General features: G+C 43.6%; 1 protein-coding gene across 3 annotated transcripts; it reads left to right on the top strand.

Moving 5' to 3' along the window:
* The first annotated feature begins 56,815 nt into the window (after nt 1-56,815).
* LOC138246477 (uncharacterized) lies at nt 56,816-251,385 on the top strand. 3 transcript variants are annotated; one of them, XM_069201115.1, is made up of 31 exons: nt 56,816-56,871; nt 57,175-57,210; nt 67,269-68,495; nt 69,743-69,781; nt 70,074-71,300; nt 78,793-78,843; nt 85,489-86,712; nt 90,823-92,049; nt 94,791-94,829; nt 98,632-99,846; nt 109,686-110,885; nt 123,716-124,915; nt 160,890-162,110; nt 168,737-169,960; nt 176,576-177,799; nt 183,773-184,993; nt 190,970-192,190; nt 198,300-198,359; nt 202,042-203,280; nt 205,290-206,507; nt 208,524-209,741; nt 211,726-212,946; nt 214,971-216,191; nt 218,211-219,431; nt 221,451-222,671; nt 224,691-225,911; nt 227,931-229,151; nt 231,171-232,391; nt 234,412-235,629; nt 237,646-238,866; nt 249,874-251,385. In XM_069201115.1, the coding sequence occupies exons 1-31, from the start codon at nt 56,817-56,819 to the stop codon at nt 251,073-251,075; spliced, it is 30,774 nt and encodes a 10,257-aa protein (XP_069057216.1). In that variant the 5' UTR covers nt 56,816; the 3' UTR covers nt 251,076-251,385. The 3 variants fall into 3 exon arrangements, with proteins under 3 accessions (XP_069057216.1, XP_069057217.1, XP_069057215.1); XM_069201116.1 differs by having other exon boundaries at nt 160,890-162,113; nt 168,737-169,957; XM_069201114.1 differs by having other exon boundaries at nt 160,890-162,113.
* The last annotated feature ends 36,973 nt before the right edge of the window (nt 251,386-288,358 follow it).

Raw genomic sequence — 288,358 nt, 5'->3', positions numbered from 1 at the left:
TGATCACAACGAGGAACACAGTCCTTAAATCAGAAGACACACTGGGCAGCTGTGCAGTAACTTAAAGGCTGTACACAAGAGAAATGTTAAGGTCACGCTAAAGTCCCACTGTAGCATTCTAAACAGCCTAGAAGGGAATATGTATGTCAAAACATTTAGAAATCTCCTCAGGACCGGTGATTCGAAAAAAAATGGTCTGGCAAACACAGAGAGGCAGAAAGGGCTGACGAGTATCCTTCAATAGTGCCCACTGGAAGGCTTAGCTTGGCCAAACACAAAATGAATGGGAGAGCATCTAACAATTGCAAACCTCATTAGGTGCAATTTCCGTCTCTCTATTCTGACAGCAGGCGTCCTATTCACTTTTCTTGTGCATACTTTGTGCTGCTTCATGGAGGTGCCTGGCTTCATACCACTTTGGGCGCTATAGACAGAGGGTCATCCCTCTATTTAATTTGAGGTTACATTTTAACTTTTTACACTTTTATTTTAATTACTCATTATTTCCATTATATTTACTTTGACGGGAAGCCTTCCAGGATACATGGGAGTAGGTGGACACCCATTTGTGTTTCTTTTATCCTTGTCTGTGGAACGGCCCTTAAGGCACGTCTCGACACAGCCTTAGCCATGCCCCCTTATTCAGAGTGCTTTTTAAACATGACTGCAGGACATCAGAGTAGCTACAAACCTCATAAGAGGAGCTATTGACTGAGACACCATTAATCTATTTATTCTGGCTGCAGGCAGCACATATATTCTCCTTGTGCAGCACTGCTGGAGGTGCCTGGCACCATACCAATTTGGTCACCATTTTTGAAGGGTCCTTCTCTTATTTATTTTGAGTTCATGTTTAACATTTTCACACTTTTATGTTAATTACTATTTTATTTCCAGTCTACTTACCTCATAGGGAAGACTTTGAGGAAAAATGGAAGTAGCTGGACTCCCAGACATATTTCTTTTATCTCCAGTTGTGTCGCATCTCGGCCTTAACCAACCGTCCTATGCATGACTGTAGTGTATCTGCATAGCTGGCACACCAAAGGCAAGCCTGTCTGCACCAGTTGGCACCAGGCCAGCACCCAGCACCAGAAACACTAGATCTTTCACTTTAGAAATTCCTAGCTGACGTGTCTACTATAAGGAGGCGCTACATGCACTTAATGATCCAGGTAAATTAGCTAGTTGTGATCCCCTAATTTTTGAGACTCTGGGCTCTCATCAGGGGCTTTTCTGTTTGCAGTGTAATTTTTCTCCTACTAATTCCACTAAGGTGGGTACTGAAACCTGGCTGTGTGAGTTCTCCAGACCTAACCATTGCTATTCCTATTGCTACATGATTTTAGGACAGGAATGATCTAACAAGTTAGTGGGAGAGTTAGTGTCATCTTATTCTAATATTCTTAGGATTCTTAGGAAAATACTACCTTTTGTTCCCTTGGCCTCACATAAACCTGTTGTGATGGAACTGATCTCATTCTGCCTGGACTATTACAAAGCACTCTATCCGTGCATCAATCAGTTTCCCCTGATAGAATCCAGAATGTAGCTGTTTGTTTCCTGTTATACATATCAAAACATCAGTCAATCTTGGAGGAATTATTTAAGCTGCATTGCGTATTAAAAAGGAAATATCCCTATGTTTAGCTCACAAAGCCCTACATAAGAAGGGGTCTGAACTCCTTAGGGCCACATTTCAGTAGTACACCCTGAATGCATTCTAAGATCAGCATCCAGTAAGAATGTAATTGTACACAGAATAAAAAGTAACCGATGGGATGGGAAATCCTTTTCCCATCTGACTAATAATCTCTGGAATTCTCTGCCGTGTGATATGTAATCTCTTGAACACCACGTTCCCTTCAGGAAGAGATTGAAAAGGGTGGCTTTTCAATCTTTTGTATTTTTATTGCTTTAGTTGGTTCTCCTACTGGTTTACTGGAAGCACCAAGACGCCTCTGGGTATTTGAGTGCTTTATAAATTGTATTTCATTTCTTTTGACTTGTAAAGGGTTGCTCTTGTCAAAAGGGAACAAAATTGTCCCAGCACTAGGTGCAATTGGATTTCGCAGAAGGTTGCATGGTGGCGAGGATGACATCAGAGTAGCTACAAACCTCATAAGAGGAGCTACAGGAGACAGATCAATTACAATAAACTACTGTCCCTCAATCTCCATGCATAGAAATGCCCTTATGTCCATCCTCTACAAAGGTGAAAAGCCTCTTGTCATTGGACCCAGGACCCCACTCTACCCAGATTGTTGCAGTACCACATGGTGGGGGGGTTCTCTGTGACAGTGTGCACAAGTCGCCCCTTAATGGACGGCGTGAAATCCATCAATGCTAGATGAATGACTCACAACTCCAACAGACTGATTTTAAGCAAGCTTTCCAAGAGGGACCTCTGATCTCCACCTCTCCCAGGTGTCCTCCCCATGCAGCAGTGATGCATCTTTCCCCACCTTCAGCTCTGGGTGGGAATGGGAAATTGGCCTGCTGCTGAACCGGCTGACTTTGAGCACCCACCAATGTAGATCGTTAACTTTTTCTTCCGAAATGTGGTTGGCATCCACCAGTTTTCCTTGGTGCTAGGACTACTGGATCTTGAAATTCCACTGTACAGCCTTCATCTACCACTTGGCATTGTCGACCAGGAAGACACAGGAAGTGATGAGGCCACGAAGTCAGAGCTGCTCTCACCAAAATCCAGAACAGAGGATGAATCACAGGGATCATAGCCCAAACGCCCCGGTCTCACTGAGGTGGGGAAAGGTTTTGAATTGCACTGCGTCCAGGCTAGCCCCAGTGGATGCAACCTCTGAGAAGCAGTCGAATGCAACTTTAACTCAGTGTTCGTAAACCCTAATGATTTTAAAAAGTTTACCTTCATCTGGAGGTGGTCTTCAACTGACTGTGAAAGTCATCCAGGTAGGGGAACACTGTTGTCTCCAACCTCTGAATGTGTGCAGCAACCACTGCTATCACTTTTGTGAACACTTGATGGGCACTGGTGTGTCAAAAAGGGAGCATTGCAAACTAGAAATGCTCCTGGGCAACTCTGAACTGTAGGTAAGGCCTTCTGGGCTGCAAAATTAAAATATGCGTCCTACAGGCCCAAGAACACCATCCAGTCTCTTAGCTCCAGAGAGTCCAAGCTCTGAACCACCAAGCGCATTTTGGATTTATCTTTTAGCAGGGAGACATTCAGAGGTGAAAGGTCCATATTAGCCTCTATCCTTTTTTGGCACAAGGAAATAATGAGTGTAACAACCCTCTCCTCTTTCCACATCCGGAACCCTCTCAGTAGCGCCTTTGGAAAGCAACACTCGCAACTCCTACAGCACAGTGCAAAGGTGTGCCAAAGGTGTGCCTCTGAGATGTTCAAATTTCGAATGTATGTATTTTGTTTGTACGATGAGTTAAAATCATTGCAAAACTTTAGTTAAACGAAGAAAAATGCAATACAATAGGAAATTTAGAAGCCTTCATAAACATGATAAAAATACCCAGAAGACAAAAGGATTCACAGCCAGAAGATAAGAAATACACAGCCAACTCAGGTCGACAATAATGTGATATAGTGCAATTATAACTACGGCAGCAACCGGCTAGCTAGCATCAAAATGCCTTCAATAGCCAACAGTAGCAAAAACAGTTTAAATAGTAAGTTCAAGGAAATCAGCGGCTAGTATTTGTTCAAACATCACAATTCAATAATGAAAAAATAACAATCAGAAAATTGTGCCGGTATGGTCATAGCTGAAGTAAATCTGCTGCCAGAGCAAAGTGCAAGAGCTATTGGCATCATATATCTTCTAATATGCAATTAATGCACAAGCTAGAGAGAAGCTGACATCTTGACATCAATTATTCTATTGTTCTACTGCTAAAATAATGTTTTAAAAGTAAAAGTACAAAAAACCGAATCAGTAACTATCTAAACACATCTTGGTTGCAAGCTTCATAAGTCTTAAAAATCTAGCTGATAATTGGCACAATTCCCCCTACAGACATTCATCAACAGCAGCTTTGCAAGGTCTAATTTTCAGTTGTCTAAAAATAGGTGGGAACCAAGAACGCATAGACAAGATAAATAAGGGCACAGGCAAATAATGTGACAAACTCCTTCAGGATTTGGCAGCCCCTGCTAAACTCATTTTGTTTGCCGGTCAAACGTCCATGCTTGTATACTTTTAGCAGAATAGGGCCAGGCCGGAGACAGGCGTTTTGACAGTGAGTTTAAATGGACATAAGAGATAAACGGTAATATTAATATTTGATAAAAATCCATGATTAAGTGTGCGTGAGTTTTTGTGCAAATAACTTGCAAGTCATCCTGAGTTAACAGAAACCTGGTGTGTTTAAAGTGTATCTTGGCCAGGTTTTTCTGTGGTAAAGAAACATGAATTAGCTTACTGGCTGCGAGCCAGTCAACAGCAGTCTGGTGAAAGTTGTACAGTTCACACTCCTTGTCTTGGATAATACCCCACAAAAACTGCTTCACTGATGCAGCTCAGCTAATGCTAGCTTGGTGCCAAAGGATAGGAAGCAAGCACAAAACACATAGGGCCTCATTACGACTTTGGCAGTCATTTTATGTCCAGATTAGGAGCCACAAATCAGCACAGCAGTTCTTTCATGGCGGAAAACCATTTGCAGTGAGAACTGTGACGGCCACAACCCACTACTGTCAGAACACAACACCACATTGGACAGTTTTAATAATCCACACCTGACACACATACACATCAGGCACACCTACACACACCTCTATTTAACACAACCCCACACAACCCACAATTCTTTGCAACTAAAACGCCATTCACAGACACCGAGAGCAGGCTAATACACAAATATAGCACCTTTACACCATAGGCACATATACACATCTCACTCAGCACACACCACACAACTGCACGACCAACACAAAACACACATAATGAGCACACACAAACACCACAAGTGGCACCACCCACACCTCATCAATCACCCTACACTGCACTCTTACATACACAACACCCTCTCCCTCAACACAACCACTACCATGTCCCCACAAAAGCACCCGCGGTTCACAGACGATGAGTTGAGGGTAATAGTGGATGAAATCGTCAGGATAGAGCCACAACTTTTTGGAGCACAGGTCCAGCAAACATAGATAGCCAGAAAAATAGTTGTGGCAGAGAATAGTCACAGGATCAACTCAGTGGGCACCCATCCACGCACAAGGGAGAACATCAGGAAGAGGTGGAACGACCTACAGGGGAAGGTGTGTTCCATGGCATCACAACACCAAATCACCATGCACAGGACTGGCGGTGGGTCCCCACTTCCTCCCTCACAGTTCACATCTTGGGAGGAGAAGGTCTTCGACAGTCTGCACCCCAAAGGCCTGACTGGAACACCTGCCGGACTAGACTCTGGTAAATACCTACAACTACCATGGCACACTATTGCCTTGTCCTGCATGCTTCCTCACCACCCAAATACTCCCCAATTCACTGTATGTCTCACTACAACTCCCACCTATTCACCCAATGCCCTCCTTCTGCATGCCACACCTCCTGCATGCCACACCTCCACCCAGCCCAACTGCCGACAGAGCCAGTCCCAAAGGCACAGATAGCATTGGATAATACTATCACTATGACTCCCACAATGTACTAGCCCATCTACGTTAACACCTGTAATATGCACATCACATCTCTTGCATATATGACTATTGTAGTAGGTAAGCTAACTAGATAGTGCGACTGAGGACCACGACATGGCAATGACAACAATGCAACGGCACAACACAACGACAAACAAGGCTAATCACAGCTACAACTCTGTGACTAATCCAAATGGCCACTAATCCGGATCCACAACCCAGAAATGGACTCGCCGTGGTATGGAATGTAAGCTGGCAGATGCCATGCACATGCACCACATGCACGGACAGGGCAACTAACCTTGCTCACTCACATACCCTCCTCCCACTGGGATACCATGCTGTAATGTCTAGCCATTTCTTGTAACATCCAGCAAGCTTCAATAGTCACTAGTTAATAGTGCAGAGCAGTCATGTGAACTAACAGCGGATACCAGAAATCATCCACAGAGCAAAAATAAGCAACCCTGAATGACACCAACCAAAATGGAGTATGGTACACATGTCAACACTAACTACCACCAACGGTATGCTGTGCAGCTTCTGTCATTGTCATTGCTGGGAAACATGTCAAGCCACTTGATGCATCTGATGAAGAAATACCCAAACACATGTTCAATATTTAACTTCGTGTCTCACTCCACCCACAGGTACTCCTGCCCCTGCCACCATGGATAGAATACATGAGACTGAACGTCCTCCACAGGATGAAGACCCCAGTGAAGACAACACGCCTCGATGTCTGGACACTGACGACCTTCCTGGCCCATCTGGGACACCAGGTCAGTCGACAACTCCCTGCCTCACCTTGCCTACATCAATCCCCCCATTCCTGTGGCATCAACATCACAGTCAACCGTTCATCCCCAAACCTATGTCCCAAGGACTGTTCAAACTATAGTGTGCCCCACAGTACAGGGACCTGAGTCTTCCCCTCACACCACAGACGATTAAGGTCCTGCAGACACTGGGAGTGGGCAACATTGCCAGGTGCACATGCACTTGGGGGCGGTGGGGTGGGAGGGAAGCTGTGGGCCAACAGAGGGGCCCCCAGGGGACTTCACTGACCAGGAAGCCCTCTTCCAAGTCCTGGGAGCATACCAAAGTTACCAGGACAGGATGGGCCAGATCATCACCATGTTGGGGGAAAACCAAAGGCTGCAGAAGGAATACCACCAGGAGGTCATGCAGCAGTGGCAGGCACACAATGCCACCATGGCCTCCATTGCAGGGGTGCTGAGGGACATCAACACCACCCTGCGTGCTTCTCCCACCCGCCAACAGGCCCCTTCTGCTAGCAATCTAACATCTGTGCCATCTACATCAGCAGCAGCTAGTGGAATGGAGGCACTACCAAGAGAACCACAGTCCTCAGACACCCCTCCTTCTGTAGCTGAAGAAGCCCCCCGCAAATGTGGACGTCTACCCAGACATCTGGCTGGAGCAGATGCCAAGACCAAACCCATTTCCAGGAAGTGAACTTCTCCTGATTTGTTCCCCCTCTGTGTGCCACTGAGACACCCTGTTGACTGTTCAGTGTCAATACTCCATTTTCCAAAGGCACATGGGCACTGGACCTGTGCAACCAACTTGTACCACCTACTCTGATGATTCCATCTCCCATGACCCCACTCATCATCTGCTGGACAATGTATGTACCTTTGTTTTGCCTCACATGATATGCACAAGAAATACAATGGAACACAGTTACTGGATATGTGTCTTTATTAAAACATCAACAAGTGTCATGATTGCTATTTGTGGTCTGGTAATAATCCCCTAAATCCAACGGGCAGTGTAATGGATAGCAGAGGGAGATATCCTTAGCAGGAAACACAGTACAACAGATATGTCCCAGGACAGATGTCAGATAGAAATCCAGGGCCATACATGGGTGTAGTCAGTATTCCAACCTGCAAAAATACCATGACAGAGAGTACCATCAGGATGGACGGCATGATGCAGGCAAACAACATATGCAGGTCATATCTGTCATCCCCACCCCAGGATACCTCCATTGCAAGGGCCACCAGATATTATCACCAGTCACAGATGCAGCAAACACAGCTCAATACTGGTCTGCCCATTTGAGATGTGAATGTAGAGAACTGCAGTGAGAAAACTTGTTAGAGCTGATACACTTTGACTGTGCACCTTACATCCTATCAGTCAGCTCCCACAACTGACACATTAGGACAAGACCACATTAAATCCCCTTTGAGTATTCAAGTCAGGAGGACTACTGTCACCAAGGATTGTGGACATACAAGACTTGCTAACCACACTCAGCATGTCAGTATGTCACTGGAAGTACTGATTGATGAGCTCAGTCCTACAGTCAGCTACACCTTCCTCCTCTGCCTCCTCATCACTTGCCATTTCAGCATTGCCAGCCATTGGTCCAGCTGCCTCACCCTCATCAGCTAGCAATGGTATCTGACATCTCAGTCCTAGATTGTGGATCATGCAGCAGGCAACTATTATCTGGCATACCTTTTGGGGCGAGTAGAGGAGGGCATCTCCAGATAGGTCCAGGTACCTGAATCTGACCTTCAGGAGACCAAATGTTCTTTTTATTACTTGCTCCACCCTCCCCTGGGCCTCATTGAAATGGAGTTCACCTTTTGTGGCAGGGTACCTAACTGGTGTCAACAGTCAAGGAAGGTTAGGATAGCCAGAGTCACCTGTGTGCACAGATGTAAGAGCAGTGAAATAACAGGTGCAGCAACACGGAAGATTGTGATGACAGGTGCCATAACAGTCAAACACCATCATTTGCATACATATCAAGGTTAAACACCATCATTTGCATACATATCAAGGAGCCAGGCCCTCTCTGTGTGTAGTTGCGCCACCATGTGTGGGACATTGCTGTTCCTCAAAATGAAAGAGTTATGCACCGATCCAGGAAACGTGGCAGTGACTTGTGAGATGTACTGGTCTGCCAGACACACCACCTGAATATTTATGGAGTGGTAGTTTCTTCCTGTTCCTATACACATGTTCAGTGGCACTTGGAGAGCCCAGGGCTATGTGGGGGCCATCAATGGAGCATACCACATGAGGAATGTGTCCCATATCATAAAAGCCTGCCTTCACATAGGCCAAGTCCGCACGTTAAGGAGAGCCAGATGTAGCTGTCCAGGTGCTTTAACAAAGCACACACTACATCCTTCAACACCAGACTGAACATGGGCTGAGACATCCCTGCTGTCAAGGCCACTGTATTCTGAAAGGATCCTGTGGCAAGAAAGTGTAGCACTGACAGGACTTGTACTGTGGGAGGGATGCAATAGGGATTTCGTATGGTTGGGAACAGATCTGGCTCCAACTATGTATGCAGACCCCATGATTGTCTGTCGATTCAGAAGATAGAACATGACATGCCTGTCCTCCATGGTTGCAAGGTCAACTAGTGGACGGTACACAGGTGGCTGTCTCATTCTCCTCACAGCAGAATATCTTGGTTAAGAGGAGAGAATGTACATTCATTAAAGCATTTGACACATGTAAGCAGAATATGTTAAAATAGCACAAACCTAACACTGTAGGACATGCGTAGCACTGCCAACATATACAATATATACGGCCATGCTGAAGCGCTTTGGACACCATCTATGCAGCACATTGCCGTACATATAAGTTGTATAGGAAAAATTTCACATATGTAATGTACCATATGTGGCTGACTGAGCTGTCCTGCACTGATCAAAGGAAACGGAATTGAATATACCAATATAGTGTCATTGCCTATGTGCCTCCTAGTATGTGTACATTTTGTACATGGCCATCATCAGATATCCAGCCACATCATGTCACTGTGTCATGCCTGTCACTATATTTTGCACTACCATGATGGCACAACATAGGCTTACTCAGCCATTTGGGCGAATATGTGTATGGGACACTTATTTAGGCACACCAATGTTTAATATGTGCACAAAAAGGCAGTCACCTGTCCTGCTGGAGTGGACAGTTGGAAGTGACCTAAGTTCGCCAGCGGATGCCGTCACGGTGATAGGCAGTCGCAACTGCTGTGCTACTTGTTATTGGTTAACATAGCTGCCTGTGGCAGACTGGGGCAAATGGTGATGACCGCCAGCGATGGCGGTCCAGTATGTGGTGGCCTTGACCCCCATTTTCTACAGACTTGCGAACTTGACTCCTGACACTGTTGCTAGCAAGGCCTCCTTGACCTGAGCTACTGTGTACTGTCTCTGGGAGCCATCATGCCTCGTCCTGCAGGTGATAGGACCCCAGCCTTCACCCCAGAAGAGCTGGAGAAGCGTGTGGCGGAGGTCCTAACCCTGTATAGACAGCTATATGGGGCACCAGAGGAGCAGGTGAGTCCAATTCCATTGTCAAGTGTGATAGGTGTTGCGTGTGACAGTCACTCGGGCAAATGTACAGGTGAGGGAGTAAATGCATGCAGAGGGCAGAAAGTGAAGGTGTGTGAGCAGAGAGGATGGGTATGTGTGGGCACTTGGTAAGTCAGATGTGTATTCACCACTGCTGTTGGTATGGTGCCAGTGTACATGACTTTCTCCTTCTGTCTGTGTCATCCATGCAGGTGAACACCCATCAGAAGAAAGGGATCTGGTGTGCCATTGCCAAGCAAATGCAGACCCTAGGGGTCCGTAGCCTGTGGAGCAACCATTGTCACAAGCGGTGGGAGGACCTGAGATGCTGGGCCCGGAAGACTGCAGAGGCCCAGCTGGGGATGTCCTCCCAATGAGGGAGGGGTAACCGTCGGACCTGACCCCCGCCCCCTAATGGCCCCCATTTTGGCAGTGGCCTACTCTGAGGTGGATGGGTGTTTGAGGGCAGCACAGCAGCCACAAGGGGGTGAGTACTGACTGTATCCTGGGACTTGGCTCTGGTTGTATGGTCTTAGCTGCCTCACTGTAGCTTATGTGATAATGTAGTCAGTGCAACTCTATCCACCCGGCCTGAGTATTAGTTGTTGATGTGTTTTCATGTTTTTATGTCACTGAATGTACACCTCCTATATCAAGACATCTCCATGTCTGCATGTGAAGATGGTCAAATGACAATGCCACATGTGTAGCTCCATCCTGATTTTTACATGGATGTGAACATGTATTTTACCCTACCCATTGCACATGACATGGTCCATCCATCAGAACTGGAGCATTAGTGGCTCTTAGGTGTCAGTCCACTCCCATCTGTATTGCACACCTGTATTAGCAACTGGGTGACTCTAGTTTTTCCACAGGGACTATATACATCACATACTGGTACTGGTATTTATTCCATGTGTGGCAGCCATGACATTTCCACCTCTGATATGGGCTGCAGGGGACTGGACCTATGGCTCGGTTGTTGTAGCCCCATATGATCTTCATCTTCTATCTATGGGGTATGTGAAGGTTGCAACAGTGTGATACATTGAATTGGTTGTTTGATTTGGTATGATTGCAGTCATCATGCATTTCAATGTACTAGACTTGTGGGGATGTGACCTTGAACCCAATGGGATAGTACTAGAGTTGGCAAGTACCTAAGCAGACCTCACCATTGACAATATGTCATGTAAATGGAATGTATGCCAATGCCCTATGAATTACAGTGCAACATAGCTTAGTAGCAGCCTACAGCATGTCTCAATGGTTACTTGGGGGCACATCTGATGGAGTGGCACAATGACTGATACCCTTGGCCTAGCTGCAGTGGGTGCATTGGCCAGGATTTGGTATTGTATGACTTTTGAGATGTAGATGTGAAATGTGCTGTTTCTGTCATGAAGCAGTCTTATGTAGTTGTGGGATCTGTTGTCAGTGCTATGGCAGTCATCCAACTAGTGATACTGCATGTCTGGTGGAATTGTATGTGGACCATGATGTCATATGTGTGTTCCTGAGGTTCATCAGTTGTGACACTGCACTCGATGATAAAGTATGGATGTGTTATGTGTGCGGCATGGGCCAATGTAGATGCACTTAGGTGCATGAATAGTGGTGGTATAAATGGGTTTGGTGTCTGCAGATCTTCATCTGTGATTGGGTCTGACCCATCACCTGCATGTGTCCCAGACTTGTATTCTGCACATCAGATATCACCAGTATGGGCATCCAACTTGTATTGGCTAAACCAGTTATCATTTCACCCTTGGAATCTCTGTGCAGACTGTCATTTCAGCCATGTTATGTGACTGGCATGTGCTGTGTGGTGTGTGAGTAGAGTAGTCTTCACTATCATGGAACTTGACAAAGATAATGGACTGATTAGCTGTTGTAACTGTACAGGCCTGATATGTTTTGTTTAGTCACCTGCCCTTTAAATAGGTGACAGGAGTATGGAGAGGTGTGATGATGATTCAGGTAGTCATTTGTATTTCAGCCAGGGCATGATGACATGCAAACATGGCTTTGATGGTGATGATGTGGATGACTCCAGTCGTGCTGACTTACTTGGATTTAGATGTGGGTGTCAGGGTTGGCATACAGGGGTGAATAGAGGTGCCTGCCTGCCCCCTTGATGCCCCTGCCTTGTGGAGGTCATACAGCAGTCAGGGGTCGTGTAGGGGCACATAGAAGTGCCATCTGTGCATTTTGCACTTGCCAAATTGGACTGGCCTATGGCCTTTTATCCTGTATATAGTTGTTTTTATTTGGACATATTTATATATTTAATTTATCTGGGCCAACCAGTTGTTGGTCTGATGGTAACATATTTGTCCTGCCTTTCTCTCTGCATGGCTGTTTTGGTCTTGCCTGCTTTGGTTTGTGTGTGTGTGATGTATGTGCGTGTTGGTTGTGCTAGTTGTTGTGTCTGGGCAGCATGTGTGGTTGTGGAACTGGCATATGTACTGTTGTGATGGCTGTGTATTGTGCATTGGACTTGTTTGTTTCTGGTACATGCATGTATATTGATGTTTTGTGTATTTTTTGTGTCAATATGTGTAATTGTGGTGTTGTGTGCCCTTGTGTGGTTGTTGTGAGTGGTGATGGGTATGTCTGACCCGTTGTATAGTGTGTTTGCGTGATATGAAGTGTGCTTTGTTATATGGCTGTGTAATTGTGTGTATTGGTTGTCAAGTGTTGTAATGTGTTGTTGTATGTATGTAGTGTCAGGTGGAGGTGTGTACTGTCTTTGTTTGTGGCGACCTTAATGTAGTTGCGATTGTAGTATTGTTGTGTAATTCGGTGTTGTTGGTGTTGTGTTCGACTGTGACGGTGCTGTGTGTCTGCGGGTTGGTGTGTGTACTGTGTAGGAAAGTACCCTCTTTCTGGCATGGTTACCCCCACTTTTTGCCTGTTGTCAGTGTGTTTGACTGTGTTCACTGGGATCCTGCTAACCAGGACCCCAGTGACTGGGTTCTCTCCCTTTAAATTTGGTTTCTTGGACCACACACACCCCACATTTGGCATACTGTTGCCCCCTTGTAAGTCCCTAGTATATGGGACACAGGTACCCAGGGCATTGGGGCACCAAGGTTTCCCCATGGGCTGAAGCAAGTAGTTTTCCACTCATCAGGAGCCCATGCAAAGCGTATCTGCAGGCCTGCCATTGCAGCCTGCGTGAAAGGGTGCTTGCACCCTTTTTCGCTACAGGTCACTACACCAGGCACTGTAAGTGAATCCTGTGGTAGGCCCTGCTAGCGCAGAGGGCAGGGTGCAAGTGTCTGTGTATGTGGGCACCCCTGCATGAGAAGAGGTGCCCCCACAAACTCCAGCTGCATTTTCATGGACTTCGTGAGTGCGGGACCCCATTTTACGTGAGTACTGGACATAGGTCACTACCTCTGTCCAGCCACATAATGGTAACTCTGAACCTAGGCATGTTTGGTATCAAACATGTTGGAATCATACCCCAATACTGTTGCCAGTATTGGAAGTATGATTCCATGCATAGTGGGGGCTCCTTAGTGGAGCCCCAGCATTACTCCTACCAGCTTTCTGGGGTTTTCCAAGCAGACCAAGCTGCTGCTAAGCCTCAGACAGGTTTCTTCCCTCCTGCTGCTTGATCAACTCAAACCCAGGAAGGCAGAACAAAGGATTTCCTTTGGGAGATGGTGGTAACACCCTATCCCTTTGGAAATAGGTGTTGCTTGGCTTGGGAGGCGTAGCCTCCCCAAACCACTGGTATGCTTTGAAGGACACTTTTGGTGCCCTCCTTGCATTAACCAGTATGCACCGGTTCAGGGACCTTCAGTCTCTGCTCTGGCATGAAACTGGACAATGGAAAGGGGAGTGACTACTCCCCTGTCCATCACCACCCCAGGGGTGGTACCCAGAGCTCCTCCAGAGGGTCCCTTCATTCTGCCATCTTAAATACAAGATGGGCAGAGGTCTCTTGGAGCATCTGAGTGGCCAGGTCAGGCAGGTGACGTCAGAGCCCCTTCCTGCTAGGTGGTCACCTGGCAAGGTGGCCAATCCCCCTTTCAGGGCTATTTACGGTCTCCCTCTTGGGTGGGTCGTCAGATTCGTCTTGCAAGATTCCAGCAGGACTCCTCTACAACCTCTACTTCGGCTAGCCGCTGGAGATGTGGCTGGACCCCCTGGAAACCAACAATCTGCATCCATGATGAGGACTCTGCTTGCAACATTGTTTCCACAGCTCCTTTTAGCTTCTGCAACATTTACCCGGCTGTGCATCCTCTGAGGGCAGCAAGTCTTCAGCCTGCACACGAAGGAAGAAGGAATCTCCCTTGGAGTGAAGGAATCACTCCCCTTTATTTGCAGGCACCAACTGCAATGAAGACTGGCTGCATGGATCTCCTCTCATCCTGAGCTGCATGGATCCTGCATCATGGGTCGTGGTCTGGAGTGGTCCCCTTGGTCCTCTCTGCCAGCAGTCCAACTTTGGTGGAGGTAAGCCTTTGCATTCCCACGCAGGACAATTACCCCTGTACACCGCGTCTCTTGCAGCTACCAAGGCTTTTTGGCATCTCCTCCAAGCGCTCTTCAGGCTCCATATAGCCCCGGCCCCAAGCACTCTTCCCTGCAACGCACAGCCCTCTGCATGATTCTCCTGCGGCGTGGGACCCTTCTTCAGTTGTGCTGCATGGGCTCCTCTGTGACTCGTGGTTCCTTGTCTAGTGGGTCTCCCTTGGGGGCTGCCTTTTCTTCTGTGAACTCTCTGCCATGCTGAGGGTTCGCCCCACGACTCCCCCTGTGGGTTGAGTCCTTGTGGACCTTGATGGCCCCCGGCAGCTCCACTTTTGCTTCATCACGACATCTGCATTTGCCAAGGCTAAGTTGGTGGCATTTCCATGCCACAGGCAGACTGCAATCCTCCATCCGGCATTGGATGTCCACTGCATCTTCCAGGAACTCTTCACTGGCTCCAAAGCTGCATTGCTGACCATCTTCGTCCTACCATCAACCAACTCCTGCAACCACAGACGGGTGGGTAGTGGCTCTGCCATCACTGGACTCTCCTGCGACTTCTGGACTTGGTCCCCTTCTTAAACAGGTCTTCCTCTTCAGGAATTCACTGCTAGTTTCTTCCAGTCTTTTCTGGGTGTTGCATTATATTCTTTTTAGTCCTTTTGGGTAGTTTGGGAAAAATCCGGTAACTTACTCCTTTCTTCCTGGTCGCTGGTGGGCACTGTGGTACTTTCCTTTGAGGTTTCCTAGTTCCCCCTGCTTCCCTCTACACATTCCACTTACCTAGGTGGGAGTCCTGCATTTGCATTCCATTTTTTTAGTATATGGTTAGGGTCACTATTGTCTATTTGCTATTGCACTGTTTTCTATCACTTCTTATACCTATTACTAATTATTAGTGTACATATTCGGTGTGTTTACTGACCTCTTATTGGAGTATTGCCTATCTGCTGTTTTGGTACTGTGTTACTTTAATAAAGAGCCTTAACACTGAGGGGGTCATTCCTACTCTGGCGGGCGGGGCAGACAGTGAAAAGCTGGCCGGGGCCCTGTTAGTGGGCCCCTGCACTGCCCATGCCAGCGGCATGGGCAGTGCAGGGGCCCCCAGGGGCCCCTAGACACCCGTTACTGCCAGCCTCTTCCTGGCTGTGACAAGCACCAGAAACAGGCTGGCGGTAAGGGGGTCAGAATCCCCATGGCAGCGCTGCTTGCAGCGCTGCCCTGCCGGATTCGCCCAGCCGGGGCAAAAACGGCGGGAAACCGCCGGCCCCGGTTTTCTGACCGCGGCGTCAGAATGGGCTTTGAAGCACCGCCAGCCTGTTGGCGGTGCTTCCGTCATTTGCGACCCTGGCGGTCCAAGACCGCCAGGGTCAGAATGACCCCCTCAGTGTTTTCTTTCATGTGTGTAAGTGCTGTGTGACTACAGTGGTATTGCATGAGCTTTGCATGTCTCTTAAATAAGCCTTGGCTGCTCATCCACAGCTACCTCTAGGGAACCTGGCTTCTAGACACTGCCTACACCTACACTAATAGGGGATACGTGGACCTGATATAAGGTGTAAGCACCTTAGGTACCCACCACACACCAGGCCAGCTTCCTACATATTCTACATGTGGGTTGGCAGTGGTGTGTGTAGTATGTGTGTGTGTATGTGGGTGGGTGTGATTGTGTGTATGGGTGTGAGCTTACATGTGTGTGTCACCATCGCCACCTGTCCTGGATGTGTATGTTGTGTATGCATGGGTACTTTGGGTTTAACCTACAGTATGAGGTAGGTGTATGTACTCATGGTTGTTGTCGTCGTTGTCGCTGGTTCTGGAGTCGTTGTGCGAGCAGGAGCAGTGGGAGGATGTGCAGTTCAGGTACCATGGCAGCTCCAGTCAGGTACGTGATCCAGAAGGTGAGTGTTTTCTTTTATAGAGTTGGTTTCTGCCACAGTTTCAGTGGTGGTGCGACCATGGCGGATATCTTCGCGTGTGCAGACTCGTAATCTGTCTAGTGGGAACATGGTGTCTGCCGACCTGAAGGTGCCTACTGCTGCCATGGTGGCATGGTTTGGCTGCATTCTGTTTGGAAGACCGCCATAGTCATGATTTAGTAGTCTTCTCCACTGGCCTGTTGGCGGTACGACCACCACCGCCAACATGGCGGTCCTGGGACCCCCAAAGTCGTAATGACCCCCATAGTCTTGGCAAGCCAAACTGAATTGTAGCGTAATTTTCGCCTGCACCGTGCTAGATGATAACTGGAATAGATGCCTAATAGCATTAGCACTGTACAAGATCCAGTCAAGATAAATTATTTTTGTCAAAGGCTGCACATGTAAGGATGGGCATCAGTTTATTATCAATGAGTTTACAGATTGCAGAAAGATCGGATCCCAGGTTGTTTTTAAGGATGCACCGTAAAGCAAAAACTAGAGCATTTTCCTTGATAGTTAGTGTCTTCTTTTGTGCAGACAGTTGACCGTGAGCGTTTAGCCATACACACAGGTATTTCATTTTAGAGATCTTTCCAGGTGGCTGTTGATAAACCAACCCCGTACTTTATTCACCTTTTACCAAAGACTTTAATCTTGGTTGTAGATGTATTAATGCCAAGTTTGTTAGCTATGCAATGGTCTGATAGATTAATCAAAGATCTTTGTAACCCTATTGCAGTTTGGACCATTAGGATCGTGTCATAAGCATACTGTAGTAGTCACAGATTTCTACCTAATATTTTGGGAGGGAAGGCTTTAACAGTGCTTACATGGTCGTTTAAGTCTGCTAAGTACAGGCTGAAATGTAGAGGGGCCAAGATGCAGCCCTGTTTCAGCAACCTGTTAGTATAAATCGTCGGTCAGGTAGACTATTTGCTTGATACTTTCACTTTCACCCATGTTTTAGAGTGGAGACTTCTGATGGCCATCAGCAGGCACAAAGTAATGTCCCAGGCTGATAGTCTGGCCCACAGGAGGCCCCTATCTACCTTAATGAATGTTGTGCAAAGTCAATGAACACTCTGTCCAGTGAACTTGCATGCTTTTTCGTGGAGCGATCAATCAGTGCTGCTATGCATAACAAATGTATCTCCATCCCAGTGTCCTTTTGAAAGCCTGTTTGCGTTATGGGGATCATTTTCCTATTGCTTGTCCATTTCTGCAGGTCTTTGTTCAGAATTTTTGCAAAGCACTTCCTCTCCACATCAAGTAGGGCAATGAGACGGACATTTTAAGGCCTACCATAAGAGCCCTTTTTATAGATGGGCACTAACGGCCATATGTACGAACACATTTTCCCATAGACATAGAATGGGTAAAACCCTTTGATACATCTGGCCCTAAAAGAGAGCCTCTCCAACTCTCTGGGACCTGATTCCTGAACAGTCATTGAAAAGAGGGGTCAGCCTATTAAACCCCTTCCCTTTTAGGTGCCTTAAAGATGCTAGCTAGAAATCCGTTAGAGCCCGGGGTGCCTGCTAGGCACATGCGCTCCATAATTAAATACAAAATTGGGCTAGAAGCACAGGTAATTGTGTCTTGTACAATTGATGGCTCATGCAGTGGGATAATAGGTTCTACGTACAGTAAGGAAGTGTGTGCAGACCATCCAGGCGCTGAGATGTTAATTAATTCCCTTATCTATTGGTCTTCTGGGAAGTTGTGGACCATAAGCCAAACATCTGGAGTCCTTGGATTATACTGCATTAAAAGTGGCATTCCATTCGTTATCTCAGAGCTGCTGTTTCTCTTCATAAAGGTGGCTCTGATGGCGTTTGGGTATAATTTTGAGATTCTCCTTCAAAATCAAGTGTGCATATCCTTTTTCACTGCCCTTTTACTTCTATTAAGCAATCGTTGTAATGATAGTAATTCTTGATTTGTTTTGATGATCCCAAAATACAGGGTGTTAAACCTAAATGCCTTGGAGCGGGGGGGATGAAGCCCTTAAGTAAACTGCTAGCAAATTCAGACCAGACTTTAAATGAGCATAATGAGTCCAATATCCATGCTACCAGCTATTCAGTCTTGCTTTGCACTTCTCCACTATCCCACAGGAGACTTCTAACTGATTCCAGCTCAGATTGTTTTCCCATCATAATTTATTTCTTTGAAAGTTCATCGATGTGGGTGGGAAGATGCAGTGGAGCAACAGAAAGGGAGGGGAATAACCAAGCTGCAGGAACTGTCTGACCCATTTGTTGGATGTGATAGACCACCATCCTGGGAGGAAATACTGGATCCTGTCCCTATAGGAAGGGTGTGGGCTGCAAAGGGCAAACTAAAGCAACTTGGACGCCCTCGCTGCAGGGAGTGGGGCAGGGAGCACTGGTGCCACTGCTTGCCTGTGGAATGGCTGCCAGATCCAGGCTCCAGCCTCAAAAGGACTTTGACTGCTGCAATGGCTGGGGCCATCGATGCTGTCTGTATGCCAGCCCTTTGGAGTAGCCTCTTGAATTTCCTAAACTTATGCAGAAAATACCTGACAAGAGTCAACAGTACCATGGAGTGTAAAGTGGCTCTAAAAGTCCCCAGGGCAGAAACAGAATTTTTGCCAAACAGGCGTGTCCTATCAAGGTGCCTATCCAGCAACAAGGATTTCACATCGCCATAAAAACCAAAGGGACACATCCACATGTAGTAGTGAAGCACAACACTTGTGCCAACAATCTCCCCGCCAACCACCCCCACCAACCAGGCAGCACGAATCACGCACTGCCACAGCTGCCTCCTGGTTCTCTACCAAACTTGAATCTCATTCACAGGGCCATACTGTGGTCAGTTTGAGGGGGGTTGAGATAGGGTGACCACCTTGCATGGAGGAAAATTCAATACAGGACAGTAATAGTTTAGGACAAAGGGTCAACATTCAGGACAAAAGGTACATTTTACAGACACATTCGAGGAGCAGACATATCTCACTACTTTATTAATGCATGTATTTACTATTTCTTTTATGTCACTATTTATTCACTGTGCATGCTCTGCAGTGGTCTAAATGCATTTAAAAAAGTATGGGAACTGTGATGCTGCATGCAGTGGGGGTGGGGTAGGTGAGCATATGGATGGGGTCAAAGGAAAATATCTGGGAAGTGGCTGGTACTAAAACAGCAACAAAATCACCTCAGAATAAACCTATAAGTATTTAGGACTGCAGATTGACACCAGGGGCTGTTGAGCCCAATGCAAAAGCCCTGGCCTTGGAGGTGATCCCTAGGAAATTATCTAGATCCCTTCAGGTGCTAAGCCTTTCTCCTCTGTTGGAAGTCATGAGAGCTGAGATCTCTCACTCCCTGACCTGTGGTCAGGACATTCAGATGGGCAGGGATAGCTGCATGTTGAACAATTTGGTCACTGAGATATACAAAAGGGTTTTTCATCTCCCGCGCAGATTAGACTGGAATTTGGTCTTTCAGATCAGCTGGCGGCCAGTGCTGATGCATATCTCAAGCTGTGCCATAAGCTAGAGAGGGGGAGAAAACAGGCAGCTTGGTGTCACTACCGTAGAACAAAATTAGCTCCATCAGGACGAGGCCATCACAATACCGGTTCCTTGAAGACTGCCAGCAGTTATTGTATGTCAAAGATCTTTGGACCAGCAATTCGAGCCACTTAGTATTCAAAGCAGGCATTAAAAAAGGGTTCAGTTATGTTCATTTCATTCAGATAGAGCCCCTTTCAAAAAGTGTAAGCACGCCTGGGCATTCCTTAATATTTATCAGCAAGCCTCTCCAGCCAGTCATCTCGCTTACACTTACAATATTCATCTGAAGGAAAAATTAATGGCCGTCAGGCTAGGCGATTGGTCCTTTTTGAAACATCAACCTAGCCGGCAACAGCCCATGCCTGGATCTACTTGCAGGGGCTGTGGTTGTTGGGAAGAATCCCTTGAACATGTGGTATGTCTCTGCCCAGCATTACTGAAGGAACGCAGATTCAGGCTGCGGGAAGAGCGGCCCAAGCTGTGTATTCTTACATGTTGACAAGCTATAATTGCGTCCTTATGTCCCGATAACATGATGCTGAATGTCCTGTTGACAACATGTATCACCACTGCCTTAAACAGGTTTGACTGCATGGTGGCCTCATAGGAGGCCTTGTTTTTGATTCCTGGGGCCTAAAAGGTTGATTTACTGTATAAGCCATGAAACATAACTGAGTCTTTTTTTAACTTTGCTTCACCCGATCGCATGCTTAGGAGCACTGTGAGCACTGACTGACTGTTAGACCTGGCATCCTTGGCATGGCTTCCCCTGACTTTTTGCCTCTGCTTCCTGTATTTTTGACTGTGTGCTGGGCTTTATTTTTGCTGATTTCTGGTACTCTGGGCAGTTTATCACTGCTGACCAGTGCTAAAGTGCAAGTGCTCCCTGTATAAATTGTGATTATGATTGGTTATCCCTGATTGGCATATTTGATTTACTAGTAACTCCCTAGTAATGTGCACTAGAGGTGCAGAGGGCCTGTAAATGAAATGCTACTAGTGGGCCTCAGCACTGACTGTGCCACTCACATGAGTAGCCCTGTAAACATGACTCAGACCTGCCACTGCAGTGCCTGTGTGTGCAGCCAGGCCCAAACCTTCCCTTTTGCTACATGTACGTCACCCCTAAGGTAGGCCCTAGGTTGCCCCATGGGCAGGGTGCAGTGTATTTAAGAGGTAGGACATGTATTACATGTCCTGATAGTGAAACACTGCCAATTTTGTTTTTCACTATTGCAAGGACTATCTCTCCCATAGGTTAACATGGGACTGCCTTTTAATATCTTTTAAGTGCAGTTTCCCATGGGAGAAGATGGAGATCTGGAGTTTGGGGTCTCTGAACTCAGAATTTAAAAATACATTGTTTGTTAAAGTGGTTTTTGAGTTTGTCTGTTTGAAAATGCTACTTTTAGAAAGTGGGCATTTTCTTGCTTAACCATGTTGCTCCTCTGTCTGTCTGAGGAATCCACGTCTGGGTCAGATTGACAGTTGGGCTGTTTGTGAATTCCCTCTAGACAATGACACAAAGGGATCTGGGGTGTGTCCTGCATATCATGATGAGTCTTCCTAGGCTAGAGTGGGGAGGAAGGAGCTGACACCTGCACCTGAAAGGGTAGTGCCGGTCTTCACACAATACAGTCTCCTTCCCCCTAGAGCGTGTCTGGGCCAAGGTCTGGGCAAGGCATTATCTTGTGAACAACAGAAACTTTCCATTGAAGCTTTCCTACTTCAAAGGCAGAAATGAATATAAGTAGTGGACCCAACCCCCCAGATTTTTAGAACGCTTCTTGATCAAGAAGAACTTCTGCCAAGGAGAAGAGCTAGAGGAGGAGTACTGCTCCTTTGCTGTGTGTGCTTTTCTGGGTTGGCCTGAAGTTGCTGCTTCTGCCTTAAATAGGACATAGACTGGACTTTGCTGTGTATCCTGCAGTTTCTCCAAAGGACTGGACTGAGCTTGTCCCCTGTTCTGAAGTCTCAAGGACATCAAAGACTTCATCTACCAGTGCCTGGGCTCTTTTGCTGGGAGTTCTGACTTGCTAAGCGGTGCCATATCCAGTTCCTGGGCCCTTAGAAGTGGAAGCTAGTAACCTGGAGGAGAAAACCCAATCACCACTGAGTGCGTGTCAGAAAAACTGACGCATCACCTGTCCCGTGGCTGAAAATTTCATGCAGCACCTGCCTCGTGGCTGAAGAATCGGCGCAGTGCATGTTCTAGATGAAGGCCCTTTGCACAGAGCGTCAGAATTTTCCATGCTTCGACCCTGGGCGTCATAATCTTCAACATCACCGCACGAACCTGAGGCTGCTTTTCCAGAGATCGATGAATCCCTTCCCTGCGAGGGAAGACGACGCATCGCTTACCCGGCGGAGAATGGATCGACACATGGCCTCACTTGCGATAAAGGAATCGACGCATTGCTTGCTTTTCCGATGCACGCTCGCCCATGGTGCTTTATTTTTTACACATACCAGGTACTTTGTGCTAAAACAATGCATCCATTGATTTTCATGGATTAAGACTCTTCTTACTTTAAAAATGTGTATCTTTGCTTGTGTGTGTTGGATTTGTGTTGTCTGGATCTTGTTTGATTTAGATAAATATTGGCTATTTTTCTAAACTGGTGTGGAATCCTTTGTTTTCTCTGTGTTACTGTGTGTGTAGGTACAAATACTTTACACATTCCCTCTCAGATAAGCCTGAATGCTTGTGCCGAGCTACCAAGGGGGGTGATCAGGGTTTATCTGAGCTGCGTATCTCCCTTCCCTCAATCAGAGTGAGGGTCCCTAATTGGATAGGGTGTAAACTGACTGCCAACTACAGACTCCATTTCCAAAACTGTTTGCGTAGGCTTATTTTGCTCTTGCTCCACTGCTGTTTTATGACAATGCAATAACAACTCACCTTTGTGCGATACACTTTGTAAAGTAAACAATTGTAATGAAAGCTGGGTGGCAACTTTGCGGTTTAGATTCAACTTATATTGCTAATGTTTTGCTTTTTTTACCGTTGCTGTTGCTGCATTAAGCACTCCAGCACTTCAGGGTATAACGCCACTGCTCCTACTATTTTGTGCAGCATCTTCCCTATCTATGCACTAAAAGTGTGGTTGTAATACTTAGGATTTAGGTTTAGGCACACTCTACACTGTTAATGACGTGTAGTTTTCACCGCTGCTATTATTGCACTGCATGTCAGCACTCTTGGTAACATTGCTGCTGTTACTAGCAAGTAACCCTTGTAGTTATTTGTACATGTTGTTTTACAGCTGATTACACCGCCTGCCATGTGTGATTAGTTTTTAGCTGTAATAATGGTCTTAACGTCTTGTATATGATCATGGACTGAGTATTTTGGATGTTATTTTAAAAGTCAGATCTTTGGATTGTTAAGTGTAATGGCTTTTAATATTTGTACAGTACAAATCTATAATAGCATGAAAAAAATACTGTTCTGTGATCTACATAGTACATGTTCTTTGCAGCAGGCATATTAACACTCTGCACTACCTTAGATAAGTCAAAATTGATTAATGTACCTGCTGAAGAGAGATCTGAGTTTTGTCTAATGTCCTCTAGGGGCAGTTCTAAGCATTACAGTCATAGGAACATATTAAAATATTTGTGGCACGGAAACATGCCCCATAATGCTAACAGGGCATTCCTTTTACAAAACATTTTTGCTCATATCTCAGCATGTAGTGGCCCCAGGACAATAGGAGCACCTTCAAAACATCAACCACAATGTGCTCTTTCTGTCCATATCATCTCTGGATCCCCACACTATGTTAGTAGGGACTCCAAAAAAATTACCCCTACCATCATTCATTATCTTTTTAAGCGCTCTTGTGGGTGAAATTTTACAGCATTTTTTAATGGCCCTTGTTTCTAATATTACTGCAATAGTCCTGCTAACCCTGAAAATATGTAATATACTATGCTGTCTGGGGTTCAATATATGGTTACACACTTCATTATTTTATCACATTCTTTTTTCATGCAGACTGTTTGAACACTCTTGTTATGTTTGTATGACCATTCTAGTTTATTTCTCCTCTGTGTCAGCCTTGTGTCTTTCTTTGGGGAATTGTGTTAACCAGCCAGCAACTCTGACGGTGGGGTGGTGAAAGTGGTATTCTATTGGAATTAGCATGGCAAATTTATATTTGGATGCTAAATGGCAACATTTTCATTTTTGTTGCTGCAGATAGAGGAAGAAGGTAAATAGAAGTGCTTTAGTTATATGCAGACTCACTGGAATTATATGGCAGGAAAAAAGGAAATTATGAGGCAGGGTTAACTAATTTATGTGGCAAGAAAAGTCCAGTTATGAATTTACAATGCCAATAGCTCTAACTCAAGCTAATGCGAGACCTATTGCATTGCAAATGCTTGTTAATATTTGCAAACGTTAAAGAGGCGCTTTTTCTTATAATGGTGCCTTTCTTGTCCCTCATTGTTTCATCCCTCTAGGAACCAATCACACAAAGTTGTTAGCAAATGCCAACTCTTTAAAGCCACAAAATGTAAACATAGGTATATATGACAAGCAAATGTGCAGTGGTTTGTAAAACAAATAGCTAATGTAGCATGAAAAGAAAATGGATTACTTTTTTTCCCATTATTTTTCTGAACTGCATCAAACTCTGGGAAAGCTACACCACCTGCTGCACCCCTAGTTCCAGCACCACTGCATATAGCGGAATCTATTCCAAAGCATCTCTTAGGGAGGATATTGAACAGGAACCATCGCTCTATAATAAGGAACAGATCTTGTCCTTCCTTAGTATATGTGAATACTATGCAAAGTGTATTTGAGTTTTGCAAGTAAGCACTTGAAACAGTTGACTTAAAAATGCAACCTTCCTATTGGGTGATATTATTACAGGTGATATAGCAAACCCCAGGAAGCTCCAATGTTGCAGTCCAATTTGAGATATTGTGTTGGTGGTTAAGGGGGTGTGAGCCCTTCTCAAACAAAAACCACAGTTGCAGGCAGGGTGAACCACAAAACGTCACTAAATTACCCTGTGCTTAACCCTCTGGTAGCTTTGCACGAAAGCAGCCAAATCTAACTTAGAGGCACTTAAACAGTAATAAACTGTACAAAAAAAATCCCACATCAATTTAGAAAAATAGTCTCAATTTTAATAAATTATTTGATGCCAAAATGACAAAAATATCCAGTCAGTAGAACCGGAGTTATGAATTTTAAAAAGTTTTAATAAAATGTAGCACCTAAAAGATCAAAGCAGGGCAAAGTTGAAAGTTATGGTCGACTTTGATGGAGCGTGGTTTGAATACAAGAAATGGAGTGCGCCCGGTCTCCTTTTACCTTCGAGCTTTAAAATTTAAAGAAATTTCAAGGAAAAATGTGTGAAGGTAAAGTTCAGCGGGGCAAGGCATTTGACAGTGTCCTAGGAGGAGGCATTGTCATCAGGGAGCTGCCTGTGGCAAAGATTCCTTCATTCAGACTTTTGTCAGTTTTTTAGAAGTCAAAATCCTCCATTGGGATGAAGCTGCAGGCTGTAGCCAACAAACGTGCCAGGAGACCTGATGCCCTTCCAGAGAACAGCCGATGAACAGGACTTGCTGCCGCAGAGTACATAGTGGGAGCTACCGCGGCCAGTCCAACCAACGATGCATGTTGGTCCAGTCTCCTCTCGGTTCTCACAACACTTTCTGGCAGAAAAAATTCTAAGTCCCAAGTTTTAAATTTGGGTTATTTAGGCACCTTTAGCGAACACTTCCAAGAGTCCAGGACTGGAGGAGCATCATATGATGCATGAAGACTGAATTAGGCTGGGTCCAGGTGCAGGTTTGAAATGGTTGGAGCCTTTTCAGTCTCTGAGGCTCTGATCAGGCTAGTTAACTACCCCTTCATGTCAATCTGAAAGTCCTGAGTTCAGGCAGAAGTGCAGGTCACAAGCAACATGGTAGTCCTCTGAGGGCACAGGAGGCTTCAGGTGGCAAAGCAGTCCTCTTAGAGCAGGAGAGTAGTCCTCAGAAGTGCACAGAACGCCATAGGAAGCAGGGCAATCCTCTGAGACTCCTTTGTCAGGTCAGATACTGAAGAGTAGATCTAGGGGTTTATTTTCATATGTGGTGCTATATTTGACGTAGATTAAACTTCTGGAAATTCCCCCACCCCAAAGAAGTGTTTTGAATCTCCTACCTCCTTGCCCTGGTCTCAGGATTTCTTGAGTCACAATGTGAAGGTCTCTGTGTGAGTTGAGTGCTGAGGTAGTCTCTTTGAAGCATAGGTGGGCTGCTCACAGCTCACCTCCCGATCCGATCCAGAATGGTCCTGCCACCACCCAGTTCCTCTATTGTGTGGCTGCTTGGAAGGAGTACACAAAGGCCAACTGCCAGTCACACCTTGTCACGTAACTCAGGAATATTCTGCAGGCATCAAATGGTTAGGACAAGAAAATGCCAACTTTCTAAAGGTAACAGAAAAGGATGATGGACAGAGTGTTGAAACTTTTCAAACACTTACCCCCAGTCACAGATCTGGATTTAATCCTGTTAAACTTTTCATCCTTGGCGTGGTCTCCCTTAACTTTTTGCCTCTGTTCCCCAGGTTGTTGATGTGTGCTGGACTCTGATTTTGCTGGTTTTGTTACTCTGGGCACATTACCACTGCTAACCAGTGCTAAAGTGCAAATGCTCCTTTACAAAATGTGTATGTAATTGGCATATCCATGATTGGCATATTTGATTTACTAGTAAGTCCCTAGTATAGTGCACTAGAGGTGCCAGGGCCTGTAAATCAAATGCTACTTGTGGGCCTGCAGCACTGGTTGTGTCACCCACATAAGTAGCTCTGTAATCATGTCTCAGACCTGCCACTGCAGTGTATGTGTGCAGTTTTAACTGTAAATTCGACTTGGCAAGTGTACCCACTTGCCAGGCCTAAACCTTCCCTTTTCATACATGTAAGGCACCCCTAAGGTAGGCCCTAGGGCAGCCCTAAGGGCAGGGTGCAGTGTATGGTTAAGGTAGGACATATAGTAATGTGTTTTATATGTCCTGACAGTGAAATATTGCTACATTTGTTTTTCACTGTTGCAAGGCCTGTCCCTCTCATAGGTTAACATGGGGGCTACCTTTAAATCTGATTAAAGTGTAGATTCCCTTTGGGACCGGATGGACATGTGGAGTTTGGGGTCTCTGAGCTCACAATTTAAAAATACATCTTTTAGTAAAGTTGATTTTAAGATTGTGTGTTTGAAAATGCCACTTTTATAAAGTGAGCATTTTCTTGCTTATACTATTTTTGTGACTCTGCCTGATTGTGGATTCCCTGTCTGGGTCAGTTTGACAGTTGAGCTGGTTGCACCTCACACTAGACAGTGACACAAAGGGAGCTGGGGTGTAGCCTGCATATCCTGATGAGCCATCTGTGCTAGGAGGGAGGGTGAGTGGTCACTAACATCTGAAAGGGATGTGCCTGCCCTCACACAATGCAGTCTCCAACTCCCTGGTGAGTGTCTGGGGCCTGGCCTGGGCAAGGCAGGATTTCACATTCAAAAGAGACTTTACTTTGAGGTAAGCCTACTTCAAAGGATAAATTGGGTGTAAGAAGGGCACCCAAACCACAGACTTTAGAAACCCTTCTGGAAACAAGAGGAACCTCTGCCTGGAGAAGAGCTGAAGAGCTGAGAAAGAAGAGCTGCCCTGCCTGTGACTGTGCTTTGTGGAGCTCTCCTACAGTTGCTGCTTCTGCCAGAGTAAGAGGGCAAAGACTGGACTTTGTGTGCCTTCCATCTTGAGAAGAAATCTCCAAGGGCTTGATTTAGATCTTGCCTCCTGTTGTTTGAAGTCTCAGGGACAGCAAAGACTTCTCTGTGCCAGCACCTGGAGTCTCTGGAGAGACTCGTACTCTGCCCTGTGGTGCCCATCCAGTTCCTGGAACCCTGAAAGGAGAAGCTGGCAGCCTAAAGACAAGGAAATCCACGCACAGAGCGCTGTGCGGGGAAAAGATCGACACAACTCCGATCTGCGGCTGAAGAAACGACACGCCCCCGGCTCTGCAGCTGAGAATCGATGCTCGCAGGAAACACGACCAAAGAATCAACGCACAGAGCAGGAGAAACGACGTGCAGCATTGCGGACGGAGGCTGGGAGACCCAACTCACGATGCAGGGTTTTCAGATCATCCTGCGGCTGGATTTCCGACTCGAGTACCGCTGGGCGTGGAAAATAACGCAAGGCCTGCCCGGACCAGAGAGTGCTGACCGGATCGACGCATCGATCTCCTGCAGAGAGAAAAAAACAACAAGCTCCGACCCGCCGAAAGGAGAAATGACGCAAGGTCCCACTCGTGAGTGGAATCAACGCATCTCAAGCCCCTTTTTGATGCGCACTCACCCTTGCGGTTACTTTCTCACGCTGACAGCATTAGTGTGTGTTTGAAACTACTTAAAGACTCTTTTTTGATTTTTAATTGATAACTTGACTTGTGTATTGGGGATATTTGTCGTTTTGGTCTTGTTTTGTTTAGATAAATATTTCCTATTATTCTAAACCTGTGTTACGTCATTTTGTAGTGTTTTCATTAAGTTACTGTGTGTGTTGGTACAAATACTTTATACCTAGCACTCTGAAGTTAAGCCTACTGCTCTGCCAAGCTACCAAGAGGGTAAGCAGGGGTTAGCTGAGGGTGATTCTCTTTTACCCTGACTAGAGTGAGGGTCCTTGCTTGAACAGAGGGTAACCTGACTCTCAACCAAAGTCCCCATATCTAACAAATCCATTGTTCTTTTGGTCACCATGCCAGCCCACTTTGGATCCAACCATATGCAGTGGTCATCACTGTAGCTTGAAGAGCAGGCTGAATGGTGCAGACTGCCATTGCTGTAGCTAGAAGTGCCGGCCGGGCATCGTATTGCTTTATGTTGGCGGTCAGCGTGGGCCATCGTTGCTGCAGCATGAATTGTGGATGTTGCATTGCTCGTTGCTACTGGTGCTCGCAAGCAACAAACAAAGTGGAATGGGGCAAGCCACAAACAATGAGGGATAGGGGCAAGGTGCAAACAATGTCGGATAGAAGGAGGTGGGCAAGCAACAAAACAACACAGGACATTCCTAGAGGGATATAAAGTTCAATTGTTCTGTAGGTTGATTTAAGTTGATAACCTGACTGTTAAAGAATAAAGAGATTTTAGCACATCCTGTAACTCAAACAGCGTTGATTTCTAAGAGCACTGTCAATGTGTTGTACCTGGCTGTCAGTGTTTTCTGCAATAAGGATAGATGTGCACTGAAAGAGCTCCATGGTGTGGGTGTACAGAGGTGCATCATAAGAGAACTGTGAATGATTCTTGACCTGAATCAGTGAATGATGCAAATCAGAGTAGGACATTGTTAGAGCTCTGTGGATATCCTAGCATGGGTACCCCTATGCATGTAGCAGGTTAGTATAGGTATGGATTATGAAAGTTCTACTGATGTCAACAGAGGGATACCAGTGTGTGGTGCAAGACACAACAGATGGGCATTGTTAACCTACTCCGTGACTTGAAGTTTGAGAATGAGAGCAACGGATGTATTGTAAGTGGTAAATGCCATTATTGTTTCATTTTGAAACACTTAAACCAACATTACAGCAGCACTAATTGTGATGCAGTAACTCCGCACCCAGAATTACAGAGTGCTAAGTGGATGATGCAGAATTACCTCATGATTACAAGGAATGTCAGATGGCGCTCTCATGCAGTGTGGAATAACACAGGATATCTTTGTTAATTTGCCAATGTCTGGGCCTTTTCTTGGGGACAAGTTAAATAATAATGTTTATTTTCAGAATAACGTCTGCCCTTCCCTTGGCACCCCAAAACCCTCTACCTTCTGGCTTCACCATCCCCTCACCCCTGGTCATTACATCATATTTTTCAATTGGCTACCGCTAGCCTGCAGAATTTTGGAATCGTACACCCTACATCCCACTAAGACAAGACCCTGGCCATTCACACCTTGAGTGTTCCTAAGAGATGAAATAAGGTCAGAGCAGGAAGTGGAAGCTCCTTTAAGCACCAGAGGGCGTAAGTGAGACAGAGAGGCTGGAAGGAAGCCAAGAACTGAGCTTTGTGAAGGGAAAAAATCGGATGGGGGGGTGTTGCAGGACGACGTGTAAAAACAAAGACAGGTTAAAAACTGCTGAGCTCAAAGGAGGTTCCACCCATTTTCTCTACCATTGCTACCATTTCCACTTCTGAACGCTTTGGAAACTCTAAGGGCCAGATTTACAAGGCCCTGCACCTCCTTCCCCCACACTAGTGTAATTTTATTTTTTACACTAATGTGGAGTTAAGGAGGCCATTTACATGGCGCCACTTGTAACACCTTGTGCTACATTATGCCTGTGCATATACGCAGGGAGGCTGCAAAAAGTGGCGCATTGAAATCTACAAGATTTCATAGCAACATTTTTTGCGTCATTTTGAACGCCTGCTCAGGGCACGCGTTAAAGTGACGGGCCCATGGTAACTTTGCTGCACTAGTGCCATAATTTATAGTGCTAATCGACCAAAGCACCACAATAGCGCCATGAATTATGACTATTGTGGAAACAACTACCATGGTGCTCTGTATTGTAAATACGGCGTAGCCATGGTGTCATTAGGTGGGGTAGAGGCGACGCAAGAAAAGTGGCACAGGGGGACAGATGCACCAATTTCTTGTAAATCTGGCCCTAAGTCTCTTTTAATATCATGTAGTCTCATTGACAGCCTAAACCCTATGGAAATTTCGTTCACTTTGACATTCATTTGCATGATGGTTGTGACATTCTTCTTTATCTTCAATTTTATTTGATGGCTTATAAGGTGCTCCACGTGACTTCAGGATGCAGCTACTGACAGATGGAAAGCAATACCGTTAATGCTTTATAGCATAGATGGGTTTACAAGTATTACTGATTCATAGGTATCTATAGTTTCACAGCTGGCATAGGTAATTATTTACAGCATAGGCTGAGGCTCCAGGTGTTTTTAGTGCATCAGTGGGCCATAAATGGTAAATATCACAGCCATCTAAGAGGCACTAAAACAACGTCCCTGCTTCATAGCCCCTGATCTCTATATGATGTGCCTGGCAAAGGCCAATATAATATCAATTTATGAAACTTTAAATGCATGTATTAAATCCAGCAGATTGCAGAGAAACCTACATTTAAAAGCTCTCAGAGACATAATGCCAAAGCCTTAAAAATGAATTTTAATCATCGTAATCCACCTCCATGTGATGCCACTAAGACCAAATTGTACTCAGCTTTGTAGTTGCAATTATCACATATGAGGGTGACTGCTGGTCACGTTTGAGGTGCTGCCTGAACACACATTGTTGCTAAGGGGTGTTGGAGTGTGTCTTTTAAAACAATATTAACATGAAAAGCTTGCAATATATTGTGTGATGAAGCTGCATAGAAAATGTGTTAACATAGAAAATAATGCCCACGTTTGCAATGTGCCCACGGGGAGTGGCTACCAATGTATACAAAGACTAATGAAAGCTTGTTAATTCTGAATTATTATGCAATAATGTTTTGAAATTTGTATTAGTATATCATAATTAGAGTTATGTGTTAAGAGTTTGCTTTATTAAATTAGAGGGCCTTAGCTTAGCGAGGGTCCGGGCCTAGCTGCCTGGCCTCTTATTAAACTGCATTTTCTAACGTGTAATGTGCTGTTTTTTCTGAAGGACACGAAGCTGTACTTTTCCAGAAGTTATGTTAGTGTGTAGCCGTAGTAAATTCTTTCTCATGAGAACCGACTTGCTCAAGGCGACGTTCTTGCTAAATGCAACAGTGTAATTCGTAACAGGTGCAAGGTTAACTGTAGTAGGAGAAAACAATGGAGACACTGACTGGAGCGTAAAGTGTAACTTTTCCCACCTGACTTCCAACCAATGAAGACGTCAATAACATGGACCAATCAGCGACATGTGAACTGTGGTTTGTGGAAAATTCTAACAAGATGTTTGAAAAATTATTGGACAGAGATAACGATGCACCAATTATTCTCCAATGAGGAGTTAAGGGCTAATTAGATAGTTTTGATTTAACGGCGTGACCCAAGAAGAAACCAGCTCACTTCACTCCAAATTCACTTTATTTTGCCATCTCCATTTGTCATTCCTATTGCTCTAGCGTTTCCCTGAGTTTATTCTGAGTACTTTAAAACCATCCTCTACCCCATTTTTTGCTTGATGCTAACTTCCCCTCTATCTGAGGGAAGTAATCTGTTCTGTAGCTATGCTATATTGAGGCTTTGCCCCGTCTTACTTTTGCTGATGGTGAATCGACTGATGTCCTGAGGACGAAGACTGACGCTGTTTGCGGATCCGTTGGATTGGTAACTATCTGATGCAAGATTGAAATTGTCTGTTTGCCTTTTCTTTCTAGGTACCAACTGCTATTTTGATAGAGGCCTTAGTTAGATGTTTTCCAAATTCGTGTTTTCTAAATGTTTTGCATGAGGCCCAAGATGCAGTTAGTTAAGGCATTCACTAATATTTTGTGCAAATAGACAAATGACTGAGTTCTTGCTTTGTAGAATCATGCATTACTGAGACTTTGCTAAGTTGCTTTATATTAATAATGTGCCTCAATACTGAATGAATATTCTCTATGCATTGATTAATTGCGTTCTAATAGCTAATTAGAAGAGTTTCTAATGAGATGTATTGCTAATGAGATTAACAGAGATGACATTAGATTGTAACCAATAGCGAAATAAATATCCTAACACTTAACGAATTGGTGTGGTTATTCATGACTGAAAGGTCATGGTGTGTCCAACTTATTGATTCTTATTAAATATTATTGATTAGTTGTTTATTAGCTATTGTAATTATTGATTGGTTTATTGATCTGTTGGTTGGTGATGCCAAGAAGACATCTTGTACTGCGAAGTTCCCGAACACGGTCCAAAGGTTTGTCGACCTAAACGTGTCTCCTTGTAAGTTTACTTATTAAGGCTCTGACGCACTAACAGGGGCCACATGTAATTTTCAACACTTTCAGCCATTTCTAGCATTTTTGCCAAAATCACTGCATTCTAGGGTTTCTGGTTTTGTTTATACAGGGGAAGGCTGAAAGTGACACAAATTATACAGTGCCACTTGGTTACTGTTCAACTGAAAAACATTCCATAAGCCACTCAATGAATAAAATGAGGGACATGAAGGGCAGATTCCAGACTCCGGGACTTTACAACTGCAGTGAGAGGCTTCAAGAACAAGCGGATGACATGGCGGACCGCTCACATCGAAATAACCTTCGGATAATGGAGCTCCCCAAGGAAATTGAGGGCCAATCAGTGGAGCTCTTCTTTGAACAGTGGCTCATCAATAATATCTATGATGGCACTCCCTCTGCCCTGTTCTCCCTGTAGAGGGTACTCTAGGTGCCCCAGACACCCCCTGGCTCCAAGGGCCCATCCGAGACAGATGGTCACCCAGCTGTTGAATTTCAGGGAACGAGAGAGATGGCCAGGACTATCCTGATATATTCCCAGAGGGAGTAGTGCCCATGGATCAGTCTCAAGATTGGACCACTTATTTACTCGTGTTGGGGCAGGATTGTCGATAGATGGGGCACAGTACCTGGCAAAAGGGATCTTTGACTATTCCCTGTTACCTTGTGAGGGAATAGGTGACAAAACATTCCCCAGTGGTGCCTCAATCCATGGGAACTACAAGATTCTAACACAGTGACTCAGGTGCTTGATGTCTCAGTGGCAACTTTTCAGTAAATATGGATTCAATTGACTCTCCCGGGGTGGTATGGGAAGCCTATAAGGTGGTCTTGCAGGATAGGCTACAACCCTTATTAGCTCACAAGACAAAGGCCCTGAAGGCACAAATACCAACCTGAGAATGCTGTGTGTCGCTTCTGGAGCAAGAGATGTCACTACAACTGATGGGCGAGACTGCTCGCATCCTAGAACCAGCTAGAAGTGAATATCAAGATGCTGCAGAGGGTAATGCCTGCCAGCATTACCTTTTGATACAGAGGAAGCCGTGACATGTTGGGGACAAAGCCTGATGCCTGTTGGTGTGGCTGAGCCGCAGAAAGGAGGAAACGAGATGGGTAGGTGAGATCACCGAAGTTACTGAGGAGCAGATCACCCAGGCATTAACATTGCTAGGGCGGTTGCCCAGTATTACAGTGATTTCTATGCCCCCAGTATGCAGCGAGATAAGGTGGGCATAAAAAGGTTTCTAGACATCTTGAGCCTCCTGTGTCTTGAGGCAGAGGCAGTTGAAAGATTGTAGGGCGAACTTACCCAGGTGTACTGCTTCAGAAAAATGCCAACCTGGGTCAAGCCTGGTTACAAGTGCGCAGTACAGGGCGAGAGGGCAAGTGACACACACACACACAGTGTATGCAGTATGGGACTAACCCTGAGCGGTTAGCTCCCCATATATCACCTTGGCCACTCCTGCCAAGCTGTTGAATGGTGACGTCGCCCACGTACCCTTGGAGCCGGGTGGCTCACTACATCCCATCCAACCTCAAATGCTTGCTGGAACCTGAAGCTGTGCACACAGTCTCTGTAGGAAAGTACCATCTTCCTTGGCATGCTACCCCCATTTTTACCTGTATGTCAGTATGTTTTTGCCTGTCTCACAGGGTCCTGCTGGTCAGGACCCCAGTGCTCATCATTTATGGCCTAATGTTTGTGTCTGTATAGTGCCTGACTGTGTCACTGAGGCACTGCTAATCAGAACCTCAGTGCTTATGCTCTTTCTGCTTTTAAATTTGTCACTTTAGGCTAGTGACTTCATTTACCAATTTCAGTTGGCACACTGGACCCCCCTTATAAGTCGCTAGTATATGGTACCTAGTTACGCAGGGCATTGGAGTTCCAGGAGATCCATATGGGCTGCAGCATTTTTTTGCCACCCATAAGGAGCTCAGACAAACCCTTACACAGGACTGCCATTGCAGCCTGTGTGAAATAGTGCACACACTATTTCACAGCCATTTTCACTGCACTTAAGTTACCCTATAAGTCACCTATATGTCTAACCTTCACTTGCTGAAGGCTAGGTGCAAAGTTACTAAGTGTGAGGGCACCCTTGCACTAGAAAAGGTGACCACCACATAGTCCAGGGCCATTTCCCGGGACTTTGTGAATGCGGGAGGCCATTACATGCTTGCACTACATAAAGGCCAATACCTATATGTAGCTTCACAATGGTAACTCCGAATATGGGCATGTAACATGTCTAAGATCATGGAATTGCCCCCCATTCCAAATCTGGTATTGGGGAGCCAGTTCCATGCATCCTGGGGTCTCGACCATGGACCCACAGCACTGCCAAACAAGCTCTCTGAGGCTTGCACTGCAGCTACAGCTGCTGCCACCTCACAGACAGGGTTCTGCCCTCCTGGGGGATGGGCAGCCCAGACCCAGGAAGGCAGAACAAAGCATTTCCTCTGAGAGCAGGGTGTCACACCCTCTCCCTTTGGAAATAGGTGTTACAGGCTGGGGAGTGTAGCCTCCCCAGCCTATGGAAATGCTTTGAAGGGCACAGATAGTGCCCTCCTTGCATTAGCCAGTCTACACCGGTTCAGGGACCCCTTGTCCCCTGCTCTGGCGCGAAACTGGACAAAGGAAAGGGGAGTGACCACTCCCCTGTCCATCACCACCCTAGGGGCGATGCCCAGAGCTCCTCCAGTGTGTCCCAGACTTCAGCCATCTTGCTTTGCAAGGTGTGGGGGCACTATGGAGGGCTCTGAGTGGGCAGTGCCAGCAGGTGACGTCAGAGACCTCTCCTGATAGGTCCATACCTGATAAGGTAGCCAATCCCCCTCTCAGGGCTATTTAGGGTCTCTCCTGTGGGTTCTCTTGAGATTCTGTTTCCTTCAGGAATCCTCTGCAACTATTTCATCATCCTCTGACCTCAGATCAACTGCAGCCTTCTCCGGGAACCGCTGTAACAGCAACAAAGTATCCGCAAGGGATACTTTTTTCTGCAACCTCAGCTCCAAGTCAGCAACTGCAACAGCTTCCATGGTGTGCACACTCTGGGGACACCCTGTCTTCATCCTGCACCAGAAGGACTGAAGAAATCTCCTGTGGGGTGACGGAGTCACTCCCCTACTCACACAGGCACCTTCCAAGACGACAACCAGTACCCTTTGACTCCTCTCACAGTGACAAGCGTGCTCCTGAGGACATAGAGGGTGGACATCATCAACATAGACTGTCCTGAGGTCCTGCTGATGCAATTTGGGGGAGGAAAGACCTTGCCTTCCCTGAGAGCGATGGTACCCCTGTGTACTGTGTCTTCTTCACCTCCTGAGGCCTCTGTGCACGATTTGCAAAATTCCTTCATGCACAGCCTGGCCCAGGTCCCCAGCACTCCATCCTGCGAAGCTCAACTTGCTGAGTTGTTCTCCGGTGGCGTGAGACCTTCCTTTGTTGTGCTACATGAACTGCGTTTTGCACCTCCTTTGTCCCCATGTCCTGGGGCTCCCAGGGGTGCTGGCTGGCATCCTGATGGCTCTCTAAAGTGCTGAGAGCCCCCTCTTCCGCCTCACACAGAGTTGAGGCCCCCAGGTCTCTCCCGGGTCGATCCATTGCCATTTCGACTCAAAACACACTTTTGTGGTAACCAAGGCTTGTTAGGGACTTCCAACACGAAATCACATCTGCAACGATCTTCACGTCGTGGGACATCCTTTGTATCACACAGGAACCCGCTGGCATCTTCCTAGGGTGCATTCCTGCAGTCTTTGACTAACCAGGGACTCTTCTTTTGTACCCTCTTCTGGGTGGGCAGGGGCTCCTGTCCTTCCTGGAACTTCTTTCGACTTCTGGACTTGGTCCTTTTCCTTTGCAGGTCTTCAGGTCCAGGAAGCCAGCAGTTGTTGTTTGCAGACTTGGTTGGTTGCTGCAAAATCCCACTCAAGAGGTGTATAGTGTGTCCCAGGGAAACTTGGAGTACTTTACTCCTGCTTTTCTGGGCTCTGGAGTGGGGTAATTTACTTACCTTTACTGTATTCTTACTCTCCCAGCGATTCTGCACACACTACACTTGATTCCCATTCCACTTTCTTAGTCTATGGTTTGTGTTGCCACTAGACCTATTTTCTCCCATTGCATTCTATAGCATTTCCTATTGTTTGCATTGTTCTATGACTATTTACTTGTCTAATTTTGGTGTCTGGTGTATATATTGTGTATAATACTTACCTCCAGAAGGAGTATTGTCTCTAAGATATTTTTGATAGTGTGTCACCCAAATAAATACCTTTATTTTTGGTAACACTGAGTATTGTCTTTACTTGTGTAAAAGTACTGGGTAACTATAAGTGCTATTGCATGAGCTTTGCTTGTCTCCTAGGTCAGCCTAATCTGCTCTGCTATAGCTACCTCTATCAGCCTAAGCTGCTAGAACACTACTACTTCACTAATAAGGGATAACTGGACATGGTGTAAGGTGTAAGTACCCAAGGTACCCACTACAAACCAGGGTGGCGGTTGCACAGGAGGACCAAGTCACTAACCCTCAGTTGGCGGTTAATGGCACACGGGCCCGATTGGCCATGTTGTTGGTCCATTCCCGCTGATTCTGCACTCCCTCTTCATTGAGGGTTGGAGGTTGCCACCCTTGTCCTGTGGGGACGCTGTTCCAGGCAGGTTGCTGGAACATCAGGTCCACTCGGGTGCACTTGTTTGTGGAATGCGGCGTGTTGCTGTAAGCTTGTAGAAACCACTGTAGATCCCTTTCGCAATTCTGGCCTCTACCAACAGATGCTCGAAGAGCCTTGTCCAGCATTCTCGATCCTCTCCACAGTGCCATTGGCCTGGGACCATTGTGGTGTCATCTTCTGGTGTCTGATGCCCAGCATAGTGAGGCACTGGCCAAACTCAGTGTCCTGGAACGAGGTCCATTGTCCATCTTGATGACAGACAGCAGTCCATAGGCCAGGAATGTCTTTTACAGTTGCGGTTTGACATATGAATACTCCGTGGTGGCCACTAACTCCACAATGGGGTATTTGAGTTGGTTGTCAATGATAACTAGGGTCAGCCTCCCACCTGAGAAGCTGCCAAATTTCATACTCACCCGCTCTCAGGTGGTTTTTGGTGCAGCTTCTGCCACTATTGGAGCCGGGGCCTCCCAGTAGTTGGCAGGTGGAGCAGGTGCGCACTACCTCCTCTATCTTGCTGTCCATTAGGGGAAACCAGACTTTACTACAGATCCTGGCTTCGGTTTTCTCCACCCCTTGGTGCCCTTCATAGGCTAGGGCAACCCTGCGGTTCTCCAGCTCTCTGGGGATGACAATGCACTGGCCTCTCATGGCTTTCCCTTCCACCACTCGACTGAGCTCACCCCTCACCTTTCAGACTTCCGAAAGTCTAGCCTCTTTACCCAGGTCCCACTGATTCACATCCTTCAGGAACAGTTGCAGGCATTGCTCAGGATTGCTTCTTCAATGTGCTTCAGTACCTCGTCCATAGTCCCAGCTAGCCTAATTTCCTCAATTGTTAGTGCCTTCCGGGATGCTGCCAAGGCCATCATGTTCACAAACTCTTCCGCTCCTGCGTCCTCAGCATCTGCCCACTTTTGGGCCACTGCCAGGTGTCGTGACAAAAAATCTGTGGGGCTCCTGTGCAAATAGTAAAAACCAATAGTGACCCTGGGGGAGCCCAAACCATATACTAAAAAAATGGAATGCGAACACAGGACCCCCACCTAGGTAAGTGGAATGTGTAGAGGGAGGTGGGAGTACTGGAAAACCACAGAGCTAAGTAACACACTACTCCCCAGTGACCAGGAAAGCAGGAGTAAGGCACTGGAATTTCCCCAAACCACCCAAAAGGAAGGAAAATAAGGAAAGAAGACACCCAGACCAGACTTCAAGAAACCTGTGGTGGAGTCCTGGAGAAGAAGACCTGTGGAGAGAGAAGACCAAGTCCAAATGTCACAGTGGAATCCAGGGAGAGTAGGAACTTCTACCCATCCAGCTGTACTTGCAGGAGTTGGTGGTCCACAGTGAGGAAGAACAGGTCAGCACTGTAGCCCTGGAGCCAGAGAAGAGTTCCTGATGGATGCCGGCGATGTCCCATGCAGGAGTGAAGATTATAAACAGGTGTTGGTGCAGGAATTCCACCAACAAGCCTTGGCAAAGGCAAACTTGCGTTTGGTGGAAAAGTGGTGCTGCTGGGGACTAGCAAGGCACAGGGGGACTCAACCCAGGAAGGGGAGTCACAGGGCATCCTCAGTGACACAGAAAACCCACAGGAGGGAAGGCAGCACCCACAGGAGTCCCACAGGACAGGGACACAGAAGTTGCAGAAGAAGCCCATGCAGCACTGCAGAAAGGGATCCCACGTTGCGGAAGAACCAAGCATTGTCCAGTTTCACGCCAGAGCTGGGACTGGGATCCCTGAAACTGTGTGGACCGGTTTATGTACGGACGGCACCAACTGTACCCTTCAAAGCATATCAGTGGCTTGGCGAGGCTGCCCCTTAAAATCCATGTAACACCTATTTCCAAAGGAAATCCTTTGTTCTGCCTTCCTGGGCTTGAGCTGTTCAAGCCGCAGGAGGGCACAAACCTATCGGAGGGGTAGCAGCAGCTTAGGCTGCCCAGAAAACTCTATCAGACTGGTGGTAGTAATGCTGGGGGTCCTCTAAGGAGCCCCCAGAGTGCACTGATTCCTACTTCCAATACTTGCAACAGTATTGGGGTATGAGTCTAACATGTTTGATATCAAACATGCCCAGGTTCGGAGTTACCATTATGTAGATGGACATAGGTAGTGACCTATGTCCAGTACATGGGTAAAATGCCATCCCGCACTCACAAAGTCCAGGAAAATGGGTCTGGAGTTTGTTGTGGCACCTCTGCTAGTGCAGGGGTGCCCTCACACACAGGTACCTGCACCCTGCCCTCTAGGCTGAGAGGGCGTGCCATAGGGGTGACTTACAGTGACCTAGTGCAGTGACTTGTAGTGAAAACGGGTGCATACACCCGTTTCACGCAGACTGCAATGGCAGGCCTGCAGAACCCTTTGCATGGGCTCCCTATGGGTGGCAGAATAACTGCTGCAGCCCATAGGGATCACCTGGTACCCAATGCCCTGGGTACCTAGGTTCCATATACTAAGGACTTACATGGGGGGACTAGTATACCAATTGTGGGAAGAAAAATGTATAGTTACCAAGTTAGAAGGGAGACAGCAGAACCAGTGGGGTTCTGGTTAGCAGGATCCCAGTAAACACAGACATGACAACAGGCAGAAAATAGAGGTAAGCATGGCAAGAAAGAGGGCACTTTCCTACACAATGTTGTTTTCTTTTTTGAGTTTTTGTTTGATGCCAGAGCATAGCCAATGTTTTCCCTCTCCCTGCCTGGATTCACTGCTGCCTGCTGTTGCACGTGTCAGGCCCCTTAATTAGCCACTGTCCAGGCATGCAATCTCTGTGAGCGGACTTCCCACCACCTCCATGCAATGTACAGTCACTGTGTTGTTGCTGGCCTGCTGCCCGGCTGCCCGGGAAGAAGCTTCACTGAGGCACAGTGGCGTCCATGGCCCGCTGGGTTGCGCAGTGATCAACTCTGTTGAGCGCCATACAGTCAGTGTTGAGCGAGTAACCAATCTGCAGTCTTTCTTCTGTTGCGACAGCCTTGGGAGGTGCACTATTCCTGTAAAGACAGTGCAGCCGGGCTGCATAGGGGCTCGGCCATCGGCCGTCTTCCCGTGCTGGACTCCTCCACTGTCGTCACAAGTGTGCTGCTTGAGGAAAATGCTGGCCGGGACCAGGCCTGGTTACAAGTGCTCAATACAGGGCAACAGCTCCAAGAAACACACACACAGTGTATTCAGTGTGGGACTACCCCCGAGCGGTTAGCTCCCCATTTATTTATCAGCTGGGCCGCGCCCGGCCAAGCTGTTGCGTGCTGACGTCACCCAGGGCCCCTTGAGGCCGGGTGGCTCACTAAACCAGGGAGAGCTCTCGGAGGTAATGTCCATGCTAAGCGGGAAAACACCAGGCACCAACAGATTCCTGGCAGAACTCTTTAAGAGGTATCACAGGAAGGTGGTGGGTCCACACCTGCTGGAAATGTTTGAGTATTCTAGCAAATGATGACTGCTCCCCCCAGATCTAAGGCATGATCTGAGCACCGTCATATTTAAGAAGGGCAAACCCCAAAAAATGTGCATCCTATTGACCTATGTTCCTGGTAAATGTGAAGAACAAACTGTTAACCACTATCCTAGCTTGCAGGCTTAATGCTCGGATTACTACCACTAATCTTCATTACTCTGATTCTTCCTTTCTTGTCCCATTCTGAACAAATGGAGTGCAGTGCCCTAATCACTCCTCACATCATGTCTAGAAAGCTATTTCTTCCCTTTCCATGAAAGGGAAGAAGGACAATGAGCATATAGCCCCTCCTCTACCCCAGAACTATCTGTGTAGCACCAAGCACCACAACACCGGCTGATGAAAGAACAGGGAGGAAAGGACGAACGGAATGGGATGCAAAAGGAAGAATTGGAGTAATGAAGATTACTGGTAATTAATCTGAGCATTACTCCTTATCGTCCTTCCTCGTCCCATTCTGAACGAATGGAGGAATGCCCAAACAAGACCACTTTCAGCAGCCACATGAAAGAACCAGGAGCAACCCAATAAATGAAGTGCAAAGTTTAATGAGGCACAAAAAACAGAGACCCTGGAACACAGCAGACCACAAGCAGTCCATACCCTTGGAGCCGTCTCAGGAGGAGGAAGGAGCGGCGACCAGTAGCTCAGAGCCAAAGGACAATTCGGAACCCTCAGCTATGTGCAACCTGTAATGGGTAATGAAAGTGGAAGGAGAGGACCAGGTGGCAGCCTTACAAATATCCTGGTATCCTGGAGGAGAACCCCAGACCATTCAGCCCAGTAAGCAGCCATACCTCTTGTAGATTGGACCTTAACCCCACTGAGAACCTCCCGGCCCAGGGCCTGGTAAGCTGAAAAGATAACCAATGAGACAAGGTGGAAGAAGAAGGCCGTCCGCCCTTCCGCACAGGTCCAAGGCTGACAAAATGGTTGTCAGAGAGACAAAACTCGGAAGACATAGCCAAGTAGATCTTCAACGCACGGACATCGTCCAAAAGAGACAAGGAAGGGTCAGAGACCAAGTCCTCCGGAGGCAGGACAGAGAGAACAATTTCTTGCTTCAAAAGGAAGAATTCACCGTAGGGAGGAACTTAGGATCCAAGGAAAGGGCGACCTGGGCCCCAAAAAATGCACAGATAAGGAGGGCGACAAACCAGGTTATTAAGTTCACCCAAACACCTGGCAGTGGTAATGACAACTTCAAAGTCAGGAACTTAAGGGACACCGACTCCAGGGACTCATACAATGGGGACTTTAAATTGGAAAGCACCACAGGAAGGTCCCAGGGGGGAAAGGGTTCCGAAGGGGAAGACGAAGAATGAGGAAACCCCGGAACAACTTAGAGGCCATGCCTGAAAAATAAGTCAAATCATCTCCAGGAGCCTGAAAAGTTTTAACAGCGAGCCACTGGAGTTTCAGAGTAGCCAAAGATAGACCCTTATCAAAACCTTCCTGAACAAACTGAAAAACTGCAGAGGAAGGGGCAGAGACAGGAGACAAAGACTGGGCCCTGCACCAAGCATCAAAGGAACCCCAATGATGCCCATAAGCCTTGTTAGTGGATCCCCGTAGAGAAGATTGGAGGGATTGGGAAACCTGCAAAGAAAGACCCTGTTTCATGAGGCCCTCCCTCTCACCCTCCAGACCGTGAATTGCAAATGTGCCAGAGTCCACAGAGGAAGAAGAGAAGAAGAGGGGCGGACAGAGGAGATGGCATCAGAGGAAAGCACCACTCTGGATCCATCACAGGGAGACAGAGAAGAGGGAACTGAAGTCTCCGACGCCAAAAAGGAAGGACCACAACCACCTCCACCACCTCCCGAAGCAGGCGAGCTAGGAACTGCTGGATCAGGGAAATCCGGAGAAAGGGATAAAGAAGACCCTGAGGCCAAGGACTGGTCAGGGCATCGGTCCCCAGCGAACTACTAGTGAGGAATCGGGTGAAGAAGAGGGGAAGAATGGCATTCAAGGGGATAGCAACGAGATCCACTGTTGGAACACCCCACTGACTGCAAATCTGGGAAAACACCAAAGGAGCCAGAACGAACTCCAGGGAGGACGGGAACACTCGACTCAGGAGATCCGGCTGACGATTCAGCACCCCCTCAATCTGAATGGCCTGCAACCTGAGGAGATGGAACTTTGCCCAGAACACGATGCAGCAGACAAGGAGATTGAGGGAGGAGGACCTGGTGCCAAACTGGAGATTGATGTATGACATCGACACTCAGTTGTCCACTCTGACCACCACGAAGTGATTCCGAAGAGGGGAAGCAAAGACCTGGAGGACATTCCAGACTCCTCAAAGCTTCCTCCAGTTTGAAGACACTAAAGCCTCCTCCACGGACCAGAGGCCCTGAGCAGAGAGGTCCCCCAAGACCATCCACCAACCCAGGCTGCTGGTATCAGTAGTGAGGACCAAAGGAGTCAGAGACTGAAGAGGAAAACCACGGTACGGAAGGAGGATGCAACCACCAGAAGAGATCCTGGCGAATTGGAGTGGAAACAGGAATAAGAGCCTCGTAGTTGCTCCTGGCTGGAGTTCAGCGAAGCAGGATATGGTGTACCACTGGGCCCATGTGGAGACACGCCCATGGCACTACATCCAAAGTTGCCGCATGAAAGAAAGAAGAAAACAAAGTAGCACCATAGAGTCCAACAACAGGGACAAGCAAGACAGTGGCAAGGAAGGGGAGGAAACACTGGATAACATGCCCAATCTTACTATCAGACCCTAAAGATGTAGCCAGTCCCTCACAGAAGTGTTCCGAACCTGCAGGAGGTGTCGAAGAGACTGATGGAGCCGAGCACACCGGGAGGCAGGAAGTGACACCATTCCCTGCTCCGTATCTAAAAAGGCACCAATATACTCCAGTTGCAGAGAAGGAGTCGGTGGGACTTGGAGTGATTGATCAGGAATCTGAAACTCTCCAAAAGGGACACCTGGAGGCCGTGTCCGCAAGAGATCTGTCCACAGAGGGTGCATGCATCAGAAGGTCGTCAAGATACAGGTGGACCAAGACATCCCTGGAATGAAGGAGATCCACCACCGGGGGCAGAACCTTGGTGAAAATCCTGGGGGAGGGCTTGAGCTCAAAGGGAAGCACCCTAAACTGCCAATGTAGGAAGCCCACTGCAAACCTCAGGAACTTCTGAGAGGCAGAAGCCACCGGAACATGGGGACAGGCATACTGAAGATTAATCTTTGTCAGGAAATCCCCTGGTGAGACCAATGGAATCACCTGAAACAAAGTGGACATCCGAAAATGCAGGGACAAAGCGGTTCAGAAACTGCAGGTCAATGATCAGACGAAAATCCCCTGTGACCTTCCTGACCATGAAGACACGGGAATAGCAACCGCACCCCCTCTCCCGAGGAGGAACCGCAAGAAGGGCACCTTTCAGGACCAGGGAGGCAGCACTATCGGCTAGGGCCGCTCTTTACACCGGATCCCAAGGACATGCCGTCTGCAGGAAGTGAGGATCCGCAAACTCAGGATAAATCTTCAGACAAACACCCTGGGAAACCACTTGAAGAACACAGGCATCCATGATGGAAGCAGCCCAAACAGGAAAAAACTGAGCCAGGCACCCCCTGATGGGGGAAACGGAGGGGGCGACCCAGTGAGGAAGGATTTTTTGGACCCCCCTTCTTACCACCAGACTGATGAGATGCACCCCCTGAAAGAGGACCCCTTCGAAGGAACCGGGAGCGGATAGGCTGGGAATCGGGTTGGCGTTTCTGAAACTGATCCCCCCGTCTCCTACCACCATCCCAGACTTTAGGCTTCTGTCAGAAATGTTGAAAAATTTTCTGACTTTTGAAGGACTTCCTGAGAACCTCCTCCTGTTCATCCCCAAAGAATTTAGAACCCCCAAAGGGCATGAACAACAAACAATTCTTCTGGGATAAATCAACCCTCCAGCCCCTGAGATGAAGATGACGCTGAGCAGAAACAGAACCAGCAGTGACCATTGCAAAAGCCCAAAGAGAGTCAAATGCAATGTTGGGAAGAAACATTGCTTGAATCTCCATACTGGACAGAAAATCAGAGAAGTCCTCACCATCCTGAACAGCAGAGGAGAGCAACTGAAAATCCTTGACCAGGGACTGGGAAGTAAAGACTCCATAAATATCAGAACATAAGGAGAGACTGAGTCCAGCTGGGAGATCTCTTGAGAGCAGCCTCAACCTTCTTATCAAAGGGATCAGTCAAATTAACCTCTTCTAAAAGTAAGGAGGTTTACTCGTAAAGTTGGAAATCAAAGGATCCAAAGTGAGAACTTGAGGAACGGAAGTCTCCCCTTTGGACAAAGGATAAAGGTAGCCCATAAAGCGAGGAACAGAGACTCTATTAGGATCCCTCCAGTCAGCTGAAGCAAGAATTGAACAGCAGGTATAACAAGAAGCTTGGTAAAGGAAGGATGCTGAAACTGTCAGAACCATTCCCCACTAGTACAAGGCTGGTCCAAATCCACAGGGAGCTGGAGATTGGATGGCAAATAAAAGACCATGGTTCTAAATCCTCCTTCAGAATATACTTCCCCTTAGCAGAGGCACCAGCCAGGAACCCCAGATAATCTTCATCATAATCAGGAGACAACCAAGAATACACTGAAGAAGGGGAAAAAGCAGACCAGGCAGAACTAGAAGAAGTTGCAGGATGCAAGATGCAGGAGAAGGAGATGCAGGAGATGCAGGAGAAATAGGGGAAGACTTCTAATGCTGCAAATTATAAGCGTCTGATAGCTGACAAACCATGTCCTGGAGTTGAGCGTCAGGAAACAGGGGCCAGTGACGGTGAATCCCACCATCACGCACCCCTTTAGGTGGCAAGTCAGAAGAAGGATGCCGACTCTTCCGAGCATGATTCCCGATGCCGGCAGTGTGAGTAACAGAAAAAAACATAAATAACGACCAGGAATAAAAAGCAATGAGGACCCCAGAGGACAACAAAGAAAGCCTGGGAAAAAAGAAGGACCCCTGGGTGGCCAAAAAAGACACCCGGGGGCAGAGAAAAAGGGCAAGAGGCTGTGAAGGCTGTAACCAGCCCCCACCCCATGAGCCCAGCCACCAGGGAAGGCAGGCCAAGAGCCAGACCACAGGGCCAAATCACAAAGGAAGGCACCCAGCCATACCAAGCAGTGTCGGCTGCCCCAAGCAGGCAAGCACCAACAGTACCCAGGCAAAGGGGGCCCCACCACCAAACCCAGGGGCCCAACCAATGAAAAAGTCCCATGTGCAGCAGGTAAGTCACAGAGAAAATGGAACTAGATGGGGAGCTGGACCCTCAATGCACGACCAATGCAGGGCAGGAGCCCTATGACAGCACGGCCCGATTGGTGCAGCGATGCCGCCCTGGGAGAAGCTCCACTTCTCACACCCCAGAGGACAGAACAGAGGCTCCGGCCATGGCACCCGAGGGGATGCTGTGCAAACGCACAGGACGCCCCTCAGGGAAACAAGGCGCCTCCGCGGCCTTGGATGCGCCTACGCAGCCAACAAGAAGGTGCCCGGGCCAATGCATCTGGAGTGCCGAAACACAACTGAAGCCGGACGGAAACAATCAGCAACTCGCAGCGCCAAAGCAGCTGTGAGAAAAACACGCAAAGCAGAACCTGCGCAGCCGCCATTACCCTGAATGTTAAGAAGAAACTCCAAAGGGCGCCCAGATAGCCCTTCACAGCACCAGACGGAAGATGTTGAGGACACAAAAAAGAACAGATTGTTCTGGGGCAGAGAAGGGGCTATATGCTCCTTGTCCTTCTTCCCCTTCATGGAAAGGGAAGAAGTAGCTTTCTAGATGTGGCGTGAGGAGCGAATAGGGCACTTCACTCCATTCATTCGGAATGGGACGAGGAAGGACGATGAGGAGGTCATGAGGAGTTAACCTCATTGATACATAGGGAGCTGACCAGGTTCATGCCTGGATGTTCGACGTGGCGGATTCTCCGGCACCTACAGCTGCCGGTTTTAAGAGTGCTTTTACAGGTAGCACATGGTTATTACCACCTACTCCCACATGAGAATGCCATTGGCAAAAACTGCATTTTGCAAGTTCTTTGCTGAATTGCAATAGATTTGCTCCTCATGGTTATATACCCTTTTTCTTCTGTTTCTGCCTTTTGTACATGGCACTACAACGGTTCTCAATCTTTCCACATCCCACTGGGATTTTCTTCCTGTGTCAAAAGCCTCATAATTTTTTGTCATGAGCCACGTAATCTATCAGTGTATTCAGTCTTCTAACTGCCCTCGAGAAAGCCTCTTGAGTCCTTGCCGCGAGGCATTTCACTCACATTAAAATTGTGCATGGTAACATATTTACCTATTGAAATCTTCCTGCGTGCTGGGAGTCATGCTATCACCCACCTGACCCAGCTGAGTTCTGTGACACCAACAGGATTTCTAGCAGGTAAAGTCCGGCTGTGGGTGGGGTACGCCCCCACCGTGCGCCCCTTCCATTGGTGGCAGTGCAGGACGCACAGCATAAATGCAGGAAGGCTGCAGGAGGAAGAGTGCAGGCGCAGGGGACCAGGTAAGACACCTTTCTTGCTTCTTTGTGGAGAAAATGTGTGTTCGAGGCAGCATCAGCGCCATATAGAGGAGCCTGTACACGTACAAGGATGAAGAGAGCACCATAGACGTATAGGGGGGCTTTAGGCAGATGGATTGCGTCATGTTTCATTGGCCACAGCTCATTGGCCAATAGGCGTTAGGTTGGCCAGAGCGCTACAATCTAATCAGATAGGTCTCACTTTGTCCCTGATTCGAAATTAAATTCAATGCAAGTTCCAAATAACAAAATGAAACAAAAAAGTAAGAAAAACTAGCGTGTACCCTATTTTAGGGTTGTTGAAAACTAATGGTTTATATGTGGGCTTTGTATTTTCCAAGACTATATTAATTCATCTGAGTGGAATCGGGGAAGAATAGCATAGAGCCTCAATGCTTATGCAGGAGTAAGACCTCGTATATAATGTTCATGCAGCATAGAGCTTCTGCAGACACAGAATATAAATCCACGAGGGCAGAAATCTAAGAGAGGTAAATATTCCTATATTTCCACATAAAAACTAAACTCCATTATTTTTTTAATGCCTAAGGTAGAATTCGTTTCGATGCTTCTCTCTATTAATGTCATTTCAGCGCAAACTGAGCCTCAGGAAATGAAACTGTAGCACTTAATGGCATTTTATAGGGAAGCGAATAACTTGTCTCCTTCTACTTGAATTATTTGGAAGGATGAAAGACTGAGCCGGACCTGGCCAGGATTCGAATTATGGCCAACAAGAAACACTTACACTGAGATGTATATTCCAGCTTTTGTCAGGTTTTCACTACACACAAGCTCTTCAGGTTCGAAAGATTTTTACTTGTCAAAGATAAAGGTATATAACATAGGTTTTGAAGTGGGGAGTCCGGTTTACTTAAAATCAAATCCCAGATCAATAATGGCGAAACGATGCGGCCCCGCTTAAAACCAAGACATGCAAAGAAGAAACGAAGAATAATGAATTCTTGATCTAAATCTGGAACAGTATGCTATAGACATTAAAGCATGTTGGATTATAGCATCGACTGTCTTCCTTATCAGGTCGTACATGCATGAGGGTTTCAGTAAAAAGGGTAAAAGGGGTGGATGGATGAAAGGGTGGATGGATGGATTAGTGAAAGGGTGGATGGATATTGGCAGATGGATGCAAGGATAAAAGAATGAATGGAGAGAAGTTTGGGTGGATGAAACAAAAGAGCTCCACTGGGAAGGGCTGTGATGACCTTTTTCGTACCATAAGAGCTTTGGTTTGAAGGTGGGGTATTTCAATTTTCTGGCTACTCCTTGCCAGTGGCCCATGCACAAAGACTTGTTGTTGACCGAAATTAGGTAGCTCGCGTTTAGCCGGCTGGCCTCTGTTAACAGATTCGTGTCTGGACGGGGAGGCTGCTATTGCAAGATCTGTTCTGTCATAGACGTCGTGCACCATGCTACAGAAAAGCATCTGTGACTCGAGTTTCATGTAGGGCTACCTCCGGCTTTCATCATGAAGGGCATCGATACAATGCCAACTCAGATGACGTTTTATGGAGGATAACTGGAGGGTCAAATGCCACCAGCACAAGTCAGAGCTGTATCCAGTAAACTGTACACTGCTCAAATACCACCATCTTATATAACCCACATATATTGCTAATATGTGCACCACTCGAATACCAACCACCTCACATTAACAGTAATTATTAGTATGTTGTGCACCACTCGAATACCAACCACCTCACATTAACAGTAATTATTAGTAATATGTGCACCACTCGAATACCAACCACCTCACATTAACAATAATTATTAGTATTTTGTGCACCACTCGAATACCAACCACCTCTCACGGACCGTAATTATTAGTATTATGTGCACCACTCGAATACCAACCACCTCGTGATCCGTAATTATTAGTATTATGTGCACCACTCGGATACCACCCACCTCATATAACCAATACATATCAACTATCAATAAACTCATGCATCTTTTGTTTGACTATGAGTTCCTCAGAAACCAAGTCAGGATGACTCAGGCCTCATTCAGAGAGGGCTGTTGACAAGGAATAGACTTCGAGAGCTGCGTTGCTCAGTTTCACGGCCTATTTCCCACAGATAAAAAAGAAATAAAAGCGCTTTTCACAGTTAGGCACTGGGTAAACTAGCAATGACTAAAAAGTCCGAAGGGCTCATCTGTAACTAGAGCAGACCGAGTGCTCTTCGAAGGAAAAGACACAGCCTTGAAGCTGTCATAATTGTAACCCGGAAGCTGTTTCGCCAAAGGGAAACAGTTGAGATGCTGCAGACTTCTGCTTCATTTAGGGCCACCTATGGCAATTCAAGCAGGGTCAGACTGGGACGACGCAGGTTTTAACCTGGAAAAACATGTTGTATAGGTGTTTTTTAAGTAATGGGGGACTGCATGCATTTGTGTTGACTACAAGCAGTGTTTGTGGAAATATGAGAGAAATCAACAGTAACAAGCATTTGTAATGCAATAGGTCTCGCCTATGCGAGAGTTAGAGCTATAGGCATTGTAAATGCCAATGTCTTTTACCTATGCCTTTTGTTTTGGAGTGTAGAGGATGTAAATGGTGTGGAGTGGAAATGTGTGGCTTGTATTTCAATTGTTACCTGTGGAATAGTGCAGTGTGGAATTGTGTGGTACAGAGTGTATTTGTGTAGTGGAATTATGTGGCATGGTGAATATATACGGGTGCGTTGTGGTGCCCTCTATGGGCTGTTTTGAGCATTACAGTCTAATGCCAAAAATGTATTCCTGATAAATGTTTTTTGGGGTTTACATGATGATCCTATATGTTTTACTAATCTCTCCTTATTGCAGTTATGACCATGCTTTAGGCCGGCGTAACATCCTTATTACACTATGACTGTTTGAACACTCTTGATATGTTTGGGTGACACTTCTAGTTTATTTCGCTCGTTGCTCTTCTGTAGCTGTCTTGTGTATTGTTTTGGGGGAATTGTGTTAGCCAGCCTGCAACTCTGATGGTGGGGTGGTGAAAGTGGTATTCTATTAGCATTACCATGGCAGATTTAAATTAGAATGCTAAATGGCAACCTTTTACATTTTTGCTACAGATAGAGGAAGAAGGTAAATGGAAGTGCTTTAGTTATATGCAGGGCCACTGGAATTATGTTGCAGGAAAGGACCAAATTATGAGACAGGTTTGACCAATTTATGTGGCAAGAAAAGGTCCATTTATACATTTACAGTGCCAATAGCTCTAACTCTCGTAAATGTGAGACCTATTCCATTGCAAATGCTTGTTTTATGTTTCTTTCTAGAGAGTGCATTTGCACGTTTCCAGTTGTGGTTAGTGTACGTTGTATTTGCACTTTCACGGACCTCTGCCAGGGCATCTTCATTTTGACCTTGGGTACCACCACCCATGTAGAGGCCCCTAAAATAGCTACCTCTGTGCACATTAATCCTGACCTGCAGCAACCAGGCTCTTAAACTGCCCTGTCTTAACATGCTCTACCTGCAACTGAATACAGAGCAACAGCATTTTAGACACTTTCTAAACCCTCCAAAGTTGCTCCAAAATTACCGTAAAATACATTTTGAAAGGTGGAAAGCCTAGCACATAGAGACCATTTAGTTTTTAATTGCGCTTAACACAGGGATCAAGGTAATGCAGTCTTTGTAGTTTTGGGAACTGTGGCACTGCATTTGTCTCGACCCAGTTAGCCTACAAGGGGGGCAGTTCACGCTGCTAAGGAAGGTAGTTCACCCTGCTCAGCTGAGGGGGGTGGACATTTCCTGTCGGAAGACGCTGTGCTGGGGCTGTGGTTCGAATCAATATTAGCTTATCAGGCAGATGCTACTTTTCAGGTGAGTACGCCAAGCTCACAAGAGTTATGAAGAGAATATCTTAAACGTCAATGTTGCATTTCAAATTGTTATTTTATCAAGTTGTTCTGCTGATGCTGAGTACTAATGTAATTTGGTGAGTTAAAACAATTTTATGCGTTGTTAATACATTTTATACATTTCTTGGTTGCATTAACGTGCATTTTTCATTTTGCAATTTGAAGCTGGATTTCTGGCACATATGCGCTTAAAAAATAAATTACATTAAAATTATCAAGCCTAAACGGTACATATAAATATTTTATATGATTGTTGATGTACAGTAAGTACTTTGTGAATGTGACGGGGTTTTAAAGCATTTTTACTACTGGAGAAGAGACAAAGAGTGGGCCGGGGAGTGGGGAGAGACCACGCAAGAGAGTGGGCAAGAAAGAGATGGGAAAGGAGGATAGAGATTCAAGGAGAGAAAGAGCTGCAGAAAGAGAAATCTAAGAGGAAGGGAGAGACGGTGATAAGCGTGAAAAAGTAATCGAAGAAGGAGAAAATAATGGAGAGAAAAGCAAGGAAAGAAAACAGCTAGAGGGGATGAGAAGAGAGTGCGACGGAAGAGAGACTCGGCTTGAAACATAATTTGTTGCAGTTTTCCAGCAATTTTAGCTTTTTTTGCCCAACTGCTTTAAATGCAAAGTCCTTTCCAATGCAAGTATAGTAATTTACAGTATTTTGTCTGCTCACTTGTGGTACTAATGCCTGGCAAAGGTTTACACATGTATACAATCTCGTCAAAACACTGTACCTTGGCCACAATCGACACACTTTATGGCTCTTGTCTTACTGCCTGCCTGGTTGTTGAGCCACAGCCGGGTTGATGTCATTGTCTCCCTGCAGATGTGTACACAGGGTGAAGAAATGGCCCCCTTTCTTCTGAAACCAGCAAATCTCAGAAACTAAAGAGAGGTGCTGCCTTTGCACAAAAGAACCAATAAATGTTAACATTTAAATAAACAATTAGATACTTTCACGGAAAGCAGGGAGCTGCAGTGCAGGCCTGTTTACAAAGACAGAAAGGATCTCTGAGCAAGAATGCTCTGCAAAAAATAGCGCAGCGTGGAGAAAAAGACAGACAGGCAGATAGAGTACAAAATAAAGGAGCAAAACCTGAAACACAAGCAGGAAACTAATAAAACAAAAAACAACACCAGTAAGGAAAGAAAACAGAGCCAATAAAAAATTTGTACCTTTGTTTGTCCTGCTGAGAACATTTCCAGCTCTCTTTAAGAAGAGAGCAGCTCTGATCAGAGTACAACAGCTGGTCTTTTCCATCTTGGGAGGAGGAGGTGGGAGGAATGAATGCTGCAATAAAATTTAAGCAGCTCACAATGCACAAGGGAGAGTAAGGAATGGAATAAACAAAGTCACACATGACTGCAGATGAAAATAAGTAATAGACTAAAGTCCTATTAACACAGACTGGAGCCACTGAAACATCCAGCGCTCTGGTCAAATGCTATTAGCCTAAGAAAAAAGTAATTCCTAAGCACATGCTACATCGGCACACGTGGAAGAGTACACATTCTGGGGCCGTGCCACAGGAGAGTGTACGACTGTGGAAAAGAGCAAAGATTGACCACTAGTAAGCAAGGATTTTTTAAGGACACTGAAACAAACCAGTGAAGAAGCAGAGCCCCCACAAAGAAGTATAGAGGATATACTATAGTATATACAAGAGGTTTCGAATGCTCGACCTAAAAAGTGCCCAAGCAGGCCATAAAACAGGCTCCCAAACCTTCAAAAACCGGCCTATACTGACCTATCAGACCAGCCACTTGGGCACAGCCTGACCCTTAACTCAAGGGTACTTGAAGTGGTAAAAGGCTCCAACACAAAGAGGGGCTAACGAGAGCGATCCAATATCAGTTAACCCGTATGATAATGTGTTTTTTATTTGGATCTAATGGTTCTAACCTGGGTACCAAAAGCTGTAGCAGCTTCTTTCTTTATAGTCGTGCCCTGACGTTCTTTCCATTTGCAGCCTGATCTCTGATTCCCATACTTAAGTAATGAAATAAAATGAAGGCGATCTCCTGCTAAAATGTATATAAAGTGTCCAGATATAAGCATTTCAGGCACATCTGGGATCACCAGCTTTATCTCCAGCTGCAGCAGGAAACATGTCTATACAGTGAAACTTGGAGTCTGGGTTGGTGTCCTGAGGCAGGAACAGTGAAGTCTCTGTCGCAGTATATGGCAAATGAAAATCTGTGGGACAAATACAGATTGGTACACCGATTTACGGACTCCAACTGCTGCCCCAGCATTAATTCAGGAACCTCAGAACTTCATCACACCACTCCTCAGGGAGCTGCACTGGCTCCCGATAGACAAACTTTCTCATTTTAAACTCCTCACACACATATTCAAGGCGCTACACAACTTAGGCCCTTCCTATCTTAACAGTCACATCCCTTTCTATCAACCAACCAGACACCTCCACTCAGCAGGACTCCTACTCTTATACATTCACGCATTTACAGAACAAGATCAGGAGGACAGGGGTTCTGTTACATCGTTCCTAAAGCGTGGAACAACTTCCCACTCCACATTAGAGCCTCCTCCTCTGTTTTTGAATTCCGCAAGAAGCTGAAGACCTGGCTTTTCAATTAACCACGCTACCCTATGCAGGGATGTGCACACTCACCAGTACATTGTCAGGAGACTCTGTGCTTTACAAATACCCATAGCAAGGGCTATTGGAATTATGCAATGGTGAGGCTGCAATGATTTTGGCATAATTAGAGTTTTGCCGCGTTTGCCAAATAATCCGTCATCTGCCACATAATCTGCTGATTTTGTTTCTAGCTCAGTTACTAAAAATGCAGTGACAAATGTTGCGTGGTGGAAGGCCCTTTGCAAAGCTGGACTGGCCACCTTTCTGTTACTTATTGTTCTACTTGGGCATTAATTTCTTACTAATGAGGTGCAACCAAGGCCCTGACAGTGTTACCAGGTTTTAAATTGACTAAATGTAGTAATACTATACCAAAATGTTCTGTATTATGCCCCATAATTTGTCCTCTCTTGCCGCATAATTTACTCAACTCTGCACATATTTTGACTCCTCTTCTGCCGCATAATTCCAGTGGCCCTGCCCATAGCAAACCAAGATCGACTACTAACAAAACAACAGTAAATAGCAACATTCAAACATGCATTGATGCTGTCATACCAGCGAACTTTGTCTCCTTTTCATTCCCCACCACATTATGAATAGCTGAGGAACAAAGTAAGCAAACTCAAATCAGATACTGAATCACTGATTACCAGAGCCTTGGAGGGTTGCAGTATCTCTCACACCCCAATAGAACCCAATGCCTCGAGGTTTGGAGGTTGGGTGCAATAAATGTCACCATTTGGAGTGTTGTCATAAAGATTTACTTCAACATGCAGAGTTTGATGCTTTTTTACACCAAAAGTAGCATGTCCCGGTATTTTAACCTTGTTAAATGTAGGGGTTACGCCCTGCCGAGATTTATCGGGGGATGCAGACTTTATCACACAGACTACTTAATGGGTGGGGTAAAGCCATCACCACTTGTAACTGAGACAGGTGATAAAACACCAGGGCATTTTTAATCAAGGCCTAAAGATTGTTAACAAGCCATTCCTGGATTCTTGGTCGGAAATGACCTCCTACATCTTCTTTGCAGAAGTTGTGTTCATTAATGGTTAGGAAATTCTACTGCATGGTTCGAAGTCCATGTAGCTTTGAGCAGTTCTGTGAATTTGAAAGCCCAGTACCCGGATCCACAAGCAGTTCGTCCTCTACCTACTGGCCTAGCAAGGGTGCCATGCAAACGTGAACACGCCCCACCATTAAGTGTGTATTCAAATCAGTCTTGAGTGGCGTAGAAAATGCCCCTGACATCCACATATTGCAGTGTTTCTGCACTATTGATTGCTACACCCCTACATCTGCTGTCAGGTTTTCACATATTGGCTCAAATTTCTAAATACCTTGCACTGCACTAAAGTGATGCACACTAGAACAATGTGAATACATTTCCAGCTGCAGAGTAGCCCTAAAGTAACACAATCTCCCAGTGCTTAATTTGTAAAAGAAGGAGTGCCGGTGCCCAAAGCTCAGCTCAGAAGCCCGCAGCTGGTGCTGTTAAACGTCCCGCCTCTTTAATCCACTCCCAGACCGTCCCTGTAGCTCACTCTCGCCGGTCTCTGCTTTCTTTGCAGCAGTTTTTCAGTCTAATCACTTCCTCCTCCTTTCCTGTTTGTGTGTTTTCTTTCTCTTGCACTCAGTCAATATCTTATGAGGGTGAGTAAGTGCTGGCCTCTAAAAATGAGTGCCGTTGGGCTCAAATTAACTATGTGTTATTTCGCATGATATAGGATTATCATGGGTGGTGGAAATGTGTTCCTATGGAACCACCTTGGTTATTTTTGAAAAAAAGGTATTCAGGACAAATGTATGCCTCCCCAAGGCAGGTACACTGTTAAGAAGGTATTTTCTTCAGAATCCATGTGTGCTATACTCTAGAGCACAGATTCAAACTTGCAAAAGTTTAAACTGTGTCTAAGCATATATTTTGTACTGGAAGGAGAGCCTCACACAGACACCTTAGCACTTTGGTGCAAGGATGTGTGGGTGGCACCTTAGGAGCACCAGCGGGGGGAAGGAAGGTGTTCAGAGGGGTGGTTAGAGATAAAGTATGTAGATATGGTGGTGTCCTGCTTTTTCCCTTGCACTCAATACAGTACAGCAGTGGTGTTTGATGTGCTGCGTTGCATGAACAATTAGTACATTTGGCCTACAAATTTAGGTGCTGCTTAGAAAAATGTGCATGTCCTATGGTGGTTCAGGTTTTGGTGAAGGTGGACATAGCCACAGTGGCGAAGTAGGGCGATCAACCATACGGTAAGATAGTTTGATGGACTCCTGTCCCCCCCTCATCCACAGAGCATTGACAGCAGCACAAAGTACTTATCGAAGTTACTGCACAGCAAATTGTGGATATAATACCAGTTCCACGGTTTAGGCCCGGCTCATCCTCTGTGTACTGTACCACATCTGCCTCCAGGGTCTACACACCTGCACAGGAAGGACACACGGGTGGGTTTAGTGGAACACTGTGCTTCTACTCTATTGACATCATCACATGACAAAAACAATACCTCTGGGCTCTGTGTATGTGTGATTATTTGTGTTAGTGTAGAGAGATGGGGTACGTGTATGTGTAGGTTTGTGTCTAACCATAGAGCTACATCAAAGGCATAACTCATGTGATGGCTTGACCAATGTCTTTTCTCATCCACAGTGTCATGATGGGGACGCCGGCACGCGCCCCGCTGTTGGCAGTGGCGGCCCTGTTTTTTGGTAAGTTTTAAATTGATCCGGTAGTATCCTAAGACAGAGGTTGTGCTAGAGAAAAAAAAAAAAACTAACATGAAATTGAAATTGAAATCAATGCACCTTGGACCCACTAACAGTAAAACAGAACTTAGTTCAACAGGATGAGAGATGTGAATCTAATTGCTAGCATGTGGATTCCAAATGTTTAGTCAGACATCCAACCACACAAAAGTGATATTTAAAACAAACAGAACAAAATATTGCTAGTGTTTACAGCAAAAAACCCGAAACACTAATGTTTCACTGCTTGTTTTTTTTTCCCACCAGCACTGCTGACTCTACAGACAGATGCAGGAGTAGTTGGTAAGTGCCTGCGTATCTAAGCAGCCATACTTGTGTGTTCCTGTTGCAGGTGGATGTGTCTGAGTTACCATCATCAAGACTTCAGAACTCTCCCATGTAGTACACACCATCACCAGTGAATTGACGAACGTAAAACACAACACAAACAAGAATAGAACTCCATCTTTTCCTAGTACCCCACTATTCTGGTGTTGATGTGGGCAATGGTAAAGCCCATTGCCCAAACATTGGTAAAGCCAATAGGTCTTGCCTTTGGGACCTATTAGCTTTGCCTACTTCTTTTGCAGTGCTTGATTTGTAAACAACTAAGTGCCAGAGCCCTCGTCAGGAGGACATTGCAGCTTTAATGCACCCCTTCTTGCCCCTGCCAGCTGCCAATGACAGCACCAAAGCAACTAAGCATGACAATTCAGACTTTTCCAGGCCCCCAAAGCTGTATAATTGGTTTGGGCATCAGGTATTCTTTTTTTTTAATATACATTGAATAAATAAACTGATGCTGTTTCTGATGATCTCTAAATCAGACGAACAGTGCCACCATGTGACAGTCTGTCATATGCGCCAATGTTGATAATTAGATGCCTGTGCCAAGCACTAGAATCCACCAGCTCAAATTAAGCACTGGCATTTTGGCGATGCTGTGAAGCAAAAAAAAATGTGCATGCTTTCATGACGTGCATATATATGTGCAATTATGCTGGTGCAAATACAAGATGATGCAGTGCCATTTTTATATTTGTCAGTCAAGGTGGCTTAGTACACTTAAAAACAAAAACAAAAGATAAGTAGCACGAAAGTACTTTTTTAAGGCAGAGGAGCCGGCAGCATTTTAAAATCTGGTCCACCCCAAAAAGAACAAACAAGAAATACGAAAGAACAAAGACAGTGGGTGTTGGGGCAATGCGGGAGGGACTGGCAGGAGCAACAAAGAGAAAGTTGGGGAAGGGGGGTAAAAGCAGTAGAGAAGAAAGAAAACACATGGAGCGGGACAAAAGCACACAAGGGCCAGAGCAGCACACAGCATGGATATTTGATGGGGGAGAAGCACTAGGGCGAAAGCTAGAATACATATGTACTTTCATGAAGTGCCTTTGCAACAAACAATCACAAAATATGAGTAGTGGAAGGATAGAAGCAACCCAATATCAATATGGGGATATTGTGCTGCACTGCAAGCAGCCCTTCACATGACTGGACGCAGGTGCATGGTGAATGGTTGTCATCCTTCTATTGGATCTCCACCACCGATGGTGCCATGTGCAGACATCTTTCAGTAAGCAAAGTCTTACACTTCAGTACTACATGCTCGACAGCCTCACAGTGACTTGCACAAAGCCAACACCAGCATTCTTCCACAGGTATGCCCCGCCATTTGCTAACCCTCACTAAAATGGGAGTTGATCCATACGAATCAGCATTTGCAATCTTCAGAGTTTAGGCTCCTTCGCCTATAAGCAATATATGGAAGACCATTCCTTAGACGTTAAGAGTGTGATGTCTTGTGGCTCAGATAGGTCAAATATTCATCCTGAGACCGCTGATATGCAGCAATTTTAAGGCTTGTGTGAGTTGTCCTCTAGGGACCAAGGGATTATTCAGAATCTTGAAGATAATGTCTCTGCCATCTCAGTGGTCGTGGTCTGGGCATTCAAGTCCTTGCTAAAGATGTAAAGGAGAGAACTCACACCAGTGGTTTCAGGTTTAAATTTCATAGATTTATCAGATTATTACTTGGAGAGTTCTTGCCTTTCAGGACACCCGTGCAGGGTTTTATCATCCAGTCTGTATCACAGTGGAGTTTTTAATACAAAATGTTTCCTTCAATTTATGGCCTTCCCATGCATCCAGCCAACCAACTTACCATCCTAAACCTGCATTGCATGATGTGTGCTTGCCACCCCGTGCGTTCTATGTTAGACCTAAGTAATGTAGTGTGTGTGTCCTTTCTAGAGGAGCCCCTGCTAGTATGAGATTTGCCCTAGTTGTTTGCCCTGGTTTCAGAACCATATATTCAGTTTTGCTTACACTGAACTCCAGACCCATAAACTTACAAAAACGTTCAAACCTATTCAACAACCTTTGGAGACCCATTGGAGACTTGGAAAGGAGCAGGGTATTGTCAGCAAAAATGAGGGCCGGAACCTGCATGTTGGCCAATCTGGGTGCATCACTATCACACTCATCCAAATACCCCACTAGGCCATTGATATAGAATGTGAACAGTGTGGGGGCAAGTACACCCCTGCCTCACTCCTCTAGCCACGCGGAAGGGGTTGGTCATTTCGCCTATACTGCCACACCTGACCTGGGCATTGTTTTTAGAATGCAGCCACACTATGATGTCAAGGAGGTGGGTGGGTAATCCCAGTTCACCCTAAGGTTGATCTGGGGACTAAGTTGAAGGCAGTATGCAGATCGATAAATACAACATAGAGACGTCCCCACCCAGAGTAACAGTCTTCCAGTACAACAACTGTAAACAAAAACTTTGTCCGTGGTGCAAATGGACTCTCTAAAACCTGCCTGTAGGGGTGACAGAATGTAATTAGCTGACAACCAATCCTGAAGTCTACTCAGAATAACCTTGCTAAACAATTTGTGTGCTGTCAATGAGACTGATTGGTCTATAATTCGAGGGCTGGTCATGATTACCCTTTTTGAAAACGGTAATAATTTCAGCTTCAACCCACACAGGTGGTAAAGTGGCACTTTTCATAATTGCAGTGAACATTACTGAGAAGTAGATGCTCCTGGTGCCCACGTCGCTAAAAAACAGATCCCCAGGAATTTTATCTGGTCCAGGGGGCCTTATTAGAAACAGTACTCCTTATGGCAAAGATAATTTCCTTTGCGGATACTTCCCCTCCCTGAGATGAAGGGATTGAGCATCAACCCCTTTAAAGACATCCCCTTTGGAGGCAGCCAGTCTTCCTCCCATTCCAGAGGACAAGATGATATTTCCAGGAGCCATATGTTTGCAGGTGTGCCACTGCAAATCTCCTTGATCAGTGTAAAGGCTAGAAAAGTGTGTTACCCAGTCAGATGTTGCTATGTTATAGTGCCATGCCCATCATTACAGCCTGAGGACACTACAGGCCATATTTACAAGGCCAGTGGCACAGATCGGCCCAGCAAGTGCCTTGCTTCACCGCCCTGCACCACTGGGAAAGGGCAGAAATGTGCCATATCTTCAAGGTATGACGCATTTCTGTCTTCATCCTCTGCACTGGCGCAGAAATTGCTGCCATGTGCCAGTGCAGACACCCTGCACCATGGTTCTAGGGTGCTTGCATTGGGGGGAGTATTGTTTTTGTGTAGGAAGGGACACGTTCTGGCAGAAAAACAATCAATGAAGGTAGTTTCCTCCTTCTATGTGTGAGGCAGAATGCAGCACACATAGAAGGGACACGTTCTGGCAGAAAAACAATCAATGAAGGTAGGTTCCTCCTTCTATGTGTGAGGCAGAATGCAGCACACATAGAAAGAGGAAAAAGCAGGGAGAAATAAAGGTATTTCTCCCTGTTTCATTATCTTCCGCAATCCCTGGGGTGGTGTAGGCTTTTGACGCATTCCCAGGTTTACAGAACCTTGTAAATCTCAGAATGCGTCAAAATCCGTGGATATTGCTTGAGAAGACCCATGCAACATCCATGGAAATGCCTCCCTAATGCAAAGTAAGGCAACGGAATGACTAGCGCTGCGTTGCCTTACTCCTTATATACAAGGCAATGAATAGCCAAGCAGAGTGGCTTTGCGTGCCCTTGTGGATATGTGTCAGCAGCCTGCACTGCCAGTGCATTACTAAAGGGGAAGCCTGGGTGGCATAGGCTGCTTGTAAATATGGGCCTAAGTTCCAGAATGAGCACTGATCATTTGTTCTGGTGGCCTGTAGGAGATCATTCCAGGCCCCCCTCTCATAGTCTTTTTGGCAGTGGCTAGCACTTATTTGTAGGACCTTCTGGTGGCTTGGATTAAGGACCTGTCTTGATTTTTAATTGTGAGAACCAAATTGGTCTTGGCAACTCGCCAAATAGCACCCTTTGCGTCAGAATAAGGGTTCTAAAGTTAGAAGTTACACATTCATAGTTACTTTTCCTTTTTGGGCTTTGTCCAAAGATCATCACTGCTTAGTTTCGACCCAAATACTTTTAGATAGCACCTCAAACACTACCAAGATTCCCTCTGTGGACTTTTCTAGTCTTATTATTGCATCTTTTTATTATTTCTATATATTAGAATATAGCTAGATGGAGCACAAATTTATCTGGTCAATGGACCAGATCCTCACAGTCACAGGTTGTACCTTCTATCTCGGAGGGTGGTTCCTATTTGGGCACTGGACATTGTATTACTTTGTAGCTTATAATCATCTGCGGATTCGAACCTATATCAAAATACATTTTCAGGAGGAAGACTTTGGCATTTTTAAAAGTGTAATCTAATACCATTGAAGACATCTGGTCTGCCCTGCATGTCACCTACCGCAGACCCATTTCCCATCCTCAGGTTCCTACATAACTATATAACGACATATTTCTTCATATATCCTTTAGCAGAAGGATACATTGTGGGCTACGAGTGTTAAAGGTATAGCATAGAAAGCCTGATTTACACTGTTATTATCCTGGTGTTAAAAACCTTCACTTAAAATGATAACCCCTTTTTAAGAGGTAAATTCCCAATGTATTTATTATTATTATTTATTTATGTTTCATTCAGCACACTGGCCCCTACACAAGGGAGAGTCAGGCTCAGCTGTTACCAAGCCCCATTTGGGCTCTGTCTTGATCAAACAATAAATGTGACGTCATCATCAGACTCTTAAGAGTCAGTCAACCAAGTTTCTTGAAGCATATGGATGTATGCTATTACAGGAAGCCATCAGTATCACAGGACTTCCAATAACGTTTTATACCAGCAACATTCCAGGACAACAGAGTGATGGCTTCAGACTTTACCAAGGAGGACGATGCAGCGTGACTCCCAGCCAAGAAAGACTGGCACGCGCATCAGTGCTGCTGGTACAGTTCAATGTTATGTTTCCACCGTCAGCTTCACTTACAATAGACATATCATCACCAAAATGTTCAACCACTATTTCTGTGCCAGTCCCTTTAGCATAAAGAGAAAAGGTATTTGAGCTCTGTAGAGGCGGTTGTGGATGCATCCACCACTGTGTTCCTGACCTTGTTCTACAGCCAGTCAATCCTGAGTGACCCTTCAGCCACTAACGCCCTGGGAAAGCTCCCTTTGAAGGAGGAGGGGAGGCTTGTCGTCGCCTCTAACTCATAATTGGTCCACGTGCAGGGTCAATTTACAAAAAAGACAGCTGAGTGCAGTTTTATTGAACATTGTGTGTGAGGGAAACTTTACTAAAGTTACCAATTCAGTACCAAGGGATTTAATCATATGCAGTTCTGGGATACACCCTAACCATGCAGGCATATGCAGTATTTCCAGTTTTAAGGAGCCTGTCATAGGCGAATAGATGACATTTATAATGGCTTCCCTGTTTCTGGAGTAAATATTCACAGGGCGTTGAAGCATCAAAGCCCTATTCCTTGGCTGCAATATTTACTTCAATTATTTTGTTTTGGAGTGTTAAACTCCCACTATGGCCCACACAACTTGCTCAGGACAATTCTATAAATGTCTTTCATCTCCGTGGTGCCTCTGCTGCCTCTTTATACCAGAGCCTGACTTATCAAGGCTTTGCACCAGCGAAGTGTCACAAAAAGTGAACCACATCACTTTAAAGTCATGAATTGGTATTTACTTTCCAGTACAAAAATCTAAAGTAGTTCAAAATAGCTTTTTGTGCTACTATGCATCAAGGGGGTTTCTCCCCTTAGGTGTTACATGGGTGTTCCTATGCAACTACCCAGGATTTTGCTGCAAAGTCCTATCTACTAAAACTGTACAGGGCTTTGCACCAACAACGAATGCTTCCACATACCAGATGTCAAATTTGAGAAATGTTTTCTTTTCTCACATTTCTAACTTTGAATGTGAACTGTCATGTGCTGCACTCATGCAAAGTTAGAAAGATTCTAAGGTATGTCTAAGCATATTATTTTGTACTAGAAGACTTCCATCAAGTACAAAACATATGCTAAACATCACGCACACTCTCCTGCAGTATGGTGTGAGGGTATGTGCATGGCACAAAGCAGCCAAAATGTGCCAGTGCATTGAAAGAGAGTAAAAACAAACAGCAAAAAACAAAGAAAAGCGATGGATAGAATGCTTGAATTAATTTCAGCCACTGGCTATCGCTCGAGTCACATCCCAATCCATCATTTTACACCCACCATACAAATTCATTTTGGAATCAGCCACATGCTAATTAGTTCTGACCCTGCTCCAGTGGTAAAAGTCCAGCCTAAACTGCCAGGCCAGTTCCTCCCTGAACCGGAAAGATGCAACCCAACACTGGTTTTGCCCTTAGTAGGGTTCATCAGTCAGGGGTAGCTTGGTTCCAGTGGCACCTTGAGCATGGGACCCACATCTGTGCATCGAGAAACAAAGTGATGGATGAAATGCTTGAATTAATCTCAGCAATGGGCGATTGCTTGGGCAGCACCCAACTCACCATTTCTGGGTTGCTTGTGTTCCAGATCAGGGAGGACCTGGATTTGCAGTTCAAGCTGGACTGTTCTCATTGTAGCAGAATCAAGACTGATTTGCATATGGCTCAGTCCAAACTGAGGTGGCATGGTTTTCATTATAACGACAGACTGTGATTCAGCCCCGTGTGACTACCAGTGGCTGAGATTAATTCAAGCATTTCATCCATTATTTGTTTCTGTACTTTAGTGGAAAGATAACCGCATCACCATAATGCATTAGATATGGTGCTGTTCTGCTGTCTCCCTTTCACACAACACAATGAAGCAACTTTGGTACATGTACTGCATCGGTTCATTTGTTTGTAAAAGGGCCTTTGGTTGCTTTTTCCCATGGGCCTTCTTGATATGTGTGATTTCAAAATAATAGTGTAACCCTTCCCCGATTTGTTTCCCTCCTTTTTAGGTCTAGCCTACCAGACAGCACCAACTAAATGGTTGCAAAAGACCTTTTGTTAGCTAACCAAGAACTTACAGTTGGCTTAAAGCCTGCCTATTGCTTACAATTGGTTGACTTTACCATCACTCTTGTTTGCTTTCTTCTTATTGGACATCTCGCCTTGTCTATCTTGTGTCTGTATCTTCCCTATACAACAGCCTTTTTACATGTTTCTTCCACTGCTCACTTTTAGGGAGCAGCTTTTTTCTTTTTGCTTAAGCACTCCATGTGTGTTTTCCAGCTGTTTTCCACATGTGCGTCTCTTCCCCACCCGTGCTCTGTGTTGCTCTCTGTCATTCATCTGCTTCGCTCCCCGATGCTCAGTGTTGCTCTATTGCCTGAGTGTTTCTCTCCCCCTGGATTCTATGCTGTGTTTACCTTGTGTGTCTTTCTCCCAGCACTCCCTTTGTTACTGTCTCTCTTGTGTGTTTCTCTACCTTCCCCTTTTTTGCTCTCTCTTTTGTGACCGCACCAACTCCATTGATTTTCACCACCTCCTTCCCCAACCATGCTTCCATTATCCCTCACCTTTGCTGTTCTTTTCTAAAATATTTTTTTTACATTTTTTGGAAGGCCAAGCAGGAAATTGCTGCCAGCCCTTCGCATAAGTGTTGTATGTGCATTTACAGTTTGCTTTGCTTACCAATTGAAGTGGTCTCTGACTTCTTTCATTGGTTAATAAAAGAATAAAAGGACATGGTACCCTTGCGATACTGTAGATACACACGGTGACGTATGTGTGCGCCTACAGAATGATGCGACTCCCAACAACAGCTGTGTCAGTGCACCTTTTTTGTCTATCTACCTCTGTACTATGTGGCTTGGTTCTTCCACCAACTGTTCTCAGGATGTCACTAGTGTTATTTGAAGCAGTGTGTGCTGCTGAAGACCACTTACAAGTTAAACTATTATTTTTGATATTGCAGTTGTTGCTTCTGTACCCCTGCCTTTCCTGATTATTGAGGTCTGGATCAGGACTTTCCAATGTTTTTGTGATGTTGGAGCTTTAGTAAGAAACATCTATAAAAAATGGGGATCTCCCTAATGGCATTGATTTGGGCCACCAGATACTACTGCACTGTTGTGAGAGGGATCCAACATGGCCAGTGTTGGTCTCCTGTAAACTAGCAAATTTCTTCTTAGCTTCACTTAAGGTGGGATTGCTCTTTGCCCCAGAGTGTTCAGAAGTTGGCACACAAGTTCTTTAGTTCTGTTCTAGACTGCCCTATCCCTACCCATGTCACCTCAACCAACTCTCCTTCCAGTGTGTCCTATGTGTAGGAAACGTTGTGATGTGTGTTTTTTCCTTGTATCTGAGTCAGATGAATAAATTTAAAAAACAAAGTGAAAAAGAGGGTAGGGGAGAAGCAAAAGGTGTTGGTGGTGGAGTGAGCCACAGAGGGTAGGAGGCTGAAGTAACATAGGTGGCGTGGGAAACAACATTGAGGGTGGAAGCAGTACAGATGGCGGAAGAAGTATACCACGCGGATGAGAGAGCACCCTTTAGAATAGAGGCAGAAGGGGTAGAAGTACACGCATAAGGAAGCAATGGTGAAGAAGCACATGAAAGCAAGCACAAAACAGAGAGGGCACACATGGGCAAGAGAGCAGCATGGATCAACCAGAGGGAGGAAGAAATGAACACAAGGGAGACAGATGGAAAACTCATGCACTCTCATGAAGTACTTAACAAAAAAGACAAAGTAGTGTCTGAAAAGTAAGCAGTGGAAGTACACAAACAATAATGCAAATCTCCCAGGAACGGACAAACACAAGAATAGAAAGGACAGTCCAGACAAGCTAATAAATAAAAAGCAAGCAAATGAGAGTGACAATAAAGTCAACCAATGGTAAGCAATGGGCGGGCTGCAAGTTCAGACTAAAGAGGCAATTATTTATAGCTTGGTTGTATAGGTACTCCAGGGCGAAGCAAATTTATCTGCGGATAGAGCCCCACACCAGCACTTATTATTTATTTATTTACTCTATGAAGTAAGCACTGCAAAAGAATAAAGTGAAATAGTTCCGAGGGCCAATGAGTGATGGTCGGCGACTGCCACAATTCAATCAATTATTCAATCAGAGTATTTGTAAAGCACACTACTCACCTGTGAGGGTCTCAAGGCACTGAGGGGAGGGGTGGCTGCTACTGCTCGAACAGCCATGTCTTGAGATGTCACCTGAAGGTAAGTTGGTCCTGTGTCTGATGCAGGTGGGTGGGAAGAGTGTTCCACGTCTTTGCGGCGAGGTGGGAGAATGACCTACCCCCGCCGGTCGTTCTGTGGATGCGTGGGACGGTGGCAAAGGCAAAGGTCGGCGGTGCGAAGCTGTCAGTTTAAATAAGAGACATCAAGAAATTGCGTAATTGATGAGATAGACACCAATTCACAAAATTCCAGGAGTAGTGGAAATGAAACCAGTCATTCCTTGACTTGACCCTGATATTATAGAGTTTCCCCACACTCCCACCGTTTGCCCATCCTGGTGCTTTTATTCATTACTGAGAGAAAGACAAGGAGAGATCACTATAGAACTTAAATGGGAACTTTATAGCCATTTGTACATTCTCTTCCTTCTTCCTAAGAGCTAGGGTAACCCAGGTAGTGCCAGGAGCATCAAGGGGCAAGCTCAGGATAACAAAGGCTACACCTGGCTACCACTAATTGACGTCCTTGACTAAGGAGATAATGCTGACCATCCATCTAGGAATATTACCGACATTTTTTCTCTGTGGTGAAATATCGGCAGTAGATGAGGTCAATGGTGGGTAGTCTTCAGCTCAAACATTATCAGTGTGTACATGCAATTGAAAGATTCCAGCATTCATGCAAGTAAAACATGCACTTTCCTTACATGGAACAATATGTATGGAGGTTTTGATAGATATTCTTAAGAATAAATAATGTCATGGAAATGTAAGAGGTGGTTACATCAATAACATATATTTGTCCATGAATACCCATTAACTCCTGCATTGCTTCTGATTCTTTTAGGTACCAAACCCTTCGGCCCCCTGGGCAAAGAATTTATCACTGCCTATCTGAAAAATCACAACAAACCAGGGCCAGCACATTTCGAGGTCTTTGTTACTGCTTACCATGATTCCACCACTGTTTCCATCACCGTCAACAAGTCCAACTTCCAGAAAGAATTCAATGTGAGAAAGGGTGAGACGCTGATAATTCCCCTTTCTAATCATCTGGAGATGTTAAATGTGGACATCTATGACTCCACCATCATCATCAGATCAAATAAAGTCATATCAGTGTTGGCGCTCAACTCTCGAGATGAGAGCAGTGACACCATTTTGGTGCTTCCTGTGAACGAGGTGGGGAAGGAGTATTACGTAGTCACTCCATCCTCCGGACCACAGGGGCAAAGCAAGGAACTCTTTGTGGCAAATTATGACTATCCCAACACAGTAGATATCAACCTCAATGGAGCTGTAACATTTAAGGGACAGAATTTCAAAGCAGGAAGCAATCTTAAGGTCAGCCTGCAGCCCTACGAGGTCATTCAGGTTTTAAGCAACGATGATTTGTCTGGCACCAGAATATTATCTACCAGACCCACTGCCGTAGCCAGTGGCCACACCTGTGCTGGGAAAGAACCTTTATGCAGCCATGTCTCAGAGCAGCTTTTACCTGTTCCTCGCTGGGGGACAACCTTTGTAGTCCCACCGATGAATGCGCATGGCCAAGCTGACATTATATATGTGACTGCATCCCAAAACACAAATGTGGAGTATCAGTTGGGGGAAAGCAAGAAAACACAGAAGATGGGGGCTGGAGAGGTTTTGCGCATTGAATTGTCAGGTGATAACACTCTCTTCATATCTGCTAGCACTGGCATCCAAGTCTACTACTACAGCTCAGGCGGCAAAGTTGGAGAAAAGTCATTCAGTCCCTACCTTGTTGGCGTCCCCAGTGTTAAGAGTTATGGTACATCCTACAAAGTTCTTGGGCTACCCCACTTCGAAAATAACATTGCAGTCCTCATTACAAAAACCTCTTCTGTCTCTGGAATCACCTTTGATCAAAAAGGACTTTCTAATCTCGAATGGAAACCTGTGCGGGGATGCGACTACTCTTGGGCAAAATATGACTTCGGCGCTGGGTTCAGCTGCCACACACTGGACCTTGCCAATATTCCGTTCGGACTCCTGAGCATTGGATACAGCAATGGCAACGCTTATGGATTTCCTGGAATCCGCATTAGTGGTGAGTTTTCTCTTGGAAAGGTTTGCAATACCCACTAGTATAAACAGTTTACAATGTGTTGTAACATTAATTAGAACATTAGAATGTTGGGAGGTCCATTGAAGGCAATGAAGTGGCTGAGGGCCATTCACTGGTATAGCCTTATGCTCCAACATTCCGTGATTGCTACAACCCAGGTTGAGGGACTTTAGCAACTGGCATAGCCTTCTTCAGCAGGTTATAAAACTATATAGTAGTAGTTAATTGAATTGCGGGAAATGGCTACATCTCAGTTTTCAACTTCAAGAAAGTTTAATAGTTAATATGTAAACCAACCTAGTTGGGGCAAGTGTGATTGTGCAATGGAAACCCGTTGGTTTACCTGGCTTCATGCATGGGATCCTGAAGCTATGGGTTTCATGTAAATAAGGATTGTGCGCTAATGCACAACATTCCATATTCTAAAACATCTGACCACTCGCATATTTTCCATATCGTCAGGTAACTGATGAATCTATGAAAAATACCGAAATCAAGAAAATATGTCTTTCTCTAGTCAATCCGATGCATTTGAGGAGGCTTGCTGGCTTCTACAGTCCCATCTGTTTCACTTGGTGTGCCTGGCTGCTATAACAATTTTGTTAGCCTTGCTCCTTCACAGCAATCTACTCTGAGCTTCATGGCTCTAGTGGGACTGTTATTGTCCTGGTGACTTATGTATCTAATGACGAAATGACACATGTTGCCAAGAGAACAGCCATGTCCTGTTGCCATACTGCGGTGTAATCTTAAGTATTTGGTGGGCCTTGAGCTAGCAGTAGTTTTTGGGGGGGGCTGTTGGGAATAACATGGAATTTAATAATGTCTTTGCTGGCAGTTCAAGCCCCATTATTCCAAATAATACTGATTTATATGCTAAAGATTGAGATTGAGCAATAGACTGAAGTAAAAAAATGATAAAAGTTTTCTTTCCCAGGGGGCCTCTTGAAAGATGGTGGCCCAGGACAATTGCCCACTTTGGCCTAGCCTTAAAAATCTCTGCTATGCTGTCCACTGTTGAACTGCTATGTAAGCGGCCACTGCTTATCTCTGGTTCAGATGCTAAAGTCACACGTAAGCACACTCCATGCTAGGAACCCACAAGATCAGCATCGCCACCTTGGGTATTAGAGTTACAGAACAAATGGGCTGCAGGAGGGAAGAGCTGGAAGGAGACTCTTGCCATTTTGAGCCTTTTAATCATTTTCTTTTCCAATCTGTTCTTTCAGCTCCCGCAGTGGAAGTACCCCAGCTCCCACCTTCAAGAAGTGAGTAGTGCATTGTGTTTTCTTGTATCAGAGGCATGGGGAATCTTTCTGGGATTGGGAGGTTAAAGAACTGCAAAACACATGTTCAAGTTGTGTTTGCACATGCAGGAAGATTGATATATTTAGTGAGGTTAAATCACGGGTACCTCAAAACAAGTGCAAGTGTCATCGTTGAAATCTATTCAGTCTCATTACATGGCCTTTACACTATTGCTTAGAACAGAAAAGGGTTTGAAGGATCACACCACCAAATCTTGGTTCACAGATGACTTTCTGTCTTCCTTTTGTTTAGGTACCCAACCATCAGGAGTACTAGGTCTGGAATTTGTCACTTCTTTTCTACAAAATCAGAACAAAGCTGATGCTATGATGCTTGAAATCCTCATCACAGCCTACTTTCCATCAACCACTGTATCCTTGGTCATCAACAAGTCCAATTTCAGGAAGCAATTTATTGTGGAGCAAGGACAGACAATTTCCGTGCCTCTCCCCAAAGCTGTTGAGTTGCATGGAAGCAACACCTTTGATTCATCAGTTATTATAAAAGCTGACAAAGTTATATCCGTCATGTCAAAGAACTATAAAGGGACTAGCGGAGCCATCACAGTCATCCTCCCATTGAATAAGTTAGGAAAGGAATATTATGTAGTAACTCCACCATGGGGACCAGAAGGCGAATATAAGGAGTTCTCCATCACAAACCACAAAGACACTAATAAAGTGGACATCTACCTGACCGGAGCTGTGCAATTAAAAGGCCAGACCCACGGGGCGGGCAGCATATTGACTGTTACTCTTCAACCCTACCAAGTGCTGCAGATTCAAAGCAGTGATGACCTGTCTGGAACCAGGATAGTATCTACGAGCCCCCTGGCGGCAGTCAGCGGGCACAGCTGTTCTGGACAAGACAACATATGCAGCCATGTCTCTCAACAGCTTTCACCTGTCTCTCAATGGGACACAAAGTTCCTTGTTCCAGTCTTGTGCTCAGAAGGCCAAACTGGTGTTGTTTTTGTGGCAGCGTCAAAAAATACTCGCCTGGAGTATGAGAAGGAGGGGAAAAAGTATACATATAACTTGAAAGGTGGGCAGGTGTTACAGATTGAAATCACTAGCACCAACATGCTGGACCTCACAAGCAGTGATGGAGTCCTTGTCTTCTCCTTCATGAAAGGGGGGAAAACAGGACAACAGATATTCTACCCAGTCTTTATGTACATTCCTGGCATTTCAAGCTACGGCACAACCTATAAAATCCTGGGCCATGATAAATTTGATACAAACATTGCTGTTTTCGTAGTAAAGACTTCATCAACTTCTGAGATCACATTTGATGGAGAACCACTTTCTAATGTTGTATGGAGAGCTATTCCTGGAAGTGACTATTCTTTGGCACAGCTTGACTATGGCAGTGGGTTCAGCTGTCACACCGTGGACACCCCACACAGTCCCTTCTATCTCCACACCATTGGATATGGGAACAACAGAGCCTATGGAACACCTGCCATCCGCATCAGCGGTAAGTTCCCTTTGTTAATGTACTGTCTTGTGCAGTGTTACATGTGCCAGTGGAGAGTATTGGATTGTCCCTAAACAAGAGCATGTTTGCAGACAAATTGGAGACAAACCTTCACATCAGTCAGACTGTGACTCGGCTTAAGCAGTTCTGGTCAGTCCTCCACTAAACAAGGGATATAACGACATGTTTGTTTTTACACATATTCTAACTTTGTTACCCCTTGTTACCACTTTACAGAAAAGTGAGGTTTTGTAAAAGGTAGCTCATGATTCATATTGGACTAATGTATACAGCTGAGTAAACCCTTCTAAAACACCAGTCTATTCTTATATATGATGATTTGAAATAGCCATTGAAAGTTTGCCTATTGTAAAAGGATGATCTGACGCTTCTCTTTGTTGAAAGGTTCATCAAGTGTACTTATTGACTGTTGACGTCTATAAAATGCTGAAATGAGATAGTCTTCGACTGTTGCCATAGGTACTGATATATTTGAGATAACATCAGTGATGTCATCAGTGATGTCACTGAACATATGAGAAGTAATGTAATATGTGAGGGCATAAGCACTGTGTGGCGGGGGCAAGTTATAGTTATCTCAGTAAACTATAACTGATGAATTTCAGTGTTTCTAGTTAAGAATATGCTTTGTATGATGACATTTTGACTTAGGTATAACCTCACTTGAACATTTAGTTTTTCAGGTAATTTCTAAGGTTTTTGTAAACATAAGATCTTAGGGCCAGATTTAGCAAAGGTTTTTACCTATTCTGTGTCTATGGGAAGAAGTGTTCGTACATATGGCCTTAACACACCTAACTATAAAATCACTTTAATCTTTGTTTTTTCAGTGAATATATTTTTATTTGTGGCTACAAAACCAAACCTAAGAAACACTGACATTCGCCAGTTATGGTTCAGTAAACGAATCATAACTTGTGTCTTTGCACCATTGCTCATGACTTTCAAAGGAAATAATTGACGACAGCATTTATGACATCATCCAGTGATACCAATACTCTGCTCCGTTTGCCTTAACATAACAACACAGATCACTATTTACTAAATATCTCATCTGAACTAACTAATGATGCATTCATTACATAACTATTAATCTATGTTGTTTGGCTATGAATACACCATACTATAATACTACATTCACTCCTATAAAAACATAACTCTTCTTTACACATTATCCCAATACGTCCTCACAAAACTTACATTTGTTTTAAAACACATTCAGTTTTGCGATAGTTGAAAAGCTTTGTAAACTACTGTCAAATAAACAACAGAGGCACCCCTTTCTGAGTAGCACATAAGCACTATCACAACATAAAGCAAAAACCCCACTAAACTTCACAACTGATGTACAAAACGATCAATAGCACAGTACTGCACACACACCTTAATGAAGAAACAACACCCATGTAATATAAACATTCTACTAGTACCACATGACCCCCACATCAACTTATGAATGTAATGAAAAATATTGAGCTAGTCAAAAGCGGGAACATACCTTCAGTCTTATGCATTTTATATAATGTACCTAAACATCTGTATAAGCAAACAAAGATTTTGTCTCAGGACCCTATACCCTATCTTAGTATATAATCACAGAGTGAAAGTGTAATATTCCCCTATTTAACCGCTATGCAAACATACAACTATTACTGCAGTAGAAGAAGACATCCACAATTTTGTTGCAAAATAAGAAACTTACCCAATAAAAATTGTTGGACTTGGCTCTTTCTGCAGGGTCATCCCCAAACGTTTTGCATTCACCCTCTTGTTTTCTCATCCCCTTTTTGTTGTACTATAGGACTTTGTGCACTTTATCACTGCTAATTGATGCAAAAGTGCCTTTACTCTCATTTAAACATTGTGAACTTGAGTTACACCCAATGGGAACATTTAAATTACTTTGGCACATTTAATTTACTTATAAGTCCACAGTAAAGTGATGCTACCCTGGGTCTGTAAGTTAAATGCTACTAGTGGGCACTCATTGTGGCAGCTACTTAAGTAACCCTTTAAACATGTCTCAGACCTGCCATTGAGGCCTATGCATGCAGATGTAACTGCCATTTCGACCTGGCAAGTAAAATACACTTTTTGCCAGGCCTAAACCTTTATTTTATTACCTATAAATCACCCATTGGGGAGTGCCTATACTGCCCATAGGGCAGGGTGCACTGTATTTAAAACGTTGGACATGTACTTTTAAGGTTTAAATGCCATTAGTAGTGAAACCTCTTAAATTTGTTTTTCACTACTGTAAGGCCTACCTTCCCTATAAGATACCATTGTGTTAACTTATTTCATTCAATAAATGATAACCTTTAAATGGGGGCAGGTTGCAATTTCGAGTTTGGTGTCCAAAGAATTGAAATGTAAACTCCACTTTAATGGTAAAGTTGGACTTCAATCCGTTGGGTGCCCGAATGTAACGGTTACGTCCTGGGCAGCACCGCTCGGGGGAAGTGCTAGCGATTCCCCAGGGGGCCTCACACTCCCCTCCCCTGAGCAGGGACGGAAGGGGAATCAGTTCCCCTTCCACCTCCCCCTCCAGGCCACCCGTGGCGTCTGATGACGTCAGCGCACGATCACACGCTGACCTCATCAGAGGCCTGACCCTCCATGCTGGAAGCTGAGCTTCCAGTGCGGATCGGAGGAGAAATGCAAAAGCACTTTTCCTCCGATCACATGGAAGGGCCGAGAAAGGCATCAAAGGAAAGGAAAGGCTTTTCCTTTCCTTTTATGTCTTTTTCAGCAATTCTGCTGCCTGATCGAGATGCGATCGGGCAGCAGAAATGCCTACTAGATACCAGGGAGTTTTTTTTTAATATGTATGCATAAGGGGAGCGGCCCCTTGGGCAAAGGCCTTTCCCCAGGGGGGGGCAAATTATTTTTAGGCCATTTCTTGCCCCCCCTTGGGGGCAGATTGGCCTAATAAAAATAGGCCGATCTGCCCCCCCAGGGGGACAGAAACCACTAGACATCAGGTTTTTTTTTTTTTATATTATTGAATGAGGGGAGCGGCCCCTTGGGCAAGGGCTGCTCCCCAGGGGGGGAAAATATTTTCAGGCCTTTTCTGCCCTCCCAGGGGCAGATCAGCCTATTATAATTTGGCCAATCTGCCCCCAGGGGGGCAGAAACCCCTAGTCACCAGGGATATTTATTTTTCTGTTTACTTTATTTTTTTGTATATATGGGGAACGACCCCTTAGGCAAGGGTCGCGCCCCTGGGGGACAAATTGTATTTAGGCCATTTCTGCCCCCCTTGGGGGAAGATCAACCTATTTTTATTAGGCCAAACTGCCCCCAAGGGGGCCAGAAACCATTAGTTACCAGGGCTTTTTTTTTGCGCCAATTTCACGCAAGGGGAACAACCCCTTAGGCAAGGGTCGCTCCCCTAGGGGCTGGGGGGTGGATTTATTTTAGGCTATCTCTGCTCCCCTTGGGGGCAGAATGGCCTATTTCTATTAGGCCGATCTGCCCCGGGGGTGGGCAGAAACCACTTAGGCACCAGGGATTGGTGTGTGTGTATTTTGTTTGGGGGGCAGCCCCTTGGGCAAGGGTTGCTCCCCATGGGGACACATTACTGTTGGCCATATCGGCCTATTTTTGTAAAGCCCATCTGCCCCCAAGGGGCGCAGTATGCCCACCAGAGACAAGGGAAGGTTTTTTTTTTCAAAATAAGAGGGTCAATGGGGCCAAAGTTGTTCTGCCCACCAGTGGGCAATGGGTCAATTACCCCCATCCACACCCCAGGGGGCAGAAAGTCAACTAGATGCCGGGGAATAAAAATGGTCCTGGACCCTTGGTGTGGCGTTAGCTCAACTCTCTCCCTTTGGAGAGAGCTCTGAACCATCCATGCAGGCCTACAGAAGGTAACTATTTCAGTGCCCTGTATCCAGCCTGCTCTCAATCACTGTCAGCCTAAACTTGTGAATTTCTACGAGTCTTGAACAAGCAGACAGCTGCGAGTGGCACTTTATGCACTTAGGTGCTTTACTTAACTGCAGTCTTTAAAATGACATATCTCTGGTTCTGCTGATTGGATTTTTGCCATTTCTATTTCAAATACATTAAATGTTACTCTATTTTTCTAAATTCATGTGAGATTTTTTTATGTGTTGGGTTTTCACTTCATTACTTTTTGAAGTGCTGCATAAATATTTTACACATTGCCTCTAAGTTAAGTCTGGCTGCTATGTGTCAAACATCCACAAAACTAGTCAGGGTAAGTAACAAGCACACCTTAAAATTAACCTGTTGTTAGACTTGGCTTCCTTGACATGGTTTCCCCTGTCTTTTTGCCTCGTCTTCCTGTATTTTTGACTGTGCTCTGGACTTCATTTGTGCTGGTTTTGGTACTCTGGGTACTTTACCACTGCTGATCAGTGCTAAAGTGCAATTGCTCTCTGTGTAAACTGTATGTGTAATTGGCTGTTCCATGATGGGCATATTTGATTTACTAGTAAGCCCCCAGTGAAGTTTACTAGAGGTGCCCAGGGCCTTTAAATCAAATGCTACTAGTGGGCCTGCAGCACTGATTGTGCCACCCACATGACTAGCCCTGTAAACATGGCTCAGACCTGCCACTGCAGTGTCAGTGTGCTAAGTTTTGAACTGCCAATTCGACCTTGCCAGCGTACCCACTTGCCAGGCCCAAACCTTCCCTTTTGGTACATGTAAGGCACCCCTAAATTGGGCCCTAGGTAGCCCCCTGGGCAGGGTGCAGTGTATTTAAAAGATAGGACTTGTACTGGTGTGTTTTACATGTCCTGATAGTGAAACACTGTGAAATTTGGCTTTCACTGGTGTAAGGTCTGTCTCTCTCATAGGTTAACATGGGGCCTGCCTTTAAATATCTGTTAAGTGCAGTTCCCATTGGGAGCAGATAGAGATTTGGAGTTTGGGGTCTCTGAACTTACAAGTTAAAAATACATCTTCCGGTAGAGTCGGTTTTCAGATTGTCTGTTTGAAAATGGCACTTTTAGAAACTGGGCATTTTCTTGCTTAACCATTCTATGCCTCTGCCTGCCTGTGGAATCCACGTCTGGGTCAGACTGACAGTTGGGCTGTTTGTGAATTCTCTCTAGACAGTGACACAAAGGGAGCTGGGGTGTAGCCTGCATATCCCAATGAGTCTCATGGGCTAGAGTGGGGAGGGAGGAGCTTACACTTACGCCTGAATGGACTGTGCCTGTCCTGACACAATGCAATCTCCAACCCCCTGGTGTGTGTCTGGGGCCAGGCCTGGGCAATGTAGGATCTTGCGAACAACAAAGACTTTCCTTTAAAGTTTACCTACTTCCAAAGCAGAAATTGGTATGAGTAGTGGACCCAAAACTCCAAATTCTAGATTACTTCTGGATTGAGAGGAACCTCTGGCAAAGATAAGAGCTGAATAGCTGGAGGAGGAGTACTGCCCTTTTGCCTGTGAGTGGGCTTTTCTGTGTTGGCCTGCAGTTACTGCTTCTGCCTGAAAGAGGACAAAGACAGGACTTTGTGGTATATTCCTGCTTGTGAAGAGTGTGCAAGGGCTTGGATTGAACTTGCTTCCTGTTTTAAAGTCTCAGGGCCATCAAAGACTTCCTTTGCCAGCACTTGGACTCTCTGCTGAGACTCCTGCCAAGTGGTGCCCTAGCCAGTCCCTGGGCCCTTGCAAGTTGAAGCTGGTAGAACCAGGGTGGAAATCCATGCACAGGAGAAGTGTGGGGAAAAGTTTGACGCACCACCTGCATTGTGGCTGGGAAATCAACACATCTCCTGCATTGTGGCTGGAAAAACAACGCAACACCTGCTTGTAGCTGCTAAATTCAACGCAAACCCAACACAGCACGGTTTTCCATCACAGTGTGGCCAGATTTCGCACTCATCATTGCTTGGCATCAAAATCAACTTGAACCTGTCCAGATTCAAGGTGCCTCATCCAGAATTTGATGCATTGCTGTCTTGCGGGAGAGAACAATTACGCATTGCCTACCCGACCAGAGAAGAAATGACGCACGGCCTCACTTGCGGGTAAAGAATTGACGCATCGCTGATGTGAGGCTTTATTTTTTACGCAAACTAGGTACTTTGTGTAACAACAACATTTCCATTGTTTACTATGGAGTAAGATTCTATTATTTAAAAAATTCAGAACTTCACTTGTGTATGTTGGATTTTTGTTGATTTGGTCTTGTTTGATTTAGATACATATTAGCTATTTTTCTAAACTGGTGTGGTGTCCATTTTGTAGTGTTTTCACTGTATTACTGTGTGTGTTGATACAAATATTTTACACATAGCCTTTGGAATAAGCCTGATTGCTTGTGCCAATCTACCAAGGAGGTGAGCAGGAGTTATCCAAGGGTGTATCTCCATTGCCATGACTAGACTGAGGGTCCCTGCTTGGACAGAGTGAAAACTGACTGCCAAACAGAGGCCCCATTTCTAACAGGATGACATTGGCTTGTCATCAACATATACTTCGGATCCTATTCAATGCTTAACAGTGGCTTGCATTGGCATGTCATCAACATGCACCTCGAATCTTATTCTACGCATGAAATGGCTTTCTTTGGCATGGCACTGACATTTGCCTGGTATCCTATTCTATGCATGCCAATGGCTTGCATTGGCACGTCATCAACATGTACCTCGGATCCTATTCTATGCATGCCAATGGCATACATTGGTGCATCATCTACATGTACCTCAGATCCTACTCTACAAAGGACGATGGCTTGTACTGGCACGTCATCAACATGTACCTTGGATCCTATTCCACACAAGACAATGGCTTGCACTGGCACGCCATCAACATGTACCCCTAATCTTATTCTAAGCATGACAATGGCTTGCATTGGCATGTCATTGACAAACATCATAAATACTAGTCTACGCATGACAATGGCTTGAATTAGCCTGTTATGGACATGTACCTCAAATCTTATTCCACACATGCCAATGGCTTGCATTGGCATGTTGTCAACATTTACCTAGAATACTATTATACTTGTGCCAGTGGCTTGCATTAGCATGTCATCGACATGTACCCCAAATCCTATTCTACGTATGACAGTGGCTTGCATTGGCATGTCAGCAACATGTACCTCGAATACAATTCTATGTGTGACAATATCTTGCTTTAGCATGTCAGAGACATGTACCTTGAATACTATTCTACACCCAACAATGGCTTGCACTGGCATGCCCTTGGCAGTTGTGATGTCCCAAATATTACTTTAAGCATACAAATGTGTTGCACTGCTTGTTCCTCACACTTCTGCTACCTCAGGTATTATTTCAAGTGCACAGTATTCCTATAAGCATATCCTTGACAGCTCTGAGTCTACGTTAACAAATAGTTGGTGTTGGCAAGTGAAATTCTGCTAGTTCAGATATTAATGGAAGTGTAGGACGGTTTCAGTTGACATGTTTTCACAGCTCTGCTACCCCGAAGACTTTCCTAAGTGTACTTCCACTGTTGTTTCAGGACCATCGGCCATCGAGACCCCAGAGGACAGGCTCTTCATAGACCTCAGTGGTGAGTACAAATCTTAAACTGTAATACTGTTGGAATCAGAGAGGCCATCATAGCCAGTTAATAAATAGGAAATGGTGTAAGAATCAAAGGTACTTTGGGCTACAGCATTGCCATATGTTCAAATGCAAACTATTTACCTACCTATGTCTGAGCTAAAACTCATTCTCTAGTCAGAGAGTAATAGTAGGCAAACAGTTATAGACGTGGCCGCAGGCCCACGTCACAGATCAGGGGGGTCTCTGGTTGTACTTTTATCATTGATGTTAGAATGGAGCAACAGAACCCTTTGGGGAATGTGAGACGTAACATATCATTGAAGATGAGGGGAGGTGCTGAACTAACTCTGATTGAGGAAGGGGCAGAATGGCAAAGAGATTAGGGGCATTAGAGGAGCTACAAGGAGGGGGCAGAATGGAGCTAGGGCAGAGCTGGCAGGAACGAGGCAGGAGGTGTAAGGAAAGGGGTTAAATGGAGTTGGCGACAGCTTGCAGGAAAAAGGCAAGTGGGGAAGAGTAGGCGCCGGATGCAGCTGGTAAAGAGTTGGAAGTGAAGAGGCAGGAGGTTTAAAGAGGTGGCAGACTGGAGCTGGTGAAAAGCTGGCAGGGAAGATGTGGGAGGGGTAAGCAGGATGCAGGGAAGAGTGGGGCTTTTAAAGGATGGACAGAATAGAGCTGGCAGGGAACAGGTAGTAGGGTTAAGGAGGGTACAGAATGGAGCCGGGGCAGAGCTGGCAGGGAAGAGGTAGTAGTTTTAAGGATGTTGCAGAATGAAGCGGGGGCAGAGCTGGCAGGGAAGAGGCAGTAGGTTTAAGAATGGTTCAGAATGAAGCGGGCAGAGCTGGCAGGGAACAGGCAGTAGATTTAATGAGGGTCCAGAATGCAGCAGGGGTAGAGCTGGCAGGGAAGAGGTAGTAGGTTTAAGGAGGGTACAGAATAAAGCAGGGGCAGAGATGGAAGGGAAGAGGCTGTAGGTTTAAGGGTGATGCAGAATGGAGCGGGGCAGAGCTGGCAGGGAAGAAGAAGTAGGTTTAAGTATGGTGCATAATAAAAGGGGGCAGAGCTGGCAGGGAAAAGGCAGTAGGTTTAAGGAGGGTTCAGAATGAATGCGGGCAGAGCTGGCAGGGAACAGGCAATAGTTTTAAAGAGGGTCCAGAATGCAGCAGGGGCAGAGCTGGCATGGAAAAGGAAGTAAGTTTAAGGAGGGTGCAGAATAAAGGGCGGCATAGCTGCAAGGGAAGAGACAATAGGTTTAAGGATGGTGCAGAATAAAGAGGGGGCAGAGTTGGCAGGGAAAAGGCAGTAAGTTTAAGGAGGGTCCACAATGAAGGAGGGCAGAGCTGGCAGGGAAGAGGTACTAGGTATAAAGATGGTGCAGAATAAAGGAGGGCAGAACTAGCAGGGACAGAGATGGGAGCTCTAATAGAACAGACTGAATAGATCTTTGTCTTGAGAAGCTGGTGCATGGAGTTGAGCAAAGGCTGACAAGGAAGAGGCAGGTGGTTTAGGGAGGGTGCAGCAGGAGCTCATGAAGAGGTGGCAGGGAAGAGGCAGGATCTTTAAGGAGTGGCCAGCTTAGTGCTGGAGTAGACCTGGCAGGAGAGAAGTGGGAAGATAAACAAGCATTTGGAATGCAATAGGTGTCGCATTAGCGAGAGTTAGAGCTGTTGGCATTGTAAATGATAATGACAACCTCGCAGTTGATACCTTATAAATATTTAGGCTTGCAGCACATTAAACCTTTATCAGAAATAAACTGTGGTTGTGCATTCTTCATACACTTTGCATTAGACTGTAAAGGTCTGAACAGCCCCCATGGAGCACCACAATAAAAATAACATTTGGAAGAAACATGGTCATGTAGCCATATACTCAGCCTCTATAGGACATAGGGCCAGATGTAGCAAGGCATTAGCGCCTCGCAAACGACGAAAAACGCCGTTTGCGAGGTGCTAATGCCCGCACGCGATGCAGAAACACATTTTGAGAGTCGGAACCAACTCGCAAAATGTGTTTCCGACTCGCAAATAGGATGGGGTGGTCCCTTTCTATTTGCGACTCGCACCACGATGTAAGTTGAATCCCGGTCGCAAATCAACTCGCAGTTACCATCCACTTGAAGTGGATGGTAACTCATTCACAAACGAGAAGGGGTCCCCATGGCACCCCTTCCTGTTTGTGAATTATCACAAAATTATTTTTTCAGAGCAGGCAGTGGTCCTTTGGACCACTGCCTACTCTGAAAAAAAACGAAAATTATTTTTTCAGAGCAGGCAGTGGTCCTGCCTGCCTGCTCTGAAAAAAACCGAAACAAAAGGTTTTGGTAATTTTTTCTGTTTGCAGTTCGTTTTCCTTTAAGGAAAACGGGCTGCAGATGGAAAAAAGAAACTGCTTTATTGAAAAGCAGTCACGGACATGGTGGTCTGCTGTCTCCAGCAGGCCACCATCCCCATGAGTGCCTAGACTCGCTATGGGATCGGAAACTGCGACCCACCTCATGAATATTAATGAGGTGGGTCTTTGCGACCCCATAGCGAGTCGCAGAAGGTGTCTGAGACACCTTTCTGCATAGCAAATTGAGAGTTGCAAATTGCGAGTCGGAAGGACTCCCAATTTGCAACTCACAATTTGATTTCTACCTACATCTGGCCCATAGTCACATAAAAAAGAAGGATATAGAACATTGCATTGTTATTATATAATCAGCCCCTTGAGGGCATAGTGTGTTACACATTTTCATGCCAAGCAGGCCTTTTAAATATCATTTAACTGTGGAGTTAGTGGCCCAAGGATTCAGTGCTGCAAGTTGTTACTAAATGTCCCTATAGAGTCAACAGCAGAAGGTGCAGTACCACTGGTCGTGGCTAGATGCCCCTGTAGAGTTAATAGCAGAAGCTGCAGTACCACTGGTTGTGGATAGAAGTCCCTGTAGAGTCAACAGCAGGAGGTGTAGGATTACTGACTGAGGCTAGATGTGCCTGTGGAGCCAAAAGTACTTAGAGTACAGTGCCACAGAACTTCTTTTGATGCTGGAGAATTACCAGGTCCTCAGTGAAATGGCTGAAATAGTTAGCCATGCTGCACATTAAACCTTTATCAGAAATAAACTGCGTTTGTGCATTCCATCATTCTCTTGGCATTAGACTGTAAAGGTCCGAACAGCCCCTACAGAGCACCACATTAAAAATAGCATTCAGAGGAAACATGGTCATATAATATATAGTCAGCTCCTAGAGGGCATAACCACATGAAAAAAGAATGACAAAGAACATTGAGATGTAACCGTGTAATCAGCCCCTTGAGGGCATAACGTATTACACATTTTCAGGCCTAGCAGGCCTTTTAAATATTTAACTGTGAAGTCAGCAGCACAAGGGTGCAGTGCCACAGGTCGTTACTGGATATCCCTGCAGAGTCAATAGCAGAAGGTGCAGTACCACTGGTTGTTGCTAGATGCCCCTGTAAAGTCAACAGCAGAAGGTGCAGTACCACTCGTGGTAGCTAGCTGTCCCTGTAGAATCAACAGCAGAAGGTGCAGTACCACTGTTTGTGGCTAGATGTCTCTGTGAAGCCAAAAGCAATCAGAGTACAGTGTCACAGAACACTGCCAGAACTTCTTCTGACATCAGAAGTTCAGAATGTCCCCCAAATCTGGAAACGGCTGGAGAAGTACCAGGTCCATAGTGAAATGGCTGAAATATTTAGCCATGTTGTACATCAAGCCTTTATCAGAAATAAACTGTGTTTGTGCATACATGAAACCATTATCGGAAATAAACTGTGTTTGTGCATTAGCAGAAGGTGCCATACCACTGGTCATGGCTAGATGTCCCTGTGGAACCAACTGAGTCAGTAGTGCCTTGGAGCAATTATCATCCTTCAGTCCTTGGAGAACATAGGGGCTGAATTAAGAAAATTGGTGCTGCACCCAGTGCAGTAGCGCTTTCCTTGCGCCCCCCCCTCACTGCCACCATGTGTGCGCCATATTTAAAATATGGTGCACTATGGTGCAGGGTAGAGGGCAATAGCGTCATGAGCTCTGCTAGGCTCGACCTAAAAAGGGGGTAGAATTGACCTGCTGAAGAGTTTGGGAGGTTTAAAGAGGGTACATAATTGAGCTGGGGAGGAGCTGGTAGGGAAGAGGCAGTAGGCTGAAGGAGGGAACAGACTTTAGCTGGGGAAGAGTTCGTAGGACTGAGGCAGATTGCGGAAGGAGGAGGGAAATAGAGCTACGGAACAGTTGGCATGGAAGAGGATGTGGGTTTAAAGAGGGGGCAGAATGGAGATGGTGACTTTCTTTCAGCACGGAGCAAACCGATGGTAGTCTTGTGCAGTTCGTGAAGAGCTTGCAAAGATGGGAGAAGAGCTGTATTGAAGGGGGTAGAATGTATCAGTGCTGTGCCACTGCAGAAGAGCTGGGAAACAGGTTAGAAGCTTTAAGGAAGGGAGAAGAATGGATCAGTGCTGTTCCGCTGCAAAAGGCAAGGAGGGTAGAAGCTTTAAGAAAGTGGGTAGAATGGATCAGTGCTGTGCTGCTGCAGAAGAGCTGGGAAGCGAGTAGAAGATTTAAGGAAGGGGGTAGAATAGATTATAGTGCTGTTATGCTGCAGAAGAGCTGGGAAGGGGGGAAGAAGCCTTTAGGAAGGGGGTAGAATGGATCATAGTACTGTGCTGCTGCAAAAGAACTGGGAAAGAGGTGGTAGAAGCTTTAAGGAAGTTACAGAATGGATCATAGTGCTGTGAGGCTCCAGCAGAACCGGGGAAAAGGGGGTAGAAGCACTAGGGAGAGGGGTAGAATGATCATAGAGCTCTGAGGCTGCAAAAGGCTGGGAAAGGGGTTAGAAGCTTTAAGGAAGGGGGGAAGCAGTGGAGAAGAGCCCTAAGGAAGGAGGTGGAATTGATCTTAGTGCTGTAAGGCTGCAGAACAGCTGGGAAGGGGAGGTAGAATATGTAAGGAAGGGGTTCGAATGGATCAGAGTGCTGTGAGGCTGCAGAAGAGCTGGCAAGGGGTGGCAGAAGCTATAAGGAAGGGGTGGAATGGGTCATAGTGTTGGGAGGCTACAGAAGAGCTGAGAAGGGGTGGTAAAATCTTTAAGGAAGGGGGTAGAATGGATCATAGTGCTGTGAGGCTGCAGAAGAGCTGGGAAGGTGGGTAGAATGTGTAAGGAAGGGGTTAGAATGGACCAGAGTGCAGTGAGACAGCAGAAGGGCTGGGAAGGGGTGGTAGAATCTGTAAGGAAGGGGTAGAATTTATCATAGTGCTGTGAGGCTTCAGAAGAGCTGGGAATGGGTGGTAGAAGCTTTAATGAAGGAGGTAAAATGGATCATAGTGCTACGAGACTGCAGAAGAGCTGGGAAAAGGTGGTAGAAGATTTAAGGAAGGGAGAAGAATGAATCATAGTGCAGTGAGACTGCAGAAGAGCTGGGAAGGGTGTAGAAGCTTTAAGGGAAGAAGGAAAATGGATTATAGCGCTGTGGGGCTGCAGGAGAGCTGGGAAGGGGGTAGAAGCTTTAAGGAAGGGAGTAGAATGGATCATAGTGCTGTGAGTCTGCAGAAGGGCTGGGAAGGGGTGGTAGAATCTGTAAGGAAGGGGTAGAATTTATCATAGTGCTGTGAGGCTTCAGAAGAGCTGGGAATGGGTGGTAGAAGCTTTAATGAATGAGGTAAAATGGATCATAGTGCTACGAGACTGCAGAAGAGCTGGGAAGGGGTGGTAGAAGCTTTAAGAAAGGAGGAAGAATGGATCATAGTGCTGTGAGGCTGCAGAAGAGCTGGGAAGGGCATAGAAGCTTTAAGGGAAGAAGAACAATGGATCATAGTGCTATGGGGCTGCAGAACAGCTGGGAAGGGGGATAGAAATGTTAACAAAGGGGGTAGAATGGATCATAATGCTGTGAGGCTGCCAAGCAGCTGTAAGGAAGGAGGGTAAAAGCTTTAAGGAAGGGGGTAGAATGGAGCTGAGGCCCCGGGGTTGCAGCTCCAAGGAATCAATCAGAATGTACCATAGTCTTATGCAGCTGGTGAAGAGTTGGTAAGGAGGGGGTAGAATATTTAATGAAGTTTTTTACTGTGTGAGGAGGCAGTGGGGTCTTGAAGGGGCATGGGCTTAGGGCTGAGCCCTGCCTGAGCACACGCTCCGTCTATTCCCCTTCTCCACCCTCACACACAATAAAGAAACACAAAATCTTCTGAGGCCAGCGCTGATGTACTGGGGTGATGGAAATACCCATAGCGCATATTGCTATGCAGGGCCTCAAATGAACAGCTGGAAACCCCTGGAAACCAACTCTGGTACTCACAGCTTTCACTGTATGATATCTCCTCTTGTCTGAGTGACGGGGGCAATACTGTGTGACACATGGTGGCACTATGTGAACTGGCAGACCTGACAATGGACCACAGTGCTGTTCAAATGGTAAAGAGCTGGCATGGAGTAGGTAGAAGCTAAAACACTGAGTTGACCTTTAGATGCTGATGAAAAGTAAGGGGAAGCCTTATATTGAAAATAGATGAACAGTGTCATTTTTACTTCCGAACCCGAGCCTGCTGTGTATGTTGCAGTGAAACTTTGCTAGGGACTGGAGGACAAAATGTGGTGAAGAAAGTCCCAGTGCACTACATCTGACCCTTTGTTTCTCATTGCATTAGGAACCGATTCTGTACATTACCTGGGGAAAGACTTCATCATTCCAAGCCCCAAGAGCACGGGCGAAGAGCAAACAAGCCTATATCTTCACTTTACGGTTTACTTTGACAGAACAACCGTCATCATCACTTTTGCTAAGATGAACTACAGGAAAGAACTCCACCTCAGAAAGGGGCAGACGGTCGCCATCACATTGCTCATCCCTTCGGAACTTCTGTCATATCAAACTCCTGGATATTCCATTCTTGTTACTTCAAATAATGTCATCTCACTTGCAAGTTCAACCAAACAAGGCGAGCGTATAACAGTCATCAATGTTCTCCCCATGAGGGTACTGGGGATCGAGTACTATGTTGTGACCCCGCCTGCGGAACTTGGAACCGCCAAAGAGTTTTCAATTTCCAATCATCAGAGTCCTAATAAGGTAGACATTTACCCAACTGCAACTGTGAATTTACAAGGGAAGACATACCCAGTGGGAAGTAAGTTTACCCTTGATCTTGAACCTTTCCAAGCAGTTTACTTACAAAGTAGCGATGACCTCTCCGGCACTAAGATCACAGCTACAAGACCAGTGCTTGTAGTGAGCCAGTCCAGCTATCCTGGACCAGATCCCAAGTCCATCCGTTTGTCCACTCCACTCTTGCCGGTTATCTTTTGGGGGAAAGCATTCCTGGTTCCTGCCCTGTCGTCTCCTGACAGTCCAGGCATAATCACTATTGTCGCCTCTAAAAGCAACACTCGCCTGCATTATGAAGGGGGGCCCCACAGGAAAACAAGAACCTTGGATGCAGGTCAGGTGGTCAGGATAGACGTGGAAGACCAGTATCCTGTGTACATCACATCAAATCATGCAATCCAGGTGACATATTTTAGCAAAGGGGGCAAAATTGAAGGTAAACCTGTGAAACCCTACGTAGTCAATATCTACGATGTCTCAAAATATGACACTGCTTACAAAATTACCGGGATCACCACATATGACAACAACTTTGCAGTCATTACACTATGGACCTCTGCTGTGCCTTTAATCACTTTGGATGGACAGCCGCTTACAGGCATTCAGTGGAAACCTATCCTTGGCACGAAGTACTCCTGGGCAATATATGACCTTGGCAAGAATACTGCCACCCGCACTATGCGAGTTCCCAACATCCCCTTTGGATTGCTGCTTGTCCGATTCAGCGACAATAATGTATGTGTATCTCCTGCTACAACCATCGGTGGTAAGTCATTTTGTTTAAATGTAGGTGTCTTTCTATTTGAGTAATGGTTGGTGTCCTTTTTGCATAGTGCCACTTTTGGTGACCATTGTGTAGACATTTATTCGCAAAAATGCCCTCAATGTGGACAAAACTGCTAAAGCAAACAAACTACACAACGCATGGGCATGCTGAAAAAAGATAATATACAAAAATGGTGCAGGCACAACAGAATAACACACTCATAATCAATTGCCATGCATGGTGATGATAAATGTATTATCTGCGCTGCACCAACAAATAATAGATAATGCAAAGGCAACTTCAGGTATCTAATACAACAAGTTTTGATTGAAATTTGCACCTGAGCAAACTATTAATAACACAGCAATCTAACCGAAATGCATTGAGACCAGTGCATCTCACACAATGTTGAGAGCCAACGGCAAAAGTGGAACTCACACAAGCGATTCATTGTGATATGATGAAAATACAAAATAATTACAGCGCAGCGCATCTCACACAATGTTAAAAGTCAACAACATACAAGTGATCCATTGTGATGTGATGAAAATACAAAATGCTTAGAGCGCAGTGCATCTTACACCATGGTTTGTTAATGGCACAAATGGAGCTCACACAAGTTATCCATTATGATATGCTGAATATACAAACCACGCTAAACATATCTACTATGCAAAACCCAGTCCACTATTTAACAAAAACAGGATCAACAGCATATAAAAAATGAAGCAGTACTGGAGCAACATTCAGTATCCATTTTCAACAGGCAAATACATGTAAAGACATTTCAAGCAAAGCTTTTGCTTTTATTAAAGAAAAAGCAGCTTCAACAAGAGATCACTGAAAATGTAAAAACTGTTAAAGTGTATTTAATAGGATGCACCCTAAGTATTAGAAGGCACAGACAGAAGTTACAATGTGTATGTTTTTAGATTCATGACACTTCAAATCCATGCAGCTCACAGAGTATCAATGGTGAGATGAAATCTGACCCAAAGGATAGACAAACTATCTACAAATCTAGCTCTTCACTATGGAAATATGCATCATATTAACAAACAATGGCATATTCCCGCCTAAATTCAAGATCCTGGACATGTCATAATCACACACTTATTTAAATGCTGTTCTACACCAGCATTTTGGTATTGTCTTTTATGTCACCAAAGTCAGTTAGGTGGCAGCCTCATAGAGAGAGATTTACTAAGACATGCTTTTGTAGCATTTCTGGCTTATTTCTGAATTCAAGGCCAGGAAGAAGCCAGGAGTACACCTGGTTTACTTGTGAAACTTACAAATACGCTAGAATTACTACAAGTGTCGGTCACACCTTCTGACCCACACACCAATCCTTACGACTCAGGCCCTGTCAAGTTAAGGCTGACTGGCTGTCACAGAGGCAAACGTTCCCGTGCAGCCACAGTCACATATCTAGCAAATTATTCAGTTAGCACCTTCCCATTGAAAAATCCTAGTTTAAACATATTAGAAGTAAAAGAGAATTACCCCAATGTACACAGCCATGCGCGCACACACACGCACACGTAGCACGGGCACACGTATAGGCATACACCAATTTCTCACCTGCCAATCACTGTCAGTCTAAAGAAAATCAGTCATTAACTGCTCCAAGCCTACCCGATAAAATATAAATCCAGTTAAAGTAATTCTCTCAGGGAACTAAGGGGCATATTTACAATAAAGTGGCGCATCAAGTGTGATACGCCACTTTTCTTGAGTCGCCCTGCACCTCCTAACATCACCATGGTAGTGCTGTATTTACTATACAGCGCACCATGGCGTACGATAGCACAACAGTGTCATAATTTGTGATGCTATTGTGGCGCTTCGCAGTATTAGCGCCATAAATTATGGCAGCAGTCCAGCAAAGCACAGGGAGGCCCATAGGTTATTATATTATGGAAACAGCACTTTAATGACTTCCCCGAGCAGGCGTGAAAAATGACAGAAAAAATGTTGCAGTGAAATCTTGTAAATTTCACTGCGTCATTTTTTGGGCCTCCCTGTGGGGTAACGCCCCCCATGCATACATTATACCTGGCGCAGGTATAATGTGGCACAAAGGGTTGCAAAGTTGTAAATATGGCGCATGGTGTGTGGTCTCCTTAGCATAAAAAAATGATGGTAGGGCGGGGCAAGGAGGCGCAAGGGGCTTGTAAATGTGTGCCTAAGTTCGCAACATTCTGTGTATAGCTCAGTGTCTTGCCGATTTATGTTGCTAGCTTTGTCTACGTCACTTGGGACTCTACCTTTAATCATTAGCCACAAGACAATCTGCAAGTGCAGGCAGGTCAAAAATAATATTATGATGGTTAGAAAGCTCTAAAATGATCAATTTCTCTAGCCTGAAGACAACCACATCTAGCAAAAATAGTTATACATTTGCGCCACATATTTATGTCTCAAGTCTTTCCTGAGGCAAAATAGTACAACACAGAAAGATTTCGGCTCTGTGGCCGAAAATCCTTGTTCATTTTTAAATCAGTTGAAAAGTCCGAAAATACCACATACATTTTCCCTGCTTTCCAGTCCCACTTGGACCATGTCTTTGATGTCCTAATTTCAGGACCCGCAGAAGACTCTTTAAAAAATGTTATGTTCTGCATCCTGTTGATCTGTATCCCCATTGAAATGTCTTTTGGCAATGAAGAGTGAAAGAAGCGACTGCATTCTCAGTGCTGAGCTTCCCATGACCCACATGTAAACAAATAAATATTGATACAGGGTTACAATGATGTTTAGAAAACACAAATGCAAAATTCAAAAATCCAAACTCAAAAACTACGTGTACTTTTTTAGTGCTGCATTTGCACTGCTTTTTGATGCAAAAACAGCGCAAACTTACAAAATACAATTGTATTTTGCAAGTTTGCGCCACTTTTGCGTCAAAAAATGACGTAAATGCGTTGCTAAAAAAGTATAGATATGGGCCTAAATGTCAATAGGCTGATACCTCCTGTTACTCCCACACATATCTCCTGGCCTCTGACCGCTATGCCCTGGCTCTCAGAAATCTCATCATCTGGTCCGCAGTAAGCAAGCCGACCGATACCACTGCCTTTCAACCTGGACAAATCCCCCTTATGTCATGGCAACTCCCAACCTCTGACCTCTAAACCCTGATTATTTACTTCCTATCCCTCAAGTGTTAAAGGCAGCCCCAGCAGAAACCCAGAGACCTTAACCCCTCCACCAGACGCTGTTACATCCTTACTCAACCCATGGCGTCTGACCCCTGATTGCGCTGAACACAAGCTCCGCCTCCTAATCAGCATACACTTAAATGTTTTATGAGTTACCACTGTCACCTTTTCACTCTGCAAAATAAAGAGTTCCATAGGATTGTCTGACCTATAGGCGTTTTTGCTGATTCAGAACATAGCATGGTGGTAGACCAAGGGATAGTTTGTCCCCCAGCATGACACATCAGAATGCGCAAATAAAAACACATCATCAATAAAGGCCTCTATGCCTAGGACAATAAAGACCTGCGGTATCAGGATCATTGTGTTTCAATATTCACATACCCATCCACAGTGTCACACATACATTTACCACTTTTGACACAACCATTCCCACCACAGAGTTTGTCTTTCAAAAAGGCATCCTCACTAATAATATTAAAGATTTGTATAATATCTCAAAACAAACAAACCTTCCTACTTACTGCCTGACAAACTGTTATTTACTGCTTGTTAGCAAAGCAGACAAGCGTGTTTGCAATGCATTATTTAAATGTGATATGTGTGCTTGGTCCTTCTCTAAAATGTCCCACCCAACACGGAGCTTCATTCGAAAGGGAGTTAGAGATATTCATTATGTGGGCATCAGGCCCAAAATTTGCGAATTTCACGTTACAAGAAATTTTGCATTAGACAAATTTGTGTAATTTCACCCAATTTTCACAAGTCATTGATTGGTATTTTGTGATGCAGTGCACGCCTGCCTGACAAAGAAAGCAGAACCAAAGAAACCCGCGGAACAGTAAAGTGAAGCACTGATTATGTGTGCAAATGTGAAATATTCATGGCTAAGGCAAGGTCTTTAATAAATCTGGGGTTATTTTGTGCTTCCTTCTTCTCCTTTTAGAGCTACACCCGAAAGGACCTTTCGGAAACGAATTTGTCATCCCAACCCCAAGAAACGTAAACTCAAATGAGCCAACAAGCATTGAGTTGTGGATCAGTGGTTACTTCGAGTTTACTTCAGTTACCATCTTCCTGGAACGGGCTAACTTCAAGAAAGAAGTCACCATTGAGAAGGGGCAGACCATCAGAGTAGAAATACCCATCCCAAAGGAGATGCTTGGGGAGACCACCTTCTCCTACTCGGTCATCGTTCAGTCTGACAAGCCAGTAACAGTTACATCTCTGACCCACAAAGGCAAGCAAGTGAAGGTCAATGAGGTTCTCCCGCTGCAGGACTTGGGAGTCGAATACTATGTGGTGACCCCATCTGGAGTACCGAGTGGTGGCTACCCAGGCTTTTCCATCGCAAATTACAAAGGTTTCAACCCGGTAGATATCTACCTGACTGCAGCAGTGAAGTTCGAAGGGAAAGATTACCAAAAAGGAAGCAAAATCTCCCTCACTCTCAAACCCTTCCAGCAGGTTTATATACAGAGCAGGGACTACTTATCTGGCACCAAAATTGTCTCATCTAAGCCAGTTGCTGTAATGAATGTCTACAGCTGCTCTCGGACCGACACTGAATGTCATGATGTCGCCACACAGTACCTTCCCGTGCCTCGTTGGGGAACAACGTTTTTAGTCCCAGCCAGTGGTCTACCAGACCAGAAGGTCCATGTGTATGTTGTTGCTTCCCAAGAAACAGAGGTGAAATACCAGCTGGGAGAAATCAAGGAAGAAAAGACCCTTGCTGCAAATGACTTGCTCAATATTAAAATGAGAGGCTCAGATACGCTTGTCCTCACTGCCAACAGGGCTATTGAGGTTCTGTATCACATCTTCGATGGTAAAATAGGTGACCGATCACTTGCGCCCTACATGGTCAGAGTTCCCAATGTCAGGGATTATGCCACCATGTATAAAATCACTGCCCAACCCAACTTTGACAAAAACTTTGCTGTTTTCATTGCAAAGGCAGCGTCACTGCCACAAATCACCTTTGATGGGAAACCACTGCCTGACATAAAGTGGAAACCAATATTAGGAACAGAGTACTCCTGGGGGATGTATGATTATGGTACCAAGCCTGGCAGTCATGTCGTGGAGCATCCCCAGATTCCATTTGGACTCTTTAATTTAGGTTACAATGACGTCAGCTCCTCAGCCAATCCAGCGACACCCACCAGTGGTAAGTTTCCAGTTTACATCTTCTCTTGTTCATCATTTTTGCTCTTGTGCCATGTTGCCTCTTTTTCATTTCCAATTATACAAGAAGCTCTGGATCAGTCATGGAATAGAAGCATGCTGATTAATCAGAGAATTTAAATGCATATGGATCGAGAGAGTGAACATATGTAAGGGTTTAACTCCTACTGGGAATATAGAGATCTACTGATACCCAAGACACTGCACGCCGTATTAACACTCTCCTCAAAACTCTTGTTTTCTCTTCCTTGAATTTCTAACCCTACTTCCAAACATCCAGCAGTTAAAATGTTGGATTTGGCTACCACTGGTACTCAATAGAAGGATGTGCTTTGCTTGTATGTGATGTGTAAGTATATGTTGATACATAGAGGACATTATTCACAGCAAATTAGGTCAAAAGAAGTCAGATTTTCCATTGAGGGGTTGATGAAAAACATAGAGAAAGTAATTTCAAAAGGCCATCCCCTAATTGTATAATTGCGAGCTCCCTAGGCAGTCCTGGAGGTGTAATATTTCAGAAAAAAAACAAGAAATGAACAACGCTAAATTGTAAACGTAAACATGCATCAACTAGTCACAAGCAAGTAATTTATCTTTTCTAAAGTAGTTGACGTTATTAAAAGGAAAGCAGGGGTTTAAGATGATAAACTAGCATTGGAGACTGTAATATTGCTGGAAGGTTGGGTGAAAGAGGTTGCAAATCACACACCCACTTTTACTACCGAGATATTGCGAAATCACCATTCATTGGGGGTTGCAATCCAACCTACCTCATTACTATGCATGAGGTAGGCCACAACTAGCAATCCACTACAACTAGCAAAAATCACAGGGATGGTGGCTTGCTGAAATCAGTGGATCACCATGTATGTCACTGCTTTTTAACAAAACAATCTTTTTGTAATGCAACCGGTTTTCCTAAAAGGAAAACAGGCTGTGTTTAAACAAATGAAACATTTTACAAACTTTTTTTTATTTGTAAGCAGTGGTTACACACACCACTGCTTACTCCTAAAAAATGTTTTTTTTAACATTCACAAAGAAATGCAAATGAGCTGGCACCTACATAAGGTTTTCAGTAAAATATTACTGTTTTAAGAAAAGATTTTGGTTGCAAATTGCAAAATCTTAATGCATACCGTAAGGATTCAGTACTTGTAAGGGATCCCTTTATCATGCCCCTTCCAAATGCTGTTTGTAGTAGTTCCCTAAATTCATTTAACAATTCGGAAAATCTTTTCTGAATTGTCAAATGAGGAATTCTGCGCAGAGGTATAACTCAGACGGTTCCTGAAGTGCATCAGGAAGTGGTCATGCCCCACATCTCCAGCAAGGTGACAAGGCATCCACCCTGGCCACTCACAACCCTTCAAACCGGGGAAAGTTCCTCGGAGCGGATTGTTCCGCAGGCCAACTGTTCCTTCTAGTTCAAAAACCATCCTGGATATTCAACAAGAACAAGATGCAAGGGAAGATTCTCCTGGAGGGCTCTAGCAAGGATGACTTAGAAGGACAATTCAGTTGTAATGTAAAGAATAAGGAGGGGCCTCCCCCAACAGAATTCAGACTTGAGTGGGGGTAAATCATAGGGCTTTGGAAGTACCTAGGGGAAACTGACAGGGAGCAAATCTGTTACCACGCCTTGTGTTTTTTACCTTGTGACTGCTTTGACTCTCCATTTTGAGATCGCATTGATAGAACTGCGGGATCACATGCTGCTCGCTTTTACCGCAAAAGGAAAGGGTGCATGTTACCTCCCTATTCCACCTGCCAAACTCGAAATGGGCCACTCACTTCACAGCACAAAATTCCTCTAAGGCACACCTGGAGAAATTTTTGTGGTGAAAAAAACAATGGATCAGAGCAAAATTACTGCCCAACATGGAATGTTAAATTGGGTTGAAAGTAAACATACTCCCACAGTGTCACATAACTTAAAGCACAGAATCTGGGATACAAATCTTGAACAAGAGGGTGAGAGGTGGATGCAGCCTGAGTGATGCTGCACAAACTAGGCTTCTGATATAGAGTCTGACGAACATGGTACTCCACCACAAGTGATGTACATAATGTACTTGTACCAAGGCGGACGGGATATCGGCCACATTTGTGACGGGGTAACCCACTTGACAAATTCTAAATCAGTCCCCAAGTATCTCTGAGCTTGGGGTTCCTGTAAAGCCCTTGGTCACAAAAACAACAGTGGCAGAAGAGTTCACAATTGTAGGGCCAAGCCCTGGCCTGCAGCTCAATTCATTACACCTTCCATACTGGCACTGACACTGAGGAGGGATTCAGGGTATCATTCAGAGTTTGGGATGGGAACTCCATTACAAACATGACAAATATCCCATCCCATCCACCTTATTCACATGTGCCATAGGATATAATGCACTTGTGATGGGGCTGACAGGATAGCCATAACATCTGTGCCATAATTACCTATATGCTAAACTCTAACTCGGCCCTAATCTAAATTTACAGCAATAGACACCTGTAACAAATATATAATTGGACCTTCTGCTACAGGGCTGGTGCTGATGGAGATTAAAATGCTTTCAGGAGAAAATAAAACATTCAGAAGGCAGCTCAGTGGAAGTTTGAAACACTAACAAAAGAAAATAATACGTTTTTAACACACTACTGCCAAAAAGGCCAATGAGTCGATGTTGCTAACATTACTACCACAAAATCAATCTAATAGCCCTTCTGTTCTTTCAGCCCTACAGGTTATACAGACTCCAGAGGAGATGCCCATCAGTGAGTATTTCGTAATAACTATTACTTTAAAATAATGTGCAAATAAATAATAATGAATTTATCCTGTGCCATAATGTGATTGGACAAACGGCCACTATAGCGTGTGTTGCCCCTTACAAGACAATGGTGTTTCCTCCGCTTCTTTTCAAGGAGTGGCCCTGCTCTTATGGCCGGCTTTAGGGCAGTGTGACCGGTGCAGCTGCACCTGCCGCTGACTTTGCTGGGGGCGCTGTGTTTAATAATAACTTATGAGTTTAAAAACACGTGAACTTCCTTGTGCGTTCAGCAGTTTTCAGGCAACAATAAAAATGTCATGAAAACTCTGGTGGTTAACGTTCCTGCTGTTGAGATTGTACTTTTGCCTGGTGGCATTTTTGACTCATCATAATAGTGCAGAGGGTTAATGTGCCTGCTGCAACGAGCGTGGACCATGCAGATCACACAGCCGACTGTGAGTGACCTGGGAGTTGCCCTATAAAAATGAGCTGTATAACACAGTGGCTATGGAGAGGTGAGAGGGACTGCTGTAGGGTGGTAGTGGGGGAATTCCTGGAGTCACCAAAAAAGACTGTCGCACTGGGCGCCACCTGAAACAAAGCCATCTCTGCCTGCTCTCTTGTGTTGTTTTACTTGTAAAATGCACTGATGAGGATCTCCCTCAAGAAAAATGGTTTGCCTGGGTTTGCCTCAACCACACAACTAGAGGCACTGATGATGCTTGACACAAACAGAGGCATTACACTCACATTACACTTTGCACAGTCTTCCGATAGAAACCACCAGTCACCCTGTTATGGCTTTTCAAAATAACACTTGATGTTCTTCATCCTTTAGCAATAAAAGTTGCCAATACATCTACATTTCTACGGGCTTTCGATAGAGTAATTGGTAACCTCCTATTATGCAGCCCTTTCTCTGCTGTTGGTGCCACTGGAAAGTGTTGGTGCTGCGACAATCCCATTAATAGAAACCCTGAAAGCATTCCGGGAATAAACATACATTGAGTTCACTGGAGCACACATTTTTTTCTCTAAGTTTTTTATTCTACAGAAAACATTTGCAAATCACTCACTCCCCATGCTCATGTTGCCTCTTCTCTAAAGAGCAATTTTTCAAGAGAGATAATGTAACTCACAATTCTCAATTGCCTTCTAGCTTCTACTCCAGAGCTGAACGTCTAACTTAGGAAAATTCATGAGAAGGTCTTTTACAAGATCTTCTGTTGTCTCCTTAGTGAAAGATAGTTCTTCCCGGATATATTCTGTACTTAAGTGTTACTGCTAAGCACACACTTAATGATGGATGTTGCAGACCCTCTTTCCACACAGCAAGCAACTACAGTACTAGTATCTGAGAAGGAAGACTCTCAACTAGGCACAGGCCACAGAGGTGGGTGCTCCGCGATGCCATTTCGTGGCATACACGCCTCAATTAGTTAGTGCCCTAGATTGGTAGAGCATGTCCTTGCCGCTGGCATAGTTAGCTCCTGTGATGCACATTGAATGAATTACATTGATTTAAAGAAGCATATCTTAGGGGTGTTTGAAAAAAAGCTAAAGAATGCCTTAGCGGGGGTTCAGAGTTCTTACCAAACATATTTGTGGTCTTGCCAACCTAGGCCCCACATTGGATTGTCACAGATTTCACTGGCAAACTCCTGCCAGGGTTCTCCTCTCCTCTTAGTTTGCACCTTTGAAAAGAGTTTAGGCTATCCTTAATAGAAGGTAAATCCTATAGTCTCTGTTATTTAATACTCGTCTAGTTCGCATTATGATGCCCACAGATCATCTTTCTTTCAGGACCCAATGGGAAACATGGTTATTTGAAAGATGACTTTATTTACTGGCTTCTCTTTTAGAAGCAGGACACCCCTCAGGGCATCAGAGTGTTTAATAAAGCTAACACCTATTAAGTCGTATCAGAAATAGTGCATGTTAAATCACTGTCATCCAGTAATATGGAGCAGAATATGGTATAATTAGAAACAACATAATATAATGAATGAGGTACTCCAAAGGCTGTTTTTCAAAGTGGACCATTAACAATGTTCAAAAGTACTAATCTTTAAAACTAAGCGTACATGGGTTGGTAGGGAGTTATCACATTTTCCAGGTAAGGGCATAGTGCCCAGAAATTGATAATGATACTTTCAAGTGCCTAGTAACATGTAACTGCAGCCTTTTAACATCCAGTACCTGCTATGGCCATCTTCAATACGCTCACAAACAGGTAGGTCCAGCCAACACATATCCAGTAACACCATGTCTACCTACCAGCGTGTACCACACATTAATGTTGACTGCAATCTCTGTTTCCACCTAAGATCTATGATGCTCTGGTGCCCTTTAAATCTTGTTAAACTCTAGATACAAATCGAGGCAATGTAAAATATTCTTTATTAAACAGTCTATTTTTAACTTAATATACAATACTCAGCTACCCCGTTTTCACTTGCTTAGCTCTCTATTAAATTTCAATATATAGAGGTAAATTTGCCAGATCAGACCAGAAGCACCAAATGTTTGGTTACTGCCCAGCTCTGAAACAGGACCACAGTTTTTAGATTTACATGTAAATCAGGAGCACATTTAGCAGGTATATCAATTCGCCTCCTAAGGAGTGCTTACATTTTTTAAGTTTTCATCAGGACTCAAAATCCCTGCCAGATCTAATGGGATTGCCAATTTTTGTTTTCTGTCTGAGCAAGTATGATTATCCTTGACCTCCCTTTTCACAAGTGTCAACTTCTTGCAGGCCAGAAGCTGATCATGTGGATCAGTCCAGTGAGGTATATACAAACATCTTCTCTCTGCTTCATTTTAATGGTCTCAGATGCTACCCAGAAAGAACAATCTGAGATGCAGTGGCCTGAATGGGGGAAGGAGAGAAGTTATGCTGCTGTAATATGCAGAGGAACGGAGAGAAGACAGTTACCAGAAAGACTGGATTTTCTTGTATGGCAACAGACATTCTTGCACCATTTGGGCAAGGAATCGGGGGTATCTCATTCCCTCACATACTTCTAAACATTTTACCTGAGTGTATCATGTGCTCGCCGGGAGACATTAGGTGCAGAACAACACAGGGTCAGTGCATTAGAAATGTGTGGGTCCACACCTTGGCTTTGTACTAGGTCTTAAGTAGGCATAGCTGAAGAAAGTCCAATGACTCACAAAAGTTGCAGGGTCCCAAAAGGTCGATGTGTCACACCAAGCAAAGCTTGGGATGACTGAAACCAACTAGGGATGTCCACTGCCACAGTGATCCATGCCATGGGCAGTAACAAAGACAATGGGTTGCTGCAAAGTGTTCTCACCAGACCAGTTTGTGCCTTGCAAAGTCATATCGACAGCTTCTTACTCTGCTTGTTCAGCTGGAATATAATTTTGTGACTTTAGTAAAAGTGTCACCTAGAAGGATTGGAGTGATAGGGTATTATAGATAAGGCTGCTTTCATACTCTGTCATTAAATGGCAGGCATCTGATAGTCCCAACAAATAACCTATTAACACCAGAGAAGACATCTGAACTTTATTCCACTGACACCTGGTTTGAAATCTGTTAATATAAAGTACAGTTGTGTACATTTCTTGGGGTGCCAAACCGTCATTCACTACCAGATGTAACTCGGGTTGGTTGCCAAATGTTAAACAATTACTTTTAAAAGGAAACTATCATGTATAAAAGTGGAGGAACTGCTTAAGTCTGCCATCACAGAGCGACCTTCAAGGTTTGTTAGAACTAGTTAAATTGTAACTGAATAGAAGGCTAGACGATGATATTTTGTTCTGTTGCATTCTAGGAGTACACCCCCATAATCCTGTTGGACAAGACTTCATCATCATCCCTCCAAAGAATGTTGAACACAATAAACTAATAAAGTTTCTGTTCACCATTAAGGCTTACTTCGATGCAACCACTGTGACCATCACGTTTGTTGTCGGCAACATCAAGAAAGAAATCACATTGGTGAAGGGTCAGATAGAGACCATTACAATTCCGATTACTGCAGAGATGCTAAAGTCGGGCACGCCTGGTGCTCCTGTCACAATTACATCAGATAAACCAATATCAGTTACATCAATCATCTATATAGACATCCAAGTACAGACCGCTGAAGTTGTTCCTTTGCAACAACTGGGAGTTGAGTACTATGTGCTGACACCTCCTGGGAAATCAGACGATGATAACAAAGAATTTACAATTGCCAATTTCCGAGAACCAAACGAAGTTACGATCTACCCAACTGAAACTGTGAATTTCCAAGGACAAATTTACAAACCAGGAAGCAAAATTACTACCACACTTAAACCTTTTGAGGTGATCCATTTAACGAGCAAAGGCAACCCATCTGGCACCAGGGTATTAGCCACTCATCCCGTTGTTGTTACCTGCGGATATAGCAGTGCTGAGACTGTCATCCCATCATACCAGGTCTCAACTCAGCTTCATCCAGTCTCGCAATGGGGAACAAAATATCTCTTCCCATCCTTGGCACGCCCAGGAAGTACTGACCTGGTCTTTGTTGTTGCTTCCCAACCCTCCCAAGTAGAATACAGGGTGAATGACCACAAGCAAAGTCAAAAGGTGAAGGCTGGGGAGGTAATCCAGATTGTAATCCCAGAATCCTCTACTGTCTCCATCACAGCCGATGTCCCAGTCCAGCTGATATATTACAGGAAAGGGGATAAAACATATGAATCCTCCTTTATCAATATTCCAGACAAAAGACAATACAGCTCTATTTATGAAATTATTGTTAATCCCAATTTTGAGAAGACTGTTGCAATCATCACAATGAAGACCTCAGCGGTGTCTGAAATTTCAATTGATGGAAAACCTTTTCCAGAAATTAAGTGGGAACCAATACATGGAACGGAATACTCCACAGCAATATATGATTTAAGCATTAAGCCTGGCACCCACATTGTGGAAACACCCGACTCGCCATTTGGAATCATCATTCTTGGATACCCAAAGCAGCCGACTATTGAGGGACCAGAAACAACCACCGGTGGTAAGTTTACACTCTTTATGGAGAGTCTTTTATCTCATAATTGTGTTGTGGGGGATCCAGTTCATGATATCTGGAAAGAGGTATTCGGAACTGTGAAACAGCACTTCAAGAAGTGTCTTAGCCCTGACGTTCAAGTTGTTTTTATAAGTGAATTTGATTTGAGGAAATAATGTGTTATTCTGAGTTAACAATTTAAAAAGGATGCTGGTCTTCCATTCAGATGGATGATCACTGTATATGCTAAATCAGATGCCACGGATAGCCCACATTTAGCATCCTCTGGTACAATCCAACTTTCTGCATGGCTTATCTGGCACAGGCAGCGGTGAATTAGGATTGACAGTAGTTCTGTAAGCCACAAGGAACAGATGCCATACTTTGTTATTCAGATATATTAAATCCAAAGATGAATAATTACAAGTAGTTCTGTTGTGATATAAATGTTCAATAGCAATGACAACATTTTACCTTATTCTTTTTCACTATGTTTATACCAGTCAAAATAACCTTCTCACCTGTATCTGTTGCGACATCAGCAGCTGGGGTCTATTGTGCATTCAACAAAGCATTCACTGCACTGCCTAATGTGTTTCTATTTATGTGTTACTAACATTTCAAGAATCACAACTTCTACACATAGTGACCAAGGCCATATGTGGCAAGGTAAAAAGAAAATAAGTTATAGGGCATCCGCAGTCCTTCCAAGCCATAGTCACATTTGCTGTGCTAGCAAGGTGCTGAATATCCCAGTTTGATTTTTATGCCACCAAAGTTCTGCCTGTAGCAGCTGCAAATACTTTCAAAGAAAAGGATAATAAACTATGTATCCTTTTCTTTGAAAGGGGAGGGGCCACAGGGGTGCAGTGCTCTGAAGGGGAGTGCTTGGGGAGTGCTCCGCACCCCCCCAGCACTCCCCCTCACTGCAAATGTATGTTTGGCCGGCCAAACACACATGCGCACAGGGCTCTCTCCAGCCCAGCAACAAAGTTGCTGGGCTGGAGAGAGCCTGACCAGGCTCCCAGTCTGCTTGGGAGGGCCCAGCCAGGGTGCTCCAGCCGATCCTGATGCTGCTTTGAGCAGTTTCAGGATTGGCCGCAGGGCAGGCTGGGAGCCTCTGCCTGCCTCCAGCATTCGGACAAAGGAGAGGAGCGGTCGGGAGCAGAGGTACGTTTTTTATTTATTTTATTTTGTAATAAATTCTCTAGTGCTCTCCCCTGCTGCTCCACCCCCAGGAATCCCTGTGAGCCGAGACTGCAATAAACTAGTGGTTGCTAGCTATTAGGTGGGTGACTGACAAAAAACAGGTAAGGCTGCCTTAAATTGAGGATTCATCCTGCCTCAAGTTGCAAAGGTCACAGTGACAGTGGTGACTATCTCCTCAAAAACCTTGAAGATTAATATCTTCACAGTACGGGCCTACACATGTTCAGCAATCGCCATCAGATGCCAAGGCATTGCTATACAGAAATATAGAAGCACATAAATAATTTGACAGAGTCACACAGACAAACAAGCACAGGCACCTACCAAAACTCACACACAAACAATTCCGCACATGCACGTTCAAACAGATACAAACTGTTAGACTTTGTATCATTAACGTGGTCTCCCCTAACCTTTTGCCTCTGTTTCTCAGGTTGTTGATGTGTGGTGGACTCTGTTTGTGCTATTTTTGTTACTCTGGGCACTTTACCACTGCTATCCAGTGCTGAAGTGCAAGTAATCCTATATAAAATGTATGTGTAATTGGCTTTCCATGTTTGGCATATTTGATTTACTAGCAAGACCCTAGTACAGTGAACTAGAGGTGCCCAGAGCATGTAAATCAAATTCTAATTGTGGGTCTGCAGCACTGGTTGTGCCACCCACATTAAAAGCCCTAAAAACATGGCTCAGACCTGCCACTGCAGTGTCTGTGAGTGCAGTTTTAAACTGCCAATTCGACTTGGCAAGCATACCCACTTGCCTGGCCTAAACCTTCCCTTTTTATACATGTAAGGCACCCCTAAGGTAAGCACTAGGTAGCCCCTTAGGCCGGGTGCAGTCTATGTTAAAGGTGGTACATGTACGTATGTGTTTTACATGTCCTGAGAGTGAAATACTGCCTAATTTGGTTTTCACTGTTTGCCTTTAAAAATGATTAAAGCAAAGATTCCCATTGGGAGCAGATAGACATGTGGAGTTTGGGGTCTCTGAACTCACAATTTAAAAATACATCTTTTAGTGATGTTGGTTTTTAGATTGTGTGTTTGAAAATGCCATGTTTAGAAAGTGAGAGCTTTCTTGCTTAAACCATTCTGTGACTGCTTGTTTGTGGATTCCCTGTCTGGGTCAGTTTGACAGTTGGGCTGTTTGCACCTCTAGTGACACAAAGGAAGCTGGGGTGTAGTCTGCATATCCTGATGAGCCATCTGTGCTAGGAGGGAGGGGAGGAGTGGTCACTTACACCTGAAAGGGCTGTCCCTGCCCTCACACAATGCAGTCTCCAACCCTCTGGTGTGTGTCTGGGGTGTGGTCTGGGCAGGGCAGGATCTTGAAGTCAACAGAGACTTCTCTTTGAAGTAGGCCTACTTTAAAGGCAGAAAGGAGTATAAGAAGAGGACCCACAACCCTTGAAAATTAGATCACCTCTGGATTCAAGAGGAGCCTCTGCCAAGGAGAAGAGCTGAAGAGCTGAGGAGAAGTGCTGCCCCTGCCTGTGACTGTGCTTTGTTGGGATATCCTATAGTTGCTGCTTCGGCCTGTAAAAGAGGTCAAAGACTGGACTTTGCTGTGCATTTGTGCTTGAAGAAGAATCTCCAAAGGCTTCGAGTTGAGCTTGACTCCTGTTTTGAAGCATCAGGGAGAGCAAAGGCTTCACCAACCAGACCTGAGTCTACTTACTGGGGACTCCAGCTTCTCAGAGGGTGCCATTCCAGTTCCTGGACCACTGAAAGTGAATTCCTGGAGTAAAACCAGTCTACCAACACCAGACAACACTGTGCGACTTCGCAAAGGACGCCACTACCAGAATCAAGTTGTCGCTTGCCCTGAGGCCGTGGACCTTGCTGAGTGTGGATCGATGTCCCTATAAGATGGCACCTGTACCCCGGAACTGTGACGCCACCTGCCATGAGGCCGTGGACCTCGTAGAAGTCCGACGACCCTGTAGGCCCTGCGTCGCTGCAACTGCTGATCCCGTCTGACTTTTCTGACACCAGGGTGTCGTAAGTCCAATGTCTGTGACAACCCAATGCTATAGCAGCACCTGCGGCCTGTGATGTCATTGCAACCTTATCATTGTAAACTCCAATTCTTCTTTCGTAATTTATATTTGAGAGCAGTGTCCACAAACATCTTAATTCTGCATACTCCACTGCTGGTTATAGCTTAGGATAGCATGCTCAGAGGTGTAACCAGGTCTCTGAAGCCCCTGCAGTGCAGGAGGGCCCCCACAATCCTTAAGAAGGCCCCATTCATCCCAAAGTCAATAAATATCTCTTAGATACGGGAGCTGCAGGAGCCCCTCATCACATTCTGCAAGGGAGCGCAATCATTTTATGTCATGCCACTGGGAATGATCTGGCTTTATCAGGGTCTGGATAATACCACCACACAAGTCTGCCAACCCCACTGCAGTCCTGAGAAGGGTGCACTGAGTTCTCATGACAAAAGACCTCCAATAGTTGAGGAAGAACTTAGGCCCAGATTCAAGAGGGCCTAGCGCCATCTAGATGGGCAAAAAGCTGCGCCATATTTACAAAGTGGCACAATGCATGCATTTGCACCACTTTGTAATCCCTTGCGCCACATTATACCTGCACCAGGTATAATGTATACAAGGGGGGGGGGGGAGGGGGCTAAAAAATGGCACAAAAAAATCAAAGAGATTTCTTTGCTTCCTTTGTCCTGCCATTTTCAATGCATGTTCAGACCAGGCGTTAAAAGGGGGCACACCATTGGTTATAATGGGCCCCTATGTACTGTTTAGGGTTAGAGCCAAGATGTTGGCGCTAACCCTGAACAGTGCATCAATAGCGTCGAAAATTCTCATGCTGTTGCCCCCTACCCTGCGCCAAGGTGCACCCTATTTTAAATACGGTGCACATGTGGTGCCGTTAGGGGGGGCGCACTGGGTACAGCAACACTTTTCTTATATCTGCCCCTTAATGTTTGGCTATTAAATTGGGAAAAAAAGTAAAAGGCCTCACTTTCAAGAGTGTTCATTACCTTTTTAAAATACCGCAATAATCAGGGCTCCTCTTGCTTCAGGGCTCTGGTGTGACTGCACCTGCTGCACCCTGGTATCTCTTATCTTTTGCTTACAAGGGTACTTGTCTTATCCTCAACCAAACATCCCCAGCCCCCACCCTGTATCCAGTCTCTCTAAAATAGATTACTGCCTGCATCTCAATGTTCAAACATTTGGGGGGTGTTACATTCCACAAATGGGGTTGCCGCATAGCTGTTTTTTATACAGGCCTTACTGGAATTTTAAAGTACAGAAATTAGTAAAATAACATAAGGCCAGTATTGTTTCCTGTTTTATACTTAAAACAATAAATGTCAGAAGAATACAATCTAAAATGTGTTCATAGTTGCACATATGACCCAATTGACAATTAAAGTAAGCAAAATCAGAAAGAGAATGTTTAAAATGAAAATTAAAACAAACAATTTTACATTAAGCTCTATTTATGGATCATGTCCAAACGTTTGCAGAATTTAAAAACCGTGAAAAAATGTAGGACAGGTGTCAGCCCGACCTACACACCCCATGAAGCTAGCCCCCCCCACAACTTGTTCTTACCTGCTTTGAACTTTAGAATCAACATTTGGCTTACAGCATGGGCCGATAAAAAGGTAGCTGCAGAGCTCAGGAAAGGTGCGAGGCTGTAGCAGGCTTAGGCCCATATTTATACTTTTTGATGCAAATCTGCACTAGTGCAGATTTGCGTCAAAAAGTATAACACCGGCTACCACCATTCCAACGCGCCAGCCGGGCGTCATATTTATGGAATGACGATAGCCGGCGATGTGACCTGGCTAGCGTCAAAATAAATTACTCTAACCGGACAGCGTAGAGAAGACTGGGGGTTGTGCGTCAAAGAATGGTGCAAGTCAGGGTAGAGTCCAAAATATTGACTCTAACCTGACTAGCGTCATTTTTGATGCACAACCCCCATTGGAAATTACTCCTGTCTTGGCAAAGACAGGAGTCATGCCGCCTGCCCAATGGCCATGCCCAGGGGACTTCTGTGCCCCGGGCATTGCCATTGGGCACAGTGGCATGTAGGGCGGCCCAAGTTAGGCCCCCCTATGCCACTTCTACGTTAACAAAAATACTTACCTCTATTTACCGTAGATGGGTCCCCCCCATCCATGGGTGTCCTCCAGGGGTGGGCGAGGGTGGCAGGGGGTGTCCCTGGGGGCAGGCAAGGGCACCTGTGGCCTGTTTCCATGGTCAGAGACAATGGAAATGGGCCCACAGGTCCCTAAACGCCTGCCCTGACCCAGGCGTTAAAGAATGACTCTAAACCGGTTTAGAGTCATTTTTTAAAGCCCTCCCCATCCCGTGCATAATTTTTGCACGGGACTATAAATAAGGCACAAATGCCTTTGAGTCATTTTTTGCCCAGGAACGCCTACCTTGCATGTCATTAACGAAAGGTAGGTTTCCACTGTAAAAAAATGACTCTCACTCCATAAGATTGGCGCTAGACAAGTCTAGTGCCAAAGTATAAATATGGAGTTAGGTTTGCGCCAAATTTGCGTAAAAGAAATGACTTAAATCTGGTACAAACAGAGTATTAATATGCCCTTTAATGTCTGTCCCCGGGGCTGGAGATCAAATGTGAGGCCCACAGAGTAGAAGGCACAGCAAAAGCTATAAAAGGAACTTGTGAGCCGAAAGAAATCAGAGCAGCTGAAATCCATATGACCAGTGTGAAGATCGAAAGTATTTATTCCCCACTCTACGCCTCTACTGTACCTGCTTTAATGGGTGAAGATAAAGCCCACCTCTTTAAAAGGAGACGCTTGATTCGGTCTCCTTTGTGACTAAGACCCTGGCTCGATCACGCATGTCTAGTACTAGCAAACAGGAACTGGGAAAACACCTCCACTTTGGGCAGACGACACAGAAAGATTCAACGTAATTGAACAGGTGCATCTTGCATTGCCAATTGTGCCTGGCCCACCCCCTATAACCAGGCCTACTGCCAAGCATAGCCAATGAAGGGTGCAAATAATTATTCTTCCACTTCCGCCTGAACCACCAAGCCAATGCTTAATTTGAGCTGGTGGCTCCCAGTGGCAATGGACGCTTGCTTTTGGGGACCAGCACTTATTTTTCTTCATCTAACATTTCCCAAGAGCAAGAGAGGGAAAACCCTCAAACAGGAAGGAAGGAGGAAGAGAAACATGAAACAACCTGTCCCCAGGGGAGTAAGCAGGAACCTGCATGAGTGAGATGAAGGGGCAGAGAGTGTCTGGCAGTGGAGAAAGATGCCTGGCGTGATTTAAGGTGACACAGCCTTGGTGTTTGGCGTGCTGACATTTAATAGCACCAGCCAGGTTTCTGAGCTGCACTTTGGGCACCGGCAGGCATTATTTTACAGATTAGGCACTACCAGAATCAGAGAAAGAATTTAAGTAGGTAGGACAACCTTTCTAATGTATGGATATGGGCTGGCAATACTGTATAAGGGTGTATCCTGCACCGGTTCGACATATGATCCGTTGTCCTCCCAGCACCCGCAGCTTGTGCCCTGTAATTGTGCTGCATCCTACATGGCAACTCTGTGCTTACCTCGATGTCTGGTGCTCCTCCAGACATCTGTTTTTTACCGTTTAAAACCAAGTCTGACTCCTTTACTGAGCTTGTAACTGTAAAACATACCTAAGTCATATCATAAGCACATAAAACGGGAAGAGTGAGTCGTAGATCACATGCTGAACAGTGCTGGTGTTTCTGGGATCCCTTTATCCACAACTTGACCCCCAACCAATATCATTGACTCCAGACCCTCCCATTCACGGGCTCCATCCTATTCTGCCTTACAGGCAGAGGGGACTATTTATGAGAGGCTTGTGCCGCTGGAGCGTCACTTTTTTTGACACTCTATCTGTGAGGCTACGCAACGTCACTTTGCGTAGCTTTGAATAGACTCATAGATGTGGTGTAAGACAAAGCAGCGCAAGTCGATGTGTTGCCTTACTCTGCACCAAGGAGGAATTATATGCACGGTGTTGTGGGCTTTCTTATGCAACACCCATAACATTTTGACCCTATCCCAGAGTTAATTAATCACGTAAACCTGAGGCAGCGCTGAAACCTTACGCCTCGCCAGAGCAGGTGTAACGAGGAGAAATATTTTCACTTCTCCACTTTTTTTTCTCTTTCTATGTGTGCTGCATGCACATTCTGCAGCACTCATGGAAAGAGGCTAACAGATCTGGGGATTGTTTGTATGCAGTAAGGTACCCCTTCCTCAACAGAAACAATCCTGCATGCAACGCAGATACCCTTGCACCATTGTGCAAGACTACCTGCTTTGGCGCTAGGCAGCCAACTGTGCACCAGCGCAGGGGGAAAGGACAGGAATGTACCATATCTCATAGATAGAGGGCATTCCTGCCCTTTCATATTGGCGTAAGGCAGCGCCCCAAGACGACTTCCCCAGAAATAAGCCCCTATGTGGAAGAAACCTACCATTGTGGACATGAAACCACAAGCATCATCCTTTTTAGGATGACACTTAACCACTACGACCTGTGTTTTGGCCTAAGCCCCTCTTCTGAGCTGCAGTTCACAGATAGCAGAACATCCTCCTAGTTCAATCAGTGGCTAACACGGGCATCCTAGCACTTCCACTGCACCTACTTATGCATTATTTTGCATTTGATGTATGTGAGGATGGACACAGATAGCAGAGTTACTCCTATTGAGTGGAAATTGAAATTAGTTTTTGAATATTGACTAACTCATTCTTTCCAGATATGGTGAAATCACATTCTTAAAAATTCCACATTAGAGGGGTAGTTTTATCTGTATCCCTGAACCAATAAGGATGAAGCATCCCTCTAAAAGTTCTGAGGCAAGAGGTGAAATCATGCCTCCAAAGATTACGGAAAGAGAAGTTTTCCTTGGGTCCCAAGGCCCTGCTGGGTTCAATTGTATAGCAAAACTGTGGACGTGAGGGACAGTGAGCCCTCGGCCTGGTGTTGGCTTTCTGCTGGACTACCTCTGGCGCCCCAGTTACCTCAGGAGTAGAAGCTATGGATTCCAGATATTAGCAGAAAACCCCTGGTGATGATGGTTATTATTACATCCTCATAAACATGAAAAAAGCAACAGTTCCTCTGGCGTCATTTGGTCAAATGAGTAGTTCCAGACAGCTAGGTTTGAAGATACACACACGTGCATTAGCAGAAATGTGCTTCTTGTAGACAAACAGAGCTCTGGGATGCAAGTGGCTTCCTCCCTAGTTGCCTTCAATCATGACCAGCAGCAGAGAAGGGAACCTGAGGATGGAGGTGATTTCAGAGGGGAACTGACACTTTGCAAACAAGTAATTCAAGTTCCAGCAGTAATGCAATAATAGCACACATCTCAAGCTCAATAAGCTGCCCATTCGACCAGCAGTTACAAGCAGTTAAGGGGTGAACTGATGCAGTGAAGGGGGTAACATTTCAGGGCGTGCAGCCACCCTATCACAAGTGGTCATATATTCAATGTGGATTAGAGGTGTGTAGTTCCAGGCATTGTCTGAGACATCATATTGGCCAAATGTGCCACGAGGTAGCCTCCCACTGCTTTGTGGTCTCAGATGCTAGCCAGAAAGAACAATCTGAAATGCACTGACCTGAATGGGGGAAGGAGAGAAATTATGCTGTGGTGATATGCAGAGGAACGGAGAGAAGACAGTTGCCAGAAGGATTGGATTTTCTTCTATGGCAACCCACCATCTTGCACCATTTGGACAAGGAATCGGGGGTATCTCATTCCCTCACATACTTCTAAACATTTTACCTAAGTGTATTCTGTGCTCGCCGGGAGACATTAGGTGCAGAACAACACAGGGTCCGTGCATTAGAAATGTGTGGGTCCACACCTTGGCTTTGTACTAAGTCTTAAGTAGGCATAGCTGAAGAAAATCCAATGGCACACAAAAGTAGCAGGCTCCCAAAAGGTCGATGGTCACACCAAGTGAAGCTTGGGATGACTGAAAACAACTAGGGATGTCCACTGCTACAGTGGTCCATGCCATGGGCAGTAACAAAGACGATGGGTTGCTGCAAAGTGTTCTTACCAGACCAATTTGCGCCTTGCAAAGTCATATCGACAGCATGTTACTCTGCTTATTCAGCTGGAATACAATTTTGTGACTTTGTAAATACTAGTAAAAGTGTCACCTAGAAGGATTGGAGTGATAGGGTATTATTATAGATAAGGCTGCTTTGATACTCTGTCATTAAATGCCAGGCATCTGATAGTCCCAACAAATAAGATATTAACACCAGAAAAGACATCTGAACTTTATTCCACTGACACCTGGTTTGAGATCTGTTAATATAAAGTACATTTGTTGACATTTTTTTGGGGTGCCAAACCGTTATTCCTTAAGGGATATAATCCCTAACACAATATAAACAAATAGATATCATTCACTACTTGATGAAACTCAGGTTGGTTGCCAAATGTTAAACAATTACTTTTAAAAAATAAACTATCATGTTAAAGTGGAGGAACTCCTTAAGTCTGCCATCATAGAGCGACCTTCAAGGTCTGTTAGAACTAGTTAAATTGTAACTGAATAGAATGCTAGACGATGACATTTTGTTCTTTTGCTTTCTAGGAGTACACCCCTATAATCCTTTTGGAAAAGACTTCATCATCATCCCCCCAAAGAACGTTGAACACAATAAACTAATAAAGTTTGTGATTACCATTAAGGCTTACTTCGATGCAACCACTGTGACCATCACGTTTGTTGTTGGCAACATCAAGAAAGAAATCACATTGGTGAAGGGTCAGATAGAGACCATTACAATTCCGATTACTGCAGAGATGCTAAAGTCGGGCACACCTGGTGCTCCAGTCACAATTACATCAGATAAACCAATATCAGTTACATCAATCATCTATATAGACATCCAAGTACAGACCGCTGAAGTTGTTCCTTTGCAACAACTGGGAGTTGAGTACTATGTGCTGACACCTCCTGGGAAATCAGACGATGATAACAAAGAATTTACAATTGCCAATTTCCGAGAACCAAACGAAGTTACGATCTACCCAACTGAAACTGTGAATTTCCAAGGACAAATTTACAAACCAGGAAGCAAAATTACTACCACACTTAAACCTTTTGAGGTGATCCATTTAACGAGCAAAGGCAACCCGTCTGGCACCAGGGTATTAGCCACTCATCCCGTTGTTGTTACCTGCGGATATAGCAGTGCTGAGACTGTCATCCCATCGTACCAGGTCTCAACTCAGCTTCATCCAGTCTCTCAATGGGGAACAAAATATCTCTTCCCATCCTTGGCACGCCCAGGAAGTACTGACCTGGTCTTTGTTGTTGCTTCCCAACCCTCCCAAGTAGAATACAGGGTGAATGACCACAAGCAAAGTCAAAGGGTGAAGGCTGGGGAGGTAATCCAGATTGTAATCCCAGAATCCTCTACTGTCTCCATCACAGCCGATGTCCCAGTCCAGGTGATATATTACAGGAAAGGGGATAAAACATATGAATCCTCCTTTATCAATATTCCAGACAAAAGACAATACAGCTCTACTTATGAAATTATTGTTAATCCCAACTTTGAGAAGACTGTTGCAATCATCACAATGAAGACTTCAGCAGTGTCTGAAATTACAATTGATGGAAAACCTTTTCCAAATATTAAGTGGGAACCAATCCATGGAACGGAATACTCCACAGCAATATATGATTTAAGCATTAAGCCTGGCACCCACATTGTGGAAACACCCGACTCGCCATTTGGAATCATCATTCTTGGATACCCAAAGAGACCAGAAATACCCACTGGTGGTAAGTTTACACTCTTTATGGAGATTCTTTTATCTCATAATTGTGTTGTGGGGGATCCAGTTCATGATATCTGGGAAGAGGTATTTGGAACTGTGAAACAGCACTTCAAAAAGTGTCTTAGCCCTGACGTTCAAGTTGTTTTTATAAGTGAATTTGATTTGAGGAAATAATGTGTTATTCTGAGTTAACAATTTAAAAAGGATGCTGGTCTTCCATTCAGATGGATGATCACTGTATATGCTAAATCAGATGCCACGGATAGCCCACATCTAGCAACCTCTGGTACAATCCATCTTTCTGCATGGCTTATCTGGCACAGGCAGCGGTGAATTAGGATTGACAGTAGTTTTATAAGCCACAAGGAACAGATGCCATACTTTGTTATTCAGATATATTAAATCCAAAGATGAATAACTACAAGTAATTCTGTTGTGATATAAATGTTCAATAGCAATGACAACATTTTACCTTATTCTTTTTCACTATGTTTATACCAGTCAAAACATCCTTCTCACCTGTATCTGTTGCGACATCAGCAGCTGGGGTCTATTGTGCATTCAACAAAGCATTCACTGCACTACCTAATGTGTTTCTACTTATGTGTTACTAACATTTCAAGAATCACAACTTCTACACATAGTGACCAAGGCCATATGTGGCAAGGTAAAAAGAAAATAAGTTATAGGGCATCCGCAGTCCTTCCAAGCCATAGTCACATTTGCAGTGCTAGCAAGGTGCTGAATATCCCAGTTTGCTTTTTATGCCACCAAAGTTCTGCCTGTAGCAGAAACAAAATATATATCTATTCACCCCAGAGCCAATGCGGCCTGCAGTTCATTTTGTTCATGTTTTAATTAAGCTGCTCCCTGGCTTTGAAGCTATTCTGTCTTTAAACCACACCACTTACCATGATTTTCCTCACTAAATGCCCAAACTTTCCATGTCCTAATGCCAACAAAAATGAGTTCATCAAAAAAAGTCAAAAAGTTTGGTGGAATACCACGCTAAAAATGTCAGGTGGAAAAAACAGCTCATGTTTGGTATGGCAATCTTATACCCCGCTGTGATAGGAGTCTCACTATATACCTAGAATGCCACCAGATGCTAAGGGTTGCACAGTACACCAGGGGTGGCTCCTCTGTAAAGGCGGAGGAACATCTCCACCCCGCCACCAGCGGCAGCTGCAAATACTTTCAAAGAAAAGGATAATAAACTATGTATCCTTTTTTTTTAAAGGGGAGGGGCCACGGGGGTGCCGTGCTCTGAGGGGGAGTGCTTGGGGAGTGCTGAGCACCCCACCCAGCACTCCCCCTCACTGCAAATGTATGTTTTGCCGGCCAAACACACATGCGCACAGGGCTCACTCTGTTTGTGCTATTTTTGTTACTCTGGGCACTTTACCGCTGCTCTCCAGTGCTGAAGTGCAAGTAATCCTATATAAAATGTATGTGTAATTGGCTTTCCATGATTGGCATATTTGATTTACTAGCAAAACCCTAGTACAGTGAACTAGAGGTGTCCAGAGCATGTAAATCAAATACTAATAGTGGGTCGGCAGCACTAGTTGTGCCACCCACATTAGAAGCCCTGTAAACATGGCTCAGACCTGCCACTGCAGTGTCTGTGAGTGCAGTTTTAAACTGCCAATTCGACTTGGCAAGCATACCCACTTGCCTGGCTTAAACCTTCCCTTTTTACACATGTAAGGCACCCCTAAGGTAGGCCCTAGGTAGCCCTTTAGGCAGGGTGCAGTCTATGTTAAAGCTGGGACATGTACGTATGTGTTTTACATGTCCTGAGAGTGAAATACTGCCTAATTCAGTTTTCACAGTTGCAAGGCCTATCCCTCTCATAGGTTGACATGAGGGCTGCCTTTAAAAATGACTAAAGCAAAGATCCCCATTGGGAGCAGATAGACTTGTGGAGTTTGGAGTCTCTGAACTCACAATTTAAAAATACATCTTTTCGTGATGTTGGTTTTTAGATTGTGTGTTTTAAAATGCCACGTTTAGAAAGTGGGAGTTTTCTTGCTTAAACCATTCTGTGACTGCTTGTTTGTGGATTCCCTGTGTGGGTCAGTTTGACAGTTGGGCTGTTTGCACCTCTTTCTAGACAGTGACACAAAGGAAGCTGGGGTGTAGTCTGCATATCCTGATGAGCCATCTATGCTAGGAGGGAGGGGAGGAGTGGTCACTTACACCTGAAAGGGCTGTCCCTGCCCTCACACAATGCAGTCTCCAACCCCCTGGTGTGTGTCTGGGGTGTGGTCTGGGCAGGGCAGGATCTTGAAGTCAACAGAGACTTCTCTTTGAAGTAGGCCTACTTCAAAGGCAGAAAGGAGTATAAGAAGAGGACCCACAGCCCTTGAAAATTAGATCACCTCTGGATTCAAGAGGAGCCTCTGCCAAGGAGAAGAGCTGAAGAGCTGAGGAGAAGTGCTGCCCCTGCCTGTGACTGTGCTTTGTTGGGATATCCTATAGTTGCTGCTTCTGCCTGTAAAAGAGGTCAAAGACTGGACTTTGCTGTGCATTCGTGCTTGAAGAAGAATCTCCAAAGGCTTCGAGTTGAGCTTGACTCCTGTTTTGAAGCATCAGGGAGAGCAAAGGCTTCACCAACCAGACCTGAGTCTACTTACTGTGGACTCCAGCTTCTCAGAGGGTGCCATTCCAGTTCCTGGACCACTGAAAGTGAATTCCTGGAGTAAAACCAGTCTACCGACACCAGACAACACTGCGACTTCGCAAAGGACGCCACTACCAGAATCAAGTTGTCGCTTGCCCTGAGACCATGGACCTCGCTGAGTGTGGATCGATGTCCCTGTAAGATGGCGCCTGTACCCCAGAACTGCGAAGCCACCTGCCACGAGGCCGTGGACCTCGTAGAAGTCCGACGACCCTGTAGGCCCTGCGTCGCTGCAACTGCTGATCCCGTCTGACTTTGCTGACACCAGGGTGTCGTAAGTCCAACGTCTGTGACAACCCAATGCTATAGCAGCACCTGCGGCCCCGTGACGTCATTGCAACCCAGTGAGGTCGCCCCACAGCATCGTGACTCCGCCGGACTTCGCATCTGCCGGAACGAAGGGACCGGCTTTGCATCCCACGCTGCTTCACCTCCACCGCCAGTTAGTGAGGACCCGACGCCTCTGTGCGACGCCGCTGTCCTTCTGCCCTGTGGCACCGGAACCGACGTCACAGCGGACCTAGCGATGCCGCTCTCCCCGACTCCGTGCACCGGCCTGTTTTCTACTTGTTCTCAAGGTACTGTACCTGGGGGTTGAACTACTCCTTAAACGCTGCCATTGGGGTCGCATTGTAGGAAACTACTCTGTTACGACGCTGTGTTTTACCAACTTGCAGTGTTTTCACCTCAGATCACTATTGTCTGGCTTTTAAGTGCTAAAATCATATTTTCAACTGTATATTGTGGATTTTTCATATATTTGGTCTTGTTTTGTTTAGATAAATATTATCTATTTTCCCATACCTGTGTTGTGTCATTTTGTAGTGTTTTCCCTGTATTACTTTGTGTGTTGGGACAAATACCTTACACCTAGTCTTCTGAAACTACGCCTGCCTGCTCATGCCAAGCTACCATGGGGGTGAGTGCGGATTAACTGAGGGTGATTCTCCTTTACTCTGACCTCTGACTAGAGTGAGGGTCCTTGCTTGGACAGGGGGTATCCTGACTGCAACCAAAGACCCTATTTCTAACACAGACCATAGTCATTCCTCTCTAAAACACTTATTGTTTCCAATTGATGCTACTGTCACCCTGCGATGTCACTTTGCTCCTGCTTCGTAGATATCAATGACTGGGTGGGCACTGGGAGAATCCTACAACTACGCAGGAGCCAACTCTCTCCAGCCTCACACTGATCCCAAGCAGAGGTCATAGGGTTGCAGCACCAGTGTAAGAGTCAGAGGAAGGCAGCACTTACCTGTGCAGTTGCGGTAAAAGATAAGGTTGGCAATAGTGATCGTGGGAAAGTCTAGGGACGGGCGCTGATTCTGTTGACTATTAGTGCTTTCTCGCAGCGTCATGTCTCCTCCGAGTCTCTGACTGGGAGACCACTGCCAAGCAGGCCCGGCTCCAGTAATGTTTGTCTGGTACCATGGTACAAACAATAGATTCTGTGTGTATACAAATCTTATGGCGGGTAGAGTGGTAGTAAATTGAGCTAAGGTTAATTTTAGGGTTTAGGGGTGGGTATTGGTAAATTTAACTAAGGGTAATTTTAGGGTTTAGGGATGGACAGCAGTAAAGTCGAATTGGCAGTTTAAAACTGCCCACACAGACACTGCAGTGGCAGGTCTGAGCCATGTTTACAGGGCTACTCATGTGGGTGGCACAATCACTGCTGCAGGCCCACTAGTAGCACTTTATTTACAGGCCCTGGGCACTGCTAGTGCACTTTTACTAGGGACTTATTAGTCAATCAAAAATGCCAATCATGGAGAAACCAATCACCAATCTAATTTAGACAGAGAGCACTTGCACGTTAGCCCTGGTCAACAGTGGTAAAGTCCCCAGAGTCATAAAGTCAACAAAAACAGGGTAGAAAAAATAGGAGGAAGAAGGAAAAAAGTTTGTGGGGTTACCCTGCAAAAAGGGCCATTTCAAACAGTTGCCACATACCAGAAGAGATTAAACCCTATGCCCATAAGCAGGAGCTACACTCCTTTTTCTAGTCCGAGTGACCACTCCAACATACAACTGGTGACCACTGATTCTGCTTTAAATTAGCTGTGCATTTTCATTAATTAGAAATCCAGAAAACCTGATTAAAACATGTATGTTCTACTTACAACAGTATGCCAAACTTATCATTGCTAAATTCCAATTCTCCTTTTGTAATTTATATTTGAGAGCAGTGTCCACGAACATCTCAATTCTGCATACTCCTCTGCTTGTTATAGCTTAGGATAGCATGCTCAGAGGTGTAACCAGGTCTCTGACGCCCCTGGTTTACTCAGATCCAAACCAACTCTCTTATTTCCAATATGATCTCATATACAAATGACAAAGACAGTATAAGTTTTATATAATGTTTTTAATAAAACGACTGTATTTTAGATATTAAGGCGTGAGCCTCAATAACCAGAACGATACAACACAGTAGGATTGAAATAGTCACCAGGAGAGTAAAACATAAGAACAAAGCTATCATATTGTCTAACAGTTTCTACTCTCCCTCTGCTTGTTCTATTTAGAGCACAGCATGTTAAGCTTCTAGCCTGCCTATTAGAATCACTGTGGAGACATCAGCCCTCATACCTGAGCAAGACCTGTGACCTTTGTTCAGCATCTGCAATGAGGCAGTCAGCGTCTAGTTGTTGTTCCCTGGTTGGAATCTCCCTCTCATTAAAGGTGACATAAGTAAACCCAACAGCCCCAGGTATCACCCTGATGACTAAATGTGTCTTATTGTCCCGTGTGTGTAAGTGTTTAACTGCTAAGAGATCACTTTGTAATTCTCGTAGTATGTGTGTATGTTCAACCGTCCAAAATCTACTCGAAAAATTCGGGCGAATCAACTCGTATAAGGGTTTTATACGCGTCGCATAATCAGGAATGTAAGTTCTGCCAAAATTCAGAAACCCCAACAATGACTGGAGCTTCCGAACCGTATTAGGAGGCTGCAATAAAGCACATTTCTCCAAAAAATGTGGCGCTAAGCTCTTGCCCTCACTCGACAACTCATATCCCAGGAAAATGACACTGAGGAAGGCAATCTTTGATTTCTTAAAATGAAACTTATAGCCAATATCAGCAAACCCCACAACAATGCGCGATACACGCCTTAGATGTTGCAGAATCTCATCGTCTGTCAGATATATGTCATCAACATATGATAACGCTTCAGGGTCGAACTCATGCAGCATTTCAGTTACACGAGCTGAAAACAGTCCTGGGCTATTCTTATACCCCTGAGGCAAACGACAAAAAAAATTCTGAGAGGCAAACGCACTGAAACAGGTATAGTCCCGACTCTCGGGCGCTATATTCTGGCAGAAAAATCAGTTCGAGATATCTAATGTTGTCTTGTATTTTTTACGCACTATATTATTCATAAGCGCTGCGCTGTGTGAATTCTGTATTGCATATGTGCGTGTATGACTATTCAAATGTTTATAATCCACCACTATCCTATATGAATGGTCCGGTTTAGCAACCGGAAATAAGGGATTATTCATCGGCGAGACACAGGGCTTAATTACACCCTGATATTCCAATTGTGTAAGAATTTTTCTAACCGATGCCCTTGCTTCAAATTTGATAGGATACTGCTGTTGTGGCTGAGGTTCGCCCTTTATCGGAATTACATGATAAGGTGATTGTCTGTCCCACCCCATGTTATTTCTATACAAGGCGGGAGCCTGTGCTAGAGCCCATGATTTACTATAGGACTCCGCTAGTTCTCTCGGAACAAGTGGTGAGAAGGAAGGAGCAATAACCTCCTCCCCAACCGGACAGTCGCGAACAAAGTCAGGTGGCCAATCTTGTTCGGCCAGCAGAACATCATATGATTTTACCACATGGTCCCAAAAAATGGCGTTTATAATACAGTCAATGTCCCCTTCCAATCGCAGAGTCACTTCATATACTCTATCAGGATCAGAGACTCGCATATCCGCCGTCTCGACTTGTATGAAGTCATCAGTTGCTTTCACCTCCAGATGCTCTAGAAGACTCCGGCGAACTATTGGGACCTCTGCCGCGCTGTCTAACAGTGCTAACGCCCATGTCTTGTTCGTCAAGAGAACTCTCTTCTTGAGCGGCATGTCTGACTGAGACAGCTGCCACTTTCTTCTTTTTAAATTGCTGTTTTTGTTGCAGCGGTTTCTCTTCTTGTTTAATAGAAACCTCTGCTGAGCGTTGTGAATCCTGTCTCGGTTTCACGTACTCCGTCCTCCGCTCTGACCGCCCACCTCTCTCACTTCTCTTTTCCGAGGAGTCCTGAAAGGAACGAGATTGGCGTGTATCAGTATATTGATATCTATCAGGCGTCTTCAAAGTATCCCTATTCCTGAGATTATACTTATTCTGTGGGGTCTCCGGTTGCGGAGACTGCCCACCATCTTTCTTAGGTGTTTGCTGTTTCTTTTCCCAGCGCTTTTTCGAACCCTCAGGTTGTTGCTGTTTAGCATTGTCTTTATTATTTTTACCCTGTAACTGGGGTTTTTGCGGTCTAGCCCCCAGGCTATCACGACCAGTACGAGAATATGTTTCCGCTATTATTCTCGGAAGCTCCCGCTCCTGATTAAGCAGCGGAACATCCCGAAGACGCATTCGCACTGCCAGTGCTACTGCCTCTCCTTTGAGATTACTCAAAATAATAGAAAATTGCCCAGCAACTGCATGCCCAAATCTAAGGCAGGGGCAGCCCCATATTCATCCTGAATCTGTTTAAGTACGTCCGGTAAATTAGCTAATGTCGGTGTACCGTGTGCCGTAGTGTAGAGCGCGGAAAACACCGTGCCCCAGGTATTACAAAGGTCCACCGGAGGAACCATCCCATACGGCAAACACATCGTCAAAATTCTATGTTTATCCTGAGGTCCCGTATGGGGAAATACTGCTTCCAGCGTATTAATTTTTTGCGCCAGCCAAAATGGAGTCTCCTCTCGTTTAGCCGGTACCTTACCCATAACTGAGTGTACAGTGGCCGGATTAATACCCGGAACCACTGCCTGCGGGTGCGCTGGAGCAGCACGCGCTGCATTCGTATTTAGTGTCTGCATTACAAACTTAACTAATCGTCTATATGTAGCCGTTAATTCTGTATATAAACGACGAACTTCAACCACTGCCAATTGAGCAACCGCAGGATGAGGTGTATATGTAGCCAATAAAGGCCAGGTAGGACCATCATTACTCAGCGGACCTAACCTAACTTGTGCTACTGTGTGTGGGAGGGTGCCATCAAGCCAATTATGGTGTTCTTGATAAGATAGAGGTATTTCTAAATAAGCGTAAGCCCTGTATTGTCCAGGGACATTCGCAACAGTGTATTCGTCAAAAGTATTTGTTCCCCCATCCACTGCTGGAAATCCGACCCAAGAATAGAAAAGTTCCGTTCTATAGGCTGCATGGGCGTCCACCACAAAAGTGACTGGACCCCCCTGGACTGTCATTCCATGTGTCAATAGATGTCCCGTGAGCGGGTGACACATATTAATTGCTATATTCACTACATTAGGATTCGCCATTTTTATAAAAAATAGCTTCAGGTCAGAGAAGGCACACCAATATCGGGGTTTTTCCTTTCAAAGTTCAAGCTTGAACAACCAACCACTAAGCAATAGGAAGCACCTATCCCGTGGCGGTGGAAACCCTCAGCCCCACGGACGTCTCCGTATACGGAACCGAGGAGTCAAAATATATATGAGACCAAGAGAGTCAGTCGGACCTAAACATTAGAGCCAGACCAAACGTTGGGCGCCATGTCGCGTGGGCTCTCATTATTCTAAATGAGACTACTGGATTTCTATGTAGCAGGATCTATAACGGTGTGGGGGACTGAGTCTGACCCACGTGTAAAGAACTCTGTCACCCTAAATCGGTTTTTGCTCCGGCTAACTAGCAGTGCCTCATTTCTCCCATGTGGAAGAAATGATTTGGCAGCCGAGCGCATGACATCTTTGGAACTTGTCAGGGAAGTCGTGGTTACTCAGATCCAAACCAACTCTCTTATTTCCAATATGATCTCATATACAAATGACAAAGACAGTATAAGTTTTATATAATGTTTTTAATAAAATGACTGTATTTTAGATATTAAGGCGTGAGCCGCAATAACCAGAACGATACAACACAGTAGGATTGAAATAGTCGCCAGGAGAGTAAAACATAAGAACAAAGCTATCATATTGTCTAACAGTTTCTACTCTCCCTCTGCTTGTTCTATTTAGGGCCCCCACAATCCTTAAGAAGGCCCCATTCATTCCAAAGTCAATGAATATCTCTGAGATATGGGAGGTGCAGGAGCCCCTCATCACATTCTGCAAGGGAGCGCAATCATTTTATGTTATACTACTGGGAATGATCTGGCTTTATCAGGGTCTGGATAATACCACCACACAAGTCTGCCAACCCCACTGCAGTCCTGAGAAGGGTGCACTGAGTTCTCATGACAAAAGACCTCCAATAGTTGAGGAAGAACTTAGGCCCAGATTCAAGAGGACCAAGGGGCATATTTATACTCCGTTTGTGCCGAATTTGCGTCGTTTTTTTCGACGCAAATTCGACGCAAAACTAACTCCATATTTATACTTTGGCGTTAGACGCGTCTAGCGCCAAAGTTCATGGAGTCAGCGTCATTTTTTGGCGTGAACACCTTCCTTGCGTTAATGAGATGCAAGGTAGGCGTTTCCGTCTTAAAAAATGACTCCCAGGCATGTGCGTGGTATTTATACTCCCGGGCAACTCCACGGGAGTGGGCGGGGCAAAAAACCCCGCATTTGCGCCTCTTTTTAACGCCTGGGTCAGGGCAGGCGTTAAGGGACCTGTGGGCTCAGAATGAGCCCAGAGGTGCCCTCCCCTGCCCCCAGGGACACCCCCTGCCACCCTTGCCCACCCCAGGAGGACACCCAAGGATGGAGGGACCCATCCCAGGAAAGAAAAGGTAAGTTGTGGTGAGTATTTTTTTTAATTTTTTTTGTGGCATAGGGGGGCCTGATTTGTGCCCCCCTACATGCCACTATGCCCAATGACCATGCCCAGCACCCGCAGCTTATGCCCTGTAATTGTGCTGCATCCTACATGGCAACTCTGTGCTTACCTCGATGTCTGGTGCTCCTCCAGACATCTGTTTTTTACCGTTTAAAACCAAGTCTGACTCCTTTACTGAGCTTGTAAAGGTAAAACATACCTAAGTCATATCATAAGCACATAAAACGGGAAGAGGAAGTCGTAGATCACATGCTGAACAGTGCTGGTGTTTCTGGGATCCCTTCATCCACAACTTGACCCCACAACCAATATCATTGACTCCAAACCCTCTCATTCACGGGCTCCATCCTATTCTGCCTTACAGGCAGAGGGGACTATTTATGAGAGGCTTGTGCCGCTGGAGCGTCACTTTTTTTGACACTATCTGTGAGGATACACAACGTCACTTTGCATAGCTTTGAATAGACTCATAGATGTGGTGTAAGACAAAGCAACGCAAGTCGATGTGTTGCCTTACTCTGCACCAGGGAGGAATTATATGCACGGTGTTGTGGGCTTTCTTATGCAACACTCATAACATTTTGACCCTATCCCAGAGTTAATTAATCACGTAAACCTGAGGCAGCGCTGAAACCTTACGCCTCGCCAGAGCAGGTGTAACGAGGAGAAATATTTTCACTTCTCCCTGTTTTTTCCTCTTTCCATGTGTGCTGCATGCACATTCTGCAGCACACATAGAAAGAGAAAAACAGATCTGGGGATTGTTTGTTTGCAGTAAGGTACCCCTTTCTTAACAGAAACAATCCTGCATGCAACGCAGATACCCTTGCACCATTGTGCAAGACTACCTGCTTTGGCGCTAGGCAGCCAACTGTGCACCAGTGCAGGGGGAAAGGACAGGAATGCACCATATCTCCTACATAGAGAGCATTCCTGCCCTTTCGTATTGGCGTAAGGCAGTGCCGCAAGACGACTTCCCCAGAAATAAACCCCTATGTGGAAGAAACCTACCATTGTGGACATGAAACCACAAGCATCATCCTTTTTAGGATGACACGTAACCACTACGACCTGTGTTTTGGCCTCAGCCCCTCTTCTGAGCTGCAGTTCACAGGTATCAGAACATCCTACTAGTTCAATCAGTGGCTAACACGGACATCCTAACACTTCCACTGCACCTACTTATGCATTATTTTGCATTTGATGTACGTGAGGATGGACACAGATAGCAGAGTTACTCCTATTGAGTGGAAATTAAAATTTGTTTTTGAATATTGACTAACTCATTCTTTCCAGATATGGTGAAATCACATTCTTAAAAATTCCACATTAGAGGAGTAGTTGTATCTGTATCCCTGAACCAATGAGGATAAAGCATCCCTCTAAAAGTTCTGAGGCAAGAGGTGAACTCATGACTCTAAAGATTACGAAAAGAGAAGTTTTCCTTGGGTCCCAAGGCCCTGCTGGGTTCAATTGTATAGCAGAACTGTGGACGTGAGGGACAGTGAGCCCTCGGCCTGGTGTTGGCTTTCTGCTGGACTACCTCTGGAGCCCCAGTGACCTCAGGAGTAGAAGCTATGGATTCTAGATATTAGCAGAAAACCCCTGGTGATGATGGTTATTATTACATCCTCATAAACATGACAAAAACAACAGTTCCTCTGGCGTCATTTGGTCAAATGAGTAGTTCCAGACAGCTAGGTTTGAAGATGCACACACGTGCATTAGCAGAAATGTGCTTCTTGTAGACAAACAGAGCTCTGGGATGCAAGTGGCTTCCTCCCTAGTTGCCTTCAATCATGACCAGCAGCAGAGAAGGGAACCTGAGGATGGAGGTGATTTCAGAGGGGAACTGACACTTTCCAAACAAGTGATTCAGGTTCCAGCAGTAATGCAATAATAGCACGCATCTCAAGCTCGATAAGCTGCCCATTCGACCAGCAGTTACAAGCAGTTAACGGGTGAACTGATGCAGTGAAGGGGGTAACATTTCAGGGCGTGCAGCCACCCTATCACAAGAGGTCATATATTAAATGTGGATTAGAGGTGTGTAGTTCCAGGCATTGTCTGAGACATCATATTGGCCAAATGTGCCACGAGGTAGCCTCCCACTGCTTTGTGGTCTTAGATGCTAGTCAGAAAGAACAATCTGAGATGCACTGACCTTTATGGGGGAAGGAGAGAAATTATGCTGTGGTGATATGCAGAGGAATGGAGAGAAGACAGTTACCAGAAGGATTGGATTTTCTTCTATGGCAACCCACCATCTTGCACCATTTGGACAAGGAATCGGGGGTATCTCATTCCCTCACATACTTCTAAACATTTTACCTAAGTGTATTCTGTGCTCGCCGGGAGACATTAGGTGCAGAACAACACAGGGTCAGTGCATTAGAAATGTGTGGGTCCACACCTTGGCTTTGTACTAAGTCTTAAGTAGGCATAGCTGAAGAAAGTCCAATGGCACGCAAAAGTAGCAGGCTCCCAAAAGGTCGATGGTCACACCAAGTGAAGCTTGGGATGACTGAAAACAACTAGGGATGTCCACTGCTACAGCGGTCCATTCCATGGGCAGTAACAAAGATGATGGGTTGCTGAAAAGTGTTCTTACCAGACCAGTTTGCACCTTGCAAAGTCATACCAACAGCATGTTACTCTGCTTATTCAGCCGGAATATAATTTTGTGACTTTGTAAATACTAGTAAAAGTGTCACCTAGAAGGATTGGAGTGATAGGGTATTATAGATAAGGCTGCTTTCATACTCTGTCATTAAATGCCAGGCATCTGATAGTCCCAACCAATAACCTATTAACACCAGAGAAGACATCTGAACTTTATTCCACTGACACCTGGTTTGAGATCTGTTAATATAAAGTACATTCGTGGACATTTTTTTGGGGTGCCAAACCGTTATTCCTTAAGGGATATATATCCCTAACACAATATAAACAAATAGATATAATTCACTACCTGATGAAACTCAGGTTGGTTGCCAAATGTTAAACAATTACTTTTAAAAAGGAAACTATCATGTTAAAGTGGAGGAACTGCTTAAGTCTGCCATCATAGAGCGACCTTCAAGGGCTGTTAGAACTAGTTAAATTGCAACTGAATAGAAGGCTAGACGATGACATTTTGTTCTTTTGCTTTCTAGGAGGACACTCCAATAATCCTGTTGGACAAGACTTCATCATCATCCCCCCAAAGAACGTTGAACACAATAAACTAATAAAGTTTGTGTTCACCATTAAGGCTTACTACGATGCAACCACTGTGACCATCACGTTTGTTGTCGGCAACATCAAGAAAGAAATCACATTGGTGAAGGGTCAGATAGAGACCATTACAATTCCGATTACTGCAGAGATGCTAAAGTCGGGCACTCCTGGTGCTCCAGTCACAATTACATCAGATAAACCAATATCAGTTACATCAATCATCTATATAGACTTCCAAGTACAGACCGCTGAAGTTGTTCCTTTGCAACAACTGGGAGTTGAGTACTATGTGCTGACACCTCCTGGGAAATCAGACGATGATAACAAAGAATTTACAATTGCCAATTTCCGAGAACCAAACGAGGTTACGATCTACCCAACTGAAACTGTGAATTTCAAAGGACAAATTTACAAACCAGGAAGCAAAATTACTACCACACTTAAACCTTTTGAGGTGATCCATTTAACGAGCAAAGGCAACCTGTCTGGCACCAGGGTATTAGCCACTCATCCCGTTGTTGTTACCTGCGGATATAGCAGTGCTGAGACTGTCATCCCATCGTACCAGGTCTCAACTCAGCTTCATCCGGTCTCGCAATGGGGAACAAAATATCTCTTCCCATCCTTGGCACGCCCAGGAAGTACTGACCTGGTCTTTGTTGTTGCTTCCCAACCCTCCCAAGTAGAATACAGGGTGAATGACCACAAGCAAAGTCAAAAGGTGAAGGCTGGGGAGGTAATCCAGATTGTAATCCCAGAATCCTCTACTGTCTCCATCACAGCCGATGTCCCAGTCCAGCTGATATATTACAGGAAAGGGGATAAAACATATGAATCCTCCTTTATCAATATTCCAGACAAAAGACAATACAGCTCTATTTATGAAATTATTGTTAATCCCAACTTTGAGAAGACTGTTGCAATCATCACAATAAAGACCTCAGCGGTGCCTGAAATTACAATTGATGGAAAACCTTTTCCAAATATTGAGTGGGAACCAATCCATGGAACGGAATACTCCACAGCAATATATGATTTAAGCAATAAGCCTGGCACCCACATTGTGGAAACACCCGACTCGCCATTTGGAATCATCATTCTTGGATACCCAAAGCAGGAGACTATTGAGAGACCAGGTAAATTTTACACTCTTTATGGAGAGTCTTTTATCTCATAATTGTGTTGTGGGGGATCCAGTTCATGATATCTGGGGAGAGGTATTCGGAACTGTGAAACAGCACTTAAAGAAGTGTCTTAGCCCTGACGTTCAAGTTGTTTTTATAAGTGAATTTGATTTGAGGAAATAATGTGTTATTCTGAGTTAACAATTTAAAAAGGATGCTGGTCTTCCATTCAGATGGATGATCAATGTATATGCTAAATCAGATGCCACGGATAGCCCACATCTAACAACCTCTGGTACAATCCATCTTTCTGCATGGCTTATCTGGCACAGGCAGCGGTGAATTAGGATTGACAGTAGTTTTGTAAGCCACAAGGAACAGATGCTATACTTTGTTATTCAGATATCTTAAATTTAAAGATGAATAATTACAAGTAGTTCTGTTGTGATATAAATGTTCAGTAGTAATGACAACATTTTACCTTATTCTTTTTCACTATGTTTATACCAGTCAAAATATCCTTCTCACCTTTATCTCTTGCAACATCAGCAGCTGGGGTCTATTGTGCATTCAACAAAGCATTCACTGCACTACCTAATGTGTTTCTATTTATGTGTTACTAACATTTCAAGAATCACAACTTCTACACATAGTGACCAAGGCCATATGTGGCAAGGTAAAAAGAAAATAAGTTATAGGGCATCCGCAGTCCTTCCAAGCCATAGTCACATTTGCCGTGCTAGCAAGGTGCTGAATATCCCAGTTTGTTTTTTATGCCACCAAAGTTCTGCCTGTAGCAGAAACAAAATATATATCTATTCACCCCAGAGCCAATGCGGCCTGCAGTTCATTTTTTTCATGTTTTAATTAAGCTGCTCCCTGGCTTTGAAGCTATTCTGAATTTAAACCGCACCAAACCTTACTATGATTTTCCTCAGTAAATGCCCAAACTTTCCATGTCCTAATGCCAACAAAAATGAGTTCAGCAAAAAAAGACAAAATGTTTGGGGGAATACCACGCTAAACATTTCAGGTATAAAAAACAGCTCATGTTTGGTATGGCAATCTTATACCTCACTATGATAGGAGTCTCACTATATACCTAGAATACCACCAGATGCTAAGGGTTGCCACAGTACACCAGGGGTGGCTCTGCCGTAAAGGCGGAGCAACATCGCCACCCCGCCGCCAGCGGCAGCTACAAATACTTTCAAAGAAAAGGATAATAAACTATGTATCCTTTTCTTTGAAAGGGGAGGGGCCACGGGGGTGCCGTGCTCTGAGGGGGAGTGCTTGGGGAGTGCTCAGAACCCTCCCCAGCACTCCCCCTCACTGCACATGTATGTTTGGCCGGCCGTCTTGGGCCGGACAAACACACATGCGCACAGGGCTCTCTCCAGCCCAGCAACACATTTGCACAGGAGTCATTTCAATGGGTGTTGTGCATCAAAAAATGGCGCAAGTCCGGTTTGAGCCATGATTTTTACTCAAACCTGACTTGCACCATTTTTTGTTGCACAACCCCCCTTTTCACCTATGCCAGCTCTGCCTGGTTTGAGTCCTTTTTTTTACTCAGACCATCCCGCAGCGCCGGCTAACGTCAATCCTTAAATAAGGCACCCGCGTGGTGTGTAGGAATGGCGTTAGCTGGCGGTAAATTTTTTGACGCAAGCCAGCGCTGGCGCTGGTTTGCATCAAAAAGTAAAAATTTGGGCCCAAATGTGAGTCCCACAGAGTAGAAGGCACAGCAATAGCTTTAAAAGGTGTTCGGGAGCCAAAAGAATTCAGAGCAGCTGAAATCCATATCGACCAGTGTGATGATTGAAAGTATTTATTCCCCTCTCCATTCCTCTAATGTACCTGCTCTATTGGGTGAAGATAAAGCCCACCTCTTTAAAAGGAGATGCTTGATTCGGTCTCCTTTGTGACTAAGACCCTGGCTCGATCACGCGTGTCTAGTACTAGCAAACAGGAACTGGGAAAACACCACAACTTTGGGTAGATGACACAGAAAAATTCAAGTAATTGAACAGGTGCATCTTGCATTGGCAATTGTGCCTGGCCCACCCCCTATAACCGGGCCTGCTGCCAAGCATAGCCAATGAGGGGGGCAAATAATTATTCTTCCACTTCTGCCTGAACCACCCAGCCAGTGCTTAATTTGAGCTAGTGGCTCCCATTGGCAATGGACGCTTATTTTTGGGGACCAGCACTTATTTTTCCTCATCTCACACTTCCCAAGAGCAAGAGAGGGAAAACCCTCAAACAGGAAAGAAGGAGGAAGAGAAACACGAAACAACCTGTCCCCAGGGGAGTAAGCAGGAACCTGCATGAGTGAGATAAAGGGGCAGAGAGTGTCTGGCAGTGCAGAAAGAGGCCTGGCGTGATTTCAGGTGACACAGCCTTGGTATTTGGTGTGCGGATATTTAATAGCACCAGCCAGGCTTCTGAGCTGCACTTTGGGCATCAGCGGTCATTATTTTACAAATTAGGCACTGCCAGAATCAGAGAAAGAACTTAAGTAGGTAGGACAACCTTTCTACTGTATGGATATATGCTGGCAATACTGTATAAGGGTGTATCCTGCACCGGTTCGACATATGATCCGTTGTCCTCCCAGCGCCCGCAGCCTGTGCCCTGTAATTGGATTGCATCCTACATGACAACTCTGTGCTTACCTCGATGTCTGGTGCTCTTCCAGACATCTGTTTTTTACCGTTTAAAACCAAAGTTTGACTCTTTTACTGAGCTTGTAACTGTAAAACATACCTAAGTCATATCATAAGCACATAAAACGGGAAGATAGTGGTAGATCACATGCTGCACAGTGCTGGTGTTTCTGGGATCCCTTCATCCACAAATTGACCCCACAACCAATTACATTGACTCCAGACCCTCCCATTCACGAGCTCTATCCTACTCTGCCTTCCAGGCAGAGGGGGCTATTTATGAGAGGCTTGCGCCGCTGGAGCGTCACTTTTTTTGACACTCTACTATATCTGTGAGGCTACCAACGTCACTTTGCGTACCTTTAAATAGACTCATAGATGTGGTGTAAGACAAAGCAGCGCAAGTCGATGTGTTGCCTTACTCTGCACGAGGGAGGAATTATATGGACGCTGTTGTGGGCTTTCTTATGCAACACTCATAAAATGTTGACGCTACCCCAGAGTTAATTAATCACGTAAACCTGAGGCAGCGCTGAAACCTTACGCCTCACCAGAGCAGGCGTAACAAGGAGAAATATTTTCACTTCTCCCCGTTTTTTCCTCTTTCCATGTGTGCCGCATGCACGTTCTGCTGCACACATGGAAGGAGGAAAACAGATCTGGGGATTGTTTGTATGCAGTAAGGTACCCCTTCCTCAACAGAAACAATCCTGCATGCAACGCAGATACCCTTGCACCATTGTGCAAGACTACCTGCTTTGGCGCTAGGCAGCCAACTGTGCACCAGCGCAGTGGGAAAGGACAGGAATGCACCATATCTCATACATAGAGAGCATTCCTGCCCTTTCGTATTGGCATAAGGCAGTGCCGCAAGACGACTTCCCCAGAAATAAACCCCTATGTGGAAGAAACCTAACATTGTGGACATGAAACCACAAGCATCATCCTTTTTAGGATGCCACTTAACCACTACGACCTGTGTTTTGGCCTCAGCCCCTCTTCTGAGCTGCAGTTCACAGATAGCAGAACATCCTACTAGTTCAATCAGTGGCTAACACGGACATCCTAACACTTCCACTGCACCTACTTATGCATTATTTTGCATTTGATGTACGTGAGGATGGACACAGATAGCAGAGTTACTCCTATTGAGTGGAAATTGAAATTTGTTTTTGAATATTGACTAACTCATTCTTTCCAGATATGGTGAAATCACATTCTTAAAAATTCCACATTAGACGGGTAGTTGTATCTGTATCCCTGAACCAATGAGGATGAAGCATCCCTCTAAAGGTTTTGAGGCAAGAGCTGAACTCAAGCCTCCGAAGATTACGAAAAGAGAAGTTTTCCTTGGGGCCCAAGGCCCTGCTGGGTTCAATTGTATAACAGAACTGTGGACGTGAGGGACAGTGAGCCCTCGGCCTGGTGTTGGCTTTCTGCTGGGCTATCTCTGGAGCCCCAGTGACCTCAGGAGTAGAAGCTATGGATTCCAGATATTAGCAGAAAACCCCTGGTGATGATGGTTATTACTACATCCTCATAAACATGAAAAAAGCAACAGTTCCTCTGGCGTCATTTGGTCAAATGAGTAGTTCCAGACAGCTAGGTTTGAAGATGCACACACGTGCATTAGCAGAAATGTGCTTCTTGTAGACAAACAGAGCTCTGGGATGCAAGTGGCTTCCTCCCTAGTTGCCTTCAATCATGACCAGCAGCAGAGAAGGGAACCTGAGGATGAGGTGATTTCAGAGGGGAACTGACACTTTCCAAACAAGTAATTTAAGTTCCAGCAGTAATGGAATCGCAAGCATCTCAAGCTCGATAAGCTGCCCATTCGACCAGCAGTTACAAGCAGTTAACGGGTGAACTGATGCAGTGAAGGGGGAAACATTGCAGGGCGTGCAGCCACCACGTCACATGAGGTCTTACATTCAATGTGGATTAGAGGTGTGTAATTCCAGGCATTGTCTGAGACATCATATTGGCCAAATGTGCCAAGAGGTAGCCTCCCACTGCTTTGGGCCCACGCGTACCGGGCACTTCCTGCACAGGCACCTGCTTGGGTGCTTTAATGAGCCAGTGTCATTGCGCGTGGCTGTCACTAAGATGTGACAGCCGCTATCCCATATATTTAAGCCGCCTCACAGCTCGCATGTACGTCATGATCTGTGCGTTCTGCAGCGTTGGTCTCAAGATATGGCTCGCGTGCCCCTGTCCTAATTTTCTGCAGTGACGCAATTCTAGTGTCCAGAAATAGAGTTCAGAAACATAGGCCCATATTTATACTTTTTGACGCTAAACTGCGCTAACGCAGTTTAGCGTCAAAAAATGTAGCGCCGTCTAAGCCATTCTGAAGCACCATGCGGGCGCCGTATTTATGGAATGGCGTTAGCCGGCGCAAGCAGACCGGCGCTGCCTGGTGTGCGTGGAAAAAAACCACGTAGACCAGGCAGCGCCGGCGTTGGGAAAAAATGACGTTAGGGCGTCTTAAAATGGGGCAAGTCAGGTTGAGGCAAAAAAATCGCCTCAACCCGATTTGTGCCATTTTTTTACGACGCCCAGACGCCATTTCATGACTCCTGTCTTAGTAAAGACAGGAGTCATGCCCCCTTGCCCAATGGCCATGCCCAGGGGACTTGTGTCCCCTGGGCATGGTCATTGGGCATAGTGGCATGTAGGGGGGCACAAATAAGGCCCCCCTATGCCACCCAAAAAAAATAAAAAAATATAAAAAATTATACTTACCTGAACTTACCTGAATGTCCCTGGGGTGGGTCCCTCCATCCTTGGGTGTCCTCCTGGGGTGGGCAGGGGTGGCAGGGGGGGTCCCTGGGGGCAGGGGAGGGCACCTGTGGGCTCATTTTGAGCCCACAGGCCCCTTAACGCCTACCCTGACCCAGGCGTTAAATAGTGGCGCAAATGCGGGTTTTTTTGACCCGCCACCTCCCGGGCGTGATTTTTGCCCGGGAGTATAAATACGACGCATTTGCGTCGCCGTCATTTTTTTAGACGGGAACGCCTTCCTTGCATCTCATTAACGCAAGGAAGGCGTTCACGCCAAAAAATGACGCTATTTGCCCATACTTTGGCGCTAGACGCGTCTAACGCCAAAGTATAAATATGGCGTTAGTTTTGCGCCGAATTTGCGTCGAAAAAAACGACGCAAATTCGGCGCAAACGGAGTATAAATACGGGCCATTGTTCTTATACGTTTTGAAGGAATAAGCTATGAGTTGAACATTTTATTATGTTTCTTTATGTTTCTCACATATACATTTCTGGCCTATATCAGTGCAAAGAGCTATTCATTTTCTCTGCTCTGAATTACTCGCCAGCCCTGTCTCCCCGTTCATCTGATGTGGCCTATTGCAAGAAATTTTAATTTTTGGAACAACAGTATCCAGGTTCCAAACCGAACTTCAGTTCAGCATGCTCTGATTCCAGGCAAATTACAGAATCACCCTTGCGTCATAACAAAAACTGGTTCAGTTTTAAAGATGTCATCCCCATGCTTAATCTGCGCCAACGCAGATGTTTGGGATTGGCACTTAGGCCCGTATTTATACTCCGTTTGCGCTGAATTTGCGTCGTTTTTTTCGACGCAAATTCGACGCAAAACTAACGCCAACTAACGCCATATTTATACTATGGCGTTAGACGCTTCGGGCGCCAAAGTGCCCGGAGTGTGCGTCATTTTTTAGCGTGAACACCTTCCTTGCGTTAATGAGATGCAAGGGAGGCGTTCCCGTCTAAAAAATGACTCCCAGGCCTTTACGTGGTATTTATACTCCCGGGCAAAAATGACGCCCGGGAGTGGGCGTGGCCAAAAACGGCGCATTTGCGCCGCTTTTTAACGCCTGGGTCAGGGATGGCGTTAAGGGACAAGTGGGCTCAAAATGAGCTCACAGTGCCCTCCCCTGCCCCCAGGGACCCCCCCTGCCACCCCTGCCCACCCCAGGAGGACACCCAAGGATGGAGGGACCCATCCCAGTGAAGTACAGGTAAGTTCAGGTAAGTATATTTTTTGTTATTTTTCAAAAAATTTTTGTGGCATAGGGGGGCCTGATTTGTGCCCCCCTACATGCCACTATGCCCAATGACCATGCCCAGGGGACAGAAGTCCCCTGGGCATGGCCATTGGGCAAGGGGGCATGACTCCTATCTTTACAATGATAGGAGTCATGTTGATGGGGGATGGGCGTCGAAAAAAAATGGCGCAAGTCGGGTTACGACGATTTTTTCGACGTAACCTGACTTGCCCCATTTTAAGACGCCCATACGCCATTTTCCCCCTACGCCGGCGCTGTCTGGTCTACGTGGTTTTTTCCCACGCAAACCAGGCAGCGCCGGTCTGATTGCGCCGTCTAACGCCATTCCATAAATACGGCGCCCGCATGGCGCTTCAGAATGGCGTTAGACGGCGCAAAATTTTTTGACGCTAAACTGCGTTAGCGCAGTTTAGCGTCAAAAAGTATAAATATGGGCCTTAATTGTTAATACTGGTACAGTATTTATGACAATCTACCACATGGTGGCAGTGTCTATCCACTTTTGTACAGAGTGTATCAGTTTTACAATGAAATACGAAAAGAAAAACAGTCCTGAAACGTCCAGGCCATCCTTACTGCTTTGGGTTGCCTGGAATTGTCCATGCTGACAGATTCCTAGGAGCATGATAATTAGTAGGGAGCGTTTATACTGGCAGTAGGGCAACCTACAACGGCCTCCTGAGCAACACCTGAGGCCACGTGTTTATTTACAAACTAAGCAATGGTTGCGCAATCAAAAAAAGCAATGTGTTAATTTAAAACCGAGATATTTTAATTGAGTGACTCTATCTAGAAGATGTGAGACCTTCACTTAACTTAATGAACAACTTGAAAGGTGTCCATTTTCTTGTTCTCATTTATTTGGAGGCTGCTCTGGTGTCATTTGAATGTGGCTGAGCCTTTATGCTTCCTTCTGTCCTCTTCTTTTACTTCACAGGGAGCATGTTTCCCATCCTCCAGTTATTCCTGAAAAGTCTTGGCCATAGTTTATGCGAGTGATGACAAACACATCCCGGCTACAGAGAGCGACGGGTTGCCACATCACTCCCATATAGATAATGAAGCTCACTAGCCTCCGAAAGACAAACTATGGCCCATATTTATACTTTTTTAGCGCCACATTTGCTTCATTTTTTGAGCCAACCACTGTCACCATCTGTCACCATCATCTATGAGCCAGTGAAGTTTAAGAAAGAAGTGACCCTAGAAAAGGGGCAGACGTGATAATCATGATTCCATCTGAGAAGCTGCCGAAAGACACAGGAGCTGCTCCATTCATCATTACATCACAGAGTCCAATATCACTCACAGTTATCATCCACATAGGCTCCCGTGTTGAGACCATTGAACCTGTTCCTTTGCAACAACATGGAGTTGAGTATTATGTGCTGACACCTCCTGGGAAATCAGACGATGATGATAAAGAATTCTCAGTTGGCAACTTCCAAAAACCAAACAATGTTGTCATTTACCCGACTGCAACTGTGGTTTTCCAAGGACAAACGTACAAACCAGGAAACAAAATCACTATCTCACTCAAACCTTTTGAGATGATCCGCGTGAAAAGCAAAGACAATTTGTCAGGAACCAGAATCCTAGCCACAAATCCCATTACAGTATTCAGTGGCTATAGCAGTCCTGAGACAGTCACCCCATCCTACCAAATCTCTACTGCGCTGTATCCAGTCACCCAGTGGGGGAAAGAATTCTTCTTCCGTTCATTGGCAGTTCCCGGAAATACTGACATGGTGTTTGTTGTTGCCTCCCGACCTACTAATATACAGTTTCAAGTAGGCGACCACAAGCAAAGCCAAACTCTGAAGGCTGGGGAGGTAACCCAGATTGGAATACCGGAATTCATCACTATGTCCATCACAGCTGATCAACCAATCCAGGTCACATATTATGGCAGGGAAAATTGGGGACATGTTATATGAAAACTACTTGCTCAACATTCCACACACTTCGGGATATGCCCCCAAGTATAAAGTTACAAGTAACCCCATTTCTGAAAGGAATCGGGCAGTCCTCATAGTCAAAACATCAGCAGTGCTTCTAATCACATTTGATGGAAAATCACTTTCTAATATTGAGTGGAAACCAACCCCTGGAACTGAGTACTCAATAGCCATATATGATTTTGGCAACAAGCCTACCACCCACCTGGTGGAAGCACCTGCTATGCCCTTTGGACTCGTGATTATCAGATATCCACAGCAGCCTGCCATTGAAAAGCCAGGAAGACCCACTGGTGGTAAATTCATTTTTTTGTATAATGATTTATTCTGTGTTTATATGTCTGCTTTACCAAGTAGTATTCTACCCACTTAGCCTGGAATGTAATTACAGAAAAGCAATAGTGCTAATGATTTGTGTATATCATTTAAGTGTTTCTAAGGTAATGTCCATCAGAACACTGAATAGTGACCTTTCAGCTGAAAACCTAATGCCAATGTGTAAATACCAGTGTGGCACTGATTTGATCAGACAGAAAGGCTTTCACTAACACGCTAAGACACTCTTTTTTGGGTATGATGGAATTAAACCAGTGCTGATAAAATACCTAATTCGTTTATGGATGCACAGGTTCAAACCTATGATGTACACAGCAAAAAGTATTCGAGGCTTCTACGGCATTTAGACTTCAGAACTATAGTTATATCTGTTTGTTATATAACACTTTCTAAGCACTGCACTCGTATTTATTGGATAACTCTGGTAGCCCTTCAGTGGCATGCTTCACCATCAGGTTCCTGCTCACCGCTACTGTACTTCTGGTGCATGGGTGGCTCCTGTGGTAATTAGAGGATCCCTAAAGGAATCATGCAAAACTGTAAACTGAGCTTGGATAGTAACATAGTAGACGCATGTTACATTTCTCAGTTTCCTCTATGTAGGGCCTAAATGTGTAGGATCTATAGTTAAAATGTGTAGGGGGGATGTAGATTATTTTCCTTTATTCTTGCCTCTCAACCACATGCTTTAAAACACAAAGCCACTTTAGACTAAATTACGAGTTCATCTGATGTCATCACGCCTGTGCTTCAGCCCTGACTAGTGACAGCCTGCCTAATCAGCATTTATCATGAAAGATCTAATGTTTGTTGGCTTCCTAACTTTAGCCTAATTTACCCTAACCTTGGTGTTGATTGAAAGAAAAGAGAAAAATTGTGGATTCACTTTATTCCTAGTGGTGTATGTTTATTGAATATTATATCCTACCTGTATTAGCCTGAAACATATTATTGTGGCACTGGTCAACATAGTTGAGCTAGGACCTTTCGGATTAATGATATTGCCATTAATCGTGCCTAATGTTCAATGATATTCCACCATTCCCAGTAATCGTTCAAGTCTTTTTTTTAAACTTTTTTTCTGGTTGAGCAAGAAAGAGCAGCAATAACATATTCATAAATATCAGCATCATATATAAATAACAATCAACTGCATCATTTATATAGCATAATTAATGGACAGTTGTTAGACCTGGCATCCTTGGTGTAGTCTCCCCTGTCTTTTTGCCTTTGCTTCCTGTGTTTTTGACTGTGTGATGGACTCTGTTTTTTCTGAGTTTAGTACCTTGGGCACTTTAACACTGCTGACCAGTGCTAAGGTGCAAGTGTTCCCTGTGTCAATTGCATGTGTAATTGGCTTTTCCAAGATTGACATGTTTGATTTACCAGCAAGTCCCTAGTAAGGTGCACTAGAGGTGCCCAGGGACTGTAAATCAAATGCTACTAGTGGGCCTGCAGCACTGATAGAGTAGCCATGTAAACATGGCTCAGACCTGTCAATGCAGTGTCTGTGTGTGCAGTTTTAAATTGACAATTCGACCTGGCACGTTTATACACTTGCCATGCCCAAACCTTCCCTTTTTGTACATGTAAGGCATCCCTAAGGTAGGCCCTAGGTAGCCCCATGGGCAGGGTGCAGCGTATGTTAGTAGTAGGACATGTACCGGTGTGTTTGTCCTGACATTGAAATACTGCTAAATTCGGTTTACACAGTTGCAAGGCCTATCTCTCTCATAGGTCAACATAGGGACTGTCTTTAAATATATGTTTAAGTGCAGTTTCCCATTGGGAGCAGATAGAGATTAGGAATTTGGGGTCTCTGAACTCACAATTTAAAAATAATTTTTTTGTTAACATTGGTTTTTAGATTGTCAGTTTGAAAATGGGCATTTTCTTGCTTAAACTATTATGTGCCTCTGCCTGCTTGTGTATTCCACCTCTGGGTCGAACTGACAGTTGGGCTGGTGTGAATACCCTTATAGACAGTGACACAAAGGGAGATGGGGTGTAGCCTGCACATCCTGATGAGTCTTTAGGGCTAGAGTGTGGAGGGAGGATCTGACACTTACACCTGAATGAGCCTTGCCTGTCCTCACACAATGCAGTCTCCAACCCCCTAGTGTGTGTCTGGGCCAGGCCTGGACAAAGCAGGATCTTGTCAACAACAGAGACTTTCTTTTGATGTTTGTCTACTTCAAGGGCACAAAGGGGTTTAAGTAGTCGACCCAAAACCCCAGACTTTTAGAACACTTCTGGATCTAGAGGAACCTCTGCCAAGGAGATGAGCTGAAGAGCTGGAGGAGGAGTACTGCCCCTTTGCTGTTTGTGCTTTGCTGGGTTGGCCCCCAGTTCCTGCTACTGCCTTAGAGAGGACACAGATTTGACTTTACTGTGCATGCTGCTTCTGAAATGTCTCCAAGGGCTTAGACTGAGCTTGCCCCCTTTTCTGAAGTCTCAGGACCATCAAAGACTTCCTCTTCCAGCACCTAGACTCTCTGCTGGGACTACTACCCTGCCAAGTGGTGCCTAATCCAGTCCCTGTGCCCTTGAAAGGAGAAGCTGGTGAACAACAAAGAAGAACCAAGTGCACCGACTTCAGACGACACCCGGACTGATGCCGCTGTGTGATCCTGCAACGCCACCTGGAACTGAAGCCGTGGTCCCCGCTGGAGTGTGACGACCGACGCTGCCACAGCCTCGCCAAAGTCCACGACCCCATGAGCTCCTGTTGGAAAATGGGTTATTGGTAAGGGGAGGTAAGTATCTACACTAAGCAATAGGCCACCAACCTCCACTTAGGTCCAGTTAGGTCTCAGTAAATTAAACCCAGCTCAACCCTTGGTAGCTTGGCAATGAGCGACAAGGCTTAACGTAGGAGACAGAGTGTAAAGCATTCAAATATAACAAAACAGTAATTAAATAAAACACAGGAAACAGTTTAAGAATCCAAAACCAATTTATAAAAATAGATTATCTTTTTATCTTTAAAATGTCACAAAAATGAATAAAATCGGATAAGGAGAACCGGAGATATGAATTTTTAAAGAATTATTATTTTCTAGCACCTAGAAACAAAAAGCACCAATCGGGTCATCTGGTCACACCTCGACCGAGACAAAGTCAAAGTTTAAGGCCGACCGCGATGGAGCTTCCTGGGAAGTGTGGCAAAAATCAATCCCAGAGAGCAACATTCCTCAAAAATCTTGGAGGTTACATCTGGCTGAGCCCAATCACTGGTGTGGCTAAAAATCTTAAACACACCCCTCTCCTAATCTAATCAAGGGGGCACCTAACTGTCTGGGTTTGCAGGATGTGAGGGTGTTGCTGGGTTGCTCCAAATGTCCTTCTCTGCCTTTGAAGACCAGTTTGGCAGCCCTCCCCTTCCTTCCTCACTATCTGCTGAGGGGAGATCTTCTCCCACAGGCACATCTCTTTGTGTGAAGCCAGGCCACTTCACACCTCATCAAGGCAGCCTGGCCAGGCTGCCAGAGGCTGGGCAATCAGAGCACAGCAGCAAAAACACTGCAGGGGTGAAGTTGGCAACTTTTTAGGTAAAGTTTAAAACTCTTTACCTGAACAAGTTATATTAAATCCCACAACTTGAAGTTGTGGGATTTATTATAACAATTAATCTGATACCAAACTTGGTATCTGTTACTTAAGGGGACTTTAAAAATTAAAATAAAGTCTCCCCATTCTAGCCTGTAGAGGCCATTCACAACAATGATGGAAAAACGAATTTGGCTGTTTTACCTCACCAGGGCTTATAAAAATAGTTTTATAAGGTCCCTGCTTGTAGTTACATGGCACCCAGCCCTAGGGGCACATAGGGCACACCTTAGGGGTGACTTATATGTAAAAATAAGGTCGTTTAAGACCTTGGAACTACCTTTAATTCCAAAGTCGAATTTGCATGTAACTTTTAATTTAAAAGCAGCCAGCAATGCAGGCCTGCCTTTAAAATGACACTGGGCACCTCAGCAGTGCACCTACTGGGGCTCTACCTATGCTGGGGTCCCTAAACCTCCATGCCCTACCATATACTAGGGTTTTATAGGTAGGTTAACTTTGCCAATTATAATTAGCATAATTTGCATATCCACTTTACACAGAGCACTGGCCCTGGGACTGGTAAGCAGTACCCAGGGCACAGCCAAGAGTCAGTAACCACCAGTACCTGTCCAAAAAGTGTGGGGGTGACCAGGGCAAAATTGAGGCCTTTCCTACACTGCCCCCCCCCCCCCCACATGAAAGGTGATGGGTTCTAACCTACACCCTGGTAGTCCTCATCAGCTAAGTGGAAAAACCTGGAAAGGCCATCTGCATTGGCATGGGCAGTCACAGGTCTGTGTTCCCTGTAGGGAAATGGACAACCTTAACAGTTTTGGGTTCCCCCCCCCCCCCTCATTTGCATCAACCATCTGAGAGGTCTATGGGCAGTTTGTACACAGAAGTGAGTGCCAACCAAGTATGGCCCCAACTTCTTCAGGGACCAGACCACAGCAAAGGCCTCCCTCTCAATGGCACTCCATCTTTTTTCTCTGGGGAGTAGTCACCTGCTGATGAAAGCAACTGGTTAATCTGGGCCCTCTTTATTAACTTGTGCTAACACTGCCCCAATCCCTTCCTCTGAAGCATCTGTTTGCACTATAAACTCCTTGCTATAGTCAGGGGCCAGTAACACTGGTGCTGAACACATAGCCTATTTTAGGGTGTCAAAAGCTTTCTGGCACTCTGGGGTCCAAATGACCTTCTTGGGCTGTTTCTTGGAGGTAAGCTCAGCCAGAGGGGCCACTATAGTCCCATAATTCTGAACAAACCTCCTGTAGTACCCAGTCAGGCCAAGAAAGGCCCTGACCTGAGTCTGGGTTTTAGGAGCCTCCCAATCCAGGATAGTCTGGATCTTGGGCTGGAGAGGTTGTACATGGCCTGTACCAACAAGGTTATCCAACTGAGCTTTGCCCTATCTGGCACTTGCTTGCCTTGGTAGTAAGGCCTGCTTGAAGCAGGGCCTGAAGCACTTCCTTCAGGTGGCCCAGGAGGTCCTCCCAGGTGGAACTGAATACAGCTATATCACCCAGATAAGGTGCACTGAAAGATTCCAACCCAGACAGGACTCTATTCACCAACCGTTGGAAGGCGGCAGGAGCATTTTTCAGCCCAAAGGGTATCACCTTGAACTGAAAGTGGCCCTCTGGTGTGGAAAATGCTGACCTCTCCTTAGCTCCTGGACGTAAGGCAATCTGTCAGTGTCCTGAGGTCAGATCAAATGTGCTCAGGAATTTGGCAGCCCCCAACCTATCAATGAGCTCATCAGCTCTAGGTATGGGGTGAGCATCAGTCCTAGTGACTGCATTTAGACCTCTGTAGTCCACACAGAATCTCATTTCCTTCTTCCCACCTTGGGGATTAGATTTGGGCACCAGTACCACTGGACTGGACCAAGGACTGTCAGAGTGCTCAATTACCTTGAGCTCCAACATCTTAGCCACTTCAGCTTTGATGTTGGCCTTGACCTGGTCAGACAGCCGGTACAGCTTGTTTTTGACAGGTAAGCTGTCACCAGTGTCAATGTCATGGACGCACCAATCAGTGAGTCCAGGGTTCAAGGAGGACAGACTAGCAAACTTCTCCAAAACTTGTCTGCAGTCTTTTTGTTGCTGGTCTGTCAACTTGGGAGAGAGCACCACTCCCTCCACTGACCCATCTTGTTAATTTGAGGACAGGAGGTCTGGCAGAGGTTCACTCTCCTCCTCCTTCTCTTCATCAGTGACTATCAGCATGGTCATGTTTGCCCTGTCCTGGTGGGGTTTCAACCTGTTGACATGCAGGATCCTATGAGGATTCCTGGGGGTGCCAAGTTCCACCAAGTAGGTGACCTCACCCTTTTTCTCCACAATTGGCTAAGGCCCAGTCAATTTGGCCTGAAGTGCCCTAGGAGCCATGGGCTCCAAAACCCACATTAGCTGTCTTGGGTGATACTCAGGCATGGGAGCCTTCTGGTCATGCCAGAGCTTCATGAGCTCTTGCCTGGCCTCCAGGTTTCTGCTTGCCTTCTTCATGTACTCAGCCATGCGTGACTGCAGGCCCAGCACATAATCCATCACATTCTCCTTGGACTCTTTGAGCGGCTTCTCCTAAGACTCTCTCACCAAGCACAGTGGGCCTCTTACAGAGTGCCCAAACTGTAACTCAAAGGGGCTGAGTCCAACCCCCTTCTGTGACACCTCTCTGTATGCAAACAGCAGGCATGGGAGGAGAACATCCCATCTCCTCCTGAGTTTGTCAGACAAACCCATGATCATGCAGTTCAGGGTCTTATTGAATCTTTCTACCAGACCATTGGTTTGTGGATGATGGGGGTGGTGAACTTATAAGTAACACCACTCTCATCCCACATGGCTTTCAGCTAGGCAGACATAAAATGTGTGCCCCTATCTGAGACCACCTCCTTGGGGAATCCCACTCTGGTGAACACACCAAGTAGGGCCCTAGCCAATGTGGTAGCAGTGACTGTCCGGAGGGATATTGCCTCAGGGTACCTGGTGGCATGGTCCTCAACCACCAAAATGTACCTGTTGCCCGAGGCAGTTGGTGGGTCTAGGGGACCAACAATGTCAATCAGCACCCACTCAAAGGGAGTCCCAACCACTGGCAGTGATATCAAAGGAGCCTTTGGCTTGTCCCCTGCCTTGCCACTGGCGTGGAAGGTAACACAGGAGCTGCAAAACACCTTGACTTTTTCTGACATTTGGGGCCAATAAAAATGGTTGACCAGCCTGTTCCAGGTCTTGGTCTGTCCCAAATGTCAAGCTAAGGGAATATCATGGCTTAAATTGAGGGGGAATTATCTATACTTCTGGGGGGCCACTACTCTCCTGGTTGCCCCTGGTTTGGGGTCCCTTGCCTCGGTGTAGAGAACCCCATCCTCCCAGTAAACATTGTGGGTCCCACTGGTATCCCCTTGTCCTTGCCTGGCAGCAGTCTGCCTTAGGCACTCAAGAGTGGGACACACTCTTTGTCCCTGGCACAACTTTTCTCTGGTGGGCCCACCTGCCCCTTGCAGTTCTGCCAAGTCAGGCAGAGCTTGCAGGGGAAGTGGGCCTCCCTCAGAGGTCAGATCCTCCCCCTCAGGTTTGGATTCCTCCTGATCCTCTGTAATTGTGGGGGCTGGCAAGCCAGACCCAGTGCCCTTTCTCTTCTTGGAGGCTTGGCCAATCGTTCCAGGGTCCAAGTGTCCAGCACTTCCCTGTTGTGCTGCCTGTGACCTAGTCACAGCACACACCCATTCAGGGATGTCCAGCATATGTGCATGGACCCTTCGCTCCACCTCTGACCATTCAGATGCTTCAAGATCATTTCCCAGCAGACACTCTACTGGGAGGGCAGGAGCTACAGCTACCTTCTTAGGGCCAGTCACACCTCCCCATTCCAGGCTCACCATGGCCATTTGGTGGAGTTGGGTTCTCCTATCTGCATAAGTCACTTGGTGGAAGACACCAGGTAAGACCTGTTCTGGAGAAACCAGCTTCTCTGTGACCATTGCCACACTAGCTCCTGTATCTTTCAGAGCTTCCACCTTGGTCCCATTGACTTTAGGCCTCTGCCTAGACCTCTCCATGCTGGCAGGTAAGGTGGCCACAGTTGCAATGTAAACTCCACCCACGGATACTAAGGTGACCTCTGTGCTCCCTGATCCCAGCCCTGGGCCAACTTCCACCCCCATCCCTACACTAGCAATCCCCTGGGATTGCCCACCAGTGGGGGCTTCATGGAACAGATAGCATCTCCTCTTTTGTGTCCAGGTTGATGACACTCAAAGCACTTGCCGGCCTTAGCAAGCTCCTGAAACTTTCCTTCTTTAACAGGACCATAATGCTTCCCCTGATACCCTTTCCTGTTAGAAGTGGAATAGCTCGGGGCTCCCCCACCCTGAGAAGTTTTTGGGGACTCTTGTGAGGACTCCTTGGGCTTTTTATCATCTTTCCCTTGGTTCTTCCCCTGAGAAGAACCATGTCCTCCCTTTTTCCGATCACCCCCTGGGGGTTTCTGGTTAACCCTAGTTCTTAACCAGTCATCTGCTGCCTCCCCTAGCTCTCTGGGGTTCGTCAACTTAGAATCAACTAGATACTGGCGGAGCTTCTCTTGGACACAATTGGTTAGAAGGAGCTCCCTCCTAATCAAATTGTACAGCCCCTCAAAGGTATGTACCTTGTTGCCCTGTATCCAGCCCTCTAGTGCTTTAACTGAGATGTCCACAAAGTCCACCCAGGACTGGGTGCTTGTCTTTTGGGTGTCCCTAAACTTGAGCCTCTACTGCTCCGGGGTCAGACCAAACTTTTTAATCAAGCATCTCTTCATACTGGGGCTTGAATCTGCCTCCTCCCCCTCAAGGTTAGGAGCCTATCCCTCCCAGAGTTGGGGACCAACTCCAAAGAAGTGAACCCCAGTACTGAGGCTTGACTCTCTTCATCTGGAGGGCCCTCTCAAAGGCCCCCAGCCACTTATCTATGTCATCCCCCTCTACATAGGCAGGAACTACCCCCTTGGGTAATCTGGGGCAAAACCCCCCACCCATGGACACCTCAGCTTCTCTGTCGCTGCCACCGTCTCTTTTCTCTTCCCTTGCCCACTGTTTCTTTTCTAGGGCCAGCTTCTCTGCCTTCAAAGCTATGAATGCTAGCTGGGCCTCCAGCTCTCTTTCCCTGAGGGACAGGTTTTCTCCTCCTGAAGGGACCCCTTCCCCCACCTAGCTTTGGGTATGACCCTACTGACTGTGTGCAGTGAGGACCTGTCTTCCTCCTCCTCCTCACTTAGGCTCAGATGCCCTCCCTCCCCTCAGTGGTTGGAGCTAACATCCTCCCCTGCTTCTTCCTCCTCTGGAGCTTCCTCTGAGTCTACCTCTTGGGCCTCAGCCTATGCTGTCAGGCATTTAATCAGGACATGCTTCCTGAGGTCAGTGGTTGCAGGCAACCCTCTTTCAGTACACACCCCCCTAAGCTGGACTACTGTCAGTGTGGGTAGGCTAGCCAGATCAAGTTTCATGGTTCCCTAGTTTTGTGTCAACAAAAACATTTTGCAAAAATTGGAAACAAGAATTTAGAAAAATCACAAAAATTCAATAATTGAAATTTATCCACATTAAAAATTGTAAAAATATTTTGCACTAGGACAGTTTAAAGGATTTTTAATTTGTTTTACTTAAAACTGTAATGTAATACTGAACACAAGTACAGGATCCCACTACTGTGCACCAAAAATAATGGAAAATGGATTATTGATAAGGGCAGGTAAGTACCTACACTTAGCAATAGGCCACCAACCCCCACTTAGGTCCAGTTAGGTCTCAGTAAATTAAACCCAGCTCAACCCTTGGTAGCTTGGCAACAAGCGACAAGGCTTAACTTAGGAGACAGAGTGTAAATCATTCAAATATCACAAAACAGTAATTAAATAAAACACAGGAAACAGTTTAAAAATCCATCACCAATTTATAAAAATATATTATCTTTTTATCTTTAAAATGACACAAAAACGAATAAAATCGGGTAAGGGGAATTCTTTGCATAGGGGGAAGGCTCGAATCATGTCAGATCTGCAACCAGACCAACTCAAGTGACTTAATTAAGAAAAAACACTGATAAAGTGCCCAAGATCAAAATCTATAAAACCAATGCTTAATAAAGGTAAATAAATCTAAAAAATCCAGGGAAAGCACCATTAGTGTCCAACAAAATACTAGATAAAGTGCAGAAATATAATCACCTATAGCATAAAAGTGTTGGATAACCACCGAGAGAAACTAGTCAAGAATAGTAAAAGACTAGTTTGTTTATATTAACATAAGATAAAATACCTTAGATATGAAAGAACTCAGATATCCCTTACAGGCTGGATTAAACACTCTCCAACTTCAAATTTGTAGTCCAAAATGAGGGACTAACACATGGATATAGCTAAATGAAGCTATGCTTTCTCACTCTAAAAGCAAACATAATGAAATCATTAGCTTGCGCAGGGCAGGAAAGTCTACAGGATAGAAAAGAAGAAATCTGCTCATATGTACAATCGCTAACTACAGACTTACCTACAAGTTCACATGGTTTAAAAAACGTAATCCACAGGGGAAACCCACAAGGATACCAAACTTGTAGAAAACAGCTTGCTAACTGCAAGGGAACAGGGGGGAGTCATGAGCCAGATAGAAATAACACAATCCAGACGGTATAAAATAATTAAATCCACAAAGGTTCAGCAAAGCTAGCCTACCAGTATCAGCAGGATCCAGGACCTATGACCAGCACGATGATCTCTCGAGGAGCAATAACCCGTACTTCCCCAGCTGCCTCCTATTTAAACCAAATCACCACAGGTGATGTGATGAACATAGAAACAGGCCCGTAGGTGCCATCTAAAGAAATGGTCAAACATGCGCCATCTTAGAACCGTCAAAACAGCATGAAATATGCCCAAATCTACAGAGAATGAGAGGTACAACCAAACTGTAGAGTCATAGCCATATAGTAGTGGCAAAAGGAAATAACCAAAAATAAAAAATAAAAAATAAAAAATAATGGCCAGTTCTAAATCAAGCCAAAGAGTAGATATCACTTACCAGCACGCCCATTGGCATCAGATTGTTGGGAACGACTCTGCCATGATGCCGTGATATCACCAAATTGAAGCATTTGTGTTTCTAAGTGTTATATTAAAGTTTAATCTTTAAAAATTCTTAACTTTGTTTGCATATTTTGGATTTTTGTTGTTTTGGTATTGTATTACTCAGATAAATATTGGCTATTTGTCTAACCTGTTGTTGAGTCCTTTTGTGGTGTTTTCACTTTGTTAATGTGTGTGATTGTACAAATACTTTACACATTGTCCCTGCGACAAGCCTCACTGCTTGGACCAAACTACCAAATGGGTGAACAGGGGTTATACTAGGTGTGCATCTCCATTACCCTGACTAGAGTGATGGTTTCGGCTTGGACAGAGTGCATACTGGCTGCCAACCAGAGACCCTATTTCTAGCAACCATCACAAGTCATACATAATCACAAATTCGGGCTGACAGCTAATCTCACCCCGGACCCAGAGATTAAACAAAAATGAATACTGATAATGTGCAAACAGTATCAATGATAAAGTGCAAACAGTTCCCAAAGAAACAAGAAAATATCTGCCAGATCATCTGTATCCCCAAATGAAGAGGCCATATTGCTAGCTATTTAATTGTGAAAGTGTCAATATTAAAGTGCAAACAGTGCACATGATGGAAATTATCTCCAACAGCGGCTTGCCCATATAGCTTCTCCTAGGCTGCAGGAACTAAAAAGCAAGAAAAATGCCCAAATCACCTCATATTTTCTTACAACCCCAACCCTTTTGGCAAAGGCCCCTTCTAAAGTTTAGGTCCTTTTCATTTTGGTGAAGCATTGCTGAAATGACGGGGCTGCTGATGTTTTCCAGCCCTGCAAAATCAGGGAGCGGGCTACTGCACCAGCAATTGACATAAAAAACTGTTAATATTTTCGCAAACTACACTGCTCATTTTAAATCCAAAAAGTACCAACATCAGGGTCAAGAAAATCTCAGTCTGGGCACTGTACCTAATTGCATTAAAGACTTCATACCAGAATTGCTGAAGGCTACGGCAATCAAAGAAAACATTGATCCATCCACCACATCCGTGAAGCACAGACCGGGCCCCAAAGAATACATCTTATGAAGCCTACGGGGTGTATAATATGCCAGCCATCTTGATAGAAAAGCCATACGCTTGAAATTGACAGTTCTTAGGGATCTCTATCCAACCTTGCTAAGAAATTCCCATTCCTGACTATTAAATGTACACTTTCCTTCATGGAAGATTTTCGGCAGTAGGTCAGGAAGTAATTTCTGATTTGCAGGGTGGTGTTACAAATGGTACCAATTTCCCATGCCTCTCAATTTGGCTGCATTCATACAATATGCTATCAGCCTTGCAGCTTCGTTCATTACTATATCATTTTTTTTTAGGATGCTGCTAATTTGATTGAAATTAAAACAAATTAAAGTGATTATTAATCGCTGTGCCACAGCATCTCATGTTATCAAATTTGTCTGGTTATAGAGGTTAGCAAATGTCTTAAATGGGAAACACCCCGAATAACGAGTCCGGAACCACAAGGTTGTGAAAAACAAAACCGAAACAACGCTTTCGTTTTCCACGACTTCCTGGTTTTGGTACCTTAACCACGCATGTCTAAACAACGTACATGCGTGTTTAAGGTACAGGAGGGAGTCGGAGTGGATGCGGTAATGGAGGAGGTAAGTTGGGCTGGGAATGGGGCTGTTTTGGGGGGGAGGGACTGGGGGTGATTAGGGTTTAGGGGGGCAGGGTTTAGGTTTTAGGGGCGGGGCGGGGACTCAGGGTATTTTTAGTTTTTGGGGTTGGGTGGGGGGCTGGGGGTGATTAGGGTTTAGGGGGAGGAGGAGGGTCAGGGTTTAGGTTTAAGGGGTGGGGGGCTGGGAGGGCTGGGGTGGAAGAATGCTGGGTATTGCATGCTAATTGGTGTTGCCTTTACCAGGAATGCGTTTACAATGGTAAAATCGTTGTAAACGCATTCGAGGTAAAGGCATTAGTGTTTAGAACGAGGTCGTTGTTCCAACCTCGTTGTTGAGGCACGTGTGGTTTAGGCACCCGTGGTTCCGACATATAACCGTCTTAAACATGCTTAGATAGTGTCAGGCCCCAAACCATGCAGTCTTGTAATGGGATAAAAGCATGACAAAACAGAATACACCATGTCCTAAAAAAGGCTGATATCCAGTACTGTAGAACTGATACTGCTTATATCTGGTCTTCTTTGGGAGTTTGGCAGCACGTATAAAGATTGGTAGCCTAATTTGGCTTTCATTGATCATTAAATTCAGCAGAAAGTTGTCATAAACTAGGGAGTCTGATGCCAATTGGACCATGTAATCAACTAACGTCGCCTGATAATATGTCTGAAGATGCAATAAGGCCATACCTTCCTGGGCTACATCTAATTTCAGTACAGGGAGTTCAACTCTAGGCTGCTTGCTTGCCCATATAAAAAATGAACTCAAAATTCTAAGGGGGACGTTGAGGAATAATAACAAGAATAAAGGGATGGAGGATAGACATCTTTATTAATGCAATCCTGCCAACCCATGACAGAGGTAGAAGAGTCCATCTCTGCAACAGATTTTTGACTTTCAACAGCATAACCCCATAGTTTAGCTGGAGTAATTGAGAATAATTATTCAACACATATATTCCCAGGTACCTAATTGGATGATTTGGAAATTACTGCAGGCTAAGGGGAAGTATGGAACGAGCTACATTAAATAGAAGGAGGTCTGTTTTTGCTTGGTTAACTTTATACCCGCTTATCTGCATAAAGCATAACATTTTGTTGATGGCATTCTGAACATTTTGCAGCTCAAACTTTAAATGTAGAATTGCATCATCAGCAAACAGCTTAATCTTTGCCATCCCAGCTTTAGGAGGCATATTTAGAAGATTGGCATGAATCCCGACTGTTAGGCGTTCAATAAAAAGAACAAAAAGCAATGTAGACAATGGACACTCCTGCCTCATGCCACGTTTAATCCTTTGCAATCCACTTCTTTGGTATTAATAATAATCTTGGCCTCTATGCCATTATAAAATTCTTTAAAAATAGTGATCAATGAGGGCAGGAACCCAAATGTTCCCAAAATTTAAAAAACGCCTGCCAATTTACAAGATCAACCGCTTTTTCAGGATCCATGATTAGGATTGCCGCCTTTTCCTGAGTAAATGTAAAATAATTGTTTACTTGAATCATAAAATGAGTATTGGCAGCCATCATCCTATTGGGCAGAAAACCATTTTAGTCCCAATGGATTACCTGCGGAGCACAAGACCCTCTGAGTACAAGGGTGCAAGACGTTCAGCAAATAGTTTCATAAATAATTTATAGACGATGTTCAGCAGGCTTATGAGACTATATGAATTAGAGTCCAAGGGATTTTTAACCTTTTTCCTTAAGCTTACTACTACAGTCGCTTTAAAAGTCTTCAGAATAGATTAAGGGGGTTATTACAACTTTGGAGGAGGTGTTAATCCGTCCCAAAAGTGACGGTAAAGTGACGGATATACCACCAGCCGTATTACGAGTCCATTATATCCTATGGAACTCGTAATACAGCTGGTGGTATATCCGTCACTTTTGGGACGGATTAACACCTCCTCCAAAGTTGTAATAACCCCCTAAGAGTCCTTTATCATCAAAAAGTATTATTAGAAATGGAAGAAGTTCTGCCGCAAAGGTCTTATATGCTTCAGTGGGTATACCATACTCCCACTGGCTTTAGCGTTTGCCTTATCTTTTCAGAGCAGAAGTTATCTCCTCACCTAGTATTTGCTTTGACATAACATCCTTTTGGTTACTAGAGACTTGAGGTAAGCATACTGAGGAAAAATAGTCAGACAATTGTTCTTGCAATACTGCCTTATCTTCTTTATAAATCTGCCTATAATGATTGAAGAATATCTCCATTATTCGTAGGGCACTGTCCTCAGTCACCCCTGCGGCTTGCTCCTGTATTTTGTCAATTAACTGCCTACTTTGTTGACTTTTTGTAGACCATGCCAAATACTTTCTCACATTCTTGCTCTCATCATAGAGCTTCTGTTGAAAATCTTTGTTCCCGGCAATTACCTCTAAAATAAAGAAAAATGCTGCCTTAGATGCCTCCCAGACTATGAAGATGGGGAGGGTGTTAGGATTTATCTAAAAAAATCCGGAATAAACGGACACATTTCATTTAGCCGATTCTCATTAGAAAGTAGGGACTTATTAAATTGCCATTGTGGCCTCTTTACCTCCACAACTTCCCAAAATATCTCCAGCTGCACCATTGAATGGTCTGAAAAGGACTTTGCTTAAGCCTCACCTTTTCCATTTTCAACCACCTTGATAGTAAGAAAAAGTCTATGGGGGAGGCAGACTATAACCTGGCAGAGTATTATGTATATTGGATGAAATCAGGATTTTTAAGATGCCACAGGATGCCAGTGCCATGTCCTGCTTGGGTTTAGTCAAAATTCGAGAAGTCTTCGGTTTAAGTTGTCACTTATGTTTATTGCAGGTGGCTAGGGACAGGTCTCTTATAAAGTTAAAGTCAACACCAAGAACTAATAATCCCTCTGCCTGAAGTGCGAGATTATATATGTGCTCCAAGGCTTCAGCCTCATCCATAATTGGGCCATAATAATTGCAGAAATTCAGAACCCTTCCAGATAGTGTGGCCTCTATACATATTCACCTCCCTTCATTGTGCCTCTGGAACTATTTTATATCCCAATCCAATGTGTTTGAGAACAGTAACGCCACTCTCGCATTGCCATCTCAGTGAGTCTCCTGTAAAAAAATAACTTCAAGCTTAAACAAAGCAATCCATTTTAAGAAAGTGGCACATTTTTATTTGTTCAGGAGACCATTCCCGTTACAGGTAATCATTTTTACCTGCAGCATTTTAGCCCAAAATAATCAGGCTTCACCAATCCAAGTTTTCATAAATCCTCCTTGGACCAGCTAAAATCCCCCTCTAATGTCATCCAACATCCACAATGGATCAATGTAGATGCCCAAGACTGCAGAACCTTACACAAAACCTTCCTTGAACCATATTTGCCACTCTGCCCTTGCTCATTTTTGATTAACAAACTACCCTTGCACCCCCTTCCAACCCAAATCCCCCCTCCTGAAAGCCACCACCCCACTCACCCAGCACAAAACCCATCCCCACCCTGAGTGCCCTACCCAAACTGGAGGGAGAATTGCCCACACTACCCCCTATCCCTTACTACTTGGGTGTGCTGGAAAAGCACTATGGCACGCTTGTGAGGTAAACACTCCCAAACTCACTTTAGATCTAAATCATAGCCATGCTCGGACATGCTTGTCCCCTTGTACTCCTTATGCCACTTTACTTATTAGCACAAGTCAATAGTTTGACCCTCTTCCCACAGCATAAGATACATAAAATACATCCTTCTTAAACAATCATGATGCTGTAGAATATAAAATTAACCGGTCTGTGCTTCCTCCAAAAGGTTTTGGGCATCATCCAAGGTTGTACACAAATAAAATTGATCTTTAAGTAATACTTTTCATTTTGATTGCTGAGTTATGGAAGATAGAGCCCATGCTGTTTTTAATTGGCCAGTCAAGCCAATCAGTTCTCTTCTTCAATGCGCTGAGGTCACAGAGAACACATGTGCTTGTTCTTTCTCTGCGAGGAAGAATTATTTAAAAAAATTGTTTTTGTGAGGATCTGATCTCTAATTCTTTAATCTGCTAAATTGACAATAATGGTACGAGTATACTTAGAATTTGGCTGCCTCTAGAAGGGAACACTGTGTGCCCACATAATTGTCAAATCCTCTGGTGGATTTTGCAAAATATGAGGTTTTATCATGGCTTCCATGAATTGCAGCATATCCTGATGATTGCCCTGCTTTTCTGCACCCTCAGTTACCCCCACAAAGTGGAGGTTTGACTTCCTAGCGTAGTTTTCCATGTCCTCTATTTTACTCTGTGACTCTCACAGCTTTTTCTGATACCTGTCTAGCTCTTTAGCCCAGCTCGAGGAGCAACCTTTCAGATTAAATATTCTCTGCTCCACTTACAGTAAACGTGCTGGGACCTGCCCCATTACTTCCTCTATTTTATCCAGCCATGATGCCGTGATATCACCAAATTGAAGCATTTGTGTTTCTAAGTGTTATATTAAAGTTTAATCTTTAAAAATTCTTAACTTTGTTTGCATATTTTGGATTTTTGTTGTTTTGGTATTGTATTACTCAGATAAATATTGGCTATTTGTCTAACCTGTTGTTGAGTCCTTTTGTGGTGTTTTCACTTTGTTAATGTGTGTGATTGTACAAATACTTTACACATTGTCCCTGCGACAAGCCTCACTGCTTGGACCAAACTACCAAATGGGTGAACAGGGGTTATACTAGGTGTGCATCTCCATTACCCTGACTAGAGTGATGGTTTCGGCTTGGACAGAGTGCATACTGGCTGCCAACCAGAGACCCTATTTCTAGCAACCATCACAAGTCATACATAATCACAAATTCGGGCTGACAGCTAATCTCACCCCGGACCCAGAGATTAAACAAAAATGAATACTGATAATGTGCAAACAGTATCAATGATAAAGTGCAAACAGTTCCCAAAGAAACAAGAAAATATCTGCCAGATCATCTGTATCCCCAAATGAAGAGGCCATATTGCTAGCTATTTAATTGTGAAAGTGTCAATATTAAAGTGCAAACAGTGCACATGATGGAAATTATCTCCAACAGCGGCTTGCCCATATAGCTTCTCCTAGGCTGCAGGAACTAAAAAGCAAGAAAAATGCCCAAATCACCTCATATTTTCTTACAACCCCAACCCTTTTGGCAAAGGCCCCTTCTAAAGTTTAGGTCCTTTTCATTTTGGTGAAGCATTGCTGAAATGACGGGGCTGCTGATGTTTTCCAGCCCTGCAAAATCAGGGAGCGGGCTACTGCACCAGCAATTGACATAAAAAACTGTTAATATTTTCGCAAACTACACTGCTCATTTTAAATCCAAAAAGTACCAACATCAGGGTCAAGAAAATCTCAGTCTGGGCACTGTACCTAATTGCATTAAAGACTTCATACCAGAATTGCTGAAGGCTACGGCAATCAAAGAAAACATTGATCCATCCACCACATCCGTGAAGCACAGACCGGGCCCCAAAGAATACATCTTATGAAGCCTACGGGGTGTATAATATGCCAGCCATCTTGATAGAAAAGCCATACGCTTGAAATTGACAGTTCTTAGGGATCTCTATCCAACCTTGCTAAGAAATTCCCATTCCTGACTATTAAATGTACACTTTCCTTCATGGAAGATTTTCGGCAGTAGGTCAGGAAGTAATTTCTGATTTGCAGGGTGGTGTTACAAATGGTACCAATTTCCCATGCCTCTCAATTTGGCTGCATTCATACAATATGCTATCAGCCTTGCAGCTTCGTTCATTACTATATCATTTTTTTTTAGGATGCTGCTAATTTGATTGAAATTAAAACAAATTAAAGTGATTATTAATCGCTGTGCCACAGCATCTCATGTTATCAAATTTGTCTGGTTATAGAGGTTAGCAAATGTCTTAAATGGGAAACACCCCGAATAACGAGTCCGGAACCACAAGGTTGTGAAAAACAAAACCGAAACAACGCTTTCGTTTTCCACGACTTCCTGGTTTTGGTACCTTAACCACGCATGTCTAAACAACGTACATGCGTGTTTAAGGTACAGGAGGGAGTCGGAGTGGATGCGGTAATGGAGGAGGTAAGTTGGGCTGGGAATGGGGCTGTTTTGGGGGGGAGGGACTGGGGGTGATTAGGGTTTAGGGGGGCAGGGTTTAGGTTTTAGGGGCGGGGCGGGGACTCAGGGTATTTTTAGTTTTTGGGGTTGGGTGGGGGGCTGGGGGTGATTAGGGTTTAGGGGGAGGAGGAGGGTCAGGGTTTAGGTTTAAGGGGTGGGGGGCTGGGAGGGCTGGGGTGGAAGAATGCTGGGTATTGCATGCTAATTGGTGTTGCCTTTACCAGGAATGCGTTTACAATGGTAAAATCGTTGTAAACGCATTCGAGGTAAAGGCATTAGTGTTTAGAACGAGGTCGTTGTTCCAACCTCGTTGTTGAGGCACGTGTGGTTTAGGCACCCGTGGTTCCGACATATAACCGTCTTAAACATGCTTAGATAGTGTCAGGCCCCAAACCATGCAGTCTTGTAATGGGATAAAAGCATGACAAAACAGAATACACCATGTCCTAAAAAAGGCTGATATCCAGTACTGTAGAACTGATACTGCTTATATCTGGTCTTCTTTGGGAGTTTGGCAGCACGTATAAAGATTGGTAGCCTAATTTGGCTTTCATTGATCATTAAATTCAGCAGAAAGTTGTCATAAACTAGGGAGTCTGATGCCAATTGGACCATGTAATCAACTAACGTCGCCTGATAATATGTCTGAAGATGCAATAAGGCCATACCTTCCTGGGCTACATCTAATTTCAGTACAGGGAGTTCAACTCTAGGCTGCTTGCTTGCCCATATAAAAAATGAACTCAAAATTCTAAGGGGGACGTTGAGGAATAATAACAAGAATAAAGGGATGGAGGATAGACATCTTTATTAATGCAATCCTGCCAACCCATGACAGAGGTAGAAGAGTCCATCTCTGCAACAGATTTTTGACTTTCAACAGCATAACCCCATAGTTTAGCTGGAGTAATTGAGAATAATTATTCAACACATATATTCCCAGGTACCTAATTGGATGATTTGGAAATTACTGCAGGCTAAGGGGAAGTATGGAACGAGCTACATTAAATAGAAGGAGGTCTGTTTTTGCTTGGTTAACTTTATACCCGCTTATCTGCATAAAGCATAACATTTTGTTGATGGCATTCTGAACATTTTGCAGCTCAAACTTTAAATGTAGAATTGCATCATCAGCAAACAGCTTAATCTTTGCCATCCCAGCTTTAGGAGGCATATTTAGAAGATTGGCATGAATCCCGACTGTTAGGCGTTCAATAAAAAGAACAAAAAGCAATGTAGACAATGGACACTCCTGCCTCATGCCACGTTTAATCCTTTGCAATCCACTTCTTTGGTATTAATAATAATCTTGGCCTCTATGCCATTATAAAATTCTTTAAAAATAGTGATCAATGAGGGCAGGAACCCAAATGTTCCCAAAATTTAAAAAACGCCTGCCAATTTACAAGATCAACCGCTTTTTCAGGATCCATGATTAGGATTGCCGCCTTTTCCTGAGTAAATGTAAAATAATTGTTTACTTGAATCATAAAATGAGTATTGGCAGCCATCATCCTATTGGGCAGAAAACCATTTTAGTCCCAATGGATTACCTGCGGAGCACAAGACCCTCTGAGTACAAGGGTGCAAGACGTTCAGCAAATAGTTTCATAAATAATTTATAGACGATGTTCAGCAGGCTTATGAGACTATATGAATTAGAGTCCAAGGGATTTTTAACCTTTTTCCTTAAGCTTACTACTACAGTCGCTTTAAAAGTCTTCAGAATAGATTAAGGGGGTTATTACAACTTTGGAGGAGGTGTTAATCCGTCCCAAAAGTGACGGTAAAGTGACGGATATACCACCAGCCGTATTACGAGTCCATTATATCCTATGGAACTCGTAATACAGCTGGTGGTATATCCGTCACTTTTGGGACGGATTAACACCTCCTCCAAAGTTGTAATAACCCCCTAAGAGTCCTTTATCATCAAAAAGTATTATTAGAAATGGAAGAAGTTCTGCCGCAAAGGTCTTATATGCTTCAGTGGGTATACCATACTCCCACTGGCTTTAGCGTTTGCCTTATCTTTTCAGAGCAGAAGTTATCTCCTCACCTAGTATTTGCTTTGACATAACATCCTTTTGGTTACTAGAGACTTGAGGTAAGCATACTGAGGAAAAATAGTCAGACAATTGTTCTTGCAATACTGCCTTATCTTCTTTATAAATCTGCCTATAATGATTGAAGAATATCTCCATTATTCGTAGGGCACTGTCCTCAGTCACCCCTGCGGCTTGCTCCTGTATTTTGTCAATTAACTGCCTACTTTGTTGACTTTTTGTAGACCATGCCAAATACTTTCTCACATTCTTGCTCTCATCATAGAGCTTCTGTTGAAAATCTTTGTTCCCGGCAATTACCTCTAAAATAAAGAAAAATGCTGCCTTAGATGCCTCCCAGACTATGAAGATGGGGAGGGTGTTAGGATTTATCTAAAAAAATCCGGAATAAACGGACACATTTCATTTAGCCGATTCTCATTAGAAAGTAGGGACTTATTAAATTGCCATTGTGGCCTCTTTACCTCCACAACTTCCCAAAATATCTCCAGCTGCACCATTGAATGGTCTGAAAAGGACTTTGCTTAAGCCTCACCTTTTCCATTTTCAACCACCTTGATAGTAAGAAAAAGTCTATGGGGGAGGCAGACTATAACCTGGCAGAGTATTATGTATATTGGATGAAATCAGGATTTTTAAGATGCCACAGGATGCCAGTGCCATGTCCTGCTTGGGTTTAGTCAAAATTCGAGAAGTCTTCGGTTTAAGTTGTCACTTATGTTTATTGCAGGTGGCTAGGGACAGGTCTCTTATAAAGTTAAAGTCAACACCAAGAACTAATAATCCCTCTGCCTGAAGTGCGAGATTATATATGTGCTCCAAGGCTTCAGCCTCATCCATAATTGGGCCATAATAATTGCAGAAATTCAGAACCCTTCCAGATAGTGTGGCCTCTATACATATTCACCTCCCTTCATTGTGCCTCTGGAACTATTTTATATCCCAATCCAATGTGTTTGAGAACAGTAACGCCACTCTCGCATTGCCATCTCAGTGAGTCTCCTGTAAAAAAATAACTTCAAGCTTAAACAAAGCAATCCATTTTAAGAAAGTGGCACATTTTTATTTGTTCAGGAGACCATTCCCGTTACAGGTAATCATTTTTACCTGCAGCATTTTAGCCCAAAATAATCAGGCTTCACCAATCCAAGTTTTCATAAATCCTCCTTGGACCAGCTAAAATCCCCCTCTAATGTCATCCAACATCCACAATGGATCAATGTAGATGCCCAAGACTGCAGAACCTTACACAAAACCTTCCTTGAACCATATTTGCCACTCTGCCCTTGCTCATTTTTGATTAACAAACTACCCTTGCACCCCCTTCCAACCCAAATCCCCCCTCCTGAAAGCCACCACCCCACTCACCCAGCACAAAACCCATCCCCACCCTGAGTGCCCTACCCAAACTGGAGGGAGAATTGCCCACACTACCCCCTATCCCTTACTACTTGGGTGTGCTGGAAAAGCACTATGGCACGCTTGTGAGGTAAACACTCCCAAACTCACTTTAGATCTAAATCATAGCCATGCTCGGACATGCTTGTCCCCTTGTACTCCTTATGCCACTTTACTTATTAGCACAAGTCAATAGTTTGACCCTCTTCCCACAGCATAAGATACATAAAATACATCCTTCTTAAACAATCATGATGCTGTAGAATATAAAATTAACCGGTCTGTGCTTCCTCCAAAAGGTTTTGGGCATCATCCAAGGTTGTACACAAATAAAATTGATCTTTAAGTAATACTTTTCATTTTGATTGCTGAGTTATGGAAGATAGAGCCCATGCTGTTTTTAATTGGCCAGTCAAGCCAATCAGTTCTCTTCTTCAATGCGCTGAGGTCACAGAGAACACATGTGCTTGTTCTTTCTCTGCGAGGAAGAATTATTTAAAAAAATTGTTTTTGTGAGGATCTGATCTCTAATTCTTTAATCTGCTAAATTGACAATAATGGTACGAGTATACTTAGAATTTGGCTGCCTCTAGAAGGGAACACTGTGTGCCCACATAATTGTCAAATCCTCTGGTGGATTTTGCAAAATATGAGGTTTTATCATGGCTTCCATGAATTGCAGCATATCCTGATGATTGCCCTGCTTTTCTGCACCCTCAGTTACCCCCACAAAGTGGAGGTTTGACTTCCTAGCGTAGTTTTCCATGTCCTCTATTTTACTCTGTGACTCTCACAGCTTTTTCTGATACCTGTCTAGCTCTTTAGCCCAGCTCGAGGAGCAACCTTTCAGATTAAATATTCTCTGCTCCACTTACAGTAAACGTGCTGGGACCTGCCCCATTACTTCCTCTATTTTATCCAGCCTCTGGTTTCCTGCAGCCATCTCCTTGCTTGTGTAGTCTATAATTCTCATAGTTCCTGCAAAATGGTCTTGAACAGTGTCCGCAATTGCATCTGGTCTGGATTGCCAGCTGTCAGATTTCACAGTTAGGCTGCTGCCGGGCCCTGGTCCAGTCCGTGAAGAAGACTGATTACCTTCCTTCTTGCTTGGTTGCTGGCTTAACTTAAGCTGCACCTTCAAATGTTGATCCCTTAGCAGTTGCTTCTGACTCCCTGGCTCGCCAGGCTTGTTTTCAGATTTCTCAATTGAATTCTCAGATGCAAAATTTAATGTGGATTCTAATATGAGCATGTGATCCTTACTATGGCCCCATTCCTGAATTCCTGCACGTATTGCTGCAGACGGTGCTGAGCCAGTCACCGGGTTCCTGATGTTGGCGTTTTTAAAGAACATTGGATAATCTTTCTTATCGCCACCGCCACATGAGCCACCCCCCACAGACGGAATATCCATTGATACCTGCATCTGAGGATGAGCAGACCATTCTGCCTGTTCCCTACCTCCTGCCCCTACCTCAGCAGCTGGCAGTATTATACAAAGAGAATTAGTGGAGTTAGGGGGACTAGGTGAACTAGGGAGATTGGAGAAAGGGGTCACTGACTGCCTGCAGTCCTGCTTCTCCCCAGTTGATTTTCCTGGTTGATATTGCATTTCTTTTTGCTTCAAGCACGTCATTTGGGCCACTATAACCAGCAGAAATGCAAATCTAGCCATCAGTGTTGCTCCCTGGAGGTTGCCAGATGATTTCCCTTTACGTGCTGCAGGAACATGTGTAACTCGTCTTTTTCTCTTTTGAATATGTGGAGAAGAGTCAACTATCCCGGAGCAGGAATTGAGGCCTCTGTTATAGGGCTGCTGCATTTCCAACATCAAGACCAGCTCTATAGACTATGAAGGCAACCCTCAACCCCTAACATGATCACGCTATAGACAGACAATATGCGCTTACCGACTGCGGTGAGAAACCTGGCAGCTCCCCAGAGAAAGGAAAAGCCATGTGCATTGCAGATTTCCTCCTTAAATCACAGCCGAAACAAGTAACATCTTCGGTTATACATCAATGGTGGTGCCACAGCTGTGGTCCCAGAAAAGCGCCATTCTCCTTGTGTCTTCCATCAGCAATGCAACTCGCGGCTCAATCCGGCAATGTCTGTACGGAGCGTGCGGAAGGTCCCAAGCATGCCTACAGTGAGATGTATCCGCCCCGTAATTGAGATCTTTTAAGTCATTATAAATGGGATGCCACAATTAGGAACTATGTGGACACTAATGCGAAGTCAAAAATACAATATAAAATTAGCACCAATACATAAGCCATATCTGAGTGACCAGAAACCATGCAGAGAAAACCTTTGAGTGTATGTATATATGTTAATGCTATTTTAATAGTAATAATAGAGGATCAAAGAAAATCTCTGAGTCATTGTGATAGTAGATGCAGCTGGCTTGTGGACTGTTAAACCATTCCGGCAGTACTTTTCAAAGAGCAGCACTGTGGTGGTCCTGATGGGTACAAGGATATTAGTACGCATTCCAGGTGCATAGATGGAAAAGGCCTGCCGCTGTTCTTTTTTACACCTCTTGGTGTACTGTCTGATACTGTCCTTGCTAAGGGTATACCAAGAACAATCAGAGACGGTGTGCATGTCTGCGAGATAAGTTGGGGATTGTTTCATGATAGCTTTGTAAATTATGCAGCCGGTTTTGAAGATGGTGCAGGCCAGCAAGGGGAGTCTACCATTCCATCAAGATCGGTGGTGATATGATCACATTTCTTCGGGCCCTGAATGAGACATGCAGGGGCATTAAGGATATCATTAAGGGGTACTAGGGTGGAGTCTGGAAAGCCATGAAGCAGGGCTTTATTACTATCCAGAGACAAATGAGGGCTTGAACTGCACTTGTTTTCTTTAGAATGAGGAGCTGGTACCCGGCTGTTTTTCTTTTTTTTGCAATTTGTTTCTTGAGGGTGAGGTTGGTGTCCAGGGTTACAGTGTTGTTTAGCAGTTCTGAGGTCCAAAGTGTACCAGCTAGCCTGCTTTATGGACCTTATGTGTTGTTGTCGATAGAAGCGACTCTGGTGGTGCAGCTCATGATCCAATTGTTGAAGTTTCTGATGGTGTAGTCTACATTGTTAAAGGAGATAGAGTGGGGGGGTATTGAGGACATTGGTTCATGTGTCATTTGAGACTTTTCTCAGCTGCAGTGGAGAGCGTTGGGCAGAGTGGAGCAGAGGTCAGTGAGCTTGTGATGTTGAAGTGGACAATGGAGTGGTCAGTCCAGGTATTTTCCATGGTGTGCTGTACCTGAAGTGGTTGCTGGAGGTGAAGGTGGAGTCTAGCGTGTGGCCTGCGGTGTGTTTGGTGTCGTGGACGAGTTGGGTGAGTTTGATGTTGTACTTGCTGTTGAAGAGTTTGATTTTGTTGATGTCATTGTGGTTGTCAAGGTGGAAGTTGAGGTCCTTGAGGAAAATGAAGTTGTTGGACTTTATGTCGAGCGAGGTGATGAGGTCAGCAATGTAGTTGCAGAAGGCTGACTTAGGGCGTAAAAGCAGTTCTTTGCCATATTATTTTCTTTGTTAATAAATTGCACAGCTCTATTGGGCTGACTAAGCCTCAACTCAAAATTGCTTCACTTAGAGTAACCGTTCCACAAGTGCAAGGTGTACAATGCAATCTGGTTTAGAAATATTGTGATCGGCTATTATGGAGATCTCATTATGTGATCATTGCTGAGATTTCACTTTAATATCCTAGTAACCCTGTGACAAAAAGAACCTGGTAGCTAATGGTCCTTACATTCATTGGTTCCATTCTACCAGTAAAGAAGACAGACTAGAAAAATTCAGTATTTATTTTAACTCATCTCAGCAGAAGTTAATTGCCCAACTCAAATATAGATAATACAGTGGGATCTGAGTAATGCTTTCACAATTCCCCAAATATAACTCTAGAACTCCCATTGTCAATTAATAAATTTAAGCACACATTTGAAACTTATTTCCATACACTTAACAGAGACTGCTAGATCATGATGAGATGATTAATTAAAAAAGCTTGTCCAAAGAAGCCAAAAGCTACACATTCAACTGTTCAGTTTTGAATATTTCCTGGATGCATGATTAATTTTGAAAAAAAGCTCTAATGCTGTCTCTCAGTGGCATACACTCCGCTGTACATAAAAAACATAGAAATTGGCAAAAAAGTAAATAAAAATATGCAAGGTGTTTACAGAAAACAACAAATATATGTCAATATACATAGCAGGTATCACTTCTTATTCATTGCCGAATCACCCTTTGTTGCCAAGTGCTAGAAATTAACAAATCCAGTACTAAGAAAACTGAAAGGAATTGAAAAGAGTTGGCATGTACTAGAATGTTTGAAAGAGTTAAGCTTATTGTCTAATATGACCTTGATGTAAACAACATTTCTGCCATTTTACAGTGTAATAGCTTGGAGAATTATTTTGCTTATTAATACAGTTCTAAAGGAAAGTTACTGCAGTTTAAATACAAACTAAATCTAAGCAGCAACTAATAAAATACATGATGGAAAATAAAACAAATTAAATATAGCAGCGAATGGCCATCTTGGAAAGGTATTGTTCAAATTGTGTTCTTGTTTTATAGCTTCAAAATAGTAACTAAATTTACAAATAACGTGCCTGCCATCTTGGAATGGTAAAAAAGCTTTATGTATAACTGTACTACTGAACAACAGGGTGTATTACAGCCTTGACTTAAACAGAAATTCACTTCTATATTGCAGACTAATGTCTTGCTGTACTATTACTTTTTCATGCCCACTGGTCATATGAAAAGGTCCCGCAATAAAATGCTAAATCATTCAGAGTTAAACATAAAAACATGAGATGGAAAAAAAACATAGGGGCTGGAAAACCCCTATTGGCAAAGGCCAAGACATATTTGCTTTAGTTGAAAAAAATAAATATGGACCTGATTGCTGCCCAGTGTAATTAGAGATGGCTATGATTTAATCAAGCATTATGTCTATCATGTATTTGTTTTTCTGAGTGATTTGCCAAGTGAATGATACATACATCTAGTTTACAATATTTACAATAGAGAGTGATAGGCCAGTGATGATGTGATCTTTTTTGTTCTAGGTGGTGAAAATCCGTCATTGCCTGTGGGGAAGGAATTTGTTATTCCCATCCCAACATTCCATACTGAGAAACCTGTGAAGTTTGAGTTCCAAGTCACTGCCCAGGAGCCAACCACTGTCACCATCATCTATGAACCAGCCAAGTTTAGGAAAGAAGTGACGCTAGAAAAGGGACAGACGACCACCATCACAATCATTATTCCTCCTGGGATGCTGCAGAAAGATTCAGGAGCTGCTCCATTTATTATTACATCAGCAAACTCAATATCACTGACCGTTATCTTCCACATAGACTCCCGTGTTGAGACCATTGAACCTGTTCCTTTACAACAACATGGAGTTGAGTATTATGTGTTGACACCTCCTGGTAAATCGGAAAATGATAATAAAGAGTTTTCAATTGCCAATTTTCAAGAACCAAACAATGTTGACATCTACCCGACTGAAACTGTGGTTTTCCAAGGACAAACGTACAAACCAGGAACTAAAATCACTGCCTCCCTCAAACCTTTTGAGGTGATCCGCATGAAAAGCAAAGGCAATTTGTCTGGCACTAGAATCATTGCCAGAAAACCCATTGCAGTATTCAGTGGCTATAGCAGTCCTGAGACAGTCACCCCATCCTATCAAGTAACTATTTCTCTTCACCCAGTCAGCCAATGGGGAAAAGAATTCCTCTTCCCTTCATTGGCAAGTCCAGGAAATACTGACCTGGTGTTTGTTGTTGCGTCCCGGCCTACTAATATACAGTTTCAAGTAGGAGACCACAAGCATAGCCAAACCTTGAAAGCTGGAGAGGTAACCCAGATTGGAATACCGGAATTGACCACTTTCTCCATCACAGCTGATCAGCTGGTCCAGGTGACATATTTCGGCACAGCAGGGAAAATTGGGGACAAGTTATATGAACCCTACTTGCTCAACATCCCACACGCTATGGGATATGCCCCCAAGTATAAAGTTACAAGTAACCCCAAAGTTGAAAAAAATCGGGCAATCCTCATAGTGAAAATATCAGCAGTGCCTCTAGTTACCTTTGATGGAAAATCACTTTCTAATATTGAGTGGAAACCAATTCCTGGAACTGACTACGCCACAGCAATATATGAGTTTGGCAACAAGCCTACCACCCACATAGTGGAAACACCCGGTTCACCATTTGGACTCGTGATTATCGGTTATCCAGAGCAGCCTTCCATTGAAAAGCCAGGAAATCCCATTGGTGGTAAATACTTTTTTTCAATGTACTGCCTTTTTTCTGTGTTTCATGCGATGCATGGTTCTCTATATTTTATAAAGTAGTACTATAATAACGTGCAATGGAATACAGTTGTAAAAATGCAATGATGCGAATATTGTATGTTTATCATTTAGGTTTTTCAAAGGAAATGTCCATCAGAGCACTGACCTTCGAGCAATGAAACAAATATCAATGTGAAAATACCAGAGTTCCACTGCTAAGAAAAGACATTTAGGTTTTAACTAACATACTAGCACATTCTTTTTGGGTAGATGAAATTAAATCAGTGCTGATAAAATACCTAATTATTTTTGGATGCAAACATCCGGTCCTCTGATGTACACAGCAAAAAGTACTATGTGCTTCTACGAGAAACATGGGATGTGCCGGACTCATTTAGACTTCAGATCTAAAGTTATACCTGTTCGTTATATAACACTTTCCAAGTACTGCCCTGCTATTTATTAAATGATGGTGGTAACCCTCCCTCTCACTCAGTGGACATGCTTCATTATCAGATTTTCTGAGCCAGCACTGTACTCCTGTTGCACGGGTGGCTCCAGGGGTAATTGACGGGTCCCTAAATGAAACATGCAACAGTGTAAACTGAGGTTAAATGGTAACTCAGCAAACGTGTGTTGCAGATGGCTATTTCCTCCATGTACCTGGTAAATGCGTTGGATGTATAGTTAAAAATGTGTACGAGATGGATATATATTATATTCCTTTAGTCTTTCCTCTCTTTCACATGCTTTAAAACTCAAATACACTACAAGCTAGATTACCACTCCCTCTGATGTCATTGCCATTGTGCTTCACCCCCTATCTAGTGCCCACCCTGCCTCATCAACATTTATCAGGAGAGGTCAATTGTTTGCTGACTTCCTAACCTGAGCCTAATTGATCCTTAACTTTGTGATCATAAATTGATCATAAACTGGTCTATGTGTATTAGATAGTATATCCCTCCTGTAATAGCCTGCAACAGGTTATTGTGGAACTGGTCAATACAGTTGAGCTAGGACTTTTTGGATTAATGATATTGCCATTAGTCGTGCCTATTATTCTGTGCTATTCTACCATTCCCAGTCATCTTTCAAGTCATTACAAATGGGATGCCACAATTTGGAACTGTCTGGTCACTCATGTGAAGTAAGAAAAAACAAAATTAAAATAGTAAAAAAAACACATACCACATGCCAGTGCCACCGGACAGCATGCGGAAAATACCTATGGATGCAAATATGAAGTTGTATTCCAATAGTGAGAACCTAGCCAAAGGCAGCAGAGACCTATACATGGTCAAAGAAAAACACTGAGGGGGTCATTCCGACCCTGGCGGTCAAAGACAGCCAGGGCCGCGAATGACGGAAGCACCGCCAACAGGCTGGCGGTGCTTCCTTGCCCATTCTGACCGCGGCTGTAAAGCCGATGTCAGAAAACCGGGGCCGGCGGTTTCCCGCCGGTTTTCCCCCGGCTGGGCGAATCCGCCATGGCGGCGCTGTTAGCAGCGCCGCCATGGGGATTCTGACCCCCTTACCGCCAGCCTGTTTCTGGCGGTTGTCACCGCCAGGAAGAGGCTGGCGGTGACGGGTGTCTAGGGGCCCCAGGGAGCCCCTGGCACTGGCACGGGCAGTGCAGGGGTCCCCTAACAGGGCCCCAGCCTGCTTTTCACTGTCTGCCTAGCAGACAGTGAAAAGCGCGACGGGTGCAACTGCACCCGTCGCACACCTGCAACACCGCCGGCTCCATTTGGAGCCGGCTTCAGTGTTGCAGGCCACCTTCCCGCTGGGCCGGCGGGCACTAACAATGTTAGCGCTCGCCGGCCCAGCAGGAAGGTCGGAATGGCTGCAGCGGTCTTTTGACCGCGGAGCGTCCAAATGGCGGTTCCTGCCAGGCGGGCGGCGACTGCCCCCCGCCGGGGTCAGAATGACCCCCTGAGTCATTGTGTGATAGGAGACACATCTGGTTTGTTGACTGTTAAAGCATTGTGACTTGGGACTCTTCAAAGAGCAACATTGAGGTTGTCACGATGGACACAAGGATACTGGTCCACATCCGTGGTGCATAGACAGAAAATGCCTGCTGCTGATTTTTTATTTTATTTTTTTTACACATTTTAGCCTAGTGTCTGATACTGTCTGGGCTGTGGGTATACCGAAACCATCAGAAAAGGTGAGCATGTCCTCAACAAAAGCGGGGTGTGTGTCATGATGGCTTTGTAAGTCATTAAACTGGTTTTCAATATAGTGCAGGCCGGCAAAATGAGTTTAATGTATTCCATCAAGATGGGGCTCACATGATCATATTTCTTCAGGCCCTGGATGAGAAATGCATTACATTATGGAGTGCTAGGATGAAGTCTGGAAAGCCATTATTTAGTTCATTACCACCATTCGGAGACAAGAGTATGAGCGATTGAACTGCAGTTGTTTTGTGGAAGAAACAATTTCACCTTCTTTAGACAAGAGTGCTGGTAACAAGCTGTTTTTATTTATTTTGGCAATGTGGTCCTTGAGGGTGAGATTGGTGTCCAGGGTGAACCCAAGTGAATCATGTCATGGAGCCTGCCTTTTAATATTTCCTGTTTTTTGTTCTTATGTGCATTTGTATGAATATGGTTCTGCCGTAGCATGAAACTAGCAAAAGGGTAATAGAACACTGTACATGGTTAAAGACAAGCATGAAGTCCACAAGTAATAGGCGTGAAAGCTGGGTTGTAAATGGATCATTCATTGTACTGGAGTGTTGTTTTAAGAGGCGGTCTTCAACACTTTCCTAAACAGGATCAAGGCTTGGTCGGTCCTGATACATATAGGGATGTTGTTTACGATCCTGCGTGCATAGATGGAAAAGTTCTTGGCAAATAACGGGGACTCTGTCTTGGTTGTGTTGAGCTTAAGGTAGATGCTGGACATAAAGGACAGGGTGATGTGCAGACAGTGTGCAAGGAATTATTCCTTAAACAGAGAAGACTTTCAACTTGAGTTGTGTATCATTGGCATATTGGTGAATCCTGTGGCTGTTATCTGCAAGTAGAGCGCCAAGCGACTCAATATAGAGGTTGATGATGACACAATATAGTAAACAGAAATGTGATCACCAGTTAAACATTTGCAACATTGTCTACACCTTTACCAATACACTATACACTGGGGAAATCATTATGTATTTGCTGATGTCTTTTGCCCTTTTGAATATGCCGAGGTGAGTCAACCATCCCAGAGCTGGAATTGAGGCCTCTATTATAGGGCTGCTGCATTTCCAATATCAAGACCAGCTCTATAGACTATGAAGGCGCCTGCTTAATCTGCTATTGGCAGATATTCCTACAGTTTGCACCTAAAGAGCTAGCACTCACTGGGAGCCTGCCCCAGCGACCCTCGACCCCTTACATGATCACGCTTTAGACAGACAATATGCGCCTACAGACTGCAGTGAGAAACCTGGCAGCTCCCCGGAGAATGGAAAAGACATGTGCATTGCAGATTTCTTCCTTAAATTACAGCGGAAACAAGTAAAATCTTCGGTTATACATCAATGGTGGTGCAACAGCTGTGGTCCCAGAAAAGCGCCATTCTCCTTGTGTCTTCCATCTGCATCGCAACTCGCGGCTCAATCCGGCAATGTCTGTACGGAGCGAGCGGAAGGTCTTAAGCATGCCTACAGTGAGATGTATCCGCCCCGTAATTGAGATCTTTTAAGTCATTATAAATGGGATGCCACAATTAGGAACTATGTGGACACTAATGCAAAGTCAAAAATACAATATAAAATTAGCACCAATACATAAGCCATATCTGAGTGACCAGAAACCATGCAGAGAAAACCTTTGAGTGTATGTATATATGTTAATGCTATTTTAATAGTAATAATAGAGGATCAAAGAAAATCTCTGAGTCATTGTGATAGTAGATGCAGCTGGCTTGTGGACTGTTAAACCATTCCGGCAGTACTTTTCAAAGAGCAGCACTGTGGTGGTCCTGATGGGTACAAGGATATTAGTACGCATTCCAGGTGCATAGATGGAAAAGGCCTGCCGCTGTTCTTTTTTACACCTCTTGGTGTACTGTCTGATACTGTACTTGCTAAGGGTATACCAAGAACCATCAGAGACGGTGTGCATGTCTGCGAGATAAGTTGGGGATTGTTTCATGATAGCTTTGTAAATTATGCAGCCGGTTTTGAAGATGGTGCAGGCCAGCAAGGGGAGTCTACCATTCCATCAAGATCGGTGGTGATATGATCACATTTCTTCGGGCCCTGAATGAGACATGCAGGGGCATTAAGGATATCATTAAGGGGTACTAGGGTGGAGTCTGGAAAGCCATGAAGCAGGGCTTTATTACTATCCAGAGACAAATGAGGGCTTGAACTGCACTTGTTTTCTTTAGAATGAGGAGCTGGTACCCGGCTGTTTTTATTTTTTTTGCAATTTGTTTCTTGAGGGTGAGGTTGGTGTCCAGGGTTACAGTGTTGTTTAGCAGTTCTGAGGTCCAAAGTGTACCAGCTAGCCTGCTTTATGGACCTTCTGTGTTGTTGTCGATAGAAGCGACTCTGGTGGTGCAGCTCATGATCCAATTGTTGAAGTTTCTGATGGTGTAGTCTACATTGTTAAAGGAGATAGGGTGGGGTGGTATTGAGGACATTGGTTCATGTGTCATTTGAGACTTTTCTCAGCTGCAGTGGAGAGCGTTGGGCAGAGTGGGGCAGAGGTCAGTGAGCTTGTGATGTTGAAGTGGACAATGGAGTGGTCAGTCCAGGTATTTTCCATGGTGTGCTGTACCTGAAGTGGTTGCTGGAGGTGAAGATGGAGTCTAGCGTGTGGCCTGCGGTGTGTTTGGGGTCGTGGACGAGTTGGGTGAGTTTGATGTTGTACTTGCTATTGAAGAGTTTGATTTTGTTGATGTCATTGTGGTTGTCAAGGTGGAAGTTGAGGTCCTTGAGGAAAATGAAGTTGTTGGACTTTATGTCGAGCGAGGTGATGAGGTCAGCAATGTAGTTGCAGAAGGCTGACTTAGGGCGTAAAAGCAGTTCATTGCCATATTATTTTCTTTGTTAATAAATTGCACAGCTCTATTGGGCTGACTAAGCCTCAACTCAAAATTGCTTCACTTAGAGTAACCGTTCCACAAGTGCAAGGTGTACAATGCAATCTGGTTTAGAAATATTGTGATCGGCTATTATGGAGATCTCATTATGTGATAATTGCTGAGATTTCACTTTAATATCCTAGTAATACTGTGACAAAAAGAACCTGGTAGCTAATGGTCCTTACATTCATTGGTTCCATTCTAACAGTAAAGAAGACAGACTAGAAAAATTCAGTATTTATTTTAACTCATCTCAGCAGAAGTTAATTGCCCAACTCAAATATAGATAATACAGTGGGATCTGAGTAATGCTTTCACAATTCCCCAAATATAACTCTAGAACTCCCATTGTCAATTAATAAATTTAAGCACACATTTGAAACTTATTTCCATACACTTAACAGAGACTGCTAGATCATGATGAGATGATTAATTTAAAAAGCTTGTCCAAAGAAGCCAAAAACTACACATTCAACTGTTCAGTTTTGAATATTTCCTGGAGGCATGATTAATTTTGAAAAAAAGCTCTAATGCTGTCTCTCAGTGGCATACACTCCGCTGTACATAAAAAACATAGAAATTGGCAAAAAAGTAAATAAAAATATGTAAGGTGTTTACAGAAAACAACAAATATATGTCAACATACATAGCAGGTATCACTTCTTATTCATTGCCGAATCACCCTTTTTTGCCAAGTGCTAGAAATTAACAAATCCAGTACTAAGAAAACTGAAAGGAATTGAAAAGAGTTGGCATGTACTAGAATGTTTGAAAGAGTTAAGCTTATTGTCTAATATGACCTTGATGTAAACAACATTTCTGCCATTTTACAGTGTAATAGCTTGGAGAATTATTTTGCTTATTAATACAGTTCTAAAGGAAAGTTACTGCAGTTTAAATACAAACTAAATCTAAGCAGCAACTAACAAAATACATGATGGAAAATAAAACAAATTAAATATAGCAGCGAATGGCCATCTTGGAAAGGTATTGTTCAAATTGTGTTCTTGTTTTATAGCTTCAAAATAGTAACTAAATTTACAAATAACGTGCCTGCCATCTTGGAATGGTAAAAAAGCTTTATGTATAACTGTACTACTGAACAACAGGGTGTATTACAGCCTTGACTTGAACAGAAATTAACTTCTATATTGCAGACTAATGTCTTGCTGTACTATTACTTTTTCATGCCCACTGGTCATATGAAAAGGCCCCGCAATAAAATGCTAAATCATTCAGAGTGTAACATAAAAACATGAGATGGAAAAAAAACATAGGGGCTGGAAAGCCCCTATTGGCAAAGGCCAAGACATATTTGCTTTAGTTGAAAAAAATAAATATGGACCTGATTGCTGCCCAGTGTAATGAGAGATGGCTAAGATTTAATCAAGCATTATGCCTATCATGTATTTGTTTTTCTGAGTGATTTGCCAAGTGAATGATACATACATCTAGTTTACAATATTTACAATAGAGAGTGATAGGCCAGTGATGATGTGATCTTTTTTGTTCTAGGTGGTGAAAATCCGTCAGTGCCTGTGGGGAAGGAATTTGTTATTCCCATCCCAACATTCCATACTGAGAAACCTGTGAAGTTTGAGTTCCAAGTCACTGCCCAGGAGCCAACCACTGTCACCATCATCTATGAACCAGCCAAGTTTAGGAAAGAAGTGACGCTAGAAAAGGGACAGACGACCACCATCACAATCATTATTCCTCCTGGGATGCTGCAGAAAGATTCAGGAGGTGCTCCATTTATTATTACATCAGCAAACCCAATATCACTGAACGTTATCTTCCACATAGACTCCCGTGTTGAGACCATTGAACCTGTTCCTTTACAACAACATGGAGTTGAGTATTATGTGTTGACACCTCCTGGGAAATCGGAAAATGATAATAAAGAGTTTTCAATTGCCAATTTTCAAGAACCAAACAATGTTGACATCTACCCGACTGAAACTGTGGTTTTCCAAGGACAAACGTACAAACCAGGAACTAAAATCACTGCCTCCCTCAAACCTTTTGAGGTGATCCGCATGAAAAGCAAAGGCAATTTGTCTGGCACTAGAATCATTGCCAGAAAACCCATTGCAGTATTCAGTGGCTATAGCAGTCCTGAGACAGTCACCCCATCCTATCAAGTAACTATTTCTCTTCATCCAGTCAGCCAATGGGGAAAAGAATTCCTCTTCCCTTCATTGGCAAGTCCAGGAAATACTGACCTGGTGTTTGTTGTTGCGTCCCGGCCTACTAATATACAGTTTCAAGTAGGAGACCACAAGCAAAGCCAAACCTTGAAAGCTGGAGAGGTAACCCAGATTGGAATACCGGAATTGACCACTTTCTCCATCACAGCTGATCAGCTGGTCCAGGTGACATATTTCGGCACAGCAGGGAAAATTGGGGACAAGTTATATGAACCCTACTTGCTCAACATCCCACACACTATGGGATATGCCCCCAAGTATAAAGTTACAAGTAACCCCAAAGTTGAAAAAAATCGGGCAATCCTCATAGTGAAAATATCAGCAGTGCCTCTAATTACCTTTGATGGAAAATCACTTTCTAATATTGAGTGGAAACCAATTCCTGGAACTGACTACGCCACAGCAATATATGAGTTTGGCAACAAGCCTACCACCCACATAGTGGAAACACCCGGTTCACCATTTGGACTCATGATTATCGGTTATCCAGAGAAGCCTTCCATTGAAAAGCCAGGAAATCCCATTGGTGGTAAATACTTTTTTTCAATGTACTGCCTTTTTTCTGTGTTTCATGCGATGCATGGTTCTCTATATTTTATAAAGTAGTACTATAATAACGTGCCATGGAATACAGTTGTAAAAATGCAATGATGCGAATATTGTATGTTTATCATTTAGGTTTTTCAAAGGAAATGTCCATCAGAGCACTGACCTTCGAGCAATGAAACAAATATCAATGTGAAAATACCAGAGTTCCACTGCTAAGAAAAGACATTTAGGTTTTAACTAACATACTAGCACATTCTTTTTGGGTAGATGAAATTAAATCAGTGCTGATAAAATACCTAATTCTTTCTGGATGCAAACATCCGGTCCTCTGATGTACACAGCAAAAAGTACTATGTGCTTCTACGAGAAACATGGGATGTGCCGGACTCATTTAGACTTCAGAACTAAAGTTATACCTGTTCGTTGTATAACACTTTCCAAGTACTGCCCTGCTATTTATTAAATGATGGTGGTAACCCTCCCTCTCACTCAGTGGACATGCTTCATTATCAGATTTTCTGAGCCAGCACTGTACTCCTGTTTTACGGGTGGCTCCAGGGGTAATTGACGGGTCCCTAAATGAAACATGCAACAGTGTAAACTGAGGTTAAATGGTAACTCAGCAAACGTGTGTTGCAGATGGCTATTTCCTCCATGTACCTGGTAAATGCGTCGGATGTATAGTTAAAAATGTGTACGAGATGGATATATATTATATTCCTTTAGTCTTTCCTCTCTTTCACATGCTTTAAAACCCAAATACACTACAAGCTAGATTACCACTCCCTCTGATGTCATTGCCATTGTGCTTCACCCCCTATCTAATGCCCACCCTGCCTCATCAACATTTATCAGGAGAGGTCAATTGTTTGCTGACTTCCTAACCTGAGCCTAATTGATCCTTAACTTTGTGATCATAAATTGATCATAAACTGGTCTATGTGTATTAGATAGTATATCCCTCCTGTAATAGCCTGCAACAGGTTATTGTGGAACTGGTCAATACAGTTGAGCTAGGACTTTTTGGATTAATGATATTGCCATTAGTCGTGCCTATTATTCTGTGCTATTCTACCATTCCCAGTCATCTTTCAAGTCATTACAAATGGGATGCCACAATTTGGAACTGTCTGGTCACTCATGTGAAGTAAGAAAAAACAAAATTAAAATAGTAAAAAAAACACATACCACATGCCAGTGCCACCGGACAGCATGCGGAAAATACCTATGGATGCAAATATGAAGTTGTATTCCAATAGTGAGGACCTAGCCAAAGGCAGCAGAGACCTATACATGGTCAAAGAAAAACACTGAGGGGGTCATTCCGACCCTGGCGGTCAAAGACAGCCAAGGCCGCGAATGACGGAAGCACCGCCAACAGGCTGGCGGTGCTTCCTTGCCCATTCTGACCGCGGCTGTAAAGCCGCTGTCAGAAAACCGGGGCCGGCGGTTTCCCGCCGGTTTTCCCCCGGCTGGGCGAATCCGCCATGGCGCCGCTGTTAGCAGCGCCGCCATGGGGATTCTGACCCCCTTACCGCCAGCCTGTTTCTGGCGGTTGTCACCGCCAGGAAGAGGCTGGCGGTGACGGGTGTCTAGGGGCCCCTGGGGGCCCCTGCACTGCCCATGCCACTGGCCCTAACAGGGCCCCAGCCTGGTTTTCACTGTCTGCCTAGCAGACAGTGAAAAGCGCGACGGGTGCAACTGCACCCGTCGCACACCTGCAACACCGCCGGCTCCATTCGGAGCCGGCTTCAGTGTTGCAGGCCGCCTTCCCGCTGGGCCGGCGGGCACTAACAATGTTAGCGCCCGCCGGCCCTTCGGGAAGGTCGGAATGGCTGCAGCGGTCTTTTGACCGCGGAGCGTCCAAATGGCGGTTCCCGCCAGGCGGGCGGCGACTGCCCCCCGCCGGGGTCAGAATGACCCCCTGAGTCATTGTGTGATAGGAGACACATCTGGTTTGTTGACTGTTAAAGCATTGTGACTTGCGACTCTTCAAAGAGCAACATTGAGGTTGTCACGATGGACACAAGGATACTGGTCCACATCCGTGGTGCATAGACAGAAAATGCCTGCTGCTGATTTTTTTTAGATTTTTTTTTTACACATTTTAGCCTAGTGTCTGATACTGTCTGGGCTGTGAGTATACCGGGACCATCAGAAATGGTGAGCATGTCCTCAACAAAAGCGGGGTGTGTGTCATGATGGCTTTGTAAGTCATTAAACTGGTTTTCAATATAGTGCAGGCCGGCAAAATGAGTTTAATGTATTCCATCAAGATGGGGCTCACATGATCATATTTCTTCAGGCCCTGGATGAGAAATGCATTTCATTATGGAGTGCCAGGATGAAGTCTGGAAAGCCATTATTTAGTTCATTACCACCATTCGGAGACAAGAGTATGAGCGATTGAACTGCAGTTGTGTTGTGGAAGAAACAATTTCACCTTCTTTAGACAAGAGTGCTGGTAACAAGCTGTTTTTATTTATTTTGGCAATGTGGTCCTTGAGGGTGAGATTGGTGCCCAGGGTGAACCCAAGTGAATCATGTCATGCAGCCTGCCTTTTAATATTTCCTGTTTTTTGTTCTTATGTGCATATGTATGAATATGGTTCTGCCGTAGCATGAAACTAGCAAAAGGGTAATAGAACACTGTACATGGTTAAAGACTAGCATGAAGTCCACGAGTAATAGGCGTGAAAGCTGGGTTGTAAAGGGATCATTCATTGTACTGGAGTGTTGTTTTAAGAGGCGGTCTTCAACACTTTCCTAAACAGGATCAAGGCTTGGTCCGTCCTGATACATATAGGGATGTTGTTTACGATCCTACGTGCATACATGGAAAAGTTCTTGGCAAATAACGGGGACTCTGTCTTGGTTGTGTTGAGCTTAAGGTAGATGCTGGACATAAAGGACAGGGTGATGTGCAGACAGTGTGCAAGGAATTATTCCTTAAACAGAGAAGACTTTCAACTTGAGTTGTGTATCATTGGCATATTGGTGAATCCTATGGCTGTTATCTGCAAGTAGAGCGCCAAGCGACTCAATATAGAGGTTGATGATGACACAATATAGTAAACAGAAATGTGATCACCAGTTAAACATTTGCAACATTGTCTACACCTTTACCAATACACTATACACTGGGGAAATCATTATGTATTTGCTGATGTCTTTTGCCCTTTTGAATATGTGGAGGTGAGTCAACCATCCCAGAGCTGGAATTGAGGCCTCTGGTATAGGGCTGCTGCATTTCCAATATCAAGACCAGCTCTATAGACTATGAAGGCGCCTGCTTAATCTGCTATTGGCAGATATTCCTACAGTTTGCACCTAAAGAGCTAGCACTCGCTGGGAGCCTGCCCCAGCGACCCTCGACCCCTTACATGATCACGCTTTAGACAGACAATATGCGCTTACAGACTGCAGTGAGAAACCTGGCAGCTCCCCGGAGAATGGAAAAGACATGTGCATTGCAGATTTCTTCCTTAAATTACAGCCGAAACAAGTAACATCTTTGGTTATACATCAATGGTGGTGCAACAGCTGTGGTCCCAGAAAAGCGCCATTCTCCTTGTGTCTTCCATCTGCATCGCAACTCGCGGCTCAATCCGGCAATGTCTGTACAGAGCGAGCGGAAGGTCCCAAGCATGCCTACAGTGAGATGTGTCCGCCCCGTAATTGAGATCTTTTAAGTCATTATAAATGGGATGCCACAATTAGGAACTATGTGGACACTAATGCGAAGTCAAAAATACAATATAAAATTAGCACCAATACATAAGCCATATCTGAGTGACCAGAAACCATGCAGAGAAAACCTTTGAGTGTATGTATATATGTTAATGCTATTTTTATAGTAATAATAGAGGATCAAAGAAAATCTCTGAGTCATTGTGATAGTAGATGCAGCTGGCTTGTGGACTGTTAAACCATTCCGGCAGTACTTTTCAAAGAGCAGCACTGTGGTGGTCCTGATGGGTACAAGGATATTAGTACGCATTCCAGGTGCATAGATGGAAAAGGCCTGCCGCTGTTCTTTTTTACACCTCTTGGTGTACTGTCTGATACTATCCTTGCTAAGGGTATACCAAGAACCATCAGAGACGGTGTGCATGTCTGCGAGATAAGTTGGGGATTGTTTCATGATAGCTTTGTAAATTATGCAGCCGGTTTTGAAGATGGTGCAGGCCAGCAAGGGGAGTCTACCATTCCATCAAGATCGATGGTGATATGATCACATTTCTTCGGCCCCTGAATGTGACATGCAGGGGCATTAAGGATATCATTAAGGGGTACTAGGGTGGAGTCTGGAAAGCCATGAAGCAGGGCTTTATTACTATCCAGAGACAAATGAGGGCTTGAACTGCACTTGTTTTCTTTAGAATGAGGAGCTGGTACCCGGCTGTTTTTATTTTTTTTGCAATTTGTTTCTTGAGGGTGATGTTGGTGTCCAGGGTTACAGTGTTGTTTAGCAGTTCTGAGGTCCAAAGTGTACCAGCTAGCCTGCTTTATGGACCTTCTGTGTTGTTGTTGATAGAAGCGACTCTGGTGGTGCAGCTCATGATCCAATTGTTGAAGTTTCTGATGGTGTAGTCTACATTGTTAAAGGAGATAGAGTGGGGTGGTATTGAGGACATTGGTTCATGTGTCATTTGAGACTTTTCTCAGCTGCAGTGGAGAGCGTTGGGGAGAGTGGAGCAGAGGTCAGTGAGCTTGTGATGTTGAAGTGGACAATGGAGTGGTCAGTCCAGGTATTTTCCATGGTGTGCTGTACCTGAAGTGGTTGCTGGAGGTGAAGATGGAGTCTAGCGTGTGGCCTGCGGTGTGTTTGGGGTCGTGGACGAGTTGGGTGAGTTTGATGTTGTACTTGCTGTTGAAGAGTTTGATTTTGTTGATGTCATTGTGGTTGTCAAGGTGGAAGTTGAGGTCCTTGAGGAAAATGAAGTTGTTGGACTTTATGTCGAGCGAGGTGATGAGGTCAGCAATGTAGTTGCAGAAGGCTGACTTAGGGCGTAAAAGCAGTTCTTTGCCATATTATTTTCTTTGTTAATAAATTGCACAGCTCTATTGGGCTGACTAAGCCTCAACTCAAAATTGCTTCACTTAGAGTAACCGTTCCACAAGTGCAAGGTGTACAATGCAATCTGGTTTAGAAATATTGTGATCGGCTATTATGGAGATCTCATTATGTGATCATTGCTGAGATTTCACTTTAATATCCTAGTAACCCTGTGACAAAAAGAACCTGGTAGCTAATGGTCCTTACATTCATTGGTTCCATTCTACCAGTAAAGAAGACAGACTAGAAAAATTCAGTATTTATTTTAACTCATCTCAGCAGAAGTTAATTGCCCAACTCAAATATAGATAATACAGTGGGATCTGAGTAATGCTTTCACAATTCCCCAAATATAACTCTAGAACTCCCATTGTCAATTAATAAATTTAAGCACACATTTGAAACTTATTTCCATACACTTAACAGAGACTGCTAGATCATGATGAGATGATTAATTTAAAAAGCTTGTCCAAACAAGCCATAAACTACACATTCAACTGTTCAGTTTTGAATATTTCCTGGATGCATGATTAATTTTGAAAAAAAGCTCTAATGCTGTCTCTCAGTGGCATACACCTCGCTGTACATAAAAAACATAGAAATTGGCAAAAAAGTAAAGAAAAATATGTAAGGTGTTTACAGAAAACAACAAATATATGTCAACATACATAGCAGGTATCACTTCTTATTCATTGCCGAATCACCCTTTGTTGCCAAGTCTAGAAATTAACAAATCCAGTACTAAGAAAACTGAAAGGAATTGAAAAGAGTTGGCATGTACTAGAATGTTTGAAAGAGTTAAGCTTATTGTCTAATATGACCTTGATGTAAACAACATTTCTGCCATTTTACAGTGTAATAGCTTGGAGAATTATTTTGCTTTTTAATACAGTTCTAAAGGAAAGTTACTGCAGTTTAAATACAAACTAAATCTAAGCAGCAACTAACAAAATACATAATGGAAAATAAAACAAATTAAATATAGCAGCGAATGGCCATCTTGGAAAGGTATTGTTCAAATTGTGTTCTTGTTTTATAGCTTCAAAATAGTAACTAAATTTACAAATAACGTGCCTGCCATCTTGGAATGGTAAAAAAGCTTTATGTATAACTGTACTACTGAACAACAGGGTGTATTACAGCCTTGACTTGAACAGAAATTCACTTCTATATTGCAGACTAATGTCTTGCTGTACTATTACTTTTTCATGCCCACTGGTCATATGAAAAGGTCCCGCAATAAAATGCTAAATCATTCAGAGTTAAACATAAAAACATGAGATGGAAAAAAAACATAGGGGCTGGAAAGCCCCTATTGGCAAAGGCCAAGACATATTTGTTTTAGTTGAAAAAAATAAATATGGACCTGATTGCTGCCCAGTGTAATTAGAGATGGCTATGATTTAATCAAGCATTATGTCTATCATGTATTTGTTTTTCTGAGTGATTTGCCAAGTGAATGATACATACATCTAGTTTACAATATTTACAATAGAGAGTGATAGGCCAGTGATGATGTGATCTTTTTTGTTCTAGGTGGTGAAAATCCGTCAGTGCCTGTGGGGAAGGAATTTGTTATTCCCATCCCAACATTCCATACTGAGAAACCTGTGAAGTTTGAGTTCCAAGTCACTGCCCAGGAGCCAACCACTGTCACCATCATCTATGAACCAGCCAAGTTTAGGAAAGAAGTGACGCTAGAAAAGGGACAGACGACCACCATCACAATCATTATTCCTCCTGGGATGCTGCAGAAAGATTCAGGAGCTGCTCCATTTATTATTACATCAGGAAACCCAATATCACTGACCGTTATCTTCCACATAGACTCCCGTGTTGAGACCATTGAACCTGTTCCTTTACAACAACATGGAGTTGAGTATTATGTGTTGACACCTCCTGGGAAATCGGAAAATGATAATAAAGAGTTTTCAATTGCCAATTTTCAAGAACCAAACAATGTTGACATCTACCCGACTGAAACTGTGGTTTTCCAAGGACAAACGTACAAACCAGGAACTAAAATCACTGCCTCCCTCAAACCTTTTGAGGTGATCCGCATGAAAAGCAAAGGCAATTTGTCTGGCACTAGAATCATTGCCACAAAACCCATTGCAGTATTCAGTGGCTATAGCAGTCCTGAGACAGTCACCCCATCCTATCAAGTAACTATTTCTCTTCATCCAGTCAGCCAATGGGGAAAAGAATTCCTCTTCCCTTCATTGGCAAGTCCAGGAAATACTGACCTGGTGTTTGTTGTTGCGTCCCGGCCTACTAATATACAGTTTCAAGTAGGAGACCACAAGCATAGCCAAACCTTGAAAGCTGGAGAGGTAACCCAGATTGGAATACCGGAATTGACCACTTTCTCCATCACAGCTGATCAGCTGGTCCAGGTGACATATTACGGCACAGCAGGGAAAATTGGGGACAGGTTATATGAACCCTACTTGCTCAACATCCCACACGCTATGGGATATGCCCCCAAGTATAAAGTTACAAGTAACCCCAAAGTTGAAAAAAATCGGGCAATCCTCATAGTGAAAATATCAGCAGTGCCTCTAATTACCTTTGATGGAAAATCACTTTCTAATATTGAGTGGAAACCAATTCCCGGAACTGACTACGCCACAGCAATATATGAGTTTGGCAACAAGCCTACCACCCACATAGTGGAAACACCCGGTTCACCATTTGGACTCGTGATTATCAGTTATCCAGAGCAGCCTTCCATTGAAGAGCCAGGAAATCCCATTGGTGGTAAATACTTTTTTTCAATATACTGCCTTTTTTCTGTGTTTCATGCGATGCATGGTTCTCTATATTTTATAAAGTAGTACTATAATAACGTGCCATGGAATACAGTTGTAAAAATGCAATGATGCGAATATTGTATTTTTATCATTTAGGTTTTTCAAAGGAAATGTCCATCAGAGCACTGACCTTCGAGCAATGAAACAAATGTCAATGTGAAAATACCAGAGTTCCACTGCTAAGAAAAGACATTTAGGTTTTAACTAACATACTAGCACATTCTTTTTGGGTAGATGAAATTAAATCAGTGCTGATAAAATACCTAATTCTTTTTGGATGCAAACATCCGGTCCTCTGATGTACACAGCAAAAAGTACTAGGTGCTTCTACGAGAAACATGAGATGTGCCGGACTCATTTAGACTTCAGAACTATAGTTATACCTGTTCGTTATATAACACTTTCCAAGTACTGCCCTGCTATTTATTAAATGATGGTGGTAACCCTCCCTCTCACTCAGTGGACATGCTTCATCATCAGATTTTCTGAGCCAGCACTGTACTCCTGTTGCACGGGTGGCTCCAGGGGTAATTGACGGGTCCCTAAATGAAACATGCAACAGTGTAAACTGAGGTTAAATGGTAACTCAGCAAACGTGTGTTGCAGATGGCTATTTCCTCCATGTACCTGGTAAATGCGTTGGATGTATAGTTAAAAATGTGTACGAGATGGATATATCTTATATTCCTTTAGTCTTTCCTCTCTTTCACATGCTTTAAAACTCAAATACACTACAAGCTAGATTACCACTCCCTCTGACGTCATTGCCATTGTGCTTCACCCCCTATCTAGTGCCCACCCTGCCTCATCAACATTTATCAGGAGAGGTCAATTGTTTTCTGACTTCCTAACCTGAGCCTAATTGATCCTTAACTTGGTGATCATAAATTGATCATAAACTGGTCTATGTGTATTAGATAGTATATCCCTCCTGCAATAGCCTGCAACAGGTTATTGTGAACTGGTCAATACAGTTGAGCTAGGACTTTTTGGATTAATGATATTGCCATTAATCGTGCCTATTATTCTGTGCTATTCTACCATTCCCAGTCATCTTTCAAGTCATTACATATGGGATGCCACAATTTGGAACTGTCTGGTCACTCATGTGAAGTAAGAAAAAACCAAATTAAAATAGTAAAAAAAACACATACCACATGCCAGTGCCACCGGACAGCATGCAGAAAATACCTATGGATGCAAATATGAAGTTGTATTCCAATAGTGAGAACCTAGCCAAAGGCAGCAGAGACCTATACATGGTCAAAGAAAAACACTGTGTCATTGTGTGATAGGAGACACATCTGGTTTGTTGACTGTTAAAGCATTGTGAGTTGGGACTCTTCAAAGAGCAACATTGAGGTTCTCACGATGGACACAGGGATACTGGTCCACATCCTTGGTGCATAGACAGAAAATGCCTGCTGCTGATTTTTTTGAATTTTTTTTTTTTACACATTTTAGCCTAGTGTCTGATACTGTCTGGGCTGTGGGTATACCGAGACCATCAGAAATGGTGAGCATGTCCTCAACAAAAGCGGGGTGTGTGTCATGATAGCTTTGTAAGTCATTAAACTGGTTTTCAATATAGTGCAGGCCGGCAAAATGAGTTTAATGTAGTCCATCAAGATGGGGCTCACATGATCATATTTCTTCAGGCCCTGGATGAGAAATGCATTTCATTATGGAGTGCCAGGATGAAGTCTAGAAAGCCATTATTTAGTTCATTACCACCATTCGGAGACAAGAGTATGAGTGATTGAACTGCAGTTGTTTTGTGGAAGGAACAATTTCACCTTCTTTAGACAAGAGTGCTGGTAACAAGCTGTTTTTATTTATTTTGGCAATGTGGTCCTTGAGGGTGAGATTGGTGTCCAGGGTGAACCCAAGTGAATCATGTCATGCAGCCTGCCTTTTAATATTTCCTGTTTTTTGTTCTTATGTGCATATGTATGAATATGGTACTGCCGTAGCATGAAACTAGCAAAAGGGTAATAGAACACTGTACATGGTTAAAGACAAGCATGAAGTCCACGAGTAATAGGCGTGAAAGCTGGGTTGTAAAGGGATCATTCATTGTACTGGAGTGTTGTTTTAAGAGGCGGTCTTCAACTCTTTCCTAAACAGGATCAAGGCTTGGTCGGCCCTGATACATATAGGGATGTTGTTTAAGATCCTGGGTGCATAGATGGAAAAGTTCTTGCCAAATAACAGGGACTCCGTCTTGGTTGTGTTGAGCTTAAGGTAGATGCTGGATATAAAGGGCAGTGTGATGTGCAGACAGTGTGCAAGGAATTATTCCTTAAACAGAGAAGACTTTCAACTTGAGTTGTGTATCATTGGCATATTGGTGAATCCTGTGGCTGTTATCTGCAAGTAGAGCGCCAAGCGACTCAATATAGAGGTTGATGATGACACAATATAGTAAACAGAAATTTGATCAACAGTTAAACATTTGCAACATTGTCTACACCTTTACCAATACACTATACACTGGGGAAATCATTATGTATTTGCTGATGTCTTTTGCCCTTTTGAATATGTGGAGGTGAGTCAACCATCCCAGAGCTGGAATTGAGGCCTCTGTTATAGGGCTGCTGATTTCCAATATCAAGACCAGCTCTATAGACTATGAAGGCGCCTGCTTAATCTGCTATTGGCAGATATTCCTACAGTTTGCACCTAAAGAGCTAGCACTCGCTGGGAGCCTGCCCCAGCGACCCTCGACCCCTTACATGATCACGCTTTAGACAGACAATATGCGCTTACAGACTGCAGTGAGAAACCTGGCAGCTCCCCGGAGAATGGAAAAGACATGTGCATTGCAGATTTCTTCCTTAAATTACAGCCGAAACAAGTAACATCTTTGGTTATACATCAATGGTGGAGCAACAGCTGTGGTCCCAGAAAAGCGCCATTCTCCTTGTGTCTTCCATCTGCATCGCAACTCGCGGCTCAATCCGGCAATGTCTGTACGGAGCGAGCGGAAGGTCCCAAGCATGCCTACAGTGAGATGTGTCCGCCCCGTAATTGAGATCTTTTAAGTCATTATAAATGGGATGCCACAATTAGGAACTATGTGGACACTAATGCGAAGTCAAAAATACAATATAAAATTAGCACCAATACATAAGCCATATCTGAGTGACCAGAAACCATGCAGAGAAAACCTTTGAGTGTATGTATATATGTTAATGCTATTTTTATAGTAATAATAGAGGATCAAAGAAAATCTCTGAGTCATTGTGATAGTAGATGCAGCTGGCTTGTGGACTGTTAAACCATTCCGGCAGTACTTTTCAAAGAGCAGCACTGTGGTGGTCCTGATGGGTACAAGGATATTAGTACGCATTCCAGGTGCATAGATGGAAAAAGCCTGCCGCTGTTCTTTTTTACACCTCTTGGTGTACTGTCTGATACTATCCTTGCTAAGGGTATACCAAGAACCATCAGAGACGGTGTGCATGTCTGCGAGATAAGTTGGGGATTGTTTCATGATAGCTTTGTAAATTATGCAGCCGGTTTTGAAGATGGTGCAGGCCAGCAAGGGGAGTCTACCATTCCATCAAGATCGGTGGTGATATGATCACATTTCTTCGGGCCCTGAATGAGACATGCAGGGGCATTAAGGATATCATTAAGGGGTACTAGGGTGGAGTCTGGAAAGCCATGAAGCAGGGCTTTATTACTATCCAGAGACAAATGAGGGCTTGAACTGCACTTGTTTTCTTTAGAATGAGGAGCTGGTACCCGGGTGTGTTTTTTTTTTTTTTGCAATTTGTTTCTTGAGGGTGAGGTTGGTGTCCAGGGTTACAGTGTTGTTTAGCAGTTCTGAGGTCCAAAGTGTACCAGCTAGCCTGCTTTATGGACCTTCTGTGTTGTTGTCGATAGAAGCAACTCTGGTGGTGCAGCTCATGATCCAATTGTTGAAGTTTCTGATGGTGTAGTCTACATTGTTAAAGGAGATAGAGTGGGGTGGTATTGAGGACATTGGTTCATGTGTCATTTGAGACTTTTCTCAGCTGCAGTGGAGAGCGTTGGGCAGAGTGGAGCAGAGGTCAGTGAGCTTGTGATGTTGAAGTTGACAATGGAGTGGTCAGTCCAGGTATTTTCCATGGTGTGCTGTACCTGAAGTGGTTGCTGGAGGTGAAGATGGAGTCTAGCGTGTGGCCTGCGGTGTGTTTGGGGTCATGGACGAGTTGGGTGAGTTTGATGTTGTACTTGCTGTTGAAGAGTTTGATTTTGTTGATGTCATTGTGGTTGTCAAGATGGAAGTTGAGGTCCTTGAGGAAAATGCAGTTGTTGGACTTTATGGCGAGGGAGGTGATGAGGTCAGCAATGTAGTTGCAGAAGGCTGACTTAGGGCGTAAAAGCAGTTCTTTGCCATATTATTTTCTTCGTTAATAAATTGCACAGCTCTATCGGGCTGACTAAGCCTCAACTCAAAATTGCTTCACTTAGAGTAACCGTTCCATAAGTGCAAGGTGTACAATGCAATGCAGTTTAGAAATATTGTGATCAGCTATTATGGAGATCTCATTATGTGATCATTGCTGAGATTTCACTTTAATATCCTAGTAACCCGGTGACAAAAAGAACCTGGTAGCTAATGGCCCTTACATTCATTGGTTCCATTCTACCAGTAAAGAAGACCGACTAGGCAGAAGTTAATTGCCCAACTCGAATGTAGATAATACAGTGGGATCTCAGTAATGCTTTCACAATTCCCCAAATATAACTCTAGAACTCCAATTGTCAATTAATAAATTTAAGCACACATTTGAAAATTATTTCCATACACTTAACAGAGCCTGCTAGATCATGATGAGATGATTAATTTAAAAAGCTTGTCCAAAGAAGCCAAAAACTACACATTCAACTGTTCAGTTTTGAATATTTCCTGGATGTGTGATTAATTTTGAAAAAAAGCTCTAATGCTGTATCTCAGTGGCATACACTCCGCTGTACATAAAAAACATAGAAATTGGCAAAAAAGTAAATAAAAATATGTAAGGTGTTTACAAAAAAACAACAAATATATGTCAACATACATAGCAGGTATCACTTCTTATTCATTGCAGAATCACCCTTTGTTGCCAAGTGCCAGAAATTAACAAATCTAGTACTAAGGAAACTGAAAGGAATTGAAAAGAGTTGGCATGTATTAGAATGTTTGAAAGAGTTAAGCTTATTGTCTAATATGACCTTGATGTAAACAACATTTCTGCCATATTACAATGTAATAGCTTGGAGAATTATTTTGCTTATTAATGCAGTTCTATAGAAAAGTTATTGCAGTTTAAATACAAACTAAATCTAAGCAGCAACTAACAAAATACATGATGGAAAATAAAACAAATTAAATATAGCAGCGAATGGCCATCTTGGAAAGGTATTGTCCAAATTGTGTTCTTGTTTTATAGCTTCAAAATAGTAACTAAATTTACAAATAACGTGCCTGCCATCTTGGAATGGTAAAAAAGCTTTATGTATAACTGTACTACTGAACAACAGGGTGTATTACAGCCTTGACTTGAACAGAAATTCACTTCTATATTGCAGACTAATGTCTTGCTGTACTATTACTTTTTCATGCCCACTGGTCATATGAAAAGGTCCCGCAATAAAATGCTAAATCATTCAGAGTTAAACATAAAAACATGAGATGGAAAAAAAACATAGGGGCTGGAAAGCCCCTATTGGCAAAGGCCAAGACATATTTGCTATAGTTGAAAAAAATAAATATGGACCTGATTGCTACCCAGTGTAATTAGAGATGGCTATGATTTACTCAAGCATTATGTCTATCATGTATTTGCTTTTCTGAGTGATTTGCCAAGTGAATGATACATACATCTAGATTACAATATTTACAATAGAGAGCGATAGGCCAGTGATGATGTGATCTTTTTTGTTCTAGGTGAAAATCCGTCAGTGCCTGTGGGGAAGGAATTTGTTATTCCCATCCCAACAATCCATACTGAGAAGCCTGTGAAGTTTGAGTTCCAAGTCACTGCCCAGGAGCCAACCACTGTCACCATCATCTATGAACCAGCCAAGTTTAGGAAAGAAGTGACGCTAGAAAAGGGACAGACGACCACCATCACAATCATTATTCCTCCTGGGATCCTGCAGAAAGATTCAGGAGCTGCTCCATTTATTATTACATCAGCAAACCCAATATCACTGAACGTTTTCCTCCACATAGACTCCCGTGTTGAGACCATTGAACCTGTTCCTTTACAACAACATGGAGTTGAGTATTATGTGTTGACACCTCGTGGGAAATCGGAAAATGATAATAAAGAGTTTTCAATTGCCAATTTTCAAAAACCAAACAATGTTGACATCTACCCGACTGAAACTGTGGTTTTCCAAGGACAAACGTACAAACCAGGAACTAAAATCACTGCCTCCCTCAAACCTTTTGAGGTGATCCGCATGAAAAGCAAAGGCAATTTGTCTGGCACTAGAATCATTGCCACAAAACCCATTGCAGTATTCAGTGGCTATAGCAGTCCTGAGACAGTCACCCCATCCTATCAAGTAACTATTTCTCTTCATCCAGTCAGCCAATGGGGAAAAGAATTCCTCTTCCCTTCATTGGCAAGTCCAGGAAATACTGACCTGGTGTTTGTTGTTGCGTCCCGGCCTACTAATATACAGTTTCAAGTAGGAGACCACAAGCAAAGCCAAACCTTGAAAGCTGGAGAGGTAACCCAGATTGGAATACCGGAATTGACCACTTTCTCCATCACAGCTGATCAGCTGGTCCAGGTGACATATTACGGCACAGCAGGGAAAATTGGGGACAGGTTATATGAACCCTACTTGCTCAACATCCCACACGCTATGGGATATGCCCCCAAGTATAAAGTTACAAGTAACCCCAAAGTTGAAAAAAATCGGGCAATCCTCATAGTGAAAATATCAGCAGTGCCTCTAATTACCTTTGATGGAAAATCACTTTCTAATATTGAGTGGAAACCAATTCCTGGAACTGACTATGCCACAGCAATATATGAGTTTGGCAACAAGCCTACCACCCACATAGTGGAAACACCCGGTTCACCATTTGGACTCGTGATTATCAGTTATCCAGAGCAGCCTGCCATTGAAATGCCAGGAAATCCCATTGGTGGTAAATACTTTTTTTCAATATACTGCCTTTTTTCTGTGTTTCATGCGATGCATGGTTCACTATATTTTATAAAGTAGTACTATAATAACGTGCCATGGAATACAGTTGTAAAAATGCAATGATCCGAATATTGTATGTTTATCATTTAGGTTTTTCAAAGGAAATGTCCATCAGAGCACTGACCTTCAAGCAATGAAACAAATATCAATGTGAAAATACCAGAGTTCCACTGCTAAGAAAAGACATTTAGGTTTTAACTAACATACTAGCACATTCTTTTTGGGTAGATGAAATTAAATCAGTGCTGATAAAATACCTAATTATTTTTGGATGCAAACATCCGGTCCTCTGATGTACACAGCAAAAAGTACTAGGTGCTTCTACGAGAAACATGAGATGTGCCGGACTCATTTAGACTTCAGAACTATAGTTATACCTGTTCGTTATATAACACTTTCCAAGTACTGCCCTGCTATTTATTAAATGATGGTGGTAACCCTCCCTCTCACTCAGTGGACATGCTTCATCATCAGATTTTCTGAGCCAGCACTGTACTCCTGTTGCACGGGTGGCTCCAGGGGTAATTGACGGGTCCCTAAATGAAACATGCAACAGTGTAAACTGAGGTTAAATGGTAACTCAGCAAACGTGTGTTGCAGATGTCTATTTCCTCCATGTACCTGGTAAATGCGTTGGATGTATAGTTAAAAATGTGTACGAGATGGACATATATTATATTCCTTTAGTCTTTCCTCTCTTTCACATGCTTTAAAACTCAAAGACACTACAAGCTAGATTACCACTCCCTCTGAAGTCATTGCCATTGTGCTTCATCCCCTATCTAGTGCCCACCCTGCCTCATCATTATTTATCAGGAGAGGTCAATTGTTTGCTGACTTCCTAACCTGAGCCTAATTGATCCTTAACTTGGTGATCATAAATTGATCATAAACTGGTCTATGTTTATTAGATAGTATATCCCTCCTGTAATAGCCTGCAACAGGTTATTGTGAAACTGGTCAATACAGTTGAGCTAGGACTTTTTGGATTAATGATATTGCCATTAGTCGTGCCTATTATTCTGTGCTATTCTACCATTCCCAGTCATCTTTCAAGTCATTACAAATGGGATGCCACAATTTGGAACTGTCTGGTCACTCATGCGAAGTAAGAAAAAACAAAATTAAAATAATAAAAAAAACACATACCACATGCCAGTGGCACCGGACAGCATGCAGAAAATACCTATGGATGCAAATATGAAGTTTTTATTCCAATAGTGAGAACCTAGCCAAAAGGCAGCAGAGACATATACATGATCAAAGAAAAACACTGCGTCATTGTGTGATAGGAGACACATCTGGTTTGTTGACTGTTAAAGCATTGTGACTTGGGACTCTTCAAAGAGCAACATTGAGGTTGTCACGATGGACACAAGGATACTGGTCCACATCCTTGGTGCATAGACAGAAAATGCCTGCTGCTGATTTTTTTTTTATTTTCTTTTTACACATTTTAGCCTAGTGTCTGATACTGTCTGGGCTGTGGGTATACCAAGACCATCAGAAATGGTGAGCATGTCCTCAACAAAAGCGGGGTGTGTGTGTCATGATGGCTTTGTAAGTCATTAAACTGGTTTTCAATATAGTGCAGGCCGGCAAAATGAGTTTAATGTAGTCCATCAAGATGGGGCTCACATGATCATATTTCTTCAGGCCCTGGATGAGAAATACATTTCATTATGGAGTGCCAGGATGAAGTCTGGAAAGCCATTATTTAGTTCATTACCACCATTCGGAGACAAGAGTATGAGCGATTGAACTGCAGTCGTTTTGTTGAAGAAACAGTTTCACCTTCTTTAGACAAGAGTGCTGGTAACAAGCTGTTTTTATTTCTTTTTGCAATGTGGTCCTTGAGGGTGAGATTGGTGTCCAGGGTGAACCCAAGTGAATCATGTCATGCAGCCAGGCTTTTAATATTTCCTGTTTTTTGTTCTTATGTTCATATGTATGAATATGGTACTGCCATAGCATGAAACTACCAAAAGGGTAATAGATCACTGTATATGGTTAAAGACAAGCATGAAGTCTACGAGTAATAGGCGTGAAAGCTGGGTTGTAAAAGGATCATTCATTGTACTGGAGTGTTTTTTTAAGAGGTGGTCTTCAACTCTTTCCTAAACAGGATCAAGGCTTGGTCGGCCCTGATACATATAGGGATGTTGTTTAAGATCCTGGGTGCATAGATGGAAAAGTTCTTGCCAAATAACAGGGACTCCGTCTTGGTTGTGTTGAGCTTAAGGTAGATGCTGGATATAAAGGGCAGGGTGATGTGCAGACAGTGTGCAAGGAATTATTCCTTAAACTTAGAAGAATTTCAACTTGAGTTGTGTATCATTGGCATATTGGTGAATCCTGTGGCTGTTATCTGCAAGTAGAGCGCCAAGCGACTCAATATAGAGGTTGATGATGACACAATATAGTAAACAGAAATTTGATCAACAGGTAAACATTTGCAACATTGTCTACACCTTTACCAATACACTATACACTGGGGAAATCATTATGTATTTGCTGATGTCTTTTCCCCTTTTGAATATGTGGAGGTGAGTCAACCATCCCAGAGCTGGAATTGAGGCCTCTGTTATAGGGCTGCTGCATTTCCAATATCAAGACCAGCTCTATAGACTATGAAGGCACCTGCTTAATCTGCTATTGGCAGATATTCCTACAGTTTGCACCTAAAGAGCTAGCACTCGCTGGGAGCCTGCCCCAGTGACCCTCGACCCCTTACATGATCACGCTTTAGACAGACAATATGCGCTTACAGACTGCAGTGAGAAACCTGGCAGCTCCCTGGAGAATGGAAAAGACATGTGCTTTGCAGATTTCCTCCTTAAATCACAGCCGAAACAAGTAACATCTTCGGTTATACATCAATGGTGGTGCAACAGCTGTGGTCCCAGAAAAGCGCCATTCTCCTTGTGTCTTCCATCTGCAATGCAACTCGCGGCTCAATCCAGCAATGTCTGTATGTAGCGAGCGGAAGGTCCCAAGCATGCCTACAGTGAGATGTGTCCGCCCCATAGTTGTGATCTTTTAAGTCATTATAAATGGGATGCCACAATTAGGAACTATGTGGACACTAATGCGAAGTCAAAAATACAATTTAAAAATAGCACCAATACATAAGCCATAGCTGAGTGACCAGAAACCATGCAGAGAAAACCTTTGAGTGTATGTATATATGTTAATGCTATTTTAATAGTGATAATAGAGGATCAAAGAAAATCTCTGAGTCATTGTGATAGTAGATGCAGCTGGCTTGTGGACTGTTAAACCATTCCGGCAGTACTTTTCAAAGAGCAGCACTGTGGTGGTCCTGATGGGTACAAGGATATTAGTACACATTCCAGGTGCATAGATGGAAAAGGCCTGCCGCTGTTCTTTTTTACACCTCTTGGTCTACTGTCTGATACTGTCCTTTCTAAGGGTATACCAAGAACCATCAGAGACGATGTGCATGTCTGCGAGATAAGTTGGGGATTGTTTCATGATAGCTTTGTAAATTATGCAGCCGGTTTTGAAGATGGTGCAGGCCATCAAGGGGAGTATACCATTCCATCAAGATCGGTGGTGATATGATCACATTTCTTCGTGCCCTGAATGAGACATGCTGGGGCATTAAGGATATCATTAAGGGGTACTAGGGTGGAGTCTGGAAAGCCATGAAGCAGGGCGTTATTACTATCCAGAGACAAATGAGGGCTTGAACTGCACTTGTTTTCTTTAGAATGAGGAGCTGGTACCCGGCTGTTTTTATTTTTTTTGCAATTTGTTTCTTGAGGGTGAGGTTGGTGTCCAGGGTTACAGTGTTGTTTAGCAGTTCTGAGGTCCCCAGTGTACCAGCTAGCCTGCTTTATGGACCTTCTGTGTTGTTGTCAATAGAAGCGACTCTGGTGGTGCAGCTCATGATCCAATTGTTGAAGGTTCTGATGGTGTAGTCTACATTGTTAAAGGAGATAGGGTGGGGTGGTATTGAGGACATTGGTTCACGTGTCATTTGAGACTTTTCTCAGCTGCAGTGGAGAGCGTTGGGCAGAGTGGGGCAGAGGTCAGTGAGCTTGTGATGTTGAAGTGGACAATGGAGTGGTCAGTCCAGGTATTTTCCATGGTGTGCTGTACCTGAAGTGGTTGCTGGAGGTGAAGATGGAGTCTAGCGTGTGGCCTGCGGTGTGTTTGGGGTCGTGGACGATTTGGGTGAGTTTGATGTTGTACTTGCTGTTGAAGAGTTTGATTTTGTTGATGTCATTGTGGTTGTCAAGATGGAAGTTGAGGTCCTTGAGGAAAATGCAGTTGTTGGACTTTATGGCGAGGGAGGTGATGAGGTCAGCAATGTAGTTGCAGAAGGCTGACTTAGGGCGTAAAAGCAGTTCTTTGCCATATTATTTTCTTCGTTAATAAATTGCACAGCTCTATCGGGCTGACTAAGCCTCAACTCAAAATTGCTTCACTTAGAGTAACCGTTCCATAAGTGCAAGGTGTACAATGCAATGCAGTTTAGAAATATTGTGATCAGCTATTATGGAGATCTCATTATGTGATCATTGCTGAGATTTCACTTTAATATCCTAGTAACCCGGTGACAAAAAGAACCTGGTAGCTAATGGCCCTTACATTCATTGGTTCCATTCTACCAGTAAAGAAGACCGACTAGGCAGAAGTTAATTGCCCAACTCGAATGTAGATAATACAGTGGGATCTCAGTAATGCTTTCACAATTCCCCAAATATAACTCTAGAACTCCCATTGTCAATTAATAAATGTAAGCACACATTTGAAAATTATTTCCATACACTTAACAGAGCCTGCTAGATCATGATGAGATGATTAATTTAAAAAGCTTGTCCAAAGAAGCCAAAAACTACACATTCAACTGTTCAGTTTTTAATATTTCCTGGATGTGTGATTAATTTTGAAAAAAAGCTCTAATGCTGTATCTCAGTGGCATACACTCCGCTGTACATAAAAAACATAGAAATTGGCAAAAAAGTAAATAAAAATATGTAAGGTGTTTACAAAAAAACAACAAATATATGTCAACATACATAGCAGGTATCACTTCTTATTCATTGCAGAATCACCCTTTGTTGCCAAGTGCCAGAAATTAACAAATCTAGTACTAAGGAAACTGAAAGGAATTGAAAAGAGTTGGCATGTACTAGAATGTTTGAAAGAGTTAAGCTTATTGTCTAATATGACCTTGATGTAAACAACATTTCTGCCATATTACAATGTAATAGCTTGGAGAATTATTTTGCTTATTAATACAGTTCTATAGAAAAGTTACTGCAGTTTAAATACAAACTAAATCTAAGCAGCAACTAACAAAATACATGATGGAAAATAAAACAAATTAAATATAGCAGCGAATGGCCATCTTGGAAAGGTATTGTTCAAATTGTGTTCTTGTTTTATAGCTTCAAAATAGTAACTAAATTTACAAAGAACGTGCCTGCCATCTTGGAATGGTAAAAAAGCTTTATGTATAACTGTACTACTGAACAACAGGGTGTATTACAGCCTTGACTTGAACAGAAATTCACTTCTATATTGCAGACTAATGTCTTGCTGTACTATTACTTTTTCATGCCCACTGGTCATATGAAAAGGTCCCGCAATAAAATGCTAAATCATTCAGAGTTAAACATAAAAACATGAGATGGAAAAAAAACATAGGGGCTGGAAAGCCCCTATTGGCAAAGGCCAAGACATATTTGCTATAGTTGAAAAAAATAAATATGGACCTGATTGCTACCCAGTGTAATTAGAGATGGCTATGATTTAATCAAGCATTATGTCTATCATGTATTTGTTTTTCTGAGTGATTTGCCAAGTGAATGATACATACATCTAGATTACAATATTTACAATAGAGAGCGATAGGCCAGTGATGATGTGATCTTTTTTGTTCTAGGTGAAAAGCCGCCAGTGCCTGCGGGGAAGGAATTTGTTATTCCCATCCCAACAATCCATACTGAGAAGCCTGTGAAGTTTGAGTTCCAAGTCACTGCCCAGGAGCCAACCACTGTCACCATCATCTATGAACCAGCCAAGTTTAGGAAAGAAGTGACGCTAGAAAAGGGACAGACGACCACCATCACAATCATTATTCCTCCTGGGATCCTGCAGAAAGATTCAGGAGCTGCTCCATTTATTATTACATCAGCAAACCCAATATCACTGAACGTTTTCCTCCACATAGACTCCCGTGTTGAGACCATTGAACCTGTTCCTTTACAACAACATGGAGTTGAGTATTATGTGTTGACACCTCCTGGGAAATCGGAAAATGATAATAAAGAGTTTTCAATTGCCAATTTTCAAGAACCAAACAATGTTGACATCTACCCTACTGAAACTGTGGTTTTCCAAGGACAAACGTACAAACCAGGAACTAAAATCACTGCCTCCCTCAAACCTTTTGAGGTGATCCGCATGAAAAGCAAAGGCAATTTGTCTGGCACTAGAATCATTGCCACAAAACCCATTGCAGTATTCAGTGGCTATAGCAGTCCTGAGACAGTCACCCCATCTTATCAAGTAACTATTTCTCTTCATCCAGTCAGCCAATGGGGAAAAGAATTCCTCTTCCCTTCATTGGCAAGTCCAGGAAATACTGACCTGGTGTTTGTTGTTGCCTCCCGACCTACTAATATACAGTTTCAAGTAGGAGACCACAAGCAAAGCCAAACCTTGAAAGCTGGAGAGGTAACCCAGATTGGAATACCGGAATTGACCACTTTCTCCATCACAGCTGATCAGCTGGTCCAGGTGACATATTACGGCACAGCAGGGAAAATTGGGGACAGGTTATATGAACCCTACTTGCTCAACATCCCACACGCTATGGGATATGCCTCCAAGTATAAAGTTACAAGTAACCCCAAAGTTGAAAAAAATCGGGCAATCCTCATAGTGAAAATATCAGCAGTGCCTCTAATTACCTTTGATGGAAAATCACTTTCTAATATTGAGTGGAAACCAATTCCTGGAACTGACTATGCCACAGCAATATATGAGTTTGGCAACAAGCCTACCACCCACATAGTGGAAACACCCGGTGCACTATTTGGACTCGTGATTATCAGTTATCCAGAGCAGCCTGCCATTGAAAAGCCAGGAAATCCCATTGGTGGTAAATACTTTTTTTCAATATACTGCCTTTTTTCTGTGTTTCATGCGATGCATGGTTCACTATATTTTATAAAGTAGTACTATAATAACGTGCCATGGAATACAGTTGTAAAAATGCAATGATCCGAATATTGTATGTTTATCATTTAGGTTTTTCAAAGGAAATGTCCATCAGAGCACTGACCTTCGAGCAATGAAACAAATATCAATGTGAAAATACCAGAGTTCCACTGCTAAGAAAAGACATTTAGGTTTTAACTAACATACTAGCACATTCTTTTTGGGTAGATGAAATTAAATCAGTGCTGATAAAATACCTAATTATTTTTGGATGCAAACATCCGGTCCTCTGATGTACACAGCAAAAAGTACTAGGTGCTTCTACGAGAAACATGAGATGTGCCGGACTCATTTAGACTTCAGAACTATAGTTATACCTGTTCGTTATATAACACTTTCCAAGTACTGCCCTGCTATTTATTAAATGATGGTGGTAACCCTCCCTCTCACTCAGTGGACATGCTTTATCATCAGATTTTCTGAGCCAGCACTGTACTCCTGTTGCACGGGTGGCTCCAGGGGTAATTGACGGGTCCCTAAATGAAACATGCAACAGTGTAAACTGAGGTTAAATGGTAACTCAGCAAACGTGTGTTGCAGATGGCTATTTCCTCCATGTACCTGGTAAATGCGTTGGATGTATAGTTAAAAATGTGTACGAGATGGACATATATTATATTCCTTTAGTCTTTCCTCTCTTTCACATGCTTTAAAACTCAAAGACACTACAAGCTAGATTACCACTCCCTCTGAAGTCATTGCCATTGTGCTTCATCCCCTATCTAGTGCCCACCCTGCCTCATCAACATTTATCAGGAGAGGTCAATTGTTTGCTGACTTCCTAACCTGAGCTTAATTGATCCTTATTTTGGTGATCATAAATTGATCATAAACTGGTCTATGTTTATTAGATAGTATATCCCTCCTGTAATAGCCTGCAACAGGTTATTGTGAAACTGGTCAATACAGTTGAGCTAGGACTTTTTGGATTAATGATATTGCCATTAGTCGTGCCTATTATTCTGTGCTATTCTACCATTCCCAGTTATCTTTCAAGTCATTACAAATGGGATGCCACAATTTGGAACTGTCTGGTCACTCATGCGAAGTAAGAAAAAACAAAATTAAAATAATAAAAAAAACACATACCACATGCCAGTGGCACCGGACAGCATGCAGAAAATACCTATGGATGCAAATATGAAGTTTTTATTCCAATAGTGAGAACCTAGCCAAAAGGCAGCAGAGACATATACATGATCAAAGAAAAACACTGCGTCATTGTGTGATAGGAGACACATCTGGTTTGTTGACTGTTAAAGCATTGTGACTTGGGACTCTTCAAAGAGCAACATTGAGGTTGTCACGATGGACACAAGGATACTGGTCCACATCCTTGGTGCATAGACAGAAAATGCCTGCTGCTGATTTTTTTTTAATTTTCTTTTTACACATTTTAGCCTAGTGTCTGATACTGTCTGGGCTGTGGGTATACCAAGACCATCAGAAATGGTGAGCATGTCCTCAACAAAAGCGGGGTGTGTGTGTCATGATGGCTTTGTAAGTCATTAAACTGGTTTTCAATATAGTGCAGGCCGGCAAAATGAGTTTAATGTATTCCATCAAGATGGGGCTCAAATGATCATATTTCTTCAGGCCCTGGATGAGAAATGCATTTCATTATGGAGTGCCAGGATGAAGTCTGGAAAGCCATTATTTAGTTCATTACCACCATTCGGAGACAAGAGTATGAGCGATTGAACTGCAGTCGTTTTGTTGAAGAAACAGTTTCACCTTCTTTAGACAAGAGTGCTGGTAACAAGCTGTTTTTATTTCTTTTTGCAATGTGGTCCTTGAGGGTGAGATTGGTGTCCAGGGTGAACCCAAGTGAATCATGTCATGCAGCCAGGCTTTTAATATTTTGCCTGTTTTTTGTTCTTATGTTCATATGTATGAATATGGTACTGCCATAGCATGAAACTACCAAAAGGGTAATAGATCACTGTACATGGTTAAAGACAAGCATGAAGTCTACGAGTAATAGGCGTGAAAGCTGGGTTGTAAAAGGATCATTCATTGTACTGGAGTGTTTTTTTAAGAGGTGGTCTTCAACTCTTTCCTAAACAGGATCAAGGCTTGGTCGGCCCTGATACATAAAGGGATGTTGTTTAAGATCCTGGGTGCATAGATGGAAAAGTTCTTGCCAAATAACAGGGACTCTGTCTTGGTTGTGTTGAGCTTAAGGTCGATGCTGGACATAAAGGGCAGGGTGATGTGCAGACAGTGTGTGAGGAATTATTCCTTAAACAGAGAAGACTTTCAACTTGAGCTGTGTATCATTGGCACATTGGTGAATCCTGTGGCTGTTATCTGCAAGTAGAGGCGCCAAGTGACTCAATATAGAGGTTGAAGATATTTGATCACCAGTTAAACATTTGCAACATTGTCTACATCTTTACCAATACACTATACACTGGGGAAATCATTATGTATTTGCTGATGTTGAAAACTAAATATACATTTCAAAGTGTGAAATAGTCTGTCATGGGAAGGGTTGCTCTAATGCAAGCCTCTCTTCCCCAAAACGAAGACACTGCGTTTTTAAAATCTATCTAATCTCTCCTCCCATGATAGTTCCATTAATAGCAGATATGGCAGGACGGGTCTGGGAGATTGTAATCTGTGGTGTCAACTGGATGACGATTATCAGACAAAGTAATCTTTGCTCCGGAGGAGCAACTGCTCTTCCTCCATAAGCAACTGGCAGAAACGACTGACTCAATTCCTTCCTACAGAACTCTCAACCACCTTTCATGCAATCATGTTATATCTGGCCTCTGGATGCCATTCTTTCAGCAAAGAAGAAAGACAAGAAAAAAACAGTTTTTATTTTAACTTCGTGGCTTCATTTCAGCAGAAGCTATTTGACCAATTCAAATACAGATAATGCAGTGAGATCTCAGTAATGATTTCACAAGACCTCAAATATAGGTCTGCAAACCACATCTCTCAATTAATAAAGTTAAGAACACGTGAAATTTGTTTTCGCACACTATTAAAAACATTACATGTGTTTGCAACTAATTATGAGTCAATCACAGGGAAATACCTGGAAGACATCATTTGATCTATCTGACTACATATGATTGTGGCATTGATATGTTTGTTCTACAGCTGACAATTTAATAAATTGTCGACTCGCCCAATTCTCAGACACTCTCTCAGTGGTTGCACACTCCTCCCCTTGATCTCTTTTGGCTCACTAACTTTAAAATTCGGACAAAACTACTACTCCCACTAAACCTAATCAAACCGTTGAAACTTGTACCTAGAACACATTCAAATATTTACAGCTATATTTGCATAGCCTTGGACCCTCAGAGTCTATAAAATAAAAATGTCCAGCTTATAAAGCTGTATCATCATATCATCATCGCCTCTTATTCCATAAATGTTTCCCTGTTGAGAACATAAATGAGTGGTCTGTTGATATTATAACAAAATTAGTAATCCCACAGTGCCTCAGCTCACTCACATTCTCAGCATGCTATTATACAGAACCCACTCAATATTTACAGGTAGTTGTGCAAAAGTGTGCACTCTCAGGCCCATATTTATACTTTGATGCAAAAACAGCGCAAACTTCCAACATACCATTGGCCCATATATATATATTTTTTTTCACCGCATTTTGACACAAAAGCGGCGCAAACTTACAACATAATTATTTTGTAAGTTTGCGCTGCTTTTGCATCAAAATGCAGTGCTAAAAAAACATAAATATGGGCCAATGGTATTTTGTAACTTTGCGCAGCTTTTGCGTCAGAAAACGATGCAAATGCAGTGGTAAAAAAAAGTATAAATAAGGGCCTCAGAGTCCACCATTCAAGGAATCTGAAGTATCAAAAACAAGCAAAGCAACGCATTCTTTGCCCCCATTTATGGGAATGATTCCACACGACAAATTATGCAATAACAGCTAATGTCGTTCCCGGATGTCCTTCTGTGGTGAAGGTTACATCCCTTGTGTGATCCATCGATTTTTGCTCTGAAAACAGTATCCTTCCCGTGGACCTTGTACAAAATTGCTGTAAGAGCTGAAGCTGCCCGGTGCCGTTCCTCTGCCCATTTGAGAAACAAATGTCAATTAAAGTAAAAAAAATGCAAATTTTCTCCTAAAACTCCAGAGGCAAAGACAGACATCGAGAACATGAACTGCTTGATCTAAAGGATAAAGTATAATTGATTGAAAGGTTTTCATTTTTTTCAGTTACTCAAACAAATAATACTCAAACTGTCAGGCAGGAATCTAAAACTTAAAAACTGCAGAAAGAAACAGTACTTTCATCACACATTAAGCAATCTGCTGCCATGAGAATTAACAACTGCTAAATACTGTTAAAGCATCTCACTCTCACCAAAAAACACAAAAGGTGAAACACATGTGTTACCTCTCTCAATTCCAGAAATAGTGCAAATACAATCTCCTCACAATCTCATGGATGTCTAAAGAAAAGTTGACAGATTTAGCAAATTCAAATTCAAGTTGAAAGGTGAATTTAACTTTTGGTGAATTTAACTTTTGGAAAAAGTGCAGAAAATAGACATTCTGGAGAGGTTTGCCATTGTAACATTATAAATTAAATGAGATGACAAATTACAAAAGAAAACTGTTCAAAGAAGCCCTAAATCTACACAATCATTTCTTAAGTATTGAATATTTCATGGATGCATACATATTATTTATAGTAAGTTTCTTAGTTGTTTCTTTTATAACACAGTAATACCCCAGTAGGATCCTTGTGACCAGGATCCCCAAGTGGTAGTACAGTTGTAAACATTGTTTTCAGTAATAGAGCATCATCCTGTAGGATGCATCTAAAAATTGACTTCAGAGAAACTCAGGTAATGGAAAAGAAAAAAAGTTTAAAAGCTGTCACTCAGCATACAGTTTGCTGCATATAACAACTACACATTGGTGAAGAAGAAAATAAATACATGCACTGTTTACAGAAGCAAAAGATATATATGCTAGCATACGTAGCATGTATCGTCTTGTTCATTGGAACAACCCCCTCTGTTGTTGAGCAGTAAGAAGTATCACTTCTAGCACCTAGGAAACTGGAATGAATTTTAAAAAGTTGACGTACTACAATGTTTGAAAGATGCAAGTAATAATGTGCATTATCCACTTTATATGAACCAAAAGAACCAGCAATTACACTTCAATAGCTTGGACCATTAGTTCAGCTATGAATACAGTAGTAAAGAAAAGTTACCCCTTATTCATGATAGGAAGCAAAACAAATCAAACAAGGAAGCCAATGGCCGTCTTGGATCGGCAGTCCGAATATTATGTCCTTGTTTTATACCTTCAAAAAATGCCCCCAGACAGAAACAATGTGTTTGCCAACTTGGAATGGTAAAACTATGATATTTTCTGTACAATACTGTTCCAAGAGGGTCACTCTGTAAACATCGCAGTGGGTGCCTTGGAATGGAATTGTGCGTAGTGTATCACTGTTGAGCATTGCAAGCATGTTGCTTCTAAATGCAGTAGGCATCATAACATGAGGGCTATTATGACACTTGTAGACTACCTGCAATTAAAACATTTCCATTGCTCATACTTCTACCAGTTTTCTCTTGAGTCTTTTAACAGACTAACATATCTCAGAAGTTTAATTATGTTTATGATGATGCACCTTTCCCTTTGACCTTCTGGATTAAATAGTTGGTATTCAGATTGCCACTGTCATGTTTTTAGATCACCAATTTTACCACCATTATTGGTGTCATCCAAGAATTTCTTTGCTACTAGTTTCAAAGTTTGTAGCAAACCCAATGTCTGTGTTAGGCTTTTGGGAAAGTCATCCGTATTCAAGTGCACCTTAAGGATTACTGCTTAATCCTTTTGCACTCATGCTATGATTCTTGAATGTTCTTTCAAAATAATTGCTGAATTGTTGATAAACAGATATGCAGTTGCCAATACTTAGTTGGCAAACTAAAAAATATGACTTCACTCCCTTTAATTTTTTTCTTTACAGAACTTAATGTTCCAGAACTCACCACCACAGAGGACGTAAGCGCTGAGATGCCCAGTTCAGGTAAGTCTTGTGATCGGCAGGTATTTTAGTGGGATGAGTGATGTGAGGCTTATTTTGTGCTAGATTAAAGAAGTCAAGCTCCAGTAGTATATTTGAGTGTGATTAATGTTCCCTGAACCCAGAGATGGCCGCCGTACCATGTGATTTCTACAATTTGTGCTCCAACTCTTGCAACAGTGGGAAGCAAGCATTTATGTGGAAGGATCAGAAGCAGGTGAATCTAGTTTCGTGAGTGCACTTGATGACGTGAGCAGTGAGCTAGCATGCATACATTTGTGGACATGAGATACAGATGTTGTTGAAGGTGATACAGCATGGAACTCCATGGCTGCAAGCAAACTTGATGACCCACAGTAAGCGTAGTGCTCAAAAAATACCTTTCCTTAAAAAAATAAAAATAATTAATGGATAAGGACACAATGAAAGAGGATCTATGAAAGGAAAAATCCAAAACTAAAAACTGGACCACCAGTTGTGACAATGAAACACACTTATTTGCAGACAGTTCTGCACATGTGATTATGTGAAATGCTGTCACTCACAGAACAATGGAGCTCATGATTGAGTGAACTCCCTCATTATCTCTTGGTGTCATAGGTAGAAGCAGAATACGACTACAGGCTTTAACAAAGTGAAATAACAACCCACCCAAGAAGATGTATATGCTGTGATTAACTTATATGCTTTTGCTAAATATTGGTTATCTCTACTGCCTTTGGCATTACTTTTTATTAAAAACAGATGAGATCTACATCATCTGTCAGTTCTCTTCCAGGTGAACCAACCAGACCCACATCCTTGCTTGCTTGCTTGCCACCACAACCATTCTAGCCCTGTTGCATCAACTATACATTTTTCCACAAGGCAAAAAGTGGAATTCAGACTCTCTTTTTTGATGAATCACATGTCTTAGCACCGATCTGAAGCTTCTAGAAAATAAAAGAAACATATTGCTAGGCTCTTAGCCCAATCTAATTACTTCTTTTCAAACCTCTTTTTCTTGTTATCACACTCAAGAGACATCTTTGCTGGCAAGCCTATAAATATTGAACAGGCAAAATAGTAAAGAAAGTAATTAAAAGGTGGTATTGTAGTAGTAAACAGTTGATCTATGATAAGGACTTCAGTTCAACTGTAATTCACCTCTATATTAAACACTATTGCCTTTTTGAACGAATAGGATTTAATGCACACATGTTAGAAATAGCATTTCTAGTTGGCAGAGGTGTACACCCTTGTCCAAATGGGGCCACAATCCTGGTCAGGGTAAGTCACACACAATCCAAATTATCCTGTCTCCACCCTCTGGTAGCTTGGCACTGAGCAGTCTGGCTTAACTTAGAAGGCAATGTGTAAAGTATTTGTGCAAAAAATCATACAGTAACACAGTAAAAACATCCACAAAAATACACCACAGAGGTTTACAAAAATAGATAATATTTATCTGAATAAAATACTCTTGAAACAATGAAAATCCAATGTACACAAGCAAAGCACCTAAAAAACACAAAAGATCCAACTGGTGCCTTCACAGCGTCATTGACAGAATCGTTCCCAACAATCTGACATCACCGGTGCCGGTCACTAAGTCACTCGAACCCCCCGGTACAGTACCTTTTGAAAACGAAGAACAAGGATGTCACACTGAGTTGGAAAGAGGCATTGATGAAGTCGGTGAGGCATCAGTCCCTTATGACTTCCAAGGAGAGAGGCGTCAGTTCAGCGCTGTGAGCTGGTGCAGGTACGGCGTCGGCTCCATCTGGATGCAGGGGGAGATGATGCGTCGTCTGCGATGTGTCGATTACTTGTGACCCAGCAGGGTCGCTGGTTCTGGTCCATCAGGACATGATGTGTTGAATTTGCAGTGTCGCAATGATTCTGATTGACGTCAGCGGAGTCGCAGTAACATCAGACTTGCGTTGCAGGCTGGAGTCTTTGTGGGCAGCGAGGTCCATGGAGTGGGAGCAGGCTGCGGCGCCGCTGACGTTGCTGAAGTCATTCCAAAGCCTCTGAAGTTGGTGTACTAGCAAAAAGCTAGCAGTGGAGATCTTTGTAGTCCCTGAGACCCCAGAACAGGAGGCAAGCTCAATCCAAGCCCTTGGAGAGCACTTTAGGGAAGGCAGAGTCCTTCCAACACAGTCAGAGGCCAGCAGGGCAGCAGGGCAAAAGCAGGTCAGGAGTCCTTTGCAGCAACGCAGTCCAGCGAGTCCTTTGGGGCAACCAGACAGGTCTTCTGACAGAGTTCAGGTACAGGTCCAGAAGTATCTGAGTTGTCGGGTCAGAGACCCAGGTTTAATTCCCAAAAATGCCTTTGAAGTAGGGGAGACTTCAAAGAGCGATTTTGAAGTGCACAAGTTCCCCTTTCAGTACAGTCCTGGCTGCCTGGGCCCCAGTGGGGCATTTGACAGTCCATTGTGTTAGGGAAGGCCACTAACCTTTGAAATGTTAGTGTCAGGCCCTCCACCCTTTCAGCCCAGGAGGACCCATTAAGTATGCAGATGAGTGCAGGTGTGACTGAGTGTCCTGTGTTTGTGGTTGTCTGGGTGAAATGCACAAGAGAGCTGTCAACCAGCCCAGCCCAGGAGTTGACTGCAGACAGGCTGTGAGACATATATGTTTTTGTAAGTGCAGAGAAATGCTCACTTTCTAAAAGTGGCCTTTCTAAAATAGTAATATCAAATCCAACCTCACCAATAAGCAGGATTTTCTATTATCATTTTGGCCATACTAAATAAGACCTGGTTACCCCTTTCTGATCACAATCTACCACTCAAAGCTATACGAGGGAAGTCCTAATGCCAGCCTATGAATGGAGCAGGCCTCACAGTAGTGCAAAACGAATTTAGACGTTTTTCACTACCAGGACATATAAAACACATATGTACATTTCCTGCCTTTTACCTACACAGCACCCTGCCCTAGGGGTTACCTAGGACCTACCTTAGGAGTGACCTATATGCAGAAAAAGGGGTGTTCAAGGCTTGGCAAGTACTTTTAAATGCCAAGTCGAAGCGGCAGTGAAACTACACACATAGGCCTTGCAATGGCAGGCCTGGGACATTTGGTTAAGGGGCTACTTATGTGGGTTGCACAATCAGTGCTGCAGGCCCCCTAGTAGTGTTTGATTTACAGGCCCTGGGCACATGTAGTGCACTTTACTAGGGACTTATAAGTAAATCAAATATGCCAATTTGGTATGAACCAATATTACCATGTTTTAAGGAAGAGAGCATATGCACTTTAGCACTTGTTTGCAGTGGTAAAGTGTGCAGAGTCCTAATACTATCAAAAACAGTGTCAGAAAAGTAGAGGGTGGCAGTGAAACAGTTAGGGGATGACCACCCTAAGCCTGTCAGGTCTAACAACACATGTCAAATGAAAAGAGCCTGCAACAAAATACATATGTCATTCAATGCTAAAAAATAAAACTTGATGGAAAAAAATAAAATTAGATGCTGCAATTCCATTATGCGCAAATGCCAAGACAGATTTAAAATGGTTGGTACGAGTTTTCAGTCGATCAGAGAGAAAAAGAACTATCAATTGAGTACAGAGGGATTTAATCACACACTCATTCCATAACTTTTTTGTTTTTCTGATCGAGTTGCCCATTGAATCACACTGTACATAATTTAAAATTCAGAGGAATAGGCGAGTGATGATGTGATTTTCTTTCTTCCAGGTGAACAGTCAACAGCGTCTGTGGGGACAGCGTCTGTGGGGAATGAATTTGTTATTCCCATCCCAACAATCCATAATGAGAAGAAGCCTGTGAAGTTTGAGTTCCAAGTCACTGCCCAAGAGCCAACCACTGTCACCATCATCTATGAACCAGCCAAGTTTAGGAAAGAAGTGAGGCTAGAAAAGGGGCAGACGGCCACCATTACAATCATTATTTCTCTTCGCATGCCGCCAAAAGACACAGGAGCTGCTCCATTCATCATTACATCAGAGAGACCAATATCACTCACAATTATCACACACACAGACTCCCGTGTTGAGACCATTAAACCTATTCCCTTACAACAAGAGGGAGTTGAGTATTATGTGCTGACACCTCCTGGGAAATCAGACAATGATGATAAAGAATTCTCAATTGGCAACTTCCAAAAACCAAACAATGTTGACATCTACCCGTCTGGAATTATTGTTTTCCAAGGACAAACTTACAAACCAGGAAACAAAATCACTATCTCACTCAAACCTTTTGAGGTGATCCGCGTGAAAAGCAAAGACAATTTGTCTGGCACCAGAATCATAGCCACAAATCCCATAACAGTATTCAGTGGCTATAGCAGTCCTGAGACAGTCACCCCATCCTACGAACTCTCTATTCCGCTGTATCCAGTCACCCAGTGGGGGAAAGAATTCTTCTTCCCTTCATTGGCAATTCCAGGAAATACTGACATGGTGTTTGTTGTTGCCTCCCGACCTACTAATATACAGTTTCAAGTAGGCGACCACAAGCAAAGCCAAACTCTGAAGGCTGGGGAGGTAACCCAGATTGGAATACCAGAAATGACCACCGTCTTCATCAGAGCTGATCAACCTGTACAGGCCACATATTATGGCACAGCAGGGAAAATTGGAGACAGGTTATATGAAAACTACTTGCTAAACATCCCACACCCTGAGGAATATGACACTAAGTATAAAGTTACAAGTAACCCCATTTTTGAAAAGAATCAGGCAATCCTCATAGTAAAAACATCAGCAGTGCCTCTAATTACCTTTGATGGAAAATCACTTTCTAATATTGAGTGGAAACCAATCCCTGGAACTGAGTACTCAACAGCCATATATGATTTTGGCAACAAGCCTACCACCCACCTGGTGGAAGCACCTGGTATGCCCTTTGGACTTCTTGTTATTGGTTCTCCAAAGCAGCCTGCCATCGAAAAGCCAGGGAGTACCACTGATGGTAAATTAATTTTTTTTATATAATGCTTTTTTCAGCGTTTAATGATATGTCTAGTTTGCCAATTAGTATTCTAAGAACTTAGCTTGGAATGTAATTTTGGAAAAACAATAGTGCTAATGGTGTCTGCTTTTTATTTAGCTGTTTCTAATTAATGTCCATCAGAGCACTGCATACCGACCTTTGTGCCAAAAATCTATTCTGGTTGGAAAATAGCTAAGTGCTACTACTGTTTCCATACATATTGGTTTTAACTTATATGCTAGGACATTCCTTGGGGTAGAGGACTAAGATCAGTGCTGATTCAATACCCTTTTATCGTATGGAGAGGATATGGCCTGTGATGCGCACACAAAAAAAGTACTAAAGGCTTCTCTGAGAAACATGAGATGTCCACGCCTCATTTAAACTTGAGAACTATAGTTATATCTGTTATTTACATAACACTATCCAAATACTGATCTGCTATTTATTAAATAGTGGTGGTAACTCTCACCCACATACAGTGGCATGCTTCACCATCAGGTTCATCTTAACCATTATTGTTCTTCTGGTGCATGAGTGCCTCCTGTGTTGATTGAAATGTCTCTAAAAGAAACATGCAACACTATTTTCCGAGCTTGGATGGTAATTCAGTACACATATGTTGCAGTTCTTCGTTTCCTCTGTGTACGGGGTAAATACGTGGGACGTACAGTTAAAAGAGAGTCAGCTTTGGGTTTAGATTATGTTCCAATATTTTTATCTCTCTTTCTCCTGATTTAAACCTAAAGACACTATAGACTAGGTTACAAGGCTCAATGGTGTCATCATTAACATGCGTCAGCCCTGATCAGTGCCCATCCTGTGTCATGAGCATTTATCAAGACATTGATTGTTAGTTTCCTAACCGGAACCTAGCTTTTCCTAACATTGGTGTTCATTGGAAAGAAAACAAAAACAAGTGGACACACCTTATCTTTTGTGGTGTATGTTTGTAGGATAGCATAGCCTACTTACACTAGTATGAAGAAAATTATAGTGATACTGGCCAGTTTAGCTGAGCTGACACCGTTCGGATTAAGGTTTTGGCCATTAAACTTGCATATTATCCCATAGTATTGCAACATTCACAGACACCTTTAAAGTCATCATAAATGGATGTTCACATAAAGTCACCACAAAATAGCACTAATACACTGCCTATATCCCAGTGGCACTGCACACCATACAAAAAAAAATTGTATCTATATAACAGATTAACATATCTCCACAGTTTAGAAATGTGATTCCTGGGCCATTTTTAGATAGACTTTAAGGGTTAAATAGTTGGTTTTTGGGTGGATGTTATCATTGTCTTAAGTCACAGGTTTCATCATCTCTCAATACTGATTATCAAACCTCTTTTTCTTTTTATCTCAAGCAGTCAAGGGACACCTGTACAATCAAGCCTAAAAACAATGTAAAAGCAAACTAGTAAGGAAATCTATTAAAAGATGATGTGAGAAAAAAATGAAAAATGACCAGGTTACATTGCGTGTGTCTTGTTTTATTCAGTACATCATCTCCTTTGCTGAGAACTAGAATGCATCATTTCAGCAAGCAAGTGGTGCAATTGGAAGGATATAGGTTGTGCTACAATGACTATAGTACTAAACTCTTTGGTTGTCTTGTTGCTCTAATTCTATTTGACGCACGAAGATCAAATGAAAAGGTACGAAAATGAAATGCAAAGTCACTCTATGCTAAACATAAAAGAGTGATGGAAAAAAATAAAATGAGGGCCTGGAAAAGTATAACTGGCAAATGCCAAGACAGATTTTCTATGGTTGGTAAGAGCCTTCAGTGGCAGAGTGAGGAACATAATTCTGGACTCAAGTGCAGCCCAGAGTAATTAGAGGTGGCTGAGTTTTAATCCCGCATTAACTCCATCACATTTTTGCTTTTCTAGTTGAGTTGCCTGGTGAATCATACTCTATATAGTTTACAATTCAGAGGGACAGGCCAGTGATGATGTGATCTTTTACTTGTAGATGGAAAGATGCCAGCCCCTGCCGGGGAGCAATTTGTTATTCCCATCCCAGCAATCCATAAGGAGAAGAGGCCTGTGAAGTTTGAATTCCAGGTCACTGCCCAAGAGCCAACCACTGTCACCATCATCTATGAGCCAGCCAAGATAAAGAAAGAAGTGACCGTAGAAAAGGGGCAGACGACCACCATCACAATCATGATTCCATCTGAGAAGATGCCGAAAGACACAGGAGCTGCTCCATTCATCATTACATCACAGAGTCCAATAACACTCACAGTTATCATCCACATAGGCTCCCGTGTTGAGACCATTGAACCTGTTCCTTCGCAACAACAGGGAGTTGAGTATTATGTGCTGACACCTCCTGGGAAATCAGACGATGATGATAAAGAATTCTCAATTGGCAACTTCCAAAAACCAAACAATGTTGTCATTTACCCGACTGCAACTGTGGTTTTCCAAGGACAAACGTACAAACCAGGAAACAAAATCGCTATCTCACTCAAACCTTTTGAGGTGATCCGCGTGAAAAGCAAAGACAATTTGTCAGGCACCAGAATCCTAGCCACAAATCCCATTACAGTATCCAGTGGCTATAGCAGTCCTGAGACAGTCACCCCATCCTACCATATCTCTACTGCGCTGTATCCAGTCACCCAGTGGGGGAAAGAATTCTTCTTCCGTTCATTGGCAGTTCCCGGAAATACTGACATGGTGTTTGTTGTTGCCTCCCGACCTACTAATATACAGTTTCAAGTAGGCGACCACAAGCAAAGCCAAACTCTGAAGGCTGGGGAGGTAACCCAGATTGGAATACCGGAATTGACCACCGTCTTCATCAGAGCTGATCAACCTGTGCAGGCCACATATTATGGCACAGGAGGGAAAATTGAGGACACGTTATATGAATACTTTATGCTCAACATCCCACACACTGGCTTATTTGCCAGCAAGTATAGAGTTCCAAGCAACCCCATTTCTGAAAGGAATCGGGCAGTCCTCATAGTGAAAACATCAGCAGTGTCTCTAATTACCTTTGATGGAAAATCACTTTCTAATATTGAGTGGAAACCAATCCCTGGAACTGAGTACTCAATAGCCATATATGATTTCGGCAACAAGCCTACCATGCACCTAGTGGAAGCACCTGCTATGCCCTTTGGACTCTTGATTATCAGATATCCACAGCAGCCTGCCATTGTACAGCCAGGAACTGGTGGTAAATTCATTTTTTCTATGATGCCTTTTTCAATGTTTAATGATGTATCTAGTTTACCAATTAGTATTCTAAGAACTTAGCCTGGGATGTAATTTTGGAAAAGCAATAGTGCTAATGGTGTCTGCTTTTCATTTAGGTGTTTCTGAGTTAATGTCCATCAGAGCACTGCATACCGACCTTTGTGCCAAAAATCAATTCTGGTTGGAAAATAGCTAAGTGCTACTACTGTTTCCATACATATTGGTTTAAATTCATATGCTAGGACATTCCTTGGGGTTGAGGGACTAAGATCAGTGCTGATTAAATACCCTTTTTCTCAGATGGAGAGGTTAAGTCTGTGATGCGCACAGCAGAACATACTAGAGACCTCTCCGAGAAACATGAGATGTGCATGCATCATTTACACTTGAGAACTATAGTTATATCTGTTATTTATACACAATTATCCAAGTACTGATCTGCTATTTATTAAATAGTGATGGTAACTCTCACCCACATTCACTGGCATGCTTCACCATGAGGTTCATCTTAACCACTATTGTTCTTCTGGTGCACGAATGCCTCCTGTGTTGATTGAAGTGTCTCTAAAAGAAAAATGCAACACTGTTTCCCGAGCTTGGATGATAATTCAGTACACATATGTTGCAATTCTTAATTTCCTCTGTGTATGGTGTAAATATGTGGGACGAAGAGTTGAAAGAGAGTCAGCTTTGGGTTCGATCATGTTCCTTTATTTTTATCTCTCTTTCTCCTGATTTAAAACCTAAAGGCGCTATAGACTAGGTTACGAGTCTCAAAGATGTCATTATCAACATGCGTCAGCCCTAATCCGTGCCCACCCTGTGTCATGAGCATTTATCAAGACAGATCCATTTATTGTTAGTTTCCTAACCTGGACCTATTTTGTCCTAACCTTGGTGTTCATTGGAAAGAAAACAAAAACAAGTGGACACACCTTATATTTTGTGGTGTATGTTTATAGGATAGCATAGCCTACTTGCACTAGTCTGAAAAAGATGATAGTTTTACTGGCCGGTTCAGCTGAGCTGGCACCGTTCGGATTAAGGTTTTGGCCAATAAACTTGCATATTATCCCATAGTATTGCAACATTCACAGACACCTTTAAAGTCATCATAAACAGATGTTCACATAAAGTCACCACAAAATAGCACTAATACACTGCCTATATCCCAGTGGCACTGCACACCATATCAATTTTTTTTTATCTATATAACAGATTGACCTATCTCAACAGTCTAGAAATGTGATTCCTGGGCCATTTTTAGATAGACTTTAAGGGTTAAATAGTTGGTTTTTGGGTGGATATTATCATTGTCTTAAGTCACAGGTTTCATCATCTCTCAATACTGATTATAAAAACTTTTTTTCTTTTTATCTCAAGCAGTCAAGGGACACCTGTCCAATCAAGCCTAAAAACAATGTAAAAGCAAACTAGTAAGGAAATCTATTAAAAGATGATGTGACAAAAAAACGAAAAATGACCAGGTTACGTTGCGTGTGACTTGTTTTATTCAGTACAACATCATCTCCTTTGCTGAAAACTAGAATGCATAATTTCAGCAAGCAAGTGCTGCAATTGGAAGGATATAGGTTGTGCTACAATGATTATAGTTCTAAACTGTTTGGTTGTCATGTTGCTCTAATTCTATTTCACGCACGCAGTTCAAATGAAAAGGTCCAAAAATGAAATGCAAAGTCAGTCTATGCTAAACATAAAATAGTGATGGAAAAAAATAAAATGAGGGCCTGGAAAAGTATAACTTGCAAATGCCAAGACAGATTTTCCATGGTTGGTACAAGTCTTCAGTGGCAGAGTGAGGAACATAATTCTGGACTCAAGTGCAGCACAGAGTAATTAGAGGAGGCTGAGTTTTAATCCCGCATTAACTCCATCACATTTTTGCTTTTCTAGTTGAGTTGCCTGGTGAATTATACTCTATATAGTTTACAATTCAGAGAGATAGGCCAGTGATGATGTGATCTTTTACTTGCAGATGGAAATATGCCAGCCCCTGCCGGGGAGCAATTTGTTATTCCCATCCCAGCAATCCATAAGGAGAAGAGTCCTGTGAAGTTTGAATTCCTGGTCACTGCCCAAGAGCCAACCACTGTCACCATCATCTATGAGCCAGCCAAGATAAAGAAAGAAGTGACCGTAGAAAAGGGGCAGACGACCACCATCACAATCATCATTCCATCTGAGAAGCTGCCGAAAGACACAGGAGCTGCTCCATTCATCATTACATCACAGAGTCCAATAACACTGACAGTTATCATCCACATAGGCTCCCGTGTTGAGAACATTGAACCTGTTCCTTCGCAACAACATGGAGTTGAGTATTATGTGCTGACACCTCCTGGGAAATCAGACGATGATGATAAAGAATTCTTAATTGGCAACTTCCAAAAACCAAACAATGTTGTCATTTACCCGACTGCAACTGTGGTTTTCCAAGGACAAACGTACAAACCAGGAAACAAAATCACTATCTCACTCAAACCTTTTGAGGTGATCCGCGTGAAAAGCAAAGACAATTTGTCAGGCACCAGAATCCTAGCCACAAATCCCATTACAGTATTCAGTGGCTATAGCAGTCCTGAGACAGTCACCCCATCCTACCAAATCTCTACTGCGCTGTATCCAGTCACCCAGTGGGGGAAAGAATTCTTCTTCCGTTCATTGGCAGTTCCCGGAAATACTGACATGGTGTTTGTTGTTGCCTCCCGACCTACTAATATACAGTTTCAAGTAGGCGACCACAAGCAAAGCCAAACTCTGAAGGCTGGGGAGGTAACCCAGATTGGAATACCGGAATTGACCACCGTCTTCATCAGAGCTGATCAACCTGTGCAGGCCACATATTATGGCACAGCAGGGAAAATTGAGGACACATTATATGAATACTTTATGCTCAACATCCCACACACTGGCTTATTTTCCACCAAGTATAGAGTTCCAAGCAACCCCATTTCTGAAAGGAATCGGGCAATCCTCATAGTGAAAACATCAGCAGTGTCTCTAATTACCTTTGATGGAAAATCACTTTCTAATATTGAGTGGAAACCAATCCCTGGAACTGAGTACTCAATAGCCATATATGATTTCGGCAACAAGCCTACCATGCACCTACTGGAAGCACCTGCTATGCCCTTTGGACTCGTGATTATCAGATATCCACAGCAGCCTGCCATTGTACAGCCAGGAACTGGTGGTAAATTCATTTTTTCTATGATGCCTTTTTCAATGTTTAATAATATATCTAGTTTACCATTTAGTATTCTAAGAACTTAGCCTGGGATGTAATTTTGGAAAAGCAATAGTGCTAATGGTGTCTGCTTTTCATTTAGGTGTTTCTGAGTTAATGTCCATCAGAGCACTGCATACCAACCTTTGTGCCAAAAATCAATTCTGGTTGGAAAATAGCTAAGTGCTACTACTGTTTCCATACATATTGGTTTTAATTCATATGCTGGGACAAAATACCCTTTTTCTCAGATGGAGAGGTTAAGTCTGTGATGCGCACAGCAGAACATACTAGAGACTTCTCCGAGAAACATGAGATGTGCATGCATCATTTACACTTGAGAACTATAGTTATATCTGTTATTTATACACAATTATCCAAGTACTGATCTGCTATTTATTAAATAGTGATGGTAACTCTCACCCACATTCACTGGCATGCTTCACCATGAGGTTCATCTTAACCACTATTGTTCTTCTGGTGCACGAATGCCTCCTGTGTTGATTGAAGTGTCTCTAAAAGAAAAATGCAACACTGTTTCCCGAGCTTGGATGATAATTCAGTACACATATGTTGCAATTCTTAATTTCCTCTGTGTATGGTGTAAATATGCGGGACGAAGAGTTGAAAGAGAGTCAGCTTTGGGTTCGATCATGTTCCTTTATTTTTACCTCTCTTTCTCCTGATTTAAAACCTAAAGGCGCTATACAGTAGACTAGGTTACGAGTCTCAAAGATGTCATTATCAACATGCGTCAGCCCTAATCCGTGCCCACCCTGTGTCATGAGCATTTATCAAGACAGATCATTTATTGTTAGTTTCCTCACCTGGACCTATTTTGTCCTAACCTTGGTGTTCATTGGAAAGAAAACAAAAACAAGTGGACACACCTTATATTTTGTGGTGTATGTTTATAGGATAGCATAGCCTACTTGCACTAGTCTGAAAAAGATGATAGTTTTACTGGCCGGTTCAGCTGAGCTGACACTACTCGGATTGAGGTTTTGGCCATTAAACTTGCATATTATCCCATAGTATTGCAACATTCACAGACACCTTTAAAGTCATCATAAACAGATGTTCACATAAAGTCACCACAAAATAGCACTAATACACTGCCTATATCCCAGTGGCACTGCACACCATATCAATTTTTTTTTATCTATTTAACAGATTAACCTATCTCAACAGTCTAGAAATGTGATTCCTGGGCCATTTTTAGATAGACTTTAAGGGTTAAATAGTTGTTTTTTGGGTGGATATTATCATTGTCTTAAGTCACAGGTTTCATCATCTCTCAATACTGATTATCAAACCTTTTTTTCTTTTTATCTCAAGCAGTCAAGGGACACCTGTCCAATCAAGCCTAAAAACAATGTAAAAGAAAACTAGTAAGGAAATCTATTAAAAGATGATGTGACAAAAAAACGAAAAATTACCAGGTTACGTTGCGTGTGACTTGTTTTATTCAGTACAACATCATCTCCTTTGCAGAAAACTAGAATGCATAATTTCAGCAAGCAAGTGCTGCAATTGGAAGGATATAGGTTGTGCTACAATGATTATAGTTCTAAACTGTTTGGTTGTCATGTTGCTCTAATTCTATTTCACGCACGCAGCTCAAATGAAAAGGTCCAAAAATGAAATGCAAAGTCAGTCTATGCTAAACATAAAATAGTGATGGAAAAAAATAAAATGAGGGCCTGGAAAAGTATAACTTGCAAATGCCAAGACAGATTTTCCATGGTTGGTACAAGTCTTCAGTGGCAGAGTGAGGAACATAATTATGGACTCAAGTGCAGCACAGAGTAATTAGAGGTGGCTGAGTTTTAATCCCGCATTAACTCCATCACATTTTTGCTTTTCGAGTTGAGTTGCCTGGTGAATCATACTCTATATAGTTTACAATTCAGAGGGATAGGCCAGTGATGATGTGATCTTTTACTTGCAGATGGAAATATGCCAGCCCCTGCCGGGGAGCAATTTGTTATTCCCATCCCAGCAATCCATAAGGAGAAGAGGCCTGTGAAGTTTGAATTCCAGGTCACTGCCCAAGAGCCAACCACTGTCACCATCATCTATGAGCCAGCCAAGATAAAGAAAGAAGTGACCGTAGAAAAGGGGCAGACGACCACCATCACAATCATGATTCCATCTGAGAAGCTGCCGAAAGACACAGGAGCTGCTCCATTCATCATTACATCACAGAGTCCAATAACACTCACAGTTATCATCCACATAGGCTCCCGTGTTGAGACCATTGAACCTGTTCCTTCGCAACAACATGGAGTTGAGTATTATGTGCTGACACCTCCTGGGAAATCAGACGATGATGATAAAGAATTCTCAATTGGCAACTTCCAAAAACCAAACAATGTTGTCATTTACCCGACTGCAACTGTGGTTTTCCAAGGACAAACGTACAAACCAGGAAACAAAATCACTATCTCATTCAAACCTTTTGAGGTGATCCGCGTGAAAAGCAAAGACAATTTGTCAGGCACCAGAATCCTAGCCACAAATCCCATTACAGTATTCAGTGGCTATAGCAGTCCTGAGACAGTCACCCCATCCTACCAAATCTCTACTGGGCTGTATCCAGTCACCCAGTGGGGGAAAGAATTCTTCTTCCGTTCATTGGCAGTTACCGGAAATACTGACATGGTGTTTGTTGTTGCCTCCCGACCTACTAATATACAGTTTCAAGTAGGCGACCACAAGCAAAGCCAAACTCTGAAGGCTGGGGAGGTAACCCAGATTGGAATACCAGAATTGACCACCGTCTTCATCAGAGCTGATCAACCTGTGCAGGCCACATATTATGGCACAGGAGGGAAAATTGAGGACACGTTATATGAATACTTTATGCTCAACATCCCACACACTGGCTTATTTGCCACCAAGTATAGAGTTCCAAGCAACCCCATTTCTGAAAGGAATCGGGCAGTCCTCATAGTGAAAACATCAGCAGTGTCTCTAATTACCTTTGATGGAAAATCACTTTCTAATATTGAGTGGAAACCAATCCCTGGAACTGAGTACTCAATAGCCATATATGATTTCGGCAACAAGCCTACCATGCACCTAGTGGAAGCACCTGCTATGCCCTTTGGACTCGTGATTATCAGATATCCACAGCAGCCTGCCATTGTAAAGCCAGGAAGACCCACTGGTAGTAAATTAATTTTTTCTATGTTGCCTTTTTCAATGTTTAATGATATATCTAGTTTACCAATTAGTATTCTAAGAACTTAGCCTGAGATGTAATTTTGGAAAAGCAATAGTGCTAATGGTGTCTGCTTTTCATTTAGGTGTTTCTGAGTTAATGTCCATCAGAGCACTGCATACCGACCTTTGTGCCAAAAATCAATTCTGGTTGGAAAATAGCTAAGTGCTTCTACTGTTTCCATACATATTGATTTTAATTCATATGCTAGGACATTCCTTGGGGTAGAGGGACTAAGATCAGTGCTGATTAAATACCCTTTTTCTCAGATGGAGAGGTTAAGTCTGTGATGCGCACAGCAGAACATACTTGAGACTTCTCCGAGAAACATGAGATGTGCATGCATCATTTACACTTGAGAACTATAGTTATATCTGTTATTTATACACAATTATCCAAGTACTGATCTGCTATTTATTAAATAGTGATGGTAACTCTCACCCACATTCACTGGCATGCTTCACCATGAGGTACATCTTAACCACTATTGTTCTTCTGGTGCACGAATGCCTCCTGTGTTGATTGAAGTGTCTCTAAAAGAAAAATGCAACACTGTTTCCCGAGCTTGGATGATAATTCAGTACACATATGTTGCAATTCTTAATTTCCTCTGTGTATGGTGTAAATATGTGGACCGAAGAGTTGAAAGAGAGTCAGCTTTGGGTTCGATCATGTTCCTTTATTTTTACCTCTCTTTCTCCTGATTTAAAACCTAAAGGCGCTATACAGTAGACTAGGTTACGAGTCTCAAAGATGTCATTATCAACATGCGTCAGCCCTAATCCGTGCCCACCCTGTGTCATGAGCATTTATCAAGACAGATCCATTTATTGTTAGTTTCCTAACCTGGACCTATTTTGTCCTAACCTTGGTGTTCATTGGAAAGAAAACAAAAACAAGTGGACACACCTTATATTTTGTGGTGTATGTTTATAGGATAGCATAGCCTACTTGCACTAGTCTGAAAAAGATGATAGTTTTACTGGCCGGTTCAGCTGAGCTGACACTACTCGGATTGAGGTTTTGGCCATTAAACTTGCATATTATCCCATAGTATTGCAACATTCACAGACACCTTTAAAGTCATCATAAACAGATGTTCACATAAAGTCACCACAAAATAGCACTAATACACTGCCTATATCCCACTGGCACTGCACACCATATACATTTTTTTTTATCTATTTAACAGATTAACCTATCTCAACAGTCTAGAAATGTGATTCCTGGGCCATTTTTAGATAGACTTTAAGGGTTAAATAGTTGTTTTTTGGGTGGATATTATCATTGTCTTAAGTCACAGGTTTCATCATCTCTCAATACTGATTATCAAACCTTTTTTTCTTTTTATCTCAAGCAGTCAAGGGACACCTGTCCAATCAAGCCTAAAAACAATGTAAAAGAAAACTAGTAAGGAAATCTATTAAAAGATGATGTGACAAAAAAACGAAAAATGACCAGGTTACGTTGCGTGTGACTTCTTTTATTCAGTACAACATCATCTCCTTTGCTGAAAACTAGAATGCATAATTTCAGCAAGCAAGTGCTGCAATTGGAAGGATATAGGTTGTGCTACAATGATTATAGTTCTAAACTGTTTGGTTGTCATGTTGCTCTAATTCTATTTCACGCACGCAGCTCAAATGAAAAGGTCCAAAAATGAAATGCAAAGTCAGTCTATGCTAAACATAAAATAGTGATGGAAAAAAATAAAATGAGGGCCTGGAAAAGTATAACTTGCAAATGCCAAGACAGATTTTCCATGGTTGGTACAAGTCTTCAGTGGCAGAGTGAGGAACATAATTATGGACTCAAGTGCAGCACAGAGTAATTAGAGGTGGCTGAGTTTTAATCCCGCATTAACTCCATCACATTTTTGCTTTTCGAGTTGAGTTGCCTGGTGAATCATACTCTATATAGTTTACAATTCAGAGGGATAGGCCAGTGATGATGTGATCTTTTACTTGCAGATGGAAATATGCCAGCCCCTGCCGGGGAGCAATTTGTTATTCCCATCCCAGCAATCCATAAGGAGAAGAGGCCTGTGAAGTTTGAATTCCAGGTCACTGCCCAAGAGCCAACCACTGTCACCATCATCTATGAGCCAGCCAAGATAAAGAAAGAAGTGACCGTAGAAAAGGGGCAGACGACCACCATCACAATCATCATTCCATCTGAGAAGCTGCCGAAAGACACAGGAGCTGCTCCATTCATCATTACATCACAGAGTCCAATAACACTCACAGTTATCATCCACATAGGCTCCCGTGTTGAGACCATTGAACCTGTTCCTTCGCAACAACATGGAGTTGAGTATTATGTGCTGACACCTCCTGGGAAATCAGACGATGATGATAAAGAATTCTCAATTGGCAACTTCCAAAAACCAAACAATGTTGTCATTTACCCGACTGCAACTGTGGTTTTCCAAGGACAAACGTACAAACCAGGAAACAAAATCACTATCTCACTCAAACCTTTTGAGGTGATCCGCGTGAAAAGCAAAGACAATTTGTCAGGCACCAGAATCCTAGCCACAAATCCCATTACAGTATTCAGTGGCTATAGCAGTCCTGAGACAGTCACCCCATCCTACCAAATCTCTACTGGGCTGTATCCAGTCACCCAGTGGGGGAAAGAATTCTTCTTCCGTTCATTGGCAGTTACCGGAAATACTGACATGGTGTTTGTTGTTGCCTCCCGACCTACTAATATACAGTTTCAAGTAGGCGACCACAAGCAAAGCCAAACTCTGAAGGCTGGGGAGGTAACCCAGATTGGAATACCAGAATTGACCACCGTCTTCATCAGAGCTGATCAACCTGTGCAGGCCACATATTATGGCACAGGAGGGAAAATTGAGGACACGTTATATGAATACTTTATGCTCAACATCCCACACACTGGCTTATTTGCCACCAAGTATAGAGTTCCAAGCAACCCCATTTCTGAAAGGAATCGGGCAGTCCTCATAGTGAAAACATCAGCAGTGTCTCTAATTACCTTTGATGGAAAATCACTTTCTAATATTGAGTGGAAACCAATCCCTGGAACTGAGTACTCAATAGCCATATATGATTTCGGCAACAAGCCTACCATGCACCTAGTGGAAGCACCTGCTATGCCCTTTGGACTCGTGATTATCAGATATCCACAGCAGCCTGCCATTGTAAAGCCAGGAAGACCCACTGGTAGTAAATTAATTTTTTCTATGATGCCTTTTTCAATGTTTAATGATATATCTAGTTTACCAATTAGTATTCTAAGAACTTAGCCTGGGATGTAATTTTGGAAAAGCAATAGTGCTAATGGTGTCTGCTTTTCATTTAGGTGTTTCTGAGTTAATGTCCATCAGAGCACTGCATACCGACCTTTGTGCCAAAAATCAATTCTGGTTGGAAAATAGCTAAGTGCTGCTACTGTTTCCATACATATTGATTTTAATTCATATGCTAGGACATTCCTTGGGGTAGAGGGACTAAGATCAGTGCTGATTAAATACCCTTTTTCTCAGATGGAGAGGTTAAGTCTGTGATGCGCACAGCAGAACATACTAGAGACTTCTCCGAGAAACATGAGATGTGCATGCATCATTTACACTTGAGAACTATAGTTATATCTGTTATTTATACACAATTATCCAAGTACTGATCTGCTATTTATTAAATAGTGATGGTAACTCTCACCCACATTCACTGGCATGCTTCACCATGAGGTTCATCTTAACCACTATTGTTCTTCTGGTGCACGAATGCCTCCTGTGTTGATTGAAGTGTCTCTAAAAGAAAAATGCAACACTGTTTCCCGAGCTTGGATGATAATTCAGTACACATATGTTGCAATTCTTAATTTCCTCTGTGTATGGTGTAAATATGTGGGACGAAGAGTTGAAAGAGAGTCAGCTTTGGGTTCGATCATGTTCCTTTATTTTTATCTCTCTTTCTTCTGATTTAAAACCTAAAGGCGCTATAGACTAGGTTACGAGTCTCAAAGATGTCATTATCAACATGCGTCAGCCCTAATCCGTGCCCACCCTGTGTCATGAGCATTTATCAAGACAGATCCATTTATTGTTAGTTTCCTAACCTGGACCTATTTTGTCCTAACCTTGGTGTTCATTGGAAAGAAAACAAAAACAAGTGGACACACCTTATATTTTGTGGTGTATGTTTATAGGATAGCATAGCCTACTTGCACTAGTCTGAAAAAGATGATAGTTTTACTGGCCGGTTCAGCTGAGCTGACACTACTCGGATTGAGGTTTTGGCCATTAAACTTGCATATTATCCCATAGTATTGCAACATTCACAGACACCTTTAAAGTCATCATAAACAGATGTTCACATAAAGTCACCACAAAATAGCACTAATACACTGCCTATATCCGAGAGGCACTGGACACCATATCAAAGAAATTGTATCTATATAACAGATTAACCTATCTCAACAGTCTAGAAATGTGATTCCTGGGCCATTTTTAGATAGACTTTAAGGGTTAAATAGTTGGTTTTTGGGTGGATATTATCGTTGTCTTAAGTCACAGGTTTCATCATCTCTCAATACTGATTATCAAACCTTTTTTTCTTTTTATCTCAAGCAGTCAAGGGACACCTGTCCAATCAAGCCTAAAAACAATGTAAACGCAAACTAGTAAGGAAATCTATTAAAAGATGATGTGACAAAAAAACGAAAAATGACCAGGTTACGTTGCGTGTGACTTGTTTTATTCAGTACAACATCATCTCCTTTGCTGAAAACTAGAATGCATCATTTCAGCAAGCAAGTGCTGCAATTGGAAGGATATAGGTTGTGCTACAATGATTATAGTTCTAAACTGTTTGGTTGTCATGTTGCTCTAATTCTATTTCACGCACGCAGCTCAAATGAAAAGGTCCAAAAATTAAATGCAAAGTCAGTCTATGCTAAACATAAAATAGTGATGGAAAAAAATAAAATGAGGGCCTGGAAAAGTATAACTTGCAAATGCCAAGACAGATTTTCCATGGTTGGTACAAGTCTTTAGTGGCAGAGTGAGGAACATAATTCTGGACTCAAGTGCAGCACAGAGTAATTAGAGGTGGCTGAGTTTTAATCCCGCATTAACTCCATCACATTTTTGCTTTTCTAGTTGAGTTGCCTGGTGAATCATACTCTATATAGTTTACAATTCAGAGGGATAGGCCAGTGATGATGTGATATTTTACTTGCAGATGGAAATGTGCCAGCCCCTGCCGGGGAGCAATTTGTTATTCCCATCCCAGCAATCCATAAGGAGAAGAGGCCTGTGAAGTTTGAATTCCAGGTCACTGCCCAAGAGCCAACCACTGTCACCATCATCTATGAGCCAGCTAAGATAAAGAAAGAAGTGACCGTAGAAAAGGGGCAGACGACCACCATCACAATCATGATTCCATCTGAGAAGCTGCCGAAAGACACAGGAGCTGCTCCATTCATCATTACATCACAGAGTCCAATAACACTCACAGTTATCATCCACATAGGCTCCCGTGTTGAGACCATTGAACCTGTTCCTTCGCAACAACATGGAGTTGAGTATTATGTGCTGACACCTCCTGGGAAATCAGACGATGATGATAAAGAATTCTCAATTGGCAACTTCCAAAAACCAAACAATGTTGTCATTTACCCGACTGCAACTGTGGTTTTCCAAGGACAAACGTACAAACCAGGAAACAAAATCACTATCTCACTCAAACCTTTTGAGGTGATCCGCGTGAAAAGCAAAGACAATTTGTCAGGCACCAGAATCCTAGCCACAAATCCCATTACAGTATTCAGTGGCTATAGCAGTCCTGAGACAGTCACCCCATCCTACCAAATCTCTACTGGGCTGTATCCAGTCACCCAGTGGGGGAAAGAATTCTTCTTCCGTTCATTGGCAGTTCCCGGAAATACTGACATGGTGTTTGTTGTTGCCTCCCGACCTACTAATATACAGTTTCAAGTAGGCGACCACAAGCAAAGCCAAACTCTGAAGGCTGGGGAGGTAACCCAGATTGGAATACCAGAATTGACCACCGTCTTCATCAGAGCTGATCAACCTGTGCAGGCCACATATTATGGCACAGGAGGGAAAATTGAGGACACGTTATATGAATACTTTATGCTCAACATCCCACACACTGGCTTATTTGCCACCAAGTATAGAGTTCCAAGCAACCCCATTTCTGAAAGGAATCGGGCAGTCCTCATAGTGAAAACATCAGCAGTGTCTCTAATTACCTTTGATGGAAAATCACTTTCTAATATTGAGTGGAAACCAATCCCGGGAACTGAGTACTCAATAGCCATATATGATTTCGGCAACAAGCCTACCATGCACCTAGTGGATGCACCTGCTATGCCCTTTGGACTCGTGATTATCAGATATCCACAGCAGCCTGCCATTGTAAAGCCAGGAAGACCCACTGGTAGTAAATTATTTTTTTCTATGATGCCTTTTTCAATGTTTAATGATATATCTAGTTTACCAATTAGTATTCTAAGAACTTAGCCTGGGATGTAATTTTGGAAAAGCAATAGTGCTAATGGTGTCTGCTTTTCATTTAGGTGTTTCTGAGTTAATGTCCATCAGAGCACTGCATACCGACCTTTGTGCCACAAATCAATTCTGGTTGGAAAATAGCTAAGTGCTACTACTGTTTCCATACATATTGATTTTAATTCATATGCTAGGACATTCCTTGGGGTAGAGGGACTAAGATCAGTGCTGATCAAATACCCTTTTTCTCAGATGGAGAGGTTAAGTCTGTGATGCGCACAGCAGAACATACTAGAGACTTCTCCGAGAAACATGAGATGTGCATGCATCATTTACACTTGAGAACTATAGTTATATCTGTTATTTATACACAATTATCCAAGTACTGATCTGCTATTTATTAAATAGTGATGGTAACTCTCACCCACATTCACTGGCATGCTTCACCATGAGGTTCATCTTAACCACTATTGTTCTTCTGGTGCACGAATGCCTCCTGTGTTGATTGAAGTGTCTCTAAAAGAAAAATGCAACACTGTTTCCCGAGCTTGGATGATAATTCAGTACACATATGTTGCAATTCTTAATTTCCTCTGTGTATGGTGTAAATATGTGGGACGAAGAGTTGAAAGAGAGTCAGCTTTGGGTTCGATCATGTTCCTTTATTTTTATCTCTCTTTCTCCTGATTTAAAACCTAAAGGCGCTATAGACTAGGTTACGAGTCTCAAAGATGTCATTATCGACATGCGTCAGCCCTAATCCGTGCCCACCCTGTGTCATGAGCATTTATCAAGACAGATCCATTTATTGTTAGTTTCCTAACCTGGACCTATTTTGTCCTAACCTTGGTGTTCATTGGAAAGAAAACAAAAACAAGTGGACACACCTTATATTTTGTGGTGTATGTTTATAGGATAGCATAGCCTACTTGCACTAGTCTGAAAAAGATGATAGTTTTACTGGCCGGTTCAGCTGAGCTGACACTACTCGGATTGAGGTTTTGGCCATTAAACTTGCATATTATCCCATAGTATTGCAACATTCACAGACACTTTTAAAGTCATCATAAACAGATGTTCACATAAAGTCACCACAAAATAGCACTAATACACTGCCTATATCCCGGAGGCACTGCACACCATATCAAAAAAATTGTATCTATATAACAGATTAACCTATCTCAACAGTCTAGAAATGTGATTCCTGGGCCATTTTTAGATAGACTTTAAGGGTTAAATAGTTCTTTTTTGGGTGGATATTATCGTTGTCTTAAGTCACAGGTTTCATCATCTCTCAATACTGATTATCAAACCTTTTTTTCTTTTTATCTCAAGCAGTCAAGGGACACCTGTCCAATCAAGCCTAAAAACAATGTAAAAGCAAACTAGTAAGGAAATCTATTAAAAGATGATGTGACAAAAAAACGAAAAATGACCAGGTTACGTTGCGTGTGACTTGTTTTATTCAGTACAACATCATCTCCTTTGCTGAAAACTAGAATGCATAATTTCAGCAAGCAAGTGCTGCAATTGGAAGGATATAGGTTGTGCTACAATGATTATAGTTCTAAACTGTTTGGTTGTCATGTTGCTCTAATTCTATTTCACGCACGCAGCTCAAATGAAAAGGTCCAAAAATTAAATGCAAAGTCAGTCTATGCTAAACATAAAATAGTGATGGAAAAAAATAAAATGAGGGCCTGGAAAAGTATAACTTGCAAATGCCAAGACAGATTTTCCTTGGTTGGTACAAGTCTTCAGTGGCAGAGTGAGGAACATAATTCTGGACTCAAGTGCAGCACAGAGTAATTAGAGGTGGCTGAGTTTTAATCCCGCATTACCTCCATCACATTTTTGCTTTTCTAGTTGAGTTGCTTGGTGAATCATACTCTATATAGTTTACAATTCAGAGGGATAGGCCAGTGATGATGTGATCTTTTACTTGCAGATGGAAATATGCCAGCCCCTGCCGGGGAGCAATTTGTTATTCCCATCCCAGCAATCCATAAGGAGAAGAGGCCTGTGAAGTTTGAATTCCAGGTTACTGCCCAAGAGCCAACCCCTGTCACCATCATCTATGAGCCAGCCAAGATAAAGAAAGAAGTGACCGTCGAAAAGGGGCAGACGACCACCATCACTATCATCATTCCATCTGAGAAGCTGCCGAAAGACACAGGAGCTGCTCCATTCATCATTACATCACAGAGTCCAATAACACTCACAGTTATCATCCACATAGGCTCCCGTGTTGAGACAATTGAACCTGTTCCTTCGCAACAACATGGAGTTGAGTATTATGTGCTGACACCTCCTGGGAAATCAGACGATGATGATAAAGAATTCTCAATTGGCAACTTCCAAAAACCAAACAATGTTGTCATTTACCCGACTGCAACTGTGGTTTTCCAAGGACAAACGTACAAACCAGGAAACAAAATCACTATCTCACTCAAACCTTTTGAGGTGATCCGCGTGAAAAGCAAAGACAATTTGTCAGGCACCAGAATCCTAGCCACAAATCCCATTACAGTATTCAGTGGCTATAGCAGTCCTGAGACAGTCACCCCATCCTACCAAATCTCTACTGGGCTGTATCCAGTCACCCAGTGGGGGAAAGAATTCTTCTTCCGTTCATTGGCAGTTCCCGGAAATACTGACATGGTGTTTGTTGTTGCCTCCCGACCTACTAATATACAGTTTCAAGTAGGCGACCACAAGCAAAGCCAAACTCTGAAGGCTGGGGAGGTAACCCAGATTGGAATACCAAAATTGACCACCGTCTTCATCAGAGCTGATCAACCTGTGCAGGCCACATATTATGGCACAGGAGGGAAAATTGAGGACACGTTATATGAATACTTTATGCTCAACATCCCACACACTGGCTTATTTGCCACCAAGTATAGAGTTCCAAGCAACCCCATTTCTGAAAGGAATCGGGCAGTCCTCATAGTGAAAACATCAGCAGTGTCTCTAATTACCTTTGATGGAAAATCACTTTCTAATATTGAGTGGAAACCAATCCCTGGAACTGAGTACTCAATAGCCATATATGATTTCGGCAACAAGCCTACCATGCACCTAGTGGAAGCACCTGCTATGCCCTTTGGACTCGTGATTATCAGATATCCACAGCAGCCTGCCATTGTAAAGCCAGGAAGACCCACTGGTAGTAAATTAATTTTTTCTATGATGCCTTTTTCAATGTTTAATGATATATCTAGTTGACCAATTAGTATTCTAAGAACTTAGCCTGGGATGTAATTTTGGAAAAGCAATAGTGCTAATGGTGTCTGCTTTTCATTTAGGTGTTTCTGAGTTAATGTCCATCAGAGCACTGCATACCGACCTTTGTGCCAAAAATCAATTCTGGTTGGAAAATAGCTAAGTGCTACTACTGTTTTCATACATATTGATTTTAATTCATATGCTAGGACATTCCTTGGGGTAGAGGGACTAAGATCAGTGCTGATTAAATACCCTTTTTCTCAGATGGAGAGGTTAAGTCTGTAATGCGCACAGCAGAACATACTAGAGACTTCTCCGAGAAACATGAGATGTGCATGCATCATTTACACTTGAGAACTATAGTTATATCTGTTATTTATACACAATTATCCAAGTACTGATCTGCTATTTATTAAATAGTGATGGTAACTCTCACCCACATTCACTGGCATGCTTCACCATGAGGTTCATCTTAACCACTATTGTTCTTCTGGTGCACGAATGCCTCCTGTGTTGATTGAAGTGTCTCTAAAAGAAAAATGCAACACTGTTTCCCGAGCTTGGATGATAATTCAGTACACATATGTTGCAATTCTTAATTTCCTCTGTGTATGGTGTAAATATGTGGGACGAAGAGTTGAAAGAGAGTCAGCTTTGGGTTCGATCATGTTCCTTTATTTTTATCTCTCTTTCTCCTGATTTAAAACCTAAAGGCGCTATAGACTAGGTTACGAGTCTCAAAGATGTCATTATCGACATGCGTCAGCCCTAATCCGTGCCCACCCTGTGTCATGAGCATTTATCAAGACAGATCCATTTATTGTTAGTTTCCTAACCTGGACCTATTTTGTCCTAACCTTGGTGTTCATTGGAAAGAAAACAAAAACAAGTGGACACACCTTATATTTTGTGGTGTATGTTTATAGGATAGCATAGCCTACTTGCACTAGTCTGAAAAAGATGATAGTTTTACTGGCCGGTTCAGCTGAGCTGACACTACTCGGATTGAGGTTTTGGCCATTAAACTTGCATATTATCCCATAGTATTGCAACATTCACAGACACCTTTAAAGTCATCATAAACAGATGTTCACATAAAGTCACCACAAAATAGCACTAATACACTGCCTATATCCGAGAGGCACTGGACACCATATCAAAAAAATTGTATCTATATAACAGATTAACCTATCTCAACAGTCTAGAAATGTGATTCCTGGGCCATTTTTAGATAGACTTTAAGGGTTAAATAGTTGGTTTTTGGGTGGATATTATCGTTGTCTTAAGTCACAGGTTTCATCATCTCTCAATACTGATTATCAAACCTTTTTTTCTTTTTATCTCAAGCAGTCAAGGGACACCTGTCCAATCAAGCCTAAAAACAATGTAAACGCAAACTAGTAAGGAAATCTATTAAAAGATGATGTGACAAAAAAACGAAAAATGACCAGGTTACGTTGCGTGTGACTTGTTTTATTCAGTACAACATCATCTCCTTTGCTGAAAACTAGAATGCATCATTTCAGCAAGCAAGTGCTGCAATTGGAAGGATATAGGTTGTGCTACAATGATTATAGTTCTAAACTGTTTGGTTGTCATGTTGCTCTAATTCTATTTCACGCACGCAGCTCAAATGAAAAGGTCCAAAAATTAAATGCAAAGTCAGTCTATGCTAAACATAAAATAGTGATGGAAAAAAATAAAATGAGGGCCTGGAAAAGTATAACTTGCAAATGCCAAGACAGATTTTCCTTGGTTGGTACAAGTCTTCAGTGGCAGAGTGAGGAACATAATTCTGGACTCAAGTGCAGCACAGAGTAATTAGAGGTGGCTGAGTTTTAATCCCGCATTACCTCCATCACATTTTTGCTTTTCTAGTTGAGTTGCTTGGTGAATCATACTCTATATAGTTTACAATTCAGAGGGATAGGCCAGTGATGATGTGATCTTTTACTTGCAGATGGAAATATGCCAGCCCCTGCCGGGGAGCAATTTGTTATTCCCATCCCAGCAATCCATAAGGAGAAGAGGCCTGTGAAGTTTGAATTCCAGGTTACTGCCCAAGAGCCAACCACTGTCACCATCATCTATGAGCCAGCCAAGATAAAGAAAGAAGTGACCGTCGAAAAGGGGCAGACGACCACCATCACTATCATCATTCCATCTGAGAAGCTGCCGAAAGACACAGGAGCTGCTCCATTCATCATTACATCACAGAGTCCAATAACACTCACAGTTATCATCCACATAGGCTCCCGTGTTGAGACAATTGAACCTGTTCCTTCGCAACAACATGGAGTTGAGTATTATGTGCTGACACCTCCTGGGAAATCAGACGATGATGATAAAGAATTCTCAATTGGCAACTTCCAAAAACCAAACAATGTTGTCATTTACCCGACTGCAACTGTGGTTTTCCAAGGACAAACGTACAAACCAGGAAACAAAATCACTATCTCACTCAAACCTTTTGAGGTGATCCGCGTGAAAAGCAAAGACAATTTGTCAGGCACCAGAATCCTAGCCACAAATCCCATTACAGTATTCAGTGGCTATAGCAGTCCTGAGACAGTCACCCCATCCTACCAAATCTCTACTGGGCTGTATCCAGTCACCCAGTGGGGGAAAGAATTCTTCTTCCGTTCATTGGCAGTTCCCGGAAATACTGACATGGTGTTTGTTGTTGCCTCCCGACCTACTAATATACAGTTTCAAGTAGGCGACCACAAGCAAAGCCAAACTCTGAAGGCTGGGGAGGTAACCCAGATTGGAATACCAAAATTGACCACCGTCTTCATCAGAGCTGATCAACCTGTGCAGGCCACATATTATGGCACAGGAGGGAAAATTGAGGACACGTTATATGAATACTTTATGCTCAACATCCCACACACTGGCTTATTTGCCACCAAGTATAGAGTTCCAAGCAACCCCATTTCTGAAAGGAATCGGGCAGTCCTCATAGTGAAAACATCAGCAGTGTCTCTAATTACCTTTGATGGAAAATCACTTTCTAATATTGAGTGGAAACCAATCCCTGGAACTGAGTACTCAATAGCCATATATGATTTCGGCAACAAGCCTACCATGCACCTAGTGGAAGCACCTGCTATGCCCTTTGGACTCGTGATTATCAGATATCCACAGCAGCCTGCCATTGTAAAGCCAGGAAGACCCACTGGTAGTAAATTAATTTTTTCTATGATGCCTTTTTCAATGTTTAATGATATATCTAGTTGACCAATTAGTATTCTAAGAACTTAGCCTGGGATGTAATTTTGGAAAAGCAATAGTGCTAATGGTGTCTGCTTTTCATTTAGGTGTTTCTGAGTTAATGTCCATCAGAGCACTGCATACCGACCTTTGTGCCAAAAATCAATTCTGGTTGGAAAATAGCTAAGTGCTACTACTGTTTTCATACATATTGATTTTAATTCATATGCTAGGACATTCCTTGGGGTAGAGGGACTAAGATCAGTGCTGATTAAATACCCTTTTTCTCAGATGGAGAGGTTAAGTCTGTAATGCGCACAGCAGAACATACTAGAGACTTCTCCGAGAAACATGAGATGTGCATGCATCATTTACACTTGAGAACTATAGTTATATCTGTTATTTATACACAATTATCCAAGTACTGATCTGCTATTTATTAAATAGTGATGGTAACTCTCACCCACATTCACTGGCATGCTTCACCATGAGGTTCATCTTAACCACTATTGTTCTTCTGGTGCACGAATGCCTCCTGTGTTGATTGAAGTGTCTCTAAAAGAAAAATGCAACACTGTTTCCCGAGCTTGGATGATAATTCAGTACACATATGTTGCAATTCTTAATTTCCTCTGTGTATGGTGTAAATATGTGGGACGAAGAGTTGAAAGAGAGTCAGCTTTGGGTTCGATCATGTTCCTTTATTTTTATCTCTCTTTCTCCTGATTTAAAACCTAAAGGCGCTATAGACTAGGTTACGAGTCTCAAAGATGTCATTATCGACATGCGTCAGCCCTAATCCGTGCCCACCCTGTGTCATGAGCATTTATCAAGACAGATCCATTTATTGTTAGTTTCCTAACCTGGACCTATTTTGTCCTAACCTTGGTGTTCATTGGAAAGAAAACAAAAACAAGTGGACACACCTTATATTTTGTGGTGTATGTTTATAGGATAGCATAGCCTACTTGCACTAGTCTGAAAAAGATGATAGTTTTACTGGCCGGTTCAGCTGAGCTGACACTACTCGGATTGAGGTTTTGGCCATTAAACTTGCATATTATCCCATAGTATTGCAACATTCACAGACACCTTTAAAGTCATCATAAACAGATGTTCACATAAAGTCACCACAAAATAGCACTAATACACTGCCTATATCCGAGAGGCACTGGACACCATATCAAAAAAATTGTATCTATATAACAGATTAACCTATCTCAACAGTCTAGAAATGTGATTCCTGGGCCATTTTTAGATAGACTTTAAGGGTTAAATAGTTGGTTTTTGGGTGGATATTATCGTTGTCTTAAGTCACAGGTTTCATCATCTCTCAATACTGATTATCAAACCTTTTTTTCTTTTTTTCTCAAGCAGTCAAGGGACACCTGTCCAATCAAGCCTAAAAACAATGTAAACGCAAACTAGTAAGGAAATCTATTAAAAGATGATGTGACAAAAAAACGAAAAATGACCAGGTTACGTTGCGTGTGACTTGTTTTATTCAGTACAACATCATCTCCTTTGCTGAAAACTAGAATGCATCATTTCAGCAAGCAAGTGCTGCAATTGGAAGGATATAGGTTGTGCTACAATGATTATAGATCTAAACTGTTTGGTTGTCATGTTGCTCTAATTCTATTTCACGCACGCAGCTCAAATGAAAAGGTCCAAAAATTAAATGCAAAGTCAGTCTATGCTAAACATAAAATAGTGATGGAAAAAAATAAAATGAGGGCCTGGAAAAGTATAACTTGCAAATGCCAAGACAGATTTTCCATGGTTGGTACAAGTCTTTAGTGGCAGAGTGAGGAACATAATTCTGGACTCAAGTGCAGCACAGAGTAATTAGAGGTGGCTGAGTTTTAATCCCGCATTAACTCCATCACATTTTTGCTTTTCTAGTTGAGTTGCCTGGTGAATCATACTCTATATAGTTTACAATTCAGAGGGATAGGCCAGTGATGATGTGATATTTTACTTGCAGATGGAAATGTGCCAGCCCCTGCCGGGGAGCAATTTGTTATTCCCATCCCAGCAATCCATAAGGAGAAGAGGCCTGTGAAGTTTGAATTCCAGGTCACTGCCCAAGAGCCAACCACTGTCACCATCATCTATGAGCCAGCTAAGATAAAGAAAGAAGTGACCGTAGAAAAGGGGCAGACGACCACCATCACAATCATGATTCCATCTGAGAAGCTGCCGAAAGACACAGGAGCTGCTCCATTCATCATTACATCACAGAGTCCAATAACACTGACAGTTATCATCCACATAGGCTCCCGTGTTGAGACCATTGAACCTGTTCCTTCGCAACAACATGGAGTTGAGTATTATGTGCTGACACCTCCTGGGAAATCAGACGATGATGATAAAGAATTCTCAATTGGCAACTTCCAAAAACCAAACAATGTTGTCATTTACCCGACTGCAACTGTGGTTTTCCAAGGACAAACGTACAAACCAGGAAACAAAATCACTATCTCACTCAAACCTTTTGAGGTGATCCGCGTGAAAAGCAAAGACAATTTGTCAGGCACCAGAATCCTAGCCACAAATCCCATTACAGTATTCAGTGGCTATAGCAGTCCTGAGACAGTCACCCCATCCTACCAAATCTCTACTGGGCTGTATCCAGTCACCCAGTGGGGGAAAGAATTCTTCTTCCGTTCATTGGCAGTTCCCGGAAATACTGACATGGTGTTTGTTGTTGCCTCCCGACCTACTAATATACAGTTTCAAGTAGGCGACCACAAGCAAAGCCAAACTCTGAAGGCTGGGGAGGTAACCCAGATTGGAATACCAGAATTGACCACCGTCTTCATCAGAGCTGATCAACCTGTGCAGGCCACATATTATGGCACAGGAGGGAAAATTGAGGACACGTTATATGAATACTTTATGCTCAACATCCCACACACTGGCTTATTTGCCACCAAGTATAGAGTTCCAAGCAACCCCATTTCTGAAAGGAATCGGGCAGTCCTCATAGTGAAAACATCAGCAGTGTCTCTAATTACCTTTGATGGAAAATCACTTTCTAATATTGAGTGGAAACCAATCCCGGGAACTGAGTACTCAATAGCCATATATGATTTCGGCAACAAGCCTACCATGCACCTAGTGGATGCACCTGCTATGCCCTTTGGACTCGTGATTATCAGATATCCACAGCAGCCTGCCATTGTAAAGCCAGGAAGACCCACTGGTAGTAAATTAATTTTTTCTATGATGCCTTTTTCAATGTTTAATGATATATCTAGTTTACCAATTAGTATTCTAAGAACTTAGCCTGGGATGTAATTTTGGAAAAGCAATAGTGCTAATGGTGTCTGCTTTTCATTTAGGTGTTTCTGAGTTAATGTCCATCAGAGCACTGCATACCGACCTTTGTGCCACAAATCAATTCTGGTTGGAAAATAGCTAAGTGCTACTACTGTTTCCATACATATTGATTTTAATTCATATGCTAGGACATTCCTTGGGGTAGAGGGACTAAGATCAGTGCTGATCAAATACCCTTTTTCTCAGATGGAGAGGTTAAGTCTGTGATGCGCACAGCAGAACATACTAGAGACTTCTCCGAGAAACATGAGATGTGCATGCATCATTTACACTTGAGAACTATAGTTATATCTGTTATTTATACACAATTATCCAAGTACTGATCTGCTATTTATTAAATAGTGATGGTAACTCTCACCCACATTCACTGGCATGCTTCACCATGAGGTTCATCTTAACCACTATTGTTCTTCTGGTGCACGAATGCCTCCTGTGTTGATTGAAGTGTCTCTAAAAGAAAAATGCAACACTGTTTCCCGAGCTTGGATGATAATTCAGTACACATATGTTGCAATTCTTAATTTCCTCTGTGTATGGTGTAAATATGTGGGACGAAGAGTTGAAAGAGAGTCAGCTTTGGGTTCGATCATGTTCCTTTATTTTTATCTCTCTTTCTCCTGATTTAAAACCTAAAGGCGCTATAGACTAGGTTACGAGTCTCAAAGATGTCATTATCGACATGCGTCAGCCCTAATCCGTGCCCACCCTGTGTCATGAGCATTTATCAAGACAGATCCATTTATTGTTAGTTTCCTAACCTGGACCTATTTTGTCCTAACCTTGGTGTTCATTGGAAAGAAAACAAAAACAAGTGGACACACCTTATATTTTGTGGTGTATGTTTATAGGATAGCATAGCCTACTTGCACTAGTCTGAAAAAGATGATAGTTTTACTGGCCGGTTCAGCTGAGCTGACACTACTCGGATTGAGGTTTTGGCCATTAAACTTGCATATTATCCCATAGTATTGCAACATTCACAGACACTTTTAAAGTCATCATAAACAGATGTTCACATAAAGTCACCACAAAATAGCACTAATACACTGCCTATATCCCGGAGGCACTGCACACCATATCAAAAAAATTGTATCTATATAACAGATTAACCTATCTCAACAGTCTAGAAATGTGATTCCTGGGCCATTTTTAGATAGACTTTAAGGTTTAAATAGTTCTTTTTTGGGTGGATATTATCGTTGTCTTAAGTCACAGGTTTCATCATCTCTCAATACTGATTATCAAACCTTTTTTTCTTTTTATCTCAAGCAGTCAAGGGACACCTGTCCAATCAAGCCTAAAAACAATGTAAAAGCAAACTAGTAAGGAAATCTATTAAAAGATGATGTGACAAAAAAACGAAAAATGACCAGGTTACGTTGCGTGTGACTTGTTTTATTCAGTACAACATCATCTCCTTTGCTGAAAACTAGAATGCATAATTTCAGCAAGCAAGTGCTGCAATTGGAAGGATATAGGTTGTGCTACAATGATTATAGTTCTAAACTGTTTGGTTGTCATGTTGCTCTAATTCTATTTCACGCACGCAGCTCAAATGAAAAGGTCCAAAAATTAAATGCAAAGTCAGTCTATGCTAAACATAAAATAGTGATGGAAAAAAATAAAATGAGGGCCTGGAAAAGTATAACTTGCAAATGCCAAGACAGATTTTCCTTGGTTGGTACAAGTCTTCAGTGGCAGAGTGAGGAACATAATTCTGGACTCAAGTGCAGCACAGAGTAATTAGAGGTGGCTGAGTTTTAATCCCGCATTACCTCCATCACATTTTTGCTTTTCTAGTTGAGTTGCCTGGTGAATCATACTCTATATAGTTTACAATTCAGAGGGATAGGCCAGTGATGATGTGATCTTTTACTTGCAGATGGAAATATGCCAGCCCCTGCCGGGGAGCAATTTGTTATTCCCATCCCAGCAATCCATAAGGAGAAGAGGCCTGTGAAGTTTGAATTCCAGGTTACTGCCCAAGAGCCAACCACTGTCACCATCATCTATGAGCCAGCCAAGATAAAGAAAGAAGTGACCGTAGAAAAGGGGCAGACGACCACCATCACAATCATCATTCCATCTGAGAAGCTGCCGAAAGACACAGGAGCTGCTCCATTCATCATTACATCACAGAGTCCAATAACACTCACAGTTATCATCCACATAGGCTCCCGTGTTGAGACAATTGAACCTGTTCCTTCGCAACAACATGGAGTTGAGTATTATGTGCTGACACCTCCTGGGAAATCAGACGATGATGATAAAGAATTCTCAATTGGCAACTTCAAAAAACCAAACAATGTTGTCATTTACCCGACTGCAACTGTGGTTTTCCAAGGACAAACGTACAAACCAGGAAACAAAATCACTATCTCACTCAAACCTTTTGAGGTGATCCGCGTGAAAAGCAAAGAAAATTTGTCAGGCACCAGAATCCTAGCCACAAATCCCATTACAGTATTCAGTGGCTATAGCAGTCCTGAGACAGTCACCCCATCCTACCAAATCTCTACTGGGCTGTATCCAGTCACCCAGTGGGGGAAAGAATTCTTCTTCCGTTCATTGGCAGTTCCCGGAAATACTGACATGGTGTTTGTTGTTGCCTCCCGACCTACTAATATACAGTTTCAAGTAGGCGACCACAAGCAAAGCCAAACTCTGAAGGCTGGGGAGGTAACCCAGATTGGAATACCAGAATTGACCACCGTCTTCATCAGAGCTGATCAACCTGTGCAGGCCACATATTATGGCACAGGAGGGAAAATTGAGGACACGTTATATGAATACTTTATGCTCAACATCCCACACACTGGCTTATTTGCCACCAAGTATAGAGTTCCAAGCAACCCCATTTCTGAAAGGAATCGGGCAGTCCTCATAGTGAAAACATCAGCAGTGTCTCTAATTACCTTTGATGGAAAATCACTTTCTAATATTGAGTGGAAACCAATCCCTGGAACTGAGTACTCAATAGCCATATATGATTTCGGCAACAAGCCTACCATGCACCTAGTGGAAGCACCTGCTATGCCCTTTGGACTCGTGATTATCAGATATCCACAGCAGCCTGCCATTGTAAAGCCAGGAAGACCCACTGGTAGTAAATTAATTTTTTCTATGATGCCTTTTTCAATGTTTAATGATATATCTAGTTGACCAATTAGTATTCTAAGAACTTAGCCTGGGATGTAATTTTGGAAAAGCAATAGTGCTAATGGTGTCTGCTTTTCATTTAGGTGTTTCTGAGTTAATGTCCATCAGAGCACTGCATACCGACCTTTGTGCCAAAAATCAATTCTGGTTGGAAAATAGCTAAGTGCTACTACTGTTTTCATACATATTGATTTTAATTCATATGCTAGGACATTCCTTGGGGTAGAGGGACTAAGATCAGTGCTGATTAAATACCCTTTTTCTCAGACGGAGAGGTTAAGTCTGTGATGCGCACAGCAGAACATACTAGAGACTTCTCCGAGAAACATGAGATGTGCATGCATCATTTACACTTGAGAACTATAGTTATATCTGTTATTTATACACAATTATCCAAGTACTGATCTGCTATTTATTAAATAGTGATGGTAACTCTCACCCACATTCACTGGCATGCTTCACCATGAGGTTCATCTTAACCACTATTGTTCTTCTGGTGCACGAATGCCTCCTGTGTTGATTGAAGTGTCTCTAAAAGAAAAATGCAACACTGTTTCCCGAGCTTGGATGATAATTCAGTACACATATGTTGCAATTCTTAATTTCCTCTGTGTATGGTGTAAATATGTGGGACGAAGAGTTGAAAGAGAGTCAGCTTTGGGTTCGATCATGTTCCTTTATTTTTATCTCTCTTTCTCCTGATTTAAAACCTAAAGGCGCTATAGACTAGGTTACGAGTCTCAAAGATGTCATTATCGACATGCGTCAGCCCTAATCCGTGCCCACCCTTTGTCATGAGCATTTATCAAGACAGATCCATTTATTGTTAGTTTCCTAACCTGGACCTATTTTGTCCTAACCTTGGTGTTCATTGGAAAGAAAACAAAAACAAGTGGACACACCTTATATTTTGTGGTGTATGTTTATAGGATAGCATAGCCTACTTGCACTAGTCTGAAAAAGATGATAGTTTTACTGGCCGGTTCAGCTGAGCTGACACTACTCAGATTGAGGTTTTGGCCATTAAACTTGCATATTATCCCATAGTATTGCAACATTCACAGACACCTTTAAAGTCATCATAAACAGATGTTCACATAAAGTCACCACAAAATAGCACTAATACACTGCCTATATCCCAGTGGCACTGCACACCATATCAAACAAATTGTATCTATATAACAGATTAACCTATCTCAACAGTCTAGAAATGTGATTCCTGGGCCATTTTTAGATAGACTTTAAGGGTTAAATAGTTGGTTTTTGGGTGGATGTTATCATTGTCTTAAGTCACAGGTTTCATCATCTCTCAATACTGATTATCAAACCTTTTTTTCTTTTTATCTCAAGCAGTCAAGGGACACCTGTCCAATCAAGCCTAAAAACAATGTAAAAGCAAACTAGTAAGGAAATCTATTAAAAGATGATGTGACAAAAAAACGAAAAATGACCAGGTTACGTTGCGTGTGACTTGTTTTATTCAGTACAACATCATCTCCTTTGCTGAAAACTAGAATGCATAATTTCAGCAAGCAGGTGCTGCAATTGGAAGGATATAGGTTGTGCTACAATGATTATAGTTCTAAACTGTTTGGTTGTCATGTTGCTCTAATTCTATTTCACGCACGAAGCTGAAAATGAAAAGGTCCCAAAATGAAATGCAAAGTCAGTCTATGCTAAACATAAAATAGTGATGGAAAAAAATAAAATGAGGGCCTGGAAAAGTATAACTTGCAAATGCCAAGACAGATTTTCCATGGTTGGTACAAGTCTTCAGTGACAGAGTGAGGAACATAATTCTGGACTCAAGTGCATCACAGAGTAATTAGAGGTGGCTGAGTTTTAATCCCGCATTAACTCCATCACATTTTTGCTTTTCTAGTTGAGTTGCCTGGTGAATCATACTCTATATAGTTTACAATTCAGAGAGATAGGCCAGTGATGATTTGATCTTTTACTTGCAGATGGAAATATGCCAGCCCCTGCCGGGGAGCAATTTGTTATTCCCATCCCAGCAATCCATAAGGAGAAGAGTCCTGTGAAGTTTGAATTCCTGGTCACTGCCCAAGAGCCAACCACTGTCACCATCATCTATGAGCCAGCTAAGATAAAGAAAGAAGTGACCGTAGAAAAGGGGCAGACGACCACCATCACAATCATCATTCCATCTGAGAAGCTGCCGAAAGACACAGGAGCTGCTCCATTCATCATTACATCACAGAGTCCAATAACACTGACAGTTATCATCCACATAGGCTCCCGTGTTGAGACCATTGAACCTGTTCCTTCGCAACAACATGGAGTTGAGTATTATGTGCTGACACCTCCTGGGAAATCAGACGATGATGATAAAGAATTCTCAATTGGCAACTTCCAAAAACCAAACAATGTTGTCATTTACCCGACTGCAACTGTGGTGTTCCAAGGACAAACGTACAAACCAGGAAACAAAATCACTATCTCACTCAAACCTTTTGAGGTGATCCGCGTGAAAAGCAAAGACAATTTGTCAGGCACCAGAATCCTAGCCACAAATCCCATTACAGTATTCAGTGGCTATAGCAGTCCTGAGACAGTCACCCCATCCTACCAAATCTCTACTGGGCTGTATCCAGTCACCCAGTGGGGGAAAGAATTCTTCTTCCGTTCATTGGCAGTTCCCGGAAATACTGACATGGTGTTTGTTGTTGCCTCCCGACCTACTAATATACAGTTTCAAGTAGGCGACCACAAGCAAAGCCAAACTCTGAAGGCTGGGGAGGTAACCCAGATTGGAATACCGGAATTGACCACCGTCTTCATCAGAGCTGATCAACCTGTGCAGGCCACATATTATGGCACAGGAGGGAAAATTGAGGACACGTTATATGAATACTTTATGCTCAACATCCCACACACTGGCTTATTTGCCACCAAGTATAGAGTTCCAAGCAACCCCATTTCTGAAAGGAATCGGGCAGTCCTCATAGTGAAAACATCAGCAGTGTCTCTAATTACCTTTGATGGAAAATCACTTTCTAATATTGAGTGGAAACCAATCCCTGGAACTGAGTACTCAATAGCCATATATGATTTCGGCAACAAGCCTACCATGCACCTAGTGGAAGCACCTGCTATGCCCTTTGGACTCGTGATTATCAGATATCCACAGCAGCCTGCCATTGTACAGCCAGGAACTGGTGGTAAATTCATTTTTTCTATGATGCCTTTTTCAATGTTTAATGATATATCTAGTTTACCAATTAGTATTCTAAGAACTTAGCCTGGGATGTAATTTTGGAAAAGCAATAGTGCTAATGGTGTCTGCTTTTTATTTAGGTGTTTCTGAGTTAATGTCCATCAGAGCACTGCATACCGACCTTTGTGCCAAAAATCTATTCTGGTTGGAAAATAGCTAAGTGCTACTACTGTTTCCATACATATTGGTTTTAATTCATATGCTGGGACATTCCTTGGGGTAGAGGGACTAAGATCAGTGCTGATTAAATACCCTTTTTCTCAGATGGAGAGGTTAAGTCTGTGATGCGCACAGCAGAACATACTAGAGACTTCTCCGAGAAACATGAGATGTGCATGCATCATTTACACTTGAGAACTATAGTTATATCTGTTATTTATACACAATTATCCAAGTACTGATCTGCTATTTATTAAATAGTGATGGTAACTCTCACCCACATTCACTGGCATGCTTCACCATGAGGTTCATCTTAACCACTATTGTTCTTCTGGTGCACGAATGCCTCCTGTGTTGATTGAAGTGTCTCTAAAAGAAAAATGCAACCCTGTTTCCCGAGCTTGGATGATAATTCAGTACACATATGTTGCAATTCTTAATTTCCTCTGTGTATGGTGTAAATATGTGGGACGAAGAGTTGAAAGAGAGTCAGCTTTGGGTTCGATCATGTTCCTTTATTTGTATCTCTCTTTCTCCTGATTTAAAACCTAAAGGCGCTATAGACTAGGTTACGAGTCTCAAAGATGTCATTATCAACATGCGTCAGCCCTAATCCGTGCCCACCCTGTGTCATGAGCATTTATCAAGAAAGAATAATTTATTGTTAGTTTCCTAACCTGGACCTATTTTGTCCTAACCTTGGTGTTCATTGGAAAGAAAACAAAAACAAGTGGACACACCTTATTTTTTGTGGTTTATGTTTATAGGATAGCATAGCCTACTTGCACTAGTCTGAAAAAGATGATAGTTTTACTGGCCGGTTCAGCTGAGCTGACACTCCTCGGATTGAGGTTTTGCCCATTAAACTTGCATATTATCCCATAGTATTGCAACATTCACAGACACCTTTAAAGTCATCATAAACAGATGTTCACATAAAGTCACCACAAAATAGCACTAATACACTGCCTATATCCCAGTGGCACTGCACACCATATCACAAAAATGGTATCTATATAACAGATTAACCTATCTCAACAGTCTAGAAATGTGATTCCTGGGCCATATTTAGATATAGTTTAAGGGTTAAATAGTTGTTTTTTGGGTGGATATTATCATTGTCTTAAGTCACAGGTTTCATCATCTCTCAATACTGTTTATCAAACCTTTTTTTCTTTTTATCTCAAGCAGTCAAGGGACACCTGTCCAATCAAGCCTAAAAACAATGTAAAAGCAAACTAGTAAGGAAATCTATTAAAAGATGATGTGACAAAAAAACGAAAAATGACCAGGTTACGTTGCGTGTGACTTGTTTTATTCAGTACAACATCATCTCCTTTGCTGAAAACTAGAATGCATCATTTCAGCAAGCAGGTGCTGCAATTGGAAGTATATAGGTTGTGCTACAATGATTATAGTTCTAAACTGTTTGGTTGTCATGTTGCTCTAATTCCATTTCACGCACGCATCTCAAATGAAAAGGTCCAAAAATGAAATGTAAAGTCAGTCTATGCTAAACATAAAATAGTGATGGAAAAAAATAAAATGAGGGCCTGGAAAAGTATAACTTGCAAATGCCAAGACAGATTTTCCATGGTTGGTACAACTCTTCAGTGGCAGAGTGAGGAACATAATTCTGGACTCAAGTGCAGCACAGAGCAATTAGAGGAGGCTGAGTTTTAATCCCGCATTAACTCCATCACATTTTTGCTTTTCTAGTTGAGTTGCCTGGTGAATCATACTCTATATAGTTTACAATTCAGAGAGATAGGCCAGTGATGATTTGATCTTTTACTTGCAGATGGAAATATGCCAGCCCCTGCCGGGGAGCAATTTGTTATTCCCATCCCAGCAATCCATAAGGAGAAGAGTCCTGTGAAGTTTGAATTCCTGGTCACTGCCCAAGAGCCAACCACTGTCACCATCATCTATGAGCCAGCTAAGATAAAGAAAGAAGTGACCGTAGTAAAGGGGCAGACGACCACCATCACGATCATCATTCCATCTGAGAAGCTGCCGAAAGACACAGGAGCTGCTCCATTCATCATTACATCACAGAGTCCAATAACACTGACAGTTATCATCCACATAGGCTCCCGTGTTGAGACCATTGAACCTGTTCCTTCGCAACAACATGGAGTTGAGTATTATGTGCTGACACCTCCTGGGAAATCAGACGATGATGATAAAGAATTCTCAATTGGCAACTTCCAAAAACCAAACAATGTTGTCATTTACCCGACTGCAACTGTGGTTTTCCAAGGACAAACGTACAAACTAGGAAACAAAATCACTATCTCACTCAAACCTTTTGAGGTGATCCGCGTGAAAAGCAAAGACAATTTGTCAGGCACCAGAATCCTAGCCACAAATCCCATTACAGTATTCAGTGGCTATAGCAGTCCTGAGACAGTCACCCCATCCTACCAAATCTCTACTGCGCTGTATCCAGTCACCCAGTGGGGGAAAGAATTCTTCTTCCGTTCATTGGCAGTTCCCGGAAATACTGACATGGTGTTTGTTGTTGCCTCCCGACCTACTAATATACAGTTTCAAGTAGGCGACCACAAGCAAAGCCAAACTCTGAAGGCTGGGGAGGTAACCCAGATTGGAATACCAGAATTGACCACTGTCTTCATCAGAGCTGATCAACCTGTGCAGGCCACATATTATGGCACAGCAGGGAAAATTGAGGACACATTATATGAATACTTTATGCTCAACATCCCACACACTGGCTTATTTGCCACCAAGTATAGAGTTCCAAGCAACCCCATTTCTGAAAGGAATCGGGCAATCCTCATAGTGAAAACATCAGCAGTGTCCCTAATTACCTTTGATGGAAAATCACTTTCTAATATTGAGTGGAAACCAATCCCTGGAACTGAGTACTCAATAGCCATATATGATTTCGGCAACAAGCCTACCATGCACCTAGTGGAAGCACCTGGTATGCCCTTTGGACTCTTGATTATCAGATATCCACAGCATCCTGCCATTGGAAAGCCCGAGAGACCCACTGGTAGTAAATTAATTTTTTTATATGATGCCTTTTTCAGTGTTTAATGATATGTCTACTTTACCAACTAGTATTCTAAAAATGTAGTTTGGAATGTAATTTTGGAAAAGCAATAGTGCTAATGGTGTCTGCTTTTCACTCAAGTGTTTCTGAGGTAATCTTCATCAGAACACTGCATGGTGAACTTTGTGCCAAAAACCTATTCTGATGGGAAAATAGCTAAGATCTACTACTTTTTTTAGACATATTAGTTTTAATTCATATGCTAGGACATTCCTTTGAGGTGTATGGAATACAATCAGTGCTGATGGAGTCCCCATTTGTTTCGGATGGAGAGGTTATGGCCTCTGATGCGCAGAGCAAAAAGTACTAGAGGCTTCTCTAAGAAACATGGGAAGTCTACGCCTCATTTATACTTGAGAACTATGGTTATATCTGTTCGATATATTATCCTTTCAAGGTAGTGCTCTGCTATGTATTAAATAATGGTGGTAACCCTTACCCACATTCATTGGCATGCTTCACCGTCAGGTTCCTCTTAACCACGAGCGAATGTCTTGTGCATGAGTGACTCCTGTGTTGTTAGAAGTGATTCTAAAAGAAACATGCAACACTGTTTCCTGAGTTTGGATGATAATTCAGTAGACATATTTTGCAATTCTATGTTTCCTCCATGTACAAGGTAAAGAAATGGGATGAAGTGTTAAAAATGAGTCTGGATGGTTTTAGATTATGTTCCTTTATTTTTATCTCTCTTTCTCCAAGTTTAAAACCCTAAGGCACAAAAGGCTAAGTTATAAGTCTCAATGATGTCATCATCAACATGCTTCAGCCCTAACTAGTGCCCACCCTGTGTCATGAGCATTTATCAAGACAGATCCATTGTTTGTTAGGGGCATAGTTGGGAGCCCCTGGCACCACCTTAGCGCCGCCATACCATCATTTTACAGACGCTAAGGCGGCGCTAAAGTTACATTTTCCCCACACCATATTTTCAAAGTGGTGCAATGCATGCATTCCGCCACTTTGTAAACCCTTGAGCCACATTATGTTTGCACCAGGCATAATGCATGCAAGGTGGGCGCTCCCCCGTTGGGGGGGGTGACAAAATTTTGCAAGAGATTTCCTTGTGCCATTTTTTAGGGCACTTTTAAAGCCTGCTCAGAGCAGGCATTAGAAGGGGGCATACCATTATTTATAATGGGCCCCTATGTACTCTGCAGGAGTAGCACCAACATTTTGGCGCTACTGCTGCAGAGTACATCGATAGCATAAAAAAAGACGCTATTGCCTCCTCCCCTGCGCCATGGTGTGCTGTGTGTTAAATATGGTGCATACATGGTGGTAGTAGGGGGCGCTAAGGGGCACAAGGAAAGTGGCGCTACACTGGGTGCAGTGCCACTTTCCTTAAATCTGTGCCTTACTTTCTTAACCTGATGCTAGTTTGTCCTAACCTTGGTATTCATTGAGAAGGAAACAAAAACAAGTGGATATACCTTATCTTTTCTAGTGTATGTATATTGGATAGCATAGCCTACCTGCAATAGTCTGAAAAAGATTTTAGTGGTATTGATAAACTTAGTTGAGTTGACACCTTTCGGATTAACGTTTTGGCCATAAAACATGCATAATATTCCTTGGTATTCCACCATTCAAAGTCATCTTTAAAGTCATCATAAACAGGTATTCACTCATGAAGTCAGAAAAAATCTAAATAAAAAGTGTACTAATACACTTCCAATATCACAGTGGCACAGCATACAAAAAAAACATTTGTATGTATGTAGCAGACTAACATATCTTGGAAGTTCAATTATTTGATTTTTTGGCCTTTTCTTTGCAGACAGTGAACATTGCGAGAGTGCTGTTGCACACTGCAGCCTACAGTATTGCTCTCAGGTCGATTAGGAACCGGAGACAATGCTGTAGGCTGTTTCCCACTAGGCCAGCAGCCGGAAACCTGGAAACTCTTAATGGGCCTGGCAGGGAGGTAGCCTGTATGGTGGCAGCCTCCCCGTCTCAAGTTTGGCAGACGGTGTAAACCGTCCGCCAAACTCATAATCAGGCCCTTAGTTAAGTTAAACCTTGTTGCGTGTTGGTTTTTGCCAAGCTACCAAGGGTTATTTATGGAGACCTAACTGGACCTAGTGGTGGTAAGTGGCCTATTGCAAAGTATAAGTACTTTTCTGCCCTTACCAATAATCCACTTTCCAACCATGATTATTCTGAGGTACCTGGCGTGGATGCTGGATGAGGGTCCAAATTTGGCCCACCACAGGTAGGAGTCCCATGTTAAGGTGTTGGAGATCACTATTGTCTAGCCAATGTATAGCTTGCAAAACGTGGCTTTCATCCAGTTATTGACTTGAGTCAAGGAAGGGGTCATGCAGGTGGTGTACTTGTGTTTTTGTGTTGGGAGCCCTATCCAATCATGTGTGTGGTGAGACACAGATACAGTTGTGGGTTTCTGAGGAGTACGGTGCCAAGTTGACAAATTGTATTTGTGTTCCATGCATTAAGAAGGAGAAGATCTAGGGGAGAGTGGGTTCTTGCATGCAAATCTCATGCAGTCGTCTGATGAGGATGGGGTGTAAGACCATGTCAAATGCTGCAAAGGGATCCAGGAGAATGAGGACTGTTGCATCAACTCTGTCAAGTATCATGCAGATGCCATCTGTGGCAGAGATGAGTTTCTGTACTGTGGTTGGGCCTCAACCCAGACTGCGTAGCGTCAAGGAGATGGTGATTTCTGAGGTTGTCAGCAGTTAGGCATCAGTTGATTAGTTTCTATAAGACCTTTGCTAGGTGTGGTATGAGGGTGAGGGATCTGTAGTTAGGAAGCGTGGCTGGGTGAGTGAATGATGTCTTGAGTAGGGGCTTGACGGTATCAAGTTTCACTGTGTTGTGGAAGGTGGTCGAGTCAATGGAGGTGTGAATGATGGGTAGTGAAGGTATGGTGGTGACAAGGGACAGGTGGGCCCAGTGAGTATGGTCTTCATGTTAGCAGCAATTTTGATAAGCCTCAAAGTCAGAGTTCATTCTACAGCTGTAATGGGAAGTTGAGTTGCAATGGTGACGGGGTCCGGTTGAGGGTCGTAAATGCTGTGTATGGAGGTAATTTAGTTACAGAATAATTCTGAGTACTTGTTGCAAAAGTCGTGTGAGGGAGTGATGTTAGTGAATGTGGCACCTGGCACAGTTATGTCCCTGTCTGAGGACTCTGCTGAAGCCAAGAGGAATTTCCACAATGAGATGAGAGCAGTTGCCGCCTGGATGGAGGCCAGCTCTCTCAAGCTTAACTCCGACAAGACAGAGATCCTTGTGATCGGTTCCACGCCTTCTGCCTGGAATGACTACTGTGCCCCACCGCTCTGGGTAATGCCTCTGCCCCCACTGACCATGCAGCAACCTGACCATCATCCTGGTCTCCTCTCTATCAATGACCCGCCAAGTCAACACAGAGTTTCAGATGGATTCCCCCCGACATGAGGAAGACAGTCACTCATGCACTCATCACTAGCAAACTGGACGACAGCACCAAGAAACTTCAAACGAGACTACAAACAGCCCAGAATGCAGCAGCCAGACTCATCCTAGACATCCCCTGGCACAGCCGAATCTCCTCCCACCTCTGAGACCTACACTGGCTCTCAGTCAACAAGCGCATCACATACCAACTCCTGATCCACACATACAAGGCACAGCACAACATAGGACCGGCATACCTCAACCACCACTTCACCGTCTACGTATCCAATAGATGTCTCCGTTCCTCCCAGCTCGCCCTCGCAGTCGTGCACAGGATCTGGAAAACTGCAGCAGGAGGAAGATCCTTCTCCTACCTAGCAGCCCGGACACACTACCCCTTAACCTAAGGCAGACTGCATCACTGAAGCCGTTCAGGAAGAACCTCAAGAAAATGACTCTTCGACTGAATAGCACGCCCACATACAGCACCTTAAGACCCTATGGGTGATTAGCGACGCTTTACAAATCTTGATTGATTCATTGATTTGATCATGACATCAATTTCCTTGCTGCTTTTATTTGCCAATGTCAATGCAATCTGCGACAGCTGTGCGCTGGTGGTAGTGTCTCAGTACTGATTTGGACATGTCTTTATCTGTCATGTCTTGACTTGTTCTCAATTTGTGCTTCAGTTACTTGCTGTGGTATTTTATCTGCCGAGTTCCTCTGCATACCAATGGCCTGTGGGTGGTTTTCTGCCATTGGTAGGCGCTTGATGAGACCCAGGATGTCAATGTATTAGGAGATCCAACTGTTGAGGTTCTGTGTGGCTTTGGGTTAGTTGCTGGTGTGGTCAGGTCAATGTGTGCGGAGAGTAGAAGCCCACTCCTCTTCTGTGATGCTTTTCCAGTGGTAGTTGCCACTGTGTGGCTCTGCACTGTCTTTGTTCTTCTACAGAAATGATGTGTGAAGCCTATATTGGCATCACTCATGTGCGCTGCTGGTTGCTTTCAAGTCAGTCCACACTCTCAGGTGCACGGCCTCAAAAGCAAACCAGTGACCAGTGTGCAGATCCTAGACTTGCGATCTTATTAATGAATAGAATCCAACCAGAGAATCAGGAAAGTAGAAGGGTGGGTGAGAGAACTATGGCTAGATAGAGGGCCTGATTTAGAGTTTGGTGGAGGGGTTACTCCATCACAATGGTGTAGGATATCCCGTACATCGTAATATAAATCCCATTATATTCTTTGGGATATATGTTTCGGGGGACAGGATATCTGTAACCATTGTAATGGAGTAACCCCTCCGCCAAACACTAAATCAGGCCCAAAGTCTCGTCCTGTAAGAGCATTACCAAAAGTAAGTAACTTGCTCTGATAGAGACTTATAGCCACAGATTATTCACCTTTTGAATAGATACCAAAGCGATACCTATTTAGAGGTGGGTCTCTAATCCATAAAGCCTTGAAAAATGCCCCTCTCGGAGGACTGGAGTGTCCAGACAATAGTGGTTCACTAGAGTATGGAGGAAGGCCCACACAGCAGCCTAGCAAATGTCTAGGAAAGGGACCCCACACGCTAACACAGCGGTAGAATGAGCATGTAGTCCATCCTGAGGCTGCTTTTTTGGCAATAAGAAACAGATCTGAATGCAGATATTTTTTTAAAAAGGGCTCATTCAGCACCTGCCAAAAAGATAAAAGAGCCAATAGGTACCCTTTAACTGTGCCCAGAGCAAGGCCTTGCCCTCCTAGAGACAAAACATCAGATAACTTTGCCTAAAGCGGGTCTAGCTGGCAAGTACTGCACCAAGCCACAAATTTGTCCCAATGAAAAGCATATACAATTTTTATCAAGGGACGCTAAGTTGCCAAGATGACATCAACCACCTCTGGAGCCAAGTCAAAGGTGTTCAGCTGTCACAGGTCAGTCTCCAAGCATGAAGTTAGATATTGGGAAGGCCCAGGTGGAGAACCTTACCCTTCGGTGCCACAGCAGGTCTTTCCAGAGGGGTAGTCTGATCAGAGGACAAATGCTCGAGCTCAGGAGTTCAGGATAGTACACCCTCCATGCCCAGTCTGGAGCCACAAGGAAGACTTTGGACCTGGTCCGCCTTGATCTTCTTGAGAACACAGGACAGTGGTATCAGCAGAAAAGCATATAGTAGTCCCAAGTTTCACTGAAGGCGGAATTCGTCTTCGGGCGAGAGATGCCTTGCAAACTCCAACGTTCAGAAGTACCAACAGTGTGCTTTTTCAGTGGTGGTGAGGAGACTGAGTCAAGTTTCTCCCCATTCGTGGAACAAACCTTGCACCACCACTGGATGCTTTTGCTATTCGTGATCCACTATGCATCAACGGCTGCTTTTATCTGCCCTGATATTCAAAGAGCCTGGCCTTAGTGAGTCAGCCATTTCCAGTGGTGCAGAGTCTCCTGTCATAGGGTCCGTGACCTCATCCTGCCCTGTTTGTTGTAGTACCTCATAGGAGTGTTGTTGTCAATGAGTACCTACATTAGCCTCTTTTTGATTGACAGAAGGAAGGCTTTCAATGCCTAGCGGATGGCCCACAGGTGGATATGGAGCCAGGACTTTGCCAGAAACCAGAGGCCTCTAACCTCCATCTCCCCAGAAGGCCCTTTGATGTTGGGCCCACTGAGTCTTCAGACCCCACTGCAGAACCTGCATATGCCACCTAGTGTAGTCAACCAGCAGGATGCAAGAGGCCATGAGTCCCAGCAGCCTCAGAGTTGACCTCAATGAAAACCAGGATTGAGGACTGAAAGTTAAGGATCATAGCTTTTATGTCCTGGGCTCACTTTTGTGGTGGAAATGCACAAAACCTAACTGTATCCAGAATAGCTCTGATAAAGGGGAGAGTTTCAGAAGGAGTAAGGTGTGGCTTTATCATGTTGATAGTAAACCTCAAAGATGACAGGAGGTTCACCTTAGTCTGGAGGTGGTTGACAACTTCCTAGGGAGAGCTCGCCTTCAGCAGCCAGCTGTCACAGTAGGGGAAAACTATCACATCTTGTCAGTAAAACTGCTGGGTTCCTTGGCCGGACAGGCTGGCGGTATCAGACACCTCAACCAAGACCACCTTGCTAGAGAACCCAGATGATCACAGTCACACATAGCTTCAGTAGGCAACACTGGTGCCAATGGATTGCTTGATGGAATGTGTGCTGTCCAAGCCACAGCAGATTGTGAACTCTGATGCATCACAGGCCCTTGGCAAGGTCAGATTAGAGATCTTTAGGGAAACCAAGGAGAATCTGAGCCTCTGAGTCCCAAATGGCATCAGGAGTTGCGATCCAGGAGGCAGCTGGCATTAAATATGAACAGGGAGCCAGGCTGGTGGAAGATAGATAGATATAACTCGCGCTCCAAGGTAACTATAACTTGAGCCTACACCATGCGTAGCTAATTACTCCCCTTATTACATCATTGATGACACCTTCTATGGCATCATTGACTTTATTAATGCAACATTTGCAATAAAGCTATAGATGAGGAAACTGTGCATGGCGGGGCACAACTTATATTTACTTGAGTTAAACATAGCTATAACTACTGAATTTCTATGGCTTTGTGCAAGGAAATTCAGAACCTAACTATAACATCCCTGTAACCTTTGGTTTATTCTGTGATATTATATACCACTAGGTAGTTATAGTTAGGACCTAGGTTCTATGGAAAAATCGTTTTTTTGTTTTTCTATTAACTTTGGTGCCATTTGATGAATATTCATTAAATCTTCCCAAAAAAATACACTCACTTACTTCAGCTGCTGTCTGGAAAGTTTCAGGGCGATCCCTTAAGCGGGGGCAGAGAAAAAGGCATGCATTTTTTCATAGCGAGTTTGAACAGGAATAGTGCCCAAACTACTGGATGGAACTACACCAAATTTGGCAGAAAGGAAGTTCTTGGTCCAGAAAGAGCCCTTTTTGTTATTTGGTGCAAATCCGTTCAGTACTTTTTGAGAAATTAAAGAAATTTGTAACTATATATATATATATATTGAAGCTAAGGCTCCGCGGACCATCCCTATCTTGTGCTGAGATCTGATTGGCTGCCAACACTTCAATAAGGAAATGTTGATAACCATCTAAAGCCGAGTCCCAGAAAAAAAGATTAAAGAAAAGGGGCCTATACCTATTGCTCCATTTGACGAATCTTCACAAAATGTTCCCAAAACAATTGACAGTCAAGTGAGCTGCTGTCTGGAAAAGTTTGGGGTGATCCGTAAAACGGGGACCGAGATAAAGGTGGCGTAGAATTTTTAGAAAACCCATTACAGTATTCAGTTGATATAGAAGTCCTTGGGCAGTCACCCCATCCTACCAAGTGTCTTATCCACTGAATCCAGAAACTGAATCGGAAAATAATTCTTCTTCCTATCATTGGCTAGCTAAGGAAGTACAGACATTGTGGTTGCTGTTGCTTCCCAACCTACTAATGTACAGTATCAGGTAGGAGACTGCAAAGAAAGACAAACCTGGAAGGCTGGGGAGATAACCCAGATTGTAATATTAGAATTCACCCCTCTTTCCATCAAAGCTGGTCCAGGTGACATATTATGGCAACGAGGGGCAAACTGTGGACAGGTCATATGGAAAGCACATTCTCAATATTCCAGACAGTAAGCAATATGACAGCAAGTATAAAGTAAGTAGTAAGCCCACTTTTGAGAGGAATCAGGCAATCCTCATAGTAAAAACATCAGCTGTGCCCCAAATTACCTTAGATGGAAATTCACCTTCTAATATTGAGTGAAAAATGGTCCCTGGAACTGAGTACTCCACAACAGTATACGATTTTGGCAACAAGCCCACTGCCCACATTGTGGAAGCTCACAGCATGCCATTTGGACTCATGGTTATTGGTTATCCAAAGCAGCCTGCCATTAAGAACTCATAAACGCCCAATGGTGGTAAATTCATTTTTATAAATTTTGAGGCTTTTTTCGGTGTTTTGTGGTATTTATGGGAATATATATATTTTTTAAAACTGTAATGGTAACAAATAGACTGTGCTTTTGATTTTGGTTTTTCAAAGGTAATGCCATCTGAGCACTGTAATTTGTCCAAAAAAATCAATACTGATGTGAAAAAAACACAATGCTAATGCTAGTAACAGACATTAGGGTTTTAACTACATGCAAGGACCTTCCTTTTGGGTACAGGGAATTAGATCTGTGCTGATGAAATACCCAATTCTTTTTGCAAGAGTTATGTCCTCTGAGGTACACAGCAAAGTAATAATAAAGGCTTCTATAAGAAAAAAGGGATATGCCTGCCTCATTTATACTTCAGAACTATACGTATATCTGTTTGTTTATATAACACGTTTTAATTTCTGCACTGTTACTTATTAAATAAGGATTGTAACTCTCACCCACTTCCACTGGTATGCTTCACTGTCAGGTTGCTATTCACAACCACTGTACTTTTTGTGCATGGTTGGCTCCTGGGATAATTCAAGTGTTACAAATTGAAACAAGCTAAACCGTAGCCTGACCACAGATGGTAACTGTGTAGACATACGGGGTATTTCTCAACTTCCCCCATGTAGGAGGGGTAAATGTGTGAGACACAGTTAAAAATGTGTTGGGGCATATTTAAATTATGTCCCTTTATTCCCACCTCTCTTTCATATGGTTTAAAACCCAAAGCCGCTATAGACTAGATTATGAATCTCCATGATATCATGATCAACATATTTCTGCCCATTCCATGGCCCATCCGGGGTCATGAATGTTTGCCAGGACAGGAACCATGGTTGTGGACTGCCTACCCTGAACCTACTTGTTCCTGACCTTGTTGTTGATTAAAGCAAAATAAAAAAAGTGGATGCACCTTACCTTTAATGATGCATGTTCATTTGATAGTATATCCTATCGTTATTAGCCGGACACAGGTTATTGTGGCACTAGTCTATGCAGTACAGTCAGGACCTTTCTGATTTGTGTTATTGCCATGAATCATGCCTGGTGTTCCGAGGCATTCCACCATTCACAGTCATCATTCAAGTCATCCTAAATGGGCTACTACAATTAGAAACTGTGTGGTCCCCCATGTGATTTCATATAAATATATAAAAAAAAAAAATATATATATATATATATATATATATATAAATATATATATATATATATGGTATTTCTATAATGCAGACATTTGCCAAAAGAAAACAGAACACAATAGAGGATCAAAGAAACATTAAGTCAATGTGGGATAGAAGAGGTAGCTGCTTTGAGGGCTGTTTATACATTGTTATTTAGTGCTGTTTAGGAGCAGCATCCAGGTGGCCCTAATGGATGCATGGATGTTGTTCCAGATCCCGGGTGCATAGGTGGCAAAGATGTTGTTTACTTTTTTACACTTTTTAGTCAGCTGTTTCATTGTGTCCTGGCTTCAGGTATACTTCAGGTATACTGGGAAACACCAGGGATGGTGGCCATGTCTGCAGGATAAGCAGTGGAGCTGGCTGTGGTTGCTTTGTAAATGATGCAGCAAGGTTTGAAGATGGTGCAGGCTAACAAGAGAAGCCAGTGGAATCTCATCACGATGGGAGAGATGTACTCATATTCACAACAGGCTGTGGATGAGGCGTGGTGTAGCTTAGGATGACCTGTAGAGGTGAGAGTATGGAGTGTGAGAAGCGGTCTTTGTGTTTTTGGCAATGTGTTCTTTGAGGGTGAGGATGGTGTATTGGCATTTAATAAAAGTTGGGATTCAAAGCTGACAAAGTTCATGTCATTGTGCCAGGTTTGTCCTGCTTCTTGCTAGTCATTCCAGACAAATAAAAGGAATTCCATTTTTTGGGGGGTTAAGCTTCAAGTAGGGGCTGTTCGTCCAGATGTGTATCATGAGCAGACAGCGTCTGTGGCATTGGATGTCCGCAGCAAAGGGGACTTTAATCATAGAGTTGTGTGTCATTGGCATATTGGTGAAACCTGATACTGAATACCGCGCCAAACGTCTTAATGTAGAGGCTGAATGTGACAGGGGGCTTTATTGAACCCTGCTGGCCTCAGGTGCAGGCGATAAGGATTATTTGGCACCTGAAGGAACCAGGATCAGAACCAGTGAAGTATATTTCACTGAATCCCATTTTCTTTTTTCTCTGGAGAGATCTATAATATTTGCCATCTAGCAAAGTAAGGTAAAGTAAGTAGAAAATGGTCCACATATTTCGATGAATTAATATCCATCGAAATATGTGGATTATTTTTAAGTACCTTTGTTGATTCATATCCACTGTATTGAAATCGGATTGACACCATATGTAAAAAAAACATATAGGTATCATTTTATTTTGGACAACAGCAAAGCATTTAATAAACTTTATTCTCAAATTGTTTGTTTCTAAAATGTAAAAATATAATAAAGCAAAGAAGACTATAGGTAAAAATGTATTGGCAGCCCCATTGAAGCAGTTTACATGCGATACACGTGGTATGTGATATATGCATAGCAAGGTACTATTACTAGATACCAATGTGGTGATGTGCCTTTTCTTTAATTTGATGTCCTTAGGTGAACAGCCTACGGCTCCTGCTGGAAAAGAATTTGTCATCCCTAGCCCGAAAATTCTTAATCAAAAGGAAGTGAAGTTGGAGTTCCGCGTCACGGCATATGAGGACCAAACCAAAGTCACACTTGTCTATGAGCTAGCCAGATTCAAGAGAGAGCTCATCCTGAGCAAGGGGCAGACTGTTGCTGTTTCCATAACCATCCCTGCGGAGCTGCTGGCGATGGCGAAAGAAACTTCTTCTATTGTTATTAAGTCGGATAAACCTATTTCAGTTGTAACTGAAACTGTCAGAGGCACCCAATCGGAAACATCTGGTATAATTCCTTTGCAAAAAGTGGGATCAGAGTATTATGTGGTAACACCATCTGGAGGGGAAGCGGGTGATCGGAAAGAGTTTTCTGTTACTAATTATGAAGGTCAAAATAAAGTTGAGATCTACCCAACTGGAAGTGTGCAATATAAGGAGAAGACATACACACCAGGAAGCAAAATTACTCTCACCCTTGAATCTTTCCAGGAGGTCCATTTACACAGCAAGGACGATTTATCTGGCACCAGAATTGAGTCCACTAAACCTGTTGCCGTTTCCAGTGGCTATAGCTGTTCTGGGAAAGTGACCCCATGTCATCATGTTTCCCTCCAGCTCCTCCCCACTTCTCGTTGGGGCACGCACTTCTTTGCACCGAGTTTAGCATTTCCAGGGAGGACAGACATGGTGTATGTTGTTGCTGTGCAGGACACACAATTAAGTTATCAGGTGGGAGAACGCAAGTTAAGCCAATCCTTGAAGGCAGGTCAAGTTTTGCGCATTGAACTACCAGAATCTGCCACTGTCTCCATCACAGCCAGTGCCAGGGTCCTGGCCATGTACTATTGCACAGGGGGGAAAATCGGCGACCGGTCATATGAGCCCTTCTTAATGAACATCCCAGACGTGTCTCGCTATGGCACCAGCTATCAGGTCATTGGTAATCCACATCTAGAGAAGAATATAGCAGTCCTGGTAGTAAAGACCTCAGCTATCTCCCAAATTACATTTGATGGGAAATCTCTTTCAAATCTTAGTTGGAAACCTTTCCCTGGCACGGAATATTCCTGGGTGAAATATGATTTTGGCATTGATGCTGCCAGGCACACTGTGGAGCTTGACAACATCCCATTCGGACTCATGATCATCGGGTACAGCAAAGGCAATCCCAAATGAGCTCTCCTCATCCAGGTGCCCCATGTTTATGTATTCAACAAGCATGCTATTCAGTGCACCATGCTTGCCCTCTGGTAGCAGCTGGTGGGTTTAAAGATGTAAAGCTTGCCATGAATCTTTAACTCGAGATCAATTTCTGAACTGTTCTGCATACAGTATGATTGCTTGTCAAAGTGGGGTCACCCACTAAACAGTACCTCTTTCTAATCTTCAAGATGCCTTTTCTTTTATTATATTTGCTTATTCATCTTATTTTGAAAGAAAGATGCGCCAAATGTGTTGTTTCAAATAAAAGCATTTTCTCACACTAGATTGTTGTGAATGTTCACATTTACCTGGTCACATGCCCTCGAAATTAACTTAATTGAAAAACAATATAAAGCGTTAATGGAAGGTTTGTAAACGAATACAAATGTAATTCATGTGATATAACAAATCCGTATATCCGAAAAATCTAGCAAATCCAGTTGGAATACGCAGAAGGTGGTACATGTTGGTAAATAAGGATGAAGAGAAGTAAAGTAACTTTGATTGAATGGCCTTTGTGACACACTCGAAGAATGCACATACAAAGCCTCATTTACGAGGTTTTGGCGCAGGCCAGCACTGCAAAGATTCTTCCTGCGCTGCCCTGCGTCTATGAGATACGCCATATTCTTGACCTTTTTCCCTGCGTTAGCGCACAATGGTCAACCATGCACCACCGCAAGCACCCTTGGTGCAAGGCTGTCTGCATTGCAGGGATAATTGTTTTTGTGCTGGAAGGGACACCTTAGTGAGGCATTTTTCTCTTTCTGTGTATGCTGCAAAATGCAACACACAGAAAAAAGAAAAACAAGGGGAAATAAAGGTAATTCTCCCTGTTGCGCCTCCCTTACTCCTTCCCTGGAGAGGCGTAGGTTTTTGAATCAATGCAGAAGATGTATATGCGAACGTCTGCATTCATACACCGTGGTCTTGTGTCCAGAATGTATGAAGGTTTTCTGGATGAAAGGACTAGCCTTTCTATTATAACCCTCCAACACACAGACAAAAAACTCGCACCTTAACGGACATTCAGTATATGAAAAACAAGTAACCAGGTCAGTGATTGCATGCTATGAACATGTACACACAGTTTTCCTGACCACAGCTATAAAGGGGGCCCAAAGAAAGGTCACATGCATGAACCAAACCATGCACAGGCTTACCACATGAAAGCTATTACAGAGACCAACAGTGGCATTACTGTAAAAAATAAATGATGGCATCCCCTTCTCTCTAATGTTGCTTACTGCTGTTAACAGCTCCTACTAAGATAATAGGACTGCATATTAGGACAACAGAACTTCAGAATGTTGGTCACATGGGGCTGTATTTATAAAGCATTTTTGCTGTCACAGATGGCTCAATTACCAAACCAGGGCCGTCTGTGACGGCAAAAATGCTTCTCCTGATGCACAAACACCCAAAATGCGATTCTCCAGAATCTCAGTTTGGGTGTGGAAATCGCTATTTGAAAGGGGCATTTTCAGGGTGTGGCTTCCAAATAATGATTTCCAGTATCATGTATCACGGTTTTGTGACCAAAAGGTGGTTGCAAAACCTTGATATTTTACTGCCATCTCAAAGTTGTGGCAATTGTTTTCTTTTTCAACACATCCCGTTTTCATTTAAAGCAAACAGGCTGCTCTTAAAAAACAAAATAGATTGCTATAATTAAAATCAATCACAAACATGGTAGTCTGCTGGGCCCAGCAGGCCACCATCTCTGTGATGGCTGCGATTCCTAATGGGTCACAAGTTGTGACATACCTCATTAATATTTATGAAGTAAATTGATTTTCGACCCACTAGGAATCCCAAGAATTAAACAGAATGTTTCATACATAAGGAATAGCGATTTGGATATCGCTATTACTTTTTCTTCTATATCTGGCCATGAGTCCTTGCACCATCAGAAACCACTGGTCCAATTCCTGGCTAGCTCACAGTGCCTAACGTAAACTCCTAACCCTTTTTGGTGAAATTTGATTGTGGCAATCAGAACATGACACTCAGACTACCAAGAAAGGCATGGAAACAGATCTCACCCTTTCATTGTATTACTCATGCATGCCCAGGCAGAAACACAAGAGAGATATGAGATAAGTTTTAAATACATTTAGTGAAATTATCGTAATCTTGCACGGAGAGAATGACAGGGATAATTAGGCAGATGAAACAAAGCAAAGTAACTAGCGTTATTCAAATGGTAAAAGGATGAATAAACCAATCATGATAAATGTTTTCTAGATGTTCCTACATAACCCTAAGAATATACTGAGAGCAATGCGGGTGTACCCTTCTGCCTTTTCTCGATCTGAAGGATTAGCCTTAGCCCTACACCTGTAAACCATGTCCAGAGTCAGTCTGTTGAGTAGATGGCAATCCTCTCAGGAAGCTGGTAGATTAGCGCTGCATACAGCATTTGTCCCAGGACGGTTGGTAGATGGAATTCCCTTCTGAGCCCTCCATGTCAGTGCACCATTTAGAGAATAAAAAGCCACAGTTTCAGAAGCATAGCTCAGATGTAATTCTATGTCCAGATGTTAGAAGCTGTCTGCTGAACAGGCAACACAAGCAATAGGAGATCATGTACTGCGTTCCTAGCCAACCAAAGAATGTACTGATTTCACGTTGAGAAAGTCTTAAACAGGCAACTCATACAATATATTCCCTGAATAATATCACGAAAGTGAAATGTGTAAAATGTCACTGCTAAAAAGCCATGTGTTGTACTGTAGATAAAGTCCTTGTTCTAAATCCTTGTTCTTTGTAATAGGCTCATGCGTGATAAGCGCGAGCCGGCGAACGGGAGAATGTTGAGGAGTGAATGTTATGAAATGAATGCAGAGGAGGATTCGGGGCAGTTGAGAAGGAGGCGACAGGAGAAGAGGCAGCAGGTCCGGGTGCAGCCGGGGCTATTACTTTGTAAGGAAAATACTTATTCAATACTTCTATCCTTGAAGAATAAATATGCTCATCCTACCGATTCCTGTGCTCATTGGTGTTTGCAGCCGGAAATCATCTTAACACCATGCTAAGGTCAATGCAGCTAAAATGTATAAAATGTGAAGTATAAAATGAAGCTAAAGTAGGGAACAAACATGGGTCCAAGAGGACATCACTACACTGCATCACAAACCACATTAAAATTAACTTTAACAGATAGCAACATCTTTATCATCAAAGGCAGACTGCTAAAGGGACTTCCAAGTAACTTCATTAGCTCACTTCAGCTCCCTGTTTCATTGTGCTGATCATACTAAACAAGCATTGGTAAAGCCAGTGGGTCTAGATTATGTTTAAAATTCCTGGTTACTTCTATCCATACAGTCACTCATCGTCTCTCCATGCACTCAAAGACCCCTCATTCAGGCACCGAGTCAATCATACATGCATTTATGCCTCTGTTCATACAGTGGTTACTCGTTCTTCTTTTCACCTAATCATCCATCGATAATAACACACACAAACCATCTCACTTAAGAGACACTTTTATTTAGCCATGTTAAGCTGCTAAATTATTAAGGATTTGAGACTGCTTCTGGTAGTCTGTAAAATGTGGGAGAGTGCGTCCGATAAAGAGTCGCTGCTTAGCCCGTAAGGAGTGTGAGAGTTCTGTTAATGGAATTAAATTTCCACTTTGTTGATGGACTACATGTGGTGTGAGACTGCTGTTGATAGTGTTTGACTGCTTGTCTTTGAGAGTTCTTCTGATAATACATGGCAGCTAGCTTGTGAGGGTTGTATGAGTGTTTGTGGTAGTGTGTGACTGCTACTCTGATGTGTCCAGGAGTTCTGGGTCTCATGTACAAAGTGTTTTAACAGTTGCAAACACTCAGTTTTCGCAAACCTGAAGAGTTGCAACCACTTAAACAGTTTTTGGCATTTACTAAACCCAATTGACAATGCAGAAAATGTTTTTCATATTGTTAAATGGGATTGGGAAACAATAAGGAATTGATATTTCAAAGGGGTGTGTTTAGGGCATTCAGTTCCAAATATTTATTACTTATGGTATGTATTAATATTTTGTAACTGAACACTGCTCGCAAAAAATCAATATTCGACTACAAATAAGGAGTTTTTAACCTATTCGCAAATGGGAAGGGGTCCCCAATTGACCCTTCCCGTTTGTGAATGTTGAAAAAACATTTGTTTTTGTTTTTTTATGAGTAGGCAGTGGTCCACGGTTTGTGTGACTTTCCCCAATTTTGTTTTTTTAAATTGCTGCATTAAAAAAAAAAAATGCTTTATTTAAAAGCAATCACAGACATGGTGGTCTGCTGAATCCTGCAGTTCACCACCCCTGTGATTGTGGCCAGGAATGGTGGGTCTCATTAATATTGTAAGTAAGTAAAACTTTATGATGGGGCAAGTTGAATGAGGTCCATGATTCTGTATTTTGAGAACAAACTTATTAAGTACATAGGCCAGTTAGCAAAATCGAGAAATATTCGGTGAAAGTCGGTGCACAACTTGCACCCACTTTTCTTCAAGGAATCTTTGTATGAGGCCCTAAATTGGTAGTATTTCAGGGGTCTAAAAATGATTCTAAGGAGGGAGAGGGCTTCTAGTAGAATGTGACTGCTAGGTGTTTCAGAGTGCTGTTGATTTAATGAATTGCTGCTCTAAAATGGGACAGAGAGCACTGTCTCTAATTTATGATTGGTAGTCTGCAAGTGAAATGAGATTGCTGTTCATAGTTTCTGACTGCTCGTTTTGGAGGGTGCTTCTGGTAGTGAGTGACTACTAGACTGCCAGGAGTGTATGAGTGCTTCTGGTAGTGTGTGACCACTACTCTTATGTGTGAGTGTGGGAGCTCTGCTGATAGTACATAGGTTTGTCGAAAGGGTCCTAGTAGTCTGTAGCTGGATCTCTGAGGGGTGTGGCAGGGCTTCCGGTACTTTGTGACTGCCAGTCTATCCGGAGTGTGGGAGTCCTATTGGCATTTTTTCACCAAATGGGTGTTAACAACTCCCCTCAAGTTTTCGTGAGGCATTAGTAACCATTCTTAGGTAAGGTCCTGTCCCGCTGCTTATGAGCCATTATGGTCAGCTTTCTATACTGAGGCTTTCCACAGATTGGTGTGAACATGTACTGACACACGCTGTTCATTTACTTACATTGCAGAGTGATTCAGGGAGTCAGCCTTCACTTACAATCCCCACACAATCACGCATCATATGTATAACTCTCACATCACATATGCATACTCGACCCCACATCATATACTCACCTAGATGTGTGCCACACACTTTGGCTCTTAAGAGCCTTCAGACACTCGCCGTCTTAAGCACTCATCTTCTGCTCCAGAATTCTGCTTCTGACCTTTCAGGAACATCCACAACTGTTTCTAGCAGCTGCTTTCCCTGGATTACACTGGTCCTGCTGTACCAACCAGGACCCACTGCAGCAGCTTGACCTCTTGCAATTGTAGACACATAGGCCCAGATTTATGAAGCTCTAGTGCCACATTAGCATACTTTTTTGATGTTAGTGTGGCGTTAGGCTTAAAATAATCGCTGTACCATTATTTACAAAATGGCGCAATGCATGCGCCACTTTGTAACCCTTTGCACCACATTATGCATGCGCCATGCATAATGTATGCAAAGGGGGTGTTCCCCCGTTAGAGGGACCAAAAAAATTGTGCAAATAAATCTAAAAGATTTCTTTGTGATATTTGTTGCTGCATATTTAACACCTGCACAGAGTAGGCGTTTAAAGGAGGCACACCATTATTTTCAATGGGCCTCAATGGGCTTTGCGGGATTAGTGTCGAAAATCCTGCAAAGCACCAAACTAGCATAACATTTTTTGATGCCAGTTCCCTATCTACCGCCATGTTAAATCCGATGCAAACATGGCAGCATACGGGAGCACTAAGGGGCGCAGGAAAAGTGGCACTGCATTGGATACAGTGCCACTTTTCTTAAATCAGGCCCATAATGCGGAGTGCAGCGAAGTGCCTTTTTTATTCATAGGGCAGAATTGTAGAACAGCGAGCTAGACTTAGACATAGCAACTAGTTCTGTACTATGCAGGATATTGGAATACGTATGGACCTAGGGGCATGGACTCTCGCATGCACCAAAGAGCACCATGCTCATTAACTAAACAAACCAGTTTACTGCAGCATAGACCCCACCCACCATTTTTATCACCAATCATTCAAAGCTTTGTCAGTGAGGGTTATAAACTCAGAACTCTACAAAGTACGACTAAACTTAATAAATCAATGATCAATTACTGTTTTGCTTTTCAAAAGAAGAACTGTTTTAATTTACACTAAAGTAAATGCTAAATGCAAATGTACACAATGAAAACTATAGTGGCTGTTACAAAGTGAGCTAAGATGATTGTTTCACAGTTTACAAAGTAAAACCCCACCCTATTCTGTTTGTTAGAGCATTCACATTAAGAAATAATTCCCTATTAGATTTGCTTTAGGGTTACACTAAGGAAATCCCCTTCCTATTGTACTTGACCTGTGGACTTAGTTATCTGTGCCTCAGTCATTTATAAGCTTTGAGTTAATCATTACTTAAAGGGTTGGATAACACTCCCGCACTCAATCAAATGCCAGTAAAAAAGACCAAAAAAGCGATGGAGCCCAATCTCAAGGGCCAAGCTATCATTGGACCACAATTGAGAAATGGTTGAATTAACCTGAACCACTGGCAATCCCTCAGGGTCACATTCCAATCCATCAGTTTTTGCCTACTTCCCCACCTCAATTTGTACCCATTCATCTGCAAATCAGTCTTGACCCTGCTCCTTATGGGAATAGTGCAGCCTGGACTACGATGCCATTTCCTCCCTCAACTGTAATACAAGTAAATTAGGACTGGTTATTCCCTAGTTAGGGCTTTAACTGGAGATTGAGAAGAAGCCTGAACCTTTGTCAGTGGCTGAGATTAATTCAGGCATTCCATCCATCACCCCGTTGAGTTTGCATTTAATGCCTTAGTGCACTGGGTATGCCCAGACGTGGGTCCCGGGGCTGTTAACGTGTCAGACCTTAATAAGTAAACTTACAAGGGGACGCAAATAGGTCGATGAAACTTTTCACTCGCAATTAAGATGTTCTTACCATAGCTCCAGTACATAATCAATAACCAATACACAATATCAATATTCAACAACAATCAATAACAGTAGTAATCAATGGAGTCAGTAATTGTCACACACCATGAACTTTCAGTCATGAATAACAACATAATTTAGTAAAAGTTAGAATATTTATTTCCCTACATTAACAATGCTAAGGTCATGTAGATTAATCTCAAAATAGAATGAAACACACACAGAAACAATACTGGCTGTCCGCAACAGCGGAAGAAACGTAATCTAATCAAAGCTTGAACTACAACATATTCTAAAGTTACAGTGCAAATTAATAACAAAGTAATTACGTACATTCAAATTCAGTAGAGAAATTCTTCAAGCATTATTCCCTCTTAGCCTAATTCCATTAGTGAGGATCCTTAACTAACATCAGATTAGCATCAGCATGTTGGGCTTCATGCAAAATAATTTAGTAACACCAATTTGGAAAAACATCTAACTATGGCTCCATCAAAACAGTGCAGTTGGTACCTAGAAAGGAAAAGCAAATATGCATCATAATTGTTAGAACTGGGGTTTCTGGTTGGCTAGGGTATGCATCTCAGCCAGGCAGAACCTACCCACTCTAGTTAGGGCAAGGGAGTTACACGTCCAAGATAACCCCTGCTCACCCCCTTCGTAGCTTGGCACGAGGAGTCAGGCTTATCCCATAGGCAATGTGTAAAGCGTTTGCACAACACACATAACACAATATCCCCACCACAAAGGAAACACAGCACCAGATTATATGAAAATATACTGTATTGTACACAACACAATTATTAGACCAAACATCACGTATCAGTACTATCCTACTACCTTAGCACTTGTCAGAATGTTCCACATTAGTTACTCTGCAAACTAGCAGTAGTCACACATAACACACAGGTTACTCAGTATTCTGTAACATAAGCAGTAGTCAGGAAACACGTTAGTACACCAAAGCACTTGTCATAAGCATATCATAGAACGCCCATAGTAGGAACATTAAAAAACATGTGGCAAGTCATAAAAATACAAATCAGAAAATCATGTCCATAGAAGTAACAATTGCACACGTATATAAAAAAATCATCAAACAGGTAGGTAATATATAAATCAGAAAAATATCTAGCAAGAACTTATGTTCTATATATGGCAGCTCTAGTGCCTAGAAGGTGAGAAAATGGGGCCCGCGCTCCTCTGCACAAAACAGGGGCCTCCCTTATCTTTAGACCAGAGGAAGGCGGCACGCACCTCCTCTCTTTTGTGGACAGGCCCCTCCGGGGACCTGTGATCACTAGGGGCCCCCCTGGGCCTCAACCGGCCCTCACGAGGGGGGCAACGTCCTTGAGATAAGGTGGGAGGAGGGGGCACCACGCATCCACTCTGACTTTGCTACGGGCCCCTCCAGGGGCCCGTGGTCTCCTAGGGTCTCCCCCGGACCGGTCCTGGACCTCCGCTTTAGGGGAGACCACAAAAACAAACTGGCCCGCACAAGGCCACACGTGGCAGTCCGGGGTGTCGGGGACGCAGGGGGAGCCTCCCGTAAGGTGTCCCTTCCCCCTGCCTGGCAGACGTCCTCTAGCAAGAGGCCTGGTGGTGCGAGGGAGCCTCTGATGAGGCTTCTTTCCCTGCCCACCGGTTTCCTCAATACTCGACGGCCCGCCCAGCCATTGGAAAGGAGGCAGGTACCAAAGTCGGTGCCTGTCAGTGCCCTGGTGCGCTCCATGGAGCGTGCTTCACCCCTGGGGCACAACAGGAGCACTCGAGCTCCAAGTATGCTGCCAAGGGATTCCTCTGGTGCCCCGGGGGCATGGAACAGTGCGCTCGCGCTTAGGCCAACAACTTCCCCAGGGCTGCAGCGGTGATTTTCTCGGCAATAAAAAATAAACGCTTTTTCCAGCGCAGCACACCAGCAAGGGGAAATCGCTTCCAAGCGCTAATGAAATCCCCCATAGAGCGATTTCCCAAGCACTGTATCTCAGCCCAAAAAGGGGAAGCACCCCTCGTGCTTCAGGGTGACATGCAGGGGTCAGGGGCCACAGCACCCTGCCCCTGGGGTGCAAAGGTTTGCAAGAAAAGGCCCACAGGTAGAGGGCCCAACAACAGGCCAGCACAAGGAGTATGTAGCAAGTGGCAAGTCCTCTTTAGTGACCAAGCAGGTGACAGGTCAGCACAGCAGCATTCATCCATGGCGGTTCCTGGTGAGTTCTCCCAGCATTTCTGTGTCCAGCTCAAAGATGATTAAGAGTCTCCAAATTGTGGGGAAAATTTCCCTGTACTTATACTCAGTCCTTACAATGTTTTGCAATGGTAGGGAGCGGAGGTTCCAGCCAGTTACAACTGGTTCTGGGAGTGCCCCCTCTCTCCTTCAGCACAGGCTCCTATTGTGTGAGGCCAGGGCACAGCCTTTACAAAAGTAGGTGTGCCCCACCTCTCCCTTCTCTCAAGCCAGGAAGACTATTCAGTATGCAGATGCACCTCTGTGACACCTCCACCCTCCCTGTGTACATTCTGTCTGAAAAGTATGCACAAAGCCCCAACAGTCACTATGCCCAGACGGGATTGGAGTCAAGCTGCAAAACACCAGAGTCATGAGCACAGATAAATGCGCACTTCCTAGAAGTGGCGTTTCTGTGATAGTAATACAAAATACACCCACACCAGTAAGAAGCATTTATTATCACCATCACAACCATACCAAACACAGGCATCTCAATAAAATCCATCTGCATTCTGCTGAATGGATCTCCCGCTCTTCCAATGTGGCTTAAATTAACCACTATCCCTTTTCCCGCGTTCAGCTGTTGGCAAATGACACAATGATGGCAACTTCTTCAGCAACCTGTCTAAACCTTGGGTTGAACCAATCAAGTATGAACAACCAAAACATTGCATCCCTCCCAATATGTGTTTGACCATGGTAGTACCTAGCCATTTGGGACAACAGACTATTTTGCAAAGCCAATTGACCCTCTTCTGAAACCCACAATTCATCTTGTCTTTGCACACATTTCATTTTGCTCCATGAACGTTTTTCCTCCCTGTCAGCATTATTCTGCAACATTTTTCAATTCCTCCAATGTGTCAATTACTTTCAATGCATAGCTTGCACATGTTTCTTCCTCTTCAGATTACAGTTCCCATTTGCCTTTGAATGATATACAGTTAAAGGTACAAAACCTTGGAACTTGATCCGCATTTCCATTTCCTAATGATCCAAAGCCTTGCAAATCAGATGTGCACTGCATTTCACCACGGCAAACTTTTCAGGCATTTGAATAGCTTGAAACAATTAAGAGAAAATAGGCCAGAGCACACAGAGTGTTGTGTCCAAAAGTGTTGCAGGGATGAAGAGCCCTGGTGGTTTGTTGAAGGTAAGCGAAAGTTTGAGGTCGAAGAAAACGTCCAGAATCTTGATTAGTAGAGATAGCCTTTATTCGTAGGTGTTGAAGAGCATGATAATCGCAGAAAAACAGCCAACACGTGTTTCGTCACACAAGTGACTTCATCAAGGCTGTAAGAGATATTGATAAAGGCAACAGTTGGTATACATAAGTGTGCAGGATCAGTAATAGAATCAAGTAGAAAAGATTCCAAACCAAAAACCAGTGACTTAGTGTGGGAGTCTGAGAAGATAGGTGTTAGAGTGAACATGACGAACAAACAAAATGTGACCGGGACACCAATGATGAAAGGAGACACAATGTATATAAAGTGATTAAACACGTCCATGCAGTGTGTAAGTGATCCAAACTGTCTCTAGTAGTTGACTCATAAATTCTAAGCAGTAAGACGACGTGAAGTGAATATGAGACTAGGGCAGTGTAAAGAGAGACCAAGCAGATAGATGAGTGTGACCACTAAAAGGGAGAAGTGGAGTGGAATATAATGGGTGAATAGCAAAAAAGAAGAAAGAAGTTTTAGAGCCATAAACAATACCTGGGCCGTCCGGCCTGAGTGAACAATGTTATTAAGATCTGTGGGCTGGAATAAGTGATAATGATCTAGGAAGGAAAAGAACAGGTATGAATATCCCGTCGGGGAATATGATCAATGTTCATAGGTATGAGGTACGGAGAAAATAGGAAAAACACTGTGAACAATACCTTATGGATTGGGGAAATTTCAAAGTGGTACGGTTGCCTAAGCAACAGAAGGCTGGTTTAAGTATTTGATCACGTCGGTAAAGAAAAGTATGAGAGGCCCTGATAAGCCGTAGAGAAAAGACCTAAAAAATGTCAGAAAGATAAATGTAAAATGGAGGGGTCAGTATGGAGGGAGCAGAAGTAATAAAGAACAAACATAGTATTGTAGTAAATTTAAAGCCAGTGACAAACACAGCTGAAGTCTTAGCTTGGAGACCAATATTCAAAATAGCCCTAAACGGGGCTGTAACGTGCACCTGGTGGGATAGAATATGTAACCAGAGAGGAGAAGATGAAGCAAACGGTAGAGAAATGTCGATCCCAGGGATATAATAAGTGGGGGGCGGTGTGTGATATTGTCCCGGAGTGTTGCTATTGGGCCAGTTAAGTGCCAGAGTAATGGGGACCAGGTTTAAAAGAAGGAAGGGGGGTCCGTACTGCACAGGTGGAGAATCCTTGAGGCAGTATGAAGTGGATCAAATCTTTGTAATAGAACCAGAGCAAAGAGCGGAGCTCCAAAAAATGCCCGAGAATGAGAGCGGCCATAGATTTGTAATGTGGATAGGGGTGAGTTAAAGACAGTGTAGCCGGTAAGGCAACGCCGGTACAAAGTGTAAGACGGGCGTAAAAACAAAAAAGGACAGTAAAAATTACTAGTAAAGCGCGTTTAGAAATGGAATGCTTCAAGTGTTATTTTAGAATAAGGCCAGAGGATTGGTTTAAGCCATAACCGGCGATGGTATGAAGAGTACATAAAACCATTTATCATGAGCTAACCGTTCGGAAGAGTCAAAACGGAGTGGAAAAATAGGCCGATACGTTGAGTATAAGGCGAGCTTACTTCAAAAAAGCACAATTATAAGTCGTTAGTAGAGCGCATTAAGGCAGCAGAATGCGTCCGGGGATTAAAAATAGGGTCAGAGAATTGGTTAAAGCTAAAAGGCAATGGTATGCAAAGTAAATAAGCAGCCGCTAACAAGTGATACAATGCAGAAGAGTCAAGAACGGAGTGGCAAAGTAAGCAGAAACGATCGACATACCTCAGAGAAACAGGTCACGAAGGCACGGTGAGCAATCAAAGAGCATCTGATGGTCGTTGCCGAAGCGTGCTCTTATGGTAATCAGAGAGTTGGGGTGCCATGGAAATGGAGGGGGGACCCAAGCTAAGAATGAGGGGCACAGTGTGGCGGCCATATTGGGTGTAAGAAACTCTATAGAAACGAAACTAACGGATTAGCATTGAAAGTGATGTTGGAACGGGAGGAGGAGAACGGAAAAACCGGAAGAGACATGTTCTGAGTTGTTGCTCAGGGTGTGTAACCCTTGTAGTAGGAGTCAGAGACAAAGAGAACACCGTGGAATGAAAAAGAAGAAGTAATGTGAGTCCAGTAAACCTGCGGCAATAGTGAATGTGAAAGGCAAGGCCATGCATTGCAAAAGGCCACATACAGTACATATGCATAAAAAACGAACTACATGGCTATCCCGTGTTATAGCACTCATGGTACACAGTGCGGTTGAGAATGAATAAGGAATACAATGGTAAATTGTAGAATTCGCAAATATTCATAATCAGATGAGTACATAGTTTGAACATCGAGATACATCTAAACATAGTAGAGCATTAAAAAAAAAAACAACACATTACGTACATAGTTGTGCTAGCAGCAGACGGGTTGTCAGAAGGTAGATATGATGCAATGTGCACATGAATGGAGGATCACCATACAAATTATATGTCTGTGTATACGAGCTAAGTGGATGTTCATTGTTAACATACACGTGGTGTAGAGTGAGGTCCAGAACATAAAATATATTGACAGAGTTACAAAATTAGCATCTACTCATAAATGGATGAGTAAAAAGTTAGTATACATGGAAGGATTTAAACACAGCAGAGCATAGTACAGGTGTTGTGTACATAATAGAGTTAGCGCGAATGTGTTGTCCAAGAGTACATATGATACAGCATGCATAAAGTATCAGGTTGATTACGCCAGAAAGAAGTGCAGTTCACGGTCCGTGTTAAGGCCTAACTCCACGGCGCGGAGTTTTATGATCCATTTGGCCTCGCATTTACGCAGTTCCCTGGTTCTGTCTCCATATCTTGGTGAATTGGAAACTTGAGTAATGCCATGGAATCTGATTTTCAGAAGATCCCCTTCCCCATGTGCAGTGTTAAAGTGAACGGCAAGGGGATAGTTGGTGTTAACATTTCTGATGGCCCTGATATGCTCCTGAATACGTTCCTTTAGTGGGCGTATAGAACTTCCAATGTAGATCAGACCACATACACATATCAAACAGTAAACAGTGTATTTCGTGTTGCAATTCATGAAACACCTAACGTGGTATGTTGTCCTGGTGTTGTATGAAAAAGATGTAGTTCTGTTGAGGGCTAGTTGACAGGATATGCAGCAACCACATTTGTAAAAGCCAGTTGGTTTCTCTGGAATCCAACCCAAAGGGCGTGTGGGAGAGGTGGGGCAGAGAAAGCTGGGGCACAAAATGTTCCTAAGAGTCCGAGCCCTGCTATGTACAACGGTGGGAGACCCGCCTAGTGAGTCTTTGAGACACGTGTCCAGCATTAGCAGGTGCCAGTGTTTTTTGAGAATGCGTAGTATCGCCTTGCTGGCTGGGCTGTACTGCGTGATAAATGAGACCGGTCTCTGGCTACTAGAATTTTTAGTGTTAAGTTTCTTAGGGCCTTTGATGAGTAACTCGTGTTGTTCCTTATTGGAGATGCGTTTACTAGCTCCCGAGATGAGTTTCTTAGAGTAACCCCTAGTATGAAAACGGTGAGTCAAGTTTTTGAGTTCCTGCTTGAAAACACCAGTGTCAGAGCAGTTACGTCGAATCCTAACCATTTCTCCGTATGGGATGGCCCTGATCTGTGTGAGGGGATGAGCACTCTGAGCATGCAGGATAGAATTGCAGGCGGTGGGTTTTCTGTAAAGTCTAGACATAATCTTGTTGTTGTTGGTGTACAGTAATAGGTCCAAAAATTCAATTTGAGTAGTGTCCACCTTGTGAGTAAATGTTAAGTTGAACTCATTAACGTTGAGGTGTTCTATGAGTGTATTGAGGTCATGGATGTCACCAGTCCAGATAGCAAGAATGTCATCAATGTACCTACCCCAGTACAGAATGTGCTGGGTGAGATGTGTCGGACAATTGGACCATAGGTGTATTTTCTCAAATTGACCCATGTATAGATTGGCATATGATGGTGAGAACTTGGCTCCCATGGCTACACCCTGACACTGTCTAAACCATCTGCCATCATGCAAAAAAACGTTGTTCTCTAGCACTAATCGAGTAAGTTCAAGTAGCATGTGAGTGTGTTCATATAGGGTTGCATCCCGGGTGCTGAGTGTGCGTTGGAGCATATCGATACCCATTTCCAGGGGAATGGACGTGTAGAGTGAGCTAACGTCAAGACAGCAAAAAACACAAGTGTCCGTCCATTCGATATCTTCAAGTTGACACAAGAGGTCCCTAGTGTCCTGTATGTACGAAGGTAAGTTGCGTACTAAAGGTTGGAGGAAAGAGTCAATGTACTCAGAAATGTGTTCCGTGGGAGAACCGATCCCTGAGATAATGGGTCTGCCAGGAGGAAATCCTCCCGGTTTGTGGACTTTAGGTAGGATGTATATGCACGGGGCACGTGGTGCCTCAATGAGCAAAAACCTGTACTCTAGATCAGTCAGGAGACAACGATTCTTAAGAGACGTCAGTTTGGTTCTGATCAAGTTAGTAATGTCAGGCAGAGGGTTGGTTTGGACCACAGAGTATGCCTGTGTGTCACTGAGTTGTCTGTTGATTTCAGTGATGTAGTCAAATTTGTTCATGATGACAACGTTGCCTCCTTTATCTGCCTCCCTGATAACTATATCTGTATACGTGGAGAGTTTATGTAATGCTTGGAGTTCGTTGGGGTTAAGGTTCTTACTTGGTCTGTAGGCACGAGTGTTAGTCTTATCCTCTAGGATGAAAAGTTCTGTACTGATGGCTTTGTAGAAGACATCAATGTGATTGTCCGGTGGTAGAACGGGGACAAATGTGGAGCTAGGTTTGAGCCCACTGTCAACTTCTAAGTTAGGTGCGATGTTGAGTTCAGTCAATAATTCACTGAAGCTGAGTGAGGGCGAGGAAGCGTTGTCAAGGGAGAGAACCGTGTGGATGTCCTGAAGGTCCCTAATAGATTGGTTGCAAAAAGGTAATGTAGCCCGAGCAGCTCTATTAATGTCTGGTTTGCCGTGAAAAAACTTTTTAAGCTTAAGCTTACGTATGAATTTGAAAAGATCTATGTGGATAGTAGTGTAATCAGGTTTGGAAGTGGGACAGAAACCCAGACCTTTTTTCAGAACATTGATTTCATGTACAGACAGTTGTAATTTAGAAAGATTCATAACCTGTACTGTTTCCTCTGAAACGTTGGAGGTTTGTTGTAGAAGGAGACCATTCAGGATCTCTGGGTTTTCGCGGTTGCGCGAGTTGTCATTCCCTCCCTGGAGTTTACTGGCGTGTTTCCTGCCGCCCCTGCGGGTGGGTTTGTATTTGGGCCTGACCTGAAGTAATTCTGTCGTACTCCCTTTCTGTATCGTCCAAGTTCCTCTAAAAAAGAACTCGACTGTTGTGTAGTATTTTGTGGATGTGTACTCTCAGAGGACCCATCTATGTGTAATACACTGCAGTCACTAGATAGGTTGGAAATGTCAGATAAACTACCCGTAGTTGATCCAGCAGGCGTGTTGGGTTTAGCGGGTCTATTACCGGAGTCTGTGTTGAGCTGGTCAAATTTTCGTGCAAAGGTATAAATTCTACCGTTATTGTAGTCATTGTCATCTCTGACAAGTTTACGCATTTTCTTGTCTTTAATAAATAGCTGATATCCTGTAAGTATTTCCCTCATAATAGTGTAGTTCTTGTCTGTAGCTTCCGGGAGGTTGAGATTTGTGATCTCCTCCTCCAGGGATGCAATATCCTGTAGTAGTTTATTGCGTTTTCTATCAGCATGCTTAATCAAAATGTTAATCATGCTGAAGGAAGTGGAAGAAATAAGGTGTTCCCATTCTCCAAGTAAGTCAGGGTCAAGGTCTTCAAAGGATGGAAAGATAATCACTCGTAGTCCTCTAGGGACTTGTTTAAGTTCCAAGTAACGTTTAAGAGTGGTAATGTCCCACCAGCGGGCAAGCTCCTGTTTTCTTAGTCTCTCAAGTTTGATAAATTTCTGTCTCAGTCCTTCCTTAAGTGGTGTAGAGTCTGTGGTACGTTGAGTCAGGGTTTTTTTTGAGAATAGTTCAGCAGCTAGGGCGTCCCGGTTGTCATCAAAAGAGGCCATGTTGTGAAGCCTAATGATGGTCTACCGCTTTCGATCAGAAGAAGTACAAGTAAAGCAATCAAATAATATACAGATACTAGAGTGCAGCTAACCCTATTCAGACAGAATATGATCTGGGAGTGAAAGAAACACAAGGGTAGTAAGGGTGCCGGAAGCCGCACATCTAGGTAGTAACACAGTAATTATTGACACATATATGTGGAAGAGCAAAGTCTGGTGCAATCTGGCCGAGTGCCCTACTACCCAGCAGGCACCAAAGCAGGTAACAAAATACCCACAGCAAAACCTAGAAAAGAGAAAATAGGCCAGAGCACACAGAGTGTTGTGTCCAAAAGTGTTGCAGGGATGAAGAGCCCTGGTGGTTTGTTGAAGGTAAGCGAAAGTTTGAGGTCGAAGAAAACGTCCAGAATCTTGATTAGTAGAGATAGCCTTTATTCGTAGGTGTTGAAGAGCATGATAATCGCAGAAAAACAGCCAACACGTGTTTCGTCACACAAGTGACTTCATCAAGGCTGTAAGAGATATTGATAAAGGCAACAGTTGGTATACATAAGTGTGCAGGATCAGTAATAGAATCAAGTAGAAAAGATTCCAAACCAAAAACCAGTGACTTAGTGTGGGAGTCTGAGAAGATAGGTGTTAGAGTGAACATGACGAACAAACAAAATGTGACCGGGACACCAATGATGAAAGGAGACACAATGTATATAAAGTGATTAAACACGTCCATGCAGTGTGTAAGTGATCCAAACTGTCTCTAGTAGTTGACTCATAAATTCTAAGCAGTAAGACGACGTGAAGTGAATATGAGACTAGGGCAGTGTAAAGAGAGACCAAGCAGATAGATGAGTGTGACCACTAAAAGGGAGAAGTGGAGTGGAATATAATGGGTGAATAGCAAAAAAGAAGAAAGAAGTTTTAGAGCCATAAACAATACCTGGGCCGTCCGGCCTGAGTGAACAATGTTATTAAGATTTGTGGGCTGGAATAAGTGATAATGATCTAGGAAGGAAAAGAACAGGTATGAATATCCCGTCGGGGAATATGATCAATGTTCATAGGTATGAGGTACGGAGAAAATAGGAAAAACACTGTGAACAATGCCTTATGGATTGGGGAAATTTCAAAGTGGTACGGTTGCCTAAGCAACAGAAGGCTGGTTTAAGTATTTGATCACGTCGGTAAAGAAAAGTATGAGAGGCCCTGATAAGCCGTAGAGAAAAGACCTAAAAAATGTCAGAAAGATAAATGTAAAATGGAGGGGTCAGTATGGAGGGAGCAGAAGTAATAAAGAACAAACATAGTATTGTAGTAAATTTAAAGCCAGTGACAAACACAGCTGAAGTCTTAGCTTGGAGACCAATATTGATTGCTCACCGCGCCTTCGTGACCTGTTTCTCTGAGGTATGTCGATCGTTTCTGCTTACTTTGCCACTCCGTTCTTGACTCTTCTGCATTGTATCACAGGAGCAGTAGGCACATTAAGACCACTCTGCATCGTAGTCTGTGTCAGGCTAGCATTAACCTGCATCAGATTCATTGTCCCATTAACCTGTGCTGGAGCTGTCAGATCAGCACTGGTACTTGGACCACTCTCATGTGCTGTATATGGGGGTGCGATTCCTCAATAACTGAGTAATAAACTCATCATCATCTGATTCCTCCTCCACTGTTGAAGACTTTCTAGTCTCCCTACTTTCACACAGGTTTCTGTTAGTCTTCCTAGTGGCTTTCCTTCCTTCCTTCTCATTGTCCTGCGTAATTGCTGGAAACAACTTAATTCTGTGCAAAGTCTCCATTCTACACACTCTCTGAGCACTGTACCATCTAGCCTCTGTTAAAGTCTTTTCTGCCTTTCTCATCCTCCTCTCGAATTTCTGTTGATGTTGCTGTCTAGCTACTAACTCCCAAATCGCTAATACCTCAAACTGTGCTGGCCTCGGAAGGGGCTTCGATTCAGATAGCACCATCCTTAAATGCTCTAAAACCCTCAAATTGAATGTCCCATCTGTAGGAAACGCTAAGTTCCCACCCAGCTTTAGCCAAAGACATGGCGCAACACCCATCTTCTATTACAATGAAAGCTGGTGTACCTTCTGGTGGTGTAGCCTTGCCTTCATTTGTTGTAATATATACGTATCTCCCCTTAAGGCACTCTTCAAAGCTTTGAAAAATGTAATCATTTTGTCCTTTTTTTGTTATCCAAAATCAAACCAGGAACTGAATTTTAATGCCAAGATTTCTTTCACCTACTTTCTCAACCAATTGCCTCTCACGGATAGCTGCCAATCCGTGTGTGACCCTTCTCAGTAATCGACCTATCCCAGTGCAGCTCCAATGACGTCACAGTCACACGTACTGCGGCTGACAAAGTCTTGCTGCTTGTCCTTCCAAACTCCAATTCATACAAACTAATGCAAAAATTGCGAGCACCAATCAAAAACATAAAAAAAAAATCTGCTGATTTACTACAGGAAAGGTAACACAATTGCTCTTACAGATTTTTCACTGACGGCTCTCGCTCTAACAGCTACTCCTTCTTTCTCGGTCTCCCAAATTCTTCCTGGCCCTCTAAGACCAAGTTTTCCCTAAATGCGCACAGTTCCATTTCTTGCAGCCGCTCTCGTAGCTGCAGGCAGTGACGACTGCCCAACTGTAGGAAAGTGCTACTGTTGGAAAGGTTACCCCCCTCACTTTTTGCCTAGTGTTGATGCCAACTTTGATTGAAAGTGTGCTGGGATCCTGCTAACCAGGCCCCAGCACCAGTGTTCTTCCCCAAAATATGTACCTTTGTTTCCACAATTGGCACACCCCAGCACACAGTTAAGTCCCTTGTAAAAGGTACCCCTGCTACCAAGGGACCTGTGGCCAGGGAGGCTCCCCAAGGGCTGCAGCATATATTATGCCACCCTAGGAGACCCCTTACCCCTATGTACACTGCCTTTGCAGCTTGTGTGTGCTGCTTGGGGAAAAAAAGGCAAAGTCGACATGGCACGCATCTGAGGGTGCCATGCCCACAAACCACTGCCTGTGGAATAGGTAAGACACCATTCCAGCAGACCTTACAGCCCTAAGGCAGGGTGCACTATACCACAGGTGAGGGCATAGCTGCATGAGCAATATGCTCCTACTGTGCCTAAGTCCATTCTTAGATATTGCAAGTGCAGGGTAGCAATATTATAGTGTATGGTCTGGGAGTTTGCCATTACGAAATCCACAGCTCCATAACGGCTTCACTGAATACTGGGAAGTTTGATATCAAACTTCTCAGCACAATAAACTCCCACTGATGCCAGTGTGGGATTTAATGAAAAATGCAACCAGAGGGCATCTCTGAGATGCCCCCTGTATGTTTTGCCAAACTGCTGGTGCAGGATGGATTGGCCTGTGCCAGCCTTCCACTTTCAGACAAGTTCCTGACCACATGGGGTCAGAGCCTTTGTGCTTTTAGTGGTCAGAAACAAAGCCTGTCCTGGGTGGAAGTGCTTCACACCTCCCCCTACAGGAACTGTAACACCTGGTGGTTATCCTCAAAGGCTCAATCCTCTGGTTACAGTGCCACAAGGCACTCCAACTAGTAGAGTTGCCCACCCCTCAAACAAAGCCCCACTTTTGGTGGGAAGTCTGGTAGGACAATTAAGGAAAACAGAGAGGAGTGACCACCCCAGCTAGGACCACCCCTAAGGTGTCTAGAGCTGAGGTGACCACCCTCCCTGCAGAATCCTCCCTCTTGGTTTGGAGGACAGGGACCGATAGGCTTAGGTTTGTGCCCCCTCCCCAAAGGAATTGGGCACAGGAAGGGTGTAGCCACCCTCAGGGACAGTAGCCATTGGCTACTGCCCTCTGAACCCTGTAATGCCCCCAAATCATGTGTTTAAGTGCTTCCCTGAACCCAGCTCACCAGATTCCTGGTGACCTGACAAGAAGAAGGACTGCATAGCTGAAACCCCCAGCAGAGAAGAAGGAAGACAACAACTGACTTGACCTCAGCCCTACCTGCCTATCTCCTGCTTCAATGAACCTGCAAAAGAACAGCAATGCATCCAATGGGACCAGTGGCCTCTGCCAAGCTCCAGAGGACTGCCCTGCCCCCATAAGGACCAAGAACTCCTGTGGACAGCGGCCCTGTTCAAGAAGAAACAACAATTAAGGACTCCAGCCTCACTCCACATGCCTGAGTCCTCAACTCTGCACCCAACGCCCACTGCCCGTGTCCAGGTGGCCCAACCAGCTAGAGAGGTTCCCCACGTGATTCCGAGCAAGTGCCCACCCTGGGTTGACCTCACCACTCCTCCACAATGACACTTGCAGAGGGAATCCAGAGGACCCCCCCGACCGCGATAGCTCAGGACGAAGATATCCGATGCCTAAAGACACACTGTACCCGCAGCACCCAGAGCTTGGAGAACCAGACCTCCAGTGCAGCAACATTCAGAAGGTGGCCCTCCTCCCTGTCCAAACTGTGGTTTGCCCGAGACGTCCTCTTGGAACTCACCTGCAGCTTCTGGGTGACCCCCGGGGTCCCCTCATAGTGAATCATTGAAGACCCGACATCTTGTTTGCACAAGGCACATGGCCGCCCCAGCGCCACTGAGGGCGTATGTTTGATGCCTACTTGTGGCCCTCCCAGTGCTCCTCTAAACCCCTCAGGTCTGCCCTCCGAAGATGCGGGTACCTACGTGCCTGCAGATCTGAAATCGAGTACCCCCAGTCTCCATAGAAGCCCATGTTAATTTTGCCTACACTTTGACCTCTGCACCCGTCCCTGAGTTGCTGGTGGTGAGTGTTTAGGGTTAACTTGAATCCCAATCTGTGGACTTCCTAACCTCTGGAGAATGGAACTGAAAGTGCTGTAGTTACCTGTAAAACAATCTAACTTTTCTTCCCCCCAAGAACTGTCTATGAAAATTGCAGTGTCAACGTTTAAAACAGATGATTGCCAATATTTCTGTATAACTTTTCAATTTCAAAGAAAATGCTATTGATACATGTGTGAGATACAAAACTATTGAAGTACTTACCTGCAACTTGAATCTTGTGGCTCCAAAAAATAAATTAAGAAAATATATTTTTGCTATATAAAAACCATTGGTCCGGAGTTAAGTCATTGAGTGTGTGCTTCTTCAATTGTCTGTGTGTTTACAAAAAATGCTTTGCACTACCCTCTGAGAAGCCTAACTGCTCGACCACACTACCACAAAAGAGAAGATTAATATTATGTACTTTAGCCTCTGTTAAGCCTCTGGGGGAACCCCTGGACTCTGTGCATATAATTTCTCATTGTAATATAGTATTTACAGAGCCAGCTTCCTACACCAACTGTCTGGCAATATCCCTCTTATCAAATCACTGTACACTGTTCCAATGAAATAGACACCTCACAAACAATTAGGTCGGAAGTCACCAGGTAAAAATCATTTTCTTAATTAAGAACTGGCTGGGTCAACACTCTGGATAAACATTTGAAGTTTACCACCACGGCTTCCAACAAAGAGATTTCCTTCTTGGACCTTCACCTTAACCTACATTAAGGGCAAATACAGACATCAACTTTTCAGAAACCTACTGACAGGAACAGCAATCTCCTTTTTGATAGCCACCATCCAAGATCGCTTGAAAATGTTTCCAGTTGTAATTAAATTGCAGTAAGGTAGAGGACTCCTTTTTACAAATTAAGGAACTTGCACTGAAATTAGAGTATTGCCATTACCCTCTGGATGTAATTCATACAGCTAGGAAGGTGGGATGGGAATATCAACAGAGAAACCTTGTTGACGACTTTTCAGAAACCCCAATAAACAAGGTTGACTTGTGTGATGACATTCACACCGACATCAAAAAAGATAAAGAAAATGATCAACAGGAGGTGGTTGACACTAAAAAGTACAGTTGAGAATACTAATCCACTGCTATTTGTCTTTAAGAAAACTAGCAACATTAAAGACATGATTGTCCATACTAGACCACATCAATATAATCCAATTAGAAACACACCCCTGACAGATCTCTGGGCACTACCTCCAGTAAAGAGTCACTACCCCTGTGGTCAGTAAAGTATTTGTCTGTTGTCAATGAAGACGACTTCTGTTGTCCTAGGCGAAATGGGCATGTGGCACCTAACAAAACATAGTAACTGTAACACAGGGAACTGCATTTATTTGATAAAATGCCCCTTTTGCTTCCTCTATGTTTGCATGACCACCAGAACAGTGCAGATTAGAATTTATGAGCACCACAGTACTATTTGACCTCACTGCTTAGCCACCAAAATGACATACTCCTGATGAGCTAAGGTGGGTTGTACTGGAAACTTTATATGGTATAACTAATATTGCCCAGAGAATATTTCCCAAGGAAAAAAGTTTGGTCTTCAGATTACAGACATATGTTAACAGACTGAATGATGATATCCCTTGGTCTGAACTAATCACCTATTAAAGATTTTCCCTGTCAGCCACACTTATCCATTGATTAATGTAACTATCTATTGTTGGTGCTGTCAATACTACAACTGGAGAATAAGTTAAGTACAGAACAACCTTCTGTCCCATACAACTGCGTGCCTACCTCTTGTTGGTAGGATTGGTCCCCCTAATAGGCTATTATTATGGGAAATGTCCACTTTTATTTTTTCAACTTTATTACCCTCATGGTGCCCCCACTAAACAATATGAGGAGTATATTAGCTTAACATCATTATGAATAGATCTCTATTCGAAGTATCAAAAGTTATTTTTCCCCTTTAAGGTGGGTCAGTTGACTTTTAATTTGGCTTAATTAACCTTACACCACTTTAAGATGACTGCCAGAATACTTCCCTGGTAGAGTTGCCTATTCTTATTTCAATGTCCTGAGATTACACCACTCCAAGATGGCTGCCATAACACTTCTATGTATAAGCTGCCCAGTCCTATTTTACTGTCTATAGATGTTGTCACAAAACCTGGTCACCCGCCTTGTGCCGAATATCCCAGAGGCGTGGATGACCAGTAGGTTATCATGAAAGCTACTCTGCTAATCGCTGTGAGTATTGGTATTCTATTTCAGGACCAAAGGATTTGGATTATGCTTCTCTTTCTTTGCTGTTATTGTAACACATAAACACACAGCAGCCAATAAAATTTCTTAAAGTAAAAAAATACAGGTCCCAACATTAGATAATGACATGTTCTTGCATCTATGACACCCCATTGCTGCTTCAATATATATAGCCCTCAGTGCCATGAAAATCTAGCAGGTAGAGTGTATTCTCCAGACGGAGTTACCTTTTCCTTGCCTAGTCTTACCAAGACCCTCTTGAGGCAAATCACTTATCCCAGCTTCCCAGAGTACCCTAAATTGTGCATTGTCTAATGTATGATACAATACGAAGACCGCACTAGGGAATTTTGCCAGTCCTCTGGAGGCCAACTCCTAATTACTCTTCAGAATCTGTTCCAACCTGTTTCTTTAGCCACTCTGGCTCGCTGGGTAAAGTGGATCTTGTCAGAAGCTGGTATAGACACTTCCAAATTTGGTGCTCATTCAGTTAGGGGGGGCATGGCCTCTAAGTCCTTCAACCTAGGATCATATCATCAGGATATGATCTTCTAATTCCACCTTTAAAACATTTTATAATAAACCAATTGTTTGTATGTTTTTTTTAGTTATCCAACAGCTTTGAACAAGCATAATCCAAAGCCTCCAGCCTTGACACAGAATGAATTTTTTTTCTAGCTAACGCAAAAACAATTTTTAATTCTTTTAAGAACCCGGAGGCGAGGGTTATCCCACTCATCCATCGCTCAATACAAGAGAATGATTCATTTTGTAAAGAGTTCCATTTATTTTGTATTGATGATGTGTTTTTTCCCTCCCATAAGTAATGATTATTGTTGGCTTGCATCTATGTCCAAGGATATGGATATGTTGGTGTATTTTAGTATATCATTTCAGAGCCTGAGCATAACAATGGGTTACGGAAGTCAAAAATTGTACTTCCAACGGCAGATGAGGGCCAGGTTGGCTGGTTGCCTACGTTGAGTGCTTTGTTCCAGTAAGTTGCAGTGGTTGCTCTACATTTGGGAATCCCTATGCTCGAAGAGGTTCAAGAAAAGAATCAAGCCATCAGGGAAAGAAAGAGGACGATCATGAGCTGAGGTCTACATATATGGAAGCAGCAATGGGGCGTCATAGGCGCAAGGAAATGTCGTCCTCTAATATTTGTAGTTTTTTACTTTAAGAAATCTTATTGGCTGTTGTGTGTTTATGTGTTACAATAAACAGCAGAGAAGGAGAAGCATAATCTTCACCTCTGCGTCCTTCCATGGGCAATTACACCTTCCCAGAAGGGACAAAATTTCCAGCAGACCTATAGTGTATTTAAGAAAGTATCCCCTGTCTACACTGTCAGAGACAATTTTAATCTAGCACCCAACCAATCTTGTGAAGCAGGATCTAGGTATAATATCTACTGGGCAGCATTTTCAATCGAATGAGACAGAAATTGGCCCTGATGTCCACCAACCTTGGGAATTGTAGTGTGTCCCCCATCCTTCATCCTCCAGCCCCCCATCTCACCCTGCTGTCATTCCCGTAGGCATGTAAGCTCCCATCGTGTGTGCCTCATCAATGTAGCATAAGTAAGAGAAATGGCCTTGGTATTCAACCAGCCATCTAACAGCTGAACTTCCAGCAGGAAACCTTTAACTATTTCCTCGTCTCTGGGGATACTGTTCTGCTGTGTGTGTCTCAATTGCAAGTACTTAACTACTTAGGAGGGGGCCATATCATAATCCCTCCATAAATGTGCGAATAGTATCATCCCGTTAGCATCTCACACGCCCACCAGGGATCAAAGGCCAATAAAGTTCCATTTTTGAAACCCCAGTAAGTCTGGTATTAGATGAAGCCTTGTCCCCAAGCAGGTTTTCAACCGCTGCTCCCACCCCATCTCCTGCATTAGTTTGCACCAAAGAAATATAACTGTGGTAGTAGCCGGGAGGACATTCAGTTGTGATTTCCCTCAATACAGTACAGGAAGGTAACCCCTCTGACCCAGCACTTCCCGATCCTTCTGATATGTAGGGTCCAGCAATGGAGCATACGTCCACTAGCTGACAAAATACACCTGCACTGCTTCATGATACTTCTGAATGTATGGCAGCGCAATTTGCCCCTGGAAGACAGATCTCCATAGCGTAGAAAGCGCTAAATGAGCCGGGCCAACCAACCAGAGAAAAGACTGTAGCACACCATCCTCTTCCCAGTAAAAGGTGTCAAGGAGCACACAGGGGGTATTTTGCAAGATGTAGGTAAACCTAGATAATGCAATCAACTTGAAGAGCACTGCCCTCTCTATGAGTGAGATCAGTAGGGCTCTCCATTGTTTTACGTCTGCCTTCCAGCATTGCCCCAGGGGGCATATATTATTTATGTAATGCCTACTACTCTCTCTGGGAACCCAGAGGCCCATGTATTTAAAGTGCTTAAGTTCCACCTTCAGTGGGAGGGCTAACTCCCCACGAGGAAAACTGTGGATTTCTCCCAATTAATCATCAATCCTAGGTAATAGCTGTAAATTTTGAATATTTCCCTTAGAAGCCTAAAAGAGACATCCGGCTCTGCTACATAGCACTATGTCATCTGCAAACAGTAAGATCCGGTCCTTCCACAAATCACTCCAGTACCAACTCCACACCTGGGTGTCCACCCTGATCCACTCTGCTAATTCTGTAATAGAAATTGCAAACAACATTTGTGAGGGGGGCAGCTCTGTTGTGTTCCCTTACAGATGAGGGAAGACCCCATTTACTTTTTGCCTGGCCCTAGGTTGAGTATGTAGAAGGTGGACCCACTGTGGACATTGTGGCCCAAAACCTATGTTCTCCATAAAGGGCCATTGGATGGAGTCAAAAGCCTTATAGGCGTCTAGGGATGCAATTGCCAAATGAATCCCCAGCCCATCTGCTGCCACTATGACATAATATAAGCGTTGGAGGTTCAGTTTGGTTGACCTATGTGGAATAAACTCATTCCGGTCTGAATTGATCAAATTAGATATAATACCCTGCATTCTGTTCACCTGGCAGGTGGGCAGAACTTTTGCATCTTCATTTAGGAGAGAGACTAGTCTGCATGTGTCCCAATGGTCTTGTGGCTTACCTGTCTTAGGATTTCGAACAATAGTGGCTGTGCAACATCTCCCTCCTTCATAAGCCACAAGATACATTTTGTGTAGGGGTCCTGCAATCCATCACCCATCCTTTAAAAAAAATTCTGCTAGAAGTCCACTCAGACCTGGCGTCTTCCCAGTGTGAAGCTGCATAAGTGCCAGGAGTACTTCATCTTGAGTGATGTCAGCTTCTAACTCAAGAGCCACTGCGCTCCATAGCCCTTGCTGCAATAATGCTACCAGTAAGAACCCAATCCTGATCGTGCACACTAAGCCATACCAACAGTTTCCCTGCATCAGGGGGTTTGTATTACCACGCACTCCAGGGTACTAAAATCATGAGCAATGATCTTGCTCGGGTAGAGAGAGATCTCCACGCCTTCGACTCTACTACACCTGTAGGAGCCCATGAATCAGCAATGCATCAGCGGACGCTCCTTTTACAGGAGCTCCGCGTCCTGGGGGACAAGAGGTGACTTTAACAGTGAGAGTGACCACCCAGGTTGCACCCTGGCCCGAATACTGTGGCCTAATTACCAGGCTACATACATCACGACTCTCCAAGCTGCAGATGGCATGGAGATAGCTGGAGATGACAATATCACTCATACCCTCCAACACTAATATTGCACCTTACATACCTCGCAACTGTAGGATGCTGGCGTGGTTTGTAGTGGTTATCAAAGGGACTTACACCTTATATCTGGTTCAGTTATCCCTTATTAGTGAAATGTAGGCAGTGTCTAGAAGCCAGGCTTTCTAGGGTAGCTGTAGGTGAGCAGCCAATGTTTATCTAGGAGACATGCAACGTTCATGCAGTACCACTGTAGTCACACAGTACTTACACACATGAAAGAAAATACTCAGTGTTACAAAAATAAAGGTAATTTATTTTGGTGACACAAATGCCAAAAATACCTGAAAAACAATAAAAAACACATGAAAAAAACCAGTTTCCCCTCCTTATCCCCATCTTGTAAATACGTTTCTGCTTCGCATTATGCACCTGTTTGACCTTGTGAAGGAGTGAAATTGGTCAAGATGTCCAGTTGTATAGAGGCTGAGGTTGCTAAATGATAGTCTCTTCTAAGGTCCATAATTTCCTATTCCAGTTCTAAATGGCAAAAGGACCATTCCCTTTCCCCCCTCTCCTAAGCAGGAATGATCACAACCTGTTGGGCAGCCCTGTATGTCTCCTATCAGATAACTGCACCTGATGGGAGACATACAGCCCCAGAGCTTGTATTTAAATAGTGCTCATCCAAGCATTCTACTACTCCTTCATTTAACAGATGCTACAATGCCATTCTGTCTCTAGGCTTTGCTGTTGCAAAGTGATACTGAGGGGAGTGATTTGAGATTCCCACGCCTGAAACTCCATCTAAACAAACCTATGGGGTGTCGGCGGTGGTGTCAGAAAGTGTTTGAGGTGCAATTGAGTGTTGTGTTCACCAGAGTAGTAAGAGTCCCCCCTGTCCGTACCATGCAGTGATCTCCATATGTCCTCTAGCCCCAGTGCCTTTACAGATTCCCCCAGGTTCCACACAAAAGGGTTGCAGGACTGCAGAACAGTGGACGTATCCAGTTTTGGATGCATGCATTTTAATCAGCACTAGGGATTCTACCTCCCACGCGGCCACAACTACTGTGAAGCAACTGAGATCATCTGAATGTGTCTGTTTCACCTGGAATGAACAGATGTTTTGATAAGGCTTACTACCCCATTGTGAATCCCGAGTGCCCTGCTATTGTGCATCACTTCCTGTCAAGGAGGCACAGTTGGTCCTGTTTAAGTGAGTCTCCTGTAGGAACAAATCATCCGCAGCACATCATGTCAATGCTTGATTACACTACCCAACTTATTGACATTCTGTGTGAGTCGCCTAAGGGTGTGTGTCTTCATTACACACCCTACTAGCCTCCCTATTTTTAGGAGGGCATCACTCTGTGTGGGGAGGTTGGACCCCAGCCACTCACGCTCAGCCATGGAACCCTCTTACCCTACCTTAAAACGCTGTGGTCCTGAAACTGGCTGCTACCCCAATGCATGGTATATTCATTGCCCAACACAATAAAAAAAATGGAGCAACATCCACAGCAGTACTTATCTCCAGTGAGGGCGGTTCATTGGCTCTTTGTCTGCCCATAAATCACACACACTTGCAGTACATCAACCATATCCCTCCCCTGCAGAAATATGTGCCAGGTTCTTCCTAAGCTACCTCTGCCCACCACCACTTCTCCCCATTCACAACCCCCCGATTCACACTATCTCCTCCAAGGTTATCAGGGTGACCGGTAGGGGGGTATCAATTCGCCATCCACATCGAAGACAAAATTCTCTACCGATGAACACCCTGATCTCCAGGGCTTACTATCTATTGGTAACCTCCAAGGAAGTGTGATGGTGAAGACTCACCACTACCTTTGCCTTGACCATTTGTGTCTGTTTCTTTGTTTGGGTGTTCAGAGACTTCTGCTGTCATACCGGCGTGAAAAATTGAGTGTTGCACAACATGCTCGCTTTAGAGGTGAGGCCCTCCACTGGCGGTTCACAGCCCCCTCACAGCTGAGCTCACCAGAAGTAGGAGGCAGGAGAACGACCATCATGCCATATTTGCTGCTGCTTCCAAGGCTCTCCTTCACCGTCGGAAGCTCCTTGGCCAGCGCCACTAACTCAAAATGGCAGCTCACTCCTAACAGGGGTTGCTCCCCTCAGCACCATTGGCACTGCTCATCCCAACTGGCACCTTCTAGCCTGCAAGCCCACCTCTGAGCTTGCAATCCAGCTGCAACCAACAGCGGACCATGGGGGAAGGGAGGTAATCAGGATTATTGGTTTTGTGGCCCTCACCTCAGGAACTCAGTCCTCAAGCAGCAAGCTCCATTTGGCCCCCAAGCCATGACCCCTGTAGACGCCATCTTAAGCCACTATTACCAGTCAGACTAGAGCTGGGGATCAGTCATCTCTTACTAAATGCAAGCTACACTGTTGTAGCACTTTTTGCACTTGATGGGCATGTGTTAACCCACTAAAACTGTTTATGTACAGCTGACTCCATATTCAAGCTAGCCTGGCTGATGAAGGGTGATACCCTGAAACCCGTCCCAGGATGCTTGTTTCTGGTCCAGGGAGGACCTGGCCTGGCAGCTCGGGCTGGACTGTTTCCATGGGGTACAGGGTCAAGACTGATTTGCATATGGTTGGGTCCAAACTGGAATGCCATGGCAAGCAAAAAAACTGATGGATTAAACCCAGATCTGTAACTGGGGGTGAATGTTTGATTTGTTCTGCATTCCGTCCATCATCTGTTGTTTTTGCATTTGACTCCAGTATGTTGGCAAAGGTGATATTTCCTACTTACCTTTTAGCCCCATTTGAGTTAATTTTATTAACACACATCACTGGGTTGGGATCGACTCCTCTATTGGTGACTAAACTGTACCTATTATGCTCAAACATTATAGATATTCTAAACCTACCAGCAAACAACATGAGAAATAGATTTGGGGTAGATGATACCACACATATGATGGAAATTATGTTGCTCCCAGGTAAAGTTTTTTCAAAGAGTCATGAGAGATAGATTTTTGGGGGAGATACCACAGATACAATGGGAATTCTGTTGTTCTCAAATAAAGTTTATTTCCTTCAAATATCGACATAAGGTTTTACACTTCAAATTCCTCAATTGCTTTGTTGGAAAGTGGATTATTGGTAAAGGCAAGTAAGTACCTGCACTAAGCATTAGGCCACTAACCCCTATTAGGTCCACTTAGGTCTCAATAAATTAACACCAGCGCAACCCTTGGTAGCTTGGCAATGAGCAACAAGGCTTAACTTAGGGGACAAAGGGCCTCATTACGAATTTGGCGGTCCTTTTCCAGGATCGCCGAAGCCGCTGCCGGCTTTATTATTAATATTAGGAGTCCGTGGAGGACCTCCGCCCATTTCTGTGCGGAAATCTGACTCCGAAGTGGTAGGTGCATCGCTAGCACCGCCACAGCAGCAGGACTCCACCCGCCATATTACAAGCCGTAATACGGCTTGGTGGAGTCTGCTGGCATGGTGGTGCTGGCGATGCAAGACCGCCAGGTGCAGTGCCACTTGCCAGAAATCTGCCCTTTAGTCTTTTTCTTGAAGATTTTTCTCACTGGGACTTAGTCGCATATTGGATTCGACCACCCTGGTGTCCTCTTCAGATACGCGTCCCAGGAGACCTTGGTGAAGAATTCTACCTTCAAAGATAGTTCGGACCCCAGTAAATTTTTTACGTATGGACTTTGTTATGTTTTTGGAGCTTTTTCTCTCTGACAGTGGACGACCCTCAACAGCAAGCTGGTTTTGAGTCAATTTAATCGCATTGCCTTTCCAGGAGCTCACAGTGAAATCCTGGAAGTCTGGGGCTCCGTAGCTATTCAGCAGGACGAACCTGCAAGTCAGGCTGGGTCGGTGTCGACGTAAACCTGCTTGACTCACGACGTGGGGTCGGTCCCTTTATGGAGCTTTTTTCCAAATGTTCTCCAATCTTCTCCAAACTTCTGGATCTTATTCCGGAAGGTCTTTAAAGGTCCTTGAGGAGTGCACAGCTCACACCAAGGTTCCAGAATCTCTGAATTCCCCCTTGAGGGTTAGGACTCTGTGCCGAGTCGCGCATCGGAGATACGGCACAGTAGTTCCTCGGGGGCATCATCGGGTCCGGACAGGTTGACCCAGATATGGACGATGCGACAGCCAATGAGGAGTCGAACACGGAAGGAAGAGGGGTTTTTAAACTCACAAATACTTCACCAGGGGAGTCAGCGGTTTCTCCCAAAGAAGACGGCGGGTGGAAACAGCAGAAGAGTGGAGCGGAGGAGTTGACGCCGGAACGAAGACGACGAAGTCTGCAGAAGCGCAACAACCCTTACGATGCATTGTGGGACAGACAGGAGACTATGAGGTGAGCAGACCTGCCTCGCTCTGGGAAGAGCGTGGCCCAGTCAGGTACGGTCCTCCTACAGGACAGGGATCGGGCATAGCGGGAATGTTGGTTGGAGGGTTTTGGGAAAGAAGGGGGGAAGAAAGAGAGAACAGAGTGAGCACCATAGGATCACAACCACAATATTGTTATGTCACATTTAGTTTCGTCTAATTGATGTTTTGATTAGTATTCCCACACTAGCACGGGCACCAAGGAAATAAAAGACCGAGTAGACTGTTTTTTTAAGGTAGAAACGGCAAGCAGAGAATATAGAAGAGAGAAAAACCATACAAATCAGAGAGAAAACCAGGGAAACAGGAGAGACAAAAGGAGCAGAGAGAGAGTGTGAGAGAGAGAGAGAGACAGCGAAGAAAGAAACCGAAAGGAAACTATAACACAGAAAGGGAAAGATAAAGGCAGCAAGAAAGAGAAAAAGAAGACCCAAAGAGGGGAAGAGAAAGACAGACCAGACAAAAGGAAGAGAAAGAGAAAGCATATCAGTAGTAATACTCACCATCCAAAACCAACATTTATGTATTCTTCTTTGCTTTCATGCGCCTCCTGAGTCACCACCTTGGGAAAGAAGAATAAAGAGGGTGAAGACCATACAAGAGCACAGAGAAGAGAAGGAATAAAAAGAAAGACAAAGAGGAGAAGAAAGGAATTGTATTATGTTAAATTAATAAACACGATGCACTGCAGTATCGCCTGTGAGCCTCCATTACTCTGACCCTGTTACAGACTCCAACTCCCAGAATGCACCTGGCTCAAATCTAAACATGACCACTAAACACTGGTCAGCTCGTCAGTTTTTTAAGGTTTTGATGCAAGGGACTTTCGATAGCTATTTTCTACCTGTAGCAAACAGGGAGTCCCTTCTTCAACAAAGTGAAGCCAAGAAAAGTTATTTTTGTGGTAAAGCCCAAGTGTGCAGCTGGTACAGTCCTTCGGTTTGGGTGGAGCTCTGCCATATTTATCTTTGCTCCTGGGTTGGAAAGTCGGGGGTGGGGGGGAAACTGTCTGATCAGAGGCAGGCCACCACCCTCTTGGATGAACACTTCCTGGGAAGTGCAGCAAAAATCAATCCCAGGGAGCAATATTATTTAAAAATTCAAAATGGCAGAAACTCAATTTTGAAAGACAGGTCTGGCTGAGTCCACCAACTGGTGTGGTTAAAATTCCTTAACACACCCCTTGTCCTGCCCTCTCCTAATCTAATCAAGGGGGCTCCTAGTTGTCTATGTTTGCAGGAAATGGAGGAGGTCCAAGTTGCTCCAAAAACCCTTTCCTGCTTTGAAGTCCAGTTTTGTCTGCTCTGCCCCCATCCTATTTCACCATCTGCGGAGGCAGATCTTCTCTCCCAGGCACTTCCTTTATCTTCAACCCAGGCCACGTCACACCTCATCAAGCCAGACTTGCCAGGCTGCCAAAGGCTGGCCAATCAGAGAAGGGCACTCCAGAGCTGAAGTTGGCAACTTTCAGGTAGAGTTCTAAAACTATTTCGGTGAACTAGTTATCTTACATCCAACAATGGCAAGTTGTTGAATTTATCATAACAATCAGTTTTATACCAAACTTGAAATATTTAGCTCCTTTTGGGACTTTATTAATTAAAAACAAAGTATCTCCATTTTAGACTGGGGAGCCTATTCAATACAATGAGGAAAAACTGAATTTGGCTATTTTTCCTCACCAGGGCTAATAAAACATTGTTTATAAGGTGCCTGCTTATAGATACACTGTACCTAACAATGTGGGCAGCTAGGGCACACCTTAGGGGTAATTTATATGTAAAATAAGGTTGTTTAAAACTTTGGAAGTACTTTTAATTCCAAAGTCGAATTTGAAGGTAACTTTAATTTAAAAGCAGCCAGGAATGCAGGCCTGCATTTATAATGACACTGGGCACCTAAGCGGTGTACCTATGGGAGCACTACCTATGCTGGGGTCCCTAAATCTGCATGCCCTACCATATACTGGGGACTTATAGACAGGTGATCCTGCCAATTATAATTAGCCTAATTTGCATATCCGCTTTACACAGAGCACTGGCGCTGGGACTTGTCAGCAGTACCCAGGGCATAGCCAAGAGTCAGTAACCACCAGTATCTGTCCAAAAGGTTTGGGGGTGTCCATGGCAAAAAAGAGGACTTTCCTACATGCTTATATTATACGTGTGAGTTGATATGTAAGCTCCATGTTACTGCTGCCCTGCTACCCTGGCAGGGTGCGTTCACCATGCCTGAAGGGGCTCTGCTATACTTGCTTACTGATGGTGGCTGACCCCCCCCCTTACTGATGGATGACACTGGTTATCGATTACAGCTGTTGGTGTCGATCGCAGTACCCCTCCACATGGCTGAGACCCCTAAACAAGTGGGGAGATTAGCAGCGGTTCTGCTGCTACTGGCAAACGGAAGGACCTCAAGGGTCTGACTTCAATTACTCCACCTACTATCAGAGGCAGACTGAAAAATATGGGTCTTGTAATGGCTTATCAGACTGGTACACTATGTTCTTCATGCGCAGTCAATGGCAACATCTAGAGTCCCTTCCACAACTATTGGGTGAGTCGATTCTTGGCTGAGAGTGCGGCCCCATCAGTGTCTAGAAGTAACAGAATGATCCTTTAATTGCCATTAGTAGACATGAACATTGACTATATGATAATGCCAAGTCAAATGATATTGCTGGATTTCATAGTTTTCTGGCAATGATTTTTTACATACATTCTTCATTGAACAAAGAAGCTTAAATTGAACTGATAATGATGTCCTGACTATGGGTGTTTCCTTATATCCATGGTGAGGATGCACTAATTAATTTCAGTACACATTCTGTATCACTTTCAATTAAAGGTTGCTATGTTTCTTCTTCTGTAACTCAAACACTAAATAAAGTTTAAAAAACATCTGCCATGGCAATTAGCTCTTTAAATGCCTTAAATGCTGTGCAACTTCCCTCTCACAAGGCCTACGCAATATTCACAGGTCCTCCACTTTGTTGGCAAAACCTCAAACAAACTTGGCATAATATTCAATTAGCCCATGAAAAATCTAAACTGATCCCTATCTACTAGTATTGTTCCCTCTCTTATAGCACTCACCAAGAATGCATTCAGTTACACACATACTACTTCTTTCTCAGCTCATTTACATTTTTCCTTCTTTAACGCCATTCTCACCTTTGCAATGTGTTAGTGTTTGGCAATAGGAAACAGTCTCACACAATATTTTGGTTGAGGCAGCAGAGATCTACACAAAATCTTAATTTTCCATCCACCTTCATAATGATCACAAAAGGCGATGCCTACTGAGTAAGTTCTACTTTTAAGTTATTCTTTCTGCACCATCTCCCTCAACATCCCTTTGATCTCTTCTCTTATTACTATTGGTAATGTTTTTAGTTTGAAACTACTTTGTGCACATAACTCCTCAATACTCCCAGCTTACCATTAAACCCAACTCTTTCATTTAGTAAAACTTCATCCAAATTGGTGTCCCTGACTACCATTATGTGATGGGGGAGTCCTGAAATGGATGATGTATATATCACATTAGTGAACTGCTGTCCTTCCTCAGTAGGATAGTGATAGTTAAAATGATTGTATTGCCTACATTCATGTATGCTATCCAGAACAAACAGTATTGAGCCCAGACCAGGATGCCAAAGATAACACTTGGAAAGTCAGTTAATCAGCGGGGTCTACAAGGGGAATCATCCTGCAGGATATCGAAGCATTCTACTGGGCCTTCCAGCTAGTGATGGTAAATAAGTGGACCTTTGCTCCACTGGTGACACTTTCCCTGAGAATATACAAACATGCAATGAAGACACATTGCTGTCTTGCAGCACTATAGAGAAGAAAGAACAGAACAGCAATACCATCACATACTCAATTGATGCATAAGGCATGGGAGAGAGCCACATAATGTTGAAAATAGGGAGGGATTCTAATGAAGGTGACACCTCTGTGGGGTAGGAATGTATTAAATGAAGTGGGCAACCTGCAAACTTTTGTTAGAAATTAGGTCTCTGGTTGACAGTGGTTTGCAACCTGTCCAAGTAGGGACCACAATCCTAGTCAGGGTAAATAAGACACACACTAAAAGTTTACCTGTGCTCATCCTGCGGTACCTTGGCACAAGTCAGGCTAAACTAAAGAGGCAATGTGTGAAGTGTTTGTGGACACACACTGTAATACAGTGAAAACTCCACAAAACTACTCTGTATGGGACCACAGCTGGTGGCCAGCAGAACTCGGACCACTTCCCTCTTCATCAGACCACACATTAAACATCGGCATCATCCTTGACTGCCAACTATCCATGAATCGACAAGTAAACTCAGTCACCTCCTCCTGCTTCTATATCGTTTGGATGCTCCGCTGAATCTTCAAATGAATCCCTTGCAACACCAAAAAGACAGTCATGCACACCTTGGTCACCAGCCACCCCGGATATGGCAAGGCTCTCTAAGCTGGAATGCCCTCCCAGATACTTAAAAGACTCCAGTCTCTACAGAACACCGCAGCCAGACTCATCCTCAACCTCCCCAAGCATTGAAGCATCACCCCACAACTTAGAAACCTCCACTGGCTCCCTGTTCCGAAAAGATGGCAATTAAAAACTCTTGCACTCGCATACAAGGCTCTCCACAACCTAGGCCCATCCTACATTAACCACTGAGCTCCTATGTCCCAGAAAGACCACTGCACTCTGCCTTGTTAAAACTCGCACACACACACACCCCCTCCATCACAGCTGCAGTGGAGGCCGCTCCTTCTACACAGCAGCCAAGTCCTGGAACAGCCTGCCCCTCCACCTCCAAACAGCTCCCTCCCTTGCAGACTTCAGAAGGAGACTAAAGACATTGTTTTTCGACAAAGATGCAACACCCTCATCGCCCAGATACCCTTTGAGGTGATAGTGTTACACTTTACAAATGCTATGATTGATTGAAGGACAACACATTAATTTAAAATTTGGGAGGCCTGTACAGCCTCCTCCACAGCTCTGGTGACTGCCAGCTCCCTGGGGCTAAATGTGAAAAGATGAATGCAGCACCCCCCCACCCCACTGCCCTTGGGACCGCCACTGGCCTCGGTCAAATTAATCAACTAAGGGGTGGGAGCGGCCGCCCCCTCCCTGTGGCTGAAATTAAACAATGAAGGAGAGTCAGTTTTGGACCCCCAGTCCCGGGGACCATCACCTCCCCAGAGCTATTTAAACATTAGAGGGGGCCACATGGGCCTCTCGTGGAGCCAATAATGGTCCTTAGGGCCAGCTCCTGCTATGTCCTGGGGTACCCACACCCGGGACGTAGCTGTTTGCTCTGAGTTGGAGGGATCGTTGACAGCTCCCGCCAAGCCTGAGCAAACACTTTGCTTCCAGCAGATGAGGGCTGTCAAAGTGCTCTCGCCCGCTGGAAGCAGCAGAGGTTTCCTCTGTTTCCATGCCTGCAGACATGTGGGTCGGGAAACAGAGGAGAAAATTGCTTTTGCAGACAGGGAGCTGCATGTTTACAGCTCCATGTGTGCAAAAGCAAAGCTGGCTCCG

Source organism: Pleurodeles waltl, chromosome 7 (genome assembly GCF_031143425.1).
Source record: "Pleurodeles waltl isolate 20211129_DDA chromosome 7, aPleWal1.hap1.20221129, whole genome shotgun sequence".
NCBI lineage: Eukaryota > Metazoa > Chordata > Amphibia > Caudata > Salamandridae > Pleurodeles > Pleurodeles waltl.
The sequence above is the reverse complement of the archived record's forward strand: the minus strand, read 5'-3'. Positions and strand labels throughout refer to the sequence as shown.

Coding starts and splice junctions, on each gene's coding strand:
- LOC138246477 (XM_069201114.1), top strand. CDS start 56,817: ATGATGGGGACGCCGGCACGCGCCCCGCTGTTGGCAGTGGCGGCCCTG. Junction 99,847..109,685: donor ACCAGAAACAACCACCGGTG/GTAAGTTTACAC, acceptor TTTGCTTTCTAG/GAGTACACCCCTATAATCCT. Junction 184,994..190,969: donor GCCAGGAAATCCCATTGGTG/GTAAATACTTTT, acceptor TTTTTGTTCTAG/GTGAAAAGCCGCCAGTGCCT.